This window comes from Aquarana catesbeiana, linkage group LG01, assembly GCF_042186555.1.
Source record: "Aquarana catesbeiana isolate 2022-GZ linkage group LG01, ASM4218655v1, whole genome shotgun sequence".
NCBI classification, from domain to species: Eukaryota; Metazoa; Chordata; class Amphibia; order Anura; family Ranidae; genus Aquarana; species Aquarana catesbeiana.
In genome coordinates this window covers 304,743,756-305,032,113 of record NC_133324.1, presented here as the reverse complement: position 1 = coordinate 305,032,113, position 288,358 = coordinate 304,743,756, and the positions used below count along the sequence as shown (strand labels likewise).

Below are 288,358 nucleotides of genomic sequence, written 5' to 3'. Positions count from 1 at the left end.
TATTCATTATATTCCAGTTATGTTTGATGTTTAGAATGAAAAAATTATATTATCGAATTAGAAATGAAATCAAGAAAGGAGATGATTTATTGCAAAATAAGCTTAAGAGAAAGATGGAAATACATTTGGAGTTATTGGATCAAAGTCAGAATGAATGGGACATGAATGCTATGTATGGATTTAAACCTTGAAAATATGATTGTTATTCATATTTCAGAGGGGAATGTTATATTCTTAATATCTAAATTTTAATTGGCTTTATTAAAAAGAATATGCATTCTCTACAATTGTGTGAATGATAAGACTTTGAGCTAATGATATTCAGATGGCGATTCATTGACTGAGACTGCAGGTGAAGAACCTGTCAGAATTTGATGGATTTTGTAAATAATATATGTATGGGTTGAAAATCTTCCTGTAACCGATACTCTGTTTGATATATGCGTTTATGTTTTAAGTGGTCTTATAGTCTCTCTCACATATATCTTGTTTCATGTTTAGAGGGTTTGTTAAAGTGAAAACAGATGTTAAAGAGGCTTGTATATCTACTCTAGCCCCCACTATTAGGAAGGAGGAGAAAGGGGAGTGTATGGGAGGGATTTGTGTTTGGGCGCGAATTTGAAAGACTGAGTTCATATAATCACAAGGAAACCAGTCTTCTGTCTCTTGCTACTTCCTGCCTCCAAGCCAGACACATCTACTCTTTCAAGACATACAGCTCTATTCCTCTTCTATGCATACAGCATTTCTTCCAGGACACAAGAAGTTAAACAGCCATCTTTAAAGTCAATACAAAGGAATGTCTAAAGACTTTAAGAACTCTTTAAACAAATGAACTATATTTGAACATTTTTTTGCATATATGAAACAACACTAATTCTGAATATGAATGTACTATTTTTGTAAGTATTTTCCAAGTTTATGTGTGTACAATAAAACACACGGTTTGATTTAAGCTGACTCAAGCAGATATAAAATTCCAAAATTCGTGTCACGAGAAATCATCATTATTGAAAGCTTTTTATACAATATTAAGCCATTTATTTCACCAACTCACCCTGGATTAATCATAGACAGATTCCCCAGGATTTCTCTTCCCACCCCCTCATTGGCGCCACACTATCCATTTTCAAAATGGCATGCAAACTGCTCAATATTACTCCCTCACCTGGCCCTATGACGCCACTTGACAACAACCCAGACTTCCCCCCAGGCCTAACATTAAAAAATAAGACTCTTGTTACACATACCTCACAGGCTAGGGCACACCAATTTTTTCAGAACGGATCGCTCCTCACCCAACCGTTACTCTCTGCAACTCTACCCAACTACGATATACCCTTCTATAAATACCTACAACTGAGATATTTCCTTCAGGCCACCCAACACATGTCCCAGTGGCATAGAGACCACACACCATTTGAACTTCTTTGCCTGAGCACTGAACCCCAGAGTCACTTAATCTCCACGCTTTACTCCCTCCTTTTCTCGCACCACAAGGTTAAACAGGACAAACTGATACACCAATGGGAAAAGGATCTGTCCATTGATATCCCAGCCAATGAATGGGATCAAATCTTCACCCTCATGCACAAAGGCTCCATTAACGTCTCCACGCAGGAAAACAGGTTCAAACTGTTTTCTAAATGGTATAGGATGCCTGAGAAGGTTCACCACTTTCACCCCACCATCCCCCCAACCTGCTGGAGATGTGGTACACCCAGGGGCACTCTACTACACATTTGGTGGGAATGTAGCCAGATACAACCATTTTGGAATGAAATCAATCAGTTGATCTCCCAAATCACTACATTCCAATTAACACTCTCTTCAGCACACTACTTACTCCACCACACTCCCGTCTCCCTGAGTTCCTACAAAAAATCCCTCACTTTACATCTCATCAACGCAGCCAACCTATGCATCCCTGCCTTTTGGAGGAACATTGCCCCCCCCACGGTCCGAGATTGGATCCGTAGGGTGGACAGAATAGCTGACATGGAAAACCTTATCTGCCAATCCAATGACCACCCTACCAAATTCTACATCACCTGGGCAAGTTGGCTACACTACAGACAAACCCAAATGTGGGCATCATTGCCCCAAACTCCTCCAAGATCCTCTTGAAGGCTATCCTATACTCCCTGTGTGGGTCAACCCCTTATAACACAGCCGCCTTTTCTCGCCCCCATCCCAGTTCTCCCCTACAGTGTTCTCCCTGCACTGTCCCTCACTTAAACTTGCTTCATACAAATACCAGTATATCCCCTTTCCTGTTTATCCCGCGTAAGGTAAGGGCACATGTTTGCACTGCTATGAACACTACAGTCCCAACCCGTCCTCCAGAGTCCCTACCGGGAACTAAACAGACATACAACTACACCACCGATCTGTACTTTATCCACTTTCCTCTCAAAAATCCCAGTCCATTCACAGCGAAGTTCCCTTTAGGGGTGAATGGTACCGGGATTGTCACCCAGTGGTTTGCACTCCACCCACAGGCTTATCCCGGGCTTAATACTCTCTGCTTCCTATCTCGGCAGAAAATACAACAGAGATTATCTGATAATTGTCAATTCCATTGTGCTTCTCACTGGTTCCCACGGGCTAGTTACTAGGATTCTTGCAAGTTTACATATGTTACTGTTTGTATGTTTCCTAGACTCACTTATGGTGATCAATGCCTTTTTCATGGGCGGACAGCTTGTACAACTGCATTATAACTGTCTATTATTCATCTGTAACCTTGTTTATTGAAATGTATGTTACATACCTTCTGTTTGACCATAAAATTTAATAAAAACTTTTTGAAAAAAAAAAATGCCATAAAACTATCCCCTATTTTCTAGACTCTATAACTTTTGCGCAAACCAATCAATAAACGCTTATTGCGTTTTTTTTTACCAAAAATATGTAGAAGAATACATATTGGCCAAAACTGAGGAAAAAAATGTTTTTTTTATATATTTTTGGGGGATATTTATTATAGCAAAAAGTAAAAAATAATGCGTTTTTTCAAAATTGTCGTTTTTTTTTTGTTTATAGCACAAAAAATAAAAACTGCAGAAGTGATCAAATACCACCAAAAGAAAGCTCTATTTGTGGGGAAAAAAGGACGTCAATTTTGTTTGGGAGCCGCGTTGCACAACGTTAACAAGCTAACTATGAGTTAGCTGCTCTCATATGAAATAGTCATATTGAATAGTATATAGAATATCATATTGAATAGTCAATGAGCTAGGAGACGTAAAGTCTTAAACCCAAAGGTCATGTCTCTGAGTCACCTAGTCTGGGTAAATGATTTAGTAAACTATCTCATGTTAATTAGGTTACAGTTGTATTGTTAGAGTAATATGAGCAGGAGGGGGGAACCTCCTCTAACGGTATATAAAGACTTGTAATTTTGGTTCTAATAAAAAACAGTCCATGTTAGCATTGAAACAAGTCTCGTCTCGTTTTGTGCTTATGAGTGTTTCAAATATCTGATATCTATATCCAGACTGGGAGGAAGTGATATACTGACTGAAGCACTCAAGCGGAGTGTGGGACGGTCCGTGAAATTGGTGGCAAGCAGTGGGATGCTTCCTGCAGTCTGGGACATCCAAACTTCCACTTGGATCTAAGGTCCAGATAGCAGGAGAGGAGAGGAGAGGTACAGATACCAGCCACATGGAGGAGGAATTCAGAAGGAGGTTGCTAGAGATGCAGATAAAGCACAGAGGACCAGTATCAGAGCAGGTCCTGCTTGGATGGTGTGATTCTATTCGCTGCGAACTCTGGAAAGAAGCGCTAGCCCGTGAGCAGCGACACCAGGGAAAAGTTCTCCCCTCCATCCAGGAAAGGTACTGGTCGCAGTACGGATTGCGGGTGCGGTTTTTGGGAGAAAAAACACACAAGGAGCAGACAGCTGAATTAAGCAGGCTGGTCTGGGCAGAGATGAAGCTGGATGAGAGCTACAGAGCCCTCCGGTGGCATGTATCCCAAGCATGTCCCTGGATAGCGGATGACAGCCCAATGGAAGGCTTAAGCTACGGTGGCTTGGGACTGTTGTATGTGAAGCTGACAGGGGACCCTAACTTTGGGAGTGATTTGGAGTGGCGGTTGGACAAAATCATGGATTTCAGAGAAGGGCTACTGAACATCTCGGAAGTGCATTGGGCACTGGAAGATTTAGAGTTTCTGGCCGTTCAAGAGTGGGAGCTGGAGATCACCTACAGACGGCTGCTAAACGTCCTGGGACTATCAGGAAATACCAGTTGACAACCCTGAAATCCTGGCTGAAGTGTCGGCAATGTGGCAGAGTAATAGTGTGCTTTGTCAACCTGCCCCCCGCAGCTATGGAGGCGGAGGTCTTATGGCGGATGCAACAAGTGCTGACTGACCTTGATGATCCTGTTTCTGCATGGGATGATCTTGGATGGAGGAATGTGCCTGTCCAGCAGCATGCCAGAGAATAAGCAGTGGAAAATCTGGAGATTGCCATCCCCAAAGCTGAAGTGCTGACAACAGGGCAGAGCTCTGCTAACCTCTGCCCAGCACTGATAGCATCTTCTGGGTTCCATGGACAGGAGATGGTGAACTTCTATCCCCAGACACCAGTTGCAGAGACAGGGAAATTGATAGACTTTCCTGCTGAGGGAGAACAATCGGGTGAGTCCCCAGAAGAGCTGGTATTAGGGCCAAACATCACTGTGGTCTGCTCAGCACCGATAGCATCTTCTGAGTTCCACGGACAGGAGATGGTGAACCTCTATCCCCAGACACCAGTTGCAGAGACAGGGGATTTAATAGACTTTTCTGCTGATGAAGAACAACCTGATGAGCCTCCAGCAGAAGAGCTGGTATTAGGGCCAAACTTCACTGTGCTCTGCCCAGCACCAACAGCAGTATCTGTGGAGTTACAAGGAACGTCCCCAGCTGAAGTGCTGGTCACCAGACAGAGGGTCCAAGACCTCTGCCCCACACCTGTGGCAGTTTCGGAGGCTCAGGGTGAGAAGGTGGCAATCACTTCCCAGCAGCAGATACAGGGGGAGAAGGGAGAGGAGGTGTTCTTTGTCCCTCCCCAACAGTTGGCCAAGGTGGAGGAAGCGGTCTTTCCTCCCCAGCAAAGATCCGTGCACCTGGGAGACAGTACCACAGACAAGTCGTCCCAGCAGCCAGATGAGGGAATGGAACAGGAAGCAGCCGGCTCACCTCCCCAATGGCAGCTACACAGTTTGGGAGTGGAGGAATCCAGCCTCCTGCCCCAATGGTTAGCCGGAGCAGAGGGTGTGAAGTCCCCAGCAGAAGTGCTGGCAACAGGGCAGTGGGCTACCAACCTCTGCCCAGCACCAACAACAACTGTGGAGATCCAGGGAGCCGGGGCAGTCAGCCCCTCTCTCCAGCGACAAGCTGATGTAGTGGAGCTGCTACTCCCAGCTGAATCGGTGGCAACAGGGCAGAGTGCTGCTGGCCTCTGCCTAGCACCTACAGTTTCTTCTCAGCTTCAGGGAACTGGGACGGTGGGTCCCTCTGCCCAGCAACAGGCCAAGCCATGGAATGGTAAACACCACCCAGCTGAAGTGCTGACACCCGGACAGAGAGTCAATGACCTCTGCCCCACACCTACTGAGGTCAACTATTCCTTGCAGCCAAGAAAGGAGATCATGCGGACAGACTTTGTGAGTTCACTCTGCCTGAATAACGCATGTCCAGATCAGGTGGAGGTCTGGGACCTTGTTAGTCAACTTTTGATGGGGGAGAAATGTGACAGACTCACCCGGGACAGAGGCTTTTGGAGGGGACTGAATGTCAGCCTCTTGCCTACAGATTATGGGTCCTGGCATTTGGGGTACCCTTGAGGTGGTGTTACTTTGGCTTGGGGTCCTTGTCCCCCAGGACACACAGACTCTGGTGACCCTGTATTTTTCATATTAGCAATAGTGACTGAGTCATACTGTTGGGACTCATACTGAGAGGAGATGCTAATATCAACTCCACTCATCTGTCTGATGTCTGCTATAATGTGTTTAATATAAATGAGTCTAGTCTGGCTTACCACAGGTTCTAAGGGTATGCCACACATTGTTGTTTGTTCTAATTAACCCTTTAAGACGTGTAATTTTGGTTCTAATAAAAAATAGTTCATGTTAGCAGTGAAACAAGTCTCGTCTTGTTTTGTGCTTATGAGCGGTTGGAATATCTGATATCTATATTCAGACTGGGAGGAAGTGGTATACTGACAGAAGCACTCAAGTAGAGTGTGGGAAGGTCTGTGACAGTTTCACTACCATCTCTTTGATGGCCGTTGAGCGCGTGCATTTATGCATGTTAAGCAGCATCTCAGACCAGACCTCTGGGGCAAACTCCTGGCCCAGTTCCATTTTCCATCCTGACCATCACCGAGGACTTATCCGGTAGGCGCTGTCCATTTAGAAAACCGTAGATCTGAGATATAATACCTTTTAACTCGGCACATATAGATTCATAGGAGGTGAATCCAGGACTAGTGTTAAGCCCCTTTAAGGATTCATAAAAATGCCTGATCTGGAGGTATTTAAAGAATTCTGTTCTCGGGGCCATATATTGTTGCTGGAGGTAGATGAAAGTACAAAAATGTAAATCTTTTATCAGGGAGGAATATGTGACCAGATCATTCTGCACCCACCACTGATATTCCTCTGGCGAATCCCGAGTGGGGGGGAATCTATTATCTACCAAGAATGACAATAGGGGTGATTTAGGAGATGATAGTTTTAATTTTTGATGGTACAGGTGTGAAGGAATGTGATGTAGATAATAATAATAACATTCTGAAAATGTCTATTTTCTTATGTGCATACATATTTTTCTCCTTACTTATATAAGTATACAGGTTTGTTCTGTTCCTATATTTTCTCAAGATGGCGGGTACCCCCTACATTCCACACATCAGAAGAACGCGGAACTGAAGATAAAACCAAGGACAGCCAAACCTCGTTATGAAGATTCTCCATCTTCTTTTCTATCTTAACCAATGAGATGTACCTATTAGACTAACATAGCAATGACGTATTTTTGTGTATAAAACATTAGCACCGCCTTGAATAAATCAGAAGTGTAACAAGTAATGCTGCTGTGAGCGTGTCTCAGAGAGTCTTACTTTAATATACATGCATATCCACACTTTCCAATTAGAGACAGCAGCAGATAAGCTCGATTGAAGCTCTTAATCTTATCCTTAACACAGGGACCATAGGTGAAGGGATTGTGTGACTATGCTATTAAGTGGGCTCAGGTCTCTAGTCCTTATAGTGTCATTCCAAAGCAGTCCCTGTAAATGGACGGACCGCGGCCTTTTCAAATTGGAGCCAGGGAATTAAGGTTGTCTGGGTGTGCCATTGTGCCGTCTGTGCTAGTCTGGCTGCCAAGAAATACATCCAGAGGTCTGGGAGGCCTAACCCTCTATGGGTAGAGTGCCTATGCGCAATCAGTTTGCCAAATCTAGGTCTCTTGCTCTTCCATATAAATTTGTTAACCTCCCTTTGTATCTGCTCAATGGTCTGGTGGGAAACATATATTGGCAAGGCCCTAAAATAATACAGCAATTTGGGTAAGATGGACATCTTAATGACTGTAACTCTTCCCAACAGGGAAATGGGAAAGTTAGCCCAGAGTCTCAGCCATTGCTTACCTTTACTAAAAGCTTGTGGGTAATTAGCATTATACATATCTCTCAGTGAAGGGGCCAATCTAACTCCTAAGTATTGCAGGGTATTAACATTTATGGAGAAGCCAAAGGAGTCCCTTATGGTGTCTCTTAATTCTGTTGGTATTATAATCGGAAGGGCTGAACATCAGGTTCACTCCCAGGCCCGAGAAGGTGCAGAACTCTCCTAGCATCTCTACCAGGTTCGGGAGGGATACCAGTGGGTTCGGCAGAAACATGAGTACATCATCCGCATACAGGCTCAGATTAAACTCCTCACCTCACTTCCTATACCCCCTGATACTCGGGTTAGCCTTGATTGCTCTAGCCAGAGGCTCTACAGCCAGGGCAAAAACCAGAGGCAACAGGGGCATCCCTGCCCAATGGAAAGTAATCGGAGGAGCAGCCGGGAGCTTGATTCTGGTGTGGGGATTGTGATACAAGGCCCTGAATCCGTGCACGAACTCTCCACTAAACCTGAATTTAGCTAGGACACTGTCCATATATGGCCATAGCACGCTATCGAAGACCTTATGTATGTCTAGCCCTAAAATCAGAACTTTATGGGAAAAGAGGTTTGCGTCCTGAATGATGTTAGAGGCCAGGCGGATATTATCAGTGATCTGATGCCTGTCAGGAATACATTTGTTCCGGACCAATCAATTGTAAATGTAATTATAGGGGCCAAGCGATCTGCTACAAGTCTGCCTAAGATCTTGATGTCATTATTAAGGACCGAGATAGGCCTAAAGTTTTGTGGGATCGAGTGGTCCTTATTAGGTTTAGGGATCAGTGTCATATTGGCATGTAAAATCTCTTCAGAAAGCATAGTTTTGTGAGTCTAGGGGCTAGGGTATCTGCAAATTTTTTATAATATGTGGGAGTATATCCATCTGGGCCCGGGGCTTTCGGTGGTTTTAGGGATTTAATAAATTGCCAGAATCTCTCGGCCTGAGCACGGGGCATTCAAGCTCTGTAGCTGCTTCTCCGTCAGGGTCGGGAGGTTCAATGAGGTGAGCCATGATTCCCCCTGGGGAATACCAACATTATTATGTCCGCCCCTAATTTTTTGCATTGGTTGAAGGCCTTTTTCCGTTTCTGCGGGGAATTAAATCCCCTCACATTATGGGATATTATCTGGTTACCCATGACAAATTCCTGGGGGGATTAGCTAATGGTGAAACTAAGTGCCATTTTAAGAAATAGATTAGCCACAGGCAGTGTTCGGTTACGCAGTGTTTGGTCGCAGAGCCCTATGGATTCTATCACAGGTAAAGGCCTGGTCAGCGTGCTCTGGTAACAGTGAGCGGAAAATTACGTTTACCGCCACAGGCAGATCCACTACTGTCTCGGGGACAACTCTCACTCTGATGTTATTCCTTCTGTTATTCCTTCTGTTCGGTTATCGAGGTCCTTGAGGTGAGACTGCAGCTGGGTGACTGTATCTGTGAGCGCCTCATGGTCTTTATGAAGGTCCACATAAGCTAGATGAAGCTCATCATGCTTCGTTTCCAGCATATCTGTACGGCCTCCTAGCGCGGCTATCTCCTGAGTCAGGGTGCTGGTGGATTTTTGAAGTTCCGCTTGGAACTTACGGGCCAGTCTGTCATACATTGCTGAGAGGCTATCCTCCAAGTCAGCTTTTGTGAGTTGAGGAGTGTACTCACTGTGATCCGGGTGTGGCGAGGTTGTTGGAGCAGGTGAAGGAGATGCCTCGTGGGCCTTCTCCGGCTGGGCGCCATCTTTAGTCATGGTTGTTTGTTCCCATACTCTGTGCAGATAGTTAGTCGGGGATCACTGCACAGTCTTTTTCTTGCTGCTCCTGGAGTTCGGCATGCACTGGCTTCTCCCCCAGGGGTGTTGTAGTAAAAGAGGCTGAAATTCTGTGCTCTTTGGCCCCGAGGATCGAGGTTTAGTCTCCGCTTCCCTCAGAGCTCTGGTGACTAGCGACCGTCCAGTTTTGCGCTGCTCATGCTCCCCCACTTTTTATGTGTTTTATAATGCCTGTGTGTAAAGTGTGGATGATGATGGTGCCTTGTGTCCTGTTTCTTTATATTGGCAGCTTGTGTACTCTACTTACGTTGAGGAGTAATGGGCCGCTGCTTTCTGACAGAAGCTGACGCTGGAGGGTCCGGGATATGGCTCAGGCTTTCTGTTAAAGATAGAATAAAAGAGTTAATTAAAGGGGTTGTAAAGGTTTATTTTTTTTTTAATAACAAACATACCATACATACCTCCAATGTGCAGTTTGTTTTGCACAGAGTGGCCCTGAACCTGCTGTTCTTGGGTCTCTCGGCGGCTGTCTCGGCTCCTCCCCACAATAGCTAACCCCTCTCTGGGAAGCGCTCTCCCAAGGGGATTAGTTTGCGGGCGTACTCCCTTGTGATACACTAGGCGGCCATAGCTGCCCCCTGGCATGCTGCATCATTGATTTGATTGACAGCAGCGGGAGCCAATGGCTGCACTGCTATCAATCATCCGATGAAGAGCCCACAAGAGCTGGGGGAAAGCAACGTGGGGTTGTGCCCATGGATATTCGGGGCTCAGGTAAGTAAAACGGGGGCTCGGGGGAACCGGAGAGTGCAAGGTGTTTTTTCACTTTAATGCATAGGATGCATTAAGATAAAAAAACACAAAGCTTTATGTGACAGACCTAGCCAGGACAGAGGCTTTTGGAGGGGACTGAATGCTAGCCTCTTGCCGACGATTATGGGCCCTGGCATTTGGGGGAACGGTGCTCTTTGTGAGCTGTATGCCTTGTAAAGTTTGGGGAACCAGCTAGATCGCAGGACACAGGCTTTTCACTCAAAAGGAGATTTATTGAACTTAAATAGCTCTTCAGCAGCAAAACAAAAGAAAAAGGTTTCAGTCTCACCGACTTGCAAAGTCCAGAATTGCTATTGTAGTTAAGCAGTCCTTAGTTTCTGTTGCAGGTAGATTCCCCTACCAAGAGGCTTCCAGGCAGGACACTGCTGTTCACTATTGCTGCACACCAAAAAACACCATCCACATTCTCCTCTACACTCCTCCACACCCTCTCTAACTTCCTGTCTTGTTTTAAACCCACTTCCTTTCACAGGTGAGTTAACCCTTTTTTGTTCCCTTAAAGGGAGCACAGTCCAAACAGAGGGGAAACATAGCATACTTCCAGGACCCAGCCACGGAGTCCTGTACATATCCCCCCCTGTGCCCCAACGCCATGGAGGTGGAGGCAACAGTGGAGCTCAAACAATGGACTCGGGAGAGGGCATCTGCATTTTGATGCAGTCTCCCGGGCCTATGCTCCACTACAAATTTAAATTCCTGGAGTGCCAGGAACCACCGAGTAACCCTGGCATTATTCCCTTTACCCTGTCTCAACCATGTTAAAGGGGCATGGTCAGAAATCAGCCTAAACTTCCTCCCCAAAAGGTAATATCTGAGGGACTCTAGAGCCCACTTAATGGCCAGACATTCTCGTTCAATTACAGCGTAGTTTTTCTCCGCTGGTGTTAACTTCCTACTGAGGAAGACTACCGGGTGCTCCTCTCCATGAACAACCTGAGACAACACTGCTCCCAATCCTACATCGGAAGCATCAGTTTGGACCACAAACTCTTTTGAAAAATTGGGTGCTACCAGGACAGGGTGTTGGCACAGTGCCGACTTGAGCTCCAAAAAGGCCTTCTTAGCGTATGCATTCCACTCCACCATGACCGATTTCATTTTGTGAGGGGACGGGGCCAACTCTGTATAGCCTCTACCTTGCTGACCTGAGGTTTCACCACCCCTCTACCCACGATATAGCCCAGGTATTTCACCTCCTCCATTCCCAAAGCACATTTTTCAGGGTTTATTGTAAACCCCTCCTTCCAAAGAGAGTCCAGCACTGCCTGGACTTTGGGCAAATGTGATTCCCAGTCTCTGCTAAAAATGACTATGTCGTCCAAGTACACTGAGGCATACTTCCGGTGAGGTCGTAAAATCCTATCCATTGCTCGCTGGAATGTGGCTGGAGCAGTTTGCAATCCAAAAGGCATCCTTTTGTACTGAAAACTCCCCTCTGGGGTAGAAAAAGCAGTTTTCTCCCTAGCAGCCTTAGTCAACGGGATTTGCCAATATCCCTTGGTAAGGTCTAACGTAGTGATAAACCTGGCTGGACCTAGTCTCTCAATAAGCTCATCTACCCGGGGCATGGGGTAGGCATCAAACCGTGACACTTCATTAAGTTTCCGGAAATCATTGCAGAACCGCAGAGTCCCATTGGGCTTCGGTACCAACACAATCGGGCTCGACCACTCACTCTGCGATTCTTCAATAATCTCCAGGTCTAACATCTTCTTCACTTCCTCTGAAACAGCCTTCCTTTGGGCCTCTGGGATGCGGTAGGGCCGGACAAAAACTTTGACTCCTGGTTCCGTGATGATATCATGCTCTATGGTACTCGTGAGCCCTGGCAAGTCTGAAAATTATTCTTTATTTCTCTGCAAGAACTCCTTTGCCTGCTGACTTTGGGTTTTAGACAGGGTATTTGCTACTTGGACACTCTCCACCCCAACCCGAGGCTCCAATCTTGCACTAGCCAGGGAGGTCACTGGTTCCCTCTCTGTCCAGGGCTTTTACATGATATATTTGATAGGGTTTCCTCTTACCCGGTTGGTGAACTTTATAATTCACCTCTCCCACTTTTTCTACAACTTCAAAGGGGCCTTGCCACCTGGCTAAGAATTTACTTTCCACATTTACTTTCCACAGTGGGAATCAACACCGCTACTCGATCCCCCACTTGGAAATTCCTTATTTTAGCAGCCCTATTATAGACTCGTCGTTGAGCCTCCTGGGCTTTTTGTAAATGTTCCTTGACTAGTGGCAACACAGTTTGGATCCTCTCCTGCATTTGGGAAACATATTCAAGAACACTCTTATGCTGACTAGGTTCACTTTCCCATTCCTCTTTAACAAAATCCAGTAGTCCGCGAGGTCTCCGCCCATATACCAACTCAAAGGGCGAAAACCCAGTGGAGGCCTGGGGCACTTCCCGGATAGCAAACAGGAGAGCTGGTAACAGACAGTCCCAGTCTTTCCCATCCCTTTGTACAACTCTCTTAAGCATAGATTTAAGGGTCTTATTAAAGCGTTCTACTAACCCATCCGTTTGGGGATGGTAGACCGATGTGCGCAGCTGTTTAATCCGGAAGAGCTTGCACACATCGGCCATAACCCTCGACATAAACGGGGTGCCCTGGTCCGTTAGTATTTCCGTGGGAAAACCAGTCCGTGTAAACAAATGGAATAATTCCCGGGCAAAAGGCTTAGAGGAGGTATTCCGCAGGGGTAGCGCCTCAGGATATCGGGTGGCATAGTCGAGAATCACCAATATGTAGGAGTGACCTCGAGCCGACTTCACCAAGGGACCCACTATATCCATGGCTATCCTTTCAAATGGGACCTCAATTATGGGCAGAGGGACCAAAGGATTCCGGAAGTGGGTCACCGGAGCGGTCAACTGACAGGTGGGACAAGAGGTACAGTATCTCCTTACCTCTGCTTTCAGACCTGGCCAGTAAAACCGGGCGGTGATCCGTGCCTCCGTCTTTTCAACTCCCAGGTGTCCCCCTAAAACATCATCATGGGCCAGGTCCAGGACCTTGCGTCTATACTGTTGGGGTACCAATAATTGCTCTACCACATTTTCTCTCACTTTGGTAACCCGATAAAGCAATTCATTACATATTGCAAAGTGTGGCCACCGCTCATTCACACCTGGCTCTTGGGGAACCCCATTTATTACTACCACCTGTTCCCGTGCATGGGCCAAAGTGGGGTCCTGCATCTGGGCAGTACCAAATGCCCCCTGCGGAACACCCAAATCCGGCAGGGCAGGGGTAACAGCCACTTCCTCATCCTCTTCCCCCAGCATTACCTGAAGTGGGGAAGGTTCCCCCCCCTCTTCAGTGTTCAGGTAGGTCTGTGAACCACACATTTTGACACCCTTAATAACATCAGCACTACTTGCATCACCATTAACCAAATCATTAGCATTTTCAAGAACATTCGGCATTTCAGGGTTATTTCTCTCAACCGCAGGAACAGAGGGACTAGTTTCTCCCCAGTCTCTGGACCGTTCAGGTAGTTCTCCTTGTCCCCACAGTTTTGCAAATAATGGACAGTCTCGTACTATGATAACATCATGTACCAAGTTCTTTACCACCCCCACCTCTTGAGTACCAGTGCCACATGCTGTGGAGATGGTCACCGAGATGAGTGGGTACTCTCTAGTGTCCCCGTGAATGCACACCACCCGTAAAGTTTTTCTTACCGGACCGATCTTCCCAATTACTCTAGGATGGACCAGGGTTACCATGCTTCCGGAGTCCAGCAAAGCCCGGGCAGGGAGGTGGCCCACTTGGACTTCACACTCGAATTTCTCTTCTCCAAGATCGATATGTGTTGTACATGCTTTATGGGCATAAAAAGACCCCCTCCGAAGAACCCCGCATTCCATGGGCTCCTCTTGCAGTGGGCAGTGGGCCCGGGTATGGCCCCAGGAGTGACATCACCAACATTGTACATCCCCTCCTCTCCGAACAGGAACAGATCGCTGAGAAGGTATCGGGAGTGACTCTTGACCTTCCGGGGTGTTGGTTCCAGGGCTCCGGGGAACGTCCTTTCGAAGGGCAGCAGTCGAACGAATATGCCGTGGCAGACTGGGTCCTTGGCGCTTGGTAGGGCCAAGCAGATCCTCCACCACTGTGTATCGTTCCACCATCTCGACAAGGAGGTTCACTGTTTTGGGCTCTCCATGGCTGACCCACCGTTGAAGGTCGTCTGGCAGTGACCTTAGGTATCGGTCCAGCACGACCCGCTCCACGATTTGGAGGCCAAACAACATTTCGGGCTGCAGCCATTTTTTTACCAGTTGCACCAGGTCATGCATTTGAGACCGTGGTGGACGATCTGGACGATACTTCCATTGGTGCACTCGTTGGGCCCGAACAGCTGTAGTTACCCCCAAATGAGCCAGTATTTCTGCCTTTAATGTTTGATAGTCTTTAGCGTGATCTGGTGGCAGGTCGAAGTAGGCTTTTTGAGGATCTCCGGTTAGGAAAGGAGCAATTAGGCCGGCCCACTGGTCCTGGGGCCACCCTTCTCTCTCTGCCGTCCTCTCAAATGTAGCAAGAAATGCCTCTACATCATCACTCAGGGACAATTTCTGCAAAAAATGGCTTGCCCTCACGGTCACCTGGTTGCCAGGGGCAACAGCCGCTTGCTCACGGCCCTGAGAAAGCTGCTGCACTACTTCTTTTAAGGCAGTCACTTGAGCCTGCATAACCTCTTGCTGGGTCGCTTGCTGGGCTGCCAACTGCACCACCAACAGGCGAGTGTTTTCTTGCTGTACCTCCAGCTGGGTTGTTAAGCGCTGATTAGCTTCCTCATGGCGAGTCTGCGCTTGTATATTAGCCAAGGACAGCTGTTTAATTAGCTCCTCCATTGCTTCAGCTTTCAGGGTTTGTGCGGCTTTAACCCAGGACATAAATCCACCGTACTGTCCCTTTAAATGTCAGTTTTAAGTCCAATACACAAAAAAAAAAAAAAAAACAGCAAGTTGCCTGTTACTCTGTCCTGCCCGCATTCGAGCACCACTTGTAAAGTTTGGGGAACCAGCTAGATTGCAGGACACAGGCTTTTCACTCAAAAGGAGATTTATTGAACTTAACCTCCCTGGCGGTTTTCCCGAGTGTGGCTCGGGGTTAAAATTCAGTACCATTAGCGGTAACCCCGAGCCACACTCGGGATCGCATTGCAGGATCCTGGGGCAGCGTTACTTACCTTGTCCCCGGGATCCTGCGATGTCCCCCGCAGTGTCCGAGGGCTCCGTCCTCCTCCGAAGCCTCTCCGTGCCAGGCTCCGTTCCCTGCGAGCGGCGCGACGCACGGGGGCGGAGCCTGGCGGCAAATTCAAAAAACTGTCAAAATCATAACACATACAGTACTGTAATCTTACAGATTACAGTACTGTATGAAATGATTTCACATCCCTTTTGTCCCCAGTGCTCTGGCCCATGCCCTGCATGCAGTTTTACATGATATACACTGTTCTTTCTGCCTGGAAACTGGAGATTGTCCATAGCAACCAAAAAGTGTCCCTTTACGTCAAAAGTGGCTTTAGACCAGCTAAAAAACAGCGATAATAAATTAGAACACTTGCAGAATTGAGCGATAGTGAATTGTGGGGAAATTTATTTTATTACTATTTTTTAAAATTTTTTTTAATTATTTATTTTTATTTATTATATTATAATTTATGTTTTTGTGTTTCAAACTTTATCATACCCGGGATATCTACTAGACTCTGGTTTGGACAGATTTAAGTGTGTTATTGTTAAGATTTACAGACCTACAATATAAAACGCCAAATTTCCATGCAAAATAATGGTACCGCTTTCAGCACCTAAAATCCGAAATAATCATACCGCCAGGGAGGTTAAATAGCTTTACAGCAGCAAAACAAAAGAAAAAGGTTTCAGTCTCACCGACTTGCAAAGTCCAGAATTGCTATTGCAGTTAAGCAGTCCTTAGTTTCTGTTGCAGGTAGATTCCCCTACCAAGAGGCTTCCAGGCAGGACGCTGCTGTTCACTATTGCTGAACACCAAAAAACACCATCCACCATCCACATTCTCCTCTACACTCCTCCACACCCTCTCTAACTTCCTGTCTTGTTTTAAACCCACTTCCTCTGACAGGTGAGTTAACCCTTTTTTGTTCCCTTAAAGGGAGCACAGTCCAAACAGAGGGGAAACATAGCGTCCTTCCAGGACCCAGCCACGGCGTCCTGTACAGCCTATAGACCCTTGAGGTGGCGTCACTTTAGATTCGGGTCCATATCCCCCCAAGAGACACAGACTCTGGGGACCCTGTATGTGCCACATAGGCGTGCACACAGGGTGTGCCAGGTGTGCCTGGGCACACCCTAATCACCCCATGTGCATTAGCATTATCCAGGGACAGCACCAGGTGGGTGTTTGAGGGTGCCAGTGACCAGTGTAAATGCTCTCATTATATTAAAGGCTAGGTTCAACACTAGGAACATGTTACACCCATATTTAGGGCGTAATGCAATATGCTCCCTCTCTCCCATCAACTGTCTCCCACCACCAGAGCCTTCTTTCTGTGACAGCAGGTGGCGTTCATGTGTGTTTGAGATTTGGGGTGCACACCCTAATGCAATAGGCTGCGCACACCTATGGGTGCACACCCTATTGCAAAAGGCTGCGCACACCTATGATGTGCGATATTACAAATAGTGACTGATTCATACTGTTGGGACACATACTGTGAGGAGATGCTGATGTCAATTTCAGCCACCTGTCTCTGTCTGTGTTTGCTATAATGTAAATTAGTCTAGTATGACTTGTCACAGCTTCTAAAGAGTCTTTTCATCCAGTGTGCTAGTTAACCCTACACTTGTATTGAGATGTATGATAATGTGTATTCTAGTCGGTGAGCTAGGAGACATGAAGTCTGCCTAAAGGTCATGTCTCTGAGTCACCTAGGCTGTCTAAAGGATTAGTTAATTAGTTCATGTTAATTCTGTTTCTGGTCACAGGTGTATTGTTAGAGTAATATGAGCAGGAGGGGGGACCTCCTCTTCTACTCTATATAAAGACTTGTAATTTTGGTTCTAATAAAGAGTCAGTCCTGTTTGAACCTCAAGACAGAGCCTCGTCTTGTACTTGGGGGGAAAATTATTCATATGGGTTTCTTGTTCGGCTGATTGAAGTGTTCGGTATCTGCCTTTGTGTTTGGGTATGGAATGTCCTAAACGACTTTAACCCCTTTCATACTCGGGGTGTTGTTACAACTAGTGACAAGCAGCGGGATCATTCCCACAGCTCAGAAGGACAGCTACAAGAGGACACAGGACAATGGAAGCACAGTATGAATGACTAAAGCTCTCTTCCCTCAAGGACTTACTGGAGAACCGGGGCCAACCGGCCAATGACTGTAAGAAGAGGGACATTATCACAGAACTAGTCGAAATGGATAGAGCTGAAAGACCCAACATAACCGAAAGGGCCAGTATAACAGACAGGACACCCGAAGAGGCATGGTTTGATTGGGCTGTTAAAATAAGACTGGCACATTATGGTCCTAACCCTACAGCGGAGATCATAGACCTAGTTATAGCGGCTGTGGATGCAAATTGGCTACAGCAAAGAGGTGCTGCAGCAGCAGAAGTCACAGCAGCACCAACTAAAAGGAGAGGAGAGGTACAGATACCAGCCACCATGGAAGAGAAATTCAGAAGGAGGTTGCGAGAGATGCAGATACAGCATAGAGGACCAGTATCAGAGCAGGTCCTGCTGGGATGGTCTGATTCTATCCGCTACGAACTCTGGAAGAAAGCACTAGCTCTCGAGCAGCAACACCAGGAAACAGCTCTCCCCTCCATCCATGTAAGGTACTGGTCGCTGTATGAAGTACTAATGCTGTTATTAGGGGAACAACCAAAGCAGGAGTGGACAGCTGAGTTAAGCAGGCTGATCCGGGCAGAGATGCGGTTGGACGAGAGCTACAAAGCCCTCCGGTGGTATGTAGCCCAAGAGTGCCCGTGGTCAGCGGATGACAGCCCCACGGAAGGCTTTGACTATTATGGCCTGGGATTGTTGTATTGGAGGCTGTCCAGGGACCCTGACTTTGGGACTCCAGGGAGAAGGGCCAGTCCAGGCCTCTCCCCAGCAGCGGGCATGTTCTATGGCAGAGGTTGGCTGGGTGAGTAATGCTCTGCTTGGAACAATTTGTTTGAGGTACTGTGTGGATACCAGCATTAGAGGACTGGAACTACTGACTAACTTCGGAGTCAACCCGTCTGGGGTCTCCTCCTGTGTTAGTCTCCTGCTGAAAGGGGAGAAATGTGACAGACCTAGGCGGGACAGAGGCTTTTGGAGGGGACTGAATGCTAGCCTCTTGCTGACCGATTATGGGCCTGGCATTTGGGGGAACGGTGCTCTTTGTGAGCTGTATGCCTGGGAACCCTTGAGGTGGCATTACTTTAGATTCGGGTCCATATCCCCCCAAGAGACACAGACTCTGGGGACCCTGTATGTGCCATATTACAAATAGTGACTGCTTCATACTGTTGGGACACATACTGTGAGGAGATGCTGATGTCAATTCCAGCCACCTGTCTCTGTCTGTTATAAATTAGTAAATGTATGACTTGTCACAGCTTCTAAAGAGTCTTTTCATCCAGTGTGCTAATTAACCCTACACTTGTATTGAGATGTATGATAATGTGTATTCTAGTCGGTGAGCTAGGAGACATGAAGTCTGCCTAAAGGTCATGTGTCTGAGTCACCTAGGCTGTCTAAAGGATTAGTTAATTAGTTCATGTTAATTCTGTTTCTGGTCACAGGTGTATTGTTAGTGTAATATGAGCAGGAGGGGGGGCCTCCTCTTCTACTGTGTATAAAGACTTGTAATTTTGGTTCTAATAAAAGAGTCGATTCCTGCTTGAACCTCAAGACAGAGCCTCGTCTCGTAGTTGGGGGAGAATTATTTGTATGGTTCCTTGTTCGCTTGATTGAAGTGTTCAGTATCTGCCTTTGTATATACCGTATTTATCGGTGTATAACACGCACAGGTGTATAACACGCACATTCATTTTAAGAGGGAAGTTTCAGGAAAAAAACATAAATTATAAATAAGAAACTTTGAAGCAAAATAAGGGTCAGTGCCCATCTGCAGCTTCACCATTGCCATTAATGCTGCCTGATCAGTGCCCATCTGTGACCTCACAAGTGCCATCAATGCAGCCTCATCAGTCCACATCAATGCAGCCTCACTGTTGCCATCAATGCAGCAGCCTCACCATTGCCATCAATGCAGCAGCCTTTACCATTGCCATCAGTGCAGTCTGATCGATGCCCATCTGCAGCCTAGAGGGGATAGGGAGGAGGGCAGGACGAGCGCCGACAGATTACATACAGTGAGAATTTCCTATGATATACAGAACAGTGGTCCAATGGCGGCCCAGGAGACGTGACTTCCTGTTAAAGAGGCCGCCAAGTAAACAGGAGATTCTCACTGTATGTAATCTGACGGCGCTCATCCCACCCCCCTCCCTGTCCCCTCCGAGGCAGCTAAAATTGAAGTATTGGCGTATAACACGCACACGCTATTTGCAGCCGATTTTCATGGTGAAAAAGTGAGTGTTATACGCCAATAAATACAGTATATATATATATATATATATATATATATATATATATATATATATATATATATATATATATATATTTGTGCAGTGGTCTTTCAAAAGCAATTTTTGAGGGAAAATTAACTGAATTAAAAAATAAAATTTACAGTAAATTTATTTAGCCCAATTTTTGGGGATATTGTGAAAGATGATGTTACTCCAAGTTAATAGACACCGAACATGTTACGGTTTAAAATTGCAAACGCTCGTGGAATGGCGAGAAACTACGGTACTTAAGAATCACTATAGACGAGCATGGAAATTTTTTTAACGATTACCAGTTTAAAGTTACAGAGGAGATCTTTTTGCTATAATTATTTCTCTCAATCGCGGTGATACCTCACAAGTGTGATTTGATCACTGTTTACATTTGCGGGTGCCACATATGTGTTTTCTTTTGTCAGCGAGTAGAGATGAGCCGAACACCCCCCGGTTCGGTTCGCACCAGAACCTGCGAACGGACCTAAAATTTGGGCAAACTTTAGAACCCCATTGAAGTCTATGGGACTCGAACGTTCGAAATCAAAAGTGCTAGTTTTAACCACTTGAGCCCCGGACCATTATGCTGCCTAAGGACCAGAGGTCTTTTTCCAATTTGGCACTGCGTCGCTTTAACTGCTAATTGCGCGGTCATGCAATGCTGTACCCAAACGAAATTTGCGTCCTTTTCTTCCCACAAATAGAGCTTTCTTTTGATGGTATTTGATCACCTCTGCGGTTTTTATTTTTTGCGCTATAAACGGAAAAAGACCGAAAATTTTGAAAAAAAATGATATTTTCTACTTTTTGTTATAAAAAAAATCCAATAAACTAAATTTTAGTCATACATTTAGGCCAAAATGTATTCGGCCACATGTCTTTGGTAAAAAAAATGTCAATAAGCGTATATTTATTGGTTTGCGCAAAAGTTATAGCGTCTACAAACTAGGGTACATTTTCTGGAATTTACACAGCTTTTAGTTTATGACTGCCTATGTCATTTCTTGAGGTGCTAAAATGGCAGGGCAGTACAAAACCCCCCCAAATGACCCCATTTTGGAAAGTAGACACCCCAAGGAAATTGCTGAGAGGCATGTTGAACCCATTGAATATTTATTTTTTTTGTCCCAAGTGATTGAAAAATGACAAAAAAAAAAAAAAAAAAAATATTTACAAAAAGTCGTCACTAAATGATATATTGCTCACACAGGCCATGGGCCTATGTGGAATTGCACCCCAAAATACATTTAGCTGCTTCTCCTGAGTATGGGGATACCACATGTGTGGGACTTTTTGGGAGCCTAGCCGCGTACGGGGCCCCGAAAACCAATCACCGCCTTCAGGATTTCTAAGGGTGTAAATTTTTGCTTTCACTCTTCACTGCCTATCACAGTTTCGGAGGCCATGGAATGCCCAGGTGGCACAAAACCCCCCAAAATGACCCCATTTTGGAAAGTAGACACCCCAAGCTATTTGCTGAGAGGCATATTGAGTCCATGGAATATTTTATATTTTGACACAAGTTGCGGGAAAGTGACACTTTTTTTTTTTTTTTTTTTTTTTTTTCATAAAGTTGTCACTAAATGATATATTGCTCACACAGGCCATGGGCATATGTGGAATTGCACCCCAAAATACATTAAGCTGCTTCTCCTGAGTATGGGGATACCACATGTGTGGGACTTTTTGGGAGCCTAGCCGCGTACTGGACCCCGAAAACCAATCACTGCCTTCAGGATTTCTAAGGGTGAAAATTTTTGATTTCACTCTTTACTGCCTATCACAGTTTCGGAGGCCATGGAATGCCCAGGTGGCACAAAACCCCCCCAAATGACCCCATTTTGGAAAGTAGACACCCCAAGCTATTTGCTGAAAGGCATGGTGAGTATTTTGCAGCTCTCATTTGTTTTTGAAAATGAAGAAAGACAAGAAAAAACATTTTTTTTTTTTCTTTTTTCAATTTTCAAAACTTTGTGACAAAAAGTGAGGTCTGCAAAATACTCACTATACCTCTCAGCAAATAGCTTGGGGTGTCTACTTTCCAAAATGGGGTCATTTGGGGGGGTTTTGTGCCACCTGGGCATTCCATGGCCTCCGAAACTGTGATAGGCAGTGAAGAGTGAAATCAAAAATTCACGCCCTTAGAAAGCCTGAAGGCGGTGCTTGGTTTTCGGGGTCCCGTACGCGGCTAGGCTCCCAAAAAGTCTCACACATGTGGTATCCCCGTACTCAGGAGAAGCAGCAGAATGTATTTTGGGGTGTAATTTCACATATTTCCATGGCATGTTTGAGCAATATATCATTTAGTGACAACTTTGTGCAAAAAAAAAAAAAAAAAAATTTGTCTCTTTCCCGCAACTTGTGTCGCAATATAAAATATTCCATGGACTCGACATGCCTCTCAGCAAATAGCTTGGGGTGTCTACTTTCCAAAATGGGGTCATTTGGGGGGGTTTTGAACTGTCCTGGCATTTTATGCACAACATTTAGAAGCTTATGTCACACATCACCCACTCTTCTAACCACTTGAAGACAAAGCCCTTTCTGACACTTATTGTTTACATGAAAAAGTTTTTTTTTTTTGCAAAAAAATTACTTTGAACCCCCAAACATTATATATTTTTTTAAAGCAAATGCCCTACAGATTAAAATGGTGGGTGTTTCATTTTTTTTTTTCACACAGTAATTGCGCAGCGATTTTTCAAACGCATTTTTTGGGGAAAAAACACACTTTTTTTAATTTTAATGCACTAAAACACGCTATATTGCCCAAATGTTTGATGAAATAAAAAAGATGATCTTAGGCCGAGTACATGGATACCAAACATGACATGCTTTAAAATTGCGCACAAACGTGCAGTGGCAACAAAATAAATACATGTTTAAAAGCCTTCAAAAGCCTTTACAGGTTACCACTTTAGATTTACAGAGGAGGTCTACTGGAAAAATTACTGCACTCGATCTGGCCTTCGCGGTGACACCTCACATGCATGGTGCAATTGCTGTTTATGTTTGACGACAGACCGCCGCTTGCGTTCGCCTTAGCGCGAGAGCAGGGGGCGACAGGGGTGTTTTTTTTTTTTTTTTTTTTTTCTTTATTATTTTTTTGCTTTTTTAATCTTACTTTTAAACTGTTCCTTTCATATTTTTTTTTTTAATCATTTTTATTGTTATCTCGGGGAATGTAAATATCCCCTATGATAGCAATAGGTAGTGACAGGTACTCTTTTTTGAAAAAATTGTGGTCTATTAGACCCTAGATCTCTCCTCTGCCCTCAAAGCATCTGACCACACCAAGATCGGTGTGATAAAATGCTTCCCCAATTTCCCAATGGCGCTATTTACATCCGGCGAAATCTAAGTCATGAAATACTCGTAGCTTCCGGTTTCTTAGGCCATAGAGATGTTTGGAGCCACTCTGGTCTCTGATCAGCTCTATGGTCAGCTGGCTGAATCACCGGCTGCATTCTCAGGTTCCCTGTTGAGACAGGAGAGCCAGAGAAAAACACGGAAGACGGTGGGGGGGGGGGCATTCCCTCCCACGGCTTGTAAAAGCAGTCTAGAGGCTAATTAGCCGCTAGGATTGCTTTTACATGAAAGCCGACCGCTGGCTGAAAAGAATGATACCAAGATGATACCTAAACCTGCAGGCATCATTCTGGTATAACCACTCAAAGTCGTGAATGGCGTACCTGAAGACAAAAAAATGGTTAACAATGGTTAACAATAAAGCACAGTAAAGTGTAAATAATTACACACCTGAAAAACAAACATGATAAAACATAATAACAATAACAATAACAATAAAACATTGCAGAATAGAATACAGTAAAAAAGAGCAGAACAATAGAGAGAGAGAATAGAGAGAGAGAGAACAATAAAACAACAACTATTTTTTTTTATTTCATATTTTTTTTTTTTTTTTACACTTTTTTTGTAACTAACTTTTATAACGGTAACCGGTTCCAGGTTCGGGTCTCTCAAAATGCGATGGCATCTTGGGAGACCCTGTGAAAGTGTGCCTAGTCTGTGCAATGCTGTACCCTACGCTAATACTCAACTAGTGAATGGTAGCGTTCAAAACATTCACCAATGCAAAGACCAGGATTGTCAGGACAGGAGGGACAATAATAGCGGGTGTCACGCCTATATCCGCGCTTGCTGCAGACACGACATCTTTTTTGGGGGGTTCGTTGGGTAGGGGTACTCGGGAGGACATAAAGAAAATGCCTCTCATGCAGCCGACTGCATTTGGTTGGGGATGTGAATGGGGGAAGTACGGGCGCTGCAGAAGCGGTGGGTTCCCAATTAGGATTGGCGAATGCAGCAGGAAGGGCACTATGGGCATGACGGGCCTGTGTTTGTCTTTTTGGTGGCAGCGGGACACTACTTGTGCTTGCCACCTCACCAGCTTGAACTGCACTTATGGGACTCGCCACGTCACCAAGTGTTACTGCAGTGCTGGTTTGACTACGACCGGGGTGTACTAGGCCGCTGGCGCTTGCCAGTTCACCAAAACGCTACCAAAAAACGTTAGCGATCGCAGGGATCAGGCCTGACTCTGCGAACGCTGCAGTTATGCGTTTAGTGTTTTGTAAGTGACAGTGATCGATCGATACTGCACTTGGGTGGGCTGGGCCGGGCCGGGCGGAGGGGCAAAACGCAGGTGCTAGCAGGTATCTGGGCTGATCCCGCTAACACTGCGTTTTTGGGAACCCTAAACTGCTGGTGACGCTAGTATAGATCTGATCGGATCAGATATTGATGCGATCAGATACTATACCACTAAGGGAGGTGTACGGTGCGTGCGTGGGTGTTAGCGGTACTGGCGCTAATCTGACGCTGCCTGGGGCTGGTGCTTGCCAGTTCACCAAAACGCTACAAAAAAAACTGTTAGCGATCGCAGGGATCAGGCCTGACTCTGCGAACGCTGCAGTTATGCGTTTAGTGTTTTGTAAGTGTCAGTGATCGATCGATACTGCACTTGGGTGGGCTGGGCTGGGCCGGGCGGAGGGGCAAAACGCAGGTGCTAGCAGGTATCTGGGCTGATCCCGCTAACACTGCGTTTTTGGGAACCCTAAACTGCTGGGGACGCTAGTATAGATCTGATCGGATCAGATATTGATCCGTTCAGATACTATACCACTAAGGGAGGCGTATGCTGCGTGCGTGGGTGTTAGCGGTACTGGCGCTAACCTGACGCCTGGGGCTGGTGCTTGCCAGTTCACCAAAATGCTACCAAAAAAACTGTTAGCGATCGCAGGGATCAGGCCTGACTCTGCGAACGCTGCAGTTATGCGTTTAGTGTTTTGTAAGTGACAGTGATCGATCGATACTGCACTTGGGTGGGCTGGGCGGAGGCACAAAACGCAGGTGCTAGCAGGTATCTGGGCTGATCCCGCTAACACTGCGTTTTTGGGAACCCTAAACTGCTGGGGACGCTAGTATAGATCTGATCGGATCAGATATTGATCCGATCAGATACTATACCACTAAGGGAGGCGTATGCTGCATGCGTGGGTGTTAGCGGTACTGGCGCTAATCTGACGCTGCCTGGGGCGACGCATATCACCGCCGGGCGATCAGGGGGCTAAACCTTTATTTGGTAATAAACGGCGGGTGCCCTGACACTATAAAAAATAAACGAACTAACCAGCGTCATCCGTAACGGTTATACGGTGATCAGTGGTGAAAGGGTTAACTAGGGGGCAATCAAGGGGTTAAAACATTTATTAGATAGTATATGGGGGTCCCTGACGCTATAAAACGCTGACGGCGAACCTAAATATTTACCTCACTAACTAGCGTCACCAGCGACACTAATACAGCGATCAGAAAAATGATCGCTTAGTGACACTGGTGACAGGGGGTGATCAAGGGGTTAAAACTTTATTAGGGGGGGTTAGGGGGGTACCCTAGACCTAAAGGGGGGTAATACTCACTGTCCCAACACTGTAACTGTCACAAACTGACACTATGCAGTAATCAGAAAAAAAAAAAAAAAAAACAAAAAAAAACTGCTGGTGTCAGTTTGTGACGGGGGGGGGGGGTGATTGGGGGGGGATCGGGGGGCGATCGGGGGGGGGATCGGGGTGTTTTGTGTGCCTGGCATGTTCTACTGTGTGTGTGTGTGTTGTGCACTCACATAGATGTCTTCTCTCCTCGGGCCGGAACGGAAAATACCGACCCGAGGGGAGATGACATCACTTCCTTTGCTGCTGTTTAGCATACAGCAGCAAAGGAGTGTTTTCATTGGCCGGCGGCGATCGCGAGGGGGGGGCCACGAACGGATGGTCTCCCCCTCATCACCGATCGCCGCTGGACAAAAGACGACCGCCTCGGGCACCGGGGGGGGGTCCGATCGGACCCCCCACCCGCGGAAGGCAAATCACGTACCCTGTACGTGATTTTGCCTGTCCGTGCCACTTTGCCGACGTACATCGGCGTGAGGCGGTCGTCAAGTGGTTAAAGGCTAATTTGCATGGTATTGTCCTAAAAAGGGTTTGGGGACCCGGGTCCTGACCCAGGGGACATGTATCAATCCAAAAAAAGTTTTAAAATGGCCGTTTTTTTGGGAGCAGTGATTTTAATGATGCTTAACCACTTGCTGACCAGGCCATAGCCGAAAGACAGCTACAGCGCGGTCGGGTTTTTCTGGGTGGGCATCGATGGACATCCTTCCAGAATGTTGCTCCCGTGCGCCCCCTGGGGCGTGCACCCAGAAACATCCGTGACCGCCGGGTCCTGAAGACCCGGCGCATCACGGATCATGGTAAATAGGCACTGATTGCAGCCGTTTACCACGTGATCGTTCTGTCAAATGACGGAGCGATCACTTGTAAACAAACCGGCGTCACGTCATGACACCAGTTCATCCCTCGCCTCTCTGTACCGATCGGTACAGTGCGAGGGGAGAGGGAGAGAGATTACAGCAGAGCTGTGGGCTGGATGTGTATTACCCACAGCGCTGCTCACTGCCAATAATCTGCAATACTCTGCAACACTGTGTAATACTCTGCCAATACCCTGCAACACTGTGCAATACTCTGCAATACTGTGCAATACTCTGCCAATACTCTGAAACACTGTGCAATACTCTGCAACACTGCAATACTCTACAATACTCTGCCAATACTCACCAATACTCTGGCAATACTCTGCCAATACTCGCCAATACTCTGCCAATACTCACCAATACTCTGCAATAACGAATTTTCAATATTTTTTGATTTATAACGCAAAAAATAAAAAAAACCAGCGATGATTAAATACCACCAAAAGAAAGCTCTATTTGTGGGGAAAAAAGAACAAAAATTTCATATGGGTACAGTGTTGCAAGACTGAGTAATTGTCATTCAAAGTGTAATAACACCGAAAGCTGAAAATTGGTCTGGTTAGGAAGGGGGTTTAAGTGCCCAGTGGGCACAGGGCCGGTGCTACCACTAGGCAGACTAGGCAGCCGCCTAGGGCGCACTGCTGCTTAGGGCGCCCGGCCGCTGGTGATCCTACTTCCTCCCTCCCTCAGCAACTAACTCAGCAGGCAGCCGCTCTGCTCTCGAGTCCCTCCGTACAGTTTCAGAGGCGCTGGTGCAGCAGCGGCGAACTGTATCCATTATAAAGGAAGGGCAAGGAAACATCCCCTGCACAGCTGCGCGCCCCTGATCATTACAGTGCCACTAGCAGTGAGTGTGACTGTGACCTGTGTACCACCACACGCGGTCACCGTCTCTAATGCCCAGTGCTGTGTACGTACGCCGGCGCCGCATGAGCCCCCCCCATGGAGGCCGCTCTCTTCCTCCTGCCGAGTACCCATACACCGCACGATTCCTCTGCTGCCGCCCCGCCCCCCGTCGTGAAGACTCAGATTGCTCTCCCACCTGACCTGGTCTGTCCTGAACTACGGCAGGGGTGTCAGAGTGTAGTCACTGGCGGCGCTCCGGGCTTGGTGACAGATGGAGCCTGCCTGAACTCACGGAGGTGGGCAGTGTTTAAATTTGTTAGTTCCTCACACTGGCAGCGGCAGGGTCATTGCAGAGGAGAGCTCTAGTCACAGTAAGACCATCACCTGTGAGTAAAAGTTTTCACTGTCACTGAGATTCTCATCCTGCATTATCGCATTTACATGTATACAGATATAGTATATGTATAATGATCTGCCAATCACTCTGATTTGTGTGTACCAAGGGGTCCCCCCCCCAGTAAGGTTGCATTTATGGGTGCTGGTAAGGTTGCATTTATGGGTGCTGGTAAGGTTGCATTTATGGGTGCTGGTAAGGTCGCATTTATGGGTGCTGGTAAGGTTGCATTTATGGGTGCTGGTAAGGTCGCATTTATGGGTGCTGGTAAGGTCACATTTATGGGTGCTGGTAAGGTTGCTTTTATGAGTGTTGGTAAGATCACATTTATGAGTGGAGTCAGGGGTGGAGCCAGGGGGGGGGGGGGCAAAATGAGGTTTTGCCTAGGGTGTCAATAATCCTTGCACCAGCCTTGAGTGGGCAAGTGATTAAAGTGAAAAAAAAATTGAAATATTCCTTTAAATATCGTACCTGGGGGATGTCTATAGTATGTCTGTAAAGTGGCGCATGTTTCCCGTGCTTAGAACAGTCCCTGCACAAAATGACATTTTTAAAGGAATACAAGTCATTTAAAACTGCTTGCGGCTTTAATGTAATGTCGGGTCGCGGCAATATGGATGAAAATCAGTGAGAGAAACAGCATGGGTACCCCCCCCCCCAGTCCGTTACCAGGCCCTTTGGGTCTTGTATGGATATTAAGGGGAACCCCGCACCCAAATTAAAAAAAGGAAAGGCGTGGGGCTCCCAGGCCCTATATACTCTGAACAGCAGTATACAGGCAGTGCAAACAAGACAGGGACTGTAGGTTTGTTGTTAAGTAGAATCTGTTTGTAATTTTGAACTGGTACATTTTTAAAGTGTAGCTCCAGCCCAAAAATCTATTTTTAGCTTTTTGGAAAACATAGGGAAGGGTTATCACCCCTGTGACATTTGTTTTGCTGTCTGTGCACCTCTTCAGAAGATTTCACCTCACTTTCTGTCCCAATGACAAATGTTTTTTGACAATTTGGGGTTTTTAGTAAAAAAGGATTGTTGATAAAGCATCAGTGGAGAGGAGACATGTTTTTCCCATATTAACTCTTACAGAGAGTGAGAGAGAGAATTTCCCTTCCTAGGGGTAGATTTCATCTCACTTCCTGTTGTCTCCTTCCGTTTGCAAGTAGAAGTCGTTTGTAAGTTGGATGTTTGAAAGTAGGGGCCTGCCCTGTATACTCTGCAGAAATTGGGGCCTTAGGTGTTGGTGTTGCCACAACACTGTAAGCCCTCACAGTTACTCTTGGTGGGCGCAGTAACGGGCCCCGCTGTGAAATATTAGATCAAGAATTGTAATTACATGCCCCTGTTGAACAGGATCAGAAAAATTGGGCCTTTGGTGGTGGTGGTGCTGGTGCCACAACACTGTAAGTATTCACAGTTACTCTTGGTGGGCGCAGAAACGGGCCCTGCTGTGAAATATTATATCAAGAATTGTAATTACATGCACCTGTTGAACAGGGGCAGAAAAATTGGGCCTTTGGTGGTGGTGTTGCCACAACACTGTAAATCCTCACAGTTACTCTTGGTGGGCGCTGGAACGGGCCCTGCTGTGAAATATTAGATAAAGAATTGTAATTACATGCACCTGTTGAACAGGGGCAGAAAAATTGGGCCTTTGGCGGTGGTGGTGGTGGTGGTGTTGCCACAACACTGTAAATCCTCACAGTTGCTCTTGGTGGGCGCTGAAACAGGCCCTGCTGTGAAATATTAGATCAAGAATTGTAATTACATGCACCTGTTGAACAGGGGCAGAAAAATTGGGCCTTAGACACTGGTGCCACAACACTGCAACCCCTCACAGATACTCTAGTTGGAACACAGGAATGAGCTCTCCTGCAAAATATTGCATCAAAAAACGGAAAATTGTATACTTACCTTCCGTAATTTTCCTTTCCTGACGCATCCCATGGCAGCACACACAATGGGTTGTGACTCCGCCTCCACAACCTGATAGGACTGGTTAGCTATAAGTTTTGAAGAGGAACCCACCGTTGTATTCTCAGTAACTATCACCTTATAAGGGTGGGATTCCATGTGCTGCCATGGGATGCGTCAGGAAAGGAAAATTACGGAAGGTAAGTATACGATTTTCTGTTTTCCTGATGCACCATGGCAGCACGCACAATGGGAAATAACTCGCTACATGAGCGGGTGCTTTTAGAGCGTTTTATTTACTCAGGTACAAGGTATAGAGGAGTTAGATTGAATGACCGATCTTCCGAACTCAACTGTAGTTAATTGAGCCGGATCTATTTTGTAGTGTGACATAAACATGTTTTTAGAAGACCAAGTTGCTGCCTTGCAAATAGTTTCCGCTGACACTCTGCAGTACGCTGCCCAGGAGGTGGCCACTGCTCTGGTCGAGTGGGCTTTTAGACCATCCAGTATTGGGAGTGATTGTATAATGTACGTCCTCTTGATGATTTTAATCAACCAGGTCGCTATTGTTCTTGGGGAAGCTGCTTGCCCTTTTCTAGGGCCATGCGGAATGACTAGGAGGTTTTTCAACCTTCCTGAATGGTTCAATAACTTCAAGGTACTAAACAATGGTAGACTTGACATCCAAGGGGTGTGGATGACCTTCATTAGAGAGGAAGACTGGAAGATTGATTTCCGAATTAAAGTGGAAGGTAGATGCCACTTTGGGTATTAATTGTTCTGAGGGTCTGAGGACAACTCTATCCGGATAAAGGACTAGATGTGGTTCTTTAATTAATAGAGCATGCATCTCTGAGACTCTCTTGGCAGACGTTATTGCGATCAGAAATGATAGTTTGAGCGTCAGATCCCATAAGGATATTGATTCCAGGGGAAGAAATGGTTTTTTCGATAGAGCTTCTAAAACGGTGGACAAATTCCAGGTTGGAAAGACTGGTTTCCTGGGCGGCCTTATCTTCATGCATGCCTTTAAGAACTGAACTATGAGCGGGTCTAACACCCATCTAGTTCCCATCATCGCGGACAGTGCAGAGACTTGTACTTTAAGAGTGCTCGCACCCAGGCCCCTTTCTAGGCCTATCTGCAAGAATTCCAAAATATGATAGACTGAAGGAGAGAACGGATCCCAAGAATGTTGTAAGGCAAACGCGGTGAATCTCTCCCAGATCCTGTTGTACGTGCCATTTGTTGATCTTTTCCTGGCCTGCTGTAGTGTGGCCACTACTCTGAGTGAACATCCTTTATCCAGCAGCCTTTCCCTTTCAACCTCCAGGCCGTTAGGTGTAAACATTCTGGTGACGGGTGCAGGAATCGACCCTGAGAGAGCAGATCCAGGCTCAATGGGAGCGGAAGTGGCTTCTCTGTGTTCAACTGTAATACAGTCGTGAACCAAGGCCTCCTTGGCCAGAAGGGCAGCACTGCTATGACTGTGGACGTTGAGTTCCTCAGCCTGGCCAGAAATCTGGCTATTAGGGGAATCGGAGGAAAAATATAGCCTAGATGAAATTCCCATGGGTGGTGAAGGCAATCGATCCCCGCTGCTGTCGGATAGTTCCTCGCTAAGAATCAGAGACACTTGTTCTCTGGGGTTGCCGCTAGATCTATATCGGGAATTCCCCATTTGCGGGTGATGAGAGCAAAGGCTTGGGGACTGAGAGACCACTCGTTGTTCGACACAACTATCCTGCTCAGGTCGTCCACTACTTGGTTTTGTATACCCGGAACATAGGTCGTCTTCAAGTCTGTTAGGTGAACCTGAGCCCACTCGAGTATGGGTCGCACTTCTTCCATGAGCGTTCTGCTCCTGGTACCTCCTTGTTTGTGGATGTAGTTTACTGCTACCGTATTGTCTATATGTAAGAGAACACTTTTCCCTTCTAGGAACGGCCCGAATGTTAGAATAGCCTGCCAGGCAGCTCTGAGTTCCAGGACATTTGAGACTATGCCCTGTGGGCGGAAAGACCAACGTCCCTGCGCTCCGTGATGTTGGTAATGTGCTCCCCATCCCTGGAGGCTGGCATCTGTCGTGACTACTTCTGGTAATGGAGGAACTATGGGACAACAGCGTGTCAGGTTGCTGACTCGTGTCCACCACCATGCTGATCTTTTTACTGCCTGGCTGATGATTATTCGCTGTTTCATTGAAGACCCGTTCCATTGAGACAGGAATGCATTTCGAAAGACCCTTGAATTCCACTGGGACCACTGGACCATTAGGAAGGTTGAGGACATCGAGCCCAGGATGCTCAGATACATTCTGGCAGGAAGATGTTCTGCCGCCAAAAGGTTCTTTATTTTGTGAATCAATGGCCTTATCTTCTCTTGAGGCAGCCCGACCGTATTGGAGCTGGTGTCTAATTCTGCGCCTAAGAAGATAATTCTTTGCATTGGGACCAGACTGCTCTTTTTCCAATTTATTATCCAGCCGAACTGTTGAAGTGTGGAAATTAGAATTGCTTGATGTTGGAGGGCAATTTGTTGGCTGTAGGCCAGAAGGATGATGTCGTCGACAACACCCTTAGCCCTTTTTCTGTTAGGAGAGCTATGATTGGTAGTAAGACCTTTGTAAAGGTTCTGGGAGCCGTTGATATCCCAAACAGAAGGCTTTGGAACTGAAAATGCTGGCGACCTATTGCAAAGCGTAGGTATTTCTGGAAGGTTTGGTGCACCGGAATATGCAGATAGGCGTCGGACAAATCAACCAAGAGCATCCAGTCCCTTGTTCCTATTGCTAGTAATATGGACTGGAGGCTCTCCATCTTGAAGGATTCGACTGAAATTGATTCGTTTAGGTTTTTCAAGTCTAGCACTGGCCTCAAATCTCCCGTCTTTTTTGCCACTAGAAAAAGCGAAGAGTAGAATCCTAAGCCCCTCTGTTCCCGAGGAACCTCTATGATTGCTTGTTTTTGCGAAAGTTCTTGAATATAACTGGTCAGGATCTTTCATTTTGGTAGAGAAGATGGTGTTCTGGTCGGTCTGAAGTGATCTTTGGGAGGTTTGTGTTTGAATGACCATCTGTGACCCTCCTGGATGGTGGAAATCGTCCAGGAGACTTTTATTTAATTTTTTCCATGTCCGAGTAAATCGCCTCAACCTCACTCCTACTATCTCAGGCTGGGCGTGCGCGCCATCAAAAGGACTTCTGCTGTTCTCCTGAATTGGGCACTTTTGGTTTCTGCACCATCACAAAGGACGATTGAGAATTTCTTCAATTTCGCTTGAATTCCCTCCCTGGTTTGTAAGATCTTGCCTCTCGGTATCTTTCTGGCAACTGGCGTCTAAATGGTGGATTTCTTTGTTGTTTGAGTCTTCTATCGGAAGAGATGAGGCAAGACTTCCCTCCTGTAACTTTTGAAATTGCTGTATCTAGTTTAGGACCGAATAAGTTGGTGCCGTCGTAGGGAATCCTACACCAGGTAGATTTAGAGGTCGCATCTGCGACCCATGGTTTTAACTAGAGTGCTCTCCTTGACATTACTGAAGCCAACATCGCCCTTGCTGAAGATCTTATGATATCCACGGCCACTTCACCCACAAAGTCTCCTGCTAGGCTGAGTTCTTGCATAGCTGATATGATTTTTTCCTGGTCCGCTGCCTCCAGCAACAATTTTTCAATGTTGGCAGCCCAAAAGGTAATCGCTCTGCCGACCGCTGCCAAAGTGATCGCTGGTCTGCATGCTCCTCCTGCTGCTGAATAGGCTTTCTTAAGATTGAGGTCTATTTTTCGATCCATTACATCCCTAAAGGTTACGGCATCCTTGATCGGGAGAGTTACATGTCGCGCCAGACGCATTAGTGAGGAATCTACTACAGGAGCTGAAATTAGAGGGTTTACCATTGGCTCCCTTAATGGGTAGAGTTTTTGCTATCCTGTTATTCAGACCGTTTTTTTTATCTGGTTTCTGCCACTCATGCTTTATTAACTCCTCTAGCTCTTCAATAAAAGGAAAGGTTTCAGGGTCCTTTTTCATATTAGGAAAATACTTTCTTAACTTGCGTGGCGCCTCCTTCTCCTCCTCCCAACCGATTGCCTCTTTTACCGATTTTGCGAAGGGATCTATAAGTGCAAAATCAAACGAAGTGGGCATTAGAATCTCGTCCTCTTCTGGGGACTCTTCCTGAAGAGTATGAGAGGCTGACGGGGAGAGATCTTGTGGTGTATAAGTGGTTGAGGCCACTGAAGCCTGCCTGATAGATTCGTGGGCTGCCACTTGCATGATAGATTCTTTTACTGACTCTCATGTTGGATGCTTCCCTTGCATCCGATTCTTTTTCACGAGTTGCTTCTTCAAAACAGACTTGACAGACTAGTTTACCAGGTAGTGCTACTGCCCCGCAAACCCAGCAGGCATTGGCCGCAGAATGGGTGCGTTGGTCATCGCGAGGTTGACGGGATGAAGTCTCATCTCTATAGTGATGGGATGAGGTTCTTGACCGACTTCTTCTGGACTGGGAATGTTTTGAAGGTGATCGGTCCCTGCGTTTGCAGTACGTTGACCTTGATGATCTGCCAGAGCTATCAATATGATATAGCATTAGTGGCAAGGCTCTCTTTTACTCCTCTTCACTACTTACCTCATGTCTGCCCCCCTTACCTTGTAGCCCGTGGATGGTCTGCTGGGGCAGCAGCCTCCATGAAAGGAGATAGAGTGTATCTGAAAGGAAGAAGTGTGTTTTTTTTTTTTTTAAAACAGGAGGTGCCACAAAAATGCAGAGCTAGCAAGGTGGAAGAGTAATCTAAAAACTTACCAGTGTCAGGGATAGCAAAAGGAGCGCAAGGCAGCACTGTGGTGAGGCTCTGGTGCTTATAGAGGCTAAAATGACAGGATTCCTCTGTTTTTAAATAGACCGCCGTCACGGTGGCTCTGACGTCACGCCCGCGCATGCGCAGTGGCCATTTGCGGCGTCCGGTGCCATCTTGGAATCTGGCATGGCCGTATGCCGCCTATGTCAGATCCTGTGTGCCCTAGAGCCGGCACCATGCACAGTAAGAAGACGCTGTGGGACTACAGCGCCCGGAGCAATAATTACACAGATGTGCATAAGGAAATGCTATATGTCAGGAGAGAGGGGGAAGAGAGAGAGAAAAAAAAGGAAATGGAATGAAAGACAGTACCTGGAGCCCACTGCAGATGTCACCAAAAAACCTCTTTAAGGTTTGTAAGGCAAAGGTTGATTGATTTTTTTTTTCTTACCCCTGAGACCACCAGAGTGGGGTTTCCCTGCATAGAGCTCTTTTAGAGACTGTATAGCCAGGGCTTCCAACTAGGAGAGGCTGAACCTAGCTGGGGCAAAGCGGTAAGGGGTTTCCAGCTTTTACCGGTCCAACCATCTAGGTGAGGAAAAAAAGGAGAGTACAGCGGTGGGCTCCTCTTCAAAACTTATAGCTAACCAGTCCTATCAGGTTGTGGAGGCGGAGTCACAACCAATTGTGTGTGCTGCCATGATGCATCAGGAAATTGTAATTACACGCCCCTGTTGAACAGGGGTTGAAAAATTGGGCCTTAGGCACTGGTGCTGGTGCCACAACACTGCAACCCCTCACAGATACTCTAGTTGGAGCGCAGGAACGAGCCCTGCTGCAAAGTATTGCATCAAAAATTTTAATTACACGCCCCTGTTAAACAGGGGCTGAAAAATTGGGCCTTAGGCACTGGTGTTGGTGCCACAACACTGCAACCCCTTACAAATACTCTAGTTGAGCGCAGCAACAAACCCTCCTTGCACAATATTGCATCAAAATTTGTAATTACACGCCCCTGTTAAACAGGGGCTGAAAAAGTGGGCCTTAGCCACTGGTGGCGGCGCCCAGAACCAAAAATATTCTTACAAGCTATCAGCATGATCATTGAGGAGGAAGAGGATAGTCACTCAGCATAACAGGATAGTCACTCAGCATCAGCATAGGCAGTCTTGAAGGGATCTGACATTTAAAAAAAAATGATTCGGTTACATTAGCATCAGGTGCTTGGTAGCTGGTGGTGATCCAAGACTGATTCATTTTTATGAAGGTCAGTCGATCGACCGAGTCGGTGGACAGGCGCACCCTGTGATCGGTTACAAAGCCTCCAGCAGCACTGAATGTGCATTCCGAAAGAATGCTGGATGCAGGACAGGCCAATAGCTCAATTGCATACTGTGCAAGCTCTAGCCATTGATCCATCCTCAAGACCCAGTAACCCAGAGGATTTTCGGTGGGAAAGGTGTCCAAGTCAGATCTTGCCCCTAGGTATTCCTACACCTTGTAAAACAGATGCTGGCGATGGTTGCTGGAACCGATCATACCTTGGGGCTGCGGACAAAAAAATTGTCTGAACGCATTGGTCAGATGGCCACCTTCTCCACAGCTCCTTCTTTGACTGACCGAAGCCTCAGCAACACGTTGCTCAGGAACAGGAGTTTGTAACCTCCCAGTCTCTGGGAACGCGTTGCACAGACCTTTCTGCAAGGCCTCCCAAAGATGTTTCATCCTCTGCTCCCTCTGCGACGGCAAGATAAAGTCCGCAACCTTACCCTTGTAATGTGGATCAAGGAGGGTTGCCAGCCAGTAATCATCCCTCTCCTTGATGCCACGAATACGAGGAGCCTTCCGCAGGTTTTGCAGGATCAGGAAGGCCATGCAGCGTAGGTTTGCTGAGGCATTCGGTCCGGAGTCCTCTGGGTCACTAAGGATGACATGATCCTCAGCCACCTCCTCCCACCAACGTACAAGTCCATGGGTTTATTAGGACTGTAAATGATCCCTTAAAGACTGCTGCTGATGCTGAGTGCCAGGCTCCACTTCCATGCTGACACAATCCTCCCCCTCATCCTCCTCATCCTCGGGCACGCAGGAACACTGTCTGGATAAAGGATGCCTTGAGAGCTAAGGAAGTCCTTCTCTTCCTGCCTCTGTTCTACCTCAAGTTCCCTGTCCATTTTTCCACGCAGCGTGTGCTCCAACAGGTGGACAAGGGGGACAGTGTCACTGATGCAAGCACTGTCACTGCTCACCATCCTTGTGGCCTCCTCAAATGGTGACAGGACAGTGCATGCATCCCTGATCATGGCCCACTGGCATGGGGAAAAAAAAACAAGCTCCCCTGACCCTGTCCTTGTGCCATAGTCGCACAGGTACTCATTGATGGCCCTTTGCTGCGTGTGCAGCCGCTGCAGCATGGCCAACGTTGAGTTCCACCTGGTGGGCATGTCACAGATTAGGCGGTTCTTGGGCAGGTTAAATTCCTTTTGGAGGTCAGCCAGCCGGGTACTGGCATTTTATGACTGGTGGAAATGCACACGGACTTTCCTGGCCTGCCTCAGGACATCCTATGAGCCCGGGTACCGTCCTGTAAGCCCGGGTACCTGCCCAAGAACCACTGCACCACCAAGTTAAGGACGTGAGCCAAACAGGGCACATGGGTCAGTTGTCCCTGTTGGAGGGCGGAGAGGAGGTTGGTGCCATTGTCGCAAACCACCATTCCTGCCTTAAGCTGGCATGGCGTCAACCACCTCTGAGCCTGCCCCTGCAGAGCTGACAGAATCTCTGCCCTAGTGTGGCTCCTGTCCCCCAAGCACACCAGCTCAAGCACCGCATGGCATCTTTTGGCCTGCGTACTTGCGTAGCCCCTTGAACGCTTACAGAGCACCGCTGGTTCCGAGGACAAAGCACAGGAAGAGGCTATGGAGGAAGAAGAAGAGGAGAGGGTGGAGGAGAGAACTGTGTCAGAATCACCAGTAGTAGCATTTTGGAAGCGTGGTGGCGGAACAACCGCCAACTCTACTGCACCTTGTCCTGCATCCTTCCCAGCTGCCAGCAGAGTTACCCAATGCGCCGTGAAAGATAGGTAACATCCCTGTCCATGCCTGCTGGACCATGAGTCAGTGGTAATATGCACCTTACCGCTGACCACCCTGTCCAGCGAGGCCAAGACATTTCCTTCCACATGCCGGTAGAGAGCCGGAAACGCCTTCCGTGAGAAAAAATGGCATTTGGGAATCTGCCACTGAGGAACCGCACATTCCACAAACTCACGGAAGGGGGCAGAGTCTACCAACTGAAAAGGCAGCAGTTGAAGTGCTAGCAATTTAGCCAAGCTAGCATTCAACCGCTGGGCATGTGGATGACTGGGAGCGAACTTCTTTCGGTGGTGCAGCAGCTGGGGCAGGGAAATTTGCCTAGTACAATCTGACGCCAGTATACCGATAGCAGATTGCCCGCAAGTACTTGGCTGTGACACACCTAATTCTACACCTTCATTCCTCTCAGTGCAGGTCTCAGAGAGGACTGAAGGTATAGTGGGGTTGGAGATCCCAGCTGATGAGGAGCAAGGAGAGGTCCTCTTTGTTCTTTGGTGTGGGCCTTTTAGGTACGCTTGCCAACAAACTGCATGGCAGGTCAACATATGTCTGGTCAAGCATGTGGTGCCCAAGCGGGAGATGTTTTGGCCACGCGAGATATGCATGAGACATATGTTGCAAATAGCAGTGGTGGGATCTGATGCACTCGTCTCAAAAAAGGCCCACACCAAAGAACTTTTGGAATAACGCTCAGAGACAGCAGCTCCCTGCACATGCGGAGCTCTGCGGTGTGATGCAGTTAGTGTGCTGCCCTTAAGCTGGCCCCTGGAGGGCATCCTGCCTCGTTGGTGATGTGCCTCCTCCTCCTCTCTCCTATCAGGCACCCACGTCGAGTCAGTGACCTCATCATCCCCTCCCTCCTCTTCACTGGAGCAAACCTGGCAGTATGCTGCAGCTGGGGGAACATGACTGCCAGATTGCTGTCCTTCTTGGGCACCCCCTCTGTCTGGGCTCACGTTACTGCCTTCCTCTAGCTGAGTACCATCATTGGAGCCTTCAAAACGCTGGGCATCCTCCTGGAGCATGTACCCAACGCTGTGGTCAAACAGTTCGGGGGACTCCTCAGGAGGACATGGTGGGGCTAGGGAAGGAGTGACTGATGCCATTGAGCCGAGGGAAGAGGCCGCATTGGCAGCTGTTTTGCCAGACAAAGTACCTTGAGCCTGGGTGAGAGAGGATGAGGAGGATGAGGACGGCTTGGTCATCCACTCTACCAAGTCTTCCGCATGTTGCGGCTCAACGCGGCCAGCTGCCAAAAAAAAGGACAAGCGTGTCCCACGGCCACATGCTGATGGGGATGCACCGTGTCCACGACCAGCACTGTTGCCTCTAGACACAGAGCCTGCTTGCCCTCTTTTATTGGCTTGTGACTGTCTGCCTCTCCTTGTTGGCCTTCCAGACATACTAATGGCCTGCAGTGAGATGTAGCTGCACAAAACTGGGATGTATATATATACTGATTTTACTGCAGCTAGCAGAATGCCTGTCTGTGGTATTAATAGGATCAGAAGAAGCACACCAGCACTTGTCTTCAGGTAGCTATAGGTGCAACTGTGCGGAGTACACAGTACACTAACTGTAAATACTTCATGCTGCCTGTCTGTGGTATTAATAGGATCAGAAGAAGAACACCAGCACTTGTCTTCAGGTAGCTATAGGAGCAACTGCGCAGGGGTACACAGTACACTAACTGTAAATACTTCAAGCTGCCTGCCTGTGGTATTAATAGGATCAGAAGAACACCAGCACTTGTCTTCAGGTAGCTATAGGTGCAACTGTGCAGGGGTACACTAACTGTAAATACTCCAAGCTGCCTGCCTGTGGTATTAATAGGATCAGAAGAAGAACACCAGCACTTGTCTTCAGGTAGCTATAGGTGCAACTGTGCAGGGGTACACAGTACACTAACTATAAATACTTCAAGCTGTCTGTCTGTGGTATTAATAGGATCAGAAGAAGAACATCAGCACTTGTCTTCAGGTAGCTATAGGTGCAACTGTGCAGGGTACACAGTACACTAACTGTAAATACTGTAAAAACATCTGCCTGTCAGTATATTAGAAAGAGAATAACAGGAACGGATCTAGCTAAACTGAATACAGTGTATATATATATATATATATATATATATATATATATACACACACAACACCTGGGATGCATATATATACACAATACACTGTAAGTGCAGCTAACTGACTTGCCTGCCTACTCTATCTAACTTAAATCACATGACACTGTCTCTCTCTCTGTCTAATTCTCTCCGCCACCACAACACACTACACAAGGCCGCCTTGCAGACGGCCTTATATAGTGTGGGACGTGTACTAAACCTCCTGAGCCATAATTGGCCAAAGCCACCCTTGCGAAAATACGAATTAGTCCGAACGCAAAAATCCTGTTTTACGAAATTACGAATTATTACGAAGCAACAGCACCGAAAAGAAACTAAACTAAACACATTTTTTAGTTGTGCAGTCTAGTAGATTGCTTTAAAAAAGGCCTGGATTCTTTCCTAAATGTACATTATATAACTGGGTACTAACATTTATAGGCAAAGTTGATCCAAGGAATATCTGAATGCCTCCAGGGGGATCAGGAAGGAATTTTTTCCTCTGCTGTAGCAAATTGTATCATGCTTTGCTGGGGTTTTTTCGCCCTGCTCTGGATCAACTGTGTGTATTATTATTATTATTATACAGGATTTATATAGCGCCAACAGTTTACGCAGCGCTTTACAATATAAAAGGGAGTCAATACAGTTATAATACAATAAAATACAAGAGGATTAAGAGGGCCCTGCTCAGAAGAGCTTACAATCTAATCGGGTGGGACAGGTGACATGATAGGCTTTCCTGAAGAGATGAGTTTTCAGGTATCGCCTGAAGGTAGCAAGAGTAAGGGATAGCCAGGCAGGTGGAGGTAGCAAGCTCTAGAGGATGGGAGAGGCTCTGGAGAAATCCTGGAGATGAGCATGGGTGGAGGAGACGAGAGAGCTTGAGAGTAGGAGGTCTTGAGAAGAGCGGAGAGGACGATTTGGGTGATATTTGGAGACAAGATTGGTGATGTAGCTCGGGGCAGAGTTGTGAATGGCTTTGTATGTTGTGGTTAGTATTTTGAATTTAATTCCCTGGGTGATTGGGAGCCAGTGTAGGGATTGGAGGAGAGGGTTGGCAGACACTGAGCGGTTGGTAAGATGGATAAGTCTGGCAGCAGCATTCATGATAGACTGAAGAGGGGATAGCCTATGGAGAGGCAGGCCAATGAGAAGGGAGTTGCAATAGTTAAGGAGAGAGATAACAAGGGAGTGATTTCATTTGTTAAAAAGGGGCGAATTTTAGAGATGTTACTGAGGTGAATTCTACTAACTTTTGACAACGATTGGACTTGAGGCTGAAATGACAAGTCAGAGTCTAGGATTACATCTAGTACCCTGGTGTGAGGGGAGGGACTGATAGTTGCATTGTTGATTTTGATGGAAAAGTCATGGAGGGGGGGCACGGGCGGGGGGGGGGATATTAATAGCTCAGTTTTAGAGAGATTTTGTTTAAGGAAGTGGTGCGACATCCATGCTGATATGTCAGTTAGTAAGTTAGTAATGCGAGAGGAGACTGAGGGAGTGAGGTGAGGAGTAGACAGATAGATTTGGGCATAGAATTGTGTATATGGGATTGTATGATTTTTTTTATTTTTTTTATATTGTTGGTTGAACTAGATGGACTTGTGTCTTTTTTTCAACCTGACTAACTATGTAACCAGTGTAGTAAACGTAGGTGTCTCATGTGCAAGCACATCCAGCATGGACAAAGAGAATGCACTAGCAAAGGCAAAACCTGCAGTATATGCTGGATGAGTTCTATAATGCTCTATGTGGGATGGACTACTAGAATCCTTAGAAAGAGGTCTGGGGAACACAGAAGCTCTGTCAAAGAGGGTAAAGACAAGCTCAGTGTCCCCAAACATTTCTTGGATTCTCACTAAAATTCCTCTGCTGACCTTAAAGCGGAGTACCACCCAAAAGTGGAACTTTCACTCATTTGTCACCTCTCCCCCCTCTGGTGCCACATTTCAGGGGGGAGCAGATACCTGTCTTTGACAGATATCCTGTTCCCACTTCCGTGAGCCACAGCCGCGCCTGTTGACGTCACTGCTCGGCTCCCTCCTCCTTCCTCTGCCGCCGGGCCAGTAGGAGAGAGGAGCTGTCAGGAAAGGGTCCATCCGCTGGTAAGATATATCATTTGGCGTGCATTACTGAGGTCCACCAGCAGGTGTCTCCTGGCAGTTAGGAACTGTCAGAGGAATCTTTCCCTGCTGGTGTTATTTCATCATTTGGCCGCAGTACTAACGTCCACCAGCGGATGGATCCTGGCAGTATGGAGCAGACAACACTCCCTGCGCTCAGGTGTTACATGAAGACAATTATTGTCTGTCCCATAAATACCCGGCAAGCCCTCACATGCTTGCCTTGGTACCTTTCTTCCTTGCGCCCTGACCTGTACCTGCGACCTGCACCTTATACCTTATAACCTGTACCTCAGCCTGAGCCTGTACCCGATCCCATCCTGATCCTGTCCCTGCTGTGTTCCTATTCCCTTGTAGCCTGATCCCATCCATTATCTCCCTCTCCTATCCTGCCCTTGTTCAGTTGCTGATCCCCTGTGTATGACCCTGGCCTGGCTAACATGTTGGATTTCGGTACTTCCCTTTGGCTGTATATATTATCTGTTGTCAGTGGGTTTCTGTTGGTTGGTTGAGCACTATTTGTATTTGGGGTGTTTACTTATTTATATCACTTATCTTAAATAAACATTATTCTTATTCACTTTACAGTAGGTGACCGCGAGATTGTGTCAATCTCGCCGCATTTCTCGGCGAGATTTGACACCTGCGAGCCCCGTCGCAGGAGCCAGCGCCGAGATGGTTCACTCATCGGGAAAGGAAAACTTTGTTTTCCTTCCGCGATGAGTGACAGGCAGTGCTGACAGCTGTCTGGTATGAATCCTGGGGCGGGAACACCGCGCCAAATTTTAAATGAAAAAACCGGCGTGGGTTCCCCCCCAGGGGCATACCAGGCCCTTAGGTCTGGTATGGATTGTAAGGGGAACCCCCTACGCCGAAAAATTGGCGTTGGGGTCCCCCCAAAGTCCATACCAGACCCTTATCCGAGCACGCAGCCCGGCCGGCCAGGAAAGGGGGTGGGGACGAGCGAGCACCCCCCCTCCTGAGCTGTACCAAGCCGCATGCCCTCAACATGGGGGGGTGGGTGCCTTGGGGGAGGGGGGCGCCCTGCGGGGCCCCCCCACCCCAAAGCACCTTGTCCCCATGTTGATGAGGACAAGGGCCTCTTCCCGACAACCCTGGCCGTTGGTTGTCGGGGTCTGCGGGCGGGGGGCTTATCGGAATCTGGGAGCCCCCTTTAATAAGGGGGCCCCCAGATCCCGGCCCCCCACCCTGTGTGAATGAGTTTGGGGTACATGGCACCCCTACCCATTCACCTAGGGAAAAAGTGTCAATATAAAAAAAACACAGTACACAGGTTTTAGAAGTAATTTATTAGTCAGCTCCGGGGTCTTCTTCCAACTTCGGGGGGTCTCCTTCCGACTTCTCCCGGTGTTCGGCCTCTTCTCCCGGTGTTCGGCCTCTTCTCCCGGGCCCCTCCGCTATCTTCTTCCAGCTCTATTGCCAGCGAGGGGCCCGGTCTGCTGCCGCTGTCTTGTCGCCGCTGTCTTGCCGCCGCTGTCTCTTCTTCTCTTCTTCCCCGATGTTGACACGACGCTCTCTCCGGCTTGAATGCTGTGTGCGAGCTGCGGAGCCATTTATATAGGCGGTGACCCCGCCCCCTTACGACGTCATGGTCCCAGCATGCGCAGGGACTCTAGGGTCACGCCCCCTTATGACGCTAGAGTCCCTGCGCATGCTGGGACCATGACGTCGTAAGGGGGCGGGGTCACCGCCTATATAAATGGCTCCGCAGCTCGCACACAGCATTCAAGCCGGAGAGAGCGTCGTGTCAACATCGGGGAAGAAGAGAAGAAGAGACAGCGGCGGCAAGACAGCGGCGACAAGACAGCGGCAACAAGACAGCGGCGACAAGACAGCGGCAGCAGACCGGGCCCCTCGCTGGCAATAGAGAAGAGGCCGAACACCGGGAGAAGAGGCCGAACACCGGGAGAAGTCGGAAGGAGACCCCCCGAAGTTGGAAGAAGACCCCGGAGCTGACTAATAAATTACTTCTAAAACCTGTGTACTGTGTTTTTTTTATATTGACACTTTTCCCTAGGTGAATGGGTAGGGGTGCCATGTACCCCAAACTCATTCACACAGGGTGGGGGGCCGGGATCTGGGGGCCCCCTTATTAAAGGGGGCTCCCAGATTCCGATAAGCTCCCCGCCCGCAGACCCCGACAACTAACGGCCAGGGTTGTCGGGAAGAGGCCCTTGTCCTCATCAACATGGGGACAAGGTGCTTAGGGGTGGGGGGGCCCCGCAGGGCGCCCCCCTCCCCCAAGGCACCCACCCCCCCATGTTGAGGGCATGCGGCTTGGTACAGCTCAGGAGGGGGGGCGCTCGCTCGTCCCCACCCCCTTTCCTGGCCGGCCGGTGTCTTGTCGAATACAGTCCCCTATCCAGAAGTGTCCGCCCTGTACTGCGCAGGCGCAGTACGGAGGACAAACGAGACGCCGAAAGTCTCCGAAGTTCAACAGCTGATCGTCAGCTGTACACGGCGCCTGCGCATTTATTCTTACCCTATGTCCAGGATCATTCCCTACTATCCAAGTGGACATAGAGTTAGAATAAATAGTTGCCGAGCGCAGCGAGGCCGTGCCCGAAGCGTGGCGAGCGAAGCGAGCCCGCGAGGGGCCCTCTTACACAGCCATCGCTAACAGGTGCCCGAGCGCCGTGTACAGCTGATGGTCAGCTGATCAACTTCGGACATTTTCGGCATCTCCTGCTGCTCCGTACTGCGCAGGCGCTGCGCCTGCGCAGTACGGGGCGGACACTATCTGATAGGAGGACACTATATGTCAGAACACCGGGCTGCGTGCTCGGATAAGGGTCTGGTATGGATTTTGGGGGGACCCCAACGCCAATTTTTCGGCGTAGGGGGTTCCCCTTACAATCCATACCAGACCTAAGGGCCTGGTATGCCCCTGGGGGGGAACCCACGCCGGTTTTTTCATTTAAAATTTGGCGCGGTGTTCCCGCCTCAGGATTCATACCAGACAGCTGTCAGCGCTGCCTGTCACTCATCGGGAAAGGAAAACAAAGTTTTCCTTTCCCAATGAGTGAGCCAGTGCGACATGCACAGTACCCTGTCGCCGAGAACCAGCGCGATGCTATCGCGCTGGAAACACAATCTCGCGGTCAGGTACTGTACATGCATTTTGGTTTCCTCTTTGCAGTCCACACAATCTGGTCACACCTGTTCATGACAGTGTACCAAGGCCATCTCTGACCAGAAGTGGCTGCACAGGGGAACCATCTCGGTTCTGTTTCACGTTGCTGGGATGAATTCAGATATAATTGTTTATTATGCTCTGCTGGCAACAGAGAGTTCTGAATATCTCCGCCAGACATTGAAAGGGTGGTCCAGCGATCAGCTGCTGGAGATTATCCATTTAGCTCGCTCTGTGGTCGATTAGGGCAGTATACTGTTTGAGGAAGTTCAGCCTTTGATTGGAATGTGTACAGAGCTGGCCCTGCCCTGTATCCCAAAGGGCCATGGTGACTTTTCTCCCCCCTTCAGCATTAACCAGGTTGCATCCTTAGTATGGCTGTTGGAGGATGACTCTGCATGCTTTTTGGAGCATTATTCATTTTGTCCAGAATAGTTGTTGAAAGATTGTATAGATGAAGTGCAGTTCCTGGTCAGACAGAGGGTATGTGAGCCCACTTTTGTGCTACCTGTACTTCAGGCATGGTCAGACCTGTTATGCCCAGCTTCTGTCAGCTTTCCACAACCCAGACCTGCTACTAAACACCTGCCTGCTCAGATGTCCTTTCTCCCATCACCCCTGGAAACCTCAGCTACAGTCCAATATACCATGCTCCCCACCAAGTATCAATACCCTGTTTCTACTTCCTGCACCTATCCTGCCTTTAACCCACCTGCCTCTTCTCTAATACCTGCAACTTCCCCACAAAAACCTTCTCTGGCCGCTGTTCCTCCTTCCTTGCCATATCCCAGCCCTTCATTTCAGTATTCCTCACCTCCTGTCTACAGTCCTACAGCCACCTACAGATCTCCAGCAGTTAAGCCAAAGAAGAAACGGAAGTTCTTCCCCACTAACACGATCCTGCCAGTAAGCCAACTTGCTTCCACACCAACCAACCTGCTCCAGTCTGATGTGCCCGCTTTCCAGTCTGATGTGCCCGCTTTCCAGTCTGTCCTGATGCCTGCCTTCTAGCCCGAAGTCTCGGTGCCCGCTTTCAAGTCTGATGTGCCTGCTATCCAGTCTGATGTGCCCTCCAGCCCAGTCTGATGTCCAGATGCCTGCCTTCCAGCCCAAAGTCTCGGTGCCCGCCTTCCAGTCTGATGTGCCTGCTTCCCAGTCTGACGTACCCGCTCTTCAGCCTGATGTGCCCGCTTTCCAGTCTGATGTCTTGATGCCTGCCTTCCAGCCCGAAGTCTCGGTGCCCGCTTTCCAGTCTGATGTGCCGCTTTCCAGTCTGATGTCCTGATGCCTGCCTTCCAGCCCGAAGTCTTGGTGTGCCTGCCTTCCAGCCTGATGTGCCTGCCTTCCAGCCTGATGTCCCTACCTTCCAGCCTGATGTGTCCGCTTTCCAGTCTGATGTGCACGCTTTTCAGTCTGATGTCTTGATGCCTGCCTTCCAGCCAGAAGACTTGGTGCCTGCCTTCCAGCCTGTTGTGCCTGCCTTCCAGCCTGTTGTGCCTGCCTTCCAGCCTGATGTGCCTACCTTCCAGTCTGATGTGTCTGCTTTCCAGTCTGATGTGTCCGCTTTCCAGTCTGATGTGCCCGCTTTCCAATCTGATGTCTTGATGCCTGCCTTCCAGCCCGAAGTCTCAGTGCCTGCCTTCCAGCTTGATGTGCCTGCCTTCCAGCTTGATGTGCCTGCCTTCGAGCCTGATGTGCCTACCTTCCAGCCTCATGTGTCCACTTTCCAGTCTGATGTGCCCACCTTTCAGCCTGATGTCTCGATGCTTGTCTTCCAGCCAGATGTCTCGATGCCTGCCTCCCAGCTTGATGTCTTTGCTTCCCAGTCTGATGTGCCCACTTCCCAGTCTGATGTGCCCGCTTTCCAGCCTGTTGTCTCAGTGCCAGCCTTCCAGTCTGATGTCTTGATGCCTGCCTTCCAGCCCGAAGTCTCGGTGCCTGCCTTCCAGCCTGATGTGCCTGCCTTCCAGCCTGATGTTCCCGCTTTCCAGTCTGATGTGCCCACCTTCCAGCCTAATGTCTCAATGCTTGCCTTCCAGCCGGATGTCTCGGTGCCTGCCTCCTAGCTTGATGTGCCCACTTCCCAGTCTGATGTGCCCGCTTCCCAGTCTGATGTGCCCGCTTCCCAGTCTGATGTGCTCGCTTTCCAGCCTGTTGTCTCAGTACCTGCCTTCCAGCCTGTTGTCTCTGTGCCTGCCTTCCAGCCTGTTGTCTTGGTGCCTGCCTTCCAGCCTGTCTCGGTGCCTGCCTTCCAGCCTGATGTGCCCGCTTCCCAGCCTGATGTGCCCGCTTCCCAGCCTGTTGTCTTGATATTGGTGCCCCAGTCTGTTAAACCAATGCCCAATACTCTGCTTGCTGAGTCAGTGCCTGTTACACAGCTTTCCAATAGGGAGCCCGCTGCCCAGCTCAGTGACCCGGAAGAGCCAGCTGTCTGCCCGGATGTGCCCGATGACCAGCCTGAAATACTCTCTTCCACCGTTCTGATCAATGCCATAGACTATGGACAATTAAAATAGTTGGAGCATCCGGAGGCCGCTCCTTTTGGGGGGTGTACTGTCAGGAAAGGGTCCGTCCGCTGGTAAGATATATCATTTGGCGTGCAGTACTGACATCCACCAGCAGGTGTCTCCTGGCAGTTTGGAACTGTCAGGGGAATCTTTCCCTGCTGGTGTTATTTCATCATTTGGCCGCAGTACTGACGTCCACCAGTGGATGGATCCTGGCAGTATGGAGTAGACAACACTTCCTGTGCTCAGGTGTTACATGATGACAATTATTGTCAGTCCCATAAATACCCGGCAAGCCCTCACATGCTTGCCTTGGTACCTTTCTTCCTTGCGCCCTGACCTGTACCTGCGACCTGCACCTTGTACCTTATAACCTGTACCTGATCCTGTACCCAATCCCATCCTGATCCTGTCCCTCCTGTGTTCCTATTCCCTTGTAGCCTGATCCCATCCATTATCTCCCTCTCCTATCCTGCCCTAGTTCAGTTGTTGATCCCCTGTGTATGACCCTGGCCTGGCTAACGTGTTTGATTTCGGTACTTCCCTTTGGCTGTATATATTATCTGTTGTCTGTGGGTTTCTGTTGATTGGTTGAGCACTATTTGTATTTGGGGTGTTTACTTATTTATATCACTTATCTTAAATAAACATTATTCTTATTCACTTTACATGCGTTTTGGTTTCCTCTTTGCAGTCCACACAATCTGGTCACACCTGTTCATGATAGGAGCGGAGCCTCGCACATGCGCAATAGGGTTCATTGTGTGAAGCCATAAGGCTACACTGCTGGGTTCCCTTACCCGCAATGGCGGCAGCAGCACCAGACAGCTGATGGAAACATCAGCTGTGGTGCTGACATCACTGGACTCCAGGACATGTAGGTGTCCGATTATTAAAAGCCAGCAGCTGCAGTATGTGTAGCTGCTGGCTTTTAATTTTTGCAGCGGTGGCCGGTTTAGTTTATTGAATCCATCTCCTGCAGTCTCCCTAGAGCAGAGTGATTTAAGCGGCTCTGAAAAAGGGAGACTTTTTGAATTTATGCACTGGACACTCTGGGACGGGGGGGGGGGTATAGATATAGAGGTCCATACTGCCTTGTGCACTAAATCCCATTAGATATGATTTTATAACATTTGTAGGTCTTTTTTAAAGCATTAACCTTATGCTTGTATACAAAACCATTATGCCTTCTTTTACTTCCATCCAATGTTCATTATTCTCCTGGATCATGGTGTTCTACACTCACCGGCCACTTTACTGTTCAAAGAATTATTAAGTAATATTGATTTTTCAAAAATATAAGATTAAACAAAAACAAACAATATAATACAATACAAAGCCATACTCTTTGGGGGTTGATCAGATGTTAGAGACGTAAGGCAAATTACAAAATAGCTTCAAACGGATAGAACGGCACCTAAGATGTCCGTCCCAACCTACCAACATTTGTAAATCCGTCAGGCCTGGGAATTAGACTGGGAGAGGCCGCTTAGAGAATCCGCCAGCACCCCGAAAGGGATCATGCTGTGCCCGGCCGATTCTCCCCGAGCCCCTAGAAATAAAACATCATCGGAAAAGACGGAAAATTAAAATAAACTTGAGGGTTGCTAACACCTGATATGCTAGCCCCAAAGGAAGCGTCCTCACAGTGAAGGAAAAATTTCTTAGTGTCGGAGGGTTACTCCATGTGTCTAAGAAGACTAATAGGAGGGGGGTAGGAAATGGGAAAGGGGGAAAGAAGAGGGGGAAGGAGAGAGGTGGAAAGAGAGAAGAGCCTATCAACGGGGGAGGACCACGTGTAATCTGGCGACCCAAGGGACTCTACGGTTGGACACCCGGAATGAGGGAAATGCCCAAATAACGGGCCCATTGTTCCCAGGTAGCTTCAAATATTGATTTGGTGTCGAGGAGGATGCTTGAGAGTCTCTCTTGGGACATGATCCAGGAAATTTTTCGTGTGGCCGATTTAAAGGAGACCTTGGGTTGTTTCCATGCTCTGGCAATGGTTAACTTGGCGCCCAGGAGAATGAAATGTATTAATTTGCACGTCTGTTTTGGAGTTTTGGGTAGATTTTTATTAAGCATAGCAATGGCAGGGGTTTTTGGGATCTAGATATCCGTTATTTTACGAAAATCTTACTCCAAAAGGGTCTGAGTCTTGGACATTCCCACCAAATGTGGACTAGGGTGCCTGAGAGTTGACATCCACAGAAGCACCTAGGGTCTGCTGAGGGAAACATTTTGAATAGTCTAACCGGGGTAAGGTGCCACCTGGTGATGACCTTAAGGCTAGATTCTATAAGGGAAATATTCCGGATGCCCTTGAAAGATCTGTTAAAGGAGGTCCTCCATTTTTCTATGTCCCAATTGAGGGATAAATCCTTTTCCCATTCCATCATGTACGAGGTCTTTTCAGATTGGTGAGTCGGTGCCTGGTATATAATGGTGATTCCGCCCCTCTGCTCCAAGGACTGGCCGCACCATAATTCATACGGGGTGAATCTGGGAGGGGAAGGTTTCCCCACTCAGATATGATGCAGGAAGTGGCTCAATTGGTGAAATCTAAAATGCTCCGAATTCGGGATCTCAAGTTGATTAACACAGAAGTCAAGAGAAATAGGACCATTGGCAGAGAAGAAGTGTCCGATTCGATACAACCCCTTGTCCAGCCACCATTTAAAAGCTTTAATGTTTAGGCCCAGAGTAAAGTCAGGGTTGTTGAAGATATGAGCTAGAGGGCGGGTGCTCAAGTTTAATGAAGGGTTGGATCTCATGTTGTCCCAGATTCTCATCGATTGAGAGAGAGTAGGAGATAGGATTGGGGGCGGTTTCTTGGGGGGGTCCAGAGTAAGAAATCTAGGGTGTATGAAGGCAACGCCTGCCTTTCTATTTGGATCCAGTCTGGCTTCTCAGCCCTGGAGTAGACTGAGGAGAGTTGGGCTAGCCTGGCAGCTTGAAAATACCAAAATAACTGGGGAAATCCTAGGCCCCCTTGAGATCTGGAGAGAAAAAGGGTTCTTTGCTGGATTCTATGTCCTTTCCCCGCCCATATGAGTTTGTTGACTTTTCTTTGGAAAGCAGACAAGTGATCCTTTCTGATGTTTATTGGGAGGGCCCTGAAGAGATAGAGGAGTCTTGGTAGTAACGTCATTTTTACAGCATGTATCCTGCCTAACCAGGAAACCTCCCCCCTGGCCCATATTCCCAGGTCTGCCTCAAGCTTACGATAAGTGGGTGGGAAGTTAGCGGGGTATAATTGTTCCATTTTAGCCGTGAGTTTAATCTGAAGGTAGTCAATGGCGGAGTCGCTCCACTTAAAGTCAAAGGAGCTTCGAAGTGCGGCCACTATTTCTGTTTTGAGGGAAATGTTAAGGGCATATGACTTAGTGTAGTTGACCTGTAAACCTGAGATCACTGAGAACTCCTTCAGGAGTTTGCAAAGGTTTGGGAGGGAGGTGATCGGAGACGTGATAAAAAGTAGCATGTCGTCCGCAAAAAGACCGCATTTGTGGACTTGATTCCCACAAGACACTCCTTGAATTTTGGGATTATCGCGTATTGCTATTGCCAGAGTTTCAATAGCCATTGCAAAAATTAGAGGGGAGAGAGGACAGCCCTGTCTAGTGCCTCTCGCTATGTTCAGGGAGTTGGAGTACTGGCATTGTAATCGGATCACCTTCGGGGTAGAGTACAGGGAACTGAGGACCCCTAAAAATCGGGTCCCAAATCCCCATCTCTCTAATAGGGAAAATAAATAGGGCCATTCGATCAAATCAAAGGCCTTATGTAGGTCCAGTGATAAGATCATTCCCTCTTGCCTGGTGCCCCCAACCCAATTAGATTGGAGAAGGGAGACAATGTCGACCGCTCTCCTGATTTGGTCTGGCCCTTGCCTGCCTGGGATAAAGCCCACTTGATCCTTGTGAATATAACCTTTAATAAAAGAGGCTAGACGGTTGGCGAGTATTTTCATTAAAATTTTCAGGTCATTATTAATTAGGGAGATGGGACAGTAATTTTCGATTTCTTCGTGGTTTTTGTTGGGTTTGGGGATTACAGTTATGAACGCGGTGTTGAGGTGGGGATCAAGCGGGGAACCCGATCTTGTGGAATTAAAGAATTTAGACATGTATGGGGCTAAAATTTCCCCGAATGTCTTATAATAGGGGACTGATAGGCCGTCAGGACCAGGGGCAGAACCAGACTTGAGCCCTTTAATAACCTCCCTTATTTCCTCCACTGTGAAGGCTTCCTCCATAATTTCTTTATGATCTTGGGAAATTGAGGGTAATTGGAGGTTCTGCAGGAAAGAAGTGGTTAAGGGGACCGCTAATTGTGAGGTTTGAGTTGTATAGCTTGGAATAAAATTTGTGGAAGGCGGACATAATTTTGTTTGGGTTGGCAGTAGGGGCCTGTCCTGCAATACGTAGTTTGGGGAAAGTAGGAGAGTGGTACTTGGGGGTAAGTTTAGCTGCTAACATCGGGCTTATTTTGTCTTTTTGGTAATAATATTTGGCCCCGCTCCAGCGGATGTGTTTCTCCTCTTTGGCTGTTAATGATAGGTTCAGTTCGAGCCTAGTCACGTCCAGTCGATCTGTTAAGACCCTAGAGGGTTGTTTCTTGTGTTCCGCTTTTAAGGCTACAAAAGTTGCTTCTAGTTTTTGAATGTCAATCAGCCGTTCCTTCTTAACCTGGGTTGCTATGCGGATGATCTCTCCCCTAATGGTAGCCTTGTGGGCTGCCCAGAAGGTCCCTGGAGATATGTTGTCAACATCATTTAATCAAAAATATTCTTGTATGGCGTCAGCTATTACCTTAGTATGTATTGGGTCACTAAGTAGCAATTCATTAAGTTGCCAGAAAGAGCCCCTTTTTCCAGTTAGTGTGTTTCTCAGAGTAAGGAGGACTAAAGAGTGGTCGGACTATGCTGTGTCCAAAATATAAGCCTTATTGGTCAGAGGGACAAGGTTTGTCGGAATGAGTAAGTGATCGATCCTAGCATAAGATCGATGGGGGGCGGAGTAGTGTGTAAAGTCTCTACTCTTAGGATTCAATTCCCTCCAGATGTCCACTAGGCCATTGGAGTGGAGGATTTTGACTATTTGCAACTCTGCTTCGTTGGGCGCATAAGCTGATCCCTAGGGGGCTTCATTTTATCAAGACCCTGGTCGAAAGCCACATTGGAATCCCCCCCAAAAATGACTTTACCCTCCAGGAGGGGGTTTAGAGTTGTAACTAGGTTCTGGAAGAAAGTGATTTGTCCCTTATTAGGGGCGTAGTAAGAGATTAGAGAGTACAGTATTCCCTCCAAGGTGCCCTTTACAAGAATAAACCTTCCCTCTGGGTCCCTAAACTCAGAGATGTGGGAAAACTTGCAGTTTTTTGAAAAAAGAATAGCAACCTCTTTCGTCTTGTTTGGAGCGTTAGCAATGAAGAAGGATGGGTAGTGGGCGTGGAGGAACTTGGGGTTGTATCGAATCGGAAAGTGCGTCTCTTGAATCATCACTACATCTAGTTTGAGAGATTTGTAGTGTTCAAATGCCACTCTCCTCTTCCTAGGGGAATTCAGGCCCTGAACATTATGAGATGCCACCCTGAGGTCTACATCCTTCACCATATTATCAGCCATGGGAACAGAGGGGGGGGAGATCGCCACACTGGCAGCCACTTACCCTTCGATGACTTCTCCCATTGAGTAGTGGATGGATAGGGTTGAGGCGACCGAGACCGGTGCGGGTCCTGGGTGTAGTCATCTCCCGCTGATAGGCATGAAGGTGTAAAAAGAGAGAAAAGGGGGAATAGAGGAGGGGTAAGTGAAACAGAAACAACAAAGACAAAGACAGGGGTCTTTTAATAAGACCCGTGGTGAGTGGCGGAGGAAATAACCGCCACACCCCAAAATTCAAACGCTGGTCACCCAAGGAGGATGACCCACGACCCATGCCGAAGAAACACAATCGGTTTCCAAGGAATGGGTGGAGGCGCAAGGGGTCCACCCTGGACCCATGTAACAGATTGAAATAAAAACATAAACTATGCACATTTTTCTATTTTTGTCTTGGGTGCGAACCACTTATTTTTCAAAAGAAAACAATCTGGTGAAGACAATAATAACCGTTATTGGCTCTAGGCCAGGCCGCCCAAATAAGGCTCTCCCGAGACCCGTCCGCCCCGCAGTGGGGAGAAGCCAGAAAGGCCAGGGGCGGAGAGGGCAAAGGGGGCTCCAAGCCTCCACAAAAGGAGGGGGGAGCAGGTTACTTGAAGGATCATTGGTAAGATTCCCTAGAGAGACTTGGACCCAACTGGGCCTAACGACTTGTAACAGTCCTGAAGGGGGAAAACCCCTTGCCTTCCAGAGGTGACGAGGCCAGTTGAGCAAAATCTCCTGACTGGAAGGGATAGAGAAGCAGTGTCCCGCTTCTTGCAAGTTTGTAGAGTAGGCTGACAAAAAGATATGGAAGTATTTCAACTTTTGGTAGTGGAAACTAGTGTCAGCAGAACCATGGAAACCAATGATATTCGGGAAAGTGTGGACCTAAACGATCCAAAGTCTGGGTTTGGAGCAAAGCTCCATCAACAGACGGGACTCCTGTCCCAAAGGAAGGTACCCATAAGCGGGTATTGGAGTGAGATGGTCAGGACGACTTCTTAAGGTGGTCTTCCTTCCTTGCATTTCTTGGAGGGACCCTTGTTCCAAAGAGGGGAGACCGGACTGGCAGGAGGGGGATGTTTGGATGACCCCGAGGATGGCGTGGAGAAGTCCATGGGCGCCTCTTGCGAAATTAATTTCAGTGACAACAGCAGCTTTTCACCCTCAAGGAGGTTGGTAAAGGAATATGATTTTCCGTGTATCGAGAACTTCACAGCAAAGGGAAAGGTCTATCTGTACTTAATGTCCCTTTGAGCCAGGACTGTAAGGAGTGGTTTAAGGGATCTTCTTCTTTGAATGGACAGAGACAAGTCTGCAAATATCTGCATCTGGTGTCCCTGGTGCTGTAGGTTAGGCTTCAGGCGGGATTGGCACATAACTTCCTCTTTGACAGCAAAAAAGTGCAGTTTAACGACGATATCCCTAGGGGTTCCACCTTTTCTGGGGGGTTCCAGGGCCCTATGCGCTCTGTCCCGTTCTAGACGTTGTGGCGGGATATTTGGGATGATCTCGGAGATAATATTCCGTACTGTGAGGGGGATGTCAGTGAAGGATTCAGGTAGACCTCTAATTCTAAAGTTGTACCTCCGGGACCTATTTTTGAGGTTGTCGATCCTGGAGAGGGCCATATCCAGTTGTTCCTGGAGAGTTTGAATGTGTGCTGCATTTTGGTTGGTCTTGGAGACATTGCTTTCTATTTTGTCCTCCATAGCCTCAATTCTGGAGCCTAAATTAGAGAGATCTGATTTTATAGAGTTAGTGATTTGGGTAGCTGTATTGGCGAGGCCTCTTTCCAACAGAGTAGAGAATTTGGCAAACAGATCTTCCTGTAGTGTGGTAATGTCCCTGATTGAAAATCCCGGGGTCGGATAGTTAGTGATGGGAGGTTGTGTAGGCCCTGATGGAGAGAGAGCATATTCCTCCATGTGCATACCAAGTAAGGGCTCCGTGGATGCCGGGGAGGGGGCCTGGGCCCCTTGGAGGCCAAGAGGGGCTGCTTGGGGCTTGTTGGAGATGCCCTGGGCCGCTTGGGCGTAAGTCAGTGTGGCTGGGGTGAGGACTTGCCTGTTCTCCGGCTTCCTGGCCTGTAAGGTCGCATGAGGCAGGTTTGATTCAGTGCCGGCGGCCATCTTGGTACACCCGTCCTCCGTCAGCGTGTCGAATTGCGGCCCGAGGTCTCGTCTGGCTGAGGGACCGGACATCCCGGAAAGTGCCCATTAGTCTCCCGGACCCATTCAGATAGGTGGTATGCCTCCCAGAGCAGTGTAGCGTGGTCTGAGCAGCTCGATGGACCGGGGTGGTGCGGAGCTCACGGCTCAAGCGGCCATTACGGAGCTCTCGCGCATGCGCACTCATCACCGGCCACTTTGTTAGGTTTTTTAAGTTCAAACTGAGTATCAGAATGTAGAAGAAGGGATTTAAGTCAATTTGAACATGGTTGTTGATGCCAGACGGGCTAGTCTTGGTATATCAAAAACTGCTGATCTACTGGGATTTTCATGCACAACCATCTCTAGGGTTTACAAAGATTGGTCGGAAAATAAGAAAATATCCAGTGAGAGGCATTTGTGTGGACGAAAAATGAAAGGAGAAAATCTGCGCCAAACTTTAAATATGTGCATTAAAAAAATAAAAATTTAAAAATGCAACAATGAGGGAAAAGAAAAGGTGCAGCATCAAACAATACCAGAATATCTGGTTTATAGAAATATATAGAAAAGTGAAAAATGCGCAACCAAAAATATTAATATAATTGATGTAAAAAGCATACCAACCATTAAGTTTTAGGGTTAAGCATTAAATAGCATACAGTGAAACTTTTCCTATGCTATATAGTCCAAAGACTGCTGTGAAAAAAAATATCCAAACTAAAAAAAAAGTGAAAGTGGATAAATGTTGCCAAACAATGCCTAAACTATGTAGCAATGTAACAAATTGTGTTTTAAAACAATTAGTAGCGATATCTGAAAAAAAGGAAGAAAGCACAGTCCACAAAATGCTATGAGTGTTATATTAAAAACTTCATGAGGCATCAGAAAACCATTTGAAGAGGATGATATTCTGTTCATCAATACTTAAAAGGAAACAGCGCCGCTTACCAGATCAGGTGGATCTCAGGTTATAGAGATAATATGGGCACACACACAAGGAATGGAATCGCCAGCAGATTAACAATCAGCAGTGACAGAAAAACTCCTCCTCCGGTACTGGTCTCCGTATCCTCCAAAGGAAAAAACACTACAAGCAAGGGTGTGTCAAAAATGCCTTGTTGATGTCAGAGGTCAGAGGAGAATGGGCAGACTTGTTTGAGATGATAGAAAAGCAACAGTAACTCAAATAACCACTTGTTGCAACCAAGGTATGCAGAATACCATCTCTGAATGCACAACTAATTGAACCTTGAAGCAGATGGGCTACAGTAGCCTACGACCACACTGGGTTTCACTGTCAGCTAAAAACAGGAAACCGAGGCTACAATTTGCACAGGCTCATCAATACTGGACAATAGAAGAATGGAAAAATGTTGCCTTGTCTGATGAGTCTTGATTTCAGCTGCGGCATTCAGATGGTAGGGTCAGAATTTGGTGTAAACAACATGAAAGCATGGATTCATCCTGCCTTGGATCAACAGTTCAGGCTGGTGGTGGTGATGTAATGGTGTGGGGGATATTTTCTTAGCACACTTTGGGCCCCTTAGTACCAATTGAGCATTGCTTGATCTTTTTGCTGCACACTTTGGACCCCTTAGTAGCAATTGAGCATTGCTTAATCTTTTTACTGTAATGCCCTGCACTCCACTTTTAAAATAAGCTGGCCATTTTTGCAATTTTTCCATAGTCTTTTTTTATTTTTCCCCTACAGCTTTCAGAGTTTGTAAAAGACCCACCAAACCATATATTTACTGAACGCACATGACCATTAGAATAAAAAAAAGGTGCTACTGTTTTTTTAAGGTGCCGCGATATTTGTGCAGATGTTTTTCAAAGCAATATTTTTGCTGAATGTACACTAAATCATTATTAGTAGATAAAAACACAGCACATTTTACAAAAATCCTGATAAATATAAAAGCTTAACCTGTATTAAATTAATAAATACCAAATATTTTACATTCTAAATTGTGCCTTTTTGCGAATATGTAAATATCCAAATTTCTCAAAAAACTGGAGGTTTTCATTTTTCCCTTACAACTTTCAAAGTATGTAAAAGACAAAAGCACACGACCTGTAGAATAATGATTTTTAAGACCCTAGCAATATTTTCAGAAATGTTTATCATAACAATATTTTCGCTACAATTACACTAAAATCATTATTAGCAGATAAAACTCAGCACATTTTACAAAATGCCTGCTAAATTCTTACTAAATATAAAAGCTTAACCTGTGTTGAGTTACTAAATAACAAAGTGTGACAGACCTAACCGGGAAAGAGACTTTTGGAGGGGACTGTATGCTAGCCTCTTTCCGATCGATCGGGGGCCCTTGCATTTGGGGGAACAGTGCTCTTTGTGAGCTGTATGCCTGGGGACCCTTGAGGTGGTATTACTGTGGATTCGGGTCCTGGTCCCTCAGCACACACAGACTCTGGGGACCCTGGATTTGCCATATTGGAATAGTGGCTGATTCATAATGCTGGGACAGATACTGTTAGGAGATGCTGATGTAAATTCCAACACCTGTCTGTCTATTGTCTGCTAAAATGTGTATTGTAAATAAGTCTACTATGGGATCTAAGAGTCATTAGATTCCCATTGTTATTTGTGTTAATTAACTCTGCTATTGTGTGAAGAAGAGTCTATGTTGATTGTGATAATGTTGATTGGATTTTCTGAACTACAAGACGGCCAGTCTGGCCTAACGGTTATGTCTGAGTCATCTAGGTTGTCTAAAGGGATTAGTTAATTAGCTCATGTTAATTAGGTTAATTAGGTTACAGCTGTATTGTTAGAGTAATATGAGCAGGAGGTCTGCACCTCCATTTTGAGTGTATAAAAGCCTGTATTTTGCAATAAAGGATAGTCCTGTTTGAACTTACATACAGCCTGCCTGGTGTTTGTTCTGAGCTATCACCACTGGACCAGAACGGCACAGAGCTGTAGTTCTAGTCCCGGAGCATCGGATGACGTTGCAATCTGATTCAATAGCTGCAGAGGAGTGTCGGGAGAGTGGAACCGAGTGAGCAAGAGGCTCGTTACACAAAGATTTGTCAATTTTAAGTTGCGCCTTTTTGCAAAATGGTGAAAAACAAACGTATGCAAAAATGTAAATATCCAAATTTCTCAAAAAATCAGGAGGTTTTCATTTTTCACTTAAAGCTTTCAGAGTTTGTAAAAGACCCTCCAAACCATATACTTTCTGAAAGCACATGACCTGTTGAATAAAAAGAAGGTAATACCGTTTTTTAAGGCCCTGCGATATTTGCGCAAATGTTTATAAAAACAATATTTTCGCTAAAAATACATTAAAATCATTATTAGCAGATATAAACACAGCAAATTGTACAACATTCTTGCTAAATTCTTACTAACTATAAAAGCTTAACCTTTGTTGAGTTAACAAATTACAAATATTTGTAAATTTTCAATTGCACCTTCTTGCAAATTGGTGAAAATCGAACATATGCAAAAAATGTAAATATCCAAATTTCTCAAAAAATCTGGAGGTTTTCATTTTTCAGCTTTCAGAGCTTGTAAAAGATCCCCCAAACCATATATTTTCTAAAAGCACATAACCAGTAAAATGAAAAAAAAAGTTTTACTGACTTCTAGGGGCACGCAATATTTGCGTAAATGTTCATCACATTACTATTTTCACAAAAAAACCCCACTAAAATTATTTTTTTCACACAAATCTACAAAATTCTTGATAAATTCCTACTAAGGCCTCATTCACGTGGGGTATACTAAACGTATGCCTATAGAGGGCCATGTTTACCTGCATAGGGATGCACAGGTGTTCTGTGCAGCCCTGTGCAGGCAGTCTTATTCATGTCAGTTGGGAGGCAGCAGCTGCAAGGACAGATCTGACATATGTGTGGGTGTAGGCAGGGCCGCTGATAGGCCAGTACAACTGGCTCTGTTGTACGGGGCCTGGCCAGCAGGGGGGCCCAGGCAACCTGAACACACACTGAACTAATTAATGTAAAACCAAAAAAAATCCTCCAGCCACCCTGACCAAACATTGTCCATCCGAGTCACCCCCCTGTTACTTTTTGTGTCTTTTTAATTCTTTAATTTTGATAGCTCAATATCTGCAGGTGGCGACAGGGGGAGGGACTATTTTTTCTATTTGGGGTGCGGAAGAATGTCTCTTCCACACCTGCTCCTCATGCTGGCTCAAGTCCTGGCCAGCGCGTCCTTCCCTGGCGCAGCAGAGTGATTCCTCTCCCTCTGCTCTGTTCTTCACTCGGCCCGAGAGAAGAAGCAGTGAGGTGAGCGGCGGCAGAAGAAAAAAAAGCAGCTGGCATCTGACTGGAAAAGTTTGTAGACACTCGCACTCCAGTACAGGCAGCAGCAGGATCAGGGAGGAAGTGACTCTTGGGGCCCGGCTAACACAGGTGTGTGCTTGCTTGGGGGGGATTCAAGATCTACTACTACTGCAGCAGCATCTATACATTATGGCATTGGCAGGGTGGGTGGCACTGTCTGCAGGTAGCACTTGCGTTATGGGCCATAACGCATGTACTGCCTGCAGACAGTGCCACCCATGCCACCAATGCCATAATGTGCTGCAGACAGTGCCACCCATGACGCTAATGCCATAACGCATGTGCTGCCTGCAGAGACAGCGCCACCCATGTAGCCAATGGCATTATGTGCTGCAGACAGGGCCTCCCATGCTGCCAATGTCTGCAGCACAATATGGCATTGGCGGCATGGGTGGCACTGTCAGCAGGCAGCACATGTGTTATGGCATTAGCGTCATGGGTGGCACTGTCTGCAGCACATGGTGGCATGGGTGGCACTGTCTGCAGCACAATATGGCATTTTTGGCATGGGTGGCACTGTCTGCAGGTAGCACATGAGTTATGGCTCATACTGCATGTGCTTCCTGTAGAGACAGTGTCACCCATGCCGCCAATGCCATAATGTGCTGCAGACACTGTGCCACCCATGCCGCCAATGCCGTAATGTGCTGCAGAAAGTGTCACCCATGCTGTTATATGCCATAATGTGCTGCAGACAGTGCCACCCGTGCCACCAATGCTGTAATGTGCTGCAGACAGTGCCACTCATGCTGCCAATGGCATTATGCCACAGTATTACTATTAAAGGCTACTTTACGTGCCAGTAGGGCAGCCATCAGAAGTTTTTGGGCCCCTTACACAGCTTTAGGCCTGCCCCCCACCGAGCCTGACCACCAACATTCCCCGAAGCCTGCCCACGGGCCATCCCACCAAATCCGCACACCGGCCACCCCACCTGTACGCACTCCACCCCCCCTCAATCCTGTATATATGTCAGCCCCCCCTTACACCTGTATATATGTCAGCCCCCCACATACACAAATCTGTAAACACACAAAGCTCTGGCCCCTCCCTGTACACAAACACCCCCCCTCCCTTTCCTTCATAGCTCCTACTTGTAAGGGAGGTCTTCCTACCTAGTCCCAGCTCATTTTCCCAAAGTTGACATGTTGCTGAGACACACATGAGCTGCAGCCGATCACACTACATAACACAATACAGGCAGCTCACACAAGGGGTGCACATGCACATAGTAGCCAGAGGTGGCAGTAATGAGCTCAATGTCTGAGCTCAATGACACAGAGCAGCAGTAGCTGCTGAGTTCCTTTCAGTATTGCACAACACAGCTCCCCTTCACCCACTCCTGCCTTCTTATGGCCCAGGCAGGCCCCTTACAGTTGTAAAGCTGTCCCCCCTGATGGCTGCCCTGCGTGCTAGTCCACATTTGTTATTTATATTATTAAATGCCCTTGCGGCCTGCTTTATGTGGGTAAAACGACCCAAAAAATCAAGAATCGCATTGTTCGACATAAGTATTCAATCAGAGATAAGCTGGTACAACTACCCTTTGCTAGACACTTTGTAGAAAAGGGACATGCAGTGTTCCAGCTTACATTTATGGTCATTGATGGGATACAAAAAAATTGGAGGGTTGGTATTCGTGAGCTATTGTTGAGTAAACGATAGGTGCAATGGACCCATTCTTTGAACACTCTGTAACCTAAGGGGTTAAATTCAGAACTGGATTTATATCTCTTTGTATAATGCTGTTGTTTTTTTCTTTTCTTTTTTGTATAATATTCTAATATTTTTATATATTTTGTCTCGATCTAACAGTAGTTTGCTTTTTAGATTTTGTGTAGAAATTCTGTATATAAGTAAAAAAAACCTTTTTTGTATTATTTTTACAACAATAGGTTAAAGTGGATGTAAACCCGAATTTTTTTAAATTTTTTTTATCATACTGTAGAGTATAAGATTTCCTATCAATTGAGCCCAGTTTTGCCATACTGAGTTAATTCATCTCTGAGCAATCCTCTTTTATTGTTCAGTGAGATAAATCTTGGCAAACTGAGAAAAACTTTGTCAAATCCTCCCCCTTGCTGTGAGTGACAGGTGATTTACATATCTCATGCACTAGCCTAAGAGACATGCAGTATTTTTTAATTCCCTCCCACTACTTTCTTCATCAGCTCTGCAAGGATTGGCTATTCCACACCTCAGCATGATTTGGCATGCTGAAGTCATGTGGTTATTTTCCTGTCTTTTCACTGGATGTTAGAGATCATAGCATAAGTTCAGTGTTAGAAATACACAGGAGAAAATGCATATTGACAAGAGAAGTGTAGAGGTGGGCTGGGAGTCTACTGACATCACGACTCCACCCACCGAGCTCCAGACAACAGACCCACTCACAGAATCTGCAGTTTTTCGTCTCTCATAACAGACAAAGGGGAGACATTTGACAGGTAAGGATACATGCAGGACGCATGTATATCCTTATAGATAATAGATATAGATCTCAAATAAAAAGTTAGTTCTGATGTACTCCAAGACTGGTGTTGTCTAGTTCTTGGGGTTCCTATGGCCAGATCCATTTGACTCGTGTTCCAGAACTTAGGAAGCGGTATATGACGGAAGTACTCAAGCGGAGTGTGGGGCGTTCCGTGACATTGGTGGCAAGCAGCGGGAAAGCTTCCTGAAGTCTGGGACATCCAAACCTCCAACTGGATCCAAGATCAGCATAGCAGACTTCAGTCACCCCAGCGGAGATATGGACCTGGCATCAGAATTCCCGGGGCTGCTGCGGATCATCCTTTCAACGTACACCAGGACTGTGTCTGAGGATGAATACCTGGAGCTCAGGCAGCTGATTCGGGTGGAGCTCTGGATTGCAGCCCTCCGTCTCGCTGGTATAAAACAGGGCAAGTGCTTTCCAACCCAAGAGCAACGGGCCAGTGACCAATGGGCATTGCGGATGGCATTCCTGGGAGAGCAGCCCCAGGAGCAATGGGTGACTGAGTTGGACAGGTTGGTCCAGCAGGAGATAGAGCTGGACAATCATTATCGGGCTCTGCAATGGCACGCAGAGGAGGGATATTTAGGGGAGACAACAGAATGCTCTCCGGAGGGATATGACTTTGGCGGCCCTGGATTGCTGTGGGAGAACCTTACAGATCTTTTTATGTTTGGCGATGAAGGGGAACCTGACCTTGAGGACCTGAGAGACTATAGAGAGTCTATGCTCGGTCTTGCAGGGGTCTCAGAGCTCAAACCTGATCTGGACCATTTGCTAAGGAAGGAACAGCATCTGGAAAGGGCATACAGGAAACTGCTAGAACAAGTTCAGCAGCATGCCAGAGAATCGGCAGTGGAAAATCCGGAGATTGCCATCCCCAAACCTGAAGTGCTGACAATAGGGCAGAGCTCTGCTAACCTCTGCCCAGAAATGATAGCATCTTCTGGGTTCCATGGACAGGAGATGGTGAACCTCTATTCCCAGACATCAGTTGCAGAGACATGGGATTTGATAGACTTTTCTGCTGAGGAAGAACAACCTGATGAGCCTCCAGCAGAAGAGCTGCTATCAGGGCCAAAGTTCACTGTGTTCTGCCCAGCACCAACAGTGGCTTCGGCCTTCTTGAGAGAAGAGGTAGTCGGCCTTTCTCCCACAACACTGACAGGGACATGTGATTTTCTGCCAGCAGCATCTATGGAGTTAAAACAAACTTCTCCAGCTGAAGATCTGGTAACTGAACAGAGGGTCCAAGACCTCTGTCCCACACTTTTACCAATTCCAGGGACTGGGGATTTAATAGACGTTTCTGTAGAGGAGGAACCACCTGGCAAACCCCCAGCAGAAGTGCTGGCAACCGGACAGAGGGTCCAAGACCTCTGCCCCACACCTGCAGCAATTGTGGAGGCCCAAGGTGAGGAGGTGGCAGTCTATCGCGAGCTGCAGATCAGGATCCAAGGAGAGAATGCAGTCATCACCTCACAACTGCAGCTTGATCTGGTGTCGGTTGATGGGGCTTCAGTCCCCACCTGTATACCCCAGGGATGCTGGGCAGTCGGCCCAGATCCCCAACAGCAGGATGGAGTGAGCCCAGTCCCCCTGTCTTCTCTCCAGCGGCAGAAAGGATTCCAGGGAGAAGGGCCAGTCCGGGCCTCTCCCCAGCGGCAGATATGTTCTCTGAGAGAGACAGAGGATGGCTGGGTGAGTAATACACTGTTTGGAATAATTTGTTTGGGGTACTGTGTGGGTACAGGCAGTAGAGGACTGGAACTATGGACTAACTTAGGAGTCAACCTGTCTGGGGTCTCCTCCTGTGTTAGTCTCCTGCCGAAAGGGGAGAAATGTCACAGACCTAGCCAGAACAGAGGCTGTTGGAGAGGACTGTATGCAAGCCTGTTGCCCACCGATTATGGGCCCTAGCATTTGAGGTGAATGAGAAATCCAGTCTGAACTGTATTAATCGGACTCAGTCATGTATATATTGTATGGGGACTCCTTACTGTAGATTTGTGTCCCTGAAGAGGGAGGGGGGATTCCTCCAGCAGCCCCCTGCTGATAAGACTGATTCATTCTGTTGGGACACATCCTGTGAGGAGATGCTGGTGTTATCAACATGTGTTTATGTTAATTGAGAGAGCTGATCACATTAGCCACCCGCACTGGTTAGGAGACGAATGGTCTAGGCTGAGGAGGGGGGAGATTGTTGTTTGTATTGTTAATTGTAATTAGCTCCAGCTATTGTGTTTATATTAATGTGTGAAGCTCGGTGCCCACAAGACTGTCATCTGGTCTGCGTACATTTTGTAGTAAATTAGCTCATGTTAATTAGGTTAGCTTTGAGTCATCCCTGCTGTATAAAGGTCTGTGAGATCTCAAATAAAAAGTTAGTTCTGATGTACTCCAAGACTGGTGTTGTCTAGTTCTTGGGGTTCCTATGGCCAGATCCATTGGACTCGTGTTCCAGAACTTAGGAAGCGGTATATGACGGAAGCACTCAAGCGGAGTGTGGGGCGTTCCGTGACAGAAAGTTTGCACGAACTTTAGGACCCCATTAAAGTCTATGAGACTCGAACGTTCAAAATCAAAAGTGCTTATTTTAAAGGCTTATATGCATGGTATTGTTCTAAAAAGGGTTTGGGGACCCGGGTCCTGCCCCAGGGTACATGTATCAATGCAAAAAACTGCAGTTTTTTCGGGAGCAGTGATTTTAATGATGCTTAAAGTGAAAAAAAAAGTGAAATATTCCTTTAAATATCATACCTGGGGGGTATCTATAGTATGCCTGTTAAGTGGCGTTAAGTGTTTACCGTGCTTAGAACAGTCCCTGCACAAAATTACATTTTTAAAGGAATAAAAGTCATTTAAAATTGCTTGCAGCTTTAATGTAATGTCGGGTCCCGGCAATATGGATGAAAATCAGTGAGACAAACGGCATGGGTACCTTTGGATCTTGTATGGATATTAAGGGGAACCCCGCACCCAAATTAAAAAAAAGGCATGGGGCCCCCAGGCCCTACATACTCTGAACAGCAGTATACAGGCGGTGCAAACAAGACAGGGACTGCAGGTTTGTTGTTAAGTAGAATCTGTTTGTAACGTTGAACTGGTACATTTTTAAAGTGTAGTTCCAGCCAAAAAATCTATTTTTAAGCTTTTTGGAAAACATAGGGAAGGGTTATCACCCCTGTAACATTTGTTTTGCTGCCTGTGCACCTCTTCAGAAGATTTCACCTCACTTTCTGTCCCAATGACAAGTGTTTTTTGAAAATTTGGGTTTTTAAGTGAAAGAAGGATTGGTGATAAAGCATCAGTGAAGAGGAGACACGTTTTCCCCATATTAACTCTTACAGGAGAGAATTTCCCTTCCTATTGGTTAGATTTCAACTCACTTCCTGTTGTCTCCTTCCATTTGCATGTAGGAGTCATTTGTAAGTTGGATGTTTGAAAGTAGGGGCCTGCCCTATATACTCTGCAGAAATTGGGGCCTTAGGTGTTAGTGTTGCCACAACACTGTAAGCCCTCACAGTTACTCTTGGTTGGTGCAGGAATGGGCCCTGCTGTGAAATATTAGATCAAGAATTGTAATTACATGCCATTGTTGAACAGGGGCAGAAAAATTGGGCCTTTGGTGGTGGTGGTGGTGCTGGTGCCACAACACTGTAAGTCCTTACAGTTACTCTTGGTGGGCAGTGGAACGGGCCCTGCTGTGAAATATTATATCAAGAATTGTAATTACATGTCCCTATTGAACAGGGGCAGAAAAAATGGGCCTTGGGCACTGGTGCTGGTGCCACAACACTGCAACCCCTCACAGATACTGTGGTTGGAGCGCAGGAATGAGCCCTGCTGCAAAACATTGCATCAAAAATTGTGATTACACACCCCTGTTAAACAGGGGCTGAAAAATTGGGCCTTAGGCACTGGTGCTGGTGCCACAACACTGCAACCCCTCACAGATACTCTAGTTGAGCGTAGTAATGAACCCTCCTGCAAAATATTGCATCCAAAGTGTAATTAAACGGGGGCTGAAAAATTGGGTCGTAGCCACTGGTGGCGGCGCCCAGAACCAAAAATGTTCTTACAAGCTATCAGCATGAAAAAAATATGTGCTGCACTCAAGTAAACCAAAAAATAATAAATAAAAAATAAAATATATTATGGCAAAATAAACAAGATCCAACTATGTGCATATAAATCTAAAAATTCAGCAATATTGCTGTTCTTATACATATAAAAGTGCAAAGTGCAAACGTTACACATATAAAAGTGCAAAGTGCAAAAGTTAGATGGATATATAAAAAAACATCAATACTGTAAATCCAAACAATAAAGTGCATAAATGAATAGTGCTAAATACTCCATATAAGACACCAATGAATAATTGCAGGGTAAAGATGTGAAAAGTTCTATATAGCACTCCAAATCAGTGGGTGCAGGTGATGTCCAAATGTGATAACATTCATCATGCTGAAATATCCTAAGTGCTGCAAATCATGCTCTGGTGCACTTCAGTGATCCCCTTAGGCTAATCTACTCACCTCAGAGCGTGTGACCCAGCTGTTACCCTGAGTCCAAATGCGCTTTGGAGCCACCCCTGGGCTCAGTGCTGATGTAAAAAATATTCCTCCAGCTGGATTAAATGTAGCTCCCTGGTTTGTAGTTCTGTTAAGCTGGTGTTGTAGTCCAGATGTAATGAACAGACAGCTCAGTGGGGTCTTTGACATACCTCTTCTCTAGCTTGCTCATGAAGATACCTGCAGCCTGCTGATTGGCGGCACTTTGATGAGGTCTTGTGCGCTTTCACCTTCTTTTCCACCCATGATATATTAGAATTCCATGCTAGGAGATCAGCATCAGCTCATTTTCAATGCAGAGCTCCAAAGCTATCAGCATGATCATTGAGGAGGAAGAGGATAATCACTCAGCATAACAGGATAGTCACTCAGCATCAGCATAGGCAGTCTTGAAGGGATCTGACATTTCAAAAAAATTATTCGGTTACATCAGCACAGGTGCCTGGTAGCTGGTGGTGATCCAAGACTGATTAATTTTTATGAAGGTCAGTCGATCGACCGAGTCGGTGGACAGACACACCCTGTGATCGGTTACAAAGCCTCCAGCAGCAGTGAATGTGTGTTCCGAAAGAACGCTGGATGCAGGACAGACCAGTAGCTCAATTGCATACTGTGTAAGCTCTGGCCAGTGATCCATCCTCAAGACCCATTAACCCAGAGGATTTTCGGTGGGAAAGGTGTCCAAGTCAGATCTTGCCCCTAGGTATTCCTGCACCATGTAAAACAGACGCTGGCGATGGTTGCTGGAACCGATCATACCTTGGGGCTGTGGACTAAAAAATTGTCTGAATGCATCGGTCAGACGGCCACCTTCTCCGCTGCTCCTTCTTTGACTGACCGAAGCCTCAGCAACACGTTGTCCAGGAACAGGAGTTTGTAACCTCCCAGTCTCTAGGAACGCATTGCACAGACCTTTCTGCAAGGTCTCCCGAGGATGTTTCATCCTCTGCTCCCTCTGCGACGGCAAGATAAGGTCCGCAACCTTACCCTTGTAACGTGGATCAAGGAGGGTTGCCAGCCAGTATTTATCCCTCTCCTTGATACCACGAATACGAGGATCCTTCCGCAGGCTTTGCAGGATCAGGGAGGCCATGCAGCGTAGGTTTGCTGAGGCATTCAGTTCAGAGTCCTCTGGGTCACTAAGGACGACATGATCCGCAGCCACCTTCTCCCAGCCACATACAAGTCCATGGGTTTCTTGGGACTGTAAATGATCCATTGAAGACTGCTGCTGATGCTGAGTGCCAGGCTCCACCTCCATGTTGACACAATCCTCCTCCTCCTCGTCCCCTTCCTGTGTGATCGGCGGGCACGCAGGAACACTGTCTGGATAAAGGGGGCTTTGAGAGGTAAAGAAGTCCTCCTCTTCCTCCCTCTGTTTTGCCTCAAGTGCCCTGTCCATTATTCCACGCAGCGTGTGCTCCAACAAGTGGACAAGAGGTACAGTGTCACTGATGCATGCACTGTCACTGCTCACCATCCTCGTGGCCTCCTCAGATGGTGACAGGACAGTGCATGCATCACTGATCATAGCCCACTGGCGTGGGGAAAAAAAACAAGGTCCCCTGACCCTGTCCTGGTGTCATAGTCGCATAGGTACTCATTGATGGCCCTCTTCTGCGTGTGCAGCCATTGCAGCATGGCCAATGTTGAGTTCCACCTGGTGGGCATGTCACAGATTAGGCGGTTCTTGGGCAGGTTAAATTCCTTTTGGAGGTCAGCTAGCAATCACTGGCATTATATGACCTGCGGAAATGCACACAGACTTTCCTGGCCTGCCTCAGGACATCCTGTAAGCCCGGGTACCTGCCCAAGAACCGCTGCACCACCAAGTTAAGGACGTGAGCTAAACAGGGCACAGGGGTCAGTTGTCCCTGTCAGAGGGCAGAAAGGAGGTTGGTGCCATTATTGCAAACCACCATACCTGCCTTAAGCTGGCGTGGCGTCAACCACCTCTGAACCTGCCCCTGCAGAGCTGACAGAATCTCTGCCCCAGTGTGGCTCCTGTCCCCCAAGCACACCAGCTCAAGCATTGCATCTTTTTGCCCGCGTGCTTGTGTAGCCCCTTGAACGCCTACAGAGCACCGCTGGTTCCAAGGACAAATCAGCACAGGAAGAGGCCATGGAGGAAGAAGAAGAGGAGGGGGTGGAGGAGAGAGGTGTGGCAGAATCACCACTAGTAGAATTTTGGAGGCGTGGTGGCGGAACAACCTCCAACACTACTGCACCCTGTCCTGCATCCTTCCCAGCTGCCAGAAGAGTCACCCAGTGTGCGGTGAAAGATAGGTAACGTCCCTGTCCATGCATGCTGGACCATGAGTCAGCAGTAATATGCACCTTACCGATGACTGCCCTGGCCAGCGAGGCCAAGACATTGCCTTCCACATGCCGGTAGAGAGCTGGAATCGCCTTTTGTGAGAAAAAGTGGCGTTTGGGAGCCTGCCACTGGGGAACCACACATTCCACAAACTCACGGAAGGGGGCAGAGTCTACCAACTGAAAAGGCAGCAGTTGAAGTGCTAGCAATTTAGCCAAGCTAGCATTCAACCGCTGGGCATGTGGATGGCTGAGAGTGAACTTCTTTCGGCAGTGCATCGATGTACCGATAGCAGATTGCCCCCAAGTACTTGGCTGTGACACACCTAATTCTACACCTTCATTCCTCTCAGTGCAGGTCTCAGAGAGGACTTAAGGTATAGTGGTGTTGGAGATCCCAGCTGATGAGGAGCAAGGAGAGGTCCTCTTTGTTCTTTGGGTCTTTTAGGTACGCTTGCCCACAAACTACATGGCAGGTTGACATGCAAGATACGCTTGAGACATATGTTGCAAATAGCAGCGGTGGGATCTGATGCACTCGTCTCAAAAAAGGCCCACACCAAAGAACTTTTGGAATAACGCGCAGAGACAGCAGCGCCCTGCACATGCGGAGCTCTGCGGTGTGATGCAGTCGGTGTGCTGCCCTTAAGCTGGCCCCTGGAGGGCATCCTGTCTCATTGGTGATGTGCCTCCTCCTCCTCTCTCCTATCAGGCACCCATGTGGAGTCAGTGACCTCTTCATCCCCCCCTCCTCATCACTGGAGCAAACCTGGCAGTGTGCTGCAGCTGGGGGAACATGAGTGCCAGATTGCTGTCCTTTTTGGGCACCCCCTCCCTCTGGGCTCATGTTACTGCCTTCCTCTAGCTGGGTACCATCAACGGAGCCTTCAAAACGCTGGGAATCCTCCTGGAGCATGTACCCAACACTGTGGTCAAACAGTTCGGGGGACTCCTCAGGAGGACATGGTGGTGCTAGGGAAGGAGTGACTGATGTCATTGAGCCAAGGGAAGAGGCCGCGTTGGCAGCTGCTTTGCCAGAAAAAGTACCCTGAGCCTGGGTGAGAGAGGATGAGGAGGATGAGGACGGTTTGGTCATCCACTCTACCAAGTCTTCCACATGTTGCGGCTCAACATGGCCAGCTGCCGAAAAAAAGGACAAGCGTGTCCCACGGCCACATGCTGATGAGGATGCACCGTCTTCATGACCAGCACTGTTGCCTCTAGACACAGAGCCTGCTTGCCCTCTTTTATTGGCTTGTGACTGTCTGCCTCTCCTTGTTGGCCTTCCAGACATACTAATGGCCTGCAGTGAGATTGTCAGGGAAATGGCCGTAGGAGAACTGGCAATAGTGCCAGTTGTCAAGGAACCAACAGCAGGAGAAAGGCTCTAGGACCAGTATCTCTACCAGCAGGTCACATGGGCCTATATAAGGAAGTCTGCTAGTGTCTGCAGTTGCTGGTTTGTCAGTCTTCCTGTGTTCCTGAGCCTCTGTGCAATTACTATTTGGATTCCTGTTGTGACCCGGCTTGTTCCTGACCTGTCTGATCTGCTCTCCTGGTTTGATCCCCTGGCTTGATTTACCGACTTGTTGTCCTCTTCAGTACCTGATCCCCGCTTGTATTACGGGCTTTGCTACAGTACCTGTTCCTGCCTGCTTCCTGATACCAGACCTTTGGCTTGTCCCTGTTTCTGTAACCTGCCTCTTCCTCTTGCCAGATCTACTGTGTTTGACCCCTGGCCTGGTTTCCACTACTGTTACTTGTGCACACCTTGCCAAATATTACCGAGGATTCTTATAGACTTTAGCCCAGCTGTGTTTCCTGTATTACCCGGTGTCCTTTTGGTGCCCACCAGCTCTTCTCTCTGGAATCCATCTAGCAACCTATGCTTCTCTTGGCACTACACCCTCTGTACCCAACTTCAGGGGTGTACTGCACTCAGCCGCAAGGGGAGCCCTCTCGGCATTTCGGCCTCCAACCAGGTACGTGACAATACAAACCAGCCATGACCAACGGAGGTGCTTCCCCGCTCAAGATGATGTGTCAACAAGTCACCACCCTTACGCAAGCCATTCAGAAGCTCCACGATGGCTACTTCCGGTTGGAGGATCGGCTGCAGCATTTGCCTGTTGCTCCAGCCTTTGTGGACTCCAGTTCTTCCTCCTCTAACACGGCTCCAGTGTCCTTGCCTCCTCCTGAACCACGGGTACCTACACCCGAACGATTCTCCAGTGACCGGAAAAAGTTCAGGGCCTTCAAGAATGCCTGCCTACTGTACCTGGCCCTCCAACCTAGAACTTTTGCTTCTGAGTTTGTGAAAGTAGGATTTATCATTTCTTTATTATCTGAGGAACCCCAAGCCTGGGCTCATAACCTACTGGAACAAAAAGACTGCTTTGAATACTATGGACACTTTCTTTGAGGCCATGACTCTGTTGTATGATGACCCCCAGCGTGTGGCCTCCGCTGAATCTGCCTTAGTTGCCCTACGGCAAGGAAAACGCCCAGTGGAAGATTATACCGAGGATTTCCGCAGGTGGTCCACCGACACAAGCTGGAATGAGGCAGCCCTCAGGTTCCAGTACCGCCAAGGACTGTCTGAGGTCCTTAAGGATGAACTGGCTCGAGTTGCTATTCCCAACACTCTTGACGGACTTATTCACCTAGCCATTTAGCTTGACAGGCACCTGCGGGAGCGGCGATAGGAACATGCTCAATCCTTCCAGCCTACACAGATGCTAATGCAAAAAATAGAAAAACACTGTGCTAAGCTAGTACATAGAGCAGCTACATACAATGTGACAAACAACAATGAATATATAGGTATAAATGTAGCGCATAAACGTGTTATGGTATGTGTTCTCCACAAAGCACCTCAATGGTGAAAACCAAACGTGATAAATACCAGAACAAAAAATGAAGGTGAAGGTAAAGTCCATATGAATGAACTCGAAACACAAAAATGTCTCTAAGCAAACGTGTACAAAGAAAATCACTGGCTGTGAAAGTGTTCGTGATGTATACCGAAAACTGAGTTGGTCAGCACATGGATATGGCTTCCCTCTGGGACTCCAACTAATCGAAACAATAGTAAGTTTGGACTCTTACCGGATCCTGTGGACTCCCCTGTCGTATGACATGGAGTCATGTAAGCATTTCGCCGCTCCAGACCTGTAGATCGATATCCGGATCATCAAGGGTCATAAATGTCGATTTCCCCTGGTCCTCACGGGGTCATCAGACGAATCCTTGTAGTGGATATGAACCGAGTTCTGGCGACTGAGATAAATGATATATAGCAAGGATGGGCTATATTACTCCTCTCCCGATCATATGTGGAAAGAAAAGAAGAGCTTCTCCATAGTGCAGATAAAAAACGGTGGTATCTTTTTATTGTAATAAAACAAGATACATAAAAACAAAGTGATCACTGAATAAAAAATATTGGGGCAACCTGAGAGAAGGTAGAAAAGCCAGACATGTTTCGACCCATAGGTCTTCTACTGGGGCATAAGCCACCATTTCTGAGTTGCCGATATTTATAAATGATACATACAATTGTAAACCAATCACAAACAATGAGGCATAATTAGATATAATTGGACAAATGAATGTCAGCTGATCAAGAAACAACAAACCTTGCATGAGGCGGCCAATAGTATTATCTTAGGGGACGGACAGACCCAACAGCCAATCAGTGGGCCTGCAAAGAACTGACGCCCTCAAACATCTAAATGCACGTGTCAAACATTTGTTGTGACATCCGATCTGAAACAAGAACCAGATGTCAGTAACACATTGAATGTTGGGGACTGGGTGACTGTGTCAGCCAATAGGCATGGACTATTCTGTCCACGTCAATGGCTATACTTTAGTGTATCTGGCATCTAAAGCCTTCATTGCGTACAGTGATCCGCCCAGGCTCCAGCGCTCCTCCCACACAGGAAGTCAGAGACCCAGGGCGGTCACATGCGCAGATCATGTGACACATCTGTCACCACATACAGTGATCCGTCCGGGCTCCGACACTCCTCCCACACAGGAAGCCTAACCATGAAGTTGTCCAAGGACCCTCAGTCTCCCACCCATACGAGGAGGATGTTGTCTATGTATCTGGCCCAGAGAACCAGTTCGGGTCTCCGGTCAGCATAGACGACATCCTCCTCACACTGGGCCATGAAGAGGTTGGCGAGGCTGGGGGCAAATTTTGCCTCCATAGCTACACCCCTCTTTTGAAGGAAAAACTGATTCTGGTACCAGAAATAGTTGTGCCGAGTGGCAAATCTCAACAGTTGCATGATGAAATTCTGCTGCAAGAAAGGTTCTGATTCTCTGGGCCAGATACATAGACGACATCCTCCTCGTATGGGAGGGAGACCGAGGGTCCTTGGACAACTTCATGGTTATGCTGAACTCTAACGATAGAGACATTTCCTTGAGTTACAAAGTCAATGAGTCCACGGTCCATTTTTTAGATTTAGAGATATTTGCAGTGGATCAACATCTGGAATTTCGGACATATTTCAAACCCACTGACCGCAATGGTTACATTCCGGTCAAGAGTTGTCATCAAGAGCAATGGCTTAAATCAGTTCCCCGTGGCCAATTTTTGAGGCTGCGGCGTAACTGCACTAGAACTTCGGACTTTTTATTACAGTCCCAAGTTCTTAAAGCCAGATTCCTAGAGAAGGGCTACAACCCAAATCTACTCGAAACAGAAATCAATAGAGCTCTGATGACAGAAAGAAGTTCCACTTTGGCAGAGAAGTGCAAAGATATCCCAAATAACAGATTTCAATATGCCTTCTTTACAACTCACTCCATCCAGTCTAAGCAAATTAGAGAAATTGTAAAAAGACACTGGAAGGTACTTCTAAATGATGGATTGCTTGGTCCGGTTCTTCCTGAACAGGCACCAGTCATCTTTAGGGGAGCTCGATCCATACAGGGACAGGTAGCCCCCAATGTGATTGATCCACCTAAGAAAACTACATTCTTTCAGGACTGTAAGGGCTATTACCCCTGACGCAAGTGCAAGGTGCGCCTTTGTAATGTAGGAGGATGACGTAAAAGCACCACATTCAAGTCCACCACCACTTCCAAAATATACTGTATGAAGCATTTTACCACCTGCTCATCTCAGTATATTGTATACTTGCTCACCTGCCCTTGCCAAAAACAGTATGTGGGCCGTACGATCAGAACCTTTTCTATCCGTGTTAATGAACATGTGACCGGCATTAGAAGAGGAAAAAGCAAACATACAGTACCATGCCATTACTTGGAATGTCATAATAGGGATCCGTCAGGCACAATTTTCAGGTGATTGACAGATTTGTCCTGCATTGGAGGGGTGAGTCACGCCTTCGGGGCGTTTCACGCCTCGAGACGTATTGGATAAATGAGTTGAGGTCCTACTTCCTGTTTGGTTTGAACGTGGAGTGGGACCTCAACTCTTTTATCAATCAATCATAGAACTTCTTCATCACAATACTCTTATATCCTCCATGCTGCTATAAACATATGAGATATGCACATTTAGTTGTATTGGTTCTCAGTTCATTATTACTTTTATTTTTACTATTATTCTTTTAGTGTTATGTAGTTCCTTTTTTGAACCTACTCGTCACCTATGGGGTTTAAGGCTAAAGTATTTTTCCTCATGGGTGTCAGCTATACATTTCCCTTTTGAGTTTATGTCCTTAATGTTTTGCAACTTCATGTTTTTTAATACATTCATTTCGGGTTCAAATTCATTTGGGTGACACTAGGGCTGGTGTCACTCTGACAATTCAGGGCCGTTTCCTCCATGCACGCTTTAGTCCGGCCCCCTTCTCGTGACACGTGTCACGGGCGGGATGTCGGAGGTGCCGCGTGATGCGGAAGTGTTGTCATGGAGCCGGGCATGTGTGTACATCCCTCCGCTCTACGTGTGCGTTCCAGGTCAGCTCCCTTCCCCTGTCGTGCGACGGAGCGGGACGCCGGAGGCGCCGTGTGACGCGGATGTGATGACAGATGTGTCACATGATCTGCACATGTGATCGCCCTGGGTCTCTGGCTTCCTGTGTGGGAGGAGTGTCGGAGCCCGGACGGATCACTGTATGTGGTGACAGATGTGTCACGTGATCTGCGCATGTGACCGCCCTGGGTCTCCGGCTTCCTGTGCGGGAGGAGCGCCGGAGCCTGGGCGGATCGCTGTACGCAATGAAGGCTTTAGATGCCAGATACACTGAAGTATAGCCATTGACGTGGACAGAATAGTCCATGCCTATTGGCTGACACAGTCATCCAGTCCCCAACATTCAACGTGTTACTGACGTCCGGTTCTTGTTTTATGCCGGATGTCACAACAAATGTTTGACACGTGCATTTAGATGTTTGAGGGCGTCAGTTCCTTGCAGGCCCACTGATTGGCTGTTGGGTCTGTCCGTCCCCTAAGATAATACTATTGGCCTCCTCATGCAAGGTTTGGTGTTTCTTGATCAGCTGACATTCATTTGTCCAATTATATCTAATTATGCCTCATTGTTTGTGATTGGTTTACAACTGTATGTGTCAGAGAGGATCTCGGTTCAGGACACTTGCTGGGCACTCTGGAGTGCGCCGCATCGTGCTGGCTCGCGCTGGTGCGCGCGGGCACGCTCCCGTGCGGGTGCGCGCGGGCGCACGCCTGGACGTGCCGGCGTGGTCGCGGTGTTTGACGCCGGTTGCCCTATTTAGGTTGCTGGGATGCTGTGCTCGGTGCTGTCCGATCATCAGCTTCCTGTTCCCGTGCTTCCTGTTTCCTGTGTACTGTGTGAGATCTCTGTGACCCGGCTTGTTTACTGAACTCTGCTCTGCTATCCGCCTGCATCTGACCCCTGGCCTGCCTCCGACTTTGAACCTGTCTGACCCCTCTGTACCGTGCCGACCGCCTGCTGCCAAACCTGCTTGTGACCTGGACTTTGTATCTGCCTGCTCCTTTTGTACCGTGCTGACTGCCTGTTGCCAACCTTGCTTGTGTTCGGATCTGCCTGCTCCTGCTCTGCACCTGTAGCTGACCTACAGCCTACCTATCATCTCCTGCCAGCTTGCATCAGGACTTTGGGCCTCATCCCTGCTAACCACCCGCCAGGCTCTCATACCATTCTGTGCTCCCGTGCCTTCTGTGTGCTCTATCAGGGGCCGGGAACCAGATACGTACGGGAGGCCATCCTCTGCTATATCGGGTTCGTCAGTCTGATACGGGTAAGTCTGACAGTATCGGACAGCCATGTCCGAGCCCGAGCAGGGGACCTCTCCCATGGAGGAGCTATGCAGACACCTGGCGGGTCTCACGTAGGCTGTGAAGAGCCTTCAAGAAGGTTATACCAGACTGGAGGAACGAGTTCAGGTGCTATCCTCACCTGCTAACCTGCAAAGTGCTTCTGCTACCGGGCTCTCACCTGCACCCTCAGTGGTTATGCTACCTCCCGAACCCAGGGTCCCTACACCCGAAAGGTTTACCGGAGAGCACAACAAGTATCGAGCATTTCGTAACGCTTGCGAACTGTACTTCGCCTTGCAACCACGCACCTTTTCCTTGGAAGCAACCAGGGTGGGTTTTGTCATCTCTCTTCTATCTGGAGAACCACAGGCCTGGGCCCACCGTCTCCTGCAGCAAAAGTCAGTCTGCTTGGATAATCTGGATACCTTCTTTACTGCCATGTCTCAATTGTATGAGGACCCTCAGTTAAAAGCCACGGCTGAATCCGCCTTACACGCCCTACAACAGGGGCGCAGGCCTGCAGAAGACTATGTTCTGGAATTTAGGCGTTGGAGTTCAGACACTGAATGGAATGATGCGGCCCTGCGATACCAATTCCGCTTAGAATTATCCGATTCGCTCAAAGACGAGCTGGCACGGGTAGGCGTACCCCAAACTCTTGAAGACCTTATTAACCTGTCGGTGCAGATTGATCGGCGCTTGAGAGAGCGTTGTTCCGAGAGGTCGGTCAACCAGTTCCGCCCCACTTGGGTCCTCCCCAAGGTCCCTAGTGCTACCAGCTCCGTAGGCCAAAGCCTTCAGGTACCGGCTTCCTCAGCCCTTGACACTTCTGAACCGATGCAACTGGGGCTTCTCCGCCCATCCCTCACTCCCGAAGAACGACAACGTCGACGGGTCAACAACTTATGCATGTACTGCGGGGAATCAGGTCACTACGTGAGATCTTGCCCAAATAAGACACGTAAGTCTCTTTCAGCTACTTCTAAAATCGCACCTGCCTTGCCTAACCTTGCTAACCATCTGGCTCTCTCCATTACCCTCCAGCTTCCAGGACAGGATCTGCTTACCCCGGTCATCATTGACTCAGGAGCGTGCAGTTGCTTCATTGATCTCACCTTTGCGACGCAACACCGTATCCCTCTCCGGACAAAATCGCAGGGACTTGCTGTCTATCTCGCGGATGGTTCCACCCTCAGCTCTGGTCCGGTCACCTTGGAAATCATCCCACTGCTAGCCACCATGAACACCTGTCATCAGGAATTTCTCCGGCTGGACGCCATTTCTTCACCACTCTTCCCTATTATTCTAGGAATGCCTTGGTTGCAGGCGCATAACCCCAGTATCGATTGGGTTTCTGGGGAAGTCAAGTTCTCTTCCAGTTACTGCCAACAGCACTGTTTGCACGGAACTCCTGCAAAACCCAGTCAACCCTTGTGTCTGAACACCAACACGGAATCGCAGCAGGCGATTCCCATCCCTTACCAGGACTTCTCCGATGTCTTTAGCAAAAAAGGGGCTGAGACCCTTCCGCCTCATAGACCCTACGACTGACCTATTGAGTTGTTGCCCAGATCTGAAGTTCCTTTTGGGAGAATATTCCCTTTAACAGAGCAGGAGCTGGGTACTCTCAAGGTGTATATCGATGAAAATCTTAAGAGAGGCTTTATTCGTCCTTCGACATCACCAGCCGGGGCAGGCATCTTTTTGTCGAGAAAAAGGACCACTCACTACATCCGTGCATTGATTATAGAGAACTCAACCAGGTGACCATCAAAAATCGCTATCCCTTACCTCTTGTGCCAGAGCTGTTCCAAAGATTGGGTTCAGCAAAAATATTTACCAAACTCGACCTCCGTGGGGCCTATAACTTGATTCGCATCAGAGAGGGGGACAAGTGGAAAACAGCCTTCCGTACCAGGTTCGGACATTTTGAATATCTCGTCATGCCCTTCGGCCTGTGCAACGCACCGGCAACTTTTCAACATTTCGTAAATGACATTTTTCGTGGATTTATATGTTATCGTATACCTGGACGACATTCTGATCTTCTCCTCTTCTGTTACCGAACATCGCAGGCATGTCAGGAATGTGTTAACCCGGCTCAGGCAGCATGGACTCTATGCTAAATTGGACAAATGCGATTTTGAGCTCCAGTGCATTCAGTTCCTTGGCATAATCATCTCTACCAATGGTGTTAAAATGGACCCGCAAAAGGTTGCAGCTATTCTGGACTGGCCCACTCCCTCCGATAAAAAAGGGGTCCAACGCTTTGTCGGTTTCGCCAATTTTTATTGGAAATTTATAAGGAGTTTTTCTACTTTAATGGCCCCCATCACAGAACTGACGAAACAGGGAAATCGATTCTGTTGGTCTCCTCAGGTGCAAGCAGCCTTTGATAAACTCAAGGAACTTTTTACTTCCGCTTCTGTCCTGAAGCACCCAGACCCTGCCTTGCCGTTTGTCCTTGAGGTGGACGCATCGGAGGTCGCGGTAGGGGCAGTACTGTCTCAGCGGCAAGGTGCCAAGGCTCTCCTTCATCCCGTAGCCTTCTTCTCACGAAAATTTCTGATGCAGAAAAAAATTACGATGTAGGAGATCGTGAGTTGCTGGCCATTAAAGCCGCACTTGAAGAGTGGCGCTACCTATTGGAGGGGGCCACTCACCCCGTTCTGATTTACACGGACCATAAAAATCTTGAGTATTTGAGAACGGCCAAGAGATTGAGACCATGACAGGCAAGATGGTCTCTGTTATTCTCGAGATTTCAATTCCACATTACGTATAGGCCAGGTACCAAGAACACCAAACCAGATGCATTATCCCGTATGTTTCATGACTCCAGGGAATCTCTGCCTCCAGACACCATTCTCCCTGCTGGAAGTTTTCTGCTTTTTCAAGGAGATCATATATCCCGGATCAAACAGGCCTCAAGAAATTGGTCCCCTTCTGTGGAAGGCAAGGTAAGCTTGCAAGATGGATTATTCCGACACAAGGATAAAATCTTGGTCCCAGAGGATTTGAGGATTGCTGTACTGGAACTCTGCCACGACCACAAATTGGCTGGGCATTTTGGTGTGTTGAAAACAACAGAACTTGTACAGCGTACTTTTTGGTGGCCCCAGCTGGTAAGCGACTGCAAGAGCTTTGTGTAGTCCTGTATTACCTGTGCTTGGAGCAAGAGCAGCCGAACGAAGGCCTGGGGGCTATTAAGGCCCTTACCCATGCCAGAAAGGCCATGGAAAATGATTGAGATGGACTTCATCGTTGAGCTCCCGTCGGCAGAAGGCTACTCCACCATCTTCGTCATTGTAGACAGACTGTCCAAGATGGCCCACTTTCTACCCATGAAGGGTACCCCATCAGCTTTGGAAACCGCAAAAATATTCATTAAGGAAATTGTACGCCTCCACGGAGTTCCCTCAAGTATAGTATCCGATCGTGGGTTTCAGTTTACCTCCAGATTCTGGAAAGCTCTCTGTAGGTCTCTGGCGATAGAATTGGCATTCTCTTCGGCCTACCACCCCCAGACGAATGGGCAGACGGAGAGAACTAATCAGTCGCTGGAACAGTACCCTTGTTGCTTTTCTGCCTTCTCACAAGACGACTGGGTCTCTCTCCTGCCTATTGCCGAGTTTGCCTACAACAACTCTGTGCATTCGGCCATCAAACAGACACCGTTTTTTGCAAACTACGGGTTTCACCCATCCTTTTTAACCAGTTCCTTACCTGAATGTGTGATTCCTGCGGTTTCTGAAACTATGAACTTCTTCATCAACAACAACAAACTATTGCAAGAAACAATGGCTAGAACCCAGGAATACAACAAAAAAAGTATGACAGGAAGAAGTGAGGACAACTATTGCTAGAACCTGGCAATCAGGTCTGGCTGTCTACCACTAACTTAAGGATGGCTTGTCCTTCGAGAAAGTTAGGTCCCAGGTTCATGGGTCCCTTTTCAGTCAAGAGAAAAATCAATCATGTGGCCTATGAGCTGGACTTACCTAATTCATTGAAAATCCATCCGGTTTTTCACGTATCCCTACTTAAACCCGTTATCCCCAACTCTTTTTCGGGTCGCAATACTGGCCCGCCTGAACCCGTAATTATCAACAACGAAGAGGAGTTTGAGGTGGAGGCAATTTTGGATTGTAGGAAGAGACGCAACCAAATCCAGTACTTGAGCAAGTGGAGGGGGTATGGACCAGAAGACAATTCTTGGGAACCGGAGGCCAACTTGCACACTGAAGAATTCTTAAGGGATTTTCAGAGTACCCATGCGGATAGGTTAGACCGGCTGGGCATCCGGAGGCTGCCCTTAAGGAGGGGGCACTGTCAGAGAGGATCTCGGTTCAGGACACTTGCTGGGCACTCTGGAGTGCGCCGCGTCACTCTGGCTCGCACTGGCGCGTGCGCCCGGGCACTCTCCCGTGCGGGCGCGTGTGGGTGCGTTCGGGCGCGCGCTTGGGCGTGCCGGCGCGGTCGCGGTGTTTGGCGCCGGTTGCCCTATTTAGGTTGCTGGGATGCTGTGCTCAGTGCTGTCCGATCATCAGCTTCCTGTTCCCGTGCTTCCTGTTTCCTGTGTACTGTGTGATCTCTCTGACCCCTGGTCTGCCTCCGACTTTGAACCTGTCTGACCCCTCGGTACCGTGCGGACCGCCTGCTGCCAAACCTGCTTGTGACCTGGACTTTGTATCTGCCTGCTCCTTTTGTACCGTGCTGACTGCCTGTTGCCAACCTTGCTTGTGTTCGGATCTGCCTGCTCCTGCTCTGCACCTGTAGCTGACCTACAGCCTACCTATCATCTCCTGCCAGCTTGCATCAGGACTTTGGGCCTCATCCCTGCTAACCACCCGCCAGGCTCTCATACCATTCTGTGCTCCCGTGCCTTCTGTGTGCTCTATCAGGGGTCGGGAACCAGATACGTACGGGAGGCCATCCTCTGCTATATCGGGTTTGTCAGTCTGATACGGGTAAGTCTGACAGTATGTATCATTTATAAATATCGGCAACTCAGAGATGGTGGCTTATGCCCCAGTAGAAGACCTATGGGTCGAAACATGTCGGGCTTTTTTACCTTCTCTCAGGTTGGCTCAATATTTTTTATTCAGTGATCACTTTGTTTTTATGTATCTTGTTTTATTACAATAAAAAGATACCATCGTTTTTTATCTGCACTATGGAGAAGCTCTTCTTTTTTTTCCACATATGATCGGGAGGGGAGTAATATAGCTCATCCTTGCTATATATTATTTATCTCAGTCGCCAGAACTCGGTTCATATCCACTACAAGGATTCGTCTGATGACCCCGTGAGGACCTGGGGAATCGACATTTACGACCCTTGATGATTCAGATATCGATCTACAGGTCTGGAGTTGCAAAATGCTTACATGACTCCATGTCATACGACAGGGGAGTCCACAGATCCGGAGTCCAAACTTACTATTGTTTCAATTTGTTGGAGTCCCAGAGGGAAGCCATATCCATGTGCTGACCAACTCAGTTTTCAGTATACATCACGAACACTTTCACAGCCACTGACTTTCTTTGTATACGTTTGCCCTGCAATCCCAGAAAGGGAACCAAAGCAAATTGGCCTGGCCCGTTCCTCCCTTACGCTTGAAGAGAGAAAATGCCACCAGCAGGCCAAACTCTGCCTATACTGCAGAGGGGCCGGACATTTTATTTTTTACGCAGCTGCCCCATAAGACCTAGTAAGGTCTACCCACCAAGTTCCACATATCTCCAAGTCTCTGGATCCTGCCATTCTTACCTTGTTCTTCCCATCTCCTTACAAGTGGCAGAAAGGAAGATTCGGCTACAAGCAATCATTGATTCCGGGGCACGTAGCTGTTTTATGGACTTATCTCTGGCTAAAAAACTTGGTGTGCCCCTCTATGAAAAAAAGCAAAGACTTGAGGTTCTTTTGGCTGATGGTTCCCTACCCAGTTCTGGACTTGTCACCCAGGAAACCATGCCCATCTTCACTACTACAGATACTGGCCATCAAGAATTTGTCCGCTTTGACGTCCTATGTTCCCCCATGTTTCCCATCATCCTGGGAATTCCATGGCTGCAGACACATAACCCGCAAATCAACTGGGCCAAGAAGGAAATCTCTCTTTCTTCAGTATATTGCCTGCAGCATTGCTTTACTGCCAGCTCCAGTAAGCCTGTTAGCTGTCTGGCAGTGCAACCTGCTCTCAGTAATCTCCAGCGTGTTCCTCCAGCTTATCATAAGTTTATAGACATCTTCGACAAGAAAAAGGCCAATGTCCTCCCACCTCACCGGCCTTATGACTGTCCAATTGAACTGCTCCCGGGGGCCGAGATCCCGTTTGGACGAATCTTCCCCCTGTCTGAGAATGAGCTGGAGACCCTACAAGTATATATTCATGAGAACCTTGAAAAGGGGTTTATCCAACCCTCTTCTTCTCCTGCTGGGGCGAGTATATTCTTCGTAGAGAAGAAGGATGGCACATTGCGGCCGTGTGTAGATTACAGAGAAATCAATAGGATCACTGTAAAGAACAGATACCCACTGCCTCTCATTCCTGAACTCTTTCAAAGGTTCCGAACCGCCCGGATTTTCACTAAATTGGATCTGAGGGGCACTTATAACCTTGTACGCATAAGCCAGGGTGATGAGTGGAAAACAGCATTTCGGACGCGGTTCGGCCACTTTGAATACCTTGTGATGCCATTCGGGTTATGCAACGCCCCAGCCACATTCTAGCATCTAGTGAACAACATTTTTCAGGCGTTCCTTGATTACTTTGTAATCGTATACATCGATGATATCCTCATCTTCTCTGCCTCTTTGGAGCTTCATCGAATTCACGTAAAAAAGGTGCTCTCAACCTTGAGACTATATGTCAAGGCAGACAAATGTGAATTTGAAAAAACATCTATTCAATTCCTGGGTCTCATTATCTCCACAGAAGGAATTGCAATGGACCCAAAGAAGGTGGAAGCAATGTTAGACTAGCCAGCTCCTTCGGACAAGAAAGGTGTTCAGCGCTTCGTGGGGTTCTCCAACTTCTACAGGAGGTTTGTGAAGGATTTCTCCACCACCATAGCACCCATCACTCAGTTGACCCATCAGAAGGTTCGGTTCCAGTGGTCCCCAGAAGCCCAGACAGCATTTGACAATTAAAGAATCTGTTCACTTCCGCACCAATCCTACGGCACCCAGATCCGACCCTGCCTTATGTGTTGGAAGTGGACGCCTCTGAAGTAGCTACAGGGGCAATCCTGTCCCAACGGCAGGGGCCTAAGGCTCTTCTTCACCCCGTAGCCTTTTTCTCTCGAAAGATGAGCCCACCAGAGAGAAATTATGATGTGGGAGATAGAGAACTTCTGGCCATTAAATCTGCCTTAGAAGAATGGAGGTACTTATTGGAGGGTGCCGCTCATCCCATTATGATTTTTACAGACCATAAGAACCTGGAGTACCTCAGGACAGCCAAACGTTTAAGACCCCGGCAAGCCCGCTGGGCTCTGTTCTTCTCCAGGTTCAATTTTCATCTTACATATCAGCCAGGTTCCAAGAATGGGAAAGCAGATGCACTCTCCCGAATGTTTCCGGACACCCCTGAAACGACAGAGCCAAGTACGATCCTATCCACCCAGAATTTTTTGCTTATTCAACCTGACTTAAAGACCTTAATCAAGCAAGCCTCAACCCAGTGCTCTGGATCAGAAGTGTCCTCACTGAGAAACCAAGATGGATTTTTGTGGCACCAGGATAAAATTTTTGTTCCCCAGCCGGTCAGACTCCAAGTTCTAAAAATGTTACATGACCATAAACTTGCCGGGCATTTTGGGATACGAAGAACCACTGAACTTGTTCAGCGCTCATTTTGGTGGGCCAGCCTAAGACAGGACTGCAGAAAGTATGTGAACTCTTGCACCATTTGTCAGCGCAACAAGGGTTCCAATGCCAAGCCATGGGGATTTTTGAGGCCATTACCCATTCCTGAACAACCCTGGAAAGAAATATCCATGGACTTTATAGTAGACCTGCCCCCCTCTGGGGGATGCACCACCATCATGGTGGTGGTAGACCGCCTTTCCAAAATGGCACACTTCCTTCCGATGATTGGCACACCCTCCGCTTCAGACACAGCAAACATGTTCATTAAAGAGATTGTCAGATTACATGGATTACCAGATAGTATTGTCTCCGATAGAGGGGTACAGTTCACCTCCAAGTTCTGGAGGGATCTCTGCAAGTCTCTATCAATAGAAGTGTGTCTTTCCTCAGCTTACCACCCTCAGAGCAATGGTCAAACAGAGAGGACTAACCAGACCTTAGAACAATACCTTCGATGTTTCTGTACTTGCTCGCAGGATGACTGGATCTCCCTTCTTCCCTGTGATGAGTTTGCATATAATAACTCTTTGCGTGCAGCAACCAATCAGTCCCCTTTCTGGGCGAACTATGGATTCTATCCCTCCTTCCTTCCAAATACTATATCTGAAACATCTGCCCCCGCTGTCCAGAATCTATTAAGGTTCATTCAATCCAACTACAAGTTGCTTCAGGAGGCCATGCGAAAAGTCCAAGAGGACTATAAAAAATTCCATGATAAAAGAAGAAGAGGGAATCCTGTCTTTCAGATTGGGGACAAGGTATGGCTTTCTTCAGTAAACCTCAAGCTCTCATGTCCCTCCCGGAAGCTTGGACCCAAATTTATTGGTCCCTTTGAAATCAAAAGAGAGTAAAATCCGGTGGCTTTTGAGCTGGCACTACCCAATACTTACAAGATCCATCCAGTGTTCCACATCTCCCTGCTTAAACCAGCTGTACCCAGTCCCTTCCCTGGAAGAGAAGAGCCACCTCCAGTATTGGTAGAAGGGGAAACAAAATTTGAGGTCGAAGCCATTATGGATTGCCGGAGGAGGGGTAGGCAGGTCCAGTATCTAATCAAATGGAGGGGGGTACTCTCCCGAAGACAATTCCTGGGAACCTGCAAACAATGTGCATGCTCCTGGACTTTCACAGCAGACATCCCGAAGCATTGGCCCGTTGGGGCATCCGGAGGCTGCCCCTTGGGGGGGGCACTGTCAGGGAAATGGCCATAGGAAAACTGGCAATAGTGCCAGTTGTCAAGGAACCAACAGCAGGAGAAGGGCTCTAGGACCCAGCATCTCTGCCAGCACTTATGGCAGGAGAAGGACTTTAGGACCCAGCATCTCTGGCAGGAGAAGGACTTTAGGACCCAGTATCTCTACCAGCAGGTCACATGGGCCTAAATAAGGAAATCTGCTAGTGTCTGCAGTTGCTGGTTTGTCAGTCTTCCTGTGTTCCTGAGCCTCTGTGCAATTACTATTTGGATTCCTGTTGTGACCCGGCTTGTTCCTGACCTGTCTCATCTGCTCTCCTGGTTTGACCCCCTGGCTTGATTTACCGACTTGTTGTCCTCTCCAGTACCTGATCCCGGCTTGTATTACGGACTTTGCTACAGTACCTGTTCCTGCCTGCTTCCTGATACCAGACCTTTGGCTTGTCCCTGTTTCTGCAACCTGTCTCTTCCTCTTGCCAGATCTACTGTGTTTGACCCCTGGCCTGGCTTCCACTACTGTTCCTTGTGCACACCTTGCCAAGTATTACCGAGAATTCTTATAGACTTTAGCCCAGCTATGTTTCCTGTATTACCTGGTGTCCTTTTTGGTGCCCACCAGCTCTTCTCTCTGGAATCCATCTGGCACCCTGTGCTTCTCTGGGCACTACACCCTCTGTACCCAACTTCAGGGGTGTACTGCACTCAGCCGCAAGGGGAGCCCTCTCGGCATTTCGGCCTCCAACCAGGTACCTGACAGAGATGTAGCTGCACAAAGCTGGGATGTATATATATACTGATACTGCAGCTAGCAGAATCAACTGCCTGCCTGTAGTATTATTAGTATGAGAACACCAGCAATTGTCCTCAGGTAGCTGTGGTATTAATAGGATCAGAAGAACACCACCAATTTTCTTCAGGTAGCTTTAGGTGCACACTGTGCAGAGGACACAGTACACTAACTTGTAAATACTGCAGCTGCCTGCGGTACTAATAGGATCAGAAGAACACCACCAATTTTCTTCAGGTAGCTTTAGGTGCACGCTGTGCAGAGGCCGCACTACACTAACTTGTAAATGCTGCAGCTGCCTGCGGTACTAATAGGATCAGATGGAAAACAGAAATTTTCTTCAGGTAGCTTTAGGTGCACACTGTGCAGAGGATGCACTACATTAACTTGTAAATAATGCAGCTGCCTGTGGTACTAATAGGATCAGAAGAACACCACCAATTTTCTTCAGGTAGCTGTAGCTTTAGGTGCACAATGTGCAGAGGACGCACTACACTAACTTGTAAATACTGCAGCTGCCTGCGGTACTAATAGGATCAGAAGAAAAACAGCAATTTTCTTCAGGTAGCTTTAGGTGCACACTGTGCAGAGGATGCACTACACTAACTTGTAAATACTGCAGCTGCCTGCGGTACTAATAGGATCAGAAGAATAACAGCAATTGTCTTCAAGTAGCTTTAGGTGCACACTGTGCAGAGGACGCACTGCACTAACTGTAAATACTGCAGCTGCCTGCAGTACTAATAGGATCGGAAGAACACCACCAATTTTCTTCAGGTAGCTTAAGGTGCACACTGCTTGCTGACCATAATAAAAACAATTACCATAGCTTTCTTTCCATTTTCTTCTTTCTTTACCATCCCATTTCCATCGTATTGCTTCTTTTTTGAATCAATGGTACAGTGGTGTTTTTTTGCAAATGTTCAATTGTTGAAAATGTTCAAATTTTATGCACATTATATGCAACAGCAGTATTTGCACTTTAAACCTTTTTTATTTATATAAAGTGTTGGTGAACTTAAACTGTATCACTATGCTGTGATTACTGTAGGCTTTGCATGCGTGCGTGAATCCAGGGGGGGGGGTTGGATGGGCCTCCATGTCCATTTTGCTTGGGGCCCCCAAATTACTTCAAACGGCCCTGACAGTAGTGTCAGAGGTACTATTTAAATTGTTGATTGGTCAGGGGTAAGAGTGGAAAAACCTGTACCTCTCTGCCTCAAGGAGCATGTAGACAGGCTTTGATGTAACCTGGAGGTTGTAAACCGTCTTGATGAGTACAAGTAATCTATCAAATGCTTTAAATAGGCGTCCCTTTCCAAATGCATGTATTTGAACAAACAACTGCCCATCCCAACCTACAAGGCAATCAGTAATGGTTACTATAATCTGTGGTGGATTGCATTTCAATGAGTGTTATAGCAGCAGCTGACAGGCCTTCATGAGGTGCTACTGCTCCTTCCTTGTTCTTTTTTTACATTGCTGAATGGTATTTTTACATTGTTGGACTATGCTGCTACTGCTACTGCTTGCAGTTACAGAGTGGCCGCATAGAATGTACAGGAGAGGAGTGTGGTGGGTATGACAGTCGGCAGTATGTACAAGAGAGTAGTGTGGTGGATATGACAGTGGGAGGTATGTACAGGAGTGGAGTGTGGACAGTATGAGAGTAGGCAGTATGCACAGGAGAGGAGGGTGGAGGGTATGACAGTGGGCAGTGTGCACAGGAGAGGAGTGTGAAGGGTATGACAGCCGGCACTATGTACAGAACAGTAGAGGAGTTTATGAAAGTGGGCAGTATGTATAGCAGAGCAGTGTGGAGGATATGACAGTGGACAGTATGTACAGGAGAGGAATGTGGATAGTATGATACTGAGCAGCATGTACAGGAGACGAGTGTGGATGGTAAGACAGTGGGCAATATGTACAGGAGAGGAGTGTGGAAGATATGACAGTGGGCAGTATGCACAGGATTGGAATGTGGAGGGTATGACAGTAGGCACTATGTATTGGAGAGAAGTGTGGAGGGTATGACAGTGAGCAGTATGTACAGGAGAGGAGTGCGGAGGGTATGATAGAGGGCAGGATGTACAGGAGAGAAATGTGGAGGGTATGACAGTGGTCAGTATGTACAGGAGAGGAGTTTGGTGGGTATGACAGTGGGAACTATGTTTATGAGAGGAGTGTGGTGGGTATGACAGTGGGAGGTATGTACAGAAGAGGAGTGTGGACAGTATGAGAGTGAGCAGTATGCACAGGAGAGGAGTGTGGAGGGTATGCCAGTGGGCAGAGTGCACAGGAGAGGAGTGTGAAGGGTATGATAGCCGGAACTATGTACAGTAGAGGATTTTATGAAAGTGGGCAGTATGCACAGGAGAAGGAGTGTGGAGGGCATGCCAGTGTGCAGCGTGCACAGGAGAGGAGTGTGGACAGTATAATACTGGTCAGTATGTACAGGAGAGGAGTTTGGTGGGTATGACAATGGGAACTATGTTTATGAGAGGAGTGTGGTGGGTATGACAGTGGGAGGTATGTACAGAAGAGGAGTGTGGACAGTATGAGAGTGAGCAGTATGCACAGGAGAGGAGTGTGGAGGGTATGACAGCAGGCAGTATGTACAGGAGAGGAGTGTGTAGGGTATGACAGCCAGCTCTATGTACAGTAGAGGAGTTTATGAAAGTGGGCAGTATGTACAGCAGAGCAGTGTGGAGGGTATGACAGTGGACAGTATGTCCAGGAGAGGAATGTGGACGGTATGATACTGGGGATTGCTGGGGGAGCACATTGCAGGGGCTTCTATCCTTAAGGCTTCTATCTCTAATGCCACGTACACACGAGCGGACCTTACGACAGACCTGGTCAGACGATCTTTCCGATGGACTTTGTAGCATAGGTGCGCCAGACTTACAAACGGACTGACTTGGACACACACGATCACACCAAAGTCCGACGGATTCGTACGTGATGACGTACGACCGGACTAAAATAAGAAAGTTGATAGCCAGTAGCCAAAAGCTGCCCTAGCGTTAGTTTTAGTTTGTCGGACTAGCATACAGACGAGCAGATTTTTGACCGGACTCGAGTCCGTCGGAAAGATTTGAAACATGTTTCATTTCTAGGTCCATCGAACTTTTGGGAAAAAAAAGTCCGCTGGAGCCCACGCACGATCGAATTATCCGACGGAGTCCGGTCCACCGGACCAAGTCTGCCGTACAGTCCGCTCGTGTGTACGCGGCATAAGTGATTCTTTCTACAAGTGATATGCACTTCAATCTCTGCTTTAAGTTCTGCCTCACCTGAACATTCCTTCTCTGTCTCTTTACAGGTATGTGTCAGCTCAACCACATCTTCCACTGTTAAATGAAATTGGGATCTGCTTGCTGTCTCTGTGTATGTGTCAGCTCAACCACATCTTCCACTGTTAAATTAAATTGGGATCTGCTTGCTGTCTCTGTGTATGTGTCTTTGGTATGTGTCAGCTCAACCACATCTTCCACCATTAAATAAAATTGGGACCTGCTTGCTGTCTCTGTCTATGTGTCTTTGGTATGTGGCCTTCTCTATCTGTTGCCCTGTATGCATAACCATGAAATTGTTTTTTGTTGCTCTGGACTATCTTACCTAAGTTTTATGTCTTGATCTTATCTTGGCCTCTGGCCTCTGGCCTCTTGCTATTCTGACTTTAGAAGCAAAAGCTCCACTTTGATTGTTAGGCATTCTTATATTCACTCATGATTAATTAATGAACTTCCACCCCAACCTCATAACAGTATAAATTTGAGCATCCTTAAGGGGTCAGCACATTGCTGGGAGAGCACATTGCAGGGGCTTCTATCCTTAAGGCTTTTATCTCTAAGTGATTCTTTCTACAAGTTATATGCACTTCAATCTCTGCTTCAAGTTCTGCCTCACCTGAACATTCCTTCTCTGTCTCTTTGCAGGTATGTGTCAGCTCAACCACATCTTCCACCGTTAAATGAAATTGGGATCTGCTTGCTGTCTCTGTGTATGTGTCTTTGGTATGTGGCCTTCTCTATCTGTTGCCCTGTGAGCATAACCATGATGTTGTTTTTTGCTGCTCTGGACTATCTTACCTAAGTGTATCATAATAGCTCGACTTGCTCTACATGTTACGCGTTCAGTAACGCTTCCTCAGGAGCTTTTGGCATAAACCTGTTACGACTGTACAAGTAAAATGATCAAATATCTGAATCTTGTTTAAATATGTACTAAACATGTAGATGGTGTACTTAACATGCTCATAGGTATTATCTGTGAATATATGCAAGTTTATGTATGTGTTTTTTAGCTTTATTTTTTGTAATAAATATTCAAATTCTTTTTAAATACCTTCTGTGTTATGCCTATAAAGTCCATCACTTCAAATTCCTTTCCAATGATTTCCAATATTGGGACGTGGCATTAACTATTAATGTGCTGTATCCACAGTACCACTCTGTGGTGATATGAATTTTTTTAGAACTTATCTTACCTAAGTATTATGTCTTGATCTTGTCTTGGCCTCTGGCCTCTTGATATTCTGACTTTAGAAGCAAAAGGTCCACTTTGATTGTTAGGCATTCTTATATTCATTCATGATTAATTAACGAACATCCACCCCTACCTCATAACAGTATAAACTTGAGCATCCTTAAGGGGTCAGCACATTGCTGGGGGAGCACACTTCAGGGGCTTCTATCCTTAAGGCTTCTATCTCTAATTCAGTGTACACACGAGCGGACTTTCCGGCCGGACTGGTCCGACGGACCGAATCCGGCGGACAATCCGACCGTGTGTGGGCCGCATCGGACTTCCGACGGACCGTTCCGGTCGGAAATCCGACGGACTTTAGATTTGAAACCTGCTTCAAATCTTTACGTCGTAACTCCGCCGGACTCAGTTCCTGACGGAAAGCCCATTCGTCTGTATGCTGGTCTGACGGACCAGATACGACGCAAGGGCAGGGTACTACATCTCGCGCTCGCTGCAATAGGAAAAACACATTTTCCTATTGCGGCGAGTGCGAGGCGACGATGTCCCTTAGGTCTGGTATGGATTTTATGGGGAACCCCCTACGCCGAAAAAACGGCGTGGGGTCCCCCCAAAATCCATACCACACCCCTATCCGAGCACACAGCCTGGCCGGTGAGGAAAGGGGGTGGGGACGAGCGAGCGCCCCCCCCCCTCCTGAACCGTACCGGGCCACATGCCCTCAACATGAGGGGGTGAGTGTTTTAGGGGAGGGGGGCGCCCTGTGGCCCTCCCACCCCAAAACACCTTGTCCCCATGTTGATGAGGACAAGGGCCTCTTCCCGACAACCCTGGCCGTTGGCTGTCGGGGTCTGCGGGCGGGGGGCTTATCGGAATCTGGGAGCACCCTTTAATAAGGGGGACCCCCAGATCCCGGCCCCCCCACCTTATGTGAATGATATGGGGTACATCGTACCCCTACCCATTCACCTAGGGAGAAAGTGTCAATTAAAAAAACACACTACACAGGTTTTTAAAGTAATTTATTAAACAGCTCCGGGGGTCTTCTTCTGACTTCGGAGGTTTCTCCGGCCTCTTCTCTCGGTGTCTGGTTCTTCTCCGCTCTCTCCGGTCTCTTCTCCCGGTGTTCGACCTCTTCTCCCCATGTCCAGTTCTTCTGCCGACTCCTCCGCTATCTTCTGCCGCTCTTTTGCTAGCGGTGGCCTGGACCTCTGCGTCGTCTTCATCCCTCTTCTGTTCTTCCGATGTTGACACGACACTTTCTCCCACTGTAATGCTGTGTGAGAGCTCCGCAATCACTTATATAGGCGGTGACCCCGCCTCTTTCTGACGTCACAGTCTCGGGGCATGCTGGGACTGTGACATCAATAGGGGGTGTGGTCACCGGGTGATGTTGACCCTGCCCCCTATTGACGTCACAGTCCCAGCATGCCGAGGGATTGTGACTCTGATTGTTAGGCATTCTTATATTCACTCATGATTAATTAACGAACTTCCACGCCACCCTCATAACACTATAAATTTGAGCATCCATAAGGGGTCAGCACATTGCTGAGGGAGCACATTGCAGTGGCTTCTATCCTTAAGGCTTCTATCTCTAAGTGATTCTTTCTACAAGTGTTGATTCTTTTTTTGCAAATGTTCAATTGTTGAAAATGTTCAAATTTTATGCACATTATATGCAACAGCAGTATTTGCACTGTAAACCTTTTTTATTTATATAAAGTGTTGGTGAACTTAAACTGTATCACTATGCTGTGATTACTGTAGGCTTTGCATGCATGCGTGAATCCGGGGGGGTTGGATGGGCCTCCATGTCCATTTTGCTTGGGGCCCCCAAATTACTTCAAACGGCCCTGACAGTAGTGTCAGAGGTACTATTTAAATTGTTGATTGGTCAGGGGTAAGAGTGGAAAAACCTGTACCTCTCTGCCTCAAGGAGCATGTAGACAGGCTTTGATGTAACCTGGAGGTTGTAAACCGTCTTGATGAGGACAAGTAATCTATCAAATGCTTTAAATAGGCGTCCTTTTCCAAATGCATGTATCTGAACAAACAACTGCCCATCCCAACCTACAAGGCAATCAGTAATGGTTACTATGATCTGTGGTGGATTGCATTTCAATGAGTGTTATAGCAGCAGCTGACAGGCCTTCATGAGGTGCTACTGCTGCTTCCTTGTTCTTTTTTTACATTGCTGAATGGTATTTTTACATTGTTGGACTATGCTGCTACTGCTACTGCTTGCAGTTACAGAGTGGTCGCATAGAATGTACAGGAGAGGAGTGTGGTGGGTATGACAGTCGGCAGTATGTACAAGAGAGTAGTGTGGTGGATATGACAGTGGGAGGTATGTACAGGAGTGGAGTGTGGACAGTATGAGAGTGGGCAGTATGCACAGGAGAGGAGGGTGGAGGGTATGACAGTGGGCAGTGTGCACAGGAGAGGAGTGTGAAGGGTATGACAGCCGGCACTATGTACAGTACAGTAGAGGAGTTTATGAAAGTGGGCAGTATGTATAGCAGAGGAGTGTGGAGGATATGACAGTGGACAGTATGTACAGGAGAGGAATATGGATAGTATGATACTGAGCAGCATGTACAGGAGACGAGTGTGGACGGTAAGACAGTGGGCATTATGTACAGAGAGGAGTGCAGAGGGTAAGACAGTGGGCAATATGTACAGGAGAGGAGTGTGGAAGATATGACAGTGGGCAGTATGCACAGGATTGGAATGTGGAGGGTATGACAGTAGGCACTATGTATTGGAGAGAAGTGTGGAGGGTATGACAGTGAGCAGTATGTACAGGAGAGGAGTGCGGAGGGTATGACAGTGGGCAGGATGTACAGGAGAGAAATGGTGGGTATGACAGTGGGCACTATATTTTTGAGAGGAGTGTGGTGGGTATGACAGTGGGAGGTATGTACAGAAGAGGAGTGTGGACAGTATGAGAGTGAGCAGTATGCACAGGAGAGGAGTGTGGAGGGTATGCCAGTGGGCAGAGTGTACAGGAGAGGAGTGTGAAGGGTATGACAGCCGGAACTATGTACAGTAGAGGATTTTATGAAAGTGGGCAGTATGCACAGGAGAAGGAGTGTGGAGGGCATGCCAGTGTGCAGCGTGCACAGGAGAGGAGTGTGGACGGTATAATACTGAGCAGTATGTACAGGAGACGAGTGTGGAGGGTAAGACAATGGGCAGTATGCACAGGAGAGGTGTGTGGAGGGTATGAGAGCATACAATATGTACAGGAGAGGAATGTGGAGGGTATGACAGTGGGCAGTATGCACAGGAGAGAAGTGTGGAGGGTATGACAGCAGGCAGTATGTACAGGAGAGGAGTGTGTAGGGTATGACAGCCAGCACTATGTACAGTAGAGGAGTTTATGAAAGTGGGCAGTATGTACAGCAGAGCAGTGTGGAGGGTATGACAGTGGACAGTATGTCCAGGAGAGGAATGTGGACAGTATGATACTGGGGATTGCTGGGGGAGCACATTGCAGGGGCTTCTATCCTTAAGGCTTCTATCTCTAATGCCACGTACACAAGAGCGGACTTTACGACAGACTTGGTCAGACGATTTTTCCGATGGACTTTGTAGCGTAGGTGCGCCAGACTTACAAACGGACTGACTTGGACACACACGATCACACCAAAGTCTGACGGATTCGTACGTGATGATGTACGACCGGACTAAAATAAGGAAGTTGATAGCCAGTAGCCAAAAGCTGCCCTAGCGTCAGTTTTAGTCCGTCGGAATAGCATACAGACGACCGGATTTTTCGACCGGACTCGAGTCCGTCGGAAAGATTTGAAACATGTTTCATTTCTAGGTCCATCGAACTTTTGGGAAAAAAAAGTCCGCTGGAGCCCACGCATGATCGAATTATCCGACGGAGTCCGGTCCACTGGACCAAGTCTGCCGTACAGTCCGCTCGTGTGTACGCGGCATAAGTGATTCTTTCTACAAGTGATATGCACTTCAATCTCTGCTTTAAGTTCTGCCTCACCTGAACATTCCTTCTCTGTCTCTTTACAGGTATGTGTCAGCTCAACCACATCTTCCACTGTTAAATGAAATTGGGATCTGCTTGCTGTCTCTGTGTATGTGTCAGCTCAACCACATCTTCCACCGTTAAATGAAATTGGGATCTGCTTGCTGTCTCTGTCTATGTGTCTTTGGTATGTGGCCTTCTCTATCTGTTGCCTTGTGTGCATAACCATGAAATTGTTTTTTGTTGCTCTGGACTATCTTACCTAAGTTTTATGTCTTGATCTTATCTTGGCCTCTGGCCTCTTGCTATTCTGACTTTAGAAGCAAAAGCTCCACTTTGATTGTTAGGCATTCTTATATTCACTCATGATTAATTAATGAACTTCCACCCCAACCTCATAACAGTATAAATTTGAGCATCCTTAAGGGGTCAGCACATTGCTGGGGGAGCACATTGCAGGGGCTTCTATCTCTAAGTGATTCTTTCTACAAGTTATATGCACTTCAATCTCTGCTTCAAGTTCTGCCTCACCTGAACATTCCTTCTCTGTCTCTTTACAGGTATGTGTCAGCTCAACCACATCTTCCACCATTAAATGAATTTGGGATCTGCTTGCTGTCTCTGTGTATGTGTCTTTGGTATGTGGCCTTCTCTATCTGTTGCCCTGTGTGCATAACCATGACGTTGTTTTTTGCTGCTCTGGACTATCTTACCTAAGTGTATTATAATAGCTCGACTTGCTCTACATGTTACGCGTTCAGTTACGCTTCCTCAGGAGCTTTTGGCATAAACCTGTTACGACTGTACAAGTAAAATGATCAAATATCTGAATCTTGTTTAAATATGTACTAAACATGTAGATGGTGTACTGAACATGCTCATAGGTATTATCTGTGAATATATGCAAGTTTATGTATGTGTTTTTTTAGCTTTATTTTTTGTAATAAATATTCAAATTCTTTTTAAAAAACCTTCTGTGTTATGCCTATAAAGTCCATCACTTCAAATTTCTTTCCAATGATTTCCAATATTGGGACGTGGCATTAACTATTAATGTGCTGTATCCACAGTACCACTCTGTGGTGATATGAATTTTTTTAGAACTTATCTTACCTAAGTATTATGTCTTGATCTTGTCTTGGCCTCTGGCCTCTTGATATTCTGACTTTAGAAGCAAAAGGTCCACTTTGATTGTTAGGCATTCTTATATTCACTCATGATTAATTAACGAACATCCACCCCAACCTCATAACAGTATAAATTTGAGCATCCTTAAGGGGTTAGCACATTGCTGGGGGAGCACACTTCAGGAGCTTCTATCCTTAAGGCTTCTATCTCTAATTCAGTGTACACACGAGCGGACTTTCCGGCCGGACTGGTCCGACGGACCGAATCCGGCGGACAATCCAACCGTGTGTGGGCCGCATCGGACTTCCGACGGACCGTTCTGGACGGAAATCCGACGGACTTTAGATTTGAAACTTGCTTCAAATCTTTACGTCGTAACTCCGCCGAACTCAGTTCCTGACGGAAAGCCCGTTCGTCTGTATGCTGGTCCGACGGACCAGATACGACGCAAGGGCAAGGTACTACATCTCGCGCTCGCTGTAAATTTTCCTATTGCGGCGAGCGCGAGGCCACGATGTCCCTTAGGTCTGGTATGGATTTTATGGGGAACCCCCTACGCTGAAAAAACGTTGTGGGGTCCCCCCAAAATCCATACCAGACCCCTATCCGAGCATGCAGCCTGGTCGGTGAGGAAAGGGGGTGGGGACGAGCGAGCGCCCCCCCTCCTGAACCGTACCAGGCCGCATGCCCTCAACATGGGGGGGTGAGTGTTTTAGGGGAGGGGGGCGCCCTGTGGCCCCTCCCACCCCAAAACACCTTGTCCCCATGTTGATGAGGACAAGGGCCTCTTCCCGACAACCCTGGCCGTTGGCTGTCGGGGTCTGCGGGCAGGGGGCTTATCGGAATCTGGGAGCCCCCTTTAATAAGGGGGACCCCCAGATCCCGGCCCCCCCACCTTATGTAAATGATATGGGGTACATCGTACCCCCTACCCATTCACCTAGGAAAAAGTGTCAATTAAAAAAACACACTACACAGGTTTTTAAAGTAATTTATTAGACAGCTCCGGGGGTCTTCTTCCGACTTTGGGGGTTTCTCCGGCCTCTTCTCCCGGTGTCTGGTTCTTCTCTGCTCTCTCCGGTCTCTTCTCCCGGTGTTCAACCTCTTCTCCTTAGATGCAGACAAGCAAAGAAAGTGTTTTCACCGCTCAGGCTGACACTGACCCAGGTGTAAGTAGAAGTTTCAGAGCAGAAGAGCTCCAGGTGCTGGCTGAATGCTAGGCAAAGCAGGCTTGAATGGAGGAGAAGATTCGGATGCCGCACACCGGATGTAGTCAAAAAATTTTCACTTTATTGAAAAAATGGGATCATCAAAATAACAAGACTGTCATGCAGAAAGTACAGATAAGCTGACGCGTTTCGCACTCAGGACTGAGTGCTTACTCATAGCTAGGGATGAGCCGAACACCCCCCTGTTCGGTTCGCACCAGAACATGCGAACAGGAAAAAAATTCGTTCGAACACGCGAACACCGTTAAAGTCTATGGGACACGAACATGAATAATCAAAAGTGCTAATTTTAAAGGCTAATATGCAAGTTATTGTCAATAAAAGTGTTTGGGGACCTGGGTCCTGCCCCAGGGGACATGGATCAATGCAAAAAAAAGTTTTAAAAACGGCCGTTTTTTCAGGAGCAGTGATTTTAAAAATGCTTAAAGTCAAACAATAAAAGTGTAATATCCCTTTAAATTTCATACCTGGGGGGTGTCTATAGTATGCCTGTAAAGGGGCGCATGTTTCCCGTGTTTAGAACAGTCTGACAGCAAAATGACATTTTGAAGGAAAAAACTCATTTAAAACTACCGCGGCTATTGCATTGCCGACAATACACATAGAAGTTCATTGATAAAAACGGCATGGGAATTCCCCACAGGGCAACCCCGAACCAAAATTAAAAAAAAAAAATGATGTGGGGGTCCCCCTAAATTCCATACAAGGCCCTTCAGGTCTGGTATGGATATTAAGGGGAACCCCAGCCAAAATTTAAAAAAAAAATTGACGTGGGGTTCCCCCTAAATTCCATACCAGACCCTTCAGGTCTGGTATGGATTTTAAGGGGAACCCCGCGCCAAAAAAAAAAAAAAAAAAACGGCGTGGGGTCCCCCTAAAAATCCATACCAGACCCTTATCCGAGCACGCAACCTGGCAGGCCGCAGGAAAAGAGGGGGGGACGAGAGTGCGGCCCCCCCCCCCTCCTGAACCGTACCAGGCCACATGCCCTCAACATTGGGAGGGTGCTTTGGGGTAGCCCCCCAAAGCACCTTGTCCCCATGTTGATGAAGACAAGGGCCTCATCCTCACAACCGTGGCCGGTGGTTGTGGGGGTCTGCGGGCGGGGGGCTTATCGGAATCTGGAAGCCCCCTTTACCAAGGGGACCCCCAGATCCCGGCCCCCCCCTGTGTGAAATGGTAAGGGGTTACTTACCCCTACCATTTCACTAAAAAACTGTCAAAAATGTTAAAAATGACAAGAGACAGTTTTTGACAATTCCTTTATTTAAATGCTTCTTCTTTCTTCCTTCATCTTCTTCTTCTTCTGGTTCTTCTGGCTCTTCTGGTTCTTCCTCCGGCGTTCTCGTCCAGCATCTCCTCCGCGGCGTCTTCTATCTTCTTCTCCTCGGGCCGCTCCGCACCCATGGCATGAGGGGAGGCTCCCGCTCTTCTCTTCATCTTCTTCTTCATCTTCATCTTCTTCTTCATCTTCTTCTTCTTCTTCTCTTCTTCATCTCTTCTTCCTTCTTCATTTCTTCTGCGGGCCGCTCCGCATCCATGCATGGAGGGAGGCTCCCGCTGTGTGACGGCGTCTCTTCGTCTGACGGTTCTTAAATAACGGGGGGCGGGGCCACCCGGTGACCCCGCCCCCCTCTGACGCACGGGACATGACGGGACTTCCCTGTGGCATTCCCCGTGACGTCACAGGGAAGTCCCGTCAATTCACCGTGCGTCAGAGGGGGGGGGGGCGGGGTCACCGGATGGCCCCGCCCCCCGTTATTTAAGAACCGTCAGACGAAGAGACGCCGTCACACAGCGGGAGCCTCCCTCCATGCATGGATGCGGAGCGGCCCGCAGAAGAAATGAAGAAGGAAGAAGAGATGAAGAAGAGAAGAAGAAGAAGAAGATGAAGAAGAAGATGAAGATGAAGAAGAAGATGAAGAGAAGAGCGGGAGCCTCCCCCCCATGCCATGGGTGCGGAGCGGCCCGAGGAGAAGAAGATAGAAGACGCCGCGGAGGAGATGCTGGACGAGAACGCCGGAGGAAGAACCAGAAGAGCCAGAAGAACCAGAAGAAGAAGAAGATGAAGGAAGAAAGAAGAAGCATTTAAATAAAGGAATTGTCAAAAACTGTCTCTTGTCATTTTTAACATTTTTGACAGTTTTTTAGTGAAATGGTAGGGGTAAGTAACCCCTTACCATTTCACACAGGGGGGGGGCCGGGATCTGGGGGTCCCCTTGGTAAAGGGGGCTTCCAGATTCCGATAAGCCCCCCGCCCGCAGACCCCCACAACCACCGGCCACGGTTGTGGGGATGAGGCCCTTGTCTTCATCAACATGGGGACAAGGTGCTTTGGGGGGCTACCCCAAAGCACCCTCCCAATGTTGAGGGCATGTGGCCTGGTACGGTTCAGGAGGGGGGGGGGGCCGCACTCTCGTCCCCCCCTCTTTTCCTGCGGCCTGCCAGGTTGCGTGCTCGGATAAGGGTCTGGTATGGATTTTTAGGGGGACCCCACGCCGTTTTTTTTTTTTTTTTTTGGCGCGGGGTTCCCCTTAAAATCCATACCAGACCTGAAGGGTCTGGTATGGAATTTAGGGGGAACCCCACGTCAATTTTTTTTTAAAATTTTGGCTGGGGTTCCCCTTAATATCCATACCAGACCCGAAGGGCCTTGTATGGAATTTAGGGGGACCCCCACATCATTTTTTTTTTTTAATTTTGGTTCGGGGTTGCCCTGTGGGGAATTCCCATGCCGTTTTTATCAATGAACTTCTATGTGTATTGTCGGCAATGCAATAGCCGCGGTAGTTTTAAATGAGTTTTTTCCTTCAAAATGTCATTTTGCTGTCAGACTGTTCTAAACACGGGAAACATGCGCCCCTTTACAGGCATACTATAGACACCCCCCAGGTACGAAATTTAAAGGGATATTACACTTTTATTGTTTGACTTTAAGCATTAATAAAATCACTGCTCCTGAAAAAACGTCCGTTTTTAAAACTTTTTTTTGCATTGATCCATGTCCCCTGGGGCAGGACCCAGGTCCCCAAACACTTTTTATGACAATAACTTGCATATAAGCCTTTAAAATTAGCACTTTTGATTTCTCCCATAGACTTTTAAAGGGTGTTCCGCGGCATTCGAATTTGCCGCGAACACCCCAAATTGTTCGCTGTTCGGCGAACTTGCGAACAGCCAATGTTCGAGTAGAACATGAGTTCGACTCGAACTCGAAGCTCATCCCTACTCATAGCTAGCAAATATTAAAAAGACAAACTTTTATATAGCTCAATGGGGTATCACATGATTGCCCAATTAGATGGTCATTGAGTCTCAGCTGGAAGCCGATTTAATGAGGTCTTGGCATCTGCTGGCTATTTGGTGTGTTGACTGATTGAGAAATGTTTTCAAAACCGTGACATGTAAATAGATGACAAAGAAGGTGAAAAAAGATGTGTATATGCACATGTGTAGGCAAAAAATATATATGTGTGTATATATATATATGGTGAATCCTATCAATAAACGTGTATATAATAATGAATATACTTCTATAACGTGTACATATAAGAGGTGATAAGTATCAAAAAAAAGGGAATTACTATTAGGTGAAAGGAAAAAATGTGTAAAAAATATTTCTCATTAAAAAAGAGAAAATATATTAATAAAAATATTCAGACAACGTGCAAAGTAAATGTGAAGAATGAATGTAATAAAACTATATGTGAACAAAATATATAAATATGATGAAGCTCTCTGTAATATGCCGGTGAAGTGGATGAAACTCTCTATAATAAGCCAGAATAATACAGGTGAAATATAGAGCAATGTGACCTGAAATAATGCGTGATATGCCCGCGGTTGATAACAAGGTACATATAGGGCCCTATAATATTAGAAATAAACTGTGGGATTCAAAGACATAAAATCACGCTGATAAGGGTTGCCCTGATCTGGTCAAATGGCAGTGATATATGCAGGGTCCCAGTAGACTGACTTGTAACGTAGTGATTCTAAATGATGAGCCTGGCCGAGAGCAGGGTGTGTGTGGAATTTCAGGAATGAAGCAGCTGTGTTCAAGGTAATAGAACGTCGCTAATCTGTATCACACTAAATGTCTAGATGGAATTATAATGATGGTAATAAAGTTGGTAGAGGTCTCGGCCAGTCACCTAAGTTTAAGGGGTCACAAAAAGGGACAAATGAAAAACAAATAAGGTACTATAGGCTGGGATACGAAGGCATAAAATCACGCTGATCAGGGTTGCCCTGATCTGGTCAAATGGCAGTGATATATGCAGGGTCCCAGTAGACTGACTTATAGCGTAGTGATTCTAAATGATGAACCTGGCCATGAGCAGGGTGTGTGTGGAATTTCAGGAGTGAAGCAGCGGTTTTTCAAAATAATAGAGCGCCGCTAATCTATGTCACACTAAATGTCTAGATGGAATTATAATGATGGTAATAAAGTTGGGGGTGGTCTCGGCCAGTCACCCGAGTTTAAGGGGTCACAAAAAAGGACAAATGAAAAACAAGTAAGATACTCCAGGCTGGACGAAAATGTTACCAGACTGAGATCGTAAAAATTATCCGGACAGACAATTAGGTTAAAAATATGTTAGTATGTGATCCATCTCGGGTGGCTCATATAAAAACATGTCTCAGTATATGTGTGTCAGCAAATGCCAAGACCTCCAAACAAAACATATTAGAATGATACATCTTATGAGTCCACTAATACAATGCTCATATATTAACACCGGCAAGTGAAACAGATGAAAACAGGCATATAATGATCGGCGTGGATCCAATCTATAGAGACGATGAGAAGAAATGTTATAATGCTGCATTCTAAAGAGAAACAACTACATATTCATATTGCAACATTACACTCGCAAAATAAGCACTGAACACAAACGATACAATGTATGTCAGCTTATGTACATATAAATAAGCTTAATATATCTGAATTTTGATCCCAAGGTGTCCAAAAAAAAAAAAAATATATATATATATATATATATATATATATATATATATATATATATATATATATATATGGACAACAAGGTGTACAAAATGTGAATGAATGAAAATGGATAAAATGAATAAAATAAAATAAAGTAAAAATGAAAAAGTGTGAAGACATATTGCGTAAAAACCTAATATATATATCAGGTGTTTCCTACACAACTAGAAAGATGTATAGGACAATGAAAATTTCCATATATATCTATGTGATGAAGAATGAGCTAGAATAAAAGTAATAATAATGAAGTAAAATTGTGAAACCTCATGATACAAATCATGAGTAATTATCAAAAGAAAACGAGGAAAAGGTAGATATAATAACACAATAATGTGTGAAAAACGAGATGGAATAAAACTATTTATCTCAATGTTGTTGCGATATGCATCCTCAGGTAAAATTAGCTTGTACTTTAGTCAGGTATATAAAACACCCGAACATGATGGATATCGCGAAACAATAAAAGATATTGTATATTGCTATTGTTAATGTAACCTTTTGCAAACATCTATTATTGGCCATAGTTCCCGAATTCCTGCTCTGCCATAGTTACTATACTGAGTATGCAGAGTAGGGGAACTTGTCGGGCATATATACCAATCAAGGTGGTAAATATTATATATTCATGTATAAGATTGGGTATGTTTGTACATGGGCCCCAATGGTCAGTAGATGGAAAAAACTCCTATTTTGGCACCATCTGACCGGAACACAAAACAAAAGAAAATAGAAAATGGCTGACAAAACGTAAAAATGTAAAAAATAAACATGAAATGTTCTTTATAAAGACTCATGATAGTGTAGGTGTTGTGACCATGTTCAAGCAGTATAGGAAAGTTACTCATAAAAATAGGAAACATCCCATTCAAAATTGAGGCCCAAGGGAATTCTCGTATTTAAAGAGAATATCCAATAAACTTCGCGTTTGCAAAGAAGTTGGAACCTGTCTCCTCCCCTAGTGGGGGTGACAATTTTCTCTATACCTTGGATATGGAGACTTGTAACGTCTTTCTGGTGTGCAAAAATCCAATGTTTTGCTACGTTAGTTAATCTGTCCTTCTCAATATCATATAAATGGTCATATAGACGGTCCCTGAGGCGGCGTGTTGTCCGCCCGACATACTGGATCTGGCAAATATCACAAGTAATCACATATATTATAAACTGGGTGTTGCAGTTTATGAATGAGGCGATATTAAAAACTTTGCCATTTGTACAAGATTGAACCTGCTTGCCCTTTTTTATGTGACTACAGTAGTTACATCCTTTTTTGCCACATTTATAGTTACCCTTAAAATTCAACCAGTTGGCCTTCCTTTGAAAGTGAATTCCCCAGGGTGGGAGCCCTGCGGGAGACCACTTTAATCCCTTTGGACAGTATATTGTTAAATGCAGCATCGTTGTATAAGATGGGAAGGTATTTGGTGACAATTTTCCTAATTTGGTTGAATTCTGCACTGTACGGTGTAGAAAATACTGGGATGTTAATGGAAGGGGGGCTAATGTGAAGTTTATCTTGTAATAATGTATGTCTAGGGATGGTGCTGGCTTTGTCAAGTGCTCTATTAACTAGAGCTGTACCATACCCCCGGTTTCTAAAACGCTGGGCCATACTGTGTGCCTCTCTGTGAAAACTTTCAGGGGTGCTACACAAGCGTTTGAGCCTCAAAAATTGTCCATACGGAACACCTCGTATGGTATGCTTGGGATGTGCTGAATCTGCTCTAAGAAGGGCATTCCCAGCAGTGGGCTTCCTATATAAGGTGGTATGGATGGAGTTTCCTGTACCAGTGAGCTTAACATCCAAGAATTCGATGCTGTGAGGTTGTAAGGTGCCTGTGAAGTTCAAGTTAAGATCATTGTTGTTGAAATATGAAAGCCAGGTTCCTAGATCAGCATCTGCATCTGATGTAATAAACAGGAGGTCATCAATGAAACGGCAATAAAAAACCGTATCTAGTCTGCGGGGGCTATCACTTCCAAAGATGCGAGACCTCTCCCACCAACCCATAAAGATGTTGGCGAGGGAGGGCGAAAATTTGGCGCCCATAGAGGCCCCGCATCTCTGGAGGTAATAGCCCCCATCAAACATGAAAAAATTGTGTGTGAGTAAATAATCTAATGCCTGTAAAATAAAATCTTGTAAAATGAGAGAAAATCTGCCTGATTCTTTGAGAGCCCAAGCAACTGCCTGTATGCCCAGATTGTGTGGGATGCTAGAATAGAGACTGGTGACATCACAACTGATCCACCTATATCCACTCTCCCATCGTAAATGGTGTAATTTACTAAGCAACTGCTTGGTATCTCTCAGGTAGCCAGGCAGGCTGGTGGCCAAGGGCTGTAACTGGGAGTCCACCCATTCACCCAGGCGTTCGTTAAGTGAACCGATGCCTGCTACAATGGGCCGGCCTGTTAAGGGCTGGAGACCTTTGTGGACCTTGGGTAAATGGTGGAATATAGGCATGATTGGATGTTCAGGAATAAGCTTCTCTTTATCTGAGTGTGAAAAAATACCCATCGATACCGCTCTGTCTAAAAGGGCAGAAAGTTTGTGTTTGAAGGGGAGTGTGGGATTGGATGAAAGTAATTGGTAGGTCTGTGTGTCAGATAACTGACGTAAAGCTTCTTGTATATACATGTCAGTGTCCAAGACAACCACTACCCCCCCTTTATCTGCATTCCTGATAACTATGCTAGTGTCTGCTGTTAGTGATTTTAAGGCTAATCTCTCATTTTGTGTCAAATTATCTTTAATCGGTTTTCTATGGCAACTGTGAGCCAAGCGAGTTAATTCCCCCTCGACCAACCTCTGAAATAAATCAAGATCTTTGCCCCTGGATGCCACTGGGTAAAAGTCAGATTTAGACTTGATTATTAGTTTTTTCTGTGAATCAGTGGGATCCATGGGGGGTGGATCCGATTCATCTGCCAGTGTTATTAAATCTTGCAGTGCACACACTTCATTAAAAGAGATGGGTAACTTCCGGTTCCGGCGCCGCATGGAGTAGCTGCACCCTTTATCAGCTCCCGCTCTGAGGACGCCCAAACCAGCCTACAAAACCGGCCCAGAAGCCAGAAACCCCCCTCAACCACCTCGGGCACCTGTACCCGCTCTATGGACCGATTCGTGGAGGTCCGCGGCTCCCGCTCCAACACGGCCCTGACGGCGCCGCCGGCCCTGCCGCAAATCGAGGCCCCGGCTTCGGCCTGCACGGAAGTCTACACAGGCGCGCAGCAGCAGCATCAGCACACGGCGGAGATGGAAGTAAGTGGAAGCACAGCTCCACACACATCCCTACAGGCATCCCCTGCCCAGCCACATTCTCAGGCCTCCTCTCCTCAAGTACCCTCTCCACAAGCCTTCTCCATGCCAGCTACATCCCCACAGCTCGCCGGGGACCACAAAACTGAACGCATTGCACAGGCAGTGGCAGCACTTCTGTCCCCCATGATATCTGCCTCGGTAGAAAAGGCTGCGGGGATGAAACAGATAAAGGCCCAGCTAGGAGAACACAACACTAGGCTAAACGAGCTAGAACATCGCCAATCAAGCATAGAGGAAGAGTTGTATCAAGCTCAAGCCACGGAACAAGCACAAGACAAAACCAACCAATACATTATCCAAAAACTCGACGATTTGGAGAATAGGTCCAGAAGGAGCAACCTGCGATTCGTGGGGATTCCCGAATCTCTCCAAGCATCTGCCCTAATAGACTTTTGCTCCCAACGCATACCTGAGGCGCTAGGCCTAACAGGCCCTTGCACGGTGGAACGCGCCCACAGGATGGGGTCATATAGTGAAGAACGCAAGAACCCCCGGCCCATCATAGCCAAATATCTGAACTACTCTGACAAGGCTCTAATTCTTCAAAAATTCCGACAATCCCGCTCGCTTCAAATCGACGGGGTGAGGGTCCTGATTTTTGCTGACTACTCCATCGAAGTCTCAAAAAAGCGCAAGGCCTTCCAACAGATATGCTCTGAACTCTTTAAACAACAGATCAAATTTACTCTGGCATTCCCGGCTATCCTACGCCTCAAGACACCCAACGGGGACCAGCTATCTTTCCAGGAACCCTCAGAAGCAGAAGCCTACATGCGGTCTTTGCTCCCCAACGCCCAACAACACACCCCGTCGAAAGGCACTTCAATCAACCGCTCCCTGGATCAACGCAGCCCGCGCAAAGACTCCCCCAAGCGATTCAGACCCTCGGTTCCGGACCAGCACCGCTACACCCACCGCTGAACAGAAACCAGAAACCTACCTTCACCTGGTTTCCACCATCTTCTTTTTTGGACAGTAAATTTTCTGTCCCCCCACAGGTTCCACATATCCTTTGTTCCTCACCAACACGTAATGTATAATGTCTCTTATACATATGTTTGTTCTTCCATTTTAAATGTTTTTCTCCTTTTAGGATTCATCCTAGCAAGTTACAATTTTTAAGTGTTTTTCTCTACATCCTCCTGGCTTCACTGTGTGCGGACAACCACTCCCCTCTCCCCCTCCCCCATGTATGCGACCCCTTGGTGTCCACATAAACATCTATCTCACGGCCAAGGGCTCTCTGGGGCTTTATCATTACCGTCCCGAAATGGGAGTTGACCCTCACAGTGACTCCATGCGGAAAAAAGCGAAGTTTCCATGTTCATTTGTTTTATTGGTGATACTCTCCCCTATGTTGACTCTCCTACAGATTAACCCCTCTCCCCATCTCCCCTCTCTCCCACACGGCCCTAGCCAACTCAAATCCACCTCCTTTTTTCTATCCCTCCCATACAACAACATCAAGCCCCTGGACACAACTGGCACTCTATCATACCTACCTCACAATAGTAAACCATACTTAACAGCACATACCCCCTTTCGACCCCCCTGATATGAAAATAACTTCATGGAATGTAAAGGGTCTAAGATCCCCCCAAAAGAGAATGAAAATCCTAAGGCATCTCAAACGTCTCAAAACTGATATAGCACTAATACAAGAATCCCACCTACCAGCTTCAGATTTTCATCGCATGCAGAAACTATGGGTAGGCACTGTGCTAGGCTCAGAGGCAGCAGGACGCAAAGCTGGCGTTCTCCTGCTCATACACAAGAACCTCCCGTGCACAGTCCTGTCTGTGAAAAACGACGCTCAGGGGCGTCTGATCACGGTCCACATCAAAATAGGCTCCAAAGAACTACTCATAACTAATGTATATGCACCCAATAACCCAGGCAGACAATTTTACACTGAATTATCCAGTTGGATACTAAATAACCCACATCTCCCTCATCTAATCGGAGGAGACTTCAATGACATCATCCATCAGATAGACGACAGATCTTCACAAAAACGTCCAAAACAGGGCACTAACCCACCACCCCCTTCCCTCCTGGCCAGCACCATGGAATCCACACATTTCCAAGATCTTTGGCGCCTTTCCCACCCAACAGACAGGGAGTTCACTTTCTACTCCAACCCTCACAAAACATTCACCAGGATAGACTACCTCTTTGGCTCTGACAACATTCTCCCCTACCTCCAGAACTCCACCATCCACGACATAACTATCTCAGACCATGCCCCTATTGAGGTGACACTGGACAATCTAGACCTACCCCCACACCCCAACTTATGGCGGTTCCCATCTTATCTACACAACAACACTGACTTCCAAAACTACATCTCTGACGCATGGGCTGAATATTCCTCCAATAACGCCCCACACATACACAACCCCAACCTATTCTGGGACGCTGGTAAAGCTTTCTTAAGGGGCCGTATCATATCGTATGCAACCTCTTTTAAACGTAACACCCTAACTAAATACAAAGAGGCCAGCTCACGCTTACACCAAGCACAACGAGAAATGTACATTAATGACTCCCCAACAACACGCTCTGAATGGCAGACAGCGAAGAGGGAATTTGACACTTGGGTAAACACCTTAGAAAACACCAAGAAGGCCCATTTAGATGCCACATTCCATAAATTTGGAAACAAAGCAGGAAAACTCCTATCTAGATTATGCAAAGGTCCATATCGCCCCACTCACATCACGTCCCTACGTGACAAATCAGGCGCCCTACACGCCACTCCACTTTCGATTAACAAAGTCATGCAAAAATTCTACTCCACTCTTTATGCCCCAGACCCCATAGACAAACCTACTGCGCACGCTTTTCTAGATAAAATAACCTTACCCAAACTATCCCCAACACAATTAGAAACCTTAAACGCACCTATCACCATCCCTGAAATATCGACAACCATTCGCAACTTAACCCTGTCCAAAGCCCCAGGCCCACATGGATTCACCAGCGAATTCTTCAAAACCCTACAACCCCTACTAGAACCTACTCTCCTCCAAGTATATCAACATATATGGGCAGGGGGTGCATACCTACATTCGGGGAACCAAGCCATCATAAAACTACTGGCAAAAAAGGGTAAAGACCCCCTAGAACCGGGTTCATACAGACCCATATCACTTCTTAACCTAGATGTGAAAATCCTCTCAAAAATCGTTGCCACTAGACTAGCAGATATTATGCCCTCCCTTATCCACCCCGCCCAGTCAGGTTTTATTAAAGGACGTACGGCCACCCTTAACATCCGCAAAGTCATGCTGGCCCTAGAACATGCAATGCATTACCCGAACACCGATCATGCCATTATCACGCTAGACGCGGAAAAAGCTTTCGATAACGTCAGTTTCGATTGGTTATCCATGACAATGACGGCAATAGGATTCACTGGCCCCTTCAAACATCTAATTACTGCCATGTACACAGCTCCGACAGCAAGGTTAGTGGCAGCAGGCCTGCTATCAGAAGAAATTCACCTCCATAAGGGCACTCGCCAGGGCTGCCCCCTATCGCCACTCCTCTTCAATATAGCACTAGAACCACTCTCCAGATATCTTACGACAGTAGCCCCACTACATGGCTTAAAGATAGGCCCACATAACCTACACACCTCACTTTTTGCAGATGACGTCCTTATATTTTCAGCCAACCCTACATCAGATATGCTAACCATAAAAAACGTATTCAATGAATTTCGCTTATGCTCGGGCCTCCGTATCAATTACAGCAAAAGCGAAATTCTTCCCATCGGCACTCACTCCACACCAAAATGGACCCAGCAATCAATCTTCCCTGTTGCTAAATCTCACATCACCTACTTAGGAATAAAAATAGGAAAACTCCCTTCTTCACTATACCACCTCAATTACCCTCCTTTATTGTCAAAAATAACTCAGGAACTAAATACCTGGATGGATCTGCCCCTTTCGCTTTTGGGAAGATGTCATTTAGTGAAAATGGTCAGTTTTGCAAGATTACTCTACCCAATGCAAACCATCCCATTACTCCTCCACCATAAAGATGTGACCTCCCTTAACAACGCTATATCTAAATTTCTATGGCAGAACAAAAGACCACGCATTGCTCTTAAAAAATTTTATCTTCCCAGACGCGAAGGGGGCATTAGTCTCCCTCATGTTAGAATGTATAACCTTGCATGTTTGCTAAGAACAAGTCTAGACTGGATAACCCAGTCCTCTCGTTACTCAAACTTCTCTCTGGAATCTGCCATGGCCCATCCCTACTCACTAGTAGCCCTCCTACACTGCAGATGGAAGTCGGTCCCCCATCCCCACCAACATAATCTCCTATTAAGAGATACAGCAATAGCCTGGAGAGAAACACGAAAGATCCTCAAGCTATCCCCTTTTGTGTCAATTCACCTCCCGATCCAAGGAAATCCAGCATTCCCGCCGAGTTTAGAACATAAATCTTTCAAAACATGGGAACAAAAAGGTTTAACGAAATTCTCCCTCCTCTGCAACACCCAGACGGGTCAACCATTACCCTTTGCTGATATCGCTGAATCCTTCACTCTACCCTCCACACATATCTTCCACTATGGGCAATGTATCAGCTTCCTAAAGGAGGCGTGCAATCACAACGAAAAAAGGTTCCAACCAAACGTCACGGATCTAATGATAATGAGCAATGCTTACAAAATCTCAGACATATACAAACCACTCCTCAACAAGTCCTCTCCACCTCTCTCTTCATCCTCAATCAAAAACTGGAACAAAGACTTCCCCGATCCAAACCTAGTAGAAAAAATCATCCAAGGGCTCAACGCTGTACAAAAGCTAACACCCAATGAAATATGGAGAGAAACACAACTGAAAATAGCCCACAGAGCATACATGCCTTTCTCAACCTCGAAAACTGTCAAAAACAAAGCTCTTTGCCCACATTGCAACCATCAGAAACCATCCCTAGCTCATCGTTTCTGGCACTGCTCCTACATTTCCGCCTTCTGGGACCAAGTTCTTGCCTACATATTTGAAGTGACCCTAATCAAACTACCCAAGGATCCTTTGCTTCTTATCTTCGGCCACTGGGACCCAATTCTACTACCCTGGTCCAAAACCGCCACCACCAGGGACGGCTCCCCAAAAAACCCGAAAGAAATCACATCACATAAAGGGTGGTCCTTGACTTGCCTATTAATCGCAAGGAGAACCATTTTGAAAAACTGGATTACACCAATAAGCCCCAATATCTCTCAAGTCAAACGGGACCTCATGCATCTTCTATACAAGGACCGCCTAAACACGGACTTCAAGCACAAAAAATCTTCAGAACATTTCTACTTCAAATGGCTCGCCTTCATGCGATCATCTCTCTCACAAGCGGAAATAGCAAACATCTCCTCGTCCTCCTTTTCCTACTACGATCCCTCCCATCCGCTGCCATCTCAAGACCACAACCGATGCCACACTCCTATCCCTGGCACCAACCGACCCTTTGCCAATGCAAATGTAAATGGGATTACTGGATAATTCTGCATGGCCTTACAACTTACCATAACAACTCTCTTACTCTTTCCAGGGCTCCCCCCCCCCCACACTCAACCAACCAATGTGAGTTGTTTGGAGTTCTTGTGTCTCCTGCCGCCCCTTCTTGTTTTTTTATGGACGATTTCTTCCTCTTGGTGTAACCCGACCTGCGAGGGTTTCCAGCGTTGGTGTGGTTGTTGCTTCTGTTTGTTTCCACAGGACCTGTTGACCTGTCCAGAGAAGAGTCTGACATAGTGCGTGCCAGGGAATTGTCAGCTGGGTCGCTCTCTTGGTCAGAGAAGCTGACCTGTTTGCCGCGGTTTCTCCGTGACCGATTGTGGGAAAACACCGGTCTTTTCCAAGTGTAAACTTTATTGTTCTCATAATCATTTCTATCCCGGGCCATTTTGCCTCTCTTGCTGGCGATCACTGATTTTTCCATTTTGTCTAATTTGTTACTCAAGCGGCTGTCCAGATCTGTAAAAGCTGCCAGGTTTTGTGAAGAGGCAAGTTCAGACTGGATAAAAGACATGTCAGATTGTAGTACCTCTATTTCTTTGGTTTTAGAGGCAATGAGGATATTTATTAGTTTGAATGAACAGGTGTCCAAGGTGTCAGTCCATTCTTTTTTGAGATCATCATTGAACAGCTCTGAGGTAGGAAATTTTTTTATCCGTAAACCCCGTGGTATGTGTGCTATGGACAAGTAATCCTTCAAAAAATTGATGTCCCAAAAAGCTCTAATTTCTCTCGCCATAATATGTTCCAGTTTTCTGAAATGACGTATTAACTGTACTCCATCGTCAGCTGACACACCAGGTGTTTGTGTCTGTGACGTTTGTCTCAATGGATTATCAGATGGTGCCTTTAGAGTTCTGCTGTACGAAGTTTCTGCCATGGGTGTCGAGGTGGTATTGTGATCCATAGAGTAAAAAGGAAAGACTCTTCTCCCAATTAAATGAGCTCTTGAAAAAATAATGGTAATCAAAATAAATTGTGAAATACCTGGGAAAGCCTCCGGGCAGGTGAAGAGAAAAGCATGTATCCTTAGATGCAGACAAGCAAAGAAAGTGTTTTCACCGCTCAGGCTGACACTGACCCAGGTGTAAGTAGAAGTTTCAGAGCAGAAGAGCTCCAGGTGCTGGCTGAATGCTAGGCAAAGCAGGCTTGAATGGAGGAGAAGATTCGGATGCCGCACACCGGATGTAGTCAAAAAATTTTCACTTTATTGAAAAAATGGGATCATCAAAATAACAAGACTGTCATGCAGAAAGTACAGATAAGCTGACGCGTTTCGCACTCAGGACTGAGTGCTTACTCATAGCTAGCAAATATTAAAAAGACAAACTTTTATATAGCTCAATGGGGTATCACATGATTGCCCAATTAGATGGTCATTGAGTCTCAGCTGGAAGCCGATTTAATGAGGTCTTGGCATCTGCTGGCTATTTGGTGTGTTGACTGATTGAGAAATGTTTTCAAAACCGTGACATGAAAATAGATGACAAAGAAGGTGAAAAAAGATGTGTATATGCACATGTGTAGGCAAAAAATATATATGTGTGTATATATATATATGGTGAATCCTATCAATAAACGTGTATATAATAATGAATATACTTCTATAACGTGTACATATAAGAGGTGATAAGTATCAAAAAAAAGGGAATTACTATTAGGTGAAAGGAAAAAATGTGTAAAAAATATTTCTCATTAAAAAAGAGAAAATATATTAATAAAAATATTCAGACAACGTGCAAAGTAAATGTGAAGAATGAATGTAATAAAACTATATGTGAACAAAATATATAAATATGATGAAGCTCTCTGTAATATGCCGGTGAAGTGGATGAAACTCTCTATAATAAGCCAGAATAATACAGGTGAAATATAGAGCAATGTGACCTGAAATAATGCGTGATATGCCCGCGGTTGATAACAAGGTACATATAGGGCCCTATAATATTAGAAATAAACTGTGGGATTCAAAGACATAAAATCACGCTGATAAGGGTTGCCCTGATCTGGTCAAATGGCAGTGATATATGCAGGGTCCCAGTAGACTGACTTGTAACGTAGTGATTCTAAATGATGAGCCTGGCCGAGAGCAGAGTGTGTGTGGAATTTCAGGAATGAAGCAGCTGTGTTCAAGGTAATAGAACGCCGCTAATCTGTATCACACTAAATGTCTAGATGGAATTATAATGATGGTAATAAAGTTGGTAGAGGTCTCGGCCAGTCACCTAAGTTTAAGGGGTCACAAAAAGGGACAAATGAAAAACAAATAAGGTACTATAGGCTGGGATACGAAGGCATAAAATCACGCTGATCAGGGTTGCCCTGATCTGGTCAAATGGCAGTGATATATGCAGGGTCCCAGTAGACTGACTTATAGCGTAATGATTCTAAATGATGAACCTGGCCATGAGCAGGGTGTGTGTGGAATTTCAGGAGTGAAGCAGCGGTTTTTCAAAATAATAGAGCGCCGCTAATCTATGTCACACTAAATGTCTAGATGGAATTATAATGATGGTAATAAAGTTGGGGGTGGTCTCGGCCAGTCACCCGAGTTTAAGGGGTCACAAAAAAGGACAAATGAAAAACAAGTAAGATACTCCAGGCTGGACGAAAATGTTACCAGACTGAGATCGTAAAAATTATCCGGACAGACAATTAGGTTAAAAATATGTTAGTATGTGATCCATCTCGGGTGGCTCATATAAAAGCATGTCTCAGTATATGTGTGTCAGCTAATGCCTAGACCTCCAAACAAAACATATTGGAATGATACATCTTATGAGTCCACTAATACAATGCTCATATATTAACACCGGCAAGTGAAACAGATGAAAACAGGCATATAATGATCGGCGTGGATCCAATCTATAGAGACGATGAGAGGCAAAATGAAGAAATGAGTTCCACTGTACTTAATATCTCAAAGAGACCTTTAAAAGAAGAGGAGATCAACCTTCTATCAAAAGGCCTTAACTTTAGCCCTAATAGACATTTTGATATATTTCACACTATTTTGGACGTTAACAGGTTTTCTCGTTTATTAACACTTAAGAAACACTTTGGTGGTTCTAGAGAAGAGGACGTTCCAGGGAACCTTGGCGAATCAGGTGAGTCTCCCCCTTCACCCATCTCTTTTAATGAAGTGTGTGCACTGCAAGATTTAATAACACTGGCAGATGAATCGGATCCACCCCCCATGGATCCCACTGATTCACAGAAAAAACTAATAATCAAGTCTAAATCTGACTTTTACCCAGTGGCATCCAGGGGCAAAGATCTTGATTTATTTCAGAGGTTGGTGGAGGGGGAATTAACTCGCTTGGCTCACAGTTGCCATAGAAAACTGATTAAAGAGATAATTTGACACAAAATGAGAGATTAGCCTTAAAATCACTAACAGCAGACACTAGCATAGTTATCAGGAATGCAGATAAAGGGGGGGTAGTGGTTGTCTTGGACACTGACATGTATATACAAGAAGCTTTACGTCAGTTATCTGACACACAGACCTACCAATTACTTTCATCCAATCCCACACGCCCCTTCAAACACAAACTTTCTGCCCTTTTAGACAGAGCGGTATCGATGGGTATTTTTTCACACTCAGATAAAGAGAAGCTTATTCCTGAACATCCAATCATGCCTATATTCCACCATTTACCCAAGGTCCACAAAGGTCTCCAGCCCTTAACAGGCCGGCCCATTGTAGCAGGCATCGGTTCACTTAACGAACGCCTGGGCGAATGGGTGGACTCCCAGTTACAGCCCTTGGCCACCAGCCTGCCTGGCTACCTGAGAGATACCAAGCAGTTGCTTAGTAAATTACACCATTTACGATGGGAGAGTGGATATAGGTGGATCAGTTGTGATGTCACCAGTCTCTATTCTAGCATCCCACACAATCTGGGCATACAGGCAGTTGCTTGGGCTCTCAAAGAATCAGGCAGATTTTCTCTCATTTTACAAGATTTTATTTTACAGGCATTAGATTATTTACTCACACACAATTTTTTCATGTTTGATGGGGGCTATTACCTCCAGAGATGCGGGGCCTCTATGGGCGCCAAATTTTCGCCCTCCCTCGCCAACATCTTTATGGGTTGGTGGGAGAGGTCTCGCATCTTTGGAAGTGATAGCCCCCGCAGACTAGATATGGTTTTTTATTGCCGTTTCATTGATGACCTCCTGTTTATTACATCAGATGCAGATGCTGATCTAGGAACCTGGCTTTCATATTTCAACAACAATGATCTTAACTTGAACTTCACAGGCACCTTACAACCTCACAGCATCGAATTCTTGGATGTTAAGCTCACTGGTACAGGCAACTCCATCCATACCACCTTATATAGGAAGCCCACTGCTGGGAATGCCCTTCTTAGAGCAGATTCAGCACATCCCAAGCATACCATACGAGGTGTTCCGTATGGACAATTTTTGAGGCTCAAACGCTTGTGTAGCACCCCTGAAAGTTTTCACAGAGAGGCACACAGTATGGCCCAGCGTTTTAGAAACCGGGGGTATGGTACAGCTCTAGTTAATAGAGCACTTGACAAAGCCAGCACCATCCCTAGACATACATTATTACAAGATAAACTTCACATTAGCCCCCCTTCCATTAACATCCCAGTATTTTCTACACCGTACAGTGCAGAATTCAACCAAATTAGGAAAATTGTCACCAAATACCTTCCCATCTTATACAACGATGCTGCATTTAACAATATACTGTCCAAAGGGATTAAAGTGGTCTCCCGCAGGGCTCCCACCCTGGGGAATTCACTTTCAAAGGAAGGCCAACTGGTTGAATTTTAAGGGTAACTATAAATGTGGCAAAAAAGGATGTAACTACTGTAGTCACATAAAAAAGGGCAAGCAGGTTCAATCTTGTACAAATGGCAAAGTTTTTAATATCGCCTCATTCATAAACTGCAACACCCAGTTTATAATATATGTGATTACTTGTGATATTTGCCAGATCCAGTATGTCGGGCGGACAACACGCCGCCTCAGGGACCGTCTATATGACCATTTATATGATATTGAGAAGGACAGATTAACTAACGTAGCAAAACATTGGATTTTTGCACACCAGAAAGACGTTACAAGTCTCCATATCCAAGGTATAGAGAAAATTGTCACCCCCACTAGGGGAGGAGACAGGTTCCAACTGCTTTGCAAACGCGAAGTTTATTGGATATTCTCTTTAAATACGAGAATTCCCTTGGGCCTCAATTTTGAATGGGATGTTTCCTATTTTTATGAGTAACTTTCCTATACTGCTTGAACATGGTCACAACACCTACACTATTATGAGTCTTTATAAAGAACATTTCATGTTTATTTTTTACATTTTTACGTTTTGTCAGCCATTTTCTATTTTCTTTTGTTTTGTGTTCCGGTCAGATGGTGCCAAAAAAGGAGTTTTTTCCATCTACTGACCATTGGGGCCCATGTACAAACATACCCAATCTTATACATGAATATATAATATTTACCACCTTGATTGGTATATATGCCCGACAAGTTCCCCTACTCTGCATACTCAGTATAGTAACTATGGCAGAGCAGGAATTCGGGAACTATGGCCAATAATAGATGTTTGCAAAAGGTTACATTAACAATAGCAATATACAATATCTTTTATTGTTTCGCGATATCCATCATGTTCGGGTGTTTTATATACCTGACTAAAGTACAAGCTAATTTTACCTGAGGATGCATATCGCGACAACATTGAGATAAATAGTTTTATTCCATCTCGTTTTTCACACATTTTTGTGTTATTATATCTACCTTTTCCTCGTTTTCTTTTGATAATTACTCATGATTTGTACCATGAGGTTTCACAATTTTACTTCATTATTATTACTTTTATTCTAGCTCATTCTTCATCACATAGATATATATGGAAATTTTCATTGTCCTATACATCTTTCTAGTTGTGTAGGAAACACCTGATATATATATTAGGTTTTTACGCAATATGTCTTCACACTTTTTCATTTTTACTTTATTTTATTTTATTCATTTTATCCATTTTCATTCATTCACATTTTGTACACCTTGTTGTCCATATATATATATATATTTTTTTTTGGACACCTTGGGATCAAAATTCAGATATACAGTATTAAGCTTATTTATATGTACATAAGCTGACATACATTGTATCGTTTGTGTTCAGTGCTTATTTTGCGAGTGTAATGTTGCAATATGAATATGTAGTTGTTTCTCTTTAGAATGCAGCATTATAACATTTCTTCTCATCGTCTCTATAGATTGGATCCACGCCGATCATTATATGCCTGTTTTCATCTGTTTCACTTGCCGGTGTTAATATATGAGCATTGTATTAGTGGACTCATAAGATGTATCATTCTAATATGTTTTGTTTGGAGGTCTTGGCATTTGCTGACACACATATACTGAGACATGCTTTTATATGAGCCACCCGAGATGGATCACATACTAACATATTTTTAACTTAATTGTCTGTCCGGATAATTTTTACGATCTCAGTCTGGTAACATTTTCATCCAGCCTGGAGTATCTTACTTGTTTTTCATTTGTCCTTTTTTGTGACCCCTTAAACTCGGGTGACTGGCCGAGACCACCCCCAACTTTATTACCATCATTATAATTCCATCTAGACATTTAGTGTGACATAGATTAGCGGCGCTCTATTATTTTGAAAAACCGCTGCTTCACTCCTGAAATTCCACACACACCCTGCTCATGGCCAGGTTCATCATTTAGAATCACTACGCTATAAGTCAGTCTACTGGGACCCTGCATATATCACTGCCATTTGACCAGATCAGGGCAACCCTGATCAGCGTGATTTTATGCCTTCGTATCCCAGCCTATAGTACCTTATTTGTTTTTCATTTGTCCCTTTTTGTGACCCCTTAAACTTAGGTGACTGGCCGAGACCTCTACCAACTTTATTACCATCATTATAATTCCATCTAGACATTTAGTGTGATACAGATTAGCGGCGTTCTATTACCTTGAACACAGCTGCTTCATTCCTGAAATTCCACACACACCCTGCTCTCGGCCAGGCTCATCATTTAGAATCACTACGTTACAAGTCAGTCTACTGGGACCCTGCATATATCACTGCCATTTGACCAGATCAGGGCAACCCTTATCAGCGTGATTTTATGTCTTTGAATCCCACAGTTTATTTCTAATATTATAGGGCCCTATATGTACCTTGTTATCAACCGCGGGCATATCACGCATTATTTCAGGTCACATTGCTCTATATTTCACCTGTATTATTCTGGCTTATTATAGAGAGTTTCATCCACTTCACCGGCATATTACAGAGAGCTTCATCATATTTATATATTTTGTTCACATATAGTTTTATTACATTCATTCTTCACATTTACTTTGCACGTTGTCTGAATATTTTTATTAATATATTTTCTCTTTTTTAATGAGAAATATTTTTTACACATTTTTTCCTTTCACCTAATAGTAATTCCCTTTTTTTTGATACTTATCACCTCTTATATGTACACGTTATAGAAGTATATTCATTATTATATACACGTTTATTGATAGGATTCACCATATATATATACACACATATATATTTTTTGCCTACACATGTGCATATACACATCTTTTTTCACCTTCTTTGTCATCTATTTTCATGTCACGGTTTTGAAAACATTTCTCAATCAGTCAACACACCAAATAGCCAGCAGATGCCAAGACCTCATTAAATCGGCTTCCAGCTGAGACTCAATGACCATCTAATTGGGCAATCATGTGATACCCCATTGAGCTATATAAAAGTTTGTCTTTTTAATATTTGCTAGCTATGAGTAAGCACTCAGTCCTGAGTGCGAAACGCGTCAGCTTATCTGTACTTTCTGCATGACAGTCTTGTTATTTTGATGATCCCATTTTTTCAATAAAGTGAAAATTTTTTGACTACATCCGGTGTGCGGCATCCGAATCTTCTCCTCCATTCAAGCCTGTTCGACCTCTTCTCCCCGTGTCCGGTTCTTCTGCCGACTCCTCCGCTATCTTCTGCCGCTCTTTTGCTAGCGGTGGTGTCAGACTTACCCGTATCAGACTGACGAACCCAATATAGCAGAGGATGGCCTCCTGTACGTATCTGGTTCCTGGCCCCTGATAGAGCACACAGAAGGCACGGGAGCACAGAATGGTATGAGAGTCTGGCGGATGGTTAGCAGGGATGAGGCCCAAAGTCCTGATGCAAGCTGGCAGGAGATGATAAGTAGGCTGTAGGTCAGCTACAGGTGCAGAGCAGGAGCAGGCAGATCCGAACACAAGCAAGGTTGGCAACAGGCAGTCAGCACGGTACAAAAGGAGCAGGCAGATACAAAGTCCAGGTCACAAGCAGGTTTGGCAGCAGGCGGTCGGCAGGTACAGAGGGGTCAGGCAGGTTCAAAGTCGGAGGCAGGCCAGGGGTCAGATGCAGGCGGATAGCAGAGCAGAGTCCAGTAAACAAGCCGGGTCACAGAGAGATCAAACAGTACACAGGAAACAGGAAGCACGGGAACAGGAAGCTGATGATCGGACAGCACCGAGCACAGCATCCCAGCAACCTAAATAGGGCAACCAGCGCCAGCGTGAGCCAGCGCGACGTGGCACACTCCAGAGTGCCCAGCAAGTGTCCTGAACCGAGATCCTCTCTGATAGTGCCCCCTCCTTAAGGGCAGCCTCCGGATGCCCAGCTGGGCTAACCTATCCGCATGGGTACTCTGAAAATCCCTTAAGAGTTCTTCAGCGTGCAAGTTGGCCTCCGGTTCCCAAGAATTGTCTTCTGGTCCATACCCCCTCCACTTGATCAAGTACTGGATTTGGTTGCGTCTCTTCCTACAATCCAAAATTGCTTCCACCTCAAACTCCTCCTTGTTGTCGATAATTACGGGTTCAGGCGGGCCAGTATTGCGACCCGAAAAAGAGTTGGGGATAACGGGTTTAAGTAGGAAAATGTGAAAAACCAGATGGATGTTCAATGAATTAGGTAAGTCCAGCTCATAGGCCACATCATTGATTTTTCTCTTGACTGAAAAGGGACCCATGAACCTGGGACCTAACTTTCTCGAAGGACAAGCCATCCTTAAGTTACTGGTAGACAGCCAGACCTGATTGCCAGGTTCTAGCAATAGTTGTCCTCGCTTCTTCCTGTCATACATTTTTTTGTTGTATTCCTGGGTTCTAGCCATTGTTTCTTGCAATAGTTTGTTGTTGTTGATGAAGAAGTTCATAGTTTCAGAAACCGCGGGAATCGCACATTCAGGTAAGGAACTGGTTAAAAAGGATGAGTGAAACCCGTAGTTCGCAAAAAACGGTGCCTGTTTGATGGCCGAATGCACAGAGTTGTTGTAGGCAAACTCGGCAATAGGCAGGAGAGAGACCCAGTCGTCTTGTGAGAAGGCAGAAATGCAACGAAAGTACTGTTCCAGCGACTGATTAGTTCTCTCCGTCTGCCCATTCGTCTGGGGGTGGTAGGCCGAAGAGAATGCCAATTCTATCTCCAGAGACCTACAGAGAGCTTTCCAGAATCTGGAGGTAAACTGAAACCCACGATTGGATACTATACTTGAGGGAACTCCGTGGAGGCGTACAATTTCCTTAACCACTTACCAACCGGCCCATAGCCGAATGACGGCTGCAGGGCGGTTGGATAACTCTGGGTGGACGTACTATGACGTCCTCCCAGAATTCCCCTCTCGCGCGCCCCCTGGGGCGCGCACCCGAACACAATCGTGACCGCCGGGTCCGGAGGACCCGGCGCATCACGGATCCCGGTAAATGGCCGCTGATCGCGGCCGTTTACCATGTGATCGCGCCGTCAAATGACGGCGCAATCACATGTAAACAGACCGGCGTCATCTGATGACGCCGGTTCCTCTCCTCCCCCTCTCCTCCCCGCCTGTGTACCGATCGGTACACAGTGAGCGGGGAGGGGGATGGATGGATGTCTGCAGCGTTGTGGGCTGTATGTGTAGTGCCCACAGCGCTGCACAGAGACATCCAGGCATCCATCCATCCATGCTCAGCCATCCCCACTACACTGCAATGCTGAGCAATACTCTGCAACACCCCCACAATACTCTGCAATACCCCCACAATACTCTGCAATGCTGTGCAATACTCTGCAATACCCCCACAATACTCTGCAATACCCCCACAATACTCTGCAATGCTGTGCAGTACTCTGCAATGCCCCCGCCATACTCTGCAATGCCCCCGCCATACTCTGCAATGCTGTGCAATACTCTGCAATTCCCCCGCAATACTCTGCAATGCCCCCGCCATACTCTGCAATGCCCCCGCCATACCCTGCCATGCCCCCGCCATACTCTGCCATGCCCCCGCCATACTCTGCCATGCCCCCGCCATACTCTGCCATGCCCCGCCATACCCCGCCATACTCCGCAATACCCCGCCATACTCCGCAATACCCCGCCATACTCTGCCATACCCTGCAATACCCTGCAATACCCCGCCATACTCCGCAATACCCCGCCATACTCCGCCATGCTCTGCAATACCCCGCCATGCTCTGCAATACCCCGCCATACTCCGCAATACCCCGCCATACTCCGCAATACCCCGCCATACTCCGCAATACCCCGCCATACCCCGCCATACTCCGCAATACCCCGCCATACCGAGCCATGCTCAGCTGTACTCGGCCTCTGTATGTGGCCAGGCTGTGGAAGTCTCACACATGTGGTATCGCCGTACTCAGGAGGAGCAGGAGAATCTATTTCGGGGTGTCATTTTTGGTATGTACATGTTATGTGGTAGAAATATTGTATAAATGGACAACTTTGTGTTAAAAAAAAATGCGTTTTAACCACTTCCCGCCCACCGGCCGTCATACAACGTCCTTGACTTTGTGCGGAGATATCTGAATGATGGTTGCAGCTACAGGCATCATTCAGATATCGGCTTTTTCAGCCGGCGATTCCCTACACCATGAGAATGATCATAGCAGCTGTTCCACTGCTTGATCGTTCTTACGGGAGGCGAGAGGGGATGTCCCCCCCTCCCGCGCTTCTACCGACTCACCGCTACGATCGAAGCCAGGATCGTTTTTTTTTTTTTTTTTTTTTATTTCAGGCTTCCCAGCCTAGAGGTGAGATGTGGGGTCTTATTGACCCCATATCTCACTGCAAAGAGGACCTGTCTTGCCATATTCCTATTACAAGGATGTTTATATTCCTTGTAATAGGAATAAAAGTGGTCAAAAATTTTTTTTTTTGGAAAAAAGCATCAAACTAAAATAAATAAAGTAAAATGAACAATAAAAAAAATAAAAAATTTTTAAAGCGCCCCTGTCCCTGCGTGCTCGCATGCAGAAGCGAACGCATACGTAAGTCCCGCCCACATATGAAAACCGTGTTCAAACCACACATGTGAGGTATCGCTGCGATCGGTAGAGCGAGAGTAATAATTTTGGCCCTAGACCTCCTCTGTAACTCAAAACATGTAACCAGTAAAAAATTTTAAAGCGTCGCCTATGGGGATTTTTGAGTAGCAAAGTTTGGCGCCATTCCACAAGCGCGTGCAATTTTGAAAGGTGACATGTTGGGTATCTATTTACTCAGTATAACTTCATCTTTCACATTATGCAAAAACATTAGGCTAACTTTACTGTTTTGGTTTTTGTAAAGCACAAAACAGTTTTTTTCCCAAAAAAACGCGTTAAAAAAATTGCTGCGCAAATACTGTGCGAGATAAAAAGTTGCAACGACCGCCATTGTATTCTCTAGGGTCTTTGCTAAAAAAACATATATAATGTTTTGGGGTTCTATGTAATTTTCTAGCAAATAAATGATGATTTTTACATGTAGGAGAGAAATGTCAGAATTGGCCTGGGAGCTACAGAACGCCTGAAGGTGCTCCCCTGCATGTTGGGCCTCTGTATGTGGCCACGCTGTGTAAAAGTCTCACACATGTGGTATCGCCGTACTCAGGAGTAATAGCAGAATGTGTTTTGAGGTGTAATTTGTGGTATGCATATGTGGTGTGTGAGAAATAACCTGCTAATATGACAATTTTGTGGGAAAAAAAAAAAGTAAAAAAAAAACCTTGATTTTGCAAAGAATTGTGGGAAAAAATGACAACTTCAAAAATATCACCATGCATCTTTCTAAATACCTTGGAATGTCTTCTTTCCAAAAAGGTATCATTTGGGGGGTATTTGTACTTTTCTGGAATGTTAGGGTCTCAAGAAATTAGATAGGCCGTCAGTACTTCAGGTGTGATCAATTTTCAGATATTCGCACCATAGCTTTTGGACTCTATAACTTTCACAAAGACCAAATAATATCCACCGATTTGGGTTAATTTTACCAAAGATATGTAGCGGTATAAATTTTGGCCAAAATATATGAAGAAAAATTACTAATTTGCAAAATATTATAACAGAAATGAAGAAAAATGCATTTTTTTACAGATTTTTCGGTCTTTTTTCTTTTACGGCGCAAAAAATAAAGAACCCAGCGGTGATTAAATACCACCAAAAGAAAGCTCCATTTGTGTGAAAAAAAGGACAAAAATTTCATATAGATACAGTGTTGCATGGCTGAGTAATTGTCATTCAAAATGTGAGAGCACCAAAAGCTGAAAATTGGTCTGGTTAGGAAGGGGGTTTAAGTGCCCAGTTGTCAAGTGGTTAATGAATATTTTTGCGGTTTCCAAAGCTGATGGGGTACCCTTCATGGGTAGAAAGTGGGCCATCTTGGACAGTCTGTCTACAATGACGAAGATGGTGGAGTAGCCTTCTGCCAACGATGAAGTCCATTGCAATCATTTTCCATGGCTTTTCTGGCACGGGTAAGGGCCTTAATAGCGCAGGTAATACAGGACTCCACAAAGCTCTTGCAGTCGCTTACCAGCTGGGGCCACCAAAAAGTACGCTGTACAAGTTCTGTTGTTTTCAACACACCAAAATGCCCAGCCAATTTGGGGTCGTGGCAGAGTTCCAGTACAGCAATTCTCAGATCCTCTGGGACCAAGATTTTATCCTTGTATCGGAATAAGCCGTCTTGCAAGCTTACCTCACCTTCCACAGAAGGGGACCAATTTCTTGAGGCCTATTTGATCTGGGATATATGATCTCCCTGAAAAAGAAGAAAACTTCCAGCAGGGAGAATGGTGTCTGGAGGCAGAGATTCCCTGGAGTCATGAAACATACGGGATAATGCATCTGGTTTGGTGTTCTTGGTACCTGGCCTATACGTAATGTGGAATTGAAATCTCGAGAAGAACAGAGCCCATCTTGCCTGTCGTGATCTCAATCTCTTGGCCGTTCTCAAATACTCAAGATTTTTATGGTCCGTGTAAATCAGAATGGGGTAATTTTTTTCTGCATCAGAAATTTTCGTGAGAAGAAGGCTACGGGATGAAGGAGAGCCTTGGCACCTTGCCGCTGAGACAGTACTGCCCCTACCGCGACCTCCGATGCGTCCACCTCAAGGACAAACGGCAAGGCAGGGTCTGGGTGCTTCAGGACAGAAGTGGAAGTAAAAAGTTCCTTGAGTTTATCAAAGGCTGCTTGCACCTGAGGAGACCAACAGAATCGATTTCCCTGTTTCGTCAGTTCTGTGATGGGGGCCATTATAGTAGAAAAACTCCTTATAAATTTCCGATAAAAATTGGCGAAACCGACAAAGCGTTGGACCCCTTTTTTATCGGAGGGAGCGGGCCAGTCCAGAATAGCTGCAACCTTTTGCGGGTCCATTTTAACACCATCAGTAGAGATGATTAGGCCAAGGAACTGAATGCACTGGAGCTCAAAATCGCATTTGTCCAATTTAGCATAGAGTCCATGCTGCCTGAGCCGGGTTAACACATACCTGACATGCCTGCAATGTTCAGTAACAGAAGAGGAGAAGAACAGAATGTCGTCCAGGTATACGATAACATATAAATCCAGGAGGTCACGAAAATTGTCATTTACGAAATGTTGAAAAGTTGCCGGTGCGTTGCACAGGCCGAAGGGCATGACGAGGTATTCAAAATGTCCGAACCTGGTACGGAAGGCTGTTTTCCACTTGTCCCCCTCTCTGATGCGAATCAAGTTATAGGCCCCACGGAGGTCGAGTTTGGTAAATATTTTTGCTGAACCCAATCTTTGGAACAGCTCTGGCACAAGAGGTAAGGGATAGCGATTTTTGATGGTCACCTTGTTGAGTTCTCTATAATCGATGCAGGGACGTAGTAAGTGGTCCTTTTTCTCGACAAAAAAGATGCCTGCCCCGGCTGGTGATGTCGAAGGACGGATAAAGCCTCTCTTAAGATTTTCATCGATATACACCTTGAGAGTACCCAGCTCCTGCTCTGTTAAAGGGAATATTCTCCCAAAAGGAACTTCAGATCCGGGCAACAACTCAATAGGACAGTTGTTGGGTCTATGAGGCGGAAGGGTCTCAGCCCCTTTTTTGCTAAAGACATCGGAGAAGTCCTGGTAAGGGATGGGAATCGCCTGCTGCGATTCCGTGTCGGTGTTCAGACACAAGAGTTGACTGGGTTTTGCAGGAGTTCCGTGCAAACAGTGCTGTTGGCAGTAACTGGAAGAGAACTTGACTTCCCCAGAAACCCAATCGATACTGGGGCTATGCGCCTGCAACCAAGGCATTCCTAGAATAATAGGGAAGAGTGGTGAAGAAATGGCGTCCAGCCGGAGAAATTCCTGATGACAGGTGTTCATGGTGGCTAGCAGTGGGATGGTTTCCAAGGTGACCGGACCAGAGCTGAGGGTGGAACCATCTGCGAGATAGACAGCAAGTCCCTGCGATTTTGTCCCGAGAGGGATACGGTGTTGAGTCGCAAAGGTGAGATCAATGAAGCAACTGCACGCTCCTGAGTCAATGAAGACCGGGGTAAGCAGATCCTGTCCTGGAAGCTGGAGGGTAATGGAGAGAGCCAGATGGTTAGCAAGGTTAGGCAAGGCAGGTGCAATTTTAGAAGTAGCTGAAAGAGACTTACGTGTCTTATTTGGGCAGGATCTCACGTAGTGACCTGATTCCCTGCAGTACATGTATAAGTTGTTGACCCGGCGACGTTGTCGTTCTTCGGGAGTGAGAAATGGGCGGAGAAGCCCCAGTTGCATCGGTTCAGAAGTGTCAAGGGCTGAGGCAGCCGGTACCTGAAGGCTTTGGCCTACGGAGCTGGTAGCACTAGGGACCTTGGGGAGGACCCAAGTGGGGCGGAACTGGTTGACCGACCTCTCGGAACGACGCTCTCTCAAGCGCCAATCAATCTGCACCGACAGGTTAATAAGGTCTTCAAGAGTTTGGGGTACGCCTACCCATGCCAGCTTGTCTTTGAGCAAATCGGATAATCCTAAGTGGAATTGGTATCGCAGGGCCGCATCATTCCATTCAGTGTCTGAACTCCAACGCCTAAATTCCAGAACATAGTCTTCTGCAAGTCTGCGCCCCTGTTGTAGGGCATGTAAGGCGGATTCAGCCGTGGCTTTTAACTGAGGGTCCTCATACAATTGAGACATGGCAGTAAAGAAGGTATCCAGACTATCCAAGCAGACTGACTTTTGCTCCAGGAGACGGTGGGCCCACGCCTGTGGTTCTGCAGATAGAAGAGAGGTGACAAAACCCACCCTGGTTGCTTCCAAGGAGAAGGTGCGTGGTTGCAAGGTGAAGTACAGTTCGCAAGCGTTACGAAATGCTCGATACTTGTTGCGCTCTCCGGTAAATAGGGATGAGCTTCGAGTTTGAGTTGAACTCATGTTCGACTCGAACATTGGCTGTTCGCAAGTTCACCGAACAGCGAACAATTTGGGGTGTTCACGGCAAATTCGAATGCCGCGGAACACCCTTTAAAAGTCTATGGGAGAAATCAAAAGTGCTAATTTTAAAGGCTAATATGCAAGTTATTGTCATAAAAAGTGTTTGGGGACCTGGGTCCTGCCCCAGGGGACATGGATCAATGCAAAAAAAAGTTTTAAAAACGGCCGTTTTTTCAGGAGCAGTGATTTTAATAATACTTAAAGTCAATCAATAAAAGTGTAATATCCCTTTAAATTTCGTACCTGGGGGGTGTCTATAGTGTGCCTGTAAAGGGGCGCATGTTTCCTGTGTTTAGAACAGTCTGACAGCAAAATGACATTTTGAAGGAAAAAACTCATTTAAAACTACCCGCGGCTATTGCATTGCCGACAATACACATAGAAGTTCATTGATAAAAACGGCATGGGAATTCCCCAAAGGGGAACCCCGAACCAAAATTAAAAAAAAAATGACGTGGGGGTCCCCCTAAATTCCATACCAGGCCCTTCAGGTCTGGTATGGATATTAAGGGGAACCCCGGCCAAAATTAAAAAAAAAAAATGACGTGGGGTTCCCCCTAAATTCCATACCAGACCCTTCAGGTCTGGTATGGATTTTAAGGGGAACCCCGCGCCAAAAAAAAAAAAAAAAAACGGCGTGGGGTCCCCCCAAAAATCCATACCAGACCCTTATCCGAGCACGCAACCTGGCAGGCCGCAGGAAAAGAGGGGGGGACAAGAGTGCGGCCCCCCCTCCCTCCTGAACCGTACCAGGCCACATGCCCTCAACATTGGGAGGGTGCTTTGGGGTAGCCCCCCAAAACACCTTGTCCCCATGTTGATGAGGACAAGGGCCTCATCCCCACAACCCTGGCCGGTGGTTGTGGGGGTCTGCGGGCGGGGGGCTTATCGGAATCTGGAAGCCCCCTTTAACAAGGTGACCCCCAGATCCCGCCCCCCCCCCTGTGTGAAATGGTAAGGGGGTACATAAGTACCCCTACCATTTCACGAAAAAAGTGTCAAAAATGTTAAAAATGACAAGAGACAGTTTTTGACAATTCCTTTATTTAAATGCTTCTTCTTTCTTCTATCTTCCTTCATCTTCTGGTTCTTCTGGCTCTTCTGGTTCTTCTGGTTCTTCCTCCGGCGTTCTTGTCCAGCATCTCCTCCGCGGCGTCTTCTGTCTTCTTCTCCTCGGGCCGCTCCGCACCCATGGCATGGGGGGGAGGCTCCCGCTCTTCTCTTCTTCTCTTCTTCTTTTCTTCTTTTCTTCTTTTCTTCTCTTCTTCTCTTCTTCTTCATTTTCTTCTCCGGGCCGCTCCGCAATCCATGCTGGCATGGAGGGAGGCTCCCGCTGTGTGACGGCGCTCCTCGTCTGACAGTTCTTAAATAACGGGGGGCGGGGCCACCCGGTGACCCCACCCCCCTCTGACGCACGGTGACTTGACGGGACTTCCCTGTGGCATACCCCGCCCCCCCGTTATTTAAGAACTGTCAGACGAGGAGCGCCGTCACACAGCGGGAGCCTCCCTCCATGCCAGCATGGATTGCGGAGCGGCCCGGAGAAGAAAATGAAGAAGAAGAGAAGAAGAGAAGAAAAGAAGAAAAGAAGAAAAGAAGAAGAGAAGAAGAGAAGAGCGGGAGCCTCCCCCCCCATGCCATGGGTGCGGAGCGGCCCGAGGAGAAGAAGACAGAAGACGCCGCGGAGGAGATGCTGGACGAGAACGCCGGAGGAAGAACCAGAAGAACCAGAAGAGCCAGAAGAACCAGAAGATGAAGGAAGATAGAAGAAAGAAGAAGCATTTAAATAAAGGAATTGTCAAAAACTGTCTCTTGTCATTTTTAACATTTTTGACACTTTTTTCGTGAAATGGTAGGGGTACTTATGTACCCCCTTACCATTTCACACAGGGGGGGGGCGGGATCTGGGGGTCACCTTGTTAAAGGGGGCTTCCAGATTCCGATAAGCCCCCCGCCCGCAGACCCCCACAACCACCGGCCAGGGTTGTGGGGATGAGGCCCTTGTCCTCATCAACATGGGGACAAGGTGTTTTGGGGGGCTACCCCAAAGCACCCTCCCAATGTTGAGGGCATGTGGCCTGGTACGGTTCAGGAGGGAGGGGGGGCCGCACTCTCGTCCCCCCCTCTTTTCCTGCGGCCTGCCAGGTTGCGTGCTCGGATAAGGGTCTGGTATGGATTTTTGGGGGGACCCCACGCCGTTTTTTTTTTTTTTTTTGGCGCGGGGTTCCCCTTAAAATCCATACCAGACCTGAAGGGTCTGGTATGGAATTTAGGGGGAACCCCACGTCATTTTTTTTTTTAAATTTTGGCCGGGGTTCCCCTTAATATCCATACCAGACCTGAAGGGCCTGGTATGGAATTTAGGGGGACCCCCACGTCATTTTTTTTTTTAATTTTGGTTCGGGGTTCCCCTTTGGGGAATTCCCATGCCGTTTTTATCAATGAACTTCTATGTGTATTGTCGGCAATGCAATAGCCGCGGGTAGTTTTAAATGAGTTTTTTCCTTCAAAATGTCATTTTGCTGTCAGACTGTTCTAAACACAGGAAACATGCGCCCCTTTACAGGCACACTATAGACACCCCCCAGGTACGAAATTTAAAGGGATATTACACTTTTATTGTTTGACTTTAAGCATTATTAAAATCACTGCTCCTGAAAAAACGGCCGTTTTTAAAACTTTTTTTTGCATTGATCCATGTCCCCTGGGGCAGGACCCAGGTCCCCAAACACTTTTTATGACAATAACTTGCATATAAGCCTTGAAAGTTAGCACTTTTGATTATTCATGTTCGTGTCCCATAGACTTTAACGGTGTTCGCATGTTCGAACAAACTTTTTTCCTGTTCGCATGTTCTGGTGCGAACCGAACAGGGGGGTGTTCGGCTCATCCCTACCGGTAAACCTTTCGGGTGTAGGGACCCTGGATTCGGGAGGTAGCATAACCACTGAGGGTGCAGGTGAGAGCCCGGTAGCAGAATCACCTTGCGGGTTAGCAGGTGAGGATAGCACCTGAACTCGTTCCTCCAGTCTGGCATAACCTTCTTGGAGGCTCTTCACAGCCTGCGTGAGACCCGCCAGGTGTCTGCATAGCTCCTCCATGGGAGAGGTCCCCTGCTCGGGCTTGGACATAGCTGTCCGATACTGTCAGACTTACCCGTATCAGACTGACAAACCCGATATAGCAGAGGATGGCCTCCCGTACGTATCTGGTTCCCGGCCCCTGATAGAGCACACAGAAGGCACGGGAGCACAGAATGGTATGAGAGCCTGGCGGGTGGTTAGCAGGGATGAGGCCCAAAGTCCTGATGCAAGCTGGCAGGAGATGATAGGTAGGCTGTAGGTCAGCTACAGGTGCAGAGCAGGAGCAGGCAGATCCGAACACAAGCAAGGTTGGCAACAGGCAGTCAGCACGGTACAAAAGGAGCAGGCAGATACAAAGTCCAGGTCACAAGCAGGTTTGGCAGCAGGCGGTCGGCACGGTACAGAGGGGTCAGGCAGGTTCAAAGTTGGAGGCAGGCCAGGGGGCAGATGCAGGCGGATAGCAGAGCAGAGTCCAGTAAACAAGCCGGGTCACAGAGAGATCAAACAGTACACAGGAAACAGGAAGCATGGGAACAGGAAGCTGATGATCGGACAGCACCGAGCACAGCATCCCAGCAACCTAAATAGGGCAACCGGCGCCAGCGCGAGCCAGCGCGACGCGGCGCACTCCAGAATGCCCAGCAAGTGTCCTGAACCGAGATCCTCTCTGACAGGTGGCCTGGACCTCTGCGTCGTCTTCTTCCCTCTTCTGTTCTTCCGATGTTGACACGACACTTTCTCCCACTGTAATGCTGTGTGAGAGCTCCGCAATCACTTTTATAGGTGGTGACCCCGCCCCCTTCTGACATCACAGTCTCGGGGCATGCTGGGATTGTGACGTCAATAGGGGGCGTGGTCACTGGGTGATGTTGACCCTGCCCCCTATTGACATCACAGTCCCAGCATGCCGAGGGATTGTGACTCTGATTGTTAGGCATTCTTATAATTACTCATGATTAATTAACGAACTTCCACACCACCCTCATAACACTATAAATTTGAGCATCCATAAGGAGTCAGCACATTGCTGAGGGAGCACATTGCAGTGGCTTCTATCCTTAAGGCTTCTGTCTCTAAGTGATTCTTTCTACAAGTGATATGCACTTCAATCTCTGCACTTCAGCGATTGCACGAAGCAAACAAATATAGCAAACTGCACTGGAAAGCACCTAACAGAATGCAGGTGACCCTGTCTCTCTATTAAGCTCTCCTTCTACTCTGTAACATGCGCTGTCTTCCACCCCTCTCCTCCACCCGTCTGCTTATACATATCACCCTGCCTTCTGTCCTCTCCCTACTACTGATCCTACCAACTCTTGCTCATTCTACATCCATATACTGATAAAACCTCCAGTACTCTGAGACATGCCCCTTCACATAAATCACATTACCACATTACCTCCCTCACCCTCCTGCTTCTCCTAACCTCGGGCGACATATCCCCAAACTCTGGGCCAACATCATCTGTCTTTGCCCAACGCTCCAATCCCCCTACACCCTCTGGCAGGAGCCACAACCCACAGAACTTGGTCTCTATTCATCTTCTTTCCAAAACCAGCCCCCCCTTTTCCTGTGCCCTTTGGAATGCACACTCTGTCTGTAACAAACTCACCGCCCTCCACGACCTCTTTATCACAAATCCCTTTAACCTACTTGCCATTACTGAAGCCTGGCTTCATGAATCAGATACTACTTCTCCTGCTTCCCTCTCCCATGGAGGCCTTCTCTGGACTCACTCCCCCAGATTCCCCAGTGGACAAAAGGGAGGTGGAGTGGGAATCCTTCTAGCCCCATGCAGCACCTATCAGGTACTTCACCCACCTCCCTCTCTGACACTCTCCTCTTTTGAGGCACATTGCATTCGTCTATTCTCTCCCATTTCTCTAAGAATTGCTGTCATCTACCGGCCCCCTGGACCAGTATCAACCTTCCTTGATGATTTCTCTGCCTGGCTACCCTACTTTCCCTCTTCTGAAATCCCCACAAATTATTATTTTTTCACCACCTTTTTCCACTTATTTTTGTTTGTTTATTATTTCACAAGAACAAATGGTGAACTAACTTTTGGATTTGTATTCCGGGAGGTCTCCAATTAGACTTTCACAGCAGACTTTTCAACACATTGTATTTATATTTATTTATATTATGCTAATCACTGTTCAAGTTTTTGTATAGTTTGTAACAAAGTATCCACAAGTAGAATGTGACCTGTCAGCACATTGAATAGTAGGATATCCTATAGATATTACGAGCGCATCACTTTATCTATTTTATCAACCCATCTCCCCACGCCAAAGTCCTAGGTGTAATCCTGGGTTCTGAACTAACCTTTTGTCCTCACATTCTATCACTATCCAAAATTTGCCGCCTCAACCTCCGCAACATCTCCAAGATATGCTCCTTCCTAATCAATGTCACCACAAAGCTTCTAATCCACTCCCTGGTCATCTCCCGCCTCGACTACTGCAACTCCCTCCTCATTGGCTTACCTCTAATTTGGCTATCCCCACTTCAGTCCATCATGAACGCTGCTGCCAGGCTCATCCACCTCACAAACCATTCAGCGTCTGCTATACCCCTCTGCCAATCCCCTCCATTGGCTGCCACTCAGTCATCGAATTAAATTCAAGATACTAACTATAACTTACAAAGCCATCCACAACCTGGCCCCCAGCTACATCTCTAACCTAGTCTCAAAACACCAACCTAATCATTCTCTTCACTCCTCCCAAGACCTCCTGCTCTCAAACTCCCTTGTCACCTCATCCCATGCTCGCCTTCAGGACTTCTCCAGAGCCTCTCCTATCCTCTGGAATGCTCTACCCCAATCCATCCGATTTTCTCCTACTTTATCCACTTTCAGACGATCCCTGAAAACTCATCTCTTCAGAGAAGCCTATCTGGCCCCCACCTAACAACTGTACATTTATCTTCTCAATCAGCACATCCCCCACAGTTATTACCTCTTGTATCTCTTGACCTTCCCTCTTAGATTGTAAGCTCTAAGGAGCAGGGCCCTCTGATTCCTACTGTATTAAAGTGTATTGTATTTGTACTGTCTACCCTCAAGTTGTAAAGCGCTACATAAACTGTTGGCTCTAAATAAATCCTGTATAATAATAATAATACTGAGCAGTATGTACAGAAGATGAATGTGGAGGGTAAGACAGTGGGCAGTATGTACAGAGAGGAGTGTAGAGGGTATGAAGGTGGGCAGTATGTACAGGAGAGGAATGTGGAGGGTATGACAGTGGGCAGCATGCACAGGAGAGGAATGTGGAGGGTATGACAGTAGGAACTATGTATAGGAGAGGAGTGTGGAGGGTATGACAATGAGCAGTATGTACAGGAGAGGAGTGTAGAGGGTATGACAGTGGGCAGTATGTACAGGAGAGGAGTGAGGAGGGTATGACAATAGGCAGTATGTATAGGAGAGGAGTGTGGAAGGTATGACAGTGAACAGTATGTACAGGAGAGGAGTGTGGAGGATATGAGAGCATAGAATATGTACAGGAGAGGAGTGTGGAGGGTATGACAGTGGGCATTATGCACAGGAGAGGTGTGTGGGGGGTATGACAGTGGGCAGTATGCACAGGAGAGGAATGTGGAGGGTATGACAGCGGGCAGTATGTACAGGAGAGGTGTGTAGAGGATATGACAGTGGGCAGTATGTATAGGAGAGCAGTATGTATATGACAGTGGGCAGTATGCACAGGAAAGAAGTGTGGAGGGTATGACAGCGGGCAGTATGTAAACGAGAGGAGTTAATGAAACTGGGCAGTATATACAGCAGAGCAGTGTGGAGGGTATGACAGTGGACAGTATGTACAGGAGAGGAATGTGGACGGTATGATACTGAGCAGTATGTACAGGAGACGAGTGTGGAGGGTAAGACAGTGGGCAGTATGTACAGGAGAGGAGTGTGGAGGGTATGAGAGCATACAATATGTACAGGAGAGGAGTGTGGAGGGTATGACAGTGGACCCCTCCTTCCTTCCTGTGTGTGGGCGTGCCAGGGGGCCACCCAATAAGCAAAGCAGCCCGGGTTAGCCAATCTGGGGAGGCACTATCTGAGGCCTGGGGCGTCGGTGGGGCGGTGCGAGCGTGGCCTTGTTCCAGTGCACAACGTTACTGCGCGTGCGTTGTGGATGTGGCTGCGTGCGCACGGCTCAGGGGGCCTTTTGGAACAGACACCACCCTCCCCCCCCGTTTCCTCTCTAGCCGGATCAGCTGTTGCTGATTCTGGCTGATTGGAATGGGAGGGACAGCTATATCCATATGGCCGCTCTCTCTGGCACCCATGTCAGTTATGTGCTGGATGCTGAAGTGAATGGTCACAAGTTCAATAGGTAGGAATCTGACTTTTCCCTCATTTTTTGTCTGCATTTTGATGGGAGGTAATCTGGCTCCTTATCCCTTTTGTTCATATCCTTACTACGTTGTTTATTCACTTTTCTGACTAGCCGGTTGATCATGCAGCCTATGTGCTTTTTGCACATAGACTCTCTGCATCTTCAATCACATAGATTTTTCTTTCATGTCAAACTTTGTCATTTGATGGCGAGACCATATTAAATATTGAATATATATTTTGTCATTATAGAACGATAACAAAAGTTCAACACATATATAATAAATTAATTTGATATTGTGTGTGCACGACTCAGCGGGCCTTTCGGAACAGACCCTGTCTTCTCCCCCACCCCCCTGTTACCTCTCTAGCTGGATCAGCTCTTGCTGATTCCGGCTGATTGGAATGGAGGGACAGCTATACTCATATGGCCGCTCTCTCTCTGGCATCCATGTCAGTTCTGTGCTGGATGTTGGAGTGAACAGTCACAAGTTCAATAGGGTAGGAATCTGGCTTTTTTCTTTTTTCTGTTTGCATTTTGACGGAAGAAACTGGGTTCTTCTTTGTTCATATCCCTATCACATTTTTTAGTCACTTTTTCGACTAGCCGTTTGATCATGCAGCCTATGTGCTTTTTTGAACATAGACTCTCTGCATCTTTATTCACATATGTTTTTTTCTTTCATGTTAAACTTTCTGTCATCTGATGGTGAATTTATATTGGATATTAAATATATTGAATGTATATTTTTTGTCAGTTTAGTAAAATCACAAATGTTTAATATAATATAAAATGTTTTCACTGCAATCAGTGCCTATAATAAATGATAGATATATACCCCCCCCCCTTATTATTATTATTTTTTTTTTATATATAAATATCCTTATACACCACCAGTCAGAATATTTTATTTCTTTTTCTACAGTTGTGGTGACTGTGCTCTCTACAACAAATAACGTTCTTTGCACACTCAAGTGGTTCTTACTCACCATTGGCAGGTACCTTTTTGGAATATATTACAATCTATTTTATTTCCGACGTTTTTCAAATGTTTGTACGTGAAATAAAGTTTTCTACTATTTTACTCTGTTAGATATTAAAAATAAAAGTCAATCAAAACTATAATTAAATTTTTGTTCTCATTTATTCTATTTCATGATTTCAGGGTCTTTTTCCTCATCCCAATATATGTAAGTGATTATTTTTTATTTATTTTTTTTTTTCAGTCCATCTATCTCTATATATTTGTATACTTTATTTCTCTCAAATATTTAATTTTAGAATACTTAGTATTCTCGCTTTGTTATATTATAAATTTGTTATATTGTACCTTTTTTTTTTTTTTTTATCTTGTACTTATCATATTGAATAAGCATTTTTCAAACTAGATTAATTTTTCTCAAACGATTTCTGTGCCTTAAAAGTCCACCACAAGGGGATTTTGTTTCTTTTCTATTATGCACAGGAGAGGCGTGTGGGGGGTATGGCAGTGGGCAGTATGCACAGGAGAGAAGTGTGGAGGATATGACAGAGGGCAGTATGTACAGGAGAGGAGTGTGGAGGGTATGACAGCAGGCACTATGTACAGGTGAGGAGGATGAAGAAATCTGGGAAGGAAAAATGTAAAGGTTTGTGGAAGGATGTTTAGGGATTGCGTAGTGGTTAAGCGGACCATACATGGATTGAAATTAAGGCAATTAAGCAGAGACCAACCATAGTCGATCTATGTATGGGCTAAGCGGTGCTCCGGACGAATTTATACTTATTAAATAAAAATACCCCTGGAATACACAAGCTTAATGTATTCTAGTAAAGTTAGTCTGTAAACTAAACTAAACTAAGGTCTGTTTTGTTAGTTTATAGCATTAGTTTGTTACTTTATAAACTTCCAGCAGGCCGTGGGCATCTGAAGTCAGACTGTATTTCTTCCTGGATCTGCTCCTTCCAGATCTTGCACATGCTCAGTGCAGCACAAGTGTTCTAATAGGTTTCAGGTCCGGTTTCCATAGCAACTTCAGTGTCAGAGTAAGTTGCCTCCCCTTAGCTATGCAAACCTCTCCTCCTCTCCTCCTCTCCTCCCCTCCTCCCTCCAGGAACCAGAAAATATACTGCATGTACAGCAAGCAATAGTCAAGAAATACAGAAATCTGCTGCAAAAGGTAATAGCTTTAAAAATATACTAATTTGAATATTGGGTATGTAAGTATGCCAGTAACATAATGGGGTTAAAAGCTAAAATTAGCCCTTTAGAATACAAAAAGAGCAAATAATTGCTACTGTAAATTTTACTTTCACTGTTGCACAGTAAAAAAATGAACCCCTTACAGTAGCAATTATTTGTTCTTTTTGTACTCTAAAGGGCTAACTTTTTTTTTTTTTTTTTTACCCCCATGGTGCTTTTTGCAGAAACGCACTACAGTTCATTTAACATGGTTTCCTATGGGACACATTCACATCTGTTTTTTTTCAGCTGCTGCATACTGTATTTGGAAAGGGTCAAGGACTTTTTTTCAATGCAAAACTGCTTTTTTTTTTGGTTCAATATACTTCAATGGAGAAGCTGCAGAAAAGCATATAATGCATTTTTGCAGCAATTTTTTTTTGTTTTGTTTGCAAAAAATCAAAACGTACAGCAAAAAGCACTGCAGAAACAGATCTAAAGCAAACTGCGTAGCCTTATGCTGGTCACACGGATCAATTTTCAGACGAGAATATTCATATGAAAAATCTTTGTATATTTGCTGAATGAAAGAATGTTGTTTGAAAGTCACTTGCTTTTTAACATTCTGTTTTAAAACAAATGTAATTTCTGAACGAAAACCACATACACGGTCTGAAAATTCCTTCAACAAAGTTTTCTATTATTTTTAAATTTTCCCGTCACTGTGGTTGAAAACAAACGTCGATTTGACCCCACTAATGATTAGAAAATCAAACGAACGTTCTTAAAATTTTTCTTTTTGAAGGAAGACATTGTTTTTGTATGGCCAGCATATAATATATTACGGTTCTGTTTGAAAATCTGCAAAACAGTCTAACTTTTTTTTTTTTTTTTTTTTCTTCTTTTCAATAAAAAAAAAATTTGATTTCTGAGTCTGATATTTACCAGATTCAACCTCCTAATAGTATATACATTATGGGGGTCATTTTACTATAGCGCCAAAAAAAATTATCCTGCAGTGCCAAAAAATAGCTCTCAAAAAGGGCCAGAAAGACTTCAACTCTCAGAAACTCAGCGCTAATGCAAATGGAAAACAATGCTATTGCCGGCAATAATGCCTGTCAGATCACATATGCTGGAATAGTGGAAGTCAATGGGGCTCAAACCAAAATCCAAAGTTCTCAGGCTTATATGCAAGTTCTTTGCCATAAATAGTGTTTGGAGACCCGGGTCCTGCCCCAGGGGATATATATCAATGCAAAAAAAGTTTTAAAAACGACCGTTTTTTCGGGAGCAGTGATTTTAATAATGCTTAGAGTGAAACAATAAAAGTGTAATATTCCTTAAAATTTTGTACCGGGGGGGGTCTATAGTATGCCTGTAAAGTGGCGCATGTTTCCCGTGTTTAGAACAGTCTGACAGCAAATGACATTTCAAAGGAAAAAAGTCATTGAAAAGTGCTAGCGTTAGTACCGGCTATTAATGAATTGTCGGTCCCGACAATACACATAAAAGTTCATTGATAAAAATGGCCTGGGTTCCCCCGCAGTGCATTACCAGGCCCCTTGGGTCTGGTATGAATATTAATGGGATCCCCGAACCAAAAAAAAATGGCGTGGGGGGGTCCCCCCAAATTCCATACCAGGCCCTTCAGGTCTGGTATGGATATTAAGGGGAACCCCATGCCAAAATTAAAAAAAAAAAAAAATGGCGTGGGGGGTCCCCCTCAAAATCCATACCAGACCCTTATCCGAGCACGCAACCTGGCAGGCCGCAGGAAAAGGGGGGGGGGGGGGGAGACGAGAGAGTGCCCCCCCTCCTGAACCATACCAGGCCACATGCCTTCAACATGGGGAGGATGTCCCCATATTGATGGGGACAAGGGCCTCATCCCCACAACCCTTGCTCGGTGGTTGTGGGGGTCTGCAGGTAGGGGGCTTATCGGAATCTGGAAGCCCCCTTTAACAAGGGGACCCCCAGATCCCAGCCCCCCCTGTGTGAAATGGTAACAGGTACCTTGTACTCCTACCATTTCACAAAAATTGTAAAAAACAGACACAGCATGGAACAAGTCCTTTATTAAAAAAGAAAAAAAATTCCAGCGATGTAATCCTTCCTCGTCCCGGGATACGGAGAAAGACACCGCCACGACACGAACTGCCTTCATGGGAGGAGCCCGCTGAATGATGCGGGGCCATCCGTGACATGCGTGGGTGACCACACCCCCTCTGATGCAACGGGGAAACACTGCGGAGTTACCCAGTGACATGTACAGGTGACCCCGCCCCCCTCTGATGCTACGGGGGTTTCTGTCCAGATTCCAATAAGCCCGCCCCGCCTGCAGACCCCCACAACCACCGGGCAAGAGTTGTGGGGATGAGGCCCTTGTCTCCATCAACATGGGGACATCCTCCCCATGTTGAGGACATGTGACCTGGTACGGTTCAGGAGGGGGGGCACTCTCTCGCCCCCCCCCCCTTTTCCTGCAGCCTGCCAAGTTGCGTGCTCGGATAAAGGGTCTAGTATGGATTTTGAGGGGGACCCCCACACATATTATTTTTTTTTTTGTTTTGTTCGGGGTTCCCCTTAATATTCATACCAGACCCAAAGGGCCTGGTAATGGACTGTGGGGGAATCCCAGGCTGTTTTTATCAATGAACTTTTATGTGTATTGTCGGGACCGACAACTCATTAAAAGCCGATGTCTTGCCGAGAGAGTTCCCCTGGATAAGGACCCCCCTGTACTGCGCATGCGATGTGCTTGTGCAGTACGAATGACTATAAAGCCGCCGAAAGTCTCCGAAGTTGAACAGCTGATCGTCAGCTCTACAAGGCGCCTGTGCACTACATTCTGTCCTGAGTCCAGGTTCAAGCCCCACCATCCAAGTGGACATAGAGTTAGAATGAAAATATGCCCCACGAGGGGCCCTGTTACAGGCACCGTGTATAGCTGACGCACAGGTGTTCAGCTTTGGCTATTTTCGGCAGCTCGTACTGCGCAAGCGCTGCGCCTGCACAGTACAGGGGAGTCCTTATCCGCCGGGGGGGAACTTTCTCGGCAGAACACTGGCTCTACCACTTTTAAATGACTTTTTTCTTCTTTTAGAAATGTCATTTTGCTGTCAGACTGTTCTAAACACATGAAACATGCACCACTTTACAGGCATACTATAGACACCCCCCAGGTACGAATTTAAAAGGAATATTACACTTTTATTGTTTCACTTTAAGCATCATTAAAATCACTGCTCCTGAAAATGTCCGTTTTTTTAAAACTTTTTTTGCATTGATACATGTCCCCTGGGAGCAGTGATTTTGATTTCAATATATTTATTGAGGTTTTATACAAACAAAGAGCAAAGCAGTAATATACATGTTTCATACATTAGACAGTATTAAGTGGTCGTAGTTCTAACAATTCGTGCTGCATTAACAGGTAAAAGGCATGTAAATGAACAGAATTGAATTAAAACTGGCTAGACATGGGAGGTGATCCTTCATTCCCTCATCACCCCATGTGGGTTCAAGCTGTGATGGGGAGGGAGAGATATACTGCTTCTTTGTAATATCACAGCCGATTAAGAAGACTACAGGCAGAGAGCTAATTGTCTAATGCCTTATGTGGGTGCTGAGTTAACATTAACAATATTGAACTGAGGACAAGGGTAACAGATGTTGCCTCCATTACTGTAGCAGTGTTGGTAGTCTACATGTATCAGTGTGTTCCCTATGATGATGCATCAGGAATACAAAGAGTAAGTGGTCAGAATATCATCATGGACATTATATAGCTTGCATTAATCTATTAATTGTGTTTTATTGTACATATCTTTATACCAGATGGACCATTGGGACCATTCTGCTTGTGTGTTACGTAGACAGCCTTTGCTTGACGCAAATAAACATTCATAAGTACAGTGCAATTGAGTGGTAGTTAAGACTTCTGAGCAAGAAGGGCTCATTTTAGAATGCCAGTTGCGAGTGATGATCAGTTTAGCCGCTAGTAGTATGTGTGTAATTTATACCTCTGAGTGCGTAGGGGAATTTCTCAATTCCTAGGTTTAATATGGCAAGTTCTGGAGATGGATTTATTTGAATATGGGTGACATTTTGAATGAGTTTGAAAACATCGGCCCAGTATTGGGTTAGGAATCTGCAAGACCACAGAATGTGTAAGAGTGAGCCGTGGGAGCCACATTCTCTCCAACACAGTGGTGAATTAGAGGGGTCTATTATGTGCAGGATATGTGGGGTTCGATACCATCTGAAGGTAATCTTATATGATTGGCTGATTTAGTTGCCTTGTATGGTGCATTTCTATTTATTTTGGTATTGGGTTTTAGTGAAGAATGTTTTATTTTTTAATGTTTGGTAGAAAAGTGATATACCTTTTTAATATGTGGACTCTCCTCAAACCAATATTTCAATAGTTGGTTAGGGACGAATTGGAATATGGCAGGGGAATGAATTAGGCAGTGGTTGATTCTAAGGTATTGATAATATTCTTTGTTAGGGAGGTTGAACTCCTTCTGAAGTGTGGGGAAGGATTTAAGTTTTCTGGATTTATAAAGCTCTGAAGCTAAGGTGATGCCTCTCAGTGTCCATGATGAGATGCTGCTATCAGGTGTTAGAAGAGAGATCGTATTTAGTGGGATGGGGATTGGGTTCAGAGATCCCCTGTGTGGTGATTTGAGAGTCAGATGTTGAAAGGCCGCCCTTGATGCTATTACAGTAGGGGATAAAAGTGTGTCTTTCTTGTGCTTGTGAAGCGTGCTCATGATCCAGCTGTGTAAAGTTTTCCCCTGGGACTTGTAGGCTTTCTAAGTTCCTCCATGGATTTTGTGTGTGGGGCGTAAACCATACTTTTACAAGCGAGGATGAATTTGCACAGACATACCATCAAAGAACATGAAGAAGACAGTTTATGCACACCTGTGGGACATCATTTCTCACAACCGGACCACACTATAGAAGACCTCAATGTTTTAGTTCTTAAAGGGAATTTCAGAACTATCCAGGAAAGGAAAACGTTTGAACTAAGAATGATACTACTTTTTGACATGAAAAATAATGTGCTAACGTTTTACGACCCCTCTGTGACTAGTATCTCCCCCTGCATTCTATAGCTCTCCCTCTGTCTTATCTCACTAACTCTGCTGCTATCTTTATTACCATTGATTTGTATGTGTTTGGTTTTCTCTTTTTTTTTTTTTTTTCTTTAACATGCTGCTTAAAAATTTGTGAATCAGTACTGCTTGGACCTTGAAGAAGGGGACACACCCCGAAAGCTTGTCCTGAAAAATTGTATGTTAGTGCAAATAAAAAAAGTATCACGGACAGTACTCAATTTTCTCTGTCACAATTGCACTAATACGGCTACAATCAAATCAAGTTTAAATGTGCTAATATTGTTGCTAGGTAGTAGTCCCTGAGGTTGGGAAAGTCCCATGCTTCCAGCTGCTTTATGTTTAATGAGCTTAGAGTGTGAACATCTCGCTTTTTTTTGCCCTTCCATATAAAGTGGTTTAAAACTGTTTGCAGTTTACGGAAATATGATGCGGGAATAGGTAGGTTACGGAAGAGGTATAATAGCTGTGGAAGCTTAAGCTTCTTGAAGGATGCCAATCTTCCTAACCATGAGAGTGTAAATTTGGCAAGGTGTGCTAATTCGGCTTGTAGAGAGTGGAGGTAGGGGATGAAGTTTTCTTGGAATAGGGATTGAGGATTAGCTGTGAGTTGTATTCCTAGGTATTTAATAGATTTGTCTGCCCAGAGGAATGGGAAACGGTCAGTGAGGATCGATTGGGTAGTAGGGGGAATATTAAGTCCTAGAATGTGGGATTTGGACTCGTTGACCTTATAATAGGAGATGGAGCCAAACTCCTGCAGTGTCGAGTATACCGCTTCTAGTGACGATTCTGGGTCTGACAGCATAAGAATTACATCATCTGAAAATAGGTTGTTTTTATGTTCATCAGTGCCTATTTTTATTCCTACAATGTTTGAATGGGAGCGGATCTTGTGGGCTAATGGTTCCATAAGGAGGTTGAATATCAATGGGGAAAGGGGGACAGCCTTGGCGGGTCCCATTTGATGTAGGGAAGGTAGAGGAGAGCATTGCCAAACAGTAAACCTGAGCCGGAGGGCTTGGAGTAGAGAGCCATTATAGCGGATAATATGTGACCTTGGAATCCAAATTTCTGTAATGTCTGTTGGCGGTATGACCAGTGTATTCTGTCATATGCCTTCTCTGCATCTAGAGCCAGAAGCAGAGAAGGCATTTTCCGAAGTTTGGTGTGGTGGATGATATTGATTATATGCCTTGTGGCGTCTACCGTTTTGTCTCCCTTTCATGAACCCGGATTGGTCCTGGTGAATTAGCGCAGGGAGGATGTCAATAATCCTGCTCGCTATTACTTTGGCAAAAAGTTTCAGATCGTGGTTCAGTAGTGATATGGGGTGGAAATTTTGAGGGGAAGAGGCTTCCTTACCAGGTTTAGGCAGTGTGATAATTAAAGCTTTCAGCATATCCTCAGGGAGGGATGAAGAGATCGCAGCTAAATTGAAAATTGATGTAAGGGGGCCTATTAGAATAGGTGTAAATTGTTTATAGTATTCGGCAACAAAGCCATCAGGCCCTGGTGTTTTGTTAGGAAGGAGTTTGATAGCTTTTGCTATTTCTTGGGTGGTGAATGGGGAGTTCAGAGTTTAAAGTTGGGGAGCGGATAGAGTGGGTAACTCAATAGTTTGCAGAAAAGATATGTCTGAAGGTGTGGGTTGTTTAGTGTCGGGGTCTTCTTTCAAATTATATGGGGAACTGTAATTTTTCTTTAGTGAATGGGTGGTACAAAAAGGGATGGATGTTTTAGTGTGTCGCCCTTTGATTTTCTTGGACAACAGTTTCCCCGCTTTATTACCAGTGGCATAAAGGGTGGATTTAAGACATTTGTGGTTGAATTCAAATTGCTCCAATAATAAGGATCGGAGTTCTAAACGGAGTTGGCCCAATTTTGGTTTTAAAATGATCGTTTCTTTAATGAGGTCATCTATGCACTGTGATCTCTTTTTCTTAGCCCTAGAGCTTAGCTGAATAAATATAGGCCTTATGGGCCGCCCATAATGTAGCATGGTTCGCAACTGAGTCCTTGTTGATGTTGAAGAACTGTTCCAAATGATCTTTTAGAATAGCACTGTAGGGGTCTTTTTGGAGGATGCTAGTGTTCATACGCCAAAGGAAGGTCGGTGAGTGGTAGGACGAGTCTGTGAGAGTGATGCTTACTGGAGAATGGTCTGACCAAGTTATTGAATGAATGTGAGAGGCGGAGATTTTTTGGAGTGTCCACTGATCGGTAAAGAATAGGTCAATTCTGGAATATGAATTGTGACACGGTGAGAAGAAGGTGAAGTCGCGTTCTGACGTGTGCTGGCATCTTCATATATCCTGCAGTTGAAATTCTTTCAGAAGAGGGCCTAAGGAGAGATTACGACGTCTGGATGGGGTGGAGGAGTCCAACTGGAAATCCGGAGTCAAGTTAAAGTTTCCACACAAAAGAAGAGCTCCTTTTTGAACGGTGTCAATTTTATGTTTGAGTTTCCTTAGGCACTTGATTTGGTGGACATTTGGCGCATATACGTTTACTAAGGTGAACAAGGGGTTTTTGAGGGAACACACTAGTATGATGAACCGGCCATTGTGGTCAAGTACCTTGTTGTGCAGTTCAAAGTTTATAGCGGAATTAACTGCAGTTAGGACCCCTCTTTTCTTAGAGTTTGTGCTTGCTGTGAAATTGTACGGGTACTGGCTGTTGGAGCAGATATTTGGAGCTGTGGCTTTGAAGTGTGTCTCCTGAACACACAAAATGTCGCAGTGAGATTCTTTTGCCAGTTTCCAGAGGGAAGACCTTTTTTGCTGGATGGTTGAGGCCTTTAGCATTAATTGTCAGGAATTTGATAGGCATTCTGAACTTGGAAGAGACGGAAATTCCAAAGAGACCTGAGATGTTAGCTTGGTGGGAGTATTGGAGAAGTTGTCTACAAGTGTTAGCACTGTAGTACCTACGCCTTTAGGAAAGTTGTTTGGTGCGGAAGGCCGGAAATGGTGGGCAACAACAATAACACAAAACCAAAACAAAAAAGAACACCAAAAAGAGAAAAATATATAAATCTTTAGATGAGAAAATGGTTGACTGTGAGCCAAGGGGCCGTGCAGACAGCCTTGCAGGAAAGTGCTGTGCACTTACTTGGCTAACTTGTGGGGAAAAAGTACTTCCCTCTGGAAACTGGCAAAAGAATCTCACTGCGACATTTTGTGTGTTCAAGTGGCCTAGTCAGGACATAAGTGCTAGCTTGGTAGGACCCCATTTAGCAGCTGGAAGAGTAGCGGTGACTCTGCGGAAAGATGGACGTCAGGCTGCGGAATAGAGGCCATGCGGTTTTCAGATGGTGCATTTGTACTTTCTGGGATTTTTCCCCAGGAGCGGAGGTGCAACCCTTCATTCAGGTTACAGGTTGTGAATTTGGCCCCTTTGAAAGTGATCAAAAGCTTAGCTGGGTTTATCCATTTGTATGGCAGATTGTGGTTTCTCAAGGCTTTGGTGACTGTATTAAGTTCCCTACGCAGTTGGAGGGTATGTTGTGATAGGTCGGCAAATATTTGGAGGTGCGAGTATGGCTCGGGTAGAGATTTCTCGCTTCTGGATGCCCTCATAAGTTGTTCCTTGACATGGTAAAAGTGTATATGTAAGATCACATGGTATGGTATCAGGTAGGGAAGGCGGTTTCGGCAGGCGGTGGATGCGATCAATCACCACGTCCATATTTTTAAGGTCAGGCAGAACCGCTTTGAAAAGCCCTTTTGCATAGCTTGGTAGATCGTGGGGCTGCACTGATTCTGATATTCCTCTAATTTTTATATTGTTGCGACGTGACCTGTCCTCCAGGTCCGCCATTTTGCACTTGATCCAAGCACAGTCCTCGAGATTCTCCTCGTGCGCATCAACGAGGTCGTTTACGGTCGATGCAAAACCCACTAGATGATTTTCAATTTGGGACACTCTGCCTGAGATTGTGGATATATCAGCGTGTAGACACTTCATAATGGATAACATGTCTGACTGCATAGAGTTCCTGAGGGTGGACAGCATGTCCTTAAGTGTAGTGTCGAGAATAGATTGATCATTTGTAGGGAAACTAGCAAATGGATCAGAAGCACTGCAGGGGTTAACAGCATGTGTAATGCTTAGGCTCACCTCAGGCGCTGCTGTGCTGTCTGTGTCCAGCCTCATCCTTGCCTTCGCTGGGCTGCCTGTTTGTGGAGTGCCTGGATATGAGGTAGGCAAGCCTTGTTCTGGGTTAGTAAGTTCCATAAAAACCTCCTTCTTCCTCCCCATCTGTGAGGATATATGCCGAGAGGGGAGAGATGCAAGCGCTGCAGCCGCGGCGCCATCTTGGATTCGACTGGCGGCCGGCTGATTCATATAGGCTGTTATTTTCTGTGGGTGCCTGTCTCCCTTGCGCTTGTTGGACGACATGCCACACTGCTGGGGGGTGAGGAGATTCCCAGGGTGTAGGCTCTGTCTGCAAACAAGGTCTGGGTAAGCTTGTATTTGTCGCTGAATCCCGGCTTCCACAGAGCTTAGAGCACGTCCATGCTGCTCAGATGCCGGCCACGCCCCCCTGGGAGCAGTGATTTTTAATGATGCCTAAAGTGAAAAAAAATAAAGTGAAATATTCCTTTAAATATCGTACCGGGGGGGGGGGGGGGGGTGTCTATAGTATGCCTGTAAAGTGGCACGTGATTCCCATGCTTGGAACAGTCTCTGCACAAAATGGTATTTTTAAAAGAATAAGTCACTTAAAACTGCTTACGGCTTTAATGTAATGTCGGGTCCCGGTAATATGGATGAAAATCGGTGAGACAAACGGCATGGGTACTGCCCAGTCCATTACCAGGCCCTTTGGGTCTTGTATGGATATTAAGGGGAACCCCGCACCCAAATTAAAAAAAAAAAGGCATGGGGCCCCCAGGCCCTATATACTCTGAACAGCAGTATACAGGCGGTGCAAACAAGACAGGAACTGTAGGTTTGTTATTAAGTAGAATCTGTTTGTAATTTTGAACTGGTACATTTTTAATGTGTTTTTAGCTCCAGCCAAAAAATCTATTTTTAAGCTTTTTGGAAAACATAGGGAAGGGTTATCACCCCTGTGACACTTTTTTTGCTGTCTCTGCTGCTCCTTCAGAAGATTTCACCTCACTTTCTGTCCCAATGACAAATGTTTTTAGAAAACTTGGGGTTTTTAGTGAAAGAGGGATTGGTGATAAAGCATCAGTGGAAAGGAGAAACGTTTTTCCCATATTAACTATTATAAGGGGCGTACACACGGTCGGACTTTTCGACTGGACTGGTCTGACGGACACCGACAGACCAAATCCGGCGGACAATCCGATTGTGTGTGGGCTTCACCTGATCTTCAGCGGACTTTTCCAGTCGCAAATCTGACGGACTTTAGATTTGGAACAGGCTTCAAATCTTTACGTCGTAACTCTCCCGGACCCAGAAATCCGCTCGTCTGTATGCTAGTCTGACGGACAAAAACCGACGCTAGGTCGGCTACTGGCTATCAACTTCCTTATTTTAGTCCGGTGTACGTCATCACGTACGAATCCGTCGGACTTTGGTGTGATCGTGTGTAGGCAAGTCCGTTAGTTAGAAAGTCCATCGGAAATCCATCAAAATTCTGTCAAAAGTCCGCTGGAAAGTTTGTCGGACCAGTCCGGTCGAAAAGTCCGCCCGTGTGTACGCGGCATTACAGGAGAGAGTTTCCCTTCCTGAGGTATATTGAATCTCACTTCCTGTTGTCTCCTTCCGTTTGCAAGTAGGAGTCATTTGTAAGTTGGATGTTTGAAAGTAGGGTCCTGCCCTATATACTCTGCAGAAATTTGGGCCTTAGGTGTTGGTGTTGCCACAACACTGTAAGCCCTCACAGGGCCCTGCTGTGAAATATTAGATCAAGAATTTTAATTGCATGCCCCTGTTGAACAGGGGCAGCAAAATTGGGCCTTTGGTGGTGGTGGTGCTGGTGCCACAACACTGTAAGTCCTCACAGTTACTCTTGGTGGGCACTGGAACAGGCCCTGCTGTGAAATATTAGTTCAAGAATTGTAATTACATGCACCTGTTGAACAGGGGCAGAAAAATTGGGCCTTAGGCACTGGTGCCACAACACTGCAACCCCTCACAGATACTCTAGTTGGAGCGCAGGAACGAGCCCTGCTGCAAAGAATTGCATCAAAAATTGTAATTACACGCCCCTGTTAAACAGGGGCTGAAAAAAATGGCCCTTAGCCACTGCTGGGGGCACCCAGAAACAAAAATATTCTTACAAGCTATCAGCATGATCATTGAGGAGGAAGAGGATAGTCACTCAGCATCAGCATAGGCAGTCTTGAAGGGATCTGACATTTCAAAAAAAATTTATTCAGTTACATCGGCATCAGGTGCTTGGTATCTGGTGGTGATCCAAGACTGATTCATTTTTATGAAGGTCAGTTGATCGACCGAGTCGGACAGGCGCACCCTGTGATCGGTTACAAAGCCTCAACTGTGCAAGCTCTGGCCAGTGATCCATCCTCAAGACCCAGTAACCCAGAGGATTTTCAGTGGGAAAGGTGTCCAAGTCAGATCTTTCCCCTAGGTATTCCTGCACCATGTAAAACGGACGCTGGCGATGGTTGCTGGAACCGATCATACCTTGGGGCTGCCGTCTAAAAAATTGTCTGAACGCATTGGTCAGACGGCCACCTTCTCCACCACTCCTCGGCAACACATTATCCAGGAACAGGTGTTTTGTAACCTCCCAGTCTCTGGAACGCATTGCACAGACCTTTCTGCAAGGCCTCACGAAGATGTTTCATCCTCTGCTCCCTCTGTGATGGCAAGATGAGTTCTGCAACCTTACCCTTGTAACGTGGATCAAGGAGGGTTGCCAGCCAGTAACAATCCCTCTCCTTGATACCACGAATACGAGGATCCTTTCGCAGGCTTTGCAGGATCAGGGAGGCCATGCAGCGTAGGTTTGCTGAGGCATTCGGTCCGGAGTCCTCTGGGTCACTAAGGACGTCATGATCCGCAGCCACCTCCTCAGAGCCATGTACAAGTCCATGGATTTCTTGGGACTGTAAATGATCCCTTAAAGACTACTGCTGATGCTGAGTGCCAGGCTCCACCTCCATGCTGACACAATCCCCCCACCACAATCTGGCGGGCATGCAGGAACACTGTCTGGATAAAGGGGGCCTTGAGAGCTATGGAAGTCCTCCTCTTCCTGCCTCAAGTGCCTATTCCACGCAGTGTTTGCTTCAACAGGTGGACAAGGGGGACAGTGTCACTGATGCATGCACTGCCACTGCTCACCATCCTTGTGGCCTCCTCAAATGGTGACAGGACAGTGCATGCATCCCTGATCATGGCCCACTGGCGTGGGGGGAAAAACAAGCTCCCCTGACCCTGTCCTGGTGCCATAGTCACGCAGGTACTCATTGATGGCCCTCTGCTGCGTGTGCAGCCGCTGCAGCACAGCCAACGTTGAGTTCCACCTGGTGGACATGTCACAGATTAGGCGGTTCTTGGGCAGATTAAATTCCTTTTGGAGGTCAGCCAGCCGAGCACTGGCATTATATGACCGGCGGGTATGCACACAGACTTTCCTGGCCTGCCTCAGAACATCATGTAAGCCCAGGTACCTGCCCAAGAACCGCTGTACTACCAAGTTAAGGACGTGAGCCAAACAGTGCACATGGGTCAGTTGTCCCTGTCGGAGGGCGGAGAGGAGGTTGGTGCCATTGTCGCAAACCACCATTCCTGGCTGAAGCTGGCGCGGCGTCAACCACCTCTGAGCCTGCCCCTGCAGAGCTGACAGAATCTCTGCCCCAGTGTGGCTCCTGTCCCCCAAGCCCACCAGCTCAAGCACCGAATGGCATCTTTTGGCCTGTGTAGTTGCGTAGCCCCTTGAATGCCTACGGAGCAACGCTGGTTCTGAAGACAAAGCACAGGAAGAGGCCATGGAGGAAGAAGAGGGGGTGGAGGAGAGAGGTGTGTCAATCACCAGTAGTAGCATTTTGGAGGTGTGGTGGCGGAACAACCTCCAACACTACTGCACCTTGTCCTGCATCCTTCCCAGCTGTCAGAGTCACCCAGTGCGCCATAAAAGATAGGTAATGTCCCTGTCCGTGCCTGGTGGACCATGCACCTTACCACTGACCGCCCTGTCCAGCGAGGCCAAGACATTGCTTTCCACATGCCGGTAGAAAGCCGGAATCGCCTTCCGTGAGGAAAAAGTGGCATTTGGGAACCTGCCACTGAGGAACCGCACATTCCACAAACTCACGGAAGGGGGCAGAGTCTACCAACTGAAAAGGCAGCAGTTGAAGTGCTAGCAATTTAGCCAAGCTAGCATTCAACCGCTGGGTATGTGGATGGCTGGGAGCGAACTTCTTCTTTCGGGGGTGCAGCAGCTGGGGCAGGGATATTTGCCTGGTACAATCTTGCGTCGGCGTACCGATAGCAGATTGCCCGCAAGTACTTGGCTGTGACACACCTAATTCTACACCTTCATTCCCCTCAGTGCAGGTCTTAGAGAGGACTGAAGGTATAGTGGGGCTGGAGATCCCAGCTGATGAGGAGCAAGGGGAGGTTCTCTTTGTTCTTTGGTGTGGGTCTTTTAGGTACGCTTGCCAACGAACTGCATGGCAGGTCAGATATTTTGGCCACGCGAGATACGCTTGAGACATATGTTGCAAATGGCAGCACTGGGATCTGACGCACTCGTCTCAAAAAAGGCCCACACCAAAGAACTTTTGGAATAATGCGCAGAGACAGCAGCGCCCTGCACATGCGGAGCTCTACGGTGTGATGCAGTCGGTGTGCTGCCCTTAAGCTGGCCCCTGGAGGGCATTTCATCATCATCCATCATCCATCATCCATCATCAAGTTCAGGGGACACCTCAGGAGGACATGGTGGGGCTAGGGAAGAGTGACTGATGCCATTGAGCCAAGGGAAGAGGCTGTGTTGGCAGCTGCTTTGCCAGACAACGTTCCCTGAGCCTGGGTGAGACAGGATGAGGATGGCTTGGTCATCCACTCTACCAAGTCTTCCGTATGTTGCAGCTCAACGAAAAAAGGACAAGCATGTCCCACGGCCACGTGCTGATGAGGATGCACCATGTCCACGACCAGCACTGTTGCCTCTAGACACAGAGCCTGCTTGCCCCGTTTTATTGGCTTGTGACTGTCTGCCTCTCCTTGTTGGCCTTCCAGACATACTAATGGCCTGCACTGCAGTGAGATGTAGCTGCAGAAAACTGGATATATATATAGATAGATATCTCATACATACACATACTGTAAGTGCAGCTAACTGACTCGACCTGCATACTCTATCTAACTTAAATCAAATGACACTATCTCTCTGTCTATCTCTCTCTCCTCCGCCGCCGCAACACACTACAGAAGGCTGCCACGCAGGCAGCCTTACATAGTGTGGGGCGTGTACTAAACCCCCTGAGCCATAATTGGACAAAGCCACCCTGGCTTTGGCCAATTACAGCTCTCTGTACACACGGAGCTGTGATTGGCTAAGCATGCGGGTCATAGTGCATGCTTGGCCAATCATCAGCCAGCAATGCACTGCAATGTCGCAGTGATTTATGGGCTGTGACGCGCCACTCCAATTTGGCGCAAATGGCCCATATCGTTCGCAATTCGATGAACGGTTGAACAGGCGATGTTCGAGTCGAACATGGGTTCGACTCGAACTCGAAGCATATATATATATATATATATATATATATATATATATATATATATATATATATATATATATATATATATATATATATATATATATATATATATATATATATATATATATATATATATATATTTAATAATAATATAAAAAAAAAATGTATATGTACACCCCTCACAGTCTTGTAAATATTTTAATTTTATCTTTTCATGTGACAACACTGAAGAAATGATACTTTGTTACAATGTAAAGTAGTGAGTGTACAGCTTGTATAACAGTGTAAATTTACTGTCCCCTCAAAATAACTCCACACAGCCATTAATGTCTAAACTGCTGGCAACAAAAGTGAGTACACCCCTAAGTTATAATGTCCAAATTGGGCACACAATGTCAATATTTTGTGTGGCCACCATTATTTTCCAGCACTGCCTTAACCCTCTTGGGCATGGAGTTCACAAGAGCTTCACAGGTTGCCACTGGAGTCCTCTTCCACTCCTCCATGATGATATCACAGAGCTGGTGGATGTTAGAGACCTTGCGCTCCTCCACCTTCCGTTTGAGGATGCCCCACAGATGCTCAATATGGTTTAGGTCTGGAGACGTGCTTGGTCAGTCCATCACCTTTACCTTCAGCTTCTTTAGCAAGGCAGTGGTCATCTTGGAGGTGTGTTTTGGGTCGTTTTGTTGGAATACTGCCCTGCAGCCCAGTCACCGAAGGGAGGGGCTCATGTTCTGCTTCAGTATGTCACAGTCCAGTCCATGTTGGCATTCATGGTTCCCTCAATGAACTGTAGCTCCCCAGTGACAGCAGCATTCATGCAGCCGCAGACCATGACACTCCCACCGCCATGCTTGGCTGTAGACAAGACACGCTTGTCTTTGTACTCCTCACCTGGTTACCGCCACACACGCTTGATACCATCTGAACCAAATAAGTTTATCTTGGTCTCATCAGAACACGGTTCCAGTAATCCATGTCCTTAGTCTGCTTGTCTTCAGAAAACTGTTTGCAGGCTTTTTTGTGCATCCTCTTTAGAAGAGGCTTCCTTCTGGGACGACAACAATGCAGACCAATTTGATGCGGTGTATGGTCTGAGCACTGACAAGCTGACCCTCCCCCCCCACCCCTTCAACCTCTGTAGCAATGCTGGCAGTACTCATACGTCCATTTCCCAAAGACAACCTCTAGATGTGACGCTGCGCATGTGCACTCAACTTCTTTGGTCGACCATGGCGAGGCCTGCTCTGAGTGGAACCTGTCCTGTTAAACCGCTGTATGGTCTTGGCCACTGTGCTGCAGCTCAATTTCAGGGTCTTGCCAATCTTCTTATAGCCTAGGCCATCTTTATGTGGAGCAACAATTATTGGGCCCAATTTGAACATTTTCACTTAGGGGTGTACTCACTTTTGTTGCCAGCGGTTTAGACATTAATGGCTGTGGGTTGAGTTATTTTGAGTTGTTATACAAGCTGTACACTCACTACTTTACATTGTAGCAAAGTGTAATTTCTTCAGTGTTGTCACATGAAAAGTTATAATAAAATATTTACAAAAAAAGTGAGGGGTGTACTCACTTTATGTATACATACATACATACATACCCTCCTTTCTCCTGTCGGCCTTCCTTCTTGTGTAACACTTCGGACGGTTCGCGTCATTTCCAGATTTCAGTACCGCGAGCTGGACGTGTGAGGGTCGGGGAGCTCTGTCATTTTTGCTAACGATATCATACATGCATCAGTGTTGCACAGCTATGTGTTTATTTTACATCATTTCATTTGTCTGCTGTGGTTCCTGATAGTTATTGAGGGAATGATCAGTATAAATATTGAGCTGCAGCCGCTAAACTTATTTCTATTGTTGCGTGATCAAGGGCTGTCTTCCTAATTCCTGGTAATTGGTCTGCATTTCTGTAAGCAGATTAGGGGGGTCTCAATAACCATTACCAACTGCCATGTAGGTTGGGATGGGCAGTTGTTTGTTCAAATACATGCATTTGGTAAGGGACGCCTCTTTAAAGCATTTGATAGATTACTTGTCCTCATCAAGGTTTACAAGCTCCAGGTTACATGAAAGCCTGTCTACATGCTCCTTGAGGCAGAGAGGTACAGGTTTTTCCACTCTGACCCCTGACCAAATCAACTATTTAAATAGTACCTCTGACACTACTGTATCACCATCCCCGCAGTCCATATTGCTTGTCATACTGACCACATGCCAAGCATATTTTCTGCGGTATGTTCAGCAGGAAATCGGATTGCAGTTGATTCTATCTGTGCGGTTGCTGCACCAGGGTCAGTCAGATTTGAGTTTAGGCTTTGGCTGATATGCTTGATCATCACATATCATTGCAGCTTTTTTCAGATGTTTGCTTTTTCTGTGTTTCTGTTTCCTGTAGTAACTGCTCAGTTGCAGTCCAGCTCAGGTAGGTGTTGGTTATCTTCTGTCAGCTTTCATTCACATTCAAAGGTCATGGTCCACCGTTTAGGCCTCACGGTTTAAATGCGGGGTCACCCATCACGTTTTGGGTATTATCGGATTGAGATGTTTCATTTTTAATTGACTTGGGGCAATGGCAAGTCCGCTCATCCGTTGCATACACGTTCATGTCACGATCATCACATCAGGTTTTAACCCACGTTGCAGTCACCTGACACAACTTCAGGTTTTTCGTAGGTTGGGGCCTTTGATCCCTGATTTGGGGGTCTGACACCTTTTCAGCCCCACTCATATGTTTTCAGGGTACGCATCGGTCGTCAGGCAGATTTCGTTCACTTAAGTGAGAAGGATTCACGACCATAGGTAAGTCATGACTGCTTATACATTGTTCACTCCAAACGTATTCTGTCCTCAAGTTTCACCACTACAGCATTCACCTATCTCCTTGTAGGTACCACTTACAATGTGATGACCGTTTCTAATTCGCTTGTGTAGTGGCAATTCTCCTCATCCGGTTCTCAGTTAACTTGCGTTAGGCCAGTTTTTCATTTTGTCAAGATGCTTTACGCTATTAGTCATAGTGGAACCTTGACACGTTTTCAGGTTTCTGAAGGCCTGAGTGAGCGTTTTTAATTAACCTGTTGCGCCGCAGGTTACTCTGCTTTCTTTTTGGTATAGGGTATGCTTTTGTTGGCACACCAGGGCTTGTTTATGAGGGGGTGGGGGGGGGGGGGCGTTTGGGGGGAAAAAAAAAAAAAAGAAAAAAAAAAGTGGTTAGGGTCTGGGAAGTCAGTTGGTATGTGGTGTTTGCTTATAATGATTTGTTTTGGTTTTATTTAGGTCATGTCTCAAGCAGCGGACATAGGAGGACTTTGCCTCCATCCCCCCCTTCTCTTTTCAAATAGTTTTTATTAGGTTTTCAACAGTTTATTACAAAGATTACAGAACATAAACATAATGGGCATCTGGATAGCCATTGCTGAATGCCTTAGTACTTTTAGGAAAACGTGTAACATTGAGGATCCTTCAATACAGGAATCAAGTGGCCACAGTACAGCCGGTTCCCACTTGGTAATGGCGCAGCTGCGCACTCCCGGCAACCCCTAAAGGGAGCTAACTGTGCCACAGAGTACACGACAGCACCCACCGCACTGTGATTGGTTTAACCACTGGCCCGTTTAAATTGACAAATTCACTGTTCCTGTTTGGCATATCTAAAAAATTATAACAGAAAACAAACTAAAATAATAAATACGTAAATTATGTACCAGACAGGTATACAAGTGGTCGGTCTACCATTATTCACTAGGATAGCATGTTGCCCATGCATCCCAACAAGATTTAAATTTGGGTAGGTTATGGTTTCTTATGGCGAAATATTTTTCATATGTGTACTGTATTTTAACTCTATTAACTGTGAATAATTAGACATTAGGAGCCATTGTGGATTTCCATTTGGAGGTGATGGTTAACTTTGCTGCTATTAAAACATGGGGGACCAGGGGCCTGAATTGTATAGGCACTGAGTGTATTCCTATACTGAGTATAGCCGTCGGTGGAATAATCAGACCTGTAACACTAGCGATTAGGGAGAATACTGTTTTCCAAAAGCTCCTCACCCCTTTACACTTCCAAAGTACATGCAAGATGCCGCCTCTTTCCCCACACTCCCTCCAACAGTTGGGGGATGAGTCTGGGTAAATTTGCGCCAATCTGACGAGTTAAGTAGGGCCTGTACAGCATTTTCAGCATCAACTCCCAGTGATTCACACAATGGGAGAAGCGAAAATGAGACTGGATGGCCGTTTGCCATTCCCTTATTGTATAGGAGGTTTCCAGTTCTATTTCCCAGTTGTGCATATTTGAAGATTTTTGGAAAATTCCGCAAAATTGTAGTTGATTGTAAGACCGTGAGACATCAGGTATGACCAAGATTCCCTATGTATGTTATAATGTATATTCAGGTTTTTATTTTGAAAGTGGGTAATTTGGATGTAGGAGAATGATGGAGGACTAGGTTGTTTAGATAGCAGTTCTTTGTAGGTCCTTATTCCTTCCTATGGAGGGAAGAGTCTTCTAGTTCAGTGTCAAGTTAGATATATATTACAGTAGCATAGACGGCAGATGTTGATTGCCAACCATGCACTTCTCAATCTGGACCCACAGTTTGTCTGAAGGTGGGTCAAACCATGCTTTAGCTTGGTCTAAGTGGGCTGCAAGATAGTAGTTTTTAAGATTTGGAAAGTTCTCTCCACCTCTAGTTTTATGCTTCGATAGTATGGGAAATGAGATCTTGGCCATTTTCTTCCCCCATATGATCTGTCTGAATAGTTTATCTACTTCTTTAAAGAAGTGGTCTGGTATAATTATCGGTATAGATCTAAAATAATAAATGATTTTAGGTAGAAGAATCATTTTCATAGCTGCAATCCTTCCTATCCAAGTCAGTTCATATTTGGATATATGTTGCAGGTCTTGTTTAATTGTTCCAATTAGTTTGTGAAAATTTGTTTCATATGTGAGATTTGTCGGTGATGTCAATGTAACCCCTAAGTATGCTAAGTTGTTAGATACCCATTGAAAAGGGAATATTGCATTTAGGTGTTTGTGTGTGTGTTTTTTTTTTGTCCTTGTCAACCCTATAGGCAGAATAGAGGATTTATTTGAATTGAGTTTATAGTACGAAGCCAATCAAAATTCATTTAATATCGTTTGTACCCTATCTAGCGAGGAAGTCGGACTGGTTAGTGTCACAACAACGTCGTCTGCGAACAACCCAATTTGTGGGAACAACCTCCTATTTCAATACCAGAAATTGTGTCGCAGGACCTGATGACCTCCGCCAGGGGTTCCATTATTAAAGATCAAAGGCGAAAGAGGACATCCCTGGCGGGTACCATTGGTTATGCGAAACGAGTCTAAAAGGACATTTGAAGTGAATACTCTAGCCGAAGTTTTCGTGTATAAAGCCATTATAGCTGAATAGATGGGGCCGCCAAGGCCAAATTTCTTCAAAGTTGCACTCAAGAACCCCCCCGATTTATTTATATATATATATATATATATATATATATATATATATATATATATATATAATTATATTCTCACTATAGTATTTTTGGAATGCGTTGGCAATTTTGTTTGGATAATAAACCGATTGCCCCGTATGCGTTTAGGTGTTTTAAACTAGCCTTGCTGGAGGTAAATGTCTTTTTTGCATGTGTGCGCTGTAATATTTTCTTCTACTGTACGGTCTTATGGGTGCACCATCTTTAATGCATCTTTTAGGGTGTGCCCCCAAAATATCTTGTCTATTTGTATGGCTTCTGACCAAATCCTTTTGGGTGAGGAGCACCCCACTCCCTCATTAAGTACCTCTCATTAGTTTCCACTTGTGTCATGGGTGGAGACCTCAATATTCTCCCATTTAGAAGAGTGTATTGCTCTCATGGTTCAGAGAAGCAGGATCTCCCAATCTATGGATAGTGTAGGACCCACTAATCATGGGGAATTTTGTCGCAGTAAGTGGGCTTGGCGCCATATAGCAATATTGTGTGACCAAATCCCCATATTTTTTGATAATGTTTTTTTGAAAACGTTTAGGTGTTTTAAACTAGCCTTGCTGGAGGTAAATGTTGTGTGTGGTGTGTGTTTTTTTTTTTTTTTTTTTTTGTGTGCGCTGTAATATTTTCTTCTGCCCATATGCGGGTCAATGATGGAATTTAGAGTTTTGTTGTCTTTTACGTATGTAGTTAGCTAATAGTCTGCCTGCTTTATTGCCATGTGCATAATAAGTGGCCTTGAAGCGTTTTTAGAGATGTCGTGTGATCTGCAAATAGGGCTAGGGGGAGCCTATTTCTGCATTCTGAAAGTGCCTTTTGGGTGGTAGGGGATGGATTTTGTTTTATTTTTGTAGTTCTAGGGTTTTTAAATTAGACAAGAGATTAGTAAGATTTTTAGCCTTCTGCCTCTTTTTCCCGTGCTGCAGCTTGAATTAACAAGCCTCTCCTGTAAGCCTTATGTGCACTACATTTGTTTCCACAGTATCATTACATTTAAAATATATTCTTCAAGTAGCATGGACAATTTCCCCTGATGGAGGGGGTTAGATAATATAGATACATTGTTCCTCCATAGGTAGGGTTACATGAGTGTTGTTCCTTAAATGTAATAGTTACTGGGGCATGATGTGACCAAGTAATTGCATGTATCTTCACTTCTAAAGCTCTTTGTAAATGGGTGAGGTCAGATAAAATGAAGTCAATCCTCAAGTAGGAATTATGAGGAGCTGAGAAGTATGTATAATCCTGTTCTAAAGAGTTAGCACATCTCCAGGTATCATACATGTTGGCCTCTGTAAGAAATGGTTCTATGTCATACCTATGTACACTGTGCAAGGAGGAACAGTCCAGAGCTTTATCTACTACACAATTAAAATCACCACATATGAGTAAAGATCCTTTTCTGTGCTTTATTTATTTTTTTGGTGAAGAGCCTTTAAGAAAGATGCTTGGCCTGAATTGGGCGCGTACAGATTAACTAAAATGTACATCAGGTTGTTCATTTCACAGACTAAAATGATGTATCTTCCTCTGGAATCAGTAATAGTTGCATGGAGTTTGAATGGCACGGATGCAATCATTGTTCCCCGTGTTTTAGTTGGGGCACAAGCTTGGAAAATGAGGGAATGATTTGTCTGTGCATTTGGGCTGGAGGTGGACTACTGAGGCACAGGGACAGGGGCTGTGTATCTAGAACACAAAACATCTAGAGCAGGGGCGGCCCAGAGCACATGTAAAGGGATGCTGGGAATGCCAGCACACAGCACACTGAGTGTGACTCGCCTCGTTCTCTCTCCCTGCAGCCCAAGATAGAGATGGGAGGAATCCCATTGAAGTTTGTGGAGACAGTGCGGGGTCCCAGTGTGAGGAATTCATTTCCACACATCAGCACTCGGCAGCCACGGACTAGAACCCTCTTCAGGAAGAGGAGCGCCGCCCCCCCCCCCCCCCCCCAGCACTGCCAGACTGTTTGGACGGACACAGAAGAGGGAGGAGAGAACTCTGGCACTTCGGCACCCCCACCTATGCAGGCACCCGGGTGAAAAGCACCCTGCTGCATCTGCCTAGGATCGGCCCTGCCACTGCCTTCTCTGGCTGGGAGGAGGGAGCGGCTCACGCTGCTGCCGCTAACAGCCGGGAGATCGCGCCACGTTCGGAACATAGCGGCACGCCTTCTCTGAGGTCCTGGACTGTCCCAAGACTGATGGCAGAGTTACGGCTTGGGGGTATTTCATACCCTGCGTCAGCCCGCAAGGTGTAACTGTTTAGACTTTTATTTCCTAGTTCTTGGCGTTCCAGTGCTGAGCAGGTCGCCCTGCGTACGATCGCTACGTCTCTCACACAAATTCACTCCATCCTAAACTCTTTGGCTGTCTCATTCCAGGAGTTACGGGCCAGGGTGGAGGTTTTGGAGGGCTGTCCGGATCCAGCCCTGGTGGAACTTGTGGTTTCCGGGATTGCAGCAGGTTCTGGAGTCCCCATGGTTTCAAGCCCCTTGCCGTTGGCTGCAGGTACCAGCACTGGTGTCCCCTCTGTTACCCTGGCTCATTTTGTCCCCGGGAATATCAGGAAAAATATTTTAGAGGGCAAGGATGTCAATCTGGCATCTTTGATTGCCGCCCATGATGTGGCTGACCATAAATCCTATGCCTGTGGGGATGTCAGTCATTGTCAAGACTAGGGACCACAGGTCGAACCGCAAGCTCTCTATCCCTGAATTTGTCTTGGCATTCAGCATGTTCAGGGATATTGTATGCTTGGTAAGCCCCCATAGGAGGGAGGAGCTGGATCATTATCTGTACCCAGTGGTGGAATTGGGGTATAAGTTCGGAGGTGCAACGTTTTACGATTACCATTGTTCGTTTTCTGCCAAAGCCGCTGCCATGTTTGTCCAACATCAGGTAGTCACAGTATGGAGTGGGGTGGACACTGAACTTTTTTGGAGACATTTTGCTGGGCTGAGGTCACCGGTTTGCGCAACATGCCAGTCGTCGCACACTGCATATTGGTGCCCCAATACTGATTTACCTGTTCCAGGCACGTCCAGGGCTTTCCCTAGTTCCCTACCAGCCCCGGCTCAGGCGGCTTCTTTTGATAAATTAGGTAGACCCATTCGATATCTGGGGAAATCTCAGATATGTAACCATTTCAATCATGGGGTTTGTAACTATAGTCAGTACCGTCTTTTGCACGTATGCTCTAGTTGTTTCAGGGCCCACCCAAAGTCATCCTGTTCCCTGAAACAAGGCAAGAGCAGCTGACTAAGCCGCATCAACGTGGCATATTTACAGGATTTGCAGCACTAAATGTTCCGCTGGCAGTCAAGAAGATGGAGGGCCCGGTGACGGCGCTCACCATTTTGGTGATTACCGTGGATACGCAGGCCATGCAGTCTAGTTTACCTGCAGGCAAGCTTGGTATAATCAGGGATTGTATCCATTCATTTACTATCTCACAAGCTTGTTCCAGGGTGGAGTTGCAATCTTTGTTAGGCATGTTAAATTTCGCAATGAGGATCATTCCGCAGGGAAGGTCTTTTATCTCGAGATTGTTAGCTTTGTTGCCATCAGCCTCTGACTCTGACTCTCGGGTCAAGCTGGATGCTGCAGCTTTGGCTGACCTGCGCATGTAGGATGAGTTCCTCCAGCATTGGAATGGGATTGCCATGTTCATCCCCAGGGAGTCCATATCCTCTCCTCAGGTTGTGATGGATGCAGCGGCCTCTGCTGGTAATGCTGCCATTTTTGGCACTCACTGGCTTGCAGGGCCATGGCCGGAGGAGATCTTGGCCATCCCGGGTTTCACAGAGTCTTCAGCACTATTTGAAATCCATCCTAATAGTGTCAGCAGCCCAGGTATGGGGTAGGTTGTGGTCAGGGCAGACGGTTGTTTTCTCAACGGACAATCAAGCTACCATGGATATCATCAACAAGGGCAGATCTAGGTCATTAGACATGTCCTTCGTTCGCAGAATGTTTTGGTTATCTCTGCAGTTTAATTTCCACATACATTGCAGATTCATTAGTGGGGCAGAGAATGTGGTAACAGATGCTCTGTCACGGTTTAACTACCCGTTGTTTTTCTGACAGGTTCCAGAAGTAGACACCTGCGCCACGCCATCCCCAGTCCTCTCTACTGATGATGGATTCGTTTCCCATTGTGCCAACACAGCAGCATTGATTAATAAATCTCTATTAGTCAACAAATCTCTTATATCACGGCCTGGAAAATCTTCCAGTCCCGCTTCCCTTGGTTCAATGGTCATGATGTTCGGTACCTGCTGGCTTTCGTGGCATACTGTCATTCTCAATTGAAGCTGTCGTATGGCACGATCAAAACTTATCTGGCTGGGGTTCAACATTTTTTGGCCTTACAGGACCAAATAGACCATCCATCTTTTCAACCCATTCCATCAAAGCCATTCTAATGCCCCGTACACACGGTCGGATTTTCCAATGGAAAATGTGTGATAGGACCTTGTTGTCGGAAATTCCGACCGTGTGTGGGCTCCATCACACATTTTCCATCGGATTTTCTGACGCACAAAGTTTGAGAGCAAGCTGTAAAATTTTCCGACAACAAGATCCGTTGTCGGAATTTCCGATTGTGTGTACACAAATCCGACGCACGAAGTGCCACGCATGCTCAGAATAAATAAAGAGATGAAAGCTATTGGCTACTGCCCCGTTTATAGTCCCGACGTACGTGTTTTACGTCACTGCGTTCAGAATGATCGGATTTTCCGACAACTTTGTGTGACCGTGTGTATGCAAGACAAGTTTGAGCCAACATCCGTCGGAAAAAATCCATGGATTTTGTTGTCGGAATGTCCGATCAATGTCCGACCGTGTGTACGGGGGCATAAGAGGGATTCATAGGAGTAGTCCTCCTCCCATAAGCAGACTCCTCATCTCAGGACACATTTTCCGGGGCTTGTTGGAGTTGCTGACCAGGTCACCTTTCGGGAGGCTGCTCATGCGTGGTCCTCAAAGCAGCCATATACTTGGCATTCTACGGGTCCCTAAGGCTGGGTGAGTTCACACGTAGACTTAGACGTAGTCGTAGACTCCAAGTATGATATGTGTGTGTGTGTGTGTGTATATATAATTAATATATATGTATATAATATATTGTAGTCCGACCCCCTTAAATTTGTCATTCTTTGTTATATTGCAGCCATTTGCTAAAATCATTTAAGTTCATTTTTTTTTCCTCATTAATGTACACACAGCACCCCATATTGACAGAAAAACACAGAATTGTTGATATTTTTGCAGATTTATTAAAAAAAAAAACTGAAATATCACATGGTCTTAAGTATTCAGACCCTTTGCTCAGTATTTAGTAGAAGCACCCTTTTGATCTAATACAGCCATGAGTCTTTTTGAGAAAAATGCAACAAGTTTTTCACAACTGGATTTGGTTGGATGGTGAACGTTGGTGGACAGCCATTTTTAGGTCTCTCCAGAGATGCTCAATTGGGTTTAAGTCAGGGCTCTGGCTGGGCCATTCAAGAACAGTCACAGAGTTGTTGTGAAGCCACTCCTTCGTTATTTTAGCTGTGTGCTTAGGATCATTGTCTTGTTGGAAGGTAAACCTTCGGCCCAGTCTGAGGTCCTGAGCACTCTGGAGAAGGTTTTCGTCCAGGATATCCCTGTACTTGGCCGCATTCATCTTTCCCTCGATTGCAACCAGTCGTCCTGTCCCTGCAGCTGAAAAACACCCCCACAGCATGATGCTGCCACCACCATGCTTCACTGTTGGGACTGTATTTGACAGGTGATGAGCAGTCCCTGGTTTTCTCCACACATACCGCTTAGAATTAAGGCCAAAAAGTTCTATCTTGGTCTCATCAGACCAGAGAATCGTATTTCTCACCATCTTGGAGTCCTTCAGGTGTTTTTTAGCAAACTCCATGCGGGCTTTCATGTGTCTTGCACTGAGAGGCCTCTGTCGGGCCACTCTGCCATAAAGCCCTGACTGGTGGAGAGCTGCAGTGATGGTTGACTTTCTCCCATCTCCCGACTGCATCTCTGGAGCTCAACCACAATGATCTTTGGGTTCTTCTTTACCTCTCTCACCAAGGCTCTTCTCCCCCCGATAGCTCAGTTTGGCCGGACGGCCAGCTCTAGGAAGGGCTCTGGTCGTCCCAAATGTCTTCCATTTAAGGATTATAGAGGCCACTGTGCTCTTAGGAACCTTAAGTGCAGCAGAAATTATTTTTTTTCTTTTTTGGTAACCTTGGCCAGATCTGTGCCTTACCACAATTCTGTCTCTGAGCTCTTCAGGCAGTTCCTTTTGACCTCATGATTCTCATTTGCTCTGACATGCACTGTGAGCTGTAAGGTTTTGTATAGACAGGTGTGCGGCTTTCCTAATCAAGTATAATCAAACACAGCTGGACTCAAATGAAGGTGTAGAACCATGTCAAGGATGATCAGAAGAAATGGACAGCACCTGAGTTAAATGAGTGTCACAGCAAACGGTCTGAATACTTAGGACCATGTGATATTTCAGTTTTTTTTAATCTGCAAAAATGTCAACAATTCTGTGTTTTCTGTCAATATGGGGTGCTGTGTGTACATTAATGAGGAAAAAAATGAACTTAAATGATTTTAGCAAATGGCTGCAATATAACAAAGAGTGAAAAATGTAAAGGGGTCTGAATACTTTCCATCCCCACTGTATATAATACACATATCTACACTCAGCGGCTACTTTTTTCTGTACAGCTTTTCATTTAAAAAAAATTCTAATCTCAGCCACTTGTGCCCGTCAAATGCAGCGACTTGTGCCTGTCAAATGCAGCATACAGAATATAACAGTGAGTTTAAAAAAAAAAAATAAAATATGCCAGTTATTTTTCAGCACACACAGCGGCTTTGGATGCAGAGGACTTTAAAATATAGGTGGAACTCCGCTTTAAGTACTGAAGTTTAGCGCCATACCACAAGTGTGCGCAATTTTAAAGTGTGACAGGTTAGGTATCTATTTACTCGGCGTAACATCATCTTTCATAGTATACAAAAAAAAAATGGGGCTAACTTTTTAGGTTTTTTTTTTTTTTTTTTTTAATTCATGAAATGGTTTCTTTCCAAAAAAACACATTGTATGTGTTAATGAGAAAACAAAGACGATATGGAGCTGTTCTGCTGCTATCACATAGTGGTATAAAAATATATGGGGTGTTTCCTTTGAAAAATCCTAGAGACTAAGAAGATATTACACAGTGTATTGATATGTATTACCAAAGTGTATCAATCAAATAAACCAACAATTACTTGTACACTGTCATTTTACATTAAAGCTAAAACCAAAGTAAGTGTTTCCTGGTGCAGAAAATCAGTATATCCGTTGAGGATAAAACACTAAACAAAACTGTGATACTTGCTGAACCAATCTAAGGTGCAATTGCAAATTATATGCTTACATAAAACTTTCCAAAGTGCTAATTATTAAAAACCACCAAACAAGCAGATTTCCTAGGTCTGCATTTCTATAGTGTCCAATATACTTAAAACAAGTGAAAAAACATCAAAAAGCCAAGACCGCTGGATAATAAAAAATAAGAATAAAAAATGAATGAAAATAAAATAAAAAACAACGATAATAATATTGGGTTTTAAATTATAAAGTGCTCTCGTGCCCGTGAAGGAAATCCTCTTTCTAGTCAGATGGACTTTTCAGTGAGTGAACACACCGTGCATATCTTAGTGTTTCTATTGTAGCTGCACTCACCAGAGTCTTCTCCCCCCTCCTGGGGTTAAAAGCATCCACAGTTTGTGCCACTGTGTAGCAATAATGAAAAAAGACTGTCCTTAGTGCTGGCTGTGAGGAGATTCCATAGTATGTTGTACACCATGGAAGAGAGAGAGGGAGCCCAAATAACGTGATACTGTTTCAAACTATTTTATTATTTGGGCTCCCTCTCTCTCTTCATCCGCTGCAAGAAGGGACATATCCTGCAGACTGCCACCAAGCGTGGGTAGGTGCACTGTGGTAAACACTCAGAGCCCAGTCACAAAAAAAAAAAACTGTATTGAAATTGAAGTTCAGTGATGCACAATAAGCCCGGTGGGAAGACAACCCAACTGCCCACACTTACAGCATGCACAGCGATGAGTGGTAGCAGTAGGTCCCAAGTGTGCTGACAGCGTCTGTCTCGAGGGGCCAAGTGTGGCCTGGCTGGTTCGTACTGAAGTGGGGAGGCTACCAGGAAGGATGGCGTGTCCCTGCACTTGTCTGGAACCTCTCCCTGATGCTAAGCACTATACCTGACAGATTGATGAACTGTCCCTACTCTAGCCACACGTAGCCTTGCCGGTCTGTGCCCAAGTGGGAAAGCTTTCTTGAAGCATGGCATGTCCCTGCAATTTTCCTACTCATCTGGAACCACACTGTGAGGCTAAGCACTGTCCCCAACAGACGAGTGACCTGTCCTTACTCTAGCCACACATGCAATGCGTGCTAAATCCGGGAGCCAGGTTCCTTAATAGACTCTGCCTGACCCAAGATGGCCACCGCAGTCACATCCAATGGATTGATCCAATTGGATGCTGCCTCTCTGTGACCGAGGAGAGCATAAGGGAACTAGGTTCCTCTTGACTTCCTCTCCCACCTGCTTTGCCATTGCAGAAGAGCACCACCTACAGGTGTCTTTCCAAGTGCTCCCAATAATAATATAGGGGCCCATGAGATCAATACAGGAGCTCTTTAACTGGAAAAGGAATCCTGTCTTAAAGAGGATGGCTAATCCTGTCATTTTCTTGTTGTTGGAAGCTAGGTGTATATTAGAGTAGTAATTAGAGGCAATTAGTATCCTTCCTGTCTTATTAAGGTGGGTCTCCTGAGCAAAGCCTGTGTCATGCAAAATGTCTAAACACAACTCCCTAATACCAAATGTAGCAAAGTCCCGAGTCCCTTGAGGCCTAATGGGGACCTCCAGAGTCAGGGACTACTGACATCCTTCTGTGTAGAGTTTGTTGGAAGGCATGGTGGGTGTAATGCAAGATGAAATGGTGGGCGCCAGACACTTTCTGAGTCAATTTTGCGACCATAGCTCTAGGCTTGTAATACTGAGGTATACCTCTCAGCAAAATTGTCACACTTTTTTTTTTATAGCGCAAATAATAAAAACCGCTGAGGTGATCAAATACCACCAAAAGAAAGCTCTATTTGTGGGGAAAAAAGGACATAAATTTTGTTTGGGTACAACGTCGCACGACCGTGCACTTGTCAGTTAAAGCGACAGTCCAGTATCGCAAAAAATGGCCTGGTCAGGAAGGGGGCAAATCCTTCCGGGGCTGAAGTGGTTAAATATGCAAACAGACAAAGGACTTCATGTGCTGCAGTACTGCATTCACAAGTTAGCAGAGTTCAAACTGAGAACATATCTCCAGTGCAAACAAGCCAAAGGCAATTCCTTACAGGTCCATTAAAGCAATCACACATGCGCAGAGCATGTGTACGTAGCGCCCCGACGATCCTTTCATCATAAATGACGTCATAAGGTACTCCAGCATAGCCAATAAACTGCTTAAAGAGACAATATCACACTATCTGGAGTCCTTTGTCTCTTTCGCTATTTAAATACCCCGATGCTGAGGCTATTCAAACTTCAGGCTCTGATCAACTCCTGGGGTACACAGAGGCTTCTGGTGAGAGAAGCTTGGACACCTTCAGTGGATCACTGATCCAATAAAGTGCTTTGTGCTCTCCTGCTTCTGAATAGGCCTCAGACAGCCTAGAAGCTAGATGTCCCCAGGATAGGACTCAGGCTTCCGGCTCAGCAGCCTGGGGCAGCATAACATGCGTCCACCCAGACAGCTGTCCAGGTGGCACAGAACCCCGATCACCTGACTCCACCCAAATAAATAGGCTCTCCCACCAGGCCAAGGGACAAAATAAAATTTCTGCCCATTGGCTGAGACTCCTCATCCATTTATGTCTGAGCTTGCAAAGCCCCTGTCTTAACCAATGTCACCAGCATAGTGCCACCCAGTGACAGGAGAGAAAGGTTGCAACAAGTCCAGATTTAGAGGAATCAATTGATCTCCTAACAATTGGCCAAGGCAACTATCGCCTGGCAACTAAATTTGATAGCAACCCTGCCTAAGCATCAGGGTGCTACACAAACATGATCCATCTAATCCCACATAATTCACTGATGCATATTTTAACTACTTGCCACCCATAGGATGTCCATGGACGTCCTCGGGTTTCAGTAGTTATACCAGGATGATACCTGCGCCTACAGGTATTATCCCGGTATGGATCTTTTCAGCCGGCAATTCCCAGTACAGCAGAAGTAATCCAAGTGGCTAATTAGCCATCTTATCGCTGCTGCAGCTGGCTTTTTCCAGGCTCTACCATCCCAAGACAATGCACCTGGCGGTGATTGCTGCACTGAATAGAGAGAAAGGAACTGATGTTGTTTCTCTCTCTCTGTAACCCCGGAAACCAAGAATGACAAATAGTTTATCACTTCCTGTTCTGCCTCTGTTTACCTGGCCACCAGCGATCTGTGTCTGATCGGCTGCATGGCAGGCTAGAGGAGAGATTTAAGGTCTAATAGGTCTCTCCATAAAAAGGACCTGTCATGGCCCATGCTGTCACAAGGGATGTTCATCCCTTGCGATAGAAATAAAGTTAATCCAAAAAAAGTATAAAAAAAAAAAATTTAAAGCGGGGGGGGGGGTGTGCTTACATGCAAATGCAAACACATACGTTACTCCCACATGCATACAATAGGTACACGGTGATCACACCACACGTGAGGTATTGTCACGAATGTCCAAGCGAGAGCAATAATTCTAGCACCAGATCTCCTGTACAACTCTAAACTGGTGACCTGTAAAGGCGTTTAAAGCGTTGCCAATGGAGCAATGTAAGCACCGTAGTTTGCCGCCATTCCACAGGCAGACACAGTTTTAAAGTGTGGCATGTTACGTATCCATTTACTCGGCGTAACATCATCTTTTACATTATACAAAAAAATTGGGCTAACTTTTTAGTGTGTGTGGTGTGTTTTTTTTTTTTATGAAAGTTGTGTTTTTCCAAAAGATTATTATTATTATTATTATTATTATTATTATTATTATTATTCAGGATTTATATAGCGCCAACAGTTTATGCAGCGCTTTACAACATTAGGGAGGACAGTACAAGTACAATATAATTCAATACAGGAAGAATCAGAGGGCCCTGCTCGTTAGAGCTTACAATCTAGGAGGGAGGGTCAAGTTATACAAAAGGGTAATAGCTGTAGGGGATGAGCTAATGGAGAAGATAGTGCAGTTGTTAGATGGAGGCAGGATAGGCTTCTGTGAAGAGGAAAGTTTTCAGGGATCGACTAAAAGTGGATACATTTGGAGACAGTCTGACAGATTGGGGTAGGGAATTCCAGAGGATGGGCGAGGCTCAGGAGAAGTCCTGGAGGCGTATATGGGAGGAGGTGATGAGGGAGCTAGAGAGCAGGAGGTCATGGGAGGAACGGAGAGGGCGATTAGGTTGGTATTTTGAGACTAGGCTAGTTATGTAGCTGGGGGCAGAGTTGTGGATGGCTTTGTAACTTATTGTTAGTATTTTGATTCTAATTCGTTGGGCGAGAGGCAGCCAATGGAGGGATTGGCAGAGAGGGGTAGCAGACACTGAGCGGTTTGTAAGGTGGATGAGTCTGGCAGCAGCATTTATGATGGACTGAAGGGGGGATAGTCTATTTAAAGGTAAGCCAATGAGGAGGGAGTTGCAGTAGTCGAGGCGAGAGATAACCAGGGCGTGAATCAGGAGCATTGTGGTTTCATTGGTTAGAAAGGGACGTAGTTTAGAGATGTTGCAGAAGTTGAGGCGGAATGCTTTGGAAAGTGATTGGATGTGGGGCCGAAAGGAGAGTTCACAATCCAGGATAACACCTAGCACCCTGACATGTGGGAACGGGTGGATGGTTGTGCCATTGCTCTTGACAGACAAGTCAGGGGAAGAGGCACGTGGGGAGGAAATATTATAAGCTCGGTTTTGGACAAGTTGAGTTTGAGGAAGTGGTGTGACATCCATTCAGATATGTCAGAGGAGACTGATGGAGTGAGTTGAGGGGTGGAGAGATAGATTTGTGTGTCATCAAAGCCGTGAGAGGCTATCGGCTGACCCAGGGAAGAGGTGTAGATTGAAAATAAAAGAGGTCCAAGAACAGAACCTTGGGGGACCCCGACAGAGAAGGAAAGGGAAGAGGAGTGGAGGAAGTAGAATTGTAAGTGACACTGAAGGTGCGTTGGGATAGGTAGGATGAGAGCCACTGAAGAGTAAAGTTTTTTTTTTGAGGAGGGGGTGGTCAATCGTGTCAAAGGCAGCTGAAAGATCCAGAAATAGGAGTACAGAATAGCGTCCGTTGGTTTTTGCAGTTAGTAGGTCATTTGTGAGTTTTAAAAGGGAAGTTTCTGTGGAGTGTTGAGGGCGAAATCCAGATTGAAGGGGATCAAGAAGGTTGTTTTTAATGAGGTGGTCACTCAGTTGGTTGTAAACCAGGAGTTCAAGGAGTTTGGAGGAAAAGGGGAGCAAGGAGATAGGGCGTAGGTTGTTAAGATTGGTAGGGTCCAAGGACGGCTTTTTAAGTATGGGGGTGACCATTGCATGTTTTAGAGCATTGGGGAAGATGCCAGAGGTGAGGGAGAGATTTGAAGATGTGGGTTAGAGAGTGTGTAGGATGGAGTCCGAGGACGACCGTAGCATATGAGAGGGAATAGGGGGAGTGTCAGTTGTACCTGTTGACATGGGGTCTTAGCTGGGGGAGATACCTGTAGAGTGGAGATTTCATCATGGATTGTATTAATCTTGTTTTTGAAGTGATTAGCAATCTCCTGGGTAGTGAGTTAGTGGGTGGAGGCGGTGGAGGACAAAGTAGAGAGTTGAATTAGAGAAGAGTTTACGGGGACTGGATGAGAAGGCGTTAATAAGAGCTGTAAAATAGGTTTGCTTGGCAGTGTGGAGGAAAGAATAGTATTTTTGGAGGGCAGATTTGTATTAGTTGAAGTCTTTGAGAGATTTAGTCTTGTGCCACAGACTCTCAAGGGCGCGACTAAGTTTTTTTTTTTTGAGAATGTTTAGTGTCATCTGTTTGCCAGGGTTGTAGGGGTTGGGGCCTGATTCTGCGTGTAGTGAGGGGAGCGAGCTTGTCCAGGGTGGAGGACAGGGATTTATTGTAGATGGACGTGGCTTGGTTGGGGCAGGACAGGGGAGAGATTTTGTCAGAGGTGGTCAGTGGCAGAATAGAGGAGTTGAAGTTGCGAAAATTTCTACGGGTGATGGTTAGGCGATTGGAGGGAAAGGTGGTGGAAGACAGGGGGAGAGAGAAACTAATAAGGTGATGGTAGGAGAGAGGAAAAGGATTGTTTGAGAAGTTGCTTGGAGTGCATAGGTAGGAGAATACAAGGTCAAGCGTGTTGCCATCAGAATGAGTAGAAGCCTGTACCCATTGCTTCAGGTCAAATGAAGAGGTTAGACTAAGAAGTTTAGAAGTAGCAGGAGTGTTTGTATTAGCAGGGATGTTGAAATCACTGAGAAGGATTGTGGGTATTTCCAAAGAGAGAAAGTAGGGTAGCCAGGCAGAAAACTCATCAAGGAAAGTCGATAATGGTCCAGGGGTCGGTAGATCACAGCAATTCTTAGGGAAGTAGGAGAGAATAGACGTATACAGTGGGCTTCAAATGATGAGAGGGTAAAAGAGGGAGGAGAGTGAATAACCTGGAAGGTGCTCTGTGGGGATAGGAGGAATCCCACTCCACCTCCCTTGCGTCCATTAGGCCTAGGGGAGTGAGTCCAGTGAAGGCCACCCTGGGATAGGGAAGCAGGAGAAGGGGTGTCATATTCGTGGAGCCAGGTTTCGGTGAGAGCAAGTAGATTAAAGGAATTAGTGACAAAGAGGTCATGAACAGCAGTGAATTTGTTGCAGACAGAGCGAGCGTTCCAGAGGGCGCAGGAGGGAGGGAGGCTGGTGTTGGGAAGAAGAGGAAATTGCGCTTAAAAAACCGCTGCGCAAATACTGTGTGACATAAAAAAATTGCAACACCCACCATTTTATTCTATAGGACGTCTGCTAAAAAAAAAATATATATATATATATATATATATATATATATATATATATATATATATATATATACAGTATATAATGGCTTTTTTTCAGGGGTAACTTGGTGAAACTCAGTTCCACCACCTCTGGCTGAAAATATCACATGGTCCTAAGTATTCAGACCGTTTGCTCAGTATTTAGTAGAAGCACCCTAATACAGCCATGAGTCTTTTTGGGAAAGATGCAACATGTTTTTTCCACCTGGATTTGGGGATCCTCTGCCATTCCTCCTTGCAGATCCTCTCCAGTTCTGTCAGGTTGGATGGTAAACGTTGGTGGACAGCCATTTTTAGGTCTCTCCAGAGATGCTCAATTGGGTTTAAGTCAGGGCTCTGGCTGGGCCATTCAAGAACAGTCACGGAGTTGTTGTCAAGCCACTCCTTTGTTATTTTAGCTGTGTGCTTAGGGTCATTGTCTTGTTGGAAGGTAAACCTTCAGCCCAGTCTGAGGTCCTGAGCAGGTTTTTGTCCAGGATATCCCTGTACTTGGCCACATTTATCTTTCCCCTTAATTGCAACCAGTCGTCCTGTATTTCCCTCAATTGCAACCAGTCGTCCTGTCCCTGCAGCTGAATAACACTCCCACAGCATGATGCTGCCACCACCATGCTTCACTGTTGGACTGTATTGGACAGGTGATGAGCAGTGCCTGGTTAGCAAACTCCATGCAGGCTTTCATGTGTCTTGCACTGAGGAGAGGCTTCCGTCGGGCCACTCTGCCATAAAGCCCTGACTGGTGGAGGGCTGCAGTGATGGTTGAATTTCTACAACTTTCTTCCATCTTCCGACTACATCCCTGGAGCTCAGCCACAGTGACCTTTGGGTTCTTCTTTACCTCTCTCACCAAGGCTCTTCTCCCGTGATAGCTCAGTTTGGCCGGACGGCCAGCTCTAGGAAGGTTTCTGGTTGTCCCAAATGTCTTCCATTCAAGGATTATGGAGGCCACTGTGCTCTTAGGAACCTTAAGTGCAGCAGAAATGTTTTTGTAACCTTGGCCAGATCTGTGCCTTGCCACAATTCTGTCTCTGAGCTCTTCAGGCAGTTCCTTTTGACCTCATGATTCTCATTTCCTCTGGCATGCACTGTGAGCTGTAAGGTCTTATATAGACAGGTGTGGGGCTTTCCTAATCAAGCCCAATCAGTATATTCAAACACAGCAGGACTCAAATGAAGGTGTAGAACCATCTCAAGGATGATCAGAAGAAATGGACAGCACCTGAGTCAAATATGAGTGTCACAGCAAAGGGTCTGAATACTTAGGACCATGTGATATTTCAGTTTTTCTTTTTTTAATAAATCTGCAAAAACGTCAACAATTCTGTGTTTTTTCTGTCAATATGGGGTGCTGTGTGTACATTAATGAGGAAAAAATGAACTTAAATGATTTTAGCAAATGGCTGCAATATAACAGAGTGAAACATTTAAGGGGGTCTGAATACTTTTATATATATATATATATATATAATTTGGGGGGTTCTAAGAGCCTTAGCCCGGATCCGAAGTGGTTAACAATTAGGGTGTGGGCTATTTCGTCTTGGCAGGTGAAGAGACATTTATTTTTTTTTTTTTTTATTCAGCTGTGTCCTTATTTACTCCTTAAAGTGGCTGTAAATCCTTACAGACCACTTTGTGCTACAGGTAAGCCTATAATAAGGCTCATGCCCTGTACACACGACCGGTTTTGCCGTCGGAATAAACTCTGAAGGTTTTTCCGACGGAATTCCAATCAAGCTGTCTTGCATACACACGGTCACACCAAATTCTGATTGTCCAGAATACGGTGACGTTACGACGGGACTAGAAAATGGACATTCAATAGCCAGTAGCCAATAGCTTCCATCTTGTACTTGCTTCAGAGCATGCGTTGTTTTTGGTGCGTTGGACAGCATACAGACGAGCGGTTTTTCCGATAGTAATTTGTTCCATCTGAAAAATATAGAACATTTATTTATTTCAGGTACTTTATATAGCGCCGTCAATTTACCATTATCCATTGTACATTCACATCAGTCCCTACTCTCAAGGAGCTTACAACTTAAGGTCCCTAACTCACATTCATATACTAGGGACAATTTAGACAGGATCCAATTAACCTACCAGCATGTCTTTGGAGTGTGGGAGGAAACCGGAGTACCCAGAGGAAACCCACGCAGGCACAGGGAGAACATGCAAACTCCAGGCAGGTAGTGTCGTGGTTTGGATTCGAACCAGCAACCCTTTTTACTGCTAGGCGAAAGTGCTATCCACTACACCACTGTGCCGCCCTTAACATGTTCTCTATCGAAGTCCGTCTGAATTTTTGACAGAAAAAGTCCGATGGGGCATACACACGATCGGAATATACGATGAGAAGCTCCCATCGGACTCCTTCTGTCGGAAATTCCGCTCGTGTTTACGTGGCATTACCTGTAGCTACCCAGGATATCTCGTAAACCTACATGGTTTGAGATATCCCCAGTATTTGCATGTGCTGACATCATCAGCACATGCACACTGAAGCAACGGCACCTACGTGCCGTTACTTCAGTTGGACTGTGCCGTTACCGACTGCTCCCATGCGCGTGTGACGTCATTGCGGCTCTGGCCAATCACAGCGCCGGAGCTGCGATACCAGGAAGTAACTCCGGGGAGAATTGTCCCCGGCCGGAGCAGTGAACGAGGACTGATGCGGGGGCTTCGATCTAAGGTAAGTATTACATAACGAGCTAGTATGCTATGCATACTAGCTCATTATGCCTTTTGTCTTTTTTTTTTTTTTTTTTTTATTGGGTTTACAACCACTTTAAGTAAACAGCTGGAGATCTTCTCACTACTTTGTGAACAATATAGACATACATCTGGAACTAAATATATGCACACATAAAGTTATTGTACCTGCATAAAGCTTTTAAATGATTAGTATTTATTATTATTCATGATGATGTTTTGATGATGATATCTGATTAGTATAGAGGTGACTGTGCAATATGGTGAGGTAGTGTGTGTGTGTGTGTGTGTGTAGATAAATGACTAATGTGATAAAAGGCGTGAAAAACCAAGGGTGCTAGTGAGTGCGAAAGTATGTTACAAGACACGTATAAGTGAACTGTTATTGCCTTAACTATTAAAAGGAATACAGTGTTGAGGGAACAGGAATGAGATATAAAGTGCCAGACAAAGGAAGATGTATGACACTGAATAACAAGTGTTCAAAAGTGTTCAGAGTGAGACCGTGTCTATATCGAGTTGAAGTATGTTGGTTAAATAGTAGAGAATATAGGTAAAGTTAGTCAGCATGATACAAATATCAGCCAGTCAGATAAATTCAAAAGTTGCACTTACTAAGTGCTACGATCCTTCCTTTGTGTTAACGGCATTCCAGAGATCACTTCAGGATCCTCTGGAAGCTGTGGGTTTAAGTAGTATTTGAATTATATGTCCAGTGATGGCAGGTATTAATCTCCTTCCCAGACTCCCCCTCATTTACAGGCCCTGTTGTGTCCGCGTGGCCCCCTCGGTGTTCCGGAAAGGCATGTGAGCCGGCATCCGCCGTCGCCCCCCTACCCAATTACGCGACGTCGCTGAACATCCGGTGGCGATCAAGGGATGCCACCGGCATGGAGGATGCTCCTTCCAGTGGCCAGATGCAGAAGGTCCACCTGTGGGAACATAAAAAGGGGAGAACCACAAAGGGTTTGTTTGCGTCTCCCCATTGTGCCAGGAAGCCAAGATGGAAAGGAGGGGAGACACTCACCCAGGGCTGCAGAGGGAGACATAGCGGTACAATGGAATGTTCACCATGAAGCAGACATGTGTTAAACAGAACTTACAAAATGAAATAATTATTATTGTCATTTTGTCTTATGCAAACATGTATTTTCGTAATCATAATTTTCTTTGATTCAAAGAGCTGAAGGTATATTGTATTCAACCAATTTAATGACCTAAAAGGAGGGAAAAATATGTCTATTTTACCTCAGGAGTAATCAGGGCTTTTTTTCTCAAACAATAAGTGCTGGAACTTAACCACGGCCCCACAAAACCCCTCCCCCCACACACACCCTCCAAATCACATCAAATAGTGGGTGTGTTCAGTCAAATTTTATGAAAACCGTAGGAGGGTCTTAAAGGGGCATTAAATACCAAGATTGCATTACATACAGAGTGCAGAGCTATCACTTGTAAACACAGAAACCATACTTCTGTGTTTACAAGTGATTGTGGTGAGCAGGCACCAAAGGGTCTGAGCCAGAAGTGGTGGAACTGAGTTCCACCAAGTTCCCCCTGAAAAAAAGCCCTGGGAGTAATCTTCTCCTAGACTTAGCTTGTTTGCTCTATCTATTGGACCAAAAATGGGTTCCCTTTTAAATTGGCTATTTACACCTTATGCAACACCCTTCATATATCACAATAAAGGTGACTAGAAGAGAGAGCTTACTGTATTTACAAAAAATAGTTTTTTTATTAATTTCAAGATTTTCACAGAATTGCAATGTGTACATTGTATATCGATAAACATTAAGCATATACAGGATTACATATATGAGTAATCAACTTCTTATCGTCTATAGAACAGAAACTTTGGATCCGTCATAGTCGTATCAGGGAAAACTCAGAGATGTGTCTTACCTGAGAGCGCCACCCTCGGGGACCCCATTGGGAACTAATTTGTCACCCGAGGGGGGGCTGCTCCCATGGACAGAATCCAGTATAAGCAGATTAGATAACAGAACCCAGTAGTAAGGGGAGTTGTTAACAGCTATAAGTAATTTCTAGCGGATTGTTGCTTGTCAAAATAAAATAACAGGTAATTAAAGCTTTTAGAGAAATGTCCCAGCCCATGACTCCCACGGTTGCCACTTAGTCCATTCTTTATTTAGGCGGCCTATGCTGGAGGCCATCACTTTTTCGAAATTATAATGGAGGTTCACCGTGTCGAGTGTTCTACGGTTGGGGGTTTATCAGATTTCCACAACCTTGCTATGCACAGTCTCGCTGCAAGTAAGATGTGAGTCAGGACATGTCTATATTTCGGGAGGACAGAATCAATATTTAAGTTCAGTATTGCCAGGTCAGGAGAAGGGAGTAGGACTTGGTTCGCAATGTCTGTCAGTATGAGAAAAATTGTATGCCAGTATTTCTGTAATCGTGGACAAGACCAAAATATGTGGAGTATGTCACCCTTGGCTGAGTTGCAGCGCCAACATTGGTCACTCATGGAGGAGCTGAACTTGGCAAGCTTTGAGAGGGTTAAATACCATCTAAGGGACAATTTTTGGGTTGTCTCCCAAAGTGTGGAGCATTTTGTGGCAGCATAGATTGACCTAAGTGCTCTTTGCCATTGGTGTTCCGTGTATGTTTGACCCAAGTCACGTTTCCAGTGAATGTGGGTTTTTTTTGTTTAGTAAATTGTAGCTTGTGGTGTAGGATATTGTAGAATAAAGATATGCCTTTCGTTTTGAGGTTGTTAAATAGTCCCATGCTCTGGAATGTAATGTGTAGAGAGGAAGTTGGACGTCTTTAAGGCAATGAGTGACGCGTATGTATGTGAAGAGGTCTGATTGAGGCAGGTCGAATTCTAGTTGGAGGGAAAAGGGCTTAGGTCTGTCTGGAGAATATCTTGAATGTTATGGATACCCTTTTTGGACCATTGGACTAAATGTAGATCGGGTGAAAGGTGGTGAAGAGAGACCATCGGGATAGGAATGGGAGGGATGTCAGGTATAGCGTGACCATTGTGTAGTATTCTTTTCCATGCCGTGATCGACGCTATCATAGTAGGAGGTATAGCCGACGATAGTTTTGGACCCCAGGGAGTGCTCCTCATCCAAAATTTTAGGTTTGGACGGAGCAAGGTCGAGGTCTTGATGGAGCTCCAGAGCTTGCTAGGGCTGGACTGGAACCACTCATCCAGTTGAGCCAAGATTGCCGCTGTGTGATAGTCTTCTAATTCGATTGTGCCTGAGCCCCCCGCCCATCTGTGGTTTCTGAGTATCGAGTGTGCGCATCTAGGCTTAGTTCCATTCCAAATAGCTTTGTTAAACATAGTTTGTAGAGATTTGAAATATTGTTTAGGAATGGGGATGGGGAGAGTTCTGAACAGGTAAAATATTTGTGGTAAGTGGATCATTTTGAATGTGGCGAGTCTACTGGACCATGAGAGGTTGTGTTTGGTTAGGTTTAGTGTTTCGCTTTTTAGTTTGGCTAGGAGAGGTTTGAAATTTGCTGTGAAGAGATGTTTGGTTGATTTAGTGAGATGTACTCTCAAGGGGAATTGAGCCTGTAAAAGGTGTCTGGTGGTGGCGTCTATTTTAATGTCTAGGATGTGTGATTTAGTTACATTCAGTTTGTAGTACGAGATTCGTCCAAACCAGTCAAGTAGTTTTTGGGCTTCAGATAGGGAGGAATTTGGGTTGGTGAGAATTAGAATGACGTCTGCAAAAAGACTAATCTTGTGTTGGGTCTTGGCTATCGTTAGACCAGTAATGAGGGGGTTCGAGCGAACATGCTCTGCTAAAGGTTCTATCAACATATTGAAGATCAGTGGGGATATCATCCGTCTTGTGGCATCGGGAGCTTGTCTATCTCTAATGAACCCTGATTGGTCTTTGTGAATGAGATCAGGCATGACCGTCATCAGGCGACTAGCAATTGTTTTGGCATAAATTTTAACGTCAAGGTTCAATAGAGATATTGGACGAAAATTTGGGGGGGAGGTTGGATCTTTTCCCGGTTTCGGGATGGTAATAATAATGGCATTCAATGATTCATCTGCGAGTTTGGAAGAGGAGGCAGCAAAGTTAAAATATTCTGTCAGATGGGGAATTAGGTGGCTGGAAAAATGTTTATAGTATTCTCCTGTGAACCCATCAGGTCCGGGAGCTTTGTTCAAGGGCAGAGATGAAATTGTGTGTAGGATTTCCTGTTCAGAGAACGGTTTGCTTAGGAAAGCCAGTTGGGGATCATTCAGGGTCGGGAGTTTAATTTGGTGGAGAAAGTCAGTAATGTCAGCAGAGGATGGTTGGTAGGTATTAGGGTCGTGTCTGATGTTGTACAAGTTACTATAGTATTCGCTAAAGGCGTTTGCTATGTCTTGGGGGTTAGTCAGTTTGTCATTGGAGCGGGGGTGGAATAGGTGGTGTATTCCGGACTTGATTCTCTGTCCCTTGAGGCGTTGCACCAGTCTCTTGCCCGCTTTGTTGGATGTAGAGTAAGTGTTGGCTTTGATTTTGCGTTGGATTTGTTCATATGAATATAGAAGTAGGGAATGTAGGTCCCGTCTGAGGGTCAGTAGTTGGGCTAGAAGTGTCGGATTTGGGTTGTTCTTGTGTTGGGATTCAAGAACTGCAATTTGGGATGTAAGGGTGTCGATTTGCTGCGTCCTCTGTCTCCTGCATATGGCGCTTAATTTTATAATTGTACCTCTAAGAACTGCTTTGTGTGCATTCCACATCGTGACGGGGTCCCCCACTGAACCTTTGTTTTAAACCAAAGTATTCTTGCAGTTGTTTTTTGCAGAATGTAATTATTCGCACGCCAGAGGAACGTATTCCGCTGGGGTGTAGTGTCGTTGATAGAAATAGTGATTGGAGCATGGTCCGACCATGTCACGGTGTGGATTACAGATGCACCAATGTTTTGTAACAGCCACTTGTCTGTAAGGAACATATCAATCCTGGAGTACGATTTGTGGTGTGGTGAGAAATAAGTATAGTATTTTTCAGACCCATGATGGCACCTCCACACATCAAAAACGTCATGTGACGTGAGGAGTTGCTTCAGGGGCGATTCTCTTCTTTTCGCTGCTGAAGTAGAGTCCATGTGAATGTCTGCAACCATGTTGAAATCTCCACATATAATCAGGTGCCCCAGCTGTGCCTCTCGTGCCTTGAGGAAAGCTCTTCTAAGGAAGCACATCTGGCGGGTATTGGGGGCATAGATATTCATTAAGGTGTAGGTGACCTTGTTGAGTGTATATATTAAGATGAGATAGCGGCCATTGGGATTGGGGATTTCCTGTAACAGATGGAAGTCCAGACCATTCTTTATGGCAATGAGAACCCCTCGTTTCTTGGATTTGTAGGTAGCATGGAAGATTTGGGGATATTTGCTATTGGAACAAAGAGCTGTTGCTGTGGGGAGCAAATGTGTTTCCTGGACACATAGTATATCGCTGTCCAGTTTAACTGCCGTGTACCATAGAGAGTGGCACTTTGCCGGATGATTTAGCCCCTTGGCATTGAGGGACAAGACGTTGCATGGCATGGCTCTCTGCTAAGAGTGTCGGAGATGCAAAGAAATGAGTGTCACTTACAGTTAGTCGACTCTAGGGTGTGAAGCGTAGGTGCCTCCTCTACGGGGGAGAGAGAGTTCCTGTTGTGCGTTGTCGTGGAGTAGAAGTTCTGGAGTTGAGGCTGTAGGAGATAGCTGGGGGGAAAGCAACAAGTCAGCAGGCTAGATGAGGAGAACGTGGGAGTTATATTGCAAAACAACAATCAAAAAAGGAAAATAAAAACTGTAGCAGGTCTTCTGTTATGCTGTATATGTGCAGTAAAAAGATTGTGGCGGCATGGGTAGTAAGAAGCTATGGATAGCTAAACCGCAAGTGGGGGAAAACAGTTTGTAATTAGTAGAACTGAAAAAAACTTTCACACAAGGTAGCAAGGGAGAAGTATGGTAGTGGTTGTGACCCAACAGATTCAGGTGTTTATTTGGGGTTGGTGTATTTTTGAGCCCTGGTTGGTACGCCTGTGATGCGATGTACGTTGCGGTAAAGGTGAGACTCCTTCCACCGGGTGTTAAAGAATGAGGCCCCAATCATGGAGTAGATGCATTCCTTTTATTAGGTCACTGACAACATGAGTGGTGCCATTCTTTGCGATGAGTAAAGTTGCGGGATAGCGCCATTTGTACTGAATTTTATGGTTAAAAAGGCCTTTGGTTATGGGGTTCAGCTTTCTCCTCAGTTGTAGCTTATATTTGGACAGGTCAGGAAAAATCTGGATTCCGTCGTATGGTCTGGGCAGAGGACCTTTGGACCTGGCTTCTGACTTCATCTTTTCTTTTGATGTGGAAAAAATGAACTCTCATGAGAACGTCTCTTGGAACTGACGCTGCTAGGTGTGAGGGTTTTGCAGTCCTATGGATTCTATCAATGATGATGTCTCTGGGAGCCGCATCGGGTAGGATAGTATGTATGAGATCTTTGGCGTATTTAGGAAGATCTCCCGGAGGGAACCGTCTCAGGGACCCCTCTCAGTTTGATGTTGTTGCATCGCGAGCGGTCTTCCAAATCGGCCAGCTTGGCCCTGACCCAGTCTTGTTGCCCTTTAATTTCATCCACTGCATCAATTATGTCATTTACAGTAGTTGAGCATTGTGTCATAACCTGCTCTATGGTAGAGATTCTATTATCCATAGAATGCATGTCTGTGGCGATTTTTGTGAATAGGGATGTCAGATCAGTCATCAGAGAGGTTTGCAGAGACATGAGCATCTCTTTGAGAGTAGTGTCAATAACTGGGAGACCAGAAGTGGGGAAGGATGCCATAGAATTATGTAGTGCCTGGTTGGATAAAAATGGAGTGAAGGCCTGGGCCTGGGCTGCCATCCTAGCAGGAGGTGAGTGCAGATGCAGTGCATCCATCTGCATCCGAGCTTTGGCTGGACTGGAAGTAAGGGGGTCAGAGCCTGGGTCCTGTGTGGGAGATAAGGGCAGTGGAGCTGTGCCCATTTCAGAGTGGATGGCGTCTGGGAGGTCTGTGTAAGCCTCCCTCGGCTCCGTCAGGCCGCCGGCGCCGTCTTGGATCACACTGACCTTGTCTTGAGGGAACATGAAGGTGGTGAGCTTTCTGATGCCGTGATCGCCCATCCACTTGCGGGACATTGTCGGTCAGCACCTGGGGAAGCTGTGGAGTGATTTTGGGCTGGCTCTGTTGTCTGACGGGTCTTGTGGGTTCCGGTGTTCTCCCTTGCTGAAGAGCTGTAGATTCAGGCATCCATTTTGAGCGCCGGCTAGCCACGCCCCTGCCAAAAATTGGGATATATCTCTGCTCGTGATTGCAACTCTCATATATTCAAAGGGGAACGGGTGTTTAACCACCCAAGAATTATACAAAATGGAAAAAGACATATGAGAGTTGACTAGGCTGCACACCCCAAAAGTATACAGACTTTGCTTGAATAAAAAGCTTTTATTCAGGCAAAGAATGAATGCAATTAAACCGTAAATTTAAAATTATATATTGTGGTTAGCGTCAAACGCCAAACAAAAGCCATCGCAAATGGCAAACAGTACACCAATGAAATCATAGTTTGTCAATTACATTGTGACATTTACATCTACATGAATACCCTGATGCATTTCCACCCTTGTGCCTTCCGGAACGCCGGGGGGGTGGGGGGCCACGCGGGTGCTGGAATCATGGCGGCAGGGCCTGTAAATGAGGGGGAGTCCAGGGAGGAGATTAACACCTGCCATCAATGGACACATTTCAAATACTACTTAAACCCACAGCTTCCAGAGGATCCCGAAGTGATCTCTGGAATGCCGTTAACACACACAGGAAGGATCGTAGCATTTAGTAAGTGCAACTTTTGAATTAATCTGACTGGCTGATATTCGTATCATGCTGACTAACTTTTTTACCTATATTCCCTACTATTTAGGCGCTTTACAATTTAACCAACATACTTCAACTAGATATAGACGTGGGGGTAGATTTACCAAACCTGGAGTATTCAGGATCTGGTGCAGTTGTGCATGTTAGCCAATCGGCTTCTAACTTCACCTTGTTCAATTACGCTTTGACAATAAAACCTGGAAGCTGATTGGTTTATATCCAGAATTGTGCCAAATTTTACAATTTCCATTGTAGTAAATAACCCCCAGCGTCTCACTCTGAACACTTTTTTTAAACACTTGTTTATTCAGTGCCGTACATCTTCCTTTGTCTGGCAACTTCTATCTCATTCCTGTTCCCTTAACACTGCATTCCTTTTAATAGTTAAGGTAATAACAGTTCACTTATACGTGTCTTGTAACATACTTTTGCACTCACTAGCACCCTTGGTTTTTCAAATATTTATTTATTTTTTTTTTAATGGAAAAAAATTTCAGCCATAACAGTGTATGTTTTGTCAAGTAGCTAAAAGTTCCAGTATATCACTAATAATGCAGATATAATAAGAAAGGCATATGAGCAACTTCAGAACATAGAATAGTTATTGGTTAACTCAAGAGGTAAGGTCAGGACTGTCTGGGAGCCCTAAAACTGGGCAAAATTTCAGGGGTCTTCCATCTCTCCTAAAGGGGCTGGCCCCAAAGCCTGTCTCACTGTATCAGGATAACTGACAGAGTGAAATATAGAAATCGACCTGAGGGTGACCAACGGTCCACTCGAGAGGCTCCACACACACCACCCCTTTGGGAACTCTGTGGATATGTGCGCTGCCCCCCTGGAACCCATGACCAACCCCTACCCTGTGCTCACCATTTGCCCTCTGGTAAAAGCTATAAAAACGGAGCCCACCAGATCAATGATCAGTGCAAGTGTGGTTGATTGTCATCTGTACAATATTAAGAGACCAAACCCTGACAGTCTGACCAATAACAATTACTAAACCCCCTTTCAGGGGTAGCATTATGTCTTGCTTAATGTAAAGGGTAGAAGGGACCAGTTTGAACCTATGTCTGCACACTTCTGCTCTCACACTTTTTTTGCCTCTTTCCTTTTGGGGACAAAGATGGATAGGAGCATTTGTGGTTCCAGGCGGCATTCCAGGAAGGAAAGGTATATTGCAGGACATGGCCCAAGGTTCCCAACTGGCATTAAACCTCTCAATTTTGTCGTTAAATTTTGCTACTATTTGTTCTTGAGCCAATATCCAAGACACTTTTCTCCTGAACCCTTGGAATGGAACAGTGGGTTTCTTCCAGGCCTTGGCTATTGTTACTTTAGCTCCTGATAAAATGAAAAAAGACAGTGCCTGTGAGTGCTTAGTTAGATCCGGGATATAGTGATTTAGTGGTGCTATGCTGGGGCTAGGCATCACCGTTTCATTTGTCAAGGAGCTAATGGTATGGAAGACTTTCTGCCAGAATGATCTAATGCAAGCACAGGTCCACCATAATGTGGAGCATTGTGCCCTCCAACTTGCATCCCCTAAAGCATAGTGGCGAGGTCCCTGGGTAAATCATTGGCAGCCTAGAGGGGACATAGTACCACCTAATCAATACTTTTAGACTTGCTTCAATAAGGGATATATTGAGAATAGCTTTGTAACCTCACTTTGATGCGCTGAACCAGTTTGAGGTAGTCCACATGCTGCCCATGTCCTCCTCCCAGGCCCGAGCGTAGGTCGGCTTGTCCAAATTTGTCGCCAGTGCTGTATAGATCAATGCGATACATTCCCTCTGATCCGCAGTGTTTGAGCACCAATGTTCGTAAGGGGTTATTATGGGGGGTTCTGTTTTGTTGGTCCAGATGGAGTGTAGGAATTGAGAGATTTTGGAGAATCTAAATAGTTCCGAATCGGGCATTTCTAGTTTCTTCCTGCAGTGTGACAAAGTAAGCGGAGAGAGGAAGTGACCAATTTGGTAGAGGCCCTTATCTGTCCATCATCTGAACGCTTTAATGTTCAACCCCAGTGAGAGGTTAGCATTATGAAACAAATGCGCTAATGGCTTCAAGGGGGATATCGGGGTGTGTTGTGCATAAAGCTTTGAGCATAGGGCAATGGAGTGACAGAGGGTGGGGGCCATTATAGCTGGCCTAATTTTTGGGTTGCACCAAAGAAGATAATCAATGATATTCAAGGGGATAGTTTGTCAATCGGATTCGGGATAGTTTGCCAATCAGGCTTCGGGACCCTAGAGAAAACCATTGAAATTTGCGTGAGTTGTGCTGCCTGGAAGTACCCCCATAGGTTTGGCAAACCCAGACCGCCCTGGGATTTCAGGCAGAAAAAAAGGATTTCTAAGGGGCACCTATACCCTTTGTTACCCCAAACAAAGCGAACTACTTCTGACTGGAATTTACTGAGGAATTGTTTCTTAATCGGGATTGGGAGAGAGCGAAATAAGTATAAAAGACGGGGGAGAAGGGTCATCTTAACTGCATGAAATCTGCCCAGCCAGGATAGACCACACTTCGACCACCTTTCCATGTCACCTCTACATTTCTGTAACATCGAGGGGGTAGTTTGCTTTAAAAAGGTTATTGATATCTGGCGTTAGATTGATTCCTAGGTATGGAATTGCAGTGGGAGCCCATGGAAAGTTACTTGAAAGCTGTTTAAGCAGATACGGAGGGACTGTTATGTTTAATTTTGTTGATTTGTTCATGTTGACTCGCAAGCCAGAAACCATACTGAATACCGGCAATATCTTATATACCATAGGAGTGGATGTTAGAGGAGAGGTCATAAAGAGGAGGAGGTCATCAGCATATAACGCACATTTACGATCCTGATCCCCACAAATCACCCCCTTAATGTCAGGATTTGATCTGATTGCTATGGTCAACTTTTTGATGGCCATTGCGAAAAGGAGGGGAGAGAGCGGGCATCCCTGCCTGGTGCCCTTGCCTATGGAGAAGAATCCGAGTATCTGCCCATCAGGCTTACCTGCGCCGTTGGGGTTGAATAAAGCGATTGGATTAGGTTTAGGAAATATGGGCCAAAGCCCCATCTCCTCAGCATATCAGACAGGTATGCCCAAGCTACTGAGTCAAAGGCCTTGTGGAGGTCTATACAGAGTAGAAAACTTTTTTGAGGAGGTCCACTGTCCCACTGTGATTTGAGAAGTGAGATAACGTCAATGGTCCTTCGAATCTGGTCTGGGCCCTGTCTCCCAGGAATGAAGCTCACCTGATCTCTATGGATGTATGAAGGGATAAAACGCGCTACTCTATTTGCAAGGATCTTTGTCATTATTTTAATATCATTATTAATAAGCGAGATCAGACGATAATTATTTACCTCGCTTGTATCCTTGCTGGGTATGGGTAATACTGAGATATATGCGGAGTTTAGATCCACACCCATGGGGTTCCATCCCTGAGAGAATTGAACATCCGAGCTAAGTGTGGGGCCAGGCAGGGGCCACATTTATTGTAATAACCAGTGGAGAAACAATCTGGTCCAGGTGAGGTCTCTATGGTCTTTAGTCAGTGTGGGCAAAGGGAGATTATCTAAAGTTCAGAGTAGAACTGTAGAAAAGCTTCCATAAACTTGGTGGGTTCTGTGTCAAGTCCCTCAAGGCTGCCTGAATTTTGGGGAATGCTAGGGAACGTTGTTTAGGATTTAGCTTTACAGCTAGTCTTGAACCAATCCTGTCTTTTTGGGAGAGGATTTTACCCCTGGTCCACCTGAGGTGCTTTTCAGCAGCTGTCGTCAGAGTCAAGTTAAGGAGAGCCCGGGCTTTCTCTAGGTTTGCTAGAGACTCAGGAGTGGGGTGGTGCTTGTGTGCTTTTGCTAAAGAACAAAAGTCCTCCGTAAGCTTTAGTGTGTCTGCCCTGTGTTCAGCCTTAAGTTTCGATGTCATCTGTATGAGTTTCCCCTTGATGACTGACTTATGTGCCGCCCAATTAGATGGGGAAACTTTGATCGTCGCATTAATAAGAAATTATTCTTTAATAGCCTCCTCCAATAAGGTGCATTGTATCGGATCACTCAATAGGGACTCCTGCAAACGTCAGTAAGGGGGACCTCTAGATCCTGAAGTTCTTTGCGTGATCAGAGTAACCATCGAGTGGTCTGACAGGGGTATCTATAATCTTGGAACTTCTGATTAGAGGGATTGTTGAGCGTGTGAAGATGTGGTCTATCCTGGCAAAGGAGTTGGGAGGGGCTGAGAAGTGGGTATAGTCCTTTGTGTGCGGGTTAGCCTCTCTCCAAATGTCAATCAACCCCGCGGAATGAAGCAGTTTAGCTATTTTAGCGATTTGTTTGGAAGGGCGCTTGGGTTTTTCGATTTCCCTTCTGCAGATTTGTCAAGAGGGAAATCAAAGATGGTGTTGGAGTCTCCGCCGATGAATACCGTCCCCTTTAGATGCATTTGCAGTTTGTGTAGTAGGGAGTCAAAAAAAGTCTAACCCTTACTGGGGGTATAGTATGAAACAAAAGTGTATAACTCCCCATCAATGTGGCCAGAAACCAGAACGTAGCGTCCCAGGGGGTCAACTATAGTCTCCGGTTGAGAGAGATTAATCTGTTTAGCAAAACAGATGGCCACCCCTTTTTGTTTATCTGCCGACGCTATGAAAAATTGGGGGTAACGCTGATTTAAGGAATGTGGGTTTAAATGTGGACGGGAAGTGGGTCTCTTGTAGCAAGAGAATGTCTGTATCCATGGAGTGACAAAGTTGAAAGAGTTTCCTACGTTTTGACAGGGGAGTTAAGACTGAGTCAAAATTAATTTTGATAATTATTTGAGATAATTTTGAGGGTGGGTGTGGAGTTATTTGTGTTAGTCATGGATCAGAGGGGATGGAACTATTCGGGAGATACGTAGCTTACCATTTCTTTGAGAGAGGTACTCACTAGGAAGCCTGGAGAGCGAAGATATCAATGATCTGGGACGGGAGGCCAAAGACAGCCGTGGAACCTGGGAACACTCAGACGAGCATTAGCAAGGAGAAGAAGAAAAGGGGTGAAAAAAGAGAAGGGGGTTACATTATTGTAAACCTGAGGTAAAATTCTAACATTCATAAGGAAATAACAATAACTCTGAACCCTATGATGTCTATACTACAGAGCCCCCCAATATGAAAATTAACTTTATTCAAACTATGTCACCGAGTACCCTCTCCAGGCCCTGCTGCCACCCCGGAGTTCCAGCCTAAAGGGCTGGAGAATCAGGGGGCAAGCAGACCCTGTTCGGGGTGTGATCTAGAACCGTTAGCCTAGGACAGGGAATAACTCCCCGAGCAATGTATGAGTATTCCTCTGCTCAACAGGAGTTGTTAACTATACTGACTGTGCAGAGGAATAAGTTAGAGGAACACATGAAAAAGAGCCATTACAACATCAATAACCCTTTATCATCCATCATGGGATGAGAACTATAGTCCCCTACGAGGGACTAATGGCAAACTTGGAAGGATGCCTGTAACAGGCAGTCTGCCTTCCATGCAAGCTCCCGGAGGAGTTAAAGGAGTAATTACTCCCACCCCTCCCCATGTCCAAGTTGAAGGCCCCAGTTGCTCGGCATAAGCCAGTCCTGCAATAAAGGGAAGTTGTGCATCAGCTGAGTCAATGCAGGTGTGGGGTAAGCTCCAGTTTGGGCTTTCAAAGTAGTGAAGACGGGGGATCCCCCAAAAACGCGTGGAAAGTAGTAATGTCACAGATCAGGGCCCTGATCCATTAAAGGGGGTCTGACCATCATGGCGGGAAATTTTCTTTGGATCACTTGGAATTTTGTTTCAGCCAAGCTGGCGGGGGTCTCTTTGTAGAGGAGGGGGTTCCCCTGACGACCTGTGTGGAGGGTGATTCCTATGCAGACCAAGCTGTAGCAGAAGGCATTCTCCTTCTGCAAAAGAGGAGAAGCTGAAACTTTTGATTTTCCTTTCAATCAATAGCTGAAGTGATGGCTTGAGCCATCCTCTTTTCTGAACAGTCGGCGAAAATCTGAATTTTGTGCCCATTCAATGTGAGATTGTCAGGGATCCTGGACTTCTTCATCACCTCCTCCTTTACTGAATAAAAGTGGGGTTTCATAATGATGTCTCTGGGGAGACCATCCATGCAGGGGGGTTGAAGGGCTCTGTGAGCTCTATCCAGCTCAAGGAGGTGTTCAGCAATATCTGGGATAAGGCCTTTTTATGAGAGATTTAACAGCCGCTTGCACCTCTTTCTCAGATTCAGGAAGCCCCCTAATCCTAAAATTATAGTGTCTCGATCTGTTCTCGAGGTCATCGATCTTTGCAAAAGCTGTTTCTAGTTTATTCAGCACATCTTGTAGCCTGGCAGGAATTCTGGTTAATCCGTGCCACAGATTGATCAGCTTTTTTTCTCTATTGTATCCATTCTCATCCCTATTTGCTGCAAATCAGCATGGGTGGATGAAGTAATCTGTGCTGCATTCAAAGTCAAGCTTTTTGAGAGCATTTGTGCAAAAGCTTCCATCATGGAGGGGAAGTCAGTGCGAGTAGGAGTTGCTTTGTTTGCTTCACTTACAGCCAGAAGCAGGCCTGTGCGAGGATCCAGCATGGGGGTAGTGGGGAGACCAGAGCTCATCCTGCCCAGCAAGGACTCCATGGAAGCGGGAGATGTGACCAGGGGAGGATGAACGGTTCCTGGGGATGGCATAGGGATCGAGTCTTGGTCCGCAATAGAGTCCTCTGTGTCCTCTGCAATGTGTGGGCCTCGTGGAGCCGCCGCCATCTTGGCGTAGCTGATCGGTCTGGCTGCTGCTGACATCTGGCGTGATAGATTCCTCCTGGCTTGCGCCGATGTCATCGGAGGGTTCCTGGGGGTTCCCCCCCCCGCTTGTAAATCCAGGTGAGAGGTGTGGGAGCACTCTGTGAGCTCCGGTGGCTGTCAAGGGGCCGTGGTGGAGCGGAGCTCTAGATGCCGATGCCATCTTGGGAGCTGCCACGCATGCTCCCCTTCACATATTATTTTTATGCCTTTTTTATCACATTAGTCATTTATCTTCACACACATTACGTCACCATATTGCAGTCACCTCTATACTAATCAGGTAACATCATCATCTTCTATTTCATTACATGAATGTTAATACAAATGAATCTAAAAAAAAAATCCAATAAATACAGTATACTATAAAATTAAATATATAAGCAATATCGGTCCATATAAATCCAACATTTGATTGAGTATTAACCAGTCTAAGGTCGCACAGTAGAACTGTATACTTATATAATACTTGCTGATTACTTATTGAGATTCCTCAATACCGTACCACAGGTGCTTCGCCCCATCCTTCCTCTCAAGGTCCAAAAGCGTGGCTCTTTGTAAGCCCAGTGGACTGTGGGTTATGGACATTTTGGGACCATTGAATGCAGCTGTTTTTAGTAATCCTGGTTGTGCGATACATTCTCACCTTTCCATCTCCAAGATGGTGTGTATGTATATGTGTGTGTGTGTGTATATATATATATATATATATATATATTATAATATAATTATCTCTATCTCTCTCAATATACTTTTGAACATTATGAAATGTCCAACGATACGTTGTCTAAATTTAGAACTCTTTGATATATCTCCTAGAACGGGTATTCATGTAGATGTAAATGTCACAATGTAATTGACGAACTATGGTTTCCTTGGTGTACTGTTTGCCATTTGCGATGTGTTTTGTTTGGTGTTTGTTGTTTGTGTCGGTAACCACAATATATATTTTAAATTTACTGTTTAATTGCATTCATTCTTTGCCTGAATAAAAGATTTTAACCAATCATTTTTCTTATAAAATTTTTGCTGCTTTAATACCCCCCCCCCCCCCCCCCCCGGGAATCTCTTCCATTGTCGGAAGAGTGTTGTATATTAAGTTTACTATTTTTGCTAAAAAAGACAAAGGACAGTGTGGTGATGTTAAAAAAAATTAAAAGAACCTGTAGTCTTACCATTTTTAAGTATGATTGTTTTGCAAAAAGACAGGATTACCAAACCAAGACCATTTGTTCCTAAATTATAACTAAAGCAAAACTTTTATTTTTTTATTTTTTTTGCTAGTTTGATTGTTTTTTACAGATATTTTGTTTATTTCTAACAGCTGTTAGAAAATGTCTCAAGAGAACTACCTGATCAAATCAAATGCAAGTGCGAAAAATCGAAAACCCTTGCAAGATAAAGTGGCCATTGTGACTGGGTCAACATATGGGTATGTTAAAGAAATTCTAAAAATATCCAATATGTTGGTTATTATTACAAGAGTAGCCTCCTCTTTGTGTTAGCAGTCCCACCTGAAGCTGCTTCACTTCGCAACCTGGCAGCTCTCCGATGTCCTTACATACAATGCAGGACCGGAAGTCCTGCATTGTAAGAAGGGCTGAAGAGGGCCCACCCACAAACCCATAATGTCAGACTGCAGAGGGAAGTGCCAGCTGCTAGGGGAGTGGGACATAAGGTAAGTTCTGTATTTTGTATTAGTGTTGGGAATCTCACTGCAGGGTTACATTCAAAGGCATCCTGGAGTTGGGCTTTAAAGTGGTTCTAAAGGCTGGAGATTTTTTACCTTATTGCATCCTCTATTAGGGTAAAAAAACTTTGGGAGTACAGCCCCCCCCCCATCCCCTCCCCTCCTATACTTACCTGAGCCTGATCTTGATCCAGTGCTGTGCACAAGAGCAGTGGCTCCCTCCGCTCTGTCCCTCCTCGTTGGCTCAGAGACATCAGTGGAATCCATTGGCTCCTCCTGCTGCTGTGATTACAGCCAGTGAAGAGAAAGTAGGGGGGGGGGGCAGGTCCAAGCAGCACTCTGTCAATGGACACACAAAGAGGCTCTGGAGCAAGTGCACACAAATGCCCCCATAGCAAGCGGCTTGCAGGGGGGAGGAAACAGGAGTGCCGGCATTGGACCAGAGGATGATCAGGGCTGCTCTGTGCAAAGCCATTGCACAGAGCAGGTAAGTGTGACATGTTTGTTAAAAAAAATGTGGGTTTACAATCACTTTAATAACCTGCATGAAGTTATTAGTTAACTGATTTTTTTTTTTTTTTGTAATGTTAATTTTTATGAGATTTTAATATACACTATAGGGGCAAATTCATAAAACAAAGAATGTGACATTCACTAATCCTTCACTGCAGGTGAACTTTCCTGGTACATGTGTGGTGGATTCACCTTCAATGTCACCTTCACTATGCTTATTTATTCACATTTAGCATTGGCTTTGCTATAGCAAGACGTTTGGCACAAGATGGGGCTCACGTGCTTTTATGTAGTCGTAAGACAGAAAATGTGGATAAAGCTGTCCAACAGCTGAAAGAAGAAGGACTCAGCATTTCTGGAATTCCATGTCATGTGGGCAATGAAAAAGATCGGGAGAAACTAGTGGCAATGGTAAGAGAAATGCAAGGTAGAAGAATGAATAAGGAGTTATTTACTAAAGGAGTCATGTGTTCTGTGTTGCATAAACCTGTTTTTGAGTATAGAATGTTATCAGAAATAAAAAATTATATATACAATGTGGCTTACTATAATTAATTGTAAGACACAATTAATTATCGTAAGAACACAGGAATATAAAAGTGGTATTTAGAACCATTATATGCATGGATTAGGGAGTCATCTCAGAAAATCTACATTTGTAACACTGTATAAAATATTTTCATAATTTACTTGTATGCCAAAATGTACATTTATTTCCAGTTTATATAAGAAGCTTATTATATATGGCAATATTCTATTTTTGCATTGTGTAACCCACATGCAATAACAAACGATAACTGCATATTCAAATTATTCACTAATGGTTTTTAGTGTGGAAAGGGATGATCTTTGGGTTTGGCTTGAACATGAGTTCGACCCAAACCCAGCCTGTTCGCAATTTCTCAAATAGATGAACAATCTGTCCAGATTTGGTCAGTTCTCCCACTTGCCTGAACCTCTGGCTGATGCAGCTGGAAGTGTGTCATTAATTTGTGGTATTAGTAAGGGACTTCCCACTAGATTATTTCTAATTGTAAACAAGCCAGGAGGAATCTCAGGTGGACCAAATATGGTCAGAACTATATTGATTTCACGGGGCTGTTGTTTACATTCCAGCAGCAACAGGGACCAGTCATCTGCAGCACAAGTAGAGGCTGGGCAGCTTTGTCATAGCAGTGTGTCATCGTGACAGCAAGTCTTCATCATGATTGACTCGGCATCCACTTTGCTGGATGATATGATTGACATTAGATTTATATTGTGGAACATTTCTTTTAATGGAAGGTCGAATTTTCTTTTTAAAGGAAGTTTTTAATGGTGCCCATGTTTTATTTGCTATTTCCATTTTTTTTTGCAAATTAGTAAAAATGGGTATTATGTACTCTTTTACATGGGTGGGAAGATATCTAGGGGTCCCTTCTTTTAAGGGGGCTTTCCAAATCTGATAATTCACATATTTTGGGGGACAAGATGTCGGTATGAAGCTTTTGTCCCCATTAGAGATGGGCCAAACGCCCCCCGTTTTGGTTCGCGCCAGAACTTTCGAACATTGGGAAAGTTTGGAACGGAATAACGAACCCCATTAAAGTCCATGGGACCCAAACAGGAAAAGCCAAAAGTGCCAGGCTTATATGCAAGTATTTGGGCATACAATGGTTATGGGGTCCGGGTACTCCCCTAGGGAACATGTATCAATGAAAAAAAAGTTTGAAAAAAACACAATATTTTTAAATGAACAGTGATTTACTGATGCTTAAAGTGAAACAAAAATGAAAAATTCCTTTAAATATAGTGCACGGGGGGGGGGGGGTGTCCCCTTAGTCTGCCTGTAAAGTGGCGCATCTGTGCCATGTATGTAACCTGCTGCAGCAAAAATGACACTTATAAAGCCAAAAAAAAATGACAATTTCCCTGCAAGCTTGGGGAGCCAGTCTGTATGATGAGCCCACAATTTAGTGCACTCGGAACAAGCTTAAAGAGATCTTTTGGATAAATTCTGGTGTCTCTTTCACAGATTGTGGATAGAAGTAACAGATGCAGAAAAATTGGGCTTTGGGTGTTGGTGGTGCTTTCACATCGTAAATCTATAGAGGTACTCTTTATGAAAGCAAGACTTGGCCTTCCTGTCAAAAATTGAAATAATATGCCCCAGTCAAACAATGGCAGAAAGATTGGGCTGTGGGTGTTGGTGGTGCCTTCACACCATAACCCTATACAGGTACTCTCGATGAAAGCAAGAATTGGCCTTGCTGTCAAAAATTTAAATGATATGCACCTGTCAAACAGGTGTGGAAAAATTGTTCCTTGGGTGTTAATTGTGCCCATGAAACCTACACCAAAAAAATGTATTTCAGATGAAATCAACATTTACAAAGCTAGGCAGCCTAGACAGTCTTTCAGAGATCCAGAAAACACTTAATCAGCGACAACGGCATCAGGGGCTTGGTAGCTACTTCTAATCCAGGACTGATTCATTCTGATAAACGTCAGCCAGTCCACAGAGTCTGTGGACAGACACGCTTTTATCTGTCACGAAAAAACTCCAGCAGCACGGAATGCCTGTTCAGAAAGCATGCTGGATGCAGGGCAGTACAGCAGCTCAATTGCATACTGAGCAAGTTCTGGCCAATGGTCTTTTCTCATGACCCGGTAACCCAGTGGCTTGTCATCTGGAAAGTTATCCATCTCTGTTAACAAATAAAGCAGGGCACTTCCTATAAGCTACCGTATACTAGAGAGAAATTTAAAGATTTCAGCAGTTGTGTGTATGTATGTGTGTTTTATATATTTATATAATTAATATTTTTATTATAATATATTAAAAAATAAAAATTGGAGAAACCAAGTGAATAAAAGGTGTTGTGTCTAAACGTTAAATCTATCAATGGTCAAAAACAATTAAAATGTTGCATTCACTTCAGGTGCTGTATAGTGTATTCAAGAAATATTAAATTACCTACAGGGCCAGAGATAGTTATTGGGCGCCAGACACTTCTTGAATGCAAAAGAGTTTATTTCCTTTGCCAAACTTTTTGGGGGGAGAGAGGGTTAGGGCCAGGACATCCTTAGTTGCAAGATTAATTGGCAGACTCAGACTTCAATAGGAGGACAACCATGCAGGGTAAGGCATCCAGCAAAAGTCACATCTAAATGTCCAGGAATGCTGTCTCCTATGGCAACAGTCTTCAACATTTCCTAACACAAACCTAACAGTTCATTTCTCTTTCACTACAATCATTCCTTGTAGTTCTTCAGCCCACTGAGCTCCCGGTCTCTCCCTAGACCCACTGATTCACTGCCACTGAATCCCTTGAGCTTGTCCAATCTTCACGGTGGTATCTTCCTCAAGTGTCATCCCCGCTTCTCTGCTGGGCCCCTAACTTTGCACTCATGATATCTCTCAAGCTTTACCCACGCTGGCCTACTTGGTCCCTAGCTTGACACAAGGCTGCTCTGCAAGCGTCACCTCCGCTGGCTGGGTCCCTGGCTTGATTCCCACTGAAGTTTTGCCATTCTGCACCTTCCCTGTCTGGTGAGAATGCTGCTCCAGTACTCGCTTCAGTTACTCACTGTGGTCCCTGGAAGTAAGGCGGATAGTCCCTTACTGGTGACAGCTTCCCCTCTACCTCCGACCACGACAGGTTCTCCGGCCGAACCGTCACTTCTGGTTGGACTGCAAGCTGAAGTTCCAACCCTGTGCTGCTCTCTTGCAGTCAGATGTGCCTGGGATAGACCCCATCTCTGGCCTAGCAGCCCAGGCAATACAACATATGTCCATCCAGACAGCCGTCCAGGTGTCACAGAACATAGATCCCCTGACTTCACTCGAACATATATGCTCTCCCAGCAGGCCAAGGAATCCAAGAAAACACCTACCCGTTGGCGGAGATACCCCATATACCCATAACCCGACCTTGCGTTACCCTTCGCGTATCTAGTAACACCAAGTACCCGGCCATCTAGTGGTAGAAGAGATAAGTGCAACAAGGCCAAACTTAGGGAGAAATCAAAAGATCTCTATCAATCATCCAGGATAACAACTCCTGGCAAGTACATTTTTGAGGAGCAACCCTGCCTAAACTCCAGGGTTCTACACAAACAAACTACTAACCGACAAGATGTACAAATAATGCCAAAGGGTATGTGCAAATAGTCTAAAAAAAAAACTGCGGTGGACTCTATTTGCATTTATAAAGGATAACATCAAGTTACAGAAAGTAGAAGAAACGCCACCTTGTATTTTTTTTACGCTCATTGAAGATATTCTATGGTACTTGTATCTACTCCATATTGTTTAAATATTTTTTGGGGGGACTATTTGCACATGCCCTTTTGGCATTATTAGCACATTTTAAATCAACAATTTGTCTGTTAGTAGTTCGTTTGCTTTGAAGCATGTTGTGTATTGCACATTAACTTGTTTGGATGCACTTTAATATTGTATTTATGAATTTTGAGGTAATTTAATATTTTTTAGATACACTATGACTATACAGCACTGAGTGCACTTTACAGCACCTGAATTAAATGCAACATGTTAATTGATTTTAACCATTGATAGATACAACCTTTAGACACAACAGCTTTATTCACTTGATTTCTCCAATTTTTTTATGTGTATTGTTGAATACAAGCAAAGAGCCACATTTCTGTTTTCGCCGTTAGATAATCTCACACCATATGATGCAGATGCTGCCGATGGGATGTGGAAGCTAACAGCCCTGGGCGCCGAGAACTAAAAACATGCTGAAATGCATCACTGAGGCGGCCCCCTTCTCCACTGTTCCTCTTGACCAACAGAAGCCTCAAAATTACGTTTTCCATGTGACTGTATCCTATCAGAGTCTGGAAAGGCATTACATAATCTCCTCTTTAAGGTGTCCTCAAGATAATTCATCCTCTGCTGCCTCTGTGGGGATGGGATGAGTTCTGAGATTTTCCCCTTGTAACGGTGGTCAAGGAGGGTTACCAACTAATAGTGATCCTTCTCCATGATGCTCAGGTCCTTTCTCAGGCTTTGAAGAATAAGAGAGCCCATGCACTGCAAGTTTGTGGAGGCATGAGAAGCAGACTGCTTCAATGCCTCCAAAACTGCCAGAATCCTCCTCCCTCTCCTCTTGTGTGTTCTGTGGTGTCGCAAGAATGGTGTCTGCATAAATAGGGCCTTGAGAGGAAAGGAAGTCCTCCTCTTCCTCTTGCTGCTTTTCCTCGAGTGCCCTGTCCATAATGCTACGCAGAGCCTGCTCCAGCAGGAACACAACAGGGATTGTGTCACTGATGCATGCATTGTCACTGCTCACCATCCTTGTCGCCTCAAATGATGACAGTGCAGTGCATGCATTCTTTATCAGCAGCCATTGGTGTGGGAGAAAAAAAGCCAAGCTGGCCTAAACCTGTCGTTGTGCCATACTCACACAGGTACTCGTTGACGGCCCTCTGCTGCAGCATTGCCAAAGTTGAGTTCCATCTGTGGGCATGTCACAAATCAGGCAGTTTATTGGCAGGTGGAATTCCCGCTGAATTTCAGCCAACCGAGCACTGGCTGTGTATAACCACCTGAAATGGCTACAGACCCTTCTGGCTTGCTTTAGCAGATCTTCCAACCCTGGGTACCTATTTAAGAAACACTGCACCACCAAATTGAAAACATGTGCCAGGCATGGCACGTGTCAACTTTCCCTGTCAAAGGTCAGGTTAGTGCCATTATTGTACACCACCATTACTGGCTCCAGCTGGTGTGGCGTAAACCACCTCTGGGCCTGCCCCTGCAGAGCTGAAGGAATCTCTGTTCCAGTGTGGCTCCTGTCCCCTAGACAGACCAGCTGAAACACTGCATGGCATCTTTTACCTGACTCATTGTATAGCCCCTTGAACACTTAGGATGTACTGCTGGTTCATAGGACAATTCAGCAGAGGAGGGCATGGAGGAGGAGGGGTGGATGCTGACAAATCTTGCATCATCACCACCAGCTGTATGGAGATGTGGCAGCAAAACAATCTGCAGCACTGAGCCCTGTCTTGCATCCTTCCAAGTTGCAAGCTGAGTTACCCAGTGTGCTGTGAACTAAATATATCATCCCTGATCATGCTTGCTGGACCACGTATCAGCAGTAATTTGGACCTTATGGCTGACTGCCTTGCCCAATGATACCACAACATTGCCTTCCATGTGATAGGATAGAGCTGGAATGGCCTTACATGAAAAGAAATGGCGACTGAGAACCTGCTATTGTTGTACAGCATATTCTGCAAATTTATGGAAAGGGCAAAATCTACCAGATGGAAAGGCAGGAGTTTGAATTTAGACGCTGGGCATGTGGGTGGCAGTGACTGTATTTGTTTTTTTGTTGCAGCAGATGGGGCAGAGAAATTTGCCTGCTATAGTCTACAGCTGGTGGTGTGCTACTGGCAGACGTACTGCAAGGACCTGGGACACCCTTTGCTATACCATCATCCCTGTCAGTGGAGGCTGCTGAGAGGTCATAAATGAGTGGTGGGAGGTTAAATGCCTGTCAAGCATGTGGTACCCGGGGCGTGTCCGGATGTGAGTGCAGGCAGATGTGCTAGTGAGGAGCTCCGAGCATCCGAGACTTAATTCTTAACCATCTGCACATTTCACCAGCCAAAAAATGCCGAAATACCTGCCTGCGGACTCATATATACTCCCTGCTGCAGCCTGTGAGGATATTGTGGAGGTCCGGCCTGTGATCAGCCGGGAAACAATCAAGCCTTCACACCCGCGGCCGCCGCCATTTTCCCGGCCTGTGCCCTGCTAAAGAGAGCCATCCCTGGACTAATCTGTGAGGTAAGGGGCTCCCCTTATCCTCCAACTTGCCCTTCTGTGTGCCTGGTGGGGTCTGGTGGTCCGTGGGGCCACAAACCACCCGGTGAGGCCTATTCCAGCCTAGTGCGGCTTAGTGCAGCCTGCCGCCCACCACACTTTCCTGGGCCGCCAGCCGAGGAGCACCGTGGCCGGCCTGAACTCGGCTTGGGAGTGCGGATGCCGCCGCTCACGGCCGCCCTGCCAGCCCTTCACCTTCCTGCTGAGCCATCTAGGGTGAACTGACTGTGTGGGCAGGCTGAGGAGCTCTGGGGTTTAGCATCCTTCTCACCCTCCTACATCCATCCAGCTCCCTGGGCCTTTCCTGCAGAGTACCCCTGGCCGGCCTTTCTCATTAGACGGCCACTACCTGCAGGTCAGCGAAGGACTGCTGGAGATTACTGCCCACCTTTCCTCCCTGGGCCCTAAGCACCGGCCCAAGAGCTCATCCACGCCAGGCCGCCTGGCCCCTACACCGGCTGCACAACCAAATCCTTCTCTCATATGGAGACTGCAAACCCTGCTGACAGAATGAGCCATGGAGCCTGAAGTGTCTCCGAGCATGGCTCTCTCTGCCCCACCTTCCCAGGATAGCAGTGCAGTGATCCTGGCCACCATTGAACAAAGTAAAACCTCCATGCTGGTGAGAATAGACCGCCTCGCAGAGGAATACAATCTCATTAGAAATGACCTGGATAAGATCAGGGGTAGGCTGACTGAATCAGAATCTAGAATTTCTGCCACTGAAGATCTTACAGCTACCCACACCAACACCATAGCAGACTTACAATGCACGGTACAACTGCTTGTCGCTAAATCCGATGATGCAGAAAACAGAGCGAGACGCAACAACGTCCACGTCTTGAGTCTCCCGGAGGGGGAGGAGGGTGACCGACCATCGGAGTTCACGGAAGAATTCTTCAAAAAACTGTTGGGCCTCGCAGATACCTTCCCAACCTATGTCGTCGAGCGTGCCCACCGTATACCCACCGGACGCAGTATCCCTGGTGCAAATCCCCGGCCCTTCTTGGTTCGCTTCCTCAACTTCAGGGACCGTGACAGGATCTTTTCCGCAGCTTGAAAACATTCCTCGCTTCCATACGGCAACGACTCAGTCCTTCTGTTTCCGGATTTCTCTGCCGACCTGCAGCGCAAGAGGAAGTCCTCTAATGATGTCCGTAAGCGCCTATGTGAAAAGGACATAAAATACAGCATGTTGTATCCCAGCAGTCTTCGGGTCCATCATAATGGCTCGGTCGGATTCTTCGACTCTCCGGCTGACGCAGACGACTGGCTGAACAACTTACGGTAAACACAAGATGCTATTTCCCACTACAAGTCACTATCTGAAAATTGGCACAATGATTCCATCTTCCTTCCGGATCCATGTTTGAGGGGGTAGTTTATCCAGCCATCGGTTTCTGTTGTATAGCTTCTTGGACCTCATCATCAGATGTTGTTGCTAGTTAGCTCCTCTGCCCCTCACGCAAAATTGTACACGTTATTTTGGGTGGGAGACCTTTCTACCCCTGGAAGCTGGTGGGTCGGCTTGCCACTGACTGCGATGATTTTTTTTTTTTCTCTTCCTAGAAACATTGATCATTAAAGATCCTTCTAGTTCAAGACTAGATGTGCTTTTATTATACATTCTTTACTACGGAGCCACCTTGTTAGAAGTAACTCACTGAAGTATCAACCCCCCCACAGTGAACACTGAATCGCTGCACTTTGGAACTTTTTTCAGAAGTCTGAAGATCTGCGTTTGAGTTCAGGTTTTGGGTATTAAACTGACCATAGTTCTTATTGTTTTTTGTTCTATTTTCTTTTTTAGGGGTTTTTCATGGTCAGTAGGGAGTTCACAGGTTACCGTTTTTGTTTCTTTCTTCTTTGTACGCTCTATATCCACTGACTGAAGCTTATATTTCACGTGTCCTATTAATGCTCACTATGCCCAGTGCAAAATTCGTTATACTTTTGGCATTATCCCTTGGTCCCATGGGGGCTGACCCCCCTACATGTAGGTATCATTATGTTGAATCCTAATCTGTCACTGCATTCATGGAGTTAAAACTGGTATCATGGAATGTAAGGGGTCTAAATGGCAAGGTAAAAAGGGCACTAATGTTTAAATATCTGAATAATCACAGACCCCATATCTTGTTCCTGCAGGAGACTCCCCTTCTGGGGAACAAGATCCTGGCACTACGCAGACCCTGGGTACGGCAATCATTTCATACGACGTACTCCAGTTATGCAAGGGGAGTGGCCATTCTATTGAACAAATCCCTTGCATATAGGGTCGTGCATCTACAAACTGATCAGGAGGGCCGATTCATAATCCTATTACTGGAGATCAGAGCGGTGGTCTATACTTTAGTGAATATATATGTGTCCTCTCCCTTTAACCAACGGGTCCTCTACAAGGTATATGAGCTTTTAGCTACATTACAATTCTCCAGACTATACATAGCTGGAGACTTTAATTCTACTTTGGATCCGTCCCTGGACTCGTCCAATCCAAATAGGGTGTATTCGCCAGACCTGCTTCAATGGGCACAAGCATTTAATTATATTGAGATCTGGAGATGGAAGCATCAAACCACTAGGGCTTACTCCTTTCACTCTACTACTCATAAATCGGGTTCCAGGATCGATCTGGTCTTTGGCAACACCTGTGCCCTGGCGGCAGTGGCGGGGGGGGGGTCTTGTACTTACCTGCGGGCCTCTCTGATCATGCACCCCTGGAGGTCACTTTGGAGTTGTCGGACACCAGGAGTCGAGACTGTTGGTGTTTAGCACCCAAATGGTTGTAGGACTCGAGGGTGGGGGAGGACGTCTCTCCCAAACTACAACAATAGTGGGAGATCAATGAGGATTCAGCCTCATTGCAGATAGTCTGGGACGCCTTTAAGGCCAACACTAGAGGAGAATACATTTCAGCTATTAAAGCGGTCCGTTCTGAGATGTCCTGTCAGGTCCAGGCATTTGAGGAGGGAGAGGCTAGAGCAGCGGAGGCTTTTTCTGGCTCCTCGACTCTGGATCACTTTAGCCGGCTAGCCGAGGCAAAAAGAGCATTGTCTCTACATCTTGCCTCGGCCACACATCTAGATTTAAATTCCTTGGCGGGGAAGATCTTTGAAAAATAGCAAACTCCTAGCGAATTTAGTTGCGGACTCTAAAATGCAGATGGTGGTGTCAGAAATCTGTGGTTTAGATGGTCAGGTGATCTCTACCAACGAACTCATTTATAGATGAATTCAGATCCTTCTACGAAAACTTATATAAGGCGGTCCCTGGCTGGCCTGAAGATCGGCGTAGGGAATTTTTGCACTGCCTGCATCTACCCACTCTTTCACAGGAGGATCTTGAATTTTTAGACAAAGATTTTACCACTGATCAGATAGAAGAGGCGATTTGCTAATTTCTTAGTGGTAAAACACCGGGACCTGATGGCCTACCTGGTGAATGGTACAGAATGTATGCCTCATTAATTGCACCAAACTGTTAAAAGTCTTCTCTGAAAGTAAAAAACAGATGTCCTTACCCCCTTCAATGTATCAGGCACACATAGTCCTCATCCCTAAGCCCGGCAAGGACATATCCCTCTGTACTTCTTATAGGCCGATCTCTCTACTAAACTATGACCTCAAGATCTTGACAAAAATATTAGTGACCAGACTGCGGACAATTCTACCATCCCTGATTAATGTAGACCAGACTGGTTTCATGCCAGGGAAATCAACAGATATAAATTTACGTAGAGTGTTTACCCATCTTCGTCTACCTCCCACTGAGTCCTCTACAAGGGTAAGGGTGACACTGGACATTGAAAAGGCGTTCGATTCAGTGGCATGGCCTTTTATGTCCACGGTCCCAGAAGTTATGGGTTTTGGAGAAGTATTCCGCAGATAGATTGATATTTTATATAAAGACCTGACTGCGCAGATTAAGCTTGGTGGTGCTCTGTCGGCGCCCTTTTCTGTTGGAAGAGGTATGAGGCAAGGTTGTTCACTGTCACCAGCCCTTTTTGCCTTGGTGATGGAGCCACTTGCCTCGGCCCTCAGACAGGCAGACGGGGTTAGGGGCATACAGGTGGGATCCATACATGAGCATATACATGCTTTATATGCGGATGATCTTATCCTTTTCTTGAGTGACCCTGCCCAATCCCTTTGGGAGACGTTGACCATTCTTTCCAATTTCACTAGCTGTTCGGGGCTCAAAGTAAACTGGGATAAATCCCAAATCTTGCCGATAGATAAGGCCGCAAAGGATGTAGCAGATCGCAACCTTACCCTTACTATGGACAGACAAAATTAAATATCTAGGTATTCACATCTCCACATCTACCTCTGACTATTATACGCTTAACTTAGAACCACTGGTATAAAGGATGAGAAAGAGACTGAAGGCATGGGCACATCTCCCCCTCTCTTTAATCGGGAGGATCAATTTATTGAAGATGAAGCTTCTACCTGCCTTTCTCTATGCTCTCAGATATGCACCTGTCTGGATCCCCAAAAAGGTATTTCGCCTGATAAACACTATTTTATTATCTTTTCTCTGGGGATCTGGTCAGCCGAGATTTAAGCTGACGGTGCTGCAGAGACCTTGGGGAGAGGGAGGCTTGGCTTGTCCTGACCTTCACTCTTATTTCGTGGCAGCTATGTTATCCCATGCCCACAACTGGCTGGTCTCTGAGTCCAATGCAGCAGTGGTCATGGAAGCAGTACGTTTGGGGTCTTATGAGCCGCTACGGAACCTACTTTACCGGGGCTCTAGAGCTCCCTTCCCTCTTACATCAGCAATGAGAGCGGTCATACGGGCGTGGTCAGTGGCAAATTCACTACGCCCCATACCTTCTGGACATATTTCCCCCTATAGCTCTCTTTGGTTTAACCCGCAGTTGCCAGAATTTGGGTCCATTCCCAACCCTGAGGTATGGGCATGCAAGGGCTTCAAATATATAAATCAAATTTGTCTTAAGGGCAAAATACAGACTTTTGACAGGTTGAAACAACAATATAATTTACCTAACTCACACCTGTTTAGATTCCTGCAGCTTAGGCATGCTTTCAACACTCAGTTTGAAAATGCTCCCGTGGCCTTTTACACCTTGAATCTGGAGACTCTGCTCAGAGATGAAGCTCTATCTAAACCCTTATCCTCCATATATAAGGCACTACTCCCTAACGTCCACATGGGACTAGAAAACCTTAAGGCAAAGTGGGAGGTAGATTTCCCTACATTAGACACAGAAGATTGGGAAGAAATGTAGGAATACCCCTTTTCACAGCTAGTATCAGCCAGAGATAGATTGGTGCAATTTAAAATAGTACATAAGGTATATTACATGCCCGAGCGCTTACATAGAATCTATCCATCTATTTTTGCCTCTTGCTGGAGGTGTAACTCAGTCTCAGTGGATTTCACTCATATTTTTTGGAATTTGTCCTCAGATTGCAATTTTTTTTGGGTTGAGGTAACAAAATTTATTTTGACTGTCACCACCATTCCTGTGGCTCCAAGCCGGGCAATCAGAACCCTGCTAGGATTATTACTTTACTATGCCCGTAAATCTATAGTACTCAGATAGAAGGCCTCATCTGCACCTTCAATAAATTTCTGGAAGAAGTTAGTGAATGCGGCTCTAGTACAAAGCTACTTACCTGTCACGTGGCTGTGGAAAAAAAATTCCACAAAATATGGGATATTTGGACGGAATCCCTGTCCACTAATGCAGATTCGATCGAAGATTGGTTTCACTCTATTAAGTACCGGGAATGGCTCAAATGGTATCCCTGATCTCATAAAAGTCCCTGGGCTGTTCAGTCGATAGTTTAAGGGGGGGGGGGGATATGAATATGTTATTGTAATGCACAGCTCATGAATGACTGACTAAAGTGGGTATTGCAGCATACACATGGAATTAGAGGATTGCTTTGAATATTCTGCACAGGTGGTTGAGCGTATAATGGTTTAGTTAATAAAAAAAAAAAATATATATATATATATATATATATATATATATATATATATATATATATATATATATATATATATATATATATATATATATATATATATATATATATATATATATATATATATATATATATATATATATATATATATATATATATATATATATATTCTATCTATCTATCTCTATATGTATGGGTTTTTTTTTTTCTTTTTTATTGATGTGTAGTTGTTGATCGAGCCTGGGGTATGCCCAATAGGCTCTGTTTTGTTTTGTATTTACCTTGAAATTACAATAAAAGCAACTTTAAAAAAAAAAAAAAAGCATGTGGTACCCAAATGGCTGGTGTTTTTGCCAAGTTTGATCTGCTTGCGGCAAAGTTTGCAAACTGCAACAGAGCGATCGGCTGCACATGTGCTAAAAAAGGCCAGCTGAGCTGTGTGAAGTGGGCCAGGAGATAACGGCTCCACAATGTGATGGAATAGGTGGCTGATCTCTTCTCTGCCATGATGGTTGCCTCATTGGGGTTGTGCCTCACCCTCACTTTCCTCCTCTGCTTTATCTGGCCCCACAAGTCGCTTCAGTGACCTTATTATCATCATCATCATCATCATCATCCTCATCATCCCCTCCCCCTCCATCATCCCCTCCATCATCCTCATCATCATCCCCTCCATCATCCTTATCATCATTCCCTCCATCATCCTCATCATCATCCCTCCATCATCCTCATCATCATCCCCTCCATCATCCTCATCATCATCCCCTTCATCATCCTCATCATCATCCCCTTTATCATCCTCATCATCATCCCCTTCATCATCCTCATCATCATCCCCTTCATCATCCTCATCATCATCCCCTTCATCATCCTCATCATCATCCCCTTCATCATCCTCATCATCATCCCCTTCATCATCCTCATCATCATCCCCTCCATCATCCTCATCATCATTCCCTCCATCATCCTCATCATCATCCCTCCATCATCCTCATCATCATCCCCTTCATCATCCTCATCATCATCCCCTTCATCATCCTCATCATCATCCCCTTCATCATCCTCATCATCATCCCCTCCATCCTCATCATCATCCCCTCCATCCTCATCATCATTCCCCTCCATCCTCATCATCATTCCCCTCCATCCTCATCATCCCCATCATTCTCATCATCATCATTGCCCTCCATCCTCATCATCCCCATCATTCTCATCATCATTCCCCTCCATCCTCATCATCCCCATCATTCTCATCATCATTCCCCTCCATCCTCATCATCCCCATCATTCTCATCATCATTCCCCTCCATCCTCATCATTCCCCTCCATCCTCATCATTCTCATCATTATTCCCCTCCATCCTCATCATCATCATCATTCTCATCATCATTCCCCTCCATCCTCATCATCATCATTCTCATCATCATTCCCCTCCATCCTCATCATTCCCCTCCATCCTCATCATTCTCATCATCATTCCCCTCCATCCTCATCCTCATCATCATCCCCTCCATCCTCATCATCATCCCCTCCATCCTCATCATCCTCATCATCATCCCCTCCATCCTCATCATCCCCTCCATCCTCATCATCCCCTCCATCCTCATCATCCCCATCATTCTCATTATCATTCCCCTCCATCCTCATCATCATCATTCTCATCATCATTCCCCTCCATCCTCATCATCATCATTCTCATCATCATTCCCCTCCATCCTCATCATCATCATTCTCATCACCATTCCCCTCCATCCTCATCATCACTGGAGCCAACTTGGCAATACTCTGTAGGCTCATGTTCCTATCTTCCTCAACCTCAGAACCAACATCTGAATCAAGTAATGGCTATGCATCTTCAAGGACCAAGTGGCTGATGCTGTGTTTAAATAACTCAGCTGACTCCGCCATGCCTGATGCTGGGGCTATGGCAGGAGTAGCTGTGGACAAGGAGGCAGAATAAGCCTCTCTGGCAGCTGAGGTGGACTGTGCACTAGTCTCTTCTTAGATGATGGAGGATGAGGATGGTTTAGTAAGTCAGTCTACCACCTCCTCTGCATGCTGTAGCTGGGTAGCACGGGCAACATCGCTAAACAGAGGAACTGGTGTCATGCCTGAGAACAGACCACGTCCACCTTTGCCTGTGGACACATGCATTGCTGGCCCCCTCACAGTGCCATGGGAACGTCTGCCGCGCCTTGTTGGCCTCCCAGACATGATGGGGGGGGGGGGGGATTAGTAACAAAATGTAATAGAGATGGGGAAAGGTGTACATGGATGCACTTTAATCAATGAAAAGTGGTGTTTGGTGCACTTTAACTTCAATACTCACTACACAGACACATTCCACTGACACACTACAATATACTGAAGTAAAACTGCACTGACACACTTCAATATACTGCAGTAAACCTGTCCTTACGCACTTCAATATACTGTGGTAAAGGTATACTAACTCGCCTCAAAATACTGCAGTAAATGTGCACCAACGCACTTCAATATACTGCAATAAAAGTGCACTAATGCACTTGACTATACTGAAGTAAATGTGCACTAATGCACGTCACTATACTGCAGTATGCATGCACTAACTTACTGCAAAATACTTTGGTAAATGTGCAGTAACGCACTTCACTATATTGTGTAAACATGCACTAAAATATAGTGCAGTAGGCGTTCACTAACGCACCCCACTATACTGCAGTAAACCTGCACTAACGCACTGCAATACACCGCAGTAAATGTGCACTAATGCACTTCACTTCACTATACTGCAGTAAACGTGCACCAAGGCACTGCAATATACCGGAGTAAATGCAATATACTGCGGTAAACGGGCACTAACGCACTGTAATATTATGCAGTAATCGTGCACTAACACACTTAACTATGCTGCAGTAAATGCGCACTAACACACTTCGGTATACTGCAGTAACCGTGCGCTAACACGATGCAGTTTACTGCAGTAAACGTGCACTAACACACTGCAGTAAATGTGCACTGCAATATACTATGGTAAACGCGCACTGCACTATACTGAACTAACACACCTAACTATACTGCAGTAAATGTGCACTAAAGCACTACAATATACTGCAGTAAAAGTACCCTGATGCACTTCAATATAATGTAGTATCACTGACCTGACACTCTACACTGATGCACTGCAATATACTGCAGTAAACCTGACACAATAAACTGACACTAAAGTAAAAATGAACGGTCGCACTACACTCACACTGTACTATCACTATATTTACACTAAAATTATACTTTACACTCGCAATAGAATCACAATAGCACACTAACTGGCTAGTAGCAATGTACAGAGCCCTGTTTTATCTCTCTCCACACCAATATCACACTGCACATGGCTGCTATGGGAAGGATATTTAACCTCCCTGGCGTTTATTCCCGAGTCTGGCTCGGGGTGGATTTTCACTACCAAAAGCGGTAACCCCGAAACCAGACTCTGGATTGCATCGCAGGATCCATGTAGAGGTTACTTACCTTATCCCCTGGATCCTGCAATGTCGCCCCGCTGTGATCTGTGAGCCGCCGTGTCTCGCTCGATTCACAGTGCCGAGCTCCGTTGCAATGCTCGCACGGAACGCACGGGGATGGAGTTCGGCGCCAAATTCAAAAAGTAAAAAACACAGTATAGATACAGTATACTGTAATCTTACAAATTACAGTACAGTATCAAATAATTACACATCCCCTTTGTCCCTAGTGGTCTGTCCAGTGTCCTGCATGCAGTTTTTATATTATAAATACTATTCTTTCTGCCAGGAAACTGGAGATTGTCCATAGCAACCAAAAAATGTCCGTTTACGTCAAAAGTGCTTTTAGACCAGCTAGAAAACAGTGATAATAAATTAGAATCACTTGCAGAATTGAGCGATAGTGATTCGTGGGGAAATTCTTCACTAAACACTAAAAAGTAATGACAGCGACAATTCTGCAACTGAGCAAATTTCAGTGTTTTTGATTTGATTACATTATTGAATTATTATTTATTATTAATAATAATAATAATAATAATATTATATTTTTTATAGTTATTTATTATATTATAATTTTTGACTTCATTTTTCAAACTTTATCATACCTGGGATGTCTACTAGACTCTTGTTTGGACAGATTTAAGTGAGTTATTCCTAAGAATTACAGGCCTACAATATAAAACGCAAAATTTCCGTGCAAAATAATTGTACCGCTTTCAGCATCAAAAATCTGAAATAATCATACCGCCAGGGAGGTTAATAGTGTGGGGTGGGACTAAGAGCAATGAGCCATGATTAGAGAGCATCATCATGACAGTGTCCAGTCATGGCTCTGACAGTGCTATGTGTCCTGATTGGGCAAAGCTTTCATTGTTTCAGCCAATCAGGGTTTCCAATGCACTGTGTGGCAGTTGAACACCCCAGCAATTTGGATGTTTGTCAAACGGGCGAACAGCCAATGTTCGTCCCTAACTCATGCTTGGGCCGAACCGTTTGCGCAACACTAGTCCCCATCAACTTGGGGAAAAGGGGACCATGCAAGAGCAGAAGCTTTACCACTCCCCTTTACAATGTACCTTTTTCAATGTTAAGGTTAAAAAAAATTGAGGGGTTCCTCTTAAAATCCATGAAAGACCATTTTCTCAGGCATGCAGCAAACACGCATCCAACCCCCCCCCCCCCCCCGCCATTATCCTCCCTCCCCAATGTCAAGCCATGTATATCCAGCATCAATATTGATGAGTATGGACCGACAACTCACCAAAACTTTTAATACAAGAGCATCGGGAAACTTAAATGCCCCAATGACATTACAATCTCAAACTGAAGCTGGTGAGTATCTGCCATTTAGAGGCAGTAGTGATACTGCTGCTAAATTATAGACTTCTGTCTGCATTAACAAGAGTTTCGAACAGGCAGGTGAATTGGCCAAATTTGATAAGTTTGTTTGCTGAACTGCAAATAGGCTGCATTCTAGTCGAACTGATCTTCAGTCTGAACCCAAAGCTCCTCCTTTTTTAATCTTATCGCTATTGAACAGTAATGAAAAAAATATTTTTTATTTTGTTGTTGTTGCATAGGTACAAGTCCCCCGTGGAAATTCCCAGCTACCCAACCATTTTTTAACAAAATCTAGCAAATTTGCATTAAAGAAAAAAAAAAACTGAAAAAATAACAAGTGTTGGGGTTTAGAAGATTTCTTTTTATGTGTGAACCTGCTACAAATTGAAATTTTGTTCAGTTTGTTCATTATTAGTGAACAGAAATGTTTTACAACATAATATCCCTCTTTATTTAAGGCACTTGTGACTTATGGGAAAATTGACATCCTTATCTGTAATGCTGCTGTGAATCCTTTCGTTGGTCCACTTTTTGAAACTACTGAGGAAGTGTGGAAAAAGGTGAGTGACAAGAAAAAGGACTGGGGCTATAATGGTAAAATGAAGGTTAGTTCTTACATATTTTAGTTTGAATGTCTTTCTGGTATCGCATCCAATTGGCCTTCTGACACCCATTTTAATTTTAGAAACTTCTCTAGCTTGGATGTAAAGCTGAACTCCGGACTACTCATTTCGGTGCATATTTAGGAGATATTCACTGTACCTACAAGCAAGCCTTATTAACCACTTTCGGACCGCCGCACACCAATGTACGTCCTCACTTTGAGGACGGATATCATTGTTATGGCAGCAGCTACCTGCCATAACCCTGGTATCGCCGTGTTCGGCCGGTGGTCTGGTACAAGATAAAAGTGGTCTCTGCGACGGATTCACTGCAAGATCACTTATCAGTGGCGGGAGAGGGCCCCCCTCCCGCTGCGATCCGGTGCCCACTGCCGCTTACCGGAGCCATCAGAAGCAACGGAGGAAATCAGATCCTTCCCGTGGCTGTGTATGGGGACGAGTGAGGTGAAGATGGCCCCCGCCCATCTCCATGACAGTGCAGGACAGAAGCGATGTCAAAACGTCACTTCCGCCAATAGCTCTTTTTTTTTTTTTTTTTTTTTTTTTTTATTGCATTTTAGTGTAAATATGAGATCTGAGGTCTTTTTGACCCCAGATCTCATATTTAAGAGGTCCTGTCAAGCTTTTTTTCTATTACAAGGGATGTTTACATTCCTTGTAATAGGAACAAAAATTACACAATTTATTTATATATATATATATATATATATATATATATATATATATATATATATATATATATATATATTTTTTTTTTTTAAATGGTGTAAAAATAAAAAAGGTAAAATAAATAAGGAAGAAAAATTTTAAACGCACCCTGTCCCGCCGAGCTCACAAGCAGAAGCGACGGCATACGCCCACATATGAAAATGGTGTTCAAACCACACATGTGAGCTATCGCTGCAACCAGTAGAGCGAGAGCAATAATTCTAGCCCTAGATCTCCTCTGTAATGCAAAACATGCAACTTGTAGAATTTTTTAAATGTTGCCTATGGAGATTTTTAAGGGTAAAAGTTTGTCGCCATTCCATTAGCGGCACAATTTTGAAGTGTGACATGTTGGGTATCAATTGGGCAAAGCTTTAATTGTTTCAGCCAATCAGGGTTTCCAATGCACTGTGCATTTTTTTTTTTTTTTTCAATGCACAAGTGTATTTTTTCAAAACAAAGTGCGCTTATAAGACCGCTGTGCAAATACGGTGTGACAAAGTATTGCAACAACCGCAATTTTATTCTCTAGGGTGTTAGAAAAAAAAATGTATAATGTGTAATGTATATATGTAATTTTCCTTGTCAAAAGAAGTTTATTGAGTATACAGTGTTATAAAGATACATAAAGTAAGTTTACAAGGATCTATAAAGTAAGCTCATTGTTTTACAGTAGGGTTTATATAGGTAAATATCATGAAATTTCAAATATTAAACATTGGGTACACGTAAACCTAAATTAAAGATATATATCATTTCCTTAGTTACTTTTGTAGGTATTTAAATGATTTATACCTACTATACATATTGTTTACAAGTAGAGTGTATATAGGTCAAATAAATTCTGATAATGAGCTTTAATCGTAAGGTGGAGAAAAGGAAAGAGAAAGAAGAAAAAAGGTTGAAAGGTAGAGGTATGGTCCACAAGGTTGTCCCGCACGTCAGTTTATTATTCTTTTTAGTTCTCTTTGAAGCCTTAGAATGGGTGTCTCTGTAAGTCATTTAATCTGTTACCATGGCAACAGGACAGAGTCATTGAAGTTTGACAGGAACTGTTGTTTTATCCAAGGATGCCAAAGTTTTTCAAATTTTGGAATTTGATTTTGATCGATGGCTACCATCTTAGCATGGGACATTGTATTATTCATTCTGTGAATTGTTTCTGCTAGTACCAATGTAGGAGATTTCCATGCCTTGGCCACTGTTTGTTTTGCAGCCGTTATTAGTTGGATCATAAGTTTGAATTGAGAGAGTGTTAACCATTCCGGTTTTAGATTAAGTAAAGTTAAATATGGATCTGGTTGTATTATTTTTTTAAATATTTTAGATGCAATCACGAAGACTTCCTTCCAGAAGGTTTGGATTACTGGGCACGTCCACCATATGTGCCTATTTCTGGGCATCCTCGAAAACAAAGAGCTGAGGTATTAGGTGAATATTTTGCCACTCTAGCGGGTACAAGGTACCAGCGAGTTAGGACTTTATAATTTGTCTCCAGTGCTAAGATGTTGGGTGAAGATGACTTAGATGTGAGCCATATGTAAGACCAGTCCGTGTCTTCTAAAGTTCGTCCCAGGTCCTCCTCCCACCTCTGAACGTAAGAGGGTCTATTAAGATTTGCTACTCCATATAATTGATTATAAAGTGATGAAATTGTACCTTTAGCAAATGGATCTTTTGTACAGATTGATTCAAAAATGGATAATTGGGATAATGGTGTATCCCCCTTTAGGAATGGTGTATAGAAATTTTTGATTTGGAGATATCTAAATATCTCAGAGTTTGGTAGATCGTATTTTTCTCTAAGCGATGGGAATGAAAGGAATGATTTAGATGCTATGAAGTCATTTAGTGTCTGAATGCCTGATGTTGTCCAAGCTTTAAAAGAATTTGGGTAGATCCATGCCGGATAAAAAGCCGGATTTCTGATAAAAGAAAGGAGAGGATTGTGTGGAGATTGTAACTGATATTTGGTTTTTAGTTTATCCCAGAGAGATAAGAAGTGTTTAGTTATGGGATTATGAATTCTTTAGGATCAAGCCATAATAAATTTGATATTAATAGAGGGTCATTTTCTGAAGCCTCTATAAATACCCATAATGGGATTTCCTGTTTTGCATGGTATTTGGACAGACTGGCCAAATGTGCTGCTCTGTAGTAGTTAGTAAAATTAGGGTATCCCAGGCCTCCTTTATTTTTGGGAAGATGTAGTGTGTGTATAGGTATACGTGGTTTAGAAGAGCCCCATATAAATGAAGTTGCTCTTTTTTGTACTATTCTCAAAAAATAGGAAGGAATTGGAATAGGGAGGACTCTGAATAGATAAAGCAATTTGGGTAGAATAGTCATTTTGATTGCATTAATCTTCCCTATCCAGGATAAAGGAAGTTGCGACCATTGTTTTATTAGATTTGTGATCTGTCTTAATACAGGAGGATAATTGGTTGATAATTGGTTGAGAATAAGTCAGAATGAGATGCTGTTAAATGAATTCCAAGATATGGGATTGATTTTTCTGCCCATGTGAATGGGAGTGCAGCCCTAGCCGGGATCAATTCCATGTTTGTGAGTGAAATATTAAGCACTAGGCATTTCTTAGGATTAATCATAAGGCCGGATAGGGCTGCAAATCCATCAAGAGCTGGTATTAAGTTAGGACCAGAGACCTGTGGTGATGATAGAAAAAGTAATATATCGTCTGCAAATATACATAATTTGTGTGTAATACCTCCTACTTCAATGCCAGTTATAGTTTGGTTTGTTCTGATGTATTGGGCCATGGGTTCGAGTATAAGGGCAAATAATAAGGGAGATAATGGGCAACCCTGTCGGGTACCTCTTTCGATATTAAAGGCTTCAGATTTGTATCCAGCATATTTTATATAGGCTTTGGGTTTATTATATAATGCTTTGATCCATGTTTAAAAGTGGGGTCCAAAACCCCATTTTTGTAATGAATATTGCATATATTGCCAGGATACTGTGTCAAATGCCCTCTTAATATCGAGAGATAGAAAACATAAAGGGATTTTCCGTTTTTTAGCAATATGTGCCAATAACACTGCCCTGCGTATATTATCGCCTGCCTGTCTATTTGGCATGAAGCCTACTTGATCTCTATGTATTAATTTTCCTATAATGCTATTGAGGCGTTTTGCTATTATTTTTGCTAATAATTTAATATCGAGGTTTAACAGAGAGATAGGCCGATAATTCACACAGGAAGTATCATCAGAAAGGGGTTTTGGGATCATACAAACAATTGCCATTAGTGTTTCTTGCCGAAAAGAATGTCCATCTAGAAGTTTGTTAAAAGTTTCAGTGAGAATGGGAGAGAGTATTTCTGAGAATGTTTTATAGTATAAAGCCGAGTAGCCGTCTGGGCCTGGTCTTTTGTTAAGTTTTAGGTCTTTTATGGAGTTAGCAACTTCATCTATAGTTATAGGCTCATCCAAACTGCTTTTTTGATTCTGAGATAACTCAGGTAAGGTTATTTTTGAGAATAAGGATTCAGCCTCTGTAGGATTAAATTCATTGTTTGTCTTGTATAAAGTTGCGAGATGTGAGTGAAATTTATGGACTATTTTAACTGGATTACAAGTGTAAACATTTTTTGATAATTTCAAACGTATTGGTTTGAAAGATTTGTTAGTTGAATTTAATGCCCGAGCCAAATATGTGCCTGGTTTGTTTGTATTCATGTAGAAATTGTGTTTGGAGCGTTTGAGGGATTTATCAACTGACTCAGTGAGAAATAGATCGTATTCCAATCTAGATTTTTCCAGATGAGATTTTGTACTCTGAGATAGATTATCTTGAAATGATATGTAGGCTGCATTAAAATTGAGTTCAGTTTTTTTGCTAGATTTTTGCGTTCCCGTTTAAATAGTGCCATTTGTCTTTGTATTGTACCACGCAAGACAGGCTTATGAGCTTCCCACAGTGTTATTGGGGAGATGTCTGTTGTATTATTAATTGATATGTATTCCTTTAAAGCTTGTTCAATGGCCATCTGATGTAGTGGGTGTTTGAGCATTATGTCCGGTAAGTACCACGTTGGGTCATGCGCTTTTGGTATGGCTGAGGCTATAGTAGTGTATACTGCATTATGGTCAGACCACGGAATCGGAATTATATCTGATGCAATAATTTCTGGTATCATTCCTATTGTTAGAAAAATATGATCTATTCTGGTGAAGGTTTGATGAGGGTGCGAGAAATAAGTGAATTTCTTTTTCATTGGGTTACTTTCTCTCCACGAATCTACCAGATTGTATTTGGAAAGAAGTTGAGAAAAAGGTAATCTAGAGGTTATTTTGGATGGTGTAAAAGGTGATTTATCTAGAAATGGGAGGAGGACCTGGTTCAAATCCCCACACATTATCACTGTTCCTATTTTGTGTGTATTAATCACTTGTAATATATGTGAGAGGAATGGTGTAGGCTGTTTGTTAGGAGCGTAGTAGGAAATCATCGTGATTGCTGAATCCATTATATAACCCATGAGTATCAGGTATCTACCTTCTGGGTCTTTAATTTCTGATGATAAGGTGAATGGTGTGGATCGGTGAAATGCAATTAGAGTTCCCCTTTGCTTGGTACAGGCAGAAGCCGTGTAAATTTGTTGATAAAAAGGAGAAATATATTTTGGAGTAGAATCTTTGGTGAAGTGTGTTTCTTGGAGGCATACTATGTGAGCCTTTTTGTTATGGAAAGTACGGAAGGCTTTGGTCCTTTTTTGAGGGACATTTATTCCCTGAACATTCAGGGAAAGTATATTCAGTGGTGCCATGGCAATAGATCAAATAGTTTTGACTTACTTTTTGTTATGCAGAGCTGACTGCGCAGATCAACCTGTGTGGACTGAAGAGATGAATAGATAGAAAAGAAACCAGTGAATTCTGGAGTAAAGAGTAAACAAAAAACATATGAGATTAGATGATACATTGTATAAATTATTTTTTGCAAGTAATCACAATTTACCAGTGAAAGAGAATAAATATCTCTCTCAGGGGAATAAGTGCCTTCGTCACACTCCCACATAATATGGTTGGGAGAATGAGGAGGGCTAATGGGGGTACACGGATCTTCCGCTTACAGGAGAGAAGTGCTATGTCAAAAGACATCAAAATGATGTTTCATTAATTGGAGTGCAGAATATAGTTTTTGTTGAAATTATTTATTCCAGGGTGATTGTATATGGTTAGTCTTGCCCTAGGCTAAATAATTCAGTTAGAAAGGTACTGGTAATAACTTTGGTATTGATGAAGATAGTTTGAATTATTTTGGGATTTTAACCCTTTTAGAGTAAACAATTACATATTTTATTCATATGTAACTGTTTAGATATGTTAACTCATAAAATTGAGGTTGTATTGCTTCAGATTAGAATAAACAAAAACATAATTCTAGGAACTAGTTAGGTAATAATATATTTGTTTTAAGAAAAGAAAGAAAAAGCTTCCATTACTTCTGGATTATTGAACATATTTGTCCTAAAAAGTAATAAATCTATTGTTATTACCTGATAATATATAACTGAACAAGAATTTCCTTATTTCACTTATATATTCTAAGGCTATATGAATCAGAAGTAATAAGAAATATAACTGGAATGTAACATGATCCCACACAGTGTGTGACTATCATGATGCAGTTACATTCAGTTATAAATACAGTTTTTTTATAGAGAACCATCTCTTAGTATAATAAATGAAGAGATATCAGGAATTAGGATGTCAGTCCATTGAATCTTCTTGGTCCATGGATGATGTGGCATAACGGCCTCTTTTGTGAGAATGATGATTCCCGTTTTGTTCTGAAATTTTCTGGGTGCTGCCTGAAGGTGAAGATGATGCCATTCTTCTGCGTGTGGGAGTGTTGCTGCTTGTAGGTTCTGTCAGATTTAATTTTAAAAGGGTTTGTTGTAGTTCATCTGCTGATCTGCTTCTGTAAATTGTACCTTGGTAGTTAAATCTGACTGAAAAGGGGAAGCCCCATTGATACATAATGTTGTGGCGTTGCAGTTCCATTAGTTGGGGTTTCATGGATCGTCTTTTAGTAATAGTAAGTTGGGATAGGTCAGCAAAAATTTGATAATTGTGTCCTTGAAAATTAAGTTCCTTTTTTTCTCTTGCAGCAATTAGTATTTGTTCTTTCGTTCTGTAATAATGAAATTTTGTGATTATATCACGTGGGGGTCCATCTTTCTTTTTGGCTGTGAGGGCTCTGTGTACTCTGTCCAGTTCTAAACGTTCAATAGGGATATCTGGCTTTAGTTCTTGTAATAGAGCAGTAATAGTAGATTGCAGGTCTGTCACAGTTTCAGGTATTCTCCTTATGCGCAAGTTTGAACGTCTGGCTCTATTTTCGTAATCTTCGAGCTTAGTTTGAAGTATTAAATTCTCTTTTTTTAATTGTTCCAATTCTGTTATATTTTCTTGGGTTGTAATTTCAATTTCATCCATTTTTATTTCTAAGGCTGCGGTGCGGTTTCCCAGCTCTCTTATTTCTTTGGTTAGGCTTTTTGTTATTTGGTCTGAGGTTTGTTTTAAAGCCTTATGAAGCATCTTTTCAAATTGTAATAATATTACTGGGGATGCTGAGGAGGCTTGTGGAGAAGTTTGTGAGAGGATTTGTTCTGTATCTGACTCAAATGGAGAGTCTTGCTGTGACATTTTCTGTCTGTGAGAGCGCCCTGATGCTGTATCTTGTGAGGTGACTGGAGCTGCTTCAGCTGCAGTGAGTGCCTGTGAGCTCTTTGTGAGGTGATTTTTATTTCTGCCACGGTTTCCTCCCAGTACCATATTTCCTGCCCAAACTTTCACAGTTTGTTCCCTGGGGCAAAAAGGTTCAAATGGATACCTTTTGAGCCTGCAGGCTCCGCTTTGTCCTTCTCTTCTCTCCTCAGCGGTGTGGAGCTCTAACAATGAATGTCTGCTCTGCTAGGCTCCGCCTCCTGCCCCCCCCCCCCCCCGTATATATGTAATTTTCTAGCAAAAGAACAGTTTTTAACTTTTAAACAACACATCTAAAAAAGAGGCCCGGTCCATAAGTGGTTAAAGGCTTACCTGTAGGTGCAAGAGAAAAAACTGACTTTACTACCACTTTGAACAAGTTCTGTTGAGTGTGTCACATTAGAGTGACAGAGTGATAGTGTCCTCAGATTCTTGTTGCCAAGTTGCTGAGAACTCTATTGTCTGTTGTATTCTGAAGAGAGAGGGGAGGCGGAAAAGATGAATAGGAGCAGCTAGGGCTGTATGTATACACCTGGAAAAGATCTCCCCTCTTACGGTAATTAGAAAGGGCTGACATGACACCTTAAGTATAACTGATAGGGAGTATTAAAGTGCTATTAAATACAAAACTAGAAATGTTATACTGTATATTGCTTAAAAGTTATTAGATGTGGCGGATGCATTCTTTTTCCTTCATTAGTTTTCTTCTTTTTTTTAAGTTTTTTTCAGTCTGTTTTCACCTGGTGATCTGGCCAGTAACACACCTCCTGTATTAGAGTACCTACACTAGTCTAGACAAAGGAGCAACAGAGACACCTTTTGGACAACAGCATTGATAATCTAGGGGGAGGGTAGAGTTAGATGTAATGACAGATTTAGATGCACTGAACAAATTGAACATAAACTCCAGCTAATGTTTTTTATAAGCAGTTACATCAACTGTGTTCCGTATGGGATAAAGGTTTTACATAAATATATAAAAGCTGATCATTGTAAGCACACCTGCAGTGTTAAATGGTTTGTCTCAAACCTCTAACTGCTACATTTGTAGGGCATCGTGTACTGTTGAAAAACAGATTTTCTGGCTAGATCACCAGGTAAAAGTAGAATCAAGAAAGCCCAAACAAGAAAACGAATGCAGCCATCACATCTAAGAATTGGTAAATTGCAATATAATAAAGGTTTGCTTTTGGGAATAATACCACTTTAAGAGGACTAGCCCCCTTAACAGAAAATACAGGCATTTCTCAATGAGAACTGCTGAAGATTAAAGGAAGGCACACCAAAATTAGAAGGATGTTCATATTACTGCATTTGTAGAATATTTAATTTGTGCCTGGAGTTCAGCATTAAATGGTCCAGGTTATAAATTGTAGATGGAATATTACTTATTTCATCTCTTTTTTTTTTTCTTTTGACTCCTTATTATCTTTATATACAGTATTTGTACATAGCAGAAAGCCACTTGTCATGGTTATGCAGAACTGGTTGACAAATCAATGTACTGTAAGATTGATATCTGTCAGGTCTATTTGAGACAAAAAAGAGGTTATTTGTATAAGTTATTTAAAGTATGTGTAAACTCTCACCTTGTAAAACAACCAATTCAGTTTAAAATAGAAATGAAAGGCAAAACATTTGTGTATAGGTATAAAAACAAAAACTGTGTAAAAAAAAATGTTTTTTTATTAGTGATCAGTGATAATTATGCAGCTGAGAACAGAAAGCTGGGGGAGAAGAAGCAGCAGCACACTCATCTTCCCAGTGAATGGCTGTGCAGCTACCAGGTTTTATTGCCCAAGCTTAATTGAACAAGCTGAGGTTAGAAGCCGATTGGTTTCTATGCAGAAGTGGGCTCAATGTTGCACTCGCAAGCTTTAGAAAATAAACCCCACTGAGTTCACATAACAGCTAAAGAACTGACCATGCTGTGCTCTCATGCCTAATGCACTCTTTTATAGGAAAGTGAAGGGACTGGCATGAACACCAGGGGTTTCACACAAAGGAAGCAATACAAAGAGAGCAGGATACCTTTTCATACAAGTACATGGTACAAAGACACATATCAGGAATATGAAATGTTGGGTTTACATACTTTTTAAGCTTGGTTCTAGACCATGCCTGGGCCCCCTTTATTTGCTGCAGAAAACAAATTATAAAATAGGAAATTTCATTATATTTGTGCAATGCTCATACACAACTTTATTAGTGCCATCGGGTCTAAAAAGAACATGGTAGGCATCTTAAATATATAGATAAAAATAATGTTGTGCTCAAAATAGTGACGAAAAATTGTTAGTGACAAAAAATAAAAATGTGAAATAAGGTAAATATACCAGAAGCAACAATATCATATAAATGAATATAACAATATATGTTGTGTATGAACAAAATGAACTCAAAGTGAATGTTCCAAAAGTGAATGAATCAAAAGCATACAAAAGTTCTTGAACAAGATAATGCAGCTCAAAGGTGATTCTTGTGTTGGGAAAAGTTTCTCACACTCCTTCTGGTGAAGTCAAACTGAATCTTGTGTATAAACAAACGATAAAGTGGCACGCTTACCAGACTTGGTGAACTCGTATACTATAAGTATAGGAATCAAACAGGATTCAGCATACAAAGTTGATCTGCGAATAGGTCACTTCCGATACCGACAGAGGGGGTCCACCATCAGAAAATGAGCTCCATAAGGTGCAGTGATTCACACCAAAGGTGAACTTGATGATCCATGAAGATGGGTATAAAAACCACACGTAGTGTAACACTGTATAGTGGGTTTATTGTAAAAACATCAAGTCGACAATCCAAACAAGTTTCATAAAAGGTTGGTAACATATGGTTGTAAAAAAGCAATATGCAGTAGTTTCAGGAGCGCCATCCGACGCATTTCATCCGATTGACCATCTGTGGTGTGGTGATGTCCAATCGGACGAAACGCATCTGACGCTGGGGTGTGATGATATCCAATCAGACGAAATGTGTCTGACGCTCCTGAAACAACTGCACATTGCTTTTTTTACAATCATATGTTACCAGCCTTGTATGGCACTTTTTGTCACATTGACTGGGGCTTTGAAATCATACGACTTCACTTGAAATCGCATAATTTTGCATGACAAACCGCATGACAAAAAATTACAGGGGCAGGTGGTGGTGGTAGTGGAGGGCAAGTCCTGGATTTCTACTTTAATATTGGGGCTATAGAAATAGTGTTAGTAAAGTTTGCTAAATTTAAACATAATTCATGAAACAAAATGTACTGATAATTTCTCTGTATCATTTGCTAGGTTTTCCACGTCAATGTAATATCAACTTTCCTTTTGATAAAACTTGCTGTACCTCACATCCAGAAACAAGGGTAATAATTTTTCATTATTTTCTTTTATAATTCCACATATTTTGTTTTATTATTAGAATATATACATAGTAACTATTAAATACAACTGATTATAATATGATCATTATACTGTAATTCTCCAGTAATATCCACTCCCTATAACATTAACTATATTATTCCAAATAACCTGTTTAAAAGAAATTAGATTGTTATTTTTCATTCAGTGCACGATTGCTTGGTCTGCCATTTTTTTATTTCTTTTGTAATATGAGTAGACATTGGCCGAACACTCCCCTGTTCGGTTCACAGCAGAACTTCTGAACAGGGGAAATGCTCTAATCCGAACGGCGAACCCCATTGGAGTCTATAGGCGCCAAACAGGAAAAATAAAAAAGTGCCCGTTTTGAAGGCGTATATGCAAGTAATTCGCCATAAAAGCTGTATGGGGGTCCAGGTACTGCCCTGAGGGACATATATCAATAAAAATTCAATTTTTACAGACAATAGTTTTTTCAGGTGCAGTGATTTTTATGAGGCCTGAAGTGCAACAATAAATTCCATTGCCTGGGGGGTCCCCTTAATGTTCCTGTAAAGTGGCGCATCTGTAGTATGCATAAGCATGCTGCAGCAAAAACGGGTGGAGGGGGGGCGCTCGCTCACCCCCCTTTTCCTGACCTGCCAGGCTACATGCCCGGATAAGGGTCTGGTATGGATTTTAGGCAATTTTTTTCTTAAATTTTGGCATTGGGTTCCCCTCCAACTCTATACCAGACCCAAAGGGCCTGGTATGGACTGGAGGGTGGGGAGACCCCACGCTGTTTTTTTTTTTTTAATTTTACCAGCACTTTTTTTTTAATTGTTCAGCTGTCAGCGGGGAAACCCATTGACAGCTGATGACTCATCGGTTGTTAAGGATGCCGCGGCTGGCTTTCCAGCCCCCCTCAACAACAACCAGCTTACACTGTAGCCTGACTGGGCAAAGCTTTGCCCAATCAGAGAACAGAATGCACTGTGCAGCGCTCAGTGCATTGCAGGGTGTTAATCGGGGCAAACACCGTGCAAATTTGGCTGTTCAGCAAACGGCCGAAGCTCGGGGCAAACCGTTCGCCCATCCCTAAACATGAGTCATTTTATTTAACTAATTGCAAATATTTTTAACCAGTAACAAAGATTTATACATTCTTACTGATCATACATTTGTAAGCAGTGTTGCACATAATACTCTGTTTTATATCAATTAGGAGTGGATCAATAATAATCTGCTCTTCGGTGGCTGGATACCTACCTCAACCAGTAAGTTCTTTAGCTAGTATGATAAAAATGTAGTGTACTTCGCTGTTTTTGTACTTAGAAGGGAATGATTTAGGACTTTGTATATGCAAGGGAGTGCACGCACAAGGAAAATGTAAACAGAAATAGGATTTATTTCTTGTATATGACTAAATGATCAACTTTAAAGCAGAATTTTACCCGTAACAACCTGATGGAACATAATGTTCTTTTAGCAAGGAACATACAATAATATATTAATGATTATGCTGCCAAAACTAGCTGTAAATTGCCCCCAGCATTGCTCCTGTTTCTTCTTACATTGCTGAAGCCCCTAAATAGCAGTACATCTTTAGGCTGTCAGCAGAACGCACTCTAGTGGCTCTGATTTTTAGCACAATGCCAAAAATGGAGAGCAACTGAGCATGTGTAGAGCAGGGTTAGGCTGGGTTCACATATATGTGGGCCTGGTTTCCGTGCAGAGTCTGGTGCAGTTTTCATTTAGCGGTTCAGGTGTGAATTTGACACTTAGGGCCAGTTCACACCACATGCAGTCCAGTGCATTTTTTTTCTGCATCAGAAACGCGTGGATAGTAGGTTGTATGGTTTCCAATGGCATAGCTCACACCAGAACGGTCAGTTCCAGTGCATTCCAATGTGTTTTTGGTGCATTTTTGATGCGTTTTACCATGTTCTAGTACAGTTCAATGCAAAAAAAAATGCAGCATCTTCTTTTTTTCTGGAACGCACTGGAACTGACCATACTGGTGTAAACTATGGCATTGAAAACCATATAGTCTACTATCCATGCGTTTTTGATGCAGGAAAAAAAATGCACTGCATGTGGTGTGAACTGGCCCTTAAATCGCACCTAAACCAGACTGACTGGACCACGTATACTGCATGTGAACTGACTCTATTAAAAGCTGGTCTGGTTCACTTGCTATGCAAATCAGTTCAAAATACATCCGATTAGCATATATGTGATCCGAGCCTTATGCTGGCCATACACTATACGAAAAATCATCTGAAATTCAGTCATTTGGCCAGAAAATCGTTGGGACGTTTTTGAGCGGAAAAAACGAAGGACAAAGTTTGGAAATTTTCTGCCGAACGATTAATTGAAAGGTTAATGTGTTGCCATTCGAACTGTTTGCACTAGGTATATGTAAGAAAATGAACAAAAAATTGATTAATTTATGTCCACTGAACGATTTATCAGTCATTACATGATGGCACTATAGTTTGCTCTCACGGCCGAATGTTCGTTTTTTGAAAATGGGTTCGGCCGATTTTTCGTATGAGACAGTGTATTACTGGTTTTTAAACAGTACAGGAACTTGTCAAAAGTAAGTGGAAGGGATGCCAAAGAAGTAGGTATAATGCTCAACCTCAAATGGTAATGTAAACAACTGTACTTTATTAAGGAATATAGTATTAACATAAAACACTGACGTGTTATAACACGTCTCACCCTAAATAACAATGTTGTTATTATAAAAGCCAGTGGTGGGTGCTGCTAAATATTTTGGGGATGGACGGTGGCGATCAGTGCCCCCCCCTCACCAGGGAGATGGATGGCGGCGATCAGTGTGTCGTCCCCCCCCCCCCCGTGCCTCTGGCTTTAATCATGTGCTTAAAAAAAAAAAAAAAACATTAACCACTTAAGGACTGGAAGGATTTGCCCCCTTAATGACCATGCCATTTTTTGCAATACGACATTGCGTTGTTTTACCTGAGAATTGCGCAGTCGTGCAAAATTTATGTCCTTTTTTATCCACAAATAGAGCTTTCTTTTAGTGAAATTTTATCGCATCTGCATTTTTTTTTTTTTTGTGTTTATACAACAATTTTGGGGAAAAAAACAACTATTTTTTTACTTTTTGCTATAATAAATATCCCCCAAAAAGTTTAGGTCGATATGTATTCTTCTACATATTTTTGGTTAAAAAATAAAATCGCAATAAGCGTATATTGATTGGTTTGCGCTAAAGTTATAGCATCTACAAAATAGGGGATAGATTTTTGGCATCTTTATTATAATCCTTTATTTTTTTTTTTTTTTTTGTGGGACTGCGACATTGCAGCGGACAGACCGGACACTTTTGAAATGTTTTTGGGACCATTGACATTTATACAGAGATCAGTGCTAAAAAAAAGCCACTGATTACTGTATAAATGTCACTGGCAGGGAAGGAGTTAACTCTAGGGGGAGATCAAGGGGTTAAGTGTTCCCTAGGGAGGTGTTTCTAACTGTGGGGAGATTGTAGTGACTGGAGGAGGAGACAAATCGCTGTTCCTAATCACTAGGAACAGCAGATCTGTCTCTCCTCCCCTGACAGGCCGGAGATCTCTCCGGAGCGATGGCTGGTGGCTGGCAGGCATCGTGGCTGCAGACCACGCGCATCGCTCCGGCGTTGCAGGCGCATGCCCCTTTGAGCTCTTAAGGAGAGCCAACCTGCCGCAATACAACTGCGGTGGCTGGTCTTTAAGCGGTTAAAATCCATGTGTCCGGCGCCCTGCAAGTAAATTAGGGGCCAGGCACATGGTTTAGGGGGGCGGCACCTCTGTACCCCTAATGGATGGGCCACCACTGATAAAAACATGAAACAGAGTCCAGACTCTAGCAGCAAAATACACCATAATAGCAGGTGCGCTGTCACAATCACTTTAGGATCACCAGCCAGTATTCCTTACTTCACAAGGAGCTTATATGTTAAGGAATTGCGCAATGTGCAATAAAGGGATAGCGGGTGGTGAGAAAAATGATGGACCCTCCACACAAACATAACATAGTGTCATGATACACAGTAGATACATTTCTTCATTAAACCTGTGAAAATGTATTGCTATAATGGAAGCTTAATGATTGATGATAGGCAGGGCATCCATACACTGCAGACTTGTTGAAGCAAGTTTCTAGATAGGAATTACTTTTCCATGTCATGGCAGACTGTTGAAATTAAAATGTAACAATTTGTGTCAGTTCACAGAGGAGCGACCTGTCAGGCGACTTAGCCGCCTGACAAGTCGAGCTCCAAGCATTGCAATAGTCATTCGAATAGGAGGGACTCAAGTCCTGTACTACTTTGGGGTGACTTCGGAGCGGCTTGCATTGACTTTTATACAGAAGTTTCTTTACAAGCCACGCTGAAGTCACGCTGTACGGGTGGCTTCAGAGTTAGATGAGAGTTGGCGACTTCAAAGCCGCCCCTGTGAGAACCTGCACTTATCTAGATCCATGCAGTATCTAAGTCGATGATGATATATTGAAGTTTTGAGCAGATTGGGAACAGTGAGTTGCAATTAATGTATCCACCCAGACAGCCTTGTTCAGAGATCTAAAGCCATTTCAATTGTGCCATTCAGGTATAATTGTTGCAGCAGCGTATGTATGTGCATCAGACAATCCTCTCTCTCGCTCTCTCTCTCTCTATATCTATATCTATAATCTCTCAATCTGGTTGTGCTGATCTATGGGCAATGTCCTGTGTGGGAAGGATGGACATAGCTGTCCTGGAGTTATTAGCCACTTGCCGACCGCTGCATGCCGATGTACGTCCAAACTTTGGCGCGGATATCGTTGTTATGGCAGCAGCTAGCTGCCATAACCCCGGTATCCACATTTTCATGCGGTGCTTGGCTTTCAGATAAAAGTGGCCTCTGCGGCGGATTCGCCGCAAGATCATTTTTCATCGGTGGTGGGAGAGGACCCCCCCTCCCGCCGCGATCCGGTGCCCTCTGCCGCTTACTGGAGCCATCGGTAGTGGCAGAGGCGATCGCGTCCTTCTCTGTGCTGTGCCTGGAGACGAGTGAGGCTAAGATGGCGCCCACTCGTCTCCATGACAATGCTGGGCAGAAGCGACATCAAAACGTCTCTTCCGCCCAAACGTCTTAAAGGCACATTTTTTTAAATTACTTTTTTTTTTTTTTTTTTTATTGCATTTTAGTGTAAATATGAGATCTGAGGTCTTTTTGACCCCAGATCTCATATTTAAGAGGTCCGGTCATGCTTTTTTCTATTACAAGGGATGTTTACATTCCTTGTAATAGGAATAAAAGTGACACAATTTCTTTATTTTATTTTTACACTGTTTAAAAAAAAAAAAAAAAAAAGTAAAATAATGATAATAAAATGTTTTTTAAACCCCCCCCCCCGTCCTGATTAGCTCACGCCCAGAAGCGAACCCATACGTGAGAAGCGCCTGCATATGAAAATGGTGGTCAAACCACACATGTGAGGTATCACCGCAATCGTTAGAGCGAGAGCAATAATTCTATCCCTAGACCTCCTCTGTAACGCAAAACATGCAACCTGTAGAATTTTTTAAACGTCACCTATGGAGATTTTTGAGGGTAAAAGTTTGATGCCATTCCACGAGCGGGTGCAATTTTGAAGCGTGACATGTTTGGTATCGATTTACTCAGCATAACATTATCTTTCACAATATAAAAAAAAATGGGCTAACTTTTGTTGTCTTATTTTTTTATTAAAAAAGTGATTTTTTTCCAAAAAAAGCACGCTTGTAAGACCGCTGAGTAAATACGGTGTGGAAAAAAGTACTGCAATGACCGCCATTTTATTCTCTAGGGTGTTAGAACCCCCAAACATTATATATTGTTTTTTTTCTAAGTATTTTTCTAGAAAAAAAAAAACCTGTTTTAAACATGTAAACACCTAAAATCCAAAACAAGACTGGTCCTTAAGTGGTTAGAGAAGGTGTTAAATGTAGAAACCTTCCTCCTCTGATGTTTGAAATTGGAGCAAAGTGAACTGTCGGCTGCAAACACTTACACCCACCGATCTTATTTGACACTGTAGTAACTTTACCAATAGATTAAATCGGCTACCCCGCATCTGTGCATTTTTAACCTTGGATTGCGATTAAACATTTTTTTAAGTAACTTTTAACTTGATAAATGAGTAAGGCCTTGCAATACAAGTAGCGTCATGTCACACTGAGAATAAAAAAGAGTGACGCCTCCAAGTGTAGCAATATGGTTACATTTAAAGTGGATGTAAACCCTCGCCTATACCCAGTGAAGCAAACAGCCTCAGATGATACACAGAGATTAAACAAATTTCTCTACATAAGATTTACATATACAGTAAAACCTTGGGTTGCGAGTAACGCAGTTTACAAGCATTTCGCAATATAAGCTTTTGTTTTTTTAAATCCTGACTCGATTTGCGAGCTTTGTCTCGCAAGACGAGCAGGATTCAAGTCTCTGGGGTTAAAGTACTGCCTGTGGTGAGAGGTGACACCAGTGATGTTCGGAGACACTCGATTCCCGACTCTTTCCTGTGCCCCCCCCACCTCTGGTCACATGCGGTACTGCATACACTGAATGAATTATCTGAGTTTCCATTGATACCTATGGGAAAACTTGCATATACAAGTGCTTTGGATTAGAAGCATGCTTCTGGAACAAATGATGCTCATAATCCAAGGTACTATTGTATATCTGCTGTCTTCAGCTTTCTAGACTTTTTAGAAAGTGCACATTGTGTTAGAAAATTTTCTTCCTGTTTCAGCAGTGGGAGGGTAGTCTGGGTATACACTGTGTGTGAGCTGATTGGAGGAAAGGCACACCTCCCTGACACAAATTCCCAGCTGCTTTTTATCTCTTGTGTCAGAGAGCTTGTCAGAAGTTATCATGCTGACGAACAGAGCAGTAGAAAGACACAGGATTTGGGTCTTTGGAGAGATGCAAGTAAACACTTCAGATATATGTGCCCAGGCCAGTTTTCATGAATGGAGTTTACATCCACTTTTAACCACTTGCCACCCACCCACCATCAAATAAGGGAGGGACACTGTGGCTCTCATTCTGGGAGGACGTCATATGACGGCACCCCTGATCGGCCGGGGGGGTGCACAGCGTGGCGATCGTGGCCTCGCTGTTTTGCTGGGACAGGGCACCACCCTGATCTCTGCAAGAGCCACAGCCACATTCGTATGTAGCAATGTCGCCCTGTGAGATACGACATTTCGTTCTACCGTATGTCCTCACGTGTAGTAGAATGACAATAAATCTTGACTTGACCGGCTGTGTCCAATCACAGCCAGTTACATGTAAATACGGAAGTGCTATGAATCGGCTCTCCTCGCCTCACACTGACAGTGTGTGTGGCGAGGAGTGCCGATCAGCGGCATCTCCTCGCACAGGAGGCCTGGGCAGGTAATCAGGGCACTGATCATCAGTGCCCCGATTACAGGAAAGCCCCAACAGTGCCCCAACAGTGCCCATAAGTGCCACCAATTGGTGCCCATAAGAGACGCCAGTCAATGCCTGCCCAGTGCTGCTTATCAGTGCCCACCAGTGCTGCCTATCAGTGCACCATATTGCCACTGGTGCCCATCAGTGCAGCCTATCGGTGCCCATCAGTGAAGGAGAATAATTACTTATTTACAAAATTTATTGACAGACACTAAGAAACTTTTTTTTTTTCTCTTTAGTAACAAATAAACTCCCAACAGTGATTAAATACTACCAAAAGACTGCTCTATTTGTGTGAAGAAAAAAGGTAAAAAAAAAATAATTTAGGCACAGTGTTGCATGACGGGCAATTCTCATTTAAAGTGCGACAGCACTGAAAGCTAAAAATGGCCTGGGCAGGAAGGGGCTGAAAGTGCCCAGTATTGAGGTGGTTAATGAAGGTACAGCATTTAGTCTCGGTACACACAAAGTCATGTACTGATACTATGTGGGATCTTAGCCTGGTGATGCCTATGAGCATCACCTTCACACATATGCTTCAACTTTACATATACAATATGCCTTCTAGTCCCAAGTATCATATCAGATCCGTTCATTTCTGAGGATAATGTGACCCAGGCTGTAATATACTGCCGAAATATGAGACACTCACTGTTTGGTTGATCTCTCTGCATACAAGTAGTTGCAGTTGGGTTATGGATGCCACCTCATCCATTTAAACCCAAACACATATTAATTACACAGGTTCTGTGGCTGATTAAGGTGGTAATTAAACTCACTTGGTTGCTTAGCTGCACTTAATTAGCACTTAGATGTTCGGGTTTAAAAGGGATGAGGTGGCAACTCTAAGTTGGGTGGATGTAATGGAGCAACTCAAGGCTAAAGGAAGATTTGAATGGTTGTGGAGTTTGCCTCTGACTGATGTTTTGGCCATACACGCCCACACATGTGTGGTACGGACCACAGCTATGCTTCGTTCATCAGCCAATCGGTGTAGCTGTAACTGTACATTTAGTGCTGCATGTAGAGCCAGACTCTGTAGCAAGGAGCTACAGTCAGTCAACACATTTTGCCCACTTCCTGTGAACTCAGGCTTTGTCAGGACCACTAGGGGGCACTGCTGAAACCTCTATTTATGGGCTGAAATTACCATAGTTCCACCCACTTGGCCCCTTATCAAATTCAAACACATATATACACATAGGTAGGAGATGGCTAGTGACCATTTAACTATGTCATACCTTCAAACATTTTGGGAATTCCCACATAAAGGATTGTTTATATATACTACATGTATAAGGTCACATATATAGGGAAAGCCTAAGAGGAAAAACCTTTCAGATGTAACTTTACTATGGAGTTATCATATAGAGCAAAATAAGATAGCTTGATTACATCTAAATAGAGCTATCATATATATTGCCCTAATTTGTATTTTTTATTATTTCCTTTATTTTTTCAAGAACACTCCAAAGTTAAGTTCAACATTCAGGCCCCCTGGCGAGTACCAAGATCAAAAATCCATTTCTTGTCTATCCTCTGGAGTACCCTATCAAAATCACCTCTTCTCTGAGATAGTTGCATGGCAAAGATGCCCTTACAATGTAAACCATCTACCTTGCCACCATGAGTTTCTCTGAAATGTTGTACCAGGTAGAGTTGTGCGAACAGTTCGAGCTGAGGAAAAGTTCAACCTGAACATCGCCTGTTTGTCCATTCAGCGAACACCTGAATTTGCAGGGTACTCGGTGGGATGTTCGCCTGCCGAGCGCCCCACAATGCACTGCATGCCACACATTGCATTTTACGACCCTGATTGGCTGAAGCAATGCACCTGACCGCTGGTCAAGTGCAGGGCTTTGCCCAATCAGGGCACAGAGCACTGTCAGAGCCATGAGTGGACAAAGTCTTGATGACTTTGCCCACTCATGGCTTAGTGCTCATAGTCCCACCCCACACTATAAAAGGTCCCTTCGCATCGGAACCTTTTGCAGTGTGAAGTTGAAGATGGATAGAGCAGGGTTCAGTTTTCTACTAGCCAGTTAGTGGGTTATTGTGACTCAGAGTGTAATGTGTTAGTGTAATGTGTCAGTATAGTGTGTTAGCATAGTGCGGTGTTTAACACAGCATTACCTAACATTTAGTGCTGTATTCAGTGCTTTTTTTTGGTTGCTGCATGTTGTTGTGTTTTTTTTGTTTTTTGTTTTTTTTTTTTGTCTTATTTTCAGCCGCAGTTTTTCTTACTACGACTCTGGTGTTCCCCCTTGTTTTTATAATTTAATTTTTCGTTATAATTTTTACAAAATTAAAGTTCACCAAACTCCACTTTTCATTCAATAAAGTGCATCCAATCACACATTCCCCACTTTATTACAATTGAGTTTGTCTCTGTTTAGTGATGTTGTTGCTGCTATCCAGCCACGGCATGCAGAGGAGGTGGTGGACTGGCTTACTAAACCATCCTCATTATGCTCTATGATCCAAGCTGACACGAGTGTGCAGTCCCCTGTAGCTGCCAGAGCGGCTTATTCTGCCTCCTTGTCCACAGCTACTCCTGCCATAGCCCCAGAATCAGGCATGGAGGAGTCAGATGAATTATTTGAACACAGAGGAAGGCAGAAACATGAGCTTACAGAGAGAGGAGAACACTGATAAGCAACAAACTGGCAGTCATGTTGCCACAGCGTATAAGTTGGCTCCAGTGAATATGAGGATGGAGGGGATGATAATGATGAGGTCACTGACACGATTTGGGTGCCGGATAGAGCAGAGGAGGAAAGTGAGGGGGAGGCACAACCTCAACGAGGCAGGATGTCCTCCAGAGGCAGCCATTATACAAGAGTAGAGAGCAGCCACCCTATTCCGACAGATTGTAGAGCTGTTATGCAGACATCACAACCTGCAAAAACTCATTTCAGGGAGGTGGCGCTTCGCGCCCGCAAACCCGACCCCCCCCCCCCCCCGGCCAAAATATTTTTTAAATCACCTTTTCATTATTTTTTCGCAGTGCTTCTGGGGAAGGGGGTGGGGGTGGGTGGTATGTGGCAATGCATGGTTTCAGTAGTTTTTTTTTTTTTTTCTTTTTTTTTAACAATATTTTTTATATTTTTTGGGGGACCCCTGACATCTCCCCTTTGAGACAGACAAAGGGACTTTAGACACAAATTTCCCAGTCCCTTTCTCAGCACTAAAGATGAATGAACAGGAGACAGAGGCTCCTGTTCATTCATAAACTGAGCAGAGTAAACAGTTTACTCTGCACAGTTATCACAGGACACAGGAGCGATCTCGCTCACTGTGTCCAATTACTAGTTCCCCCCACAACCGGTGGGAGAGGAGGGGAGCCGGCTGAGGGGGGGCGGAAGAGAACACGGGGGCCAGAAGAAAATGGGGTGGTGAAGAACATTGAAGGGGGCCAGAGGAGAACGGGGAAGAACACGGAGGGGGCAGAAAAATCGATACAAAGGAGATCTGTGTTCACAGCTGTTCCCCACCGGACTGTTCATTCCCGGGAGTTCGCGAGGTGCTTGCGGGTGTGCTGGAGCCGCCGCAGAAATGCGGGAGATGTCTGTGTTTTGTCTCAGCCCACTTCCCACAGCTCAGCTGTCTGCATCTTTTTTTTTTTTTTTTTTTTTTTTTTTTTTAGCACATGTGCAGCTGATCGCACTGTTACAATCTCCTGCAAGCAGATCAAGCGTGGCAAAAACACCAGCCATTTGAGTACCACATGCTTGACAAGGTATTTAACCAAACCACCCAACTGTTTAAGATGGGAATAAGGGACACCTATCAGCAAAAGTATGTAGGCATAGGACACGCACCCTTAAAGGAGGATTACATGAAAAAAATGATTAGTTAAAATTACAAGTGCTTTTTTTTTTTACCCCACTATACCTTTTAAACTGGCTTCTGAAATTTACAAATGCAGCAATTTAGAAATTGGATGAAAGGTTTAACACTGGAAAACACTGTTTAAAAGATAAAAAGTGCATTTTATAGACAACTATATAGACCAGACCAAAATTAAGGACAAATGATGAGGAAAGAAGGACAGAGGGACTTTGTTCCAAATCAGGGACATTCCTCAAAATCGGGAACAATTGGGAGCTATGATTTAATCTCCCACCACTCAGTCTGTTGACAAGAGCACCTGAAAGCCACACAAAAGGGACACTATTCTTCTTCTCCTTACTCCACACCTTTCATGTCTGCCCCTGCTGTCTCTTCTCTCTCTCTCTCTCTCTCTCTGCGGTCTCTCATCTCCCTCTGTATTCTCTGCTTTGTAGAGAATGTTTGTAGAACTTTGCAGTGCCCAGCTTTGCTACAGAGTTCTGTGATGGCTCCTCTCCCCCCCCCCCCCCCCCACACACACACACACTCTCCTTCTCCTTCTGAAGCATGCAGCCTGTCACATCTCTTAATGCACAGAGAAGGGACAATAATTAATATATTAATAAATATATATATAATCTCCTTGTCTGTAAGGTTAGTAGGATCGTCTGACAGTACTGGGCAAATTTAGCAAAGCAACAGTGAGGGAGGTGGGAGGAATCTCCTGGTATAGTGGGTGGCTTTTCCTGAAGTCATGTGGGTGTGTTTAACTACTTCAATACAGGGCGCTTTTACCCCCTTCCAGGCCATTTTCAGCTTTCAGCACTGTCACACTTTAAATGACAATTGCACGGTCATGCAACACTGTACCCAAATAAATTTTTTTAATTTTTTTTTTTAAACCGATAGAAATTACTTTTGGTGTTATTTAATCACCACTGTTTTGTTTTGTTTTTTTTTTGTTTTTTTTTAAATTTTTTGCTATAAAACAAAAAAAAGTCAAAACTTTGAAGGACATTTTTTTTCTTAGTTTCTGTTAGAAAATATTGTAAATAAGTAATTTTTTTGCTTCATCGATGAAGCTGCAGTGACAGGCACTGATAGCCTGTACTTATGGCCACTGATGAGGTGGCACTTATAAGATGGCACTAAAGGGCACTGATAGGTGGCACTGATGGGCGGCGCTGATGGGTGGCACTGACTGGTATCACTGAAAATCAAGGCACTGGTTATCTGTGCAGGTTTCCCTTGTTAAGGAAATGCCACTGACCGGCTCTCCTCTCCTCACATTCTAAGAAGAGGAAAGCTGATAACAAGCATTTCCTTGTTTACATGTGATCAGCTGTGATTGGACACACCTGATTACATGAGTAAACAGCTGCATCATTGGCTCTTTACCAAGATCAGGGATGTGCTGTGTCCCAGGGTGAGAGTGGGATGATGTCATATGACGTCGTCCCAGAACAATAGAGCCACCCCGCCACCGCCATTTGTCTATACAGCAGGCGGGAGGTGGTTAATGACGTCAGGCTCTGCAACACTTCCTCACTCCACTATCGACTATGCTGTCCTCAAGTTTGCTTGGGACCGAATGCAGGGAGATATGAAGAAGTTTTCTGTTAAGGAAACTGCTGGGTGAGGCCGGGTCCTGAACACAGAGACAGCTTTATCATTGCTGAAAAAGTGGTACAGTTCTTCTCTACTGGTACATAGGGAAGCTGTACTGTAGAAAAAAAAAACTTAGGTGAACTTAGCCTTTAAGGATCACCAAGTGACAACAATATTAAAACTTTTGTTACTTGAATTCTGAACTTGATATGCACTGTATTTTAAGATTCTACAGTAAAAGCATGTTATATCTTCTTCACTGAATCATCTTGGTAGTAGGCCTCATGTAAAGCATTTAAATTGATTTGCAACACTATTCATTTATGATTTAATTGTGTACTTTTGAAATTAGTTTACCCTGCAAGGTCAACATCACCATACCTCATAAGTCATATCAAATGTAAAATAATATATAAAGTCCATAAACTCCAGTGAACAAATAAATAAATCTAGTTCATAGTTCAATAAATAGTTCAATAAATAAAAAGTTCATGTGAATCCAAGGAGGTTTTTTCCAGTGCAACTTCAACTTAATTGGACATGCAGTATAAAGTGCCAAGACAAACATCAGTGCAAAATTTGTGCTCCCCTCTGTGTGCCCTTTCACTCACCAGAGGTCCAGGACTCTCATAACACAAGTCGGATGCGCTTTGAGAGGGTGGCTGGGCTTAGTAGTCCCACAGCCTGTCTCACTGTGGCTTGCGTTGTCCTCACTGAGCCATCAAAAATCCATAAATCCCATTGAGAAGTGTGCAAACGATATGAGGACTGCTGGGATCTGTGGTCCCACAGGCTGTAACTCCAGTTACTAAAGGTGTTGTCCTCAACGAACCTCCAGGGATGGGTACATGGGTATATGGGTAATTATAGCGTAATTCTGTATATTTATTGTTTAAAATCCCAAATTCCAGTTAATCCACTCATATTAAAAACTATTTAGAACCAGAGTGGCCTGCAACGACGAACCTGTGGTCACCTACAGGTGGTGATGTAATTTCTGGCCGGCTACTCCGGTTCCGGTTTTACAGTGTTTTTTTAATGTTTTAATACAAATGGATCATCTGGAATTTTTTTATTTTATACAATAAATATACAGAATAACGCTATATAGCTTCTTTTGCCATTTGTACCCATCCCTGGAGGTTCGTTGAGGATAACAGCTTGAGTTGCAGCCTGTGGGACCAAAGAGCCCAGCAGTCCTCATAACGTTTGCACACTTCTCAATGGGATTCCGGGATTTCTGATGGCTCAGTAAGGACAACGCAAGCTGCAGGGACACAGCCAGTGGGATTACTAAGCTCTGCCACCCTCTCAAAGCACATCCGACTTCTGTTATGGGAGTTCTGGATCTCTGGTGAGTGAGAGGACACACGGGGGGGGGGTGATGTTTGTCTTGGCACTTTATACTGCATGTCCGATTAAGTTGAAGTTGCACTGGAAAAAAATCCTTGGATTCACATTAACTTTATATATTTATTTATTTGTTCACTGGAATTTATGGACTTTATATATTATTATTTTACATTTGATATGACTTTTTATGATGGTGATGTATTAGTATACTATATGGTAGCGCTCTTATCTTGTTCACATTTTTAAAGGCACGTGCACTTTGAGAGCAACAACCTTGAATGTTAGTAATCACTTGTATTTATATTTAATTTTATTCTTATTACAAATTATTCTTTTTATAATCACTTGTTTAGCGCAGGAATTCACGGTGTTATACACTATTTACTTGTATACCTCTAAAGTTTATTTAAAGTGTCTGTAAAAGGTTAAGATTTTTTTTTCTTTTAAATAATAAACATGTTGTACTTACCTGCTCTGGTTTTGCACAGAGCAGCCCTGATTGTCCTCTTCTTGGGTCCCCCGCAGTGGCATATCATCCATGTGTGCAGGGGCTCCGAGGAAGGGGGGCCCACTGTGCCCTGACCCACTCTGCACACATGGATGATAGGTTCAGGGATGATATCTGTGCAGTGGTGGGGGCCCATTTTTTCATCCAGAGGCACCGCATTGAGGAAGGGGGGGGGGTGAGGTGGGCACCGCCGCTGACAGGAGAAGTGACAACTCTATCACTGCTCCTGTGGCCGGGGCCAGCAACTCTGGAGGAGGGATATGGAAATGAAGAAATCCTGGACTGTCGCACTGTCAGCGAAATTAGGCTGTACACAGAGCACACAGCCAAATCTCCTGTCTCCTAAAAAATAATAATAATAACATTTCGTTTAGTGATCTAATGCATCTTACCTAAAAACCCACTCATCCAAGTAAACAGACATCACCACCATTCCTCACGTTCTCAGCTTGGTCAGCATTTCTGACTCGCACTCGCCAGCATGCCCTTTTATTAACACAAAAGCTTTCACAAACAGGAAGTGAGGGTTCCAGCAGCCAATCACTACTTATATGGGAAGTGACATTACAGGATGTGACTATATAAGGATTTAACACAGCATGTAGACAACACAGGACATTACCAAATAAGGACATGACCATATAAGGATGTAACACAGGATATGACAATACAGAAACCCTTCCAACAGGGTTAAATACAGAACCAATCAAAGACATGTATACATTCAAATAGACTAGCAGTGACGTGTGCAAATGATCAGGTGCAGAACCATGCTTTCTGTGAGACAAAGGAACAGTAGAAGAGATGGCTCTGCACAAGACCATGTGCAAACCGACTAAATGCTTTCAATGACGCGAACCATACAAAACCATGGCTCAGCGGGCCATCATTTTCATATAGTTATGCTATAGTTCCCATGTACGCTGACATGTTTGCTCGGAGTCATTAATGCAGTCGCCAAGAAGTGGCCAGTCTCTTGGTGAGGCATAAACGAACATCCCTAAAAGAGCAACAGATCTGCCGTGTCCACAGGAAGGTTTTCGAGGCCAATGGTCTTCCGCCAACATCTGTGCGAATACGCTCACATGAGCGCATTACAGCAAAACCGACACTGGGGGGCATTTGACAACATACATTAATAAAAATTTCCACGACACACACTCTGAAGAAAGGCATCTTTATTTGTAAATCGTTACAATCCAACAAAAGCCATCTCACAGGAACAGTGTATAGCAGTAGCCTTTGTTGGATTTTAACGATTTACAAATAAAGATGCCTTCAGAGTGCGGCAGTCCAGGATTTCTTAATTTCCATAGACTTGTGTAAAGCCTGCACCTGAAATCAATCCCAGAGGGTGGTAGCACTCAGACGAGGTACGGAGGCTTGGTGTGCGGCATATCCTCCCCATCTGGAGGAGGGATGCTGGGGATGTCCATTCAATGACAGCTCAGACATGTAAAGAAAAAGTATCAGCAAAGGAAGACTTCCAGTGGCTTCCTCTGCTGGGCTCTGCAATAGATGATGTCATCAGTCAGAGCCTGGCAGAGAAGTGAGCAGAGGAAGTTTTCTTTTGCTTTTGGGAGATCTCTGAGCTATCACTGCACTGGCATCCCCGCCATCCCTTCAGATGGGAGAAATTAGCCCAGAAGAAAAGTGAGAGAGGGGAGGATTCAGGGCTGATCCTAGGGTCACAGACGCCTGGGTGCAGAAATATTTCTGGTGCCCCCACATGGGCGTGGTCATCTTACCAACTCCTCCCTTTTACAAATGTTTCTATGGCAACGACTCAAACACAGAGATGCTTCCCTAAGAAGTCTTCCTTACCTTGGGATCCTCCCATGATCTCTAAACAATAAAGAAAATACAGGAAGAGAGTACACTAATGAGACCTAGAAGGGAGTCTCTCTGATGCACACACAGAGGGCTGTCTGTTAGAAAGAGCCCCCAAACATAATACAGGATACGGTCAAAGACTACAGATATGATACAAGAGACGGTCAGAGACTGCAGGCATAATACAGGAGATGGTCAGAGACTGCAGACATAATACAGGAGATGGCCAGAGACTGCAGACATAATACAGGAGATGGCCAGAGACTGCAGACATAATACAGGAGATGGCCAGAGACTGCAGACATAATACAGGAGATGGTCAGAGACTGCAGACATAATACAGGAGATGGCCAGAGACTGCAGACATAATACAGGAGATGGTCAGAGACTGCAGACATAATACAGGAGATGGTCAGAAACTGCAGACATGATCCAGGAGATTATTATTATTATTATTATTATTATTATTCAGGATTTATATAGCGCCAACAGTTTACGCAGCGCTTTACAATATAAAAGGGAGACAATACAGTTATAATACAATACTATAGGATTAAGAGGGCCCTGCTCAGAAGAGCTTACAATCTAATAGGGTGGGGTAGGTGGTACAAAAGGTTGTAACTGTGGGGAATGAGCTGGTGGAAGTGGTAGGAGATTAGTTGGAGACGTGATAGGCTTTCCTGAAGAGATGAGTTTTCAGGGATTGCCTGAAGGTAGCAAGAGTAGGGGATAGCTGGATAGATGGAGGTAGCGAGTTCCAGAGGATGGGAGAGGCTCTGGAGAAATCCTGGAGACGAGCATGGGAGGAGGAGATGAGAGAGCTTGAAAGCAGGAGGTCTTGAGAAGAGCGGAGAGGTCGATTTGGGTGATATTTGGAGACAAGATTAGTGATGTAGCTTGGGGCAGAGTTGTGAATGGCTTTGTATGTTGTGGTTAGAATTTTGAATTTAATTCGCAGGGTGATTGGGAGCCAGTGTAGGGATTGAAGTAGAGGGTTGGCAGACACTGAGCGGTTGGTAAGGTGGATAAGTCTGGCAGCAGCATTCATGATAGACTGAAGAGGGGATAGCCTATGGAGAGGTAAGCCAATGAGAAGGGAGTTGCAATAGTCAAGGCGAGAGATAACAAGGGAGTGAATGAGGAGCTTGGTGGTTTCATTTGTTAAAAAAGGGCGAATTTTAGAGATGTTACGGAGGTGAATTCTACAAACTTTTGACAACGATTGGATTTGAGGCTGAAATGACAAGTCAGAGTCTAGGATTACACCTAGTACCCTGGCGTGAGGGGAGGGACTGATGGTTGCATTGTTGATTTTGATGGAAAAGTCATGGAGGGGGGCACGGGCGGGGGGGAATATTAATAGCTCAGTTTTAGAGAGATTTAGTTTAAGGAAGTGGTGCGACAGCCATGCTGATATGTCAGTAAGTTAGTAATGCGAGAGGAGACTGAAGGAGTGAGGTGAGGAGTAGACAGATAGATTTGGGTGTCATCAGCATATAAGTGGTATTGGAAGCCGTGAGCAGTTATTAAGTGACCAAGGGAGGAGGTGTAGATAGAGAAGAGAAGGGGTCCAAGAACCGAGCCTTGGGGGACCCCCACAGAAAGGAGCAATGGAGAGGAGGAGACAGAGTTGTAGGTGACACTGAAGGAGCGCTGTGATAAATAGGCAGAGAACCAGGATAGAGCAGAATCTCGGAGGCCAAGGGTATGTAGTTTATTGAGAAGGAGCGGGTGGTCAACAGTATCAAAGGCCGCAGAGAGGTCAAGTAGTAGGAGTATGGAGTACTGGCTGTTGGTTTTAGCAGTTAGTAAATCGTTAGTGAGTTTTAGTAAGGCAGTTTCCGTGGAGTGCTGCAGGCGAAAGCCAGACTGTAAGGGATCAAGAAGGTTATTTTCATTGAGGTAGGAGCTAAGACGGTTGTAGACTAAGCGTTCTAGAAGTTTAGAGGTGAATGGGAGCAATGAGATGGGTCTTAAGTTGTTCAGGTCGGTAGGGTCCAGTGAGGGCTTTTTAAGAATGGGAGTGATCTGCGCATGTTTTAGAGGGGAGGGGAAAATGCCACTAGAGAGGGAGAGATTGAAGATGTGGGTGAGGGAGCATAGGATAGAAGAAGAGGGTGACCGTAGTAGTTGTGAGGGAACAGGATCCAAGGGACAATTGGTTAGGTGGGCATCTGAGAAAATTTTTGTAACCTCTTCCGTAGTAGCCAATTCAAAAGAGGAGAGTGTTGAATGTGCTGCTAGGCAAGGTATGTTGGGTGGGGAAGACGTACGCACAGTGAAGATGTCCTCACGAATTGCATCGATCTTGTCTTTGAAGTGATTGGCAATCTCTTGGGCAGTGAGTGAGTTAGTGGGTAGAGGGGGTGGTGGACGAAGCAGAGAGTTAAAGGTTGAGAAGAGCCGACGGGGACTGGATGACAAGGAATTAATAAGAGAGACAAAGTAGGCTTGTTTGGCAGCATGGAGGCATGAATTGCATTTTAGAAGGGCAGATTTATACAGTAGGTGACCGCGATATTGTGTCAATCTCGCCGCACTTCTCGGCGAGATTTGACACCTACGAGCCCCGTCACAGGAGCCAGCGCCGAGATGGCTCACTCATCGAGAAAGGAAAACGTTGTTTTCCTCCCGCGATGAGTGACAGGCAGCGCTGACAGCTGTCTAGTATGAATCCTGAGGCGGGAACACCGCGCCAAATTTTAAATGAAAAAACCGGCGTGGGTTCCCACCTCGGGGGCATACCAGGCCCTTAGGTCTGGCATGGCTTGTAAGGGGAACCCCCTATGCCGAAAAATCGGCATGGGGGTCCCCCCCAAATCCATACCAGACCCTTATCCGAGCACGCAGCCCGGCCGGCCAGGAAGGGGGGTGGGGACGAGCGAGCGCCCCCCCCCTCCTGAGCCGTACCAGGCCGCACGCCCTCAACATGGGGGGGTGGGTGCCTTGGGGGAGGGGGGCGCCCTGCGGCCCCCCCACCCCAAAGCACCTTGTCCCCATGTTGATGAGGACAAGGGCCTCTTCCCGACAACCCTGGCCGTTGGTTGTCGGGGTCTGCGGGCGGGGGGCTTATCGGAATCCGGGAGCCCCCCCTTAATAAGGGGGCCCCCAGATCCCGGCCCCCCACCCTGTGTGAATGAGTTTGGGGTACATGGTACCCCTACCCATTCACCTAGGCAAAAGTGTCAATATAAAAAAAACACACTACACAGGTTTTAAGAATAATTTATTAGTCAGCTCCGGGGTCTTCTTCCGACTTCGGGGGGTCTCCTTCCGACTTCTCCCGGTGTTCGGCCTCTTCTCCCGGGCCCCGCCGCTATCTTCTTCCAGCTCTATTGCCAGCGAGGGGCCCGGTCTGCTGCCGCTGTCTTGTCGCCGCTGTCTTGCCGCCGCTGTCTCGCCGCCGCCGCTGTCTCTCCGCTTCTTCTCTTCTTTTCTTCTTCCCCGATGTTGACACGACGCTCTCTCCGGCTCGAATGCTGTGTGCGAGCTGCGGAGCCATTTATATAGGCGGTAACCCCGCCCCCTTACGACGTCATGGTCCCAGCATGCGCAGGGACTCTGGGGCCACGCCCCCTTATGACGCCAGAGTCCCTGCGCATGCTGGGACCATGACGTCGTAAGGGGGCGGGGTTACCGCCTATATAAATGGCTCCGCAGCTCGCACACAGCATTCGAGCCGGAGAGAGCGTCGTGTCAACATCGGGGAAGAAGAAAAGAAGAGAAGAAGCGGAGAGACAGCGGCGGCGGCGAGACAGCGGCGGCAAGACAGCGGCGACAAGACAGCGGCAGCAGACCGGGCCCCTCGCTGGCAATAGAGCTGGAAGAAGATAGCGGCGGGGCCCGGGAGAAGAGGCCGAACACCGGGAGAAGTCGGAAGGAGACCCCCCGAAGTCGGAAGAAGACCCCGGAGCTGACTAATAAATTATTCTTAAAACCTGTGTAGTGTGTTTTTTTTATATTGACACTTTTGCCTAGGTGAATGGGTAGGGGTACCATGTACCCCAAACTCATTCACACAGGGTGGGGGGCCGGGATCTGGGGGCCCCCTTATTAAGGGGGGGCTCCCGGATTCCGATAAGCCCCCCGCCCGCAGACCCCGACAACCAACGGCCAGGGTTGTCGGGAAGAGGCCCTTGTCCTCATCAACATGGGGACAAGGTGCTTTGGGGTGGGGGGGCCGCAGGGCGCCCCCCTCCCCCAAGGCACCCACCCCCCCATGTTGAGGGCGTGCGGCCTGGTACGGCTCAGGAGGGGGGGGGGGCGCTCGCTCGTCCCCACCCCCCTTCCTGGCCGGCCGGGCTGCGTGCTCGGATAAGGGTCTGGTATGGATTTGGGGGGGACCCCCACGCCGATTTTTCGGCATAGGGGGTTCCCCTTACAATCCACGCCAGACCTAAGGGCCTGGTATGCCCCCGAGGGGGGAACCCACGCCGGTTTTTTCATTTAAAATTTGGCGCGGTGTTCCCGCCTCAGGATTCATACTAGACAGCTGTCAGCGCTGCCTGTCACTCATCGCGGGAGGAAAACAACGTTTTCCTTTCCCGATGAGCGAGCCAGCGCGACATTCACAGTACCCTGTCGCCGAGAACCAGCGCGATGGTATCGCGCTGGAAACACAATCTCGCGGTCAGGTACTGTATAGGGTGAAGTCTTGCAGGCATTTGGTTTTACACCACAGTCGTTCAAGAGCACGGCAATGTCTCTTGAGATTTCTAGTGTTGTCAGTTTGCCAGGGTTGTAATGGTCTGGGTCTGATTCTGCGTGTGGTTAGAGGAGCAAGTGCATCTAGTGATGATGAGAGTGAACTGTTGTAGACAGAGGTGGCCAGGTCAGGACAGGACAGGGGAGAGATTATGTCATATAGGTGGTCAGTAGCAGAATAGAGAAGAGAAGGGTTGAAGTGGCGAAGGTTTCTACAAGTAATTGTTTGCTGCTTGGAGGGATGGGTGGTTGGAGGCAAGGATACAGTGAAAGTAATGAGGTTGTGATCAGATAGAGGAAAGGGGGTGTTGGTGAGGTTGCCAGGGTTGCAGAGATGGGAGAATACAAGGTCAAGGATATTACCATTGGAGTGAGTGGAAGTATGTGTCCATTGGGTTAGGTCAAAAGATGAGGTTAAGTCGAGAAGTTTAGCTGTAGTTGGGCTGTTAACATTGACAGGAATGTTAGTCACCAAGAATAATGGTGGGTATTTCAGAGGAGAGAAAGTAGGGTAGCCAGGCAACAAAGTCATCAAGAAAGTGCGATACCGGTCCTGGAGGCCTATAAATTGCTGCAATCCTCAGAGAAATGGGAGAAAACAGACGAATACAGTGCATCTCGAAAGAAGAGAGGGATAGAGAGGGAGGGACAGGAAGGACTTGGAAGGTGCTTTGTGGGGACAGAAGGAAGCCAACTCCACCTCCTTTCTGTCTGTTGGGTCTGGAGGAGTGAGTCCAATGGAGACCACCATGGTAGAGGGCAGCGGGAGAAGCTGAGTCAAAATTTTGAAGCCAGGTTTCTGTTATGGCGAGTATGTTCAAGCCATGAGAGATGAAGACGTCATGTACAGATGTTACAGATGGAGTGGGCGTTCCAAAGGGCACATGAGATTGGTGGGCTGCTTTGAGGAAGCAGGGGGATAGAAATTAAACTGAGTGGATTGCGGTGATTGCCAGAGGGGGAGGGGTATTGGATATGTGGCTTGCATTTGGAAAATGGCGGACCAGGATTAGGAGAAATGTCACCTGAGACTAGGAGAAAGAGGAGGGTGAGTAAGGCAAGGTGGGAGTGGGATGTGCATGAGCGCACGTGTCTAGTGGCCCTGGTGTTTATGTCAGCATGTGGGTGCAGCAACTGCAGGAGATGATAGGTGCCATAGTAGGGAGAGGGTAGGAGTGAGGGTGATATGCGCATGCTGCAGGGAAGAGAGGAGGGGTAGAGTAAAGATAATTTGAGGATAGAAGACACCAATGTGAGAAGGAAGAGAATAAGGAGCATGTTAGTGGATAGAGAGTGGGAAACTAACCTAATATAAAATAAATGTCAAAGCTGGTTTGCTTGTCGTATTGCAGAGTGGAGCAGAGCTCTTGTTGTTCATGCAGCTTTAGTTAAACTGCGTCGGTGAACTGCGCATCACTCGTGACAGAGCCATGATGTCTGCGCCTTGCCCCTGTCTGCGCCACCCCATAAGCTGCCATAAATTTATAGAGAGACTAAGCTGGGATGCATTTCTCAGTTGGTCATTATTGGGTCTGATGTGAGACACCTGAATATGGGGAGGAGATGGCCAGGGCCAGACCAGCTACAGACACAGGCTAGGGTCGTAAAGCTAATTACCTCTCTTGATCACTCAAGCCACATGGAGTTGAGAATCAATCACCAGTAATATTGCTATTGCAGTGTGTTTGTTATAGAGCTAGCAGTAAATATGGAAGTTTAAAGATATGGCAGCAGGAGACAATTACAAAAAATATTAACAGCAGACTCAGCAAGGAGATGGCCAGAGACTGCAGACATGATCCAGGAGATGGTCAGAGACTTTAGACATACTACAGGAGATGGTCAGAGACTGCAGACATAATACAGGAGATGGTCAGAGACTGCAGACATAATACAGGAGATGATCAGAGACTGAAGACATGCTGGAATAGATGGTCAGACTGTAGACCTGATAGAATAGATGGTCAGAGACTGCAGACATGATCCAGGAGATGGTCAGAGACTGCAGACATGATAGAATAGATGGTCAGAGACAGCAGGTATGATAGAATAGATGGTCAGAGACTGCAGATATAATACAGTAGATGGTCAGAGACTGCAGTTCCTATGGACGTTAGTAGATAATGGCCGATCGGCCCTCTCACCTGACCCAATGATACAGCAAGGGTTCCTCTGTTCAGGAGTCAGCTCACTCTGAATTGCCTGTGGCGACTCCGCTGGGTAGCACCCAGAGCTGTATTCTGGCAAGGACTCCATTCCTTTCTCCGCCAGGTATGGCGCTAGGCTTTTCCTTTGGCGCAGGGCAGCGGGGTTCTCTCTCTGATGGTGTTCTCTCAGCACTGCCCTCTCCCTCTGGAGTCCTGGGTGTACTTCCCTGAAAGCTTTCCTGGGCTCCTGTCTCTCTCTCTGTCTCTCTCTCCCATTCAGCTGAATATGCTGTGTGGGCTGCAGTTTCCGTGTTACAGTGGGGCTGCCAGTCCTCGGGACTACATGTCCCACAATCCTCTTCTCTGCTCCTTTTTCTATTCTATTTCTTCCCTGGCTGATATGAAGGCGGGGGAAGAAACATAGTGGGAGGCAGTGCTGGCCAGCGTCGCTCACTAGTACAGCAGTGCACGTGAGGGGGAGAGGGAGGGGGGAGAGGGATTAGGGTTGGTGTCACCAGGTGCGGTATAACATGGTGTCACCCCCCCCTTCCACCAACTATAGTCGCCCCTTAGTACAGACCCCCCTGCGTCAGTATAGACCCCCCTTTGTCAGTGCAGTCCCCCCACTAAGTATAGACCCTTCCCTCAGTACAGACCCCCCTTCATCAGTATAGACCCCCCCAGAACAACCCCCCCTCCATTAGTACAGATCCCCCCCACGGACAACCCCCCCTCCATTAGTACAGACACCCCCCCAGGACAACCCCCCCTCCATTAGTACAGACCCCCAGGACAAACCACCCCCCCTCCATTAGTACAGACCCCCCCAGGACAAACCCCCCTCTATTAGTAGAGACCCCCCCTCCATTAGGGTACATAAAACACCCGGGCGGCAGCTAGAGAAGAGAGGATAGTGTGCAGCCGCACCGCCCAGGTGGAGAGCAGATCGAGACAGGCTTGGGCAGGAGTGTAGAGTCAGACAGAGAAGGAGAACATGTGTGTTAGGCACGGACCCCCCCCAGCGACGTCACTGCGCAGCTGGTCTCTCTCCACACAGAGACCAGCCACTCCGATCTCCGGTGGCTGCTCTCCTTCTCTGATAGGAGGAGGGAGGGGGGACAGGCTTGAGCAGCGAAAAACACAGTGGCGGTGACCTGCGGAGAGAGCCGTCTCTGGAAATGGAGAGGAGGAGGAGGGAGGGGAGCACTCTGGCGCTTCAGCACCCCCAGCTCTCAGGTGCCCGGGTGCACTGCACCCCGAGCACCCACCTGGGATCGGCCCTGGGAGGATTCTTCTACACAGGAATCCAGATGGATCAAGCAGCCAGGTAAGGACATGCACATACTACCTGCCACCGTATACTCCGCACTGTACATTCCCTGTTTAACAATACCACATTCTACACTGCACTGCACTGTAAGTAATCTCAGGATCTATTTAACCACACCTCCTTTAAGCCACGCCCAATATTTAGCGCACTTTAACCACTCCAATGCAGGGCATTTTTACCCCCTTCCTGCCCAGGCCAGTTTTCAGCTTTCAGCGCTGTAACATTTTGAATGACAATTGTGCGGTCATGCAACAGTGTACCCAAATTAAATTTTGATAATTTTTTTTCCCCACAAATAGATTTCTTTTGGTGGTATTTGATCACCTCTGCAGTTTTTTTTTTTTTGTGCTATAAACAAAAAGAGCGAACACAATATTTTTTACTTTTTGCTATAATAAATATCCCAATTTAAAAAAAAAAAAAAAAAAAAAATTTCCTCAGTTTAGGCCGATATGTATTCTACATATTTTTGGAAAAAAAAAATCACAATAAGCGTATATTGATTGGTTTGCGCAAAAGTTATAGTGCCTACAAAATAGGTTATTGATTTATGGCATTTTTATTATTTTTTTTAATCGTAATGGCAGCGATCTGCGATTTTTATCAGGACTTCGACATTGTGGCAGACAGATCGGACACTTTTGACACTATTTTGGGACCACTGACATTCAAACAGTGATCAGTGCTATAAATTTGCACTGATTATTGTGTAAATGTCACCGGCAGGGAAAGGGGTTAACACTAGGGGGCGATCAAGGGGTTAAATGCGTTCCCTGGGTGTGTTCTAACTGTGGGGGGGTCGGACTGACTAGGGGAGGAGACTGATCGGTGTTCCTATATACTAGGAACACACGATCGGACTCTTCTACCCTGACAGGATGTGGATCTGTGCGTGTTTACACACAGATCCACGTTCCTGCTCTGTCACGAGCAATCGTGGGTGCCCGGCGGACATCAGGGCAATAGTAATGGCAGTGTGTGTTGGTTTTTTTTTGTTTTTTTTTCAGCAATATAATCTCTAAATACCTTTTCCCAGCAGTGCTTCTGTGCTGTCACACGGTTTTCTTCGGTTTTACTCCAAAGCAGAGGGATTCCAGTGGGAGGGGCTCACATTCCTCTGCTGCTTTAGTTTGAGTTTCAGGAGGGGAGGGGCTGGAAGAGGATTGGCTTCGTACAGATCATGGAAATGACACGAGGGGGGTGGGGGGGAGAGAGGGAGATACAGATGCTGCAGAGAGAGCAGGATGATGGAAAGTCAGTTAACTGACAGGAATATATGAACAGGCAGGAAGCATTAGTCGATCACAGGAAGGATTGTCCAATCGCAGGAAGCTTTGGTCGATCAAAAGAAGGGTCAAGGGATTGATCGATCACAGGAAGGATCGTCGATTGATCGCAGGAAGCATTATTTGATCGAAAAATGGATCAAATGGTCAAACGAAGAATGATTGGCCAAACAATCTCAGGAAGCATTGTTTGATGGAAAGAAGGATCAAAGTATCAATTGATGGAAGGAAGGATCGATGGATCTCAGGAAGGATTGTTCGATGGATCGGTCAATGGATCGCAGGAACGATCATTTGATGGATCGCAGAAAAGACTGGTCCATCAATTGCAGGAAACGTTGGTTGATCGAAAGAAGGAAGGATTTGTTGATCGACCTCAGGAAGGATTGGCCAATCAATCGCAGGAAGGATCAGTCTGTAGTTTGCAGGAAGGATCAGTCGATCAATCACAGGAAGGATCAGTCGATCAATCACAGGAAGGATAGACCGATGAATAGCAGGAAGAATCGGTCGATGGATCACAGAAAGAATCGGTTGATGGATCGCAGGAAGTATTGGTCGATCAAAAGAAGGCTCAAAGGATCGGTCAAACGAAATAAGGATCAAAGGATCATTCGATAGAAGGAAGGATCGAACAATGGAAGTATTGATTGATCGAAGGAAGGCTCGATCAAAGGAAGCATCAATCTATCAAATGAAGAAAGGAACGATCAAATGAAGAATCAAAGGAAGGATTGTTTGATCAATCTGTTCGATCACAGGAAGGATCAGTTGATTGATCACAGGAAGGATCAGTCAGTTGATGGCAGGAAGGATACATTGGTTGTTTGTTCATCTCTTCTAAAAGCAATAAATTTGATAAAAAAAAAGGTAAGACAGTGTAAAAAAAGTTTTGAAATAAATGAATATAAATAGTTTTTTAAAATTTAAAGCGCAAAGTTTGAAATGTAAATGCGAACGCATACGTAAGTCCCGCACGTATATGTAAACAGTGATCGCACCACACATGTGAGACATTACTGCGAATGTCAGAGTGAGAGCAATAATATTACCTCCAGGCCTCCTCTGTAACTCTAAACTGGTAACCTGTAAAGCCTTTTAAGTGCCGCTAATAGGGATTTTTAGGCACTGTAGTTTGACGTCATTCCACGGACGTACGCAGTATTAAAGCTTGACATGTTGGGTATTTATTTACTCAGCGTAAAACCATCTTTTATACAGTGTTTAATTGCAACACCCACCAATTTATTCTCTAAGGCTGGGGTCGGCAACCTGACTGGTCGACCGTGGAAAGTGACCAGTAGATGACGAATAGATCCCTGCCTTGCAAAACAAGTGATTTCCCCCAGAGGTAACGAGCGGCGCAGGATTGCAGATCAGCCAATCCTAGGCTACAGAGGCAGCCCCCGCCCCGCAGCTGCAAGTATGCAGAGGGGAGGGTGCTGCCTCCGGAATAGCTCTTGCCTCAATACGCTCGAACTCTAAGGCTGGATTCACACCTATGCATTTTTAGTACTTTTTGCATTTTGCAGATTTGCACTACAGTCCATTTAACATGGTTTCCTATGGAATACGTTCTGTAATGCAAATCTGCAAAATGCAAAAAGCACTAAAAATGCATAGGTGTGAATCCAGCCTTACTCATGTGAATTTTGGTCCTCAGATCTCCTCTCCGTCTCCATCCCAAAGTTGCAGGAAAGAGTGATGGGAAAAGTCAACAGCCCTTGTCTTTCCCCAGTCTTTCTAATAGATCTTTGAATTAAAGGCCATTTCTATCCATCAATCATAGAAAGGTAGGCTCTCATCACACTGCACTCTCCTGACCCCTTTGCACTGCACCCTGCTGACCCCCATGCACTGCACCCTCCTGAACCCCCCCTGTACCATGTCTTCCTGACCCCCCTGCACCCCCTGCGCCATGTCTTTCTGACCCCCCCTTGCACTGCACCCTCTTGACCCCCCCGTACCATGTCTTCCCGACCCCCCTGCACCATGTCTTTCTGACCCCCCCTTGCACTGTACCCTCCTGACCCACCCTGCACTTGCACCCTCCTGACCCCTCATGCACCCCACCCTCTTGACACCCCCTGTATCATGTCTTCCTGACCCCCCCTGCACTGCACCCTCCTGACCCCCTGCACCGCACCCACCTAACCCCCCTGCACTGCACCCTCCTGACTTCCCTGCACCGTACCTTCCTGACCCCCCCCCCCACCCCATGTCTTCCTGAGCTCCCTGCCCCATGTCTTCCTGTACACTGCCCTACGTACAACTGACCTCTGTACACTGCCCTACATACAACTGACCTCTGTACACTGCCCTACATACCACTGACCTCTGTACACTTCCCTACTTATTACTGACCTCTGTACACTGCCCTACCTATTACTGACCTCTGTACACTTCCCTACTTATTACTGACCTCTGTACACTGCCCTACCTATTACTGACCTCTGTACACTTCCCTACATACTACTTGCCTCTGTACACTGCCCTACCTATTACTGACCTCTGTACACTTCCCTACATACTACTTGCCTCTGTACACTGCCCTACCTATTACTGACCTCTGTACACTTCCCTACATACTACTTGCCTCTGTACACTGCCCTACCTATTACTGACCTCTGTACACTTCCCTACATACTACTTGCCTCTGTACACTGCCCTACCTATTACTGACCTCTGTACACTTCCCTACATACTACTGGCCTCTGTACACTTCCTAGCCCTACCTATTACTGACCTTTGTACACTGCCCTACATACTACTTACTCTGGTCAGAAATGAGAGCATACAGCCAGGCCTGAGACTAGTTAAGCAAATCAGCCTGCAGTATCAGATGTTCTGCTTTCATGATGAACTCCAGCATCAGACTTGTGGGGGTAACCAATTACTCCCCAGATATGAAAACATTGTGAATGAAAGTGAATGCCGAGTTTGTCACAGAAGCAACATTTTATCCACTTGCCGACCGCCGCACACAGATGTACGTCGGCAGAATGGCACAGGCAGGCAAATGGGCGTACCTATATGTCCCTTTAAATTTGCCGCCTATCGGGTGCGTGCCTGCGGGTCCCGGGAACTCAATGTTCACCGGCGGTCTGCAATTGCAGTGTGGAGGGGTAGAACGGGGCGATGCCTATGTAAACAAGGCTTTTTCTTGTTCTTCCTTGTGACATGAGAGATCTACTTCTCCCTGTCATCAGGAGCAGTGATCGCTGTCATGTCAGTGGAAGCCCATCTCCTCCACAATTAGACTCACTCCCTAGGACACATTTAACCCCTTGATCGCCCCCTAGTGTTTAACCCCTTCCCTGCCAGTGTCATTTACACAGTAATAAGTGCATTTTTATAGCACTGATCGCTGTATAAATGACAATGGTCCCAAAATGGTGTCAAAAGTGTCCGATGTGTCCGCCATAATTTTGCAGTCATGATAAAAATCGCAGATCGCCGCCATTACTAATAAAAAAAATAATAATAAAAATGCCATAAAACTATCCCCTATTTTGTAGACGCTATAACTTTTGAGCAAACCAATCAATATACACTTATTGCGATATTTTTTTTTTTTTTTTTTACCAAAAATACGTAGAACAATACATATCGGCCTAAACTGAGGAAACATTTTTTTTTTTATATATTTTTGGGGCATATTTATTATAGCAAAAAATATTGCTTTTTTTTCAAAATTGTTGTTCTTTTTTTGTTTATGGCGTAAAAAATAAAAACCGCAGATGATCAAATACCACCAAAAGAAAGGTCTATTTGTGGGAAAAAAGAACGTCCATTTTGTTTGGGTACACCATCACACGACCGAGCAATTGTCAGCTAAGTAGACGCAGTGCCGAATTGCAAAAAATGCTCTGGTCAGGAAGGGGGTAAAATCTTCCAGGGCTGAAGTGGTTAAGGTAGACTGAGTTTATATTTTTACAGTGACAAAATTTTATTAGATCTTTCAAAGTTTTCTTTATATCGTCTTTATTTTTTATTGGAGGCTTGCTAGTTAAGTTTTTTCTTTTTTTTTTTTTTAAGTGCGTCATCCGATGGTGATCTTTGATCTATTCTATGTTGTCTAGGTAGATCCCACCTCTCAAGGGTTGCCTACTCCTGCTCTAGGGTCTCTGCTGAAAAATATATATACATAATGTTTGGGGGTTCTAAGTAATTTTCTAACAAAAAATACAGATTTTTACATGTAGGAGAGAAATGTCAGAATCGGCCTTGGTGGGAACTGATTAACAAAGAGGAGTGGAGGTGTAGCTTTAGGGGAATAGCATTGCTTAGGAGGAGAAAGCTGGATGACAGGGGCACATAACCTGACCACGCTATCGTGGATCAGCAGCCATGATAAATGTGGTCAGTTTAAGCAGGGGAAGATAGGAACAGGCAGGGTCAACCAGGTATTGTACAGCATAGAAAGGGACAATTGACATGGCAAAAGCACTATGCTATATTTCGTGCCTTTAAAGGGACAGGAGCATGGGAGTCACATCGCCGTGGCACGGATCGGGGCCGTAAATATTTGATGAGCTGCGCATGCACGGCTCAAGGAACATGAAAGCTGATAGGCAGAAGGATGCATTTATGGCAAAAGAGACCAGTAGGGTCTCTTCTGCAATAAATACCCTGCTTGTCAGCCATTTGTTTAAAAATCAATTTTACTTCCACTTTAATGGCTTTGTAATCTGTTTTTCATGAAATAGTTTACTGTATTTTTCTGCCCCTTGTAATATACTCCATGAGCTCCTGCACCTTCCATTCTCCCCCCTCACTTCCTGTTGTTTGGACCTAGCAGTGTGCATTAGTTGCGGTCATGTGCAGTGCTCTATGGTTACTACCCTTATCATAGTACATAGTCCCTTATCCATCACAGGAGTGAGGAAGAACAGGTGGCAACATTCCTATGATACAGTAAGATCAGGGAGAAGGAATGTAGCCACCCTGATCGCAGCAGCCCAAGAAATAAATTTGGTGATTTGGAAGAGGTTGAGAACAATAGAAGGTACTTTTTAATTGAAAAACAAAAAACTAGTCATTGCACTTACATCAATAGCAACCTGCAATCATAAGTCCAAGGACCAAAGTAAAGTCCAGCCTTTAAACGGTAAAACATGTAATTGCCTGAGTCTTGCAGCTCTCTAAGAGCGTTATTTTTTTTAATTAAGAATGCATACTTGAATAGATTTTATTTTTAAAACAGAGTTCAAGTGGTTCATTCTATGCATTGATAAAAAAAACCTTCTGTGTGCAGCTCCCCCTCAGCCCCCCCCCTAATGCTTACCTGAGACCCATCTCTATCCAGCGATGTTGCAGGAGAGACTCGGCTGCCCGGGACTCTCCCTCCTCGTTGGCTGAGATGGTAGTGGATCACCATTGGCTCCCGCTGCTGTCAATCAAAGTCAGTGAGCCAATGATGAGAGAGAGAGGGGGCAGGGCCAGGCCACAGCTCCATGTCTGAATGGATACACAGATCTGTGGCTCGGGTGCCCCCATAGCAAGTTGCTTGCTGTGGGGGCACTCAGCAGGAGGGAGGGGCCAGAAGCGCTGGCAAGGGACCCGAGAAGAGGAGGATCAGGGCTGCTCTGTGCAAAACCACTGCACAGGGCAGGTAAGTATGACGTGTTTGTTATTTTTAAACACAAAAAAGCGAAGCTTTAGTATCACTTTCACTTTATTTGCTAAGCTCCGAGGGTAATTCCCTTGCAAAGTGCAACTTCCCTTACAAGTGTCTATTTTCCTCTATTAAATCAACTCCACAGGGGAATTTTAGCTAACTTGTGGACCCCTACCCATTTGGCTATGTATTACTATATTCTCAGAATCCCATCCAGGAATTGCAGAATTCTTGTTAAGACTTTAAGAACTCCTTCCAGGATTCCCAGAACCCCTGCCATGGCTTCCAACAGGGCCTGCATAATCCCTGCCAGGACTTCGGTTAATAATTTTAGAATCTCTGTCTCATCTCTGTCAGAACTTTGTGTACTTTGTATATACAGTAACACCAGTAGTTTTTAGAACATAACTGATAAAAAAAAAAAAAAAAAAAAAACTTTAACTATTTTATTTTTATTTTAATATACACAGAAAAATAGTTTTGAATGACAATACCACCAGGGAAAGCATTGCTTGTTGAATAATTTTGCTAAAATAAATAGTGGTAAAGTTATTGCTGTATCAATAAGCACATGGTTGAAATGTAAAAGTTTGAAGTTTTGCTCTCCTATTGTTCCCAAATAAAGTACAATGCTGAATTCATCATATCAAGTTACTTTTTTAAAGCAAATATGGCAGTTTGTAAAAATGACAGTGACAGTAGCCCATGCACTGAAAAGAGTTTTCCAGTTGATTGCTTTTCATAGTGCGGCTAAGCAGCCACTGTCAGGCATGCAGCCTCCCGAATGCCTGTTTTTTTTTTTTTTTGGCCAAATGGCATTTTATAATGGGGCCAATGTGCTGTAAATGTGAGCCAAGCATTTGGCTCACATTTGTGGCACAGCCAATTAACTTGAATGGCTGAGTTTGACAGGTGTTGTCTGTCAACCCCACAAGCCACATTAAAGTTTCAGAACTTGGAACAAAAAGCATTGCCTCATGCCATGTGAACAGCTTCCCCTGGTTTCATTTTAGATGGTTGGTCAAAGAGTGGTAAAACCCTGACTCCGCTTGCCTGTTTTTACCTACCCCTGGCCACCTGTGTGAAAGAGGGCTAAAAGTTTTAAGGTCTGAAGACCAAACACTGTAATTATTACAATGTCTATACTCTCCTTCTCTGTCTCTCTCTGTATATAAATATATCTAATATGTAATATTTATTTTCTAGTATATTGGTCCATATTCAATAGCTAAGACATCAGTACATGGATTAACCAATATGTTGGCACAAGCTTTGCGTTTCATGAACATCAGAGTGAATAGCCTGGTACTGGGTTTAATCAATACCAGTTTCAGCAAAGTGGTAAGTAAAAAAAAAAATAATGGTAATTTTGTTATAATTCATACATTGGTAAACCAATTTGGGTTAACAGGGAAAGAGCAATTAATATTTAAAGGATGTTACACAGAAAAGATTAAGCCATTCCCAGCTCACAGGTGCTCATTTCTCTGGGGTCTGTTTCTTCCACAAAATTCAGCAAAACTCTGAAGTTGCACACCGCCTCCAAAGGGTAAAAATAACTTTTTATTCAGCACAAGCACAGGCATTCCACCCAGAATCCTCACCTAACATATTTCACCTCTTACTCCTTATGGCTTGGGTCACCCTCAAGCAGGTCATGTGACACGTTTGCGTGGGTCCACCAGCCCATTAATTTCAGTTTTGAAAAATGTGAAAAAACTGCACTAAGACAAATAACAAATGGAGCTGTATCCAAAATACAGCCCCTCAGAAGCTGCAATTCTCATGTAAACATAAATACAAGAAAGCAAAATCAGAAAAAAAATAGAATCGCGCTACCAAAAATTAATACCAATGACCAAACTTATTCTCATGAATTCATCTAATAATAGTGAAAATCATAAACTCATTAGAATAATGCCCAAACACCCACATGTGCATATACATATTAATAATAAACATTGGTAAATGCATGCTTAATAAATTGAAAAGAAGTATGACACATCAATTATAAATGTAGATTGAACATTCATAATAAGTCCAAAAATAATTGTGAAAAAAATCTAGTGAATAAATAAATAAAAATTAGTTGGAAACAAAAATGAACATTAAAAAAGGGGAAAAAAGAAAAACACCCGTGCAAAATAAAAAAGTCCTTAGGATGCAGGCAGGCTTTCTTCAAACAACGTTGGATAGGAATTTTAGTAGAATCCACCACCAAATCAATAGAAATGGACTCTTACCAGAATTCCATTCCATTCAATTTTCCCCTTTTTTAATGTTCATTTTTGTTTCCAACTAATTTTTATTTATTTATTCACTAGATTTTTTTTCACAATTATCTTTGGACTTATTATGAACGTTCAATCTACATTTATAATTGATGTGTCATACTTTTCAATTTATTAAGCATGCATTTATCAATGTTTATTATTAATATGTGTATGCACATGTAGGTGTTTGGGCATTATTCTAATGAGTTTATGATTTTCACTATTAGAGGAATTCGCGAGAAAAAACGTGGTCATTGGTATTAATTTTTGGTAGCGCGATTCTAGTTTTTTCTCATTAATTTCAATTGTGGGGAAAAAGTCCCAGCCTCTTTTTTTCGAAAATGCAGCCACACTGATTATGTGGTTTTGCGTACAAGAAAATGCATCACATATTCTGATTTGTGAGGGTGCAACTAAACAGGAATGGCACCCCTGCTCATCTGCTAAACAGCAATATGCTTTGCCTGCAATTTGGGAACACATGCAATTATGCACGCGTTTCCAACCTGCACAAGTTTAAACCTAAACTACAGTTCGTTTATTGAGTGAATTGGTAGAGGGTGCCACCATATAATTATTCTAAAATAGAGACCTTTTCCAGCACATCTTGGTAGAGTTTTTTCACATAAAGTAACAGGTATCACAGGCCAACATTTTGGGACCTTGCAGGATCCATTTTTTAAGGCAGAGTGATGAGTTGGTGGAACAAGACATGAGAGAACTCAGGTAGGTGTGTGTTTATGTTTTTGTGTGTTTTATGTGTCAGTCTTTGTTTATTTTCGTTTGTTTTTTGTGTTTTGTAGGGGTTTGTGGTTTGTGTATGAGTGAGTTTTTATTGTGTGTTTCTTTCAATCATTTTTTATTATATGAAGCACACAAAAAAACATACATCCCAGGTTACATTGTGGGATAAACCGGTATCCAGAAATCGTCAACACATAAAAGGAATCACAGCAAAGGTATAAATTCCAGCGAGCATCATAGTGAACAAAACTGAATATATTCTCCGTTAATGCATATAACAAAATAGAGAACATGGGGGGGGGGGTCATTGAAGTGACAAGGCCAACTTCTATTGACCCTAGGTACCATCCCCAAGAGGTCCCCACCTGTCATCCCAACTGTCAGTGAATCCATTCTCCCAAAATTAGGAAATTAAATCTCAGTAATGGATAGCTACCATAAGAGATAACATATATAGGTAACACAACCAGGGGATATCAAATCCGTTCCTAAAAGGGTAAGCACCAGTATGGGGTGAACCATGTTAGAGGGAAGATCCTGCGTGGAGAGTCTATGCTTGTGCTAGCCAATAAAGTTGATTTACACCTTTGGAAGTGGAGTGCGGCTCCAGGGCTTTGCTGAATTTTGTTTATATAAGTTTGGTGTTATGCTTACTCTTTTTTTACTAATCATTACCAGGCACTAAAAGTGAAATCATGACAAGGATTAGGTGCAATGCAATGCAAACTTTCCAAAGTTTTTTCATATATTAATTTTAAAATTGTTTCTAAAGCCATTATTGGGCTTAGTTAATAAAGGATGTAATTGTGATGTAAGCCACTGAAAATCTATCTTGTACTTGACTGGTCTCAAAAACTAAAATCTGATTGGATGTCATACATTTATTGCGGAGGGAGATGTCTCGCTGAAAATGACATGCAGTTCACTAGATTTTCAGTTCACAATTTGCACTTGACCCAGCCCTTCTCTCTTCTTTCTGAAAACAGAGAAGGATGGGCCAGGTCAACTTACTATGAGTAGACTTTACCAATTCAATCCTTCCCAGACTTACGTTACTGATCACTGAGCCCGGGTCCCAAAAAATGTGTCAAAAGTGTCTGCTCTGTCCGCTGCAATGTTGCAGTCCCGCTAAAAATGGCAGATCGCCGCCATTACTAGTAAAAATAATAATAATAAAAATGCCATAAATTTGGCCCATATTTTGTAGACCCTGTAACGTTTGCGCAAACCAATCAATAAACGCTTATTTGGTGTTTTTTTTTTTTTCTACCAAAAATATGTAGAAGAATATACAGTATCTCACAAAAATGAGTACACCCCTTACATTTTTGTAAATATTTTATTATATCTTTTCATGTGACAACAATGAAGAAATTACACTTTGCTACAATGTAAAGCAGTGAGTGTACAGCTTGTATATATGTACAGTGTAAATTTGCTGTCCCCTCAAAATAACTCAACACACAGCCATTAATGTCTAAACTGCTGGCAACAAAAGTGAGTACACCCCTAAGTGAAGATGTCCAAATTGGGTTCAATTAGCCATTTTCCCTCCCCGGTGTCATGTGACTCGTTAGTGTTACGAGGTCTCAGGTGTGAATGGGGAGCAGGTGTACTAAATTTGGTGTTATCGCTCTCACTCTCTCATACTGGCCACTGGAAGTTCCTCATGGCAAAGAACTCTCTGAGGATCTGATAAAAAGAATTGTTGCACTACATAAAGATGGCCTAGGCTATAAGAATATTGCCAAGACCCTGAAACTGAGCTGCAGCACGTTGGCCAAGACATACAGGGGTTTAACAGGACAGGTTCCACTCAGAGCAGGCCTCACCATGGTCAACCAAAGAAATTGCGTGCACGTGCTCAGCCTCATATCCAGAGGTTGTCTTTGAGAAATAGATGTATGAGTGCTGCCAGCATTGCTGCAAAGGTTAAAGAGGTGGGGGGGGGGTCAGCAGCCTGTCAGTGGTCAGACCATACGCCGCACACTGCATCAAATTGGTCTACATGGCTGTTGTCCCAGAAGGAAGCCTGTTCTAAAGATGATGCACAGGAAAGCCTGCAAACAGTTTGCTGAAGACAAGCAGACTAAGGACATGGATTACAGGAACCATGTCCTGTGGTCTGATGAGACGAAGATAAACTTATTTGGTTCAGGTGGTGTCAAACACATGTGGCAGCAACCAGGTGAGGAGTTCAAAGGCAAGTGTGTTTTGCTTGCAGTCAAGCATGGTGGTGGGATTGTCCTGGTCTGGGCCTGCATGAATGCTGCCGGCACGGGGGAGCTACAGTTCATTGGGAACCATGAATGCCAACATGTACTGTGACATACTGAAGCGGAGCATGATCCCCCTCCCTCCAGAGACTGGGCCGCAGGGCAGTATTCCAACATAACAGCCCCAAATACACCTTTAAGATGACCACTGCCTTGCTAAAGAAGCTGAGGGTAAAGGTAATGGACTGGCCAAGCATGTCTCCAGTCCTAAACCATATTGAGCATCTGTGGGGCATCTACAAATGGAAGGTGGAGGAGCGCAAGGTCTCTAACATCCACCAGCTCCGTGATGTCGTCACGGAGGAGTGGAGGAGGACTCCAGTGGCAACCTGTGAAGCTCTGGTGAACTCCATGCCCAAGAGGGTTAAAGCAGTGAAAAATGATAGCCACGCACAATATTGACACTTTGGGCCCAATTTGGACATTTTCACTTAGGGGTGTACTCACTTTTGTTGCCAGCGGTTTAGACATTAATGGCTGTGTGGGGACGGCAAATTTACACTGTTGTATAAGCTGTATACTCACTACTTTACATTGTAGCAAAATGTAATTTCTTCAGTGTTGTCACATTTGAAAAACCGCTGCACAAAAACTATAATTAGTGTGTGTATGTATATGTGTCTGGGACATCTAAGTAATTTTCTAGCAAAAAATACTGATTTTAATTTGTAAACAACAAATGTCAGAAAAAGGCCTGGTCCTTAAGTGGTTAATGATAGTTACCTCAAGCAACATGTGAAAGGATTACTTTTACTAAACAGCTGCTTAACATTTACAGATACTAAAGACTCCAGAAATAGAGTCAAAACTGATTCCTCTTGGGATTCACAGGTATGTATACTTTTTATATAATAACTAAATAATATCTAATAGAAAAGAAGTCCCAACATCAGCGTGAAAGTGACTGCACTGGTGGTCACAAAATGCCTTATAGTTGACTTTCATTCACTCCACCATTAATTTGGGACTGGATTTGAACCCAGGATCTCTACTGTGTTAGGCAATGTCTCTTCTTGTTGAGCCACCTGGAATGCTGGACAGTGCCCTGAACAATTCCTTGGATCATCCTGCCTTGAACCTTGTTTGTCTTTGAACCTTGAACTCTTTGCTCCTCCTATGAACTTCCTAATTTAAGCCATATCTCTGCACTTCCTGTTTGCCAGATTATTGTGCTCTCTTCAGCCACTATCTCACTCTTGTCTTCGCTGCTGCTGTCCATTATTGCTACCACTCGAACCTTGGCTTGTTCCTCGACTATGCTTCTGGCATCAGTAAGAACAACCAATGCGCTCCAACACCCAGAAGCCAAAAAAGCCAGGACCAAGGAAAACAGAACATACAGCTGTATATTAAAATAAAAAAAAGTAAATTTGTTCCGGATACCAGAGGTGGAGGGGGGCACCCTCCCAGGTAACCAGCCACCCTCCAGCTCCCGTAAAGCAAACTCCTTAGGAACTTTATAATCACTTGTCTAATATAGTCCCATCTTTATATTAAACACATCCAGAGTACAAACATGATAAGTACAATAAAATATAAAAATAATTATATTACAAGAAAGAGGCAGTTGATAGTCCTAAAATAAAAACAATAATATAAAAATACTTTTGATAATAACCATTATTTATGAAATAGCTCACATCCCACTCTATGTTCATCCCAAAAGGGGTGAAAATTTTGAGATTTTGAGATGTCTCATATGATATAGCTCCCTCTCCAGTCTAGGGGCAAGAAAAATGGGACCTTTAAGATTGTTTTGACAGCACACATAGTGGTTCAAAGCACTATGTCTAGGGAACCCATGCCTAATATTAGCTATTTGTTCCATTTTAGTCTGTATAATTTTGCTTCTTGCCAAAGTTAAGGGATAATTAAAGACAAAAATGTGCTCTCACCATGAAATATTATCATTTTTAGCATATGTAAGCCAATTAGCATCAGAGGGACGCTTTTACTCCATTTAATGTACTATTTAAAGCAGACACAGGATGGGCAACTTAACTTTAATGTACTTTTACATGCAGATTGTGATTCTTGCAGTATTTCAGAATAACTTTGGTGAGGAAATCTCATCATTGTCAATGTTCCCTGCCTGCATTACATAGTGTTTGTAAATTCTCTCTCTAATAATAGCAATTTAAAGGGGTTGTAAACCCTCTGCGTTTTTTCACCTTAATGCATTCTATGCATTAAGGTGAAAAACCTTTACTGCAGCAGAGCCCCCCTTATACTTACCTGAGCCCCGTAATTCCTGCAATGAAAACTAGCATACCAGCTCCAGCCGGTGTCTCGTATCCTGATTGGATAGATTGATAGCAGTGCAGCCATTGGCTCCCACTGCTGTCAATCAATTCCAATGACGTGGGCGTCGGGGGGGAGCCAAGTCCTGATGTCTGTGTTAACAGACGCAGCAGTAGGACATGGGAGCACGCCTGCACGGGTCTGATGGAACACTCGAAGAGGAGGAGCCAGGAGCGCTGCAGAGGGACCCCAGAAGAGGAGGATCGGGGGCCACTCTGTGCAAAACCAACTGTACAGAGGAGGTAAGTATGACATGTGTGGTTTTTTTTGTTTTTTGTTTTTTTTTTTTTTCAACAAAGCTGAACCTTTAAAACCCCTTTAAATCTATGACAAAAACTCAGATCATAAAATTATTGCAAACATGTTGCTTTTATTCTTTGACCACTTGCCCCATGCCTATTCTGAAACTTCTCACATATATGTAAAATCAGCATTTTTTTCAGGGGAGTTCCATTTCTCTGTCATCACTATGGTCGGCTAGCAGAACCAATGGGAGAGCTGCGGAAGACGGCAGAAGGGATCCCACCTGTAAAAGCGATCCAGCGACTAAATAACCGCTAGGATCACCTTTACATTAAAGCCCATTGCCAGCTGAAAAAAAAGTAACCAGGGTAATGCCTGTAGCTGCTGGCATCATTCTAGTATAACCCCATCAACGTGATAATATATGGGTATGTAGCTGAGGCTTGTTCTTCAATCACAAAGGGCTTAACAGGTGATAAACAGCTAAAAACTGTTTAAAATATTTACTATTTTACTACCAAAGGATTTGCAACTATCTGCAGCATGTCTTGTGATTTACATACATTTTCCACACTGTGCAACCAGACAGGTAACATGTAGTTTTTGATTAAGCACTTCATCTTCCTGATTTAGCATTTCAACTTTATATGCCACGTCTTGGCTCTCAGCATCCACAGTGGTTATTAAATCAGCACCATAACCTCTGTACAGTGAGTATAAAATGACCCAGGAAGTAGTACAGCTGACACATAACAATAAAAACTTTTTTTTTCCTCACTGGGGATATTTCCGCTAAATTCCTATTTTATTTCAGTGTATGTATCGTGTATAATACAAGAAGCTATGTTCTGAATTAATTTTTAGCTTACTTTTTTAGTGAACATGTTTTACAAATCAGTTTTACAATATGGTATCTACAACATAGATAACACATTACATATCTTTAGTTAACAAATAAAAATTCAGGGCCATTGACATAAAAATGTGAACTTGTAAGAAAATTACATCTTAAAATAACGGAATTGTGGGACAGTTATTTCAATCAGTGAGTCGGATCGTTTAGTCAGATATGGTTATGGTCTTTCTCGCTATATAAGAAAATTATACTATTTGGTTTCCTGCTGAATTTAAAAGGTAAGCCATGCAATTGACAATGATCCTAAGCACAGGTGACTCAAAAAGACCAGATGCAAAAATGGGTGAAAATGCCTCCTAATCACTGGGTAGGATTTATCCCTGGCATCACAGAAAGTGTTATAACCACTTGCCGACCGCAATGTGTACAGTATATATATATTTTGCGGTTTACCGGAATTATGGCTGAAGATATCAGCCATAACCCCGGTATAGTTTTTTTGCAGCCAGCGGCCGGCTTTCTCATGAAACCATTTTGAACGGCTCATGAGTCAACCACAAGTTTGTGCGAGAAACAGTCAGACGGTGTGGCTGGCTGCTCCCATAGGCAATCAAAGAGTATATACTCTTTGATAGACTCTATGGCCTTGGAGGACCGCAGCAAGGTCATAACGTCACGTCCGGTCCAGGCTGGAAGTAAATATAGCTTTTTTTTTTTTTTAAAGCTAAAGATAAAAAAAAATCGTTTTTGATCTTTTGCTTTTAAAGGTAAAGAAGATATGTGGGGACCCCAGATCTCTCCATAAAGAGATCCTGTTATCCTTATTTCTATTACAAGGGATGTTTACACTCCTTGTAATAGGAATAAAAGTGATTAAAAAAAAAAGTAAAATAAGAAAAAAGAAATCTAAAGTTGCACAAGCTTGTGTAAGCAGTATTTGCACCAAAAATGTGAGGTATCGCCGTGAACGTTAGAGCGAGAGCAATAATTCTAGTGCTAGCTCTCCTCTGTGACTCTAAATAGATAATCTGTAAAGACATTTAAAGCATCACCTTTGGAGATTTTTTTTTTTTATTTGTTTTTATTTATCTGTTTTTCTATTGAATATTTTTTTAGTGAACAGAAAAGAAAAGCACGTCTGGTACATTGAAATTCAGAAGAGTCAAATGTAGATCTAGTAACATCAAACAGATCTAGTACAAATTGTATAACAAAATAAAAGTTTATACAAAGGGGTACAATCAAAGGGCTATAACCAAGAAGTAGTTGAGTACTAAAGATAAGGGACTGAGATGTTGGGTAGATATGCAGGGATTAGGTGGGGTTTATGGGTGTGATGCCGTACCCAGAATTGTCCCACAAATCCCAAACTCTGTTAAATAAGTCCACCGCATCTACTACCTGAGCTGTTTTGTGTTCTATACTACGTATTTCGGCAATAACCTGTAAAAATTGATCCTGAGATGGGGGTTGGAGGACAACCAACAGATAGGAATAACTCGCTTGGAGTCCAGTAAGATATAGGAGGCTAATTTTGTTCAAAGCTTTCCCCAATCCAGAGAAGGTGAGACCCAGAAGGAGATGTAACGGATCCAGCATATATGCTAAAGCAGGGACATCACCATGGACCAAAAGGGCACAAATAATTAGAGGTGCACATCTTCACTGGCCTCATGATTCGTTTTGATTCAATTACGATTATTATGTAAACTATTCGATTCCGCGATGCATCATGATGCATTACGATTACAGCGCAAGTGCGCATGGTTTTCATAAAAAAAAAAATTCAAGTAGTCAGGAGAACTTCACTTTTTTTTTTTTTATTCTATCTGTTCTTAAAAAAAAAAACACTTCCTGCATGTAGCAAAGTCTAAACACAGGAGACGAAAACTTAAAGGAGCTCCAGGCTCTCCCCCAAAATCCTAAAGGAGATGGTCAGAGACTGCAGACATGATACAAGAGATGGTCAGAGACTGCAGACATGATACAGGAAATGGTAAGAGACTGCAGACCTACTACAGGAGATAATCAGAGACTGCAGACATGGTACAGGAGATGGTCAGAGACTGCGGACATGCTACAGGAGATGGTCAGAGACTGCAGACATGCTACAGGAGATGGTCAGAGACTGCGGACATGCTACAGGAGATGTACAGAGACTGCGGACATGCTACAGGAGATGTACAGAGACTGCGGACATGCTACAGGAGATGTACAGAGACTGCGGACATGCTACAGGAGATGTACAGAGACTGCGGACATGCTACAGGAGATGTACAGAGACTACGGACATGCTACAGGAGATGGTCAGAGACTGCGGACATGCTACAGGAGATGGTCAGAGACTGCGGACATGCTACAGGAGATGGTCAGAGACTGCGGACATGCTACAGGAGATGGTCAGAGACTGCGGACATGCTACAGGAGATGGTCAGAGACTGCGGACATGCTACAGGAGATGGTCAGAGACTGCGGACATGCTACAGGAGATGGTCAGAGACTGCGGACATGCTACAGGAGATGGTCAGAGACTGCGGACATGCTACAGGAGATGGTCAGAGACTGCAGACATGCTACAGGAGATGGTCAGAGACTGCGGACATGCTACAGGAGATGTACAGAGACTGCGGACATGCTACAGGAGATGGTCAGAGACTACGGACATGCTACAGGAGATGGTCAGACTGCGGACAATAATGCAGAGTTGTGCTGTGATGAAGGCACATAGAAGACAATTCTATCATATGGAGTTGTTTTGGGTTATGTAGATCAGCTGAATGGTGATTGTGACACAACCTGACAGATCGTCAGACTGGTAAGAGAAAGCAATACACAAAGTGTGCGTCACCCCAGCATCATACTGGGAATAATAAGGGCAGACATTTGTGTTTTTATTTCTGACAATCTAATGGTGTCCTGTGTCCCCTCCCGTGCTGCCATCACATTCAGGAAGATATCACACCATTCCTCCTCCTGTCTATATTTCTCCTCCATACAACCCATTCCCCTGCAGTGACAATGACATTACTCATTACAGCTGACACATCAGATTCCATTACATGCCCAGGCTCCCCCCTGTGTCCCCGATTCACAGCGCTCCCCTCCCCCTCTGTACTTACATGCTGCTCTGCCGGTGCTGGTGGCCATTCTGCAGGCCCCGGCTGCCGGTCTCCCTGGTAACGCCGTAAACACTTGTTGCCTAGTGATAAGAAGGGGGTGTGGCCAGGCAGGCGCACACCTTGTAATCCTACTCGGGCGATAGAGGATCATTGGAGGGAACTTACTTGAAGAAACGTGTCATTGCTGTCCCTCTAACCATGGCAGCCTGTAATGAGAAGGGCGATCTGCCTGCTCACCATCCCCCCCGATCTCCATTCCAGCCACCGGTGTTCTCACGTCTCTCCTGAGGTCAGCAGCAGGGAATTCTCCTACTGACTGTAGCTATCAGATCAGAAGAGAGCCGGGCGGGGCTGACATCAGGAGAGACGTGAGAGGCGGGATAGGCAGTCACATGAGTGGCATATACACACACTAAGAAATGAGGTAACAGCTATATGCACGGAGCACTCTACCGGGAGGGGCGGGGCAAGAAATCAATTTTTCGGGTCGCATGCATCGATTCCGCATCGGGACACCCGAATCGTGATGCAGCAATTGATTTCAGCACCCCTACAATTAATTCACATTGCCAGAAGATATGGTAGTGTGTGCCTCTGGATTTACTACATCTCCAACAAAGAGGAGAGAGGGAGAGGTCATAACAATGCCGTATTTCTGGAGTCCTGTACCAGAACCAGTATTTTAAGTACTGTCTCTCTCTGCGTCACGCACCTGGATACCTTGGACGTTGAAGTCCAGATCTTATCCCATTGAGGAAGGGAGATTGGTTTTTGAGTGATATGGGCCAATTTTCGCATATAGATGTGTAAGTCTTCAGAGAGTGGAGAAGACTCCTGCAGCAATTGATATATGGTAGATATTAGTCGCATTTGATGGGGGGCTTTGGAACCAAAGGAGCTCAAAAGCCGTTGGTTTAGGTAGAGTATGGGTCAGAGCGAGGGTTGATAGATAATGACTCACTTGGAAATATGAATAGAACAAAACAGGCCTGCTAGTGCCCATGGGAGCATTCAAGTGTGGGAAAGGCTATCAGGGATTAAAAGGTTGTAGAGTACATTGGAGAGGGGAGGGCATGACGAAGAGAGAGAACCTTGTAGCACATGTACGCCATATCTTTAATGAGAACTGCATAGGACCCAGGCATAAACTTTGAAGTTTGGGATCTTGATGCAATGGGGCCCGCAGTGCTGGGATCGGGGATGAGGCGTGTCCATCGGGACACAGCCCATCCCAGATCAGTTTAAAGAGACAAAAAAAATTGGCTCTTTACCACGTGACAGGCTGTGTCCAATCCGGTCACATGCATTGTCCTCATGCACAGCACTCAAGCTTTGTGTTAGAAATATCTTTATAAATGTACAACTTTGTGTAAAAAAAAAAAAAAAAATTTTCATTTTCTTTCCACGTTTTCCGAAGTCTTGTGGAAAAAAATGAACCGACCGTTCAAAAGACTCATTATGCCTTATAGAATATACCTTGGGGTGTTTGCTTTCCAAAATGGTGTCATTTTGTGGGTAATTCCATTGTCCTAGTGCCTTCAAAATTGTGATAGGTCGTTGGGAAATTTTATGAGCAATTTATGCTCCTAGAACGCCTGATGGTGCTCCCTGCATGTTGGACCTCTATGTGGCCAGGCTGTGAAAGTCCTACACATGTGGGGAGGGGTAGCTGAATGTATTTTGGTGTGTAATTGAAAGTATGCATATGCTGTGTGTGAGAAATAACTTATGACAATTTTGTGTAAAAAAAAAAAAAAAAAAAAAAAAAGTACATCAGGTGTGATCAATTTTCAATAATTTGCACCATAGCTTGTAGACTTTCTAACTTTCACACAGACCAAATAATATACACTTATCTGGGTTATTTTTACCAAAGATATGTAGCAGTATAAATTTTGGCCCAAATTTATGAACAAAAATTATTTATTTGCCAAGTTTTATTTTGGTCCCCGTCACCCACAAAACATGAGGAAACGCAAACCTTTGTTTTCAGTCTAAACAAACAGGGCTCCTCTCTCTGATTAAAATAAAACCAAAGAATTTCCAAGCTCAACTTAGCAACCAGCCTGCGACCAACCGAATGAACCTGCCTAACATTATGTGTTTAAAAACAGGGGTTTAGTTGCACACATTTGCAAATACATGTATAAGCTGCAGGCCACGGCAAGGCACCCTGTATCCTGCAGACCCTAACTCTAACTTTGAAGAGTCTCCACAGTGGGAGCACATGTATTTAATGGATAGGTGAAGGGCAGATGACCGGAGGGAAAATACATGTGCTCCCACTGTGGAGACTCTTCAAAGTTAGAGTTAGGGTCTGCAGGATACAGGGTGCCTTGCCGTGGCCTGCAGCTTATGCATGTATTTGCAAATGTGTGCAGCTAAACCCCTGGTTTTAAACGCATACTGTTAGGCAGGTTCATTTGGTTGGTCGCAGGCTGGTTGGTAAGTTGAGCTTGGAAATTCTTTGGTTTTATTTTACATGCATTTGCCCTTCTAGTGCTCCTTGCTGTGAAGACCAGTTATAGGTGGGGGCAGTGACCCTTTTTTGTATTGTCCTCTCTCTGATTCCCTTCTGAGTCTCAGGCCAGAGCACTGCTGTGCTCTCTTCCTGGTCGTTTAAAGTCCACCTGAGCATGGACTCAAGTGGACCACAAGACCCAGACCAGAATCAAGCCTGCCACAGAGGCTGGAAAAATCTGGGCTGGATTCCGGTTCAGTCTCTGACAACAGAACAAATGCGAGGTGAAATATATAGATTATAAATTACCTCACCTCGCATACCGTCACAGTGCCCAGTATTGAAGTGGTTAAACAATGGTGTGTAGTTGGTTGAGTATAGGGAGGTGTAGGTAGTGGTAATTTGTACGCCCAGGTATTTGAAAGATGAGGTACACCAGTGGTATGGGTATGAGCTTTTTAGGGACATTAGATCTTCCGGGGGGGGGGATATGTAGAGGCAAGGCTTCTGTTTTAGCGGTGTTGATTTTGTAACCAGATAGGGAGCTAAACCAGGAAAGGAGCGCGTGTAGGGATGGGAGGGAAATGTGAGAATTGTGAGGGTCAGCAAGCTATCATCCGTGAATAGGAATAATCCTTGGATATAAGGATGGGACTGTATAGCTTCTGCCAAGGGTTTCGGACATAGAATGAATAGGAGCGGGGATAGGGGGCAGCCCTGTCTGGTACCGTTTGACATAGGGAAGGTCTGGGACGTAAATGAGGCCATTTGGACCTGAAATGAGGGGTTGGAATAGAGGGCCTTTAAAGCAGATATAAATGGACCGTGAAACCCAAATTTGGAAAGGTAGCAAACATGTAGGGCCAGCTTAGTCTATCAAACACTTTTTGGGCATCTAGGCTGAGGATGAGTGCTGGTCTGTGTACTCTGTTCAGCATGTCAATGAGATCGATGGTGCGCCTAGTATTGTCCCCAGCGTGTCTAGTAGGGACAAAGCCTACTTGGTCTCTGTCAATCAATTTGGATAGGAATTGGGGTAAGCGATTGGCCAGGATTTTAGTGAAGAGTTTGTAATCCGAATTTAGGAGTGCAATTGGTCGATAGTTGTCTGGTATAGAGGGATCTTTATCCGGTTTAGGAATGACTGAGAAATAGGAATGAAGAAAAGGTTGGTGGGGGCCTTGCCCTGTAGAAGGGAGTTGTATAGAGATAATAGAGGTGACAAGATTGTGAGAATGTCCTGTAGTAAGAATAGAGGAGACTGTCTGGGCCAGGGGATTTGTGTAGAGGTAGGTGTTTAATAGTATTAGCAAATTCTTCTCCAGTAATTGGGGCGTTTTAGGGTGTGTAGGTCTGGTTTGGTCAGTTTTGGTAGCTATGTCTGACAGAAATGTCTCAAAAGTCTCCTGATTAGGTGGGGGGGGGGGGTCTGGCGTTGAGCAATTGTAAAGTTTAGCATAAAACTCACCAAAGACCCGAGTCATGGCTTGTGGGCAGTGGATGGGAGGTCCCATCGGATTGTTTAAGGTGATCTGGAAAGGAATGGAAGGGCCTAGGGTTGAGTCTGGAAACTAACATTCTATGTGGTTTGTTGGAGAACTCTTAAAACTTTTGCTTAGCCCATAGGAGGGATTTGTCTATAGCTGACATCTCCAGGGACTTTATCCGGTTTCATAGCGAGGTTACTGTCCACAGTTGAGCCACCGTGGGAGAGTGAACTAGGGAGCGCTCAGCCATTTGCAGTTCGGCCAGTAAGGACAGTACAGTAAGTACAGTGGAACCTTTGATTACGAGCATAATCCGTTCCAGGAGTATGCTCGTAATCCAAAGTACTCGCATATCAAAGCGAGTTTTCCCATTGAAGTCAATGGAAACAAAACGAAAATAATTAGTTCCGCATTGACTTCAATGGGATGCAATACCGCATGCGACCAGAGGAGTGGGGTGCCGGAGCGCCTCAGAAACAGCCGAAAAGGCCCGAGCACACTTCGGCTGACCTTGAAAAGACTCCGTTCACAAGCTTTTCTGAGGTTTGCTGAGGTCAGCCGAATTGTCCTCGGGCCTTTCTGTGTATTTCCGAACGCCGACGATCGGTACTGTTTGGCTCTGGCGCCCCCCATCTTAGGCCAAAAGCGGTACTGCACACCGCTTTTGGCCTGAATCCTGCTCGTTTTGCGAGATAACACTCGCAAATGGAGTTAGGATTTATAGAAATACAGTGTTTGTTTTGCAAAACGCTCCTTAACCGCGTTACTCGCAAACCGAGGTTCCACTGTACCTACACTGAGCTGTAAGTATTCTGTCAGAGCAAGGGAAAGCACATCTTTAGTTTTGAGGTGGTTTAGCAGTGATTCATTAAGCCTCCAGTGGCATTTCCTTTTGGGTAGGAGAGGGGCCGTCACAAAGTAGTCAAGTCTAGAGAACATTTTGTGGGGAGGAGAGTAGAATGAAAACTGTTTGCTAGTAGGGTGTTTAATCTGCCAGGTGTCCAACAGGTGGTAGGCACGTGTCAGTTTGCGAAAGGATGTGGATAGAGATTGTGCGGGGAGGGGTCGTTTTGTGTGAAATAGGGATCTCCTATCTTGTGTAGGGGAGAGTATGGCATTGAAGTCTCCACCTATCACGTAAAGGGCTGTGAGAAGCATTGGAGCTGTTCAAATGTCTGTTAAGAATTTGATCTGACCTGAGTTAGGTGCATATGCATTCATAATTGTAATGGGACAAGACATATAAACCTTGCATTATCATGTAGCGACCGTGTGGGTCTAGATGCGTGGGCTGGATCTGGAGAGGGCAAGAGCGTCTAATCAGTATTGCGACGCCAGCCTTACCAGATGAGTCAGACGCCATGTGAGCGATCAGAAAATATTTGGATGCAAATTTAAAGGAACCTCCAGCATGGATGTGTTTCCTGAATCAGGATCACATCCGCACCAGACGCCCTGAACTCCTTCAAAGCCAGCTACTGTTTTCTGATGGAGTTCAGGCCTTTCACATTGTATGACAACAGCTTCATAGCCATACCAAGGTAGTAAAATTTAGCCAGTGTACATATAGTTGAACAGGTAGCAGCCCACCAGTGGGATTGTAGGTTAATAGCCTTATATTAGTCAACATACCATATTGTACTGTGAAAAACATTAGAAAAATGGCAAAGGTAAAAAAAAGGAAAAAAAAAGCATAATAACAGAAAACAAAAACAAAGTCCAAAAAAAAGTCCAGAGGATGTGTAACTGCGAAATAATAAACAGGCCGGGTTGGCCTAAAAAATGTAGACCTAATAACATGTGTAGTCCTGAGTATCAACAGCGACTCAGAAGTCCTCAGCCGCAGCCAAAGGACAAGTGGGGGAACAAGGCAGTCTCCAACTGGTGAGAAAGACGGGATCCCACTGTGCTGCTCTATTAGTGGTGTAAGCAGACAAGACTCCTTAACCAACCTTATATAGAGAGTCAAAGATTCTGACAAAAGCAAATAGAAAAAAAAAAAAAAACAGTGCGAAACGCCCTGATGGAAAAAGAGGGCAAAAAATAAACAGAGCAGTTGATCTTCCATCTTTGGCAACAAAGTGAATTGGAACAAATCAAGCCTGTGAGAAGGGGTTGCGGGGATCTGTGATCCCAAGGAAAGAAAAACCTCCCGAGGGATGACTCACAGGGGATCAGGTAGGTTGCCTAGGCTGCTGAGAGCGTTGAGGAGTGGAGTAAGCCTTCAATCGTTTTCCTCACAGAACGTTGATGGGGCTGGAGGAAGGCGGGGGTAGTAGGCATTGGTTGCCCTTCATCCACTGGTAGTGGTGGTAAGCCCAGGTTTTTGAGGAAGGAATATCCTTCTTGCAGATCCCGGAGGCCATGTTGGGCACCATCTTTTGTTGCACTGAGGCGGAACGGAAAGCCCCAGAAGTAAGGGATCTTGTGTAATTGAAGGTGAGATGTGATGGGACGCAGTGAGCCCCTTTTAGCCAGGGTGATTGGAGAGAGGTCGCTGAATATTTGAATTCTGTCCCCTTTATAATCAATATTGGATCAGGTGAGGGTAGCCAGGGTCAACGCCTCTTAACTCTCATAATAGTGAAATCGCACCACTATGTCTTGCCGTCTGGCACCTGCAGGAGGTTTGGGGGCCAGAGACATGTGGGCCCAGTCAAGGCGCCAGTCTATGTCCACTATGTCTGGAGCAAGGTGGTTAATTAGGCCTAATAAGTACGGTCTAATGTTATTGTCAGCCACATTTTCTGAGATCCCGTGAATCCTGAGGTTTTGGCGCCTTTCTCTGTTTTCCAGGTCTTCTTGCTGAAGTTGTAGCAGGGACACAGAGTTTTTAAGAGAGGCATTTTCTTCTTCCAGGGCCTGAACATACTGTAATGTCTCATCAAACTTGGTTTCTAAAGTTGCTGTGCGCTCACCAAGCTGATCAATCTCCCTTCTGAGTTCCCTAGAAATCTTCCCCACCTCTTGGGCTATTCCCCTTGTGAGTTGCTGTACCAGAGCCTGTAGTTTGACATCTAGCAGTTCAGGGGGTTAAAACTGACTGAGAGGGTTAGGGGAGATGTGGGGCAAGGGCTTACTGGGAGTTGTCGTCCGCCATCAGGGTGCTAACGTACTCCTCCAGGTCTCCTTGTGTAATCAAGAACGGGGATTGAGGCCTAGTCAAGTAGCGGTCCATTGTGACTACAGGTTGCGGCGATTTCGGGGTCTGATAGTAAGGCCGTTGGTCCCCGATCTTTACCACGGGGTGCTAGGAGACTTTAGGGGTCTGTATGTTTTACCCCCCCGTGGCGAATGTATGCCGATGAAGCTGTGCAGGGGTCGCAAGGAGCAGAGCAGGTCCGGAGCTCACGGATCACATGTTCACCATCTTGAAGAGCCACACATATGCCCCACCTATGGAGATTTTTAAGTACCGTAGTTTGACGTCATTCCAGGAGCGTGTGCAATTTTAAAGCGTTCTAATAAGTATCTATTTACTCTGGGTAACATCATCTTTCACATTATACAAAAAAATTGGGGTAAATATTGTTTTTTTATTAAAGTGTATTTTTTCCTTGTGCAAATACAGTGTGACATAAAAAATTGCAACAATCACCATTTTATTTCTTAGGGTCTCTGAAACTTGTAAACAAAAAGTGCCAGAAAAAGCCTGGTTGACAAGTATTTTCTATTAGTTAGTAAACATAATGGTTCATGTACTTTTCCACACATTTGTCTAACATCTGGTCCTGTCCCTTCCAATCCTTTTTTTTTAACAGATAACTTAATAATTAGAAGCCCAGCTATCTTTGTATTTATGTTCTCCCTCCCAATAGGGAGATTTCCTTAATTTCCTTATTGAGATAGGAAGAGATGGGATATCTCTCCAGTAAAGACCCAAAATGCAATAAAACAATTTTTCTTCAGTAAAATGGGAAAGTTTTAAAACCTCTTTCATGTTATAATTCCTGTCCCAGCGCTAAATGCCTTGTGCTTTCACAGGGACAGAAAGGGGAAATCTTCCAAATATAGTAATGACCAACAATAAAACATTTTGACAGAAGCATTTACTTTTATCCAAAAAAAAAGCACAAATCCTACTCGCTATTTTCAATATAATTATTTTTAGCTTTATACATATTATCAGATTATATAACATACAGAGTATCATTTTTTTAAAACCACAAACTCAATAATCAATCATAAAATACCTTGACAATATTGTTTGCTGTTCGCCACGTCTTATATGTGTAGAAAAGAAACAACTTACCAGCAAATTGGAAAACAATTTATAACACAATCACAGTAATTCATAAAATGTGCCTCTGGCACTCTTTGGAATTCCGTTATGACAGAGAGACAGATTCATGTACCTTTTGGAAGCAGATACAAGAATTTGGGGCAAGCACCACATGTGGAGGTACACTGATGTCAGAGTATCCATAGAAACATTCCATCCTCAGATCAACTGTGGCCAATGAGGTTTGTTAATGGGTGGGCGGAGTCTGATTAGGATTTGGAGATAGTAGATTTCCATCAGTTCTGCTCCCCTTGTGGTTGACAGCAGACAGTAGTTGGATCCATATCAATAGACAGCCTGCTATTGGCTATAGAATCCACCCACTGCCAGCTGTCACTCACAAGGAGTGAAGGGAGCTGATGGAGAACAAGGCCTGAGCTTCCCCATTAGGTTCCACCTGCTGTCAGCATCACTGGCCACTAGGAGGCAAACATGCTACTCTGCTACACAGCATAGAGACAGGCACTCCGCCTCTGTACTCCAAGTTAGAGTTGGTTTCAATTACCTCCACTTTTATCATCTTCAAGCTAAGGGTAATTCTTTTTGTAATTTAATGCAGCCATAGTGGCACTTTTTTATAGTAGTGCTATAAAGAATAACCTGAATCTGCCTCATGTGTCTCTAAAGCTACTGCAATTGGTTACAGGGATTTTTTAATCTGCCTCAGGTCATTTTGAAGAGGCCATACCACCAGAAAAGTGTCATACATGTTTCATTGCATTCCCCCCACCCGTATTTACTATTCATGACCCCCAAAGCTCTAGGACAGTGAAGTGAGAGGGGTCAGCACCCTACAAATTGTGCACAGCCCAAAAATTATACTAAATCGCAATTTTCAAAACTGGTATTCTTTGTGACTGATTACTTTTAACTGGTTATCTGTCTTATGTGTTTTCATCATTTGTTTTTCAGGCTTGGAGAACCAGAAGAGTGTGCAGGGATTGCCTCATTTTTATGCTCTGAAGATGCTTCTTACATCAATGGGGAAAATATTGGCGTCACTGGTGGCATGCTTGGAAGGCTTTAAACCTTGTGTTTTAAGAAAAATGATGAAGCAAAAAAAAATGTTATAATCTGTATTTGTGTGACTTTGTAAAAAAATAAATTAACATATCTATTACATCATATAAAGAAAAAGAAAAGCATCAGTATTACATTTTGTTGAACTATATAGATTTACTATATTGCTGCAGAGATCTTGCTCAAATGGCTAGACTGATATGCACATCTTCTCATTGTAATTTGAGAGATTAGGGGGTTTATTTACTAAAGCCAAACCCATTTTGCACTGCAAGTGCACTTGGAAGTGCAGTAGCTGTAGATCTGAGGGGGAGATCAAAATGAGGGGAAGCTCCGCTGATTTCTATCATCCAATCATGTGCAAGCAAAAATGATGTTTTTTTTATTTTTCTTGCATGTCCCCCTAAGATCTACAGAGACTGCACTTCCAAGTGCACTTGTAGTGCAAAGTGGATTTGCCTTTAGTAAACAAACCCCATAGGTGTTTATTCCTAAACATGCATAAAATTTAGTCACGCAACATTGAATGCATTGTTATAAAGAAAAGATTTTTTTTTTTTCAGCTGTATGTTGAAATGCCGACATCTTGTGGAAAGTATATAAAATGCAGGTTGAAACAGCAAAACAAGGTGTAATATTACTAAACATTTATAGCAGGCCCAGTAAAGCATTTTTAACTAGAAAAGGTACAATTTCTGGGGAAATTGTGAAAAGTGTTCTTGCCTCTACATCTGGAGTGAGCGGAGTAACTGGGGGGAGTGCCTGGAGTAACTGTTGTGTGGTTGGAGTAACTGTGGAAAGGTTGAACTGGGCAGATGGGCAGAGTAACTGTGTGGAGTGTTTGTAGTGAGTAAAGATAGTAAACATTACACTAACCAATTGATTGATCAAATTTAAAAAGTGCACAAGTGCTAATGATGTAGAAGGTAGAAATATCGGTAAATGACTTTGTCGGACACAGACTTAAGGGTTACCAGGATTTATTCCGCCCCAGCCAAAGCATAGCACCTGACGGACTCGCGTCCCAAAATCAAGTGTGTCAAAAACAGTTTACACAGTGTACATATAATTTCAATATATTGCATCACAAGCGAACTGGCGGTATATTTCCGTTATACATTAACATTAACATTAACATTTTGAACAGTCAACTTTTTGAACTTTTTGGATACAAGGCAATTCATTAAAGCATATACTTTAAACCCTTACAAATTTTCAGTTTCTCTGCAGTTTTGCTCCTTGCTGTTTCTTTGTCTTACTAATCAGCAAGCAGGCTATATATATAGCACAGGAAGGAGAGGGTGAGTGTGATGAGGACAGTGTGATAGGGCGAGCTGACGTGCTGCATCTACCGTCTGTAGGACGGGTGATCGTTTTAGCCAGCCGGCTTCTTATGCTTATTTGAATCTGCTACACTGTAAGTGTTATTTTAATTCTTTTAATAAACCTCAAAACCAGGATTACGCTATGTTGTTTCCCTCTCTTTTCCCGGGGTACCCCTAAATGAGAACAACCCCCCAGCTAGGAGTCTTTTATTAATCTCCATGATAAGAGTGATTTCCTGTGACTTGGTGGACTAGTGGTATCATCACCCTTTGGCTGTATGAAGTGGCATGTCGTTTCCTAGAAGCCCATCCAATGAAAGGCCCTGACCGGGTTAAGGTCGCAAGCCCCCTTGTGCTTGCCGTTTGGTAAGCGCGCATTTTATTTTCAGCTACCACCGTGGTGCGCTGGAGGAATTTTTTCTATTTTACATTTCCTGCTTTAAAAAAATGGGGTCTGAGCCTATGTATTTTCACAACATTTATTTGGACTTTATTCACTGTGTTAGGACTGTCCAGTGAACACTTATTGATTTAGGTTTCAAGAACTGTGTTAGTTATTTAATTTGGGTTCTAACCAATTAGTCCTATTCAACACTGGTACTAGTATTTACTCCTATTTAGAGCGCTGCTATATTTGTTATATTGTTGTATTAGTGTGTGTATCTCACATAGAGTGGCTGCTTTTGTTATTATGTAGTTTTTTTTAATTTTTTTTCACTAAGTTATTTTCATCACTATTTTGGTTATCCCCTATTTGGTCATTCACAATATTTCACGAACAGGTACCCTTTTTGGGTGCACTACAGCGCGGTATTCGTCTTACTATATGATGAGGACAGATGTCTGTGATGGATGGGGGGGAGTAAGTGAGTTCAGTGTCTAACAAGTACACCGAACATGAAATATAGAGAATGATGTTTAGCTAATTGTAAATGGTCCCACATAACTATGGCCACGTAAACTGACCCTCATTGCCACTTTATCTGTTTGATGACCACTGTCTCACAACCACTGTTTCCTGGCAACACTCATGCCCTGTTTATGCAGGCTCTAAGCGTGTTCACAACCACTGCTCAAAACACAATACACAGGATAATGGTAGCTGTAATAACTGTGCAGTACTCCTGACTGGAGACACTGCTGCACCCTGGAGATGTAAATGTGATCCAACAGTGTGTTTTTTTCTGTGGTGGCTGCCCAGACCAGTTGGGTATATCCTCTTGAGTGAAGAAGGTCAGATATTGGCTTCTTTTCTCTGCACAGAAAATCTTCATTGAAATCTCCACAGAGTATTATAGGTTGGCAATCCATTATTTCCAAAGATTCCAAGAGGCCCAGCAGGTTAGTAAGGAATTGGCCAATACTGTAATCCGGTGGCCTGTAAACGACAGCGATCAAAGCTTGTACAGGGGACTCCAGTTTGACAACCAAGAACTCCAAGTCAGTCACATTGTGATGATACTGCTTTTCATAGGCCTTGAAATGGTTTCTGACATACAAGGCGACACCTCCGCCACTTTTACTTGCAATGTCAGGAAGGTTTGTGTACGAGAGGTGTCTGTTGCGTTTGAACAGGTTGTAGCCCTCCAGCTGGAGACTTTCAGCAACAGAAGAGCCTGAGAGATGAGTTTCAGTGAAACATAAAACATCTCCAAGTGTCAACTCATGGTGAGATTTGATATCTTCAATGTGAGCTGGTAATCCTTCCGTGTTGTGATGGATAATTGTTAAGCTTGTTTACCGTAGTAGCACCATTCTCAGTCTGGATGATTATTCTTGCAATCTTGCCAAATGTCCCGTTAACAAGCCCGTCTTCTACATCAATGTTTCTTGTGATCATGATACGGGCTTCTTCAGCTGCTTGCAGTGTGTCAATCAGATTGTCTTTGTGTCCTTTGAAAGGTTGGTGTTGCCTCAGCATCACTCCTGTCTTAGGGTCTTTTCTGTAATCGTCGGCATCTATGTTGGTGATGTTTGAATGGAGAACAGACACAGTTGCAGCATTATGTTTGTGAACCTCTTTGTTGGTGGTAAATATGTGTAGCACGTCATTAGGGCAGTGGGTGGGATCTGTAAAAGCCTGAGCAAGCAGAGCTTTGTCATCATTGCTTAAGGTGCCAGTCTTCTGCTTGACTCTGATTCTATTCAAAAGCTCAGCAAATGAAATGTCTTCCTTCTGTCGCATGATCTCTGTCAGCGTGATCATCTGAAAGTTGTCTTTCCAGACGTCATTGGTATTTTCCTCAAACACGCAGAGTGGCTTACTTTTTCCCAGCGGGGGGACCTGGTAAAAGTCTCCTACTGCTAGTACTGACATACCACCAAAAGGTTTCTTACTGCCTTTGATTTGCTGTAATCTCCAGTTGATGTAGGCAAACAGGGGCTTTGAAATCATTGACACCTCGTCAATAACAATGATCTCCGCATTTGACAGCTGTGCCCTCACTTCATCTATTAGATTTCCAAGTCCTTGGTAGGGTGGCTTCAAGCTTCTTGGCAACTTCAGCAGAGAATGCAATGTGTTGCCTGAAATGTTGAAAGCTGCTGTTCCTGTAAATGCAGTTAGTAAAACGCTGGGCATGGATATGTCTGCTTCCTCACGTAGTCTGGTAAGTTTACAGAGTATCTTTGTCGCCTCAGCATAGATGCACTTTATCAGGTGTGATTTGCCTGTCCCTGCACCACCAGTGACAAAGTAATAGAATGGGTCAGGATTTAGGCCACGCACACGGTTAGTGCACCAGTCACAAACTGAGTAGAATGTCTGAGCTTGTGTCCGGTTAAGGTTTCTGTACATTTTCCGAAGGAAATCAGGGCACATTTGTGGGGCTTTCACAGTAAGCGCAATTCCACCTGTTTGTTTGTGACGTGTATACTCCGGAACATCATCTTGTTCATTCTCATGAAGTGGCTCCCCTTCTTTGCGTTCCCCTACACATTCCAACCTATCCAACTCAGCTTCTGGGGCAAAGGTGTTCCAAGCATCTTCAACAGGTCCGTTTTTTACAAAGTCATCCAAGACTTGTTCCACAATTTTGTTGTGTTGTTCGAACTTCTTTTGGTTGCTGGTAACAATTGCAGACACTGCTTGGATTGCTTCTTCTCCTGGTAAGCTCACACAGGCGCCTTTGTAAAAATCCTGGTGTGTTGGGAACCTTACAGTTTTCAGTGATGACTCTGAACGGTGGGGGAGGTACAGTTTAAGCAGTCTGCCGTAGTAGTTCTCAGGGTCCTTCTTCTCTGAGAAGCGTGCGTACCTGATGATTGCAGGCTTCCCTCTCGTGCGTTTTTGAATCATTCCCATTTCATTCAATAGGCTGACACGCTTGCTGTCTTCCTTTTGCTTGCCATCTTCCTTCTGCTTGCCATAGACAACCCTGTAATGGGATGCAAAGTCTGCCAGACACATGGACTCAAACTCTGGTGTTTCAGGTCTGGCTCTGTATTTGTCGACAAAACTCGTCATCCACACATTAAGAGAATCGGCTGGTTTGTTCTGCAATGCACTGAGCGGGAGACTCATTTTCAGTGCGTTGTCACCAGTTGGCAGAAAAACAACCTCACGTGAGCAAGACTTCATTTTCGTACGGGCCACAGACTCCTGGGCGCTGACCTCTCTGTGTTTTGAATAAGCCTGAAGAACCTCTTTCATTTCTTCTCGTTCTGTCGCTGTTTTTGGGCTCATTTCTTTGACTATTGTTTTGAGATAGTCACTCAGCTCCCATTCTGGCTTGGATATGTAGGACAACATGTACATGATGCAACCATACTCATCAAGATGCAACCATACTCATCAAGAATGTACTGGATGTCCATGTTGGCGTTCCAGGCCGTCAGCAAATGTGGATTATAGTTGTTCACCCAGCAGTCCTTGACATCACGCTTCATTAGAATCACGCTTGAGGAGGTCAATGCCTGAGATAGTCACTCAGCTCCCATTCTGGCTTGGATATGTAGGACAACATGTACATGATGCAACCATACTCATCAAGATGCAACCATACTCATCAAGAATGTACTGGATGTCCATGTTGGCGTTCCAGGCCGTCAGCAAATGTGGATTATAGTTGTTCACCCAGCAGTCCTTGACATCACGCTTCATTAGAATCACGCTTGAGGAGGTCAATGCCTGAATGTAGGAGTTGTACTGATTAAAAAGTCATATCACACTGTGCCAGTAGCTGTGACATGTCTTCAAGCTGCACTTTTGGGTTATTAAGCAAATCCCAGACTGGTTTCAGTTTGTTTTTGGCTGCTTGTGGTTTCATTGCACAATCTCCTTGTTCTTCTGGCATCGGGTAAGTTATCCTCGTTTTTCTAATAGGTGGCTTTGGAAATCCAAATCTGCATACTCTGTTACCTTTCTTGCATGATTTTGAATGAGATCTGCTGTGCATTTGAAGTTCTGTTACAAATCTGTGAAGTAAGGCCTGTTTGGCTTCATCAGGCAGCTGGCATGAGATGTTATGATCTATAAAGGCACACACCTTGTCATCACTGTCTTGTCCAAATATAGGAGCTCCTGCTACCCAACAGAGACAATGTATATGAGGGCTCCCTCTCGCCTGAAATTCAACCCGGTAAAAGTAATCGATAACTTCACCAATTGGCTGTGCAGGACCCAACAGCAGCTCTCGCATCAGAGCATCAACCCGTTTGTCAAACATGCGCATGGTGGTCACTGGGTTGCCTCGAAGAATGTCACACTTTTCAGCCCAGTCTAGCCCCGCAAAATCCACCTTTTGACCTTGTTGTGCCTTTATTGCCGTTATTACCTCTGGCCATCTGAATTCTGCAGCAGAGAAGGTAAGAAAAAATGTTGGCTTACCCAATTGTCTGACCATGGCTAGCAAATTCTTCAGATTTTTATCCCAGTAAGCTGGACTCCCTCTCAGTGGTTGCATGAACCTTGTGGCATCTCGGTTTCGCACCAACCTCTCAACCTCACACTTGTCCTGTAGCAGCTTGTTGGATATTTTCCGTCCATCCCTGGTATTGGGTTTTCCTTTCCTTAACTGGATGGACATGCTGCTTTTGGCCATGTGTGTTTCTGTGACAAACTGCGCAAAGAAGAGGTAGCTTGTGTCTCTTGCAAAACGAGTATCAACACAAAAAAGCCTTGCATTGAAATACATGCTCGGGGACAGTTTGACTTGTCTTGCCTGGTCCAATGTATTCTGTCCAGTAGGGAACTGAACAGGGAAAGCCATTGCCTCAAGCCTAGGAACTTTAAAGAAGCTGACAGGTGTGTTTCCTTGTGCAGGTGCAATGCTGAATATTCCATCACCGTGTGTCAGTGCTTCCTCTCCAAGGTCAGATGGCTGCAAACAACTGTCTAGGCCAATTCCAGGTCTTAGTGTATCCTTCTCATCCTCTGCATTGGGAGGTTGTTGGTCATGGCCTTCCTGTTGCTCAGAAGCAGCCGGTAAACATGCAGACTGTACCTCTGATGGATCACAATTTTCGATGCGTTCAAGTATCTCCATCATTTCAGTTTCGTCACAACTGTCGAGTTCCATCCCATCATCATTATCATCATCATCAGCGATTGTCTCATCCACTCTAATTGAAATGTCACTGTAGTCGGGGTGTGTGTCAATGAGTTTTGACAGACCTGCTACTACATTTCCCATGTTGACATAATGAAACAGCTGGTGGCCTTTGTAAGTCAGACGTCTTTTCAGCTTCACTCTGTGTAACTGGGATTTGCTGTGCGATCTTGGTAGAGTATTGACCGTGGTTTCCACCTCGGATGGCACACACACTACAGCGCCATGTATAGCTGCCTGTCGACCTTTGGGAAGTGTGATGATCTTGGCAAATGGCAGTATTTTAGCCAAAAGTTGTCTTTCCAGCACATTCAAATCGCAGAGCTCTGGGGGAATGGGCGCCAGCTCCATGTTGTTAGCTACAGCGATGGATGATTTGTGTCCTGCTTTTAAATGTAAATCACAGTTGTGACAAATCCATTCTTTGGTCCTTTCATCTGGTACGGTGCATTGTTCAGGTCCTTGACAGTGATTGTTGCACACATGGACATATTTCCCTGTCAAACAGGCAGCAACAATGTGTAGATTCTTCTTGTAATTGCTGTGAATGCAATGTTTCACTTGGTTAGGGAAAAGGGTGCGATGACACATCGTGCACACAAATGTTGGCCCAGCTTTAATGCATTCATGGAAAGTGGATATAGCTGTCTGCATTAGGCTGTTGTCCACTGGTTGACTGCATTCCCGCATGACACGAGTCCATCGTCTGTATTTCATTCTTATTTTGAAGGCACATTGCATCTTATGGGTTATGCGAAAATCTGCTTGAGTTTGACGCTTCATTTTCATGTAACTCATGCAATGTTGCAAGTGACGTTTTCTGAAAGCAGGATCATTATGATATTTTCTGGTGATGTATTGCTTCTGCTTCAACTTGAAATCGACATTTGTGGCATATTTTCTGGTGATGTATTGCTTCTTCTTCAAGTTGTAATCTGCATTTGTCGCATATTTTCTGGTGGTGTACTGCTTCTGTTTCAAGTTGAAATCTGCATTTGTCGCATATTTTCTGGTGATGTATTGCTTCTGCTTCAAGTTGAAATTGGCATCTGTTGCATATTTGCGAATGATATATTGCTTCTGCTTCAACTTAAAATCAGCATCTGCTCTGTATCGGCTGGTGATGTATGTCCTTTTCTTATTGGTGACAGACATCTTTGTAGCCTTGAAATCACGCCTTCTTTCATTTCTGTGTCTTGTCTTCAGTTTTTGTCGTCTCTGTGCATTTAATTTGGACAATGCCTTACTGTCCTTCCATATGCCCTGTGAGGATTTCGCATCAACTGACCGTGGAGAATGCTTGCTGGCTGGGAATCCAGTGTGTGTTACATCTTTGGTCATCTGTGTCACTTTGTTCTCTACATGCTTTGCATTATGTGGTTTGTCAGATTGCACCAGTGGGGACAGCAAACCATCTGACAGACGTCTTGCACGATGAAATGAGACTGGCATGAAGTCATACTGCAGTCCATCAATAGGGCCTCTGGTGTCTGTAAGGAGCAATTCATCCAACTTATAAATCCTTGCCCCCATATCACTCAAATGTGTAAAAGTGATCATAACAGCTTTTCCTTTTCCAGTGGCAGGAAGTCCATCCTTATTTCGACTATGAGAATCAAACAGTCCATATCTCCCAGACTTGTCTCTGAACAATGCAATGCAATATGGCACTACTATAAAAAGTGCATGTGTAACATCTGCATTGAGGCACTGAAGTCTTGTGGAGAGGTCAACAAACCAACCTTGGTTGTCACCGTCTACCGTGTCTCTCATACATCCCGATAACACTGGAGATTTAACAACGTTATACTCATATTTGTCAGTGTTGACTCTGAGGGGCACTTCTTCCATTGTCAAGTGTTGATGCTGATAGACATTTCTTTGTTTTAGCTGTTTTATTGTTGAGCCATACAAGCTGTTGCCCTTCTTCAGTATTTGATCAAGATCACCCTTTCTCACATCATCAAGCTCACTGTGGTATGCCAAAAATGTCAGAGCCATGCATGTACACTGTTTGTTCCTTAACCTTCCATAGCCATGATGACCCTGATGAAATGATGCCTGCACAGAAATCTCACTTGGTACACATGGTTCTTGCATGCCATGGTTTTCAGAAGTGCCCATCACACTGTCACTGTGCTCTTGAACTTGACACTGAGTTGAACATGAAAATGACACCACAGGTTCACTATGTACCTCCTGGGCACATTCACTGTCACAAACCTCCATATCCACTATGCTGCTGTGGGGCTCCGGATCCAGTTTAGTCCGGCGTATCTTTGCAGATTTAGATCTCTTTCCTTTAGATGGCATGATGATATTTGTGGAAGGAGCTATAATTCTCCTCAGAGCTTTGTTCGAAGAGCTATAATTCCCCTCAGAGTTGTGTTGGAGGAGGAGCTATAATTCGCCTCAGAGCTGTGTGGGAGGAGCTATAACGCCCCTCTGAGCTGTGTGGGAGGAGCAATAATGCTATAATTCCCCTCAGAGCTGTGTGGGAGGAGATACAATTCCCCTTAGTGTTGTGTGGGAGGAGCTATAATTCCCCTTAGAGCTGTGTGGGAGAAGCTATATTTCCCCTCAGAGCTGGGTGGGAGAAGCTACATTTCCCATCAGAGTTGTGTGGGAGAAGCTATAATTCCCCTCAGAGCTGTTTAAAAGGAGCTATAATTCCCCTCACAGCGGTGTGGAAGAAACTATAATTCCTCTCAGAGTTGTGTGGGAGGAGCTCTAATTCTCCTCAGCTGTGTGGGAGGAGCTATAATGCTAAGCTGTAATTCCCCTCAGAGCTGTGTAGGAGGAGCTATAATTCCCCTCACAGCGGTGTGGGAGAAACTATAATTCCCCTCAGAGTTGTGTGGGAGGAGCTATAATGCTAAGCTATAATGCTATAATTCCCCTTTGAGCTGTGTGGGAGGAGCTATAATTCCCCTCAAAGCTGTATTGGAGGAGCTATAACTTCCCTCCAAGCTGTGTGGGAGGAGCTATAATGCTATAATTGTCCTTAGAGCTGTGTGAGAGGAGCTATAATTCCCCTCAGAGCTTTGTGATTTTTTTTTTCAAAAATGATTTTGTTTTTTTGTTTTTTCAAAAATGATTTTGTTTTTTTGTTTTTTCAAAAATGATTTTTTTAAATGATTTTTTTTTTCAAAAATGAAATTTTTTTTTTCAAAAATGAATTTTGTTTTTTTCAAAAATGATTTTTTTTTTAATTTTTTTTTTTTCAAAAGTAATTTTTTTTTTACATGGGGCGGTCATAATGTTTTGGCTGATCATGGGGTGGTCATAATGTTTTGGCTGATCATGGGGTTGTCAGCTTTTGTCACCTCCCACTCTAGTTTTGAACATTTCGCCATTCATTCCTATGGGACCAATTTTGCCGCAAAAACGACGATATTTCGTGGACCATTCGGCGAAACGTTCCACAAAGTAATAGCACACGAATCGGGAAAAATCCACACGTTTCGGTATATTACTTGTCTCTGTAGTGTGGAAAATGTGGGAGGAGTCTACAAGCATTATCAAGTCTAGCAGATGAAGTCACATGCATTTGGGGTGTCTCAGCATCTTGTGTTTACAACCACTGTTTCCTAGCAACATTTCCTTTTGAACATTTTGCCATTCATTCCTATGGGACCAATTTCGCCGCAAAAACGACGATATTTCGTGGACCATTCGGCGAAACGTTCCACAAAGTGATAGCACACCAATCGGGAACAATCCGCACGTTTCGGTATATTACTTGTCTCTGTAGTGTAAAAACTGTGGGAGGAGTCTACAAGCATTATCAAGTCTAGCAGATGAAGTCACATGCATTTGGGGTGTCTCAGCATCTTGTGTTTACAACCACTGTTTCCTAGCAACATTTCCTTTTGAACATTTTGCCATTCATTCCTATGGGACCAATTTCGCCGCAAAAACGACGATATTTCGTGGACCATTCGGCGAAACGTTCCACAAAGTGATAGCACACCAATCGGGAACAATCCGCACGTTTCGGTATATTACTTGTCTCTGTAGTGTAAAAACTGTGGGAGGAGTCTACAAGCATTATCAAGTCTAGCAGATGAAGTCACATGCATTTGGGGTGTCTCAGCATCTTGTGTTTACAACCACTGTTTCCTAGCAACGCTCATGCCCTGTTTATGCTTCCCAAATACTACTTCATCAAAACTGCCCCATCAGAATTACCCCATCAAAACTGCCCCATCATATTCCTCTATTATAAATCAGTACATGGTGTGTCTGTCCCCTCCCCCGGGCTCTGTAATCAGCTGAGATGCTCCAGCCACCTTCCCCCCCTGTGTATAACAGAAGCTTTGGTAACCATGGCAACAAAACAAACACTAACAGTACACTCTGATTAATGGCTAAAATTTCCTGAAATGACCTCTAAACAAATGGCCGTATTTTAAAAACTATACATCCTACAGCGAAGATCTTTATATTGTGAGAATCACAAGACCCAGACCTAGATTTTGATGTATAGTATGTCTGTGAAATATTAAAAATGAAGGCACGGTCGCAGTTTAGAAATTGCCCTTCAAATTTGGAGGGGGCTAGAGTGTAGTTTCAATGAATGTCAATGGACGGCGTGAGTTACAAACAAATGGTCATATTGTGAAAACTATCAGGACTATGGCTTAGCCGTGGACATGTTTAGTGGCAGCAGGGATAGCTGAACGTTTTGATATAAGATTTGTGTAGGTGGGCTTGAAAATGAGGGAGTGGCGGCAGTTTAGAAATCATGTTCTGATTTTTCAGCTTTTGTCATCTCCCACTCTAGTTTCCCCATTCATTCCTATGGGACCAATTTCGCCGCAAAAATGACGATATTTTGTGAACCATTCGGCGAAACGTTCCACAAAGTAATAGCACACCATTTGGGAACAATCCGCACGTTTCGGTATATTACTTGTCTATGTAGTGTAAAAACTGTGGGAGGAGTTAGGGTGGTAAATTTGGCTATAATAATAAGAATAATATATATGTGAGATAACAGTAAGTGGTCTTGCTATGCAAGAACACTTAACTACTTAAGCATAGTTGCCGACATTGTAAAAAAAAAAATGTGGGACACTTTTGTGGCTGTAGGTGGAGCCATAGAATAATTAGGGGGCGGGGCATTCGTTTATAGGTGTGGCTCGGGAAAATATACAAGTGCGGCGCGCGAAGCGGCGGAAAATGGGCGTGTTTACGCGTCATAGTGGGCATGGCTTAAATGGGCATGGCTCAAGAGGGTGTGGTTAGAGTCTGAGATGAATGAGGGATAGAGAGGGAGAGAGGGATTAGAGGGGGAGAGGGAAATGACGGGACAGCAGCCCCAGATCCTACACAACAATATAAATATGTGTATTCTAGAAAGTTTAACAATCAGCAGATAAAGATACTCCAAACACCTGGTGTTAGCACTTCAATCATCCCGGCACCATGGTTGTTATGGTGTCAGGATGATTGAAGTGCATTATTTCTATTATTACATTGTAATATAAAATTAAATCATTCAACTCACCATAATGCAGAATCAGTGGGATCCCTGAGTGTGTCACTAGCCACGTCGCCTGCCACCAGCCGTCCGTCCTTGCGTCAGATGTCCCAGCAGAGTCCGTCCTTGCATCAGGTGCTCCCAGTGGAGCCCCCCTTACATCAGATGTCCCCAGCGGAGCTCCCCCCACACGAGGAGTTCCCAGCGGAGCCCCCCCACATGAGGAGTCCCCAGCGGAGCCCCCCCTCACATCAGGAGTCCCCAGCGGAGCCCCCCCTCACATCAGGTGTCCCCAGCGGAGCTCCCCCTCACATCAGGAGTCCCCAGCGGAGCCCCCCTCACATCAGGAGTCCACAGCGGAGCTCCCCCTCACATCAGGTGTCCCCAGCGGAGCCCCCCCTCACATCAGGTGTCCCCAGCGGAGCTCCCCCTCACATCAGGTGTCCCCAGCGGAGCCCCCCTTCACATCAGGAGTCCCCAGCGGAGCCCCCCTTCACATCAGATGTCCCCAGCGGAGCTCCCCCTCACATCAGGTGTCCCCGGCAGAGCCCCCCTCACATCAGGTGTCCCTTGCGGAGCCCCCTCACATCAGGTGTCCCTTGCGGAGCCCCCTCACATCAGGTGTCCCCAGCGGAGCCCCCCCTCACATCAGGTGTCCCCAGCGGAGCTCGCCTTCACATCAGGTGTCCCCAGCGGAGCTCCCCTTCACATCAGGTGTCCCCAGTGGAGCCCCCTTCACATCAGGTGTTCCCAGTGGACCCCCCTTGCATCAGGTGTCCCCAGTGAACCCCCCCTTGCATCAGGTGTCCCCAAGGGAGTCCCCCCTCACATCAGGAGTCCCACAGCGGTGCGCCCTCCCCCCCCACCTTAGAGGTGTCCTAGTAGTAGCATGGCTAGAACCCCGCCCCTTTCCTTATCAGACAGGAAGAAGGCTGGGGGGCTAGACGGAGCTCCTGCGTCACTGCCCACCCTCCGCCTCGCCCCGCAGGAGCTCCGTCTAGCCCCCCCAGCCGTCTTCCTGAACTTCACCAAAATGGCGGCCGGCGGAGACATTGTCTCCGCCGGCCGCGGACCTCTAGCGGCGGCGGCGAACCGTGAACAACCTGATTTCTCGGGACATTTCCCGGGACACCAGGAATTTGGGAATGGCGTCCAAGTCCCGGGAATGTCCCGGGAAATCCGGGACAGTTGGCAAGTATGCTTAAGGACCTGAAGGATTTGCCCCCTTAATGACCAGACCATTTTTTTGCGATATGGCACTGCCTCGCTTTAACTGACAATGTCAGTTGGGTGCAACGTTGTACCCAAACAAAACTGGTCCTTTTTGTCCCACAAATAGAGCTTTCTTTTGGTGGTATTTGATCACCTCTACTTTTTGCTACTTTTTTTTAACTAATTTCTTTATCAGTTTAGGCCAATATGTATTCTTCTATATATTTTTGGTAAAAAAAAAAATCACAATAAGCGTATAAGCGTATATTGATTTTGGTGTGTGCAAAAGTTATAGCGTCTACAAAATAGGGAAAAGATTTATGGCATTTTAATTATTTATTTTTACTAGTAATTGCGGCGATCTGCGATTTTAAGCATGATTGCGACATTGTGACGGACAGATCGGACACTTTTGACACCTTTTTGGGACCATTGACATTTATATAGCAATCAGTGCTATAAAAATGCACTGATTACTGTGTAAATTTCACTGGCAGGATAGGGGTTAACACTAGGGGGTGATCAAGGTGTTAAATGTGTTCCCTGAGATGTTTTTATAACTGTGGGGGGAGGGGACTGACTGGAGGAGGAGAGAGATCCTTGTTCCTAATCACTAAGAACAGCAGATCTGTCTCTCCTCCCCTGTCAGAATGGGGCTCTGTCTGTTTACATTGACATATTCCCGTTCTGGCTCACTGTGGCCAGCAGACATCGTGGCTGTTGGCCATGCGCATTGGCGTCACACTGTGGGTGTGCATGTGTCCCCTAATGCTCTTAAAGCGGCTGACATACACCTACGGTGATTCGCCCAGGAGAGCCAACCCGCCGCAGTATAATTACAGCAGCTGGCACTTAAGCGGTTAAAGCAGCGTGAATAATTAGGTAATCATTCAAAAAGGGTAGATAATAGAAGGTGAAAGTTGATGCAGTAAATGCTGCATGCATATATCCTAGAAAGTAATTAAAAAAGGGTTTTGAGAACTTTACAAATTATGAAATGGGATTTTTTTCTATTGGAACAGATATCTTATTTAAAATGCTAATTGTCTGGCTGTTATTCTCACCTTCTTTCTCCAGTACTTTGAGTTAGGAAAATTCAAAGATTCTTGGCTGGATATTTGTTCCTAGTCAGTGTACAAATAAAAAGAAAGATATTATTTTTTCAAAGGGGGTGGGATTTTTAGGGAGATAATGCGTCCATTATTAGTAGGTAAAGATCAATCAAATCAATAAAATATATGGGTTTTTATTTAAACATAGTTTAAAAAATGCATATCAGACATAACATAGACAGATACAAAAATATGACCATCCAGTAGTGTGTTCAAAAATCATTCATGATTGTCAGCCAACATGTTTCGCAAATAATTTTTCGCTTCATTACGGCATAAAACGACATCATTGATTCATTTCACTGTATAAACAACAGATACACTATAATTATAATTACATGGTGGCCATGCATAATTCTATATCAAAACATAATACAAAGAGTCTAATGAGGGATTCTTTAAAAAATTCTCACCTACTAATGCAAGTCTAGAAAACAGAGCAATCACCACCATTGCCAGACGTCATCTACCGTACCACCTGGTGCAAACTATCCCTGGGTGCCAGATCCCAATGGGACAATGCCGACAAGGGAACTGGACCACACAATTGCAGGCAAGGATCTAATAAAACATATAATCAAAATAACAAAAGCTATTAAGTTCCCTATCACAGGAAAATAGTAATAATATAAATTATTGGTAATAAATCATTTGTCTGGACTAATGCTAACATTGGGGTATATTGTAGCATGGTAAGAGGGGAGGGGGAAAGAAACGCACCAAAGAACCAACTCCAATATTCTCAAATGGAAAATATATTAGCAGCCGTATATATGTGTGTATAACGGCTAGGAGCTATAACAGATATAATCTTAGACATGTTGGCTGACAATCATGAATGATTTTTGAACACACTACTTGATGGTCATATTTTTATATCTGTATATGTTATGTCTGATATGCATTTTTTAAACTGTGTTTAAATAAAAACCCATATATTTTATTGATTTGATTGATCTTTACCTACTACTAATGGACGCATTATAAATCCCACCCCCTTTGAAAGAATAATATCTTTCTTTTTATTTGTACACTGTTCATTCAGCGATTGGGAGATCTGTCTATACTATTCCCCGCATATAGTTCAGCCATCAATTTCTTGCAAATAATACGTTCCTAGTCAGTGATCTAAAGTAATAGGGTCAGCGTGATAGTCAAGTTTACCAGCATTTTCTGAAGGAGAGGTCAGCAGTGGTAGCCTCCATATTTCTCTAAAGACAAGTTTTATTTTTTGATGCTAACAAAAATAATAATAAACCTTTACACTTATCCAATAAATCCAATTAAGTGGTGTAGCTGCCCCTTTAAAAGTGAAATGTATGACACTAGTAACAGAAATGATATATATAAAAAGTTATGTGTTTACCTTCTGCCCATAAACCA

General features: G+C 45.0%; 1 protein-coding gene across 1 annotated transcript; it reads left to right on the top strand.

The window, feature by feature from the left end:
• Positions 1-136,334: 136,334 nt before the first annotated feature.
• On the top strand, positions 136,335-273,107 carry LOC141143781 (dehydrogenase/reductase SDR family member 4-like). The gene is made up of 9 exons (XM_073629354.1): positions 136,335-136,428; positions 189,585-189,692; positions 190,697-190,874; positions 208,570-208,671; positions 219,470-219,540; positions 220,761-220,812; positions 252,437-252,571; positions 257,302-257,354; positions 272,185-273,107. Exons 2-9 carry the CDS (start codon positions 189,595-189,597, stop codon positions 272,297-272,299), a joined length of 804 nt encoding a protein of 267 aa, XP_073485455.1. The 5' UTR covers positions 136,335-136,428; positions 189,585-189,594; the 3' UTR covers positions 272,300-273,107.
• Positions 273,108-288,358: the final 15,251 nt, after the last annotated feature.

Coding starts and splice junctions, on each gene's coding strand:
- LOC141143781 (XM_073629354.1), top strand. CDS start 189,595: ATGTCTCAAGAGAACTACCTGATCAAATCAAATGCAAGTGCGAAAAAT. Junction 219,541..220,760: donor CCTCACATCCAGAAACAAGG/GTAATAATTTTT, acceptor TATATCAATTAG/GAGTGGATCAATAATAATCT. Junction 252,572..257,301: donor ATACCAGTTTCAGCAAAGTG/GTAAGTAAAAAA, acceptor TAACATTTACAG/ATACTAAAGACTCCAGAAAT.